The sequence below is a fragment of the Sus scrofa genome, chromosome 18 (assembly GCF_000003025.6).
Source record: "Sus scrofa isolate TJ Tabasco breed Duroc chromosome 18, Sscrofa11.1, whole genome shotgun sequence".
NCBI lineage: Eukaryota > Metazoa > Chordata > Mammalia > Artiodactyla > Suidae > Sus > Sus scrofa.
In genome coordinates, this window is record NC_010460.4 from 7,652,362 (window position 1) to 7,868,907 (window position 216,546).

The following is a 216,546-nucleotide window of genomic DNA, read 5'->3' on the forward strand; positions in this document are numbered from 1 at the left end:
GCCCTCCTCATTATGTAGACTCTCCCCCGCCCCCTTGCTTCCGAGACCCCCTCTCAGGGACAGACCATCCCCCTCTTCAAGGGATTGATGCCACCCCTGCTTCGTCAGGCTGATCACATCCCTCAGGACATAAACCCTCTGGAACCCTTTTGCCCAGTCCCGTGCAGGGAGAAAGACTGGAAGGTTGTGGCCGGGTTCTCGACCCTTGCCCATCGTTAAAAAGGCACAGCTGTGATGCAGGCCAGCAGCCAGATACTGGGAAGAGTTCTGAGGACTATATTGTCACAGAAACCCTGGCAGAGGAAGGAGACAAACAGCGCTCAGAGAGGCAGGGTAGCAAGCTTTATTCAGCACCTGTGCGGCTCAGAGACTCACCTCCAGATCTGAGCACCAGGTCTTTGTTCTGCGTACCTCTTACACAATACAACCTCGGGTCTCAAGGTTTTCCCCTGAGGTAGCCCCAGACCTCCCCCTTCCCGGAGCAGACAGTGTTCCTGCCTGAGGAACTGAGCAAGCAAGGCTACAGAAGCCAATACTGATAAGCATCAAGGACACAAGGCGTGTAGGTGCTCCAAGAAGACAAGAAGAGGGGTGTGTATGAGGCGAGCAAAGCTGAAAAGCTGCCTTTTCAGCCAAGGGGCAGGGGTTGTGTCTCAGTTAAAACTCTTACTTCAGTATAACAGATGAGAATTGGGAGTGCAGGGCTTAGCTGGGCTTTCAGCAAACAGGTTGCAGCAAGGAAGACAAATCAAGGTGAAAGGATGTTAGTGTAGCATCTTGGAGAATCCACAACGGGTGCTCCCAAGTGATTGCAGCTTGGAGGCCCCACTTGCCAGCCAGTCTGTGCTTCTAACCAGCCTCCTCTGCTCACTCCCAGCCCTCCCCCTGCCCCTGCGCGACGCTTCAATGCAGCCACAGCGCCCCCTTCTGGCAAAAGCAGCACATTTCCCAGGTCGGACCTCTAACCAGCCAGAGTCAGCTTATCATTGAGACCACAGACTGGGAGAAGCTGTGATGAGTATAAAGCTCCAGGGAATCATGAAAAGGAAAGAAGCTCCTGAAACAGCCAAAACAGTTGCCAACACATTCATTTATTTACCTAGGCGATTCAGTTTTACTCAATAGAGATTGGCTATGCCTGGGGTTTTAGGCATAAACTAAGCAACAGCCCTGCAGATATTAGCATCTTGATTTGTTCACGGAATACTCCTGGAACCATAGCTAGGAGCAGGCACAAAGCTTTGACATGTTCACCCCCAGAATTCTATTGGGGTAAAGAAGGAGAGTGTCAGACAATCCCAGTGGATCATGTTATCTCACTGAAGGGAGGAGCACGGGCGAGCTACTGCTAGAGATTTGTGGCCAACGTCCTCTCCAGGCCTCCTAACACCTTCCATCACCTGGCTGCTGCCAGCTCCCGAGGATGCTCCCAAGAGGACCTCAGGTTTGGGGAGCATGGCACTGGTCCTGCTCTTGGGGGAAGGCTGCTGTGCACAAGCCTCCCTTGATGGGGGCTTCTTTCTGGTTTTCGTGTTGTTGTTGGACAGCAGCTCGCAGGTCTGCAAGCCTGGTCATTGCCGGGGTTCAAGAACAAAGAATGAGCCCTGAGACAGCAACAAAGACATCCATGGTTTATGGGAGAAGGGGTCACACACAAAGGGTGCAGGCAGGACGGGGCAGCAGTCTTGGCTACTCAGAGGAGGAGGAGGCTCCCACTCACAGGGGGAATTGATGTCAGCTGTGCCCATCCGTGACCGGGCACTGATTCGGCCCTCTAAAGGATTGGATCCTCCTGTGAGGGCAGCAGGGCCCTCTCTGCTCCCAGGAGGCCCGTCTCCACTCCAAGGCAGACACATGTTCTGCTCTGTAGAGAATAACACAGCAGAGGCCAAGGGAGTACAGAGGCTTCCCTGGAGGCTCCCCAGGTCATCCACTGGCCACATCTCTCCCATTGCTGGGGTCCACGGCCACATTCCACGGCGCTGAGAACCTTCCCAGTTTCCACCGCCCCAGAGAACCTGTGCTCCATTTCCTCTCCTACACACCACCGTTAATTCTGGCCTCTGCTCCTGAGAAGCAGCTGCAGACCCACCACGCATCCGCCAGCCTCCTTGGGCGGGGCAGGCGCTGCTGAGAGCCTGGGGAGAGCAGAGGAGCTCTAGAGTTCGTGGAAGGGCAGGCGGTGTCTGTGCATGGCTGTGGCTGAGCTGCTGGCACAGAGGAACAGGGCCGAGTCTCCCCGCTCTGCAGGCTGGATCTTCAGAGTCAGGTACGTGCCACCAGACCTCTCAGCTGAGAACCGATCCTTTAAAAAGTTGGCCTTCTCTGAAGGCACGTTGTTATAGATGGACATCAGAAACTCCAGCCCTTTCCCCAGGGTCTGTCGGTACCAGTAGATGTACTGATGACCGGGAATGGGGGCACACCTCAAAGTCACGTTCTGTCCCGACTTTGTGATGTGGTGGCGAGGGCTTTGTCTGACTCCAGGTTCCATGTGGCCTGTGGGAGGACACAGGGGCCAGACAGAGGAAGAGACCAAAGTCAGGCACTGGGCTTAGGTTAAGGGAAGGGGTGGGAGTTTCCCTCCCACTCCCAGATCTCACCTACTCCAGGAGCCCAAAGATGGCCCAGCAGAAGAGCCTGCCGTCCATGGCAGGGCCTGGGCGGTGCTGAGGCCTCCCCCAGTGGGGCATCTGGTCCCTAGCAGCCCAAGGGAGGCGGTCCAGTGATGTCAGAGTCTTGGGCGGCACCCATGGTCTCAAGAGCGCCCCCAGGAGCAGGAGCAAGGAGGCTTGGCGCCCACGTGGACAGGTGATGCTCTGAAACTCAGGTCCATGTCCTGGAAGGTGCACACCCACAGGCCCCAAGTGAAAGGCTGCAGCTGCACAGGGACCCTGGGGGAACACAGCCTTCAGCAGAGTGAGGCCAGGCATGAAGACCCGACCCAGGCATGAACACAGGCTGGAATTATGCCCCTTGTTCCAGCAGGCAGATGGTTAGGCATGAGCAGAGAAGGGGTGCATGGGGCCAGATGGCAGGAAACCACACCTCATGCAAACAGCAGGGTCCATGGGTGGATAAAGAAAAGCCACAACCTCCAGACTGAGAAGAAACCTCGGCATTTGGGGTGATAAGTGCTCTGGGTGCAAGGAAATGTCGAGAAGAGGGCGCATCTCTGTGTCCAGATGGATCCTGTTGGCTCATGATGCTCTCAGCATCATAACGTTATAACACAATTAGCTATCAGAGCAGAAGTGCCCTTCATGCACTAAAGCCATGACACGTGTGATCAAGCTCGATGAGGACAAAGATCCCTCCTCCCTTGGGGAGGTGATAATTAAGCTGAGGTGATAATTAAGGAATAAGACCCCCACACCCCACCTTCCCAGGGAATAACCCGCCCAGACACTCAGATGCCCCAGGTAGCAGGTGTACCACAACACGCAGGGCAGCTGATCGCCTCCCTGCCTGCCTCGCCCTCAGAGGTGGGTGTCTCACTTAAGTCCTCAATGTGTTTCTCAGGTTCAGTCTCTGAAGTCTCTGTGTGAAGAGACACAAACCTTACCTTTGGGAACACCCTCTCTATCAGCCATTCAGGGCCACAATCCAGAGGCATGTTTCTGGATTCTGAACCTGAGGATTGAAACTCTGGGGAGGAAGCGATGCAAATAAAATAGGCCCCTAGGAGGGTTGAAACCAGGCAGGGCCCTGTGGGCTCCTGGGCTCACAAGCCTTTCTGGGTCCCCATTTCTTGTTTTTAGGGAATAAACTGCAGCCTCCATGAGCTTCCCTGAGTTGCAGAGGGCAGGTGCCAAAGGTTGCTAATCAGGGAAGAAAGGGGATGCTGAGACCAGGGAGGAGGAGTCAAGACACAAGAGTGCAGCCTTGGGGCAGGGTCCTGGTTCCCCTCAAGGCATATAGATAAGAATATCTGGAGTTCCCGTCCCATGGCTCAGTGGTTAACGAATCCCACAAGGAACCATGAGGTTGCGGGTTCAGTCGCCCTGGCCTTGCTCAGTGGGTTAAGGATCTGGCGTTGCTGTGGGCTGTGGTGTAGGTCCAGTGGCAGCTAGGATCTGGCATGGCTGTGGCGGTGGGTGTGGCCAGTGGCTACAGCTCCAATTAGACCCCTGGCCTGGGAACATCCATATGCCTTGGTACGGCCCTAAAAAGACAAAAAAAAAAAAAAGAAAAGAAACAAAAATCTTTGAGTTCTTCTACTGAACTAAAACCCTGACAAATGGAAGATGATAAGGAAGCCTTCTTCAATAGGGAAAGAAGTCCACCAGGCCACTGAACTCCAGCTTTGGAACTAATGCAAGCTTGCCTCTCCCCTGATCCTTATCTCTGGCCCTGTCTTCACTCCCCAAACTATAAAACCACCTTCCAATCTCCCATGAGTCAGACACAGTCTTTGAGGCCTTAGGCTGCTGTGACTCTCCTTTGGCTGCTAGAGCAATAGAGCTATCTTTTCTCTTTCACCCAAAACTCTATGTTTCTATTCAGCACCTGTGAGTAGAGGCCAGGCACCAGTATCAGTGTGGAGGGGAATGCCAATCAGAGGCTGAGACCTGACCCCTAAAGAGACATTTTAGTGCTAGGGAAGAAGAGCAGATGAGAAAGTAGGTACCCAGCCCAGTGCCCTGAACAGAGGGACTCAGAGGCTCATTGGCTGCCTTTGGAGTTGAGAGCAAGTGTCTGTGCAGATTTGGGCTCTGATCAGGGAAGGGGTTGCTCTAGCCTTGAGTGGGAAAACGAGAACTCAGAAAACACACAAGCTGGATTAGAGAACCTGGAATTGGTGAAGATCAGCATTCCGCTTGACACAGGCTTGGGTATTTGGCAGTAAGTAAGGCCTTAAAACCACTAGACCTCAATGTGCTTATCTTTATAGAAGTTGACAGAGCAGGGTCATGCTCAGGTGAAGGGAAACCCACACTCCTAAGGCAGAGTTGCACACCCCTTGACCTGGTCCCCAGCAGGATGGTTTGGGGCTTGGTCAGGGGAGCCTGGAGTGCCCTCTCAGGGGGAAGGCGGGAGCCTGGTACAGATGCAGACCGGTGAGCTTCCAGGAAGGGATGCAGGGCTCTGCCAGCCCTTGGCTGCTGGTGTGCACTGGCCTGATGCCCATTACAGGGAGCAGAGCCCGAAGATACGGGGTTCAGCCGGGACAGCTCTGAGCACAAAGGTCTGAACTGGAAGGTCAGGAGGCCATGACTTCTCACTGGCTGGTGTGAGCAGGGCTTCTCAAGGGCAGCAGACCCTATGGCTGATAATGCAGGATGGGAAGCCCTCAAGTTCTATGGTTAAAGAGACAGGAGGAATAAGGACCAAGCCTGAAAGGCAGTGTTGAGTGGAAGAGGAGCCCGTGAGGTACCGAACCGCTGGATGTGCAGCAGCATGAACTTGAGACACAGGGACCAGATGGGGGATCTGTGGTCCTCAGGGGCTGGAAAGGACAGAGCCCCTGCTGAGGGAATGAGGCACTTTGAAAAGTGTCTGAGCATATGTGTGGCTGGAGTCAGATCTGAAAACCCAGCTGAACTTGGATGGAAGAAGTCAGAGACAGGCACCTATTGGAAGCAGGACTGGGAGGACAGAGGGTCAAGTGTCTCCCAAAAGGCTTTCCGGGGAGGCCAGCCCATTGGAAAATGCGTGGGATAGACTTGAACATCGTCCTACATTCAGCTGCAGGCCCAGTCTTGCTCAGGACAGGTGGCTGGTGGCTGTGATGGAACTCAGAAGAGCCATGGCCATGAGCCCGCAGGCGGTCTCAGGGTCTGAGCTTTCCATTGAGGGTCTTCCAGGAAATGGGGAACCGACCTTGGTTGGCCCCACAGCCTCCTGGCTGGGTGCTCGAGGTTTGTGCAGAGGAAGCGGCTGGCTCTGCAGGGCTGTGTCTCTACTGCTGGCGCAGAGATACACGGCCGAGTCTTCTGGTTTCAGGGCGTCCACGTGCAGGTAAAGGGAGGAGCTCTCTGGGCAGTCAAGCCTGAAGCGACTTGGAACAGACTCATTTCTAGTAGGTTCCTTGTTGTTACAGGTGAACATGAGCTCTATTGGATTCTGAGCACTCTGTTTATACCAGTACATAGCATTATGTCCCAGATCTTGTTCACAAGTCAAAGATCTCTTATCTCTCGTTCCCAGGACCAGGTATCTGGGTGTTTGAGTAACTCCAGTGTCCACAGAGACTGTCAGGAGAAGAGGACAAAGTTTAGACAAAGCCCAGAAGGGAGGGTTGGCTGCAGCCTCAGGGCAAGAATTCAGCATCGAGGGGCAGCCCACGAGCACCCAAGACTCACCTGCTCCCAGGAGACAGAGGACCACAGGGCAGAGCACCCCGAGGCACATGGTGGAGTCTGTTCAAAGTGGCCTCAACAAACTAGGATGCCCTGGGCAAGGGGGCTGGTCTCTGGTCTCCTCCTCCTTGGTTGGTGGCTTTGCCTGTGATGTCACTACCCCTGAGTGTCTGCAGCCCCAGTCTCCCTTCATCCCTGATGGAGATTCTTTTTTTCCTTATATAAATTCTGAGAGAAGGTGGATTTGAATTGTCTGGGTTGGGAAATTCCTCTGATATTTGCTCTTAGGCTATTAGCTTCCTTCCTTATTACATAGATCCTGCCCCTATCCTCCCTCCCTTCCAAGACCCCCTCTCAGCGACAGACTCCCCCCCCCACTTCAAGAGATTTCCTCCCACCCCTGCTTAGTCAGGATGGATCACAACATTCAACACATAAGCCCCCTGGAGCCCCACTGCCCAACCATGTGCAGGGAGACAGACTGGAAGGTTGTGGCCGGGTTCTAGATCAGTGCCCATCACTAAAAAGGCAGGCCTCTGATGCTGGCCAGCAGCCAGGCACTGGGAAGAGTTCTGAGGGGACCAGCTAACAGGTAAGCCATTTGTGGAGAGTGCAGGGCTTGGCTGGGTTTCAAGAAACAGGTTGCTGCAAGAAAGCAACACAAGGCATTGGGGCAAGACAAATCAGTGTGAAAATGATTTCAGTGGAGCACCTAGGAGACATCCACAGCTGGTGCTCCCAACTGACAGCAGGTTGGGGCCCCCACTTGCCAGCCAGTCTTCCCTCCTCACCTGCCTGCTCTGCTTCCTCCCAACCCCTCCCCCCTGCTCCAGCAGCGACCTGACAATGGAGCCACAGCGCCTCCTTGTGGCCAAAGCAGCACATACCCCAGATCGCAGGCCTCTTACCAGCTGGTGTCAGCTTATTATTCATGCCACATAATGGGAGAAGTTGTGAGGCCTATAAAGCTCCAGTGAGTCATGAAAAGGAAAGAAGCACCTGAAACAGCCAAAACACTGGGCAACACATTCATCCACTTACCTAGGACATTCTGTTTTCACTCAAGAGAGTTTGGCTATGCCTGGGTCCTTAGAAACACAACACAGCCCTGCAGATATTAGCATCTTGATTTGTTCAAGGAATTCTCGTGGGACCATAGCTAGGAGCAGGCACAAAGCTTTGACATGTTCACCCCCGGAATTCTATTGGGGTAAAAAAGGAGAGTGTCAGACAACCCCAGTGGAATCAAATGTAAGAAATGGATGCAGTATTTCCGTGTCAACACCACTTCATGACTGTGAGAGCATATGGCCTCAACCCTTGCCACCTAGGAACTGAACTGAATTGCTCTCCAAAGCCTTGTGCGTTTCTCAAATGCTAGAAACCAACCCTGGCCCATCCATTCTGCAGACAGCTTTCTATTGGAGACCAGCTCAGATGACTTATCACTCCTCCTCTAAACTGTTTCTCCTTTGCCCACGTAGTTATTGGACGATCATCTATGTTTGTATGGTAGACTCTTGGGCCAGTAATGAATTTTCATTGTAGTAAAGTGGAAGACAGGACTCAACACAGCAAAGAAATGACCTATATTTGCTGAAGGATTTTTAGCATTTGTTTACTGTAACATATTTATTACTACATGGGAAGAATAACACAACAGTTACCCTGTGTTAAGAGTTGATAATTGAAATGCTTTTTTTGACTCAAGCATGTGCTGGGTCAGGAAGGAAATAGCACATTTTCTAATGTAATAAATGTTACAGATTTTCAATATGGCCCATGAAACAGACAAAAAAACAAGTCAAGTCTGATTCTTTGGGTTAGAATTTAAGCAAAAGGGGTTGGATATTCTCCTGAACAAGTTACACATACGATGGACCTTAAAGCCACGGTAGCTGGAGATACTCCATTCTTAGAAAAGAATCTAAAAATAACTCTTGTTAAAAGGCCAGCATTGCTACTATTAACATTATTATGATGGCCACTCCCTGTAGCAAGAAGATACTGGTTGGGTCTTCTACAAGAAGACAGCAAAAATATGAATAAATAAAATTTTATTACATTCTTTGGCTCTAATACATAAGCTAAATTCCACAGATTACAAAAAAAGGATTTTTTTCATTTTTTAAAATTATTTTTCCACTGTACAGCATGGGGGCCACGATACACTTACATGCATACATTTTTTTTCCACCCTTCGTTCTGTTACAATATAAGTATCTAGACATAGTTCTCAATGCTACTCAGCAGGATCTCATTGGAAATCCATTCCAAGTTGTATCCGATAACTCCAAGCTTCCAATTCCTCCCACTGCCTCCCTCTCTCCCCGGGTGGCCACAAGTCTGTTCTCCAAGTCCATGATTTTCTTTTATGTGGAAAGATTCATTTGTGCTGTATATTAGATTCCAGTCATAAGTGATATCATATGGTATTTGTCTTTCTCTTTCTGGCTCATTTCACTCAGTATGAGATTCTCTAGCTCCATCCATGTTGCTGCAAATGGCATTATGTCATTCTTTTTTATGGCTGAGTAGTATTCCATTGTGTATATATACCACACCTTCCAAATCGAATCATCTGTCAATGGACATTTGGGTTGTTTCCATGTCTTGGCTATTGTGAATAGTGCTGCAATGAACATGCGGGTGCACGTGTCTCTTTTAAGTAGAGTTTTGTCCGGATAGATGCCCAAGAGTGGGATTGCGGGGTCATATGGACGTTCTATGTATAGATTTCTAAGGTATCTCCAAACTGTTCTCCATAGTGGTTGTACCAGCCTACATTCCCACCAACAGTGCAGGAGGGTTCCCTTTTCTCCACAGCCCCTCCAGCACTTGTTATTTGTGGACTTATTAATGATGGCCATTCTGACTGGTGTGAGGTGGTATCTCATGATAGTTTTGATTTGCATTTCTATTATTATCAGCGATGTTGAGCATTTTTTCATGTGCTTGTTGGCCATCTGTACATCTTCCTTGGAGAACAGTTTATTCAGGTCTTTTGCCCATTTTTCCATTGGGTGATTGGCTTTTTTGCTGTTGGGTTGTACAAGTTGCTTATATATTCCAGAGATTAAGCCCTTGTCTGTTGCATCATTTGAAACTATTTTCTCCCATTCTGTAAGTTGTCTTTTTGTTTTCTTTTGGGTTTCCTTTGCTGTGCAAAAGCTTTTCAGTTTGATGAGGTCCCATGGGTTTATTTTTGCTCTTATGTCTGTTGCTTTGGGAGACTGACCTGAGAAGATATTCATGAGGTTGATGTCAGAGAGTGTTTTGCCTATGTTCTCTTCCAGGAGTTTGATGGTGTCTTGTCTTATACTTAAGTCTTTCAGCCATTTTGAGTTTATTTTTGTGCATGGTGTGAGGGTGTGTTCTAGTTTCATTGATTTGCATGCAGCCGTCCGGTTTTCCCAGCAATGCTTGTTGAGTAGACTTTCTTTTTCCCATTTTATGTTCTTGCCTCCCTTGTCAAAGACTAATTGACCATAGGTGTCAGGGTTTCTTTCTGGGTTCTCTGTTCTGTTCCATTGGTCTGTCTGTCTGTTTTGACACCAGTACCACACTGTCTTGATGACTGTGGCTTTGTGTTGAAGTCTGGGAGAGTTATGCCCCCTGCTTGGTTTTTGTTTCTCAGGATTGCTTGGGTAATTCTGGGTCTTTTGTGGTTCCATATAAAATTTTGGATTGTTTGTTGTAGTTCTGTGAAAACTGTCCTGGGTAATTTGATAGGGATTGCACTGAATCTGTAGATTGCTTTGGGTAGTCTGGCCATTTTTACAATACTGATTTTTCCAATCCATGAACATGGAATATCTTTCCATTTCTTTACATCTTCTTTAATTTCTTTGATTAAAGTTTTATAGTTCTCAGCATATAAGTCCTTTACCTCCTTGGTCAGGTGTATTCCGAGGTATTTGATTTTTTTTTGGGGGGGGGTGCAATTTTAAAAGGCATTGTATTTTTGTATTCCTTTTCTAATATTTCATTGTTGGTATACAGAAACACGACTGATTTCTGAATGTTAATCTTATAACCTGCTACTTTGCTGAATTTATTAATCAGTTCAAGTAGTTTTTGGATTGAATCCTTATGGTTTTCTATATATAGTATCATGTCGTCTGCATACAGTGACAGTTTTATCTCTTCTCTTCCTATTTAGATGCCTTTTATTTCTTTTGTTTTTCTGATTGCTGTGGCTAGGATTTCTGGTACTATGTTGAATAGCAGTGGTGAGAGTGGGCATCCCTGTCTTGTTCCAGATTTGAGTGAGAAGGCTTTCAGTTTTTCCCCATTGAGTATTATATTTGCTGTGGGTTTGTCATAAATGGATATGATTATGTTCAGGCATGTTCCCTCTATACCCACTTTGGTAAGAGTTTTGATCATGAATGGATGTTGGACTTTGTCAAATGCTTTTTCTGCATCTATTGAGATGATCATATGATTTCTGACTTTTCTTTTGTTAATGTGGTGTATGATGTTGATTGATTTGCGTATGTTGAACCATCCTTGTGAACCTGGGATGAACCCTACCTAGTCATGGTGTATGATCTTTTTTATATGTTGTTGGATTCGGTTGGCTAAGATTTTGTTGAGGATTTTTGCGTCTATATTCATCAAAGATATTGGCCGATAGTTTTCTTTTTTGGTGGTATCTTTGTCTGGTTTTGGAATGAGGGTGATGGTGGCATCATAGAATGTCTTTGGGAGTGTTCCTTCTTCTTCAACCTTTTGAAAAAGTTTATGGAGGATGGGTACCAGATTCTCTTTATATGTTTGGTAGAATTCACCTGTGAAGCCATCTGGTCCTGGACTTTTATTTGTAGGGAGTGATTTTATGACATCTTCAATTTCATTTCTAGTGATCAGTTTGTTCAGTTGGTCTGTTTCTTCTTGATTCATTTTTAGCAGGCTGTAAGATTCTAGAAAATTATCCATGTCTTCTAGGTTGTCAAATTTGTTGGCATATAGTTGTTCATAGTATTCTCTTAGAGTTTTTTGTATTTCTGTAGTATCCATTGTGATTTATCCTTTTTCATTTCTAATTTTGTTTATTTGGGTTCTTTCTTCCCTCTTAGTGAGTCTAGCCAGGGGTTTGTCAATTTTGTTTATCTTTTTGAAGAACCAGCTCTTGGTTTTATTAATTTTCTCTTGTTTTTTGGATTTCTATTTTATTGATTTCATCTTTGATCTTTATACTTTCCTTCCTTCTGCTGGCTTTAGGTCTTTTTTGTTCTTTTTCTAATTTGTTTAGGTGGAGGGTTAAGTTGTCAATTTGAAATCTTTCTTCTTTTTTGAGGAAGGCCTGTATCCCTATGAATTTCCCTCTGAGCACTGCTTTTGTGGCATCCCATAGATTTTGAGATGTTGTGTCTTCATTCTCGTTTGTCTCAGGTATTTTTTAATTTCCTTCTTGAGTTCCTCATTGAGCTATTGGTTTTTTAGCAGCATGTTGTTTAGTCTCCATGTAGTAGGTTTTTTCTCATTTCTTTTCCCATGGTTGATTTCTAGTTTCATACCATTGTGGTCAGAGAAAATACTTGAAATAATTTCTATGCTCCTAAATTTATTGAGGTTAGCTTTGTGTCCCAATATGTGGTTGATTCTTGAGAATGTTCCATGTGCACTTGAGAAGAATGTGTATTCTGATTTTTTTTGGATGTAGTGTTCTGAAGATATCAATTAAGTCTAACTTTTCTATTGTGTCCTTTAGGATCTCTGTTGCTTTATTGGTTTTCTGTCTAGAGGATCTGTCCATTGGTGTGAGTGGGGTATTAAAGTCTCCTACTATGATTGTATTCCCATCAATTTCTCCCTTTATGTCTGTTAATATTTGTTGTATGTATCTGGGTGCTCCTGTATTTGGGGCATACATGTTGACGATAGTAATATCCTCTTCTTGGATGGATCCCTTGATCATTAAATAGTGTCCTTCTTTGTCTTTCTTTACATCTTTTGTTTTAAAGTCTATTTTGTCTGATATGAGTATGGCAACTCCTGCTTTCCTGTCATGTCTATTGGCATGAAAAAATTTTTCCCACCCCTTCACTTTCAATCTGTATGTGTCCTTTGTCCTAAAGTGAGTTTCTTGTAGGCAGCAGATTGAAGGTTTTTGCTTTTTTATCCACTCAGCCACTCTGTGTCTTTTGATTGGAGCATTGAGTCCATTGACATTTAAGGTGATAATTGATAGATGATTATTTATTGCCATTTTAAACCTTGTGTTCCAGTTGATTCTATGGTTCTCCATTCTTCCTTTCTTTTTTTAGTTGGATGGTCTCTGATTATTTTCTGCTTGAGGGTTTTTTTTTTTTCATTTTTTTGCAAATGCAATGTTTGGTTTTGGTTTGTGGTTGCCCTGTTTTTTAAGTATGCTAACCCCTTCCTATAATTGTGTGTTTTAGCCTGATGGTCCTGTAGGTTCAAACACTTCATTACTATACTAAAATTAAGAAGAGAAAAAAAAAACAAAAAAAATTTTAACAAAGAGTCTATTAATTTCCTTACTTCCCTTGCCCACATTTTATTATTTTGATGACTATTTTTTTAAATTTTATTTTATTTTAAACATGTTCAAGATTAAATCGGTATACTGGCTATTTGAGTGACTGCTCTCTGATTGTGGTTTCCTCAATCGTCCTAGTTCCCCCCCCCCTTTTTTTCCTCCCTTTCTTTTTGTTTTAGAAAAGCCTTTTCAGTATTTCTTTTAGCCTGGGTTTTGTATTGCTGTATTATTTTAGCTTTTGGTTGTTGGAAAAAAAATTTTATTTCCCCTTCTATTTTAAATGATATTCTTCCTGGATAGAATATTCTAGGTTGCATATTTTTTCCTTTTAGCACTTTAAATATCTCTTGCCATTCCCTCCTGGCCTGTAGAGTTTCTGTAGAAAAATCAGCTAAAAACCTTATGGGGGTTCCCTTATAGGTAACATTCTGCCTTTCTCTTGCTGCCTTTAGGACCCTCTATTTATCATTAACTTTTGACATTTTTATTATAATGTGTCTTGGTGTGGGTCTATTTGGGTTCAACTTGTTTGGGGCCCTCTGTGCTTTCTGTATCTTGAACTCAGTATCCTTTAGATTTGGCAAGTTTCCAGCGATAATTTCTTGAAATATATTTTCCATCCCCTTATCTTTTTCTACGCCTTCTGGAATTCCTATTATATGTAGATTGTCCCACTTTATATTATCCCATAGGTCTCTTATATTGCTTTCCTGTTTTTTGATTTGGTTTTCTGTCTGCTGACCTGATTGGGTGATTTCCATTATTCTATCTTCCACATCACTGATTCGTTCTTCTGCATTATTCATTCTGGTTTTCACTGCCCTTAGTTCAGTCTATATCTCTGCCAATGAATTTTCTAATTTTTCTTGGCTCCTCCTTATATTTTCTTGTTCCTTTCTGAGGGCGTCTGCATTACTGTTCATATCTTCTCTTAATTCCTTCAGTATTTTCACTATTTCCCTTCTGAACCCCAAGTCTGTTAGACTGTAGAGATCTGTTTCATTGTTGACAGCTTTAGGTGAGTTCTCCTGTTGGTTTAACTGGGGTTGGTTTCTCAGCTTCTTCATCTTGCTTATCATTTTCTTTTTCTTGGTGGAGTTGTATTCCCTGTGGCTGGGCAGGGTTTGCCTTGGCACTGCTGTGGAATGTTTCCCAAGGGCTGGTGTTGTTGGTCGGTCTTCTTTGAGGCAGGGTGGCTTTTCCTGAGGGTGGACAGGGTTGGCAGGGTCTCTCTGAAGCAAAGGAGGACTTCCTGAGGGCAGACAGGACTGGGAGGTCTGCACTGAGATGGAAGCAGATTTCACGCGGCCAGGCAGAGTTTGCTCTGGTGTTTTTGGGCTGTAGGGCTCTTCCAGGCAGCTGGCGGTGCTGGGCAGCTGTTCCACAGGAGTGCTGCACCCCCGAGGTGGGAGAGGCTGGCTGGGCCACTGAGAACCCAAGGGCTCTTCCCCAGGGCAGCTGAATTGGCAGGACCACCTAGGGGTGGAGGCAGATATTGCATGGCCGGGCCAAGCTTCTTGTAGCTTTTCTGGGCTGTGGGGGCTCTCACAGGGGGCTGGCAGTGCTGGGCAGCTGTTCCACAGGAGTACAGCACCCACCGAGGGTGGGAGCAGCTAGCTGGGCTGCTGAGAAAACCCAAAGGGCTCTTCCCCAGGGCAACTGAATTGGCAAGGCCGCCCAGGGATGGGGGCAGATATTGCACAGCTGGGCCGAGCTTGTTCTAGCTTTTCTGGGCTGTGGTCCTTTTCCAGGCAGCTGGCAGTGCTGGGTGCTGCTCTTCGGGGGTGTAGCCCCTCCAGAGGGCAGGCAGGCCAGGGCAGGGAAAGCCCCTGAGGTGGTTGGCTTCCCACAAATTGTGAGGCCAGCCCTCTGGGATGGCAGGCAGTCTCAGGTCTGGTGCGTGAGCATAGGGGAGGGGAGGGGGGATATACTGAGAAGCACAGCTTTCCAATAGTTGGCTGGCAAGTGAGCTCGCTGTGGTGTGGGGAGTATTCTATGGCCGCCCACCCCTTCTCCTCTACCCTTCCCAGCACTGGCGCCTTGTCTCTCCGGCAGATCCAGCTCTTCTTCCAGGTTCCCTCTGATGTGGCTTTCCACTCCCCAGCCCTTAGCGTATTGCTACCTCCACCCACAACGCTCTGCTTCCTAGACTCCCAGGCAGTTTCTGCCCCACCAATCAGACAGACTGCTTCCTAGACCTCCAGGGTGGTCTCTTCCCTGCGAACCCAACTGACCGGTTCCTAGTTCCCCAAGCAGTCTCCGCACTGCCCACCCCAGCCCATTCCCCCAGGACTAACCTCTGGAGCCGAGGTCTAAGTGCCCAGCCCCCACCCAAGCGTCTCTGTTTTTGGTGCCAGCAGTTGGGATGATCTGTTTGGTTCTCACTCTGCTCTTCAGATCTCAGACTTACTGCTGTGCTCTTCTCTGCATCTGGAGATCCCTCCGATTCAGTTGATCTTTCTGTCAAGTAGGTGACTTTCCAGGGTGTGGGGTCCCTTTCTGCTCCACAGTTCCCTTTCGCGAGCACCCGTCCCGTCCCAGTTCCCCTTCTCTCACTCTCCTCATTTTCTTGTTTTACCCAGTTATGTCATGAGATTCTTGCCATTATTGGAGTTTAGGTTCTTCTGCCAGCAATTGTTCTGTGCGAGTTGTTTAACCTGTAGATGTGTTTTTTGTTGTTGTGTTTGTGGGAGAGGGCGAGCATGTCCCCCTACTCTTCTGCCATCTTGCCCCCTCATTTTTTTTCATTTTTAAAGTTTTACTGAAATATATTTGATTTACAATATTGTAAGAATTTCTGCTATACAACAATATAATTCAGTTATACATACACACATATCCATTCTTTTTAAGTTTTTTTTCCCGCATAGGTGATCACAGAATTTTGAGTAGATTTCCCTGTGCTGTACAGTAGGTCACTGTGGACCATGCATTTCATATCCATTAGAGTGCATATGTCTGTCCCAAGATCCAATCCCTTCCTCCCCTCCCTCTTTGGCAACCATAAGTTTTTTTTCAAAGTCGGTGAATCTGTTTCTGTTTTGTAAATAAGCTCATTTGCATCATTGTTTTTTATTTACTTATTTATTTAGCTTTTAAGGGCCACACCCACGGCATATGGAGGTTCCCAGGCTAGGGGTCCAATTGGAGCTACAGCTTCCGGTCTACGCCAAAGCCACAGCAACACCAGATCTGAGCCACATCTGCGACCTACACCACAGCTTGCGGCAATGCCAAATCCTTTACCCACTGAACGAGGCCAGGGGTCGAACCCTCAACCTCATGGTTCCTAGTTGGATTCATTTCTGCTGCACCAGACAGGATCTCTGAGAAGAGGCTTCTTAAATGGCCTAACCACACACCTGGCTCCATGTATTTTCATGCGTCATTGAATAATTTTCCACTGAGCAGTGAACTCATTGATCATCTGAATTTCCTTTTGGTCCTAGAAATTTTATCTTCACCTTCCTTTAGGCTTTTGCTCATCAAAAATTCTTAGCAAATAGTGTGCTTTCAATCATAATGTTATGTACAACATGTACCGATGTGTACAGCAGAGAAAGGCAAGGAATGGCTTCTTCCATCAGTTAAGATCTTCAGCGCATCAGACAGGGTCCTTTCTTGTTCATGCAACCCTGAGTGCTTCAGGGAATTTCATGGAACCCCCTGCTCTAGCTGAGAGGTCAGAATTCTGTAAGACCTCTGTGTGTATAGAGGCAGTCCTGCTCCATGGGGTGTACTGGCCAGCTGTACTGCAGACTGAGGTTCACGGTGTTAATGGAGCCTTGAGTTGCACAAACATCTTGTCCCACAGCTTCCTGCCTAGACCAGGGTTTTTGCACAGGGAGCTGGTGACTCTGCGGGCTGTGTCTTAACTGCTGGCACAGAAATACACAGCAGAGTCGCCTGGCTCCAGGGAGTCGATGTGAAGATATAAATGAGCTTTGTCAGGAGATTCAGGTAAGAAGCGACGTGGAACTGTTTCATTTAGAATGAGCTCCTTGTTATTGTAGATAAACATAATCTCAAGCAATTGTTTGAAGCCTTGCTTATACCAGTACATAGAGTCATGGCTCAGCTTTTGCTCACATTTTAGGGACCTCTTATTTCTTGTCTGTATGATGAGATACTTTGGAGTCTGGAAAACAGCTGTGTCCAAGGTGCCTGAGGAGGAAAGAAGCAGAAATCAGACAAGTCCCAGGAGGTAGCCAGTTGGTAGACATGTGATGAAATGGCTTAGGGAGTCAAAAGACCAAAGCCCAGGACTCACCTGCTCCCAGGAGGCAGAGGACCACACAGCAGAGGAGTCTGGAGCCCATGGTGGAGACAGGGCCACCCAGCTTGGGATTCTCAGAGGTAAGGAGTCCAGGCTGCTGTCTCCACTGGACCTGTGGCGTCACCACCCAGAATGACTTCCTCATCCTCGCCTCTCCCCCAACGTGTTCTCCTCCTTTTGCTGAGTTTGGGATTTCTCACCACAGCTCAAGTGTGGCCAGTATGTTGCCTTGGGGATGTCCCTCTGATGCTCACTCTATGCCAGCAGCTGCCTCCCTTCCCTCTCTCCACCCACAGGACCTGGCCACTTCCTTCCTCCCTCCCATCTGGACCCCTTTCTCAGGGTCTGGCTGGTTTCCCTCCTCTGGAGCTTCTGCTTCTCTCACACAATAATGCAGGATGATCCCACTCAAATCTTGCTTCCTTGAAAAGCGGGATTTAGCCTAGGCAACTCCACCCCACCCCCCAATTATTTTGGGGGTGGTGAAGAGACTGACTCTGAGGTCTCCCCAAGAACCAGCTGCAGACCTTACAAAATGCACTGTTGTTAGTTCAGAGCAAACTCAGTTGATGGGTCCGGGAGGTGGGATGCAGCCCAGCTCTCTGTGAGGTTCTCTGTCCAAGAGGCAAAACCATGTGGGGATGGGAGGGGGGAATAAGTTGCTTTAGAACAGGAGTGATGAGGTCACAGAGGAGAATAATAGCATGAGGTTGGGAAAATCTAAGCGGGGTGATTTTCCTGCCCTTTCATTGGCTACAGGTCACCTTCCTTTTGGTACAAAGTTTACAGCTCGATGCATAGCCGTGTTTTTCAACCCAGCACTTTGGACATACAGCACAGATAATTCTTGGTTTCGGAGGTCTTGCATGTTGAGCAGCATCCCTGCTCTCTGTGTGCCACCTGACAGCAGCACTCTCGATCCCCTGGTGTGACAACCAAAAATGTCTACAGAATGTGATGTGGAGTCAGCCTGGTTAAGAACCACTGTCTCCTTTAGCCCTTCCAGTCTTTGCCTGGGTTTCTGTGGTCAGCAAGGCACAGTTCTCAGGTCTCAGTGCTCCCGGGTCCCTGCCCAGCCCTGGGAAAACCCAAGTCACCTAGGACCCAGAGTAAGACCAGGGCACCATAGCTGCCCACAGAGGCGTCTGATTCTCTCTCTCTCTCTCTCTCACACACACACACTGAGTGGCAACACTGCTGACTACTGGTGAAACCCCTTCAGAGACAAATTCAGTGGTTTGTTTTTCACTGAGCACCCCAATTTACATTCCCACCAACAGTGTAGGAGTATTCCCTTTTCTCCACATCCTCTCCAGCATTTATTGTTTGCAGACTTTTTGATCATGGCCGTTCTGACTGGCGTGAGGTGGTACCTCATTGTAGTTTTGACTTGCATTTCTCTAATGATTAGTCAGGTTGAATATCTTTCATTGGGGGGGGGCTTCCGTATGAGTTCTTTAGAGAAATGCATGTATAGATCTTCTGCCCATTTTTTAATTAGGTGTTTTGTTTTTTGCTATAAAACTCCAGGACACGTTTGTACATTTTGGAGGTTAATCCCTTGTTCGTCGCTTCATTTGTGAAGATTTTCTTCCATCCTGTGGGTTGTCTTTTCTTTCTTCTTCCTCTTTTTAAAAAATGGTTTCCTTTCCCATGCAAAAGCTTGACAAGCACTAGAGACACAACAGTGAACAGAACAGAAACAACCACCATCCAACAACTCCATGCATGCTTTATCTATTGGCTGTCAAGGCATGGCTGGTTAGTGCAAAGCTTGAGTAAGACAATACTGTCAGAGTTGCCATCATGGTGCAGCAGAAATGAATCCAACAAGGAAACGTGAGGTTGCAGGTTTGATCCCTGGCCTCGCTCAGTGAGTTAAGGATCTGGTGTTGCCGTGAGCTGTGGTGTAGGTTGCAAATGTGGCTCGGATCTGGTGTTGCCGTGGCTGTGGTGTAGGCCAACAGCAACAATTCCGATTCGACCCCCTAGCCTGGGAACTTCCATATGCCGAGGGTGTGGCCCTAAAAAGACCAAAAAAAAAAAAAAAAGGCAATACTGTCACTCTCATGATGTTTATGTTCTTATAGGAGCAAAAAAAATTTATAGATTACCCTACACTGGAAATATAAAAGACAAGTTATACAAAAGTTAGAAATATAATCTGTATCAATGCAGTTAAATACTATCCTTCACATGGCTTCCCATTTCCTCATCTATAAAATGATGGGCTGAAATAAATGATGTCAAGGTCTCTGTCCAGTTTGAAAGCTGTATGATCCTGATGAGAGGCACCCATGGATGTTTACTAGTGGCTCTGAGGCAGCCAAAATGTCCCAGGTATCTACACATTGTACCACACAGCTTGCACATGAAGCTTCCAAAGAGAGGAAGGAAGAAGGAAGAAAGGACATATGGAAAGGGAATAGTAAAAAGAAAACTGATGGGTGGCAACATCTGTTAGTGATTCTGACCATATAAAGAAGTAACCATTCTTGAAGTTCCCATCGTGGCTCAGCAGAAATGAATCTGACTAGCATCCATGAGGACACAGGTTCGATCCCTTGCCTCACTCAGTGGGTTAAAGATCAGGTGTTGCCGTGAGCTGTGGTGTAAGTCGCAGACATGGCTTGGGATCCTGCACTGCTGTGACCATGGTGTCAACCAGCAGCTGCAGCTCCAATTCAACCCCTAGCCTGGAACGTCCATATGCCACAAGTGCAGCCCTAAACAGCAAGACAAAACAAAACAAAAAAACAAACAAAAATAATTGCCCAATGGAATGAGAGGAACAAAGAAATGGATTCCTTACACTTATATTCTGACAGGTTCAGCTAAATCAGAGAAGGGGAAGCCTATGCAGAAAGAACAGGGACCTGGGAAGCACCAGGTTTTATTATAGCAAGAAAGTAAACAAGAGAAGAAAAATATGATAATTTTAGCATGAAGATAACTTTATCTACAAAAAGGTAAAGAGGACTTGAGTGAGAAGCAGATGGCTGGAGAACTAGAGCCAAAAAGAAACCGGCTGAATGACATTAGGATTTTTGTTTTGGACATTGGTCATATTTTTGGCCATCCACTGTTTACATGCCTTCTTATGTTTGGACAGTTCCCCAGAGTTTGTGGAAAGAGGCATATGTTAAACTTTTTCTTTTTTTCTTTTTCTTTCTTTCTTTTTGCTTTTTAGAGCCATGCCCACAGCATATGGAGTTTCCCAGGCTAGGAGTGGAATAGGAGCTACAACTGCCAGCCTACATCACAGCTGCCAGCAAGGCTGGATCCTTAACCCACTGAGTGAGGCCAGGGATCAAACCCACATCCTCATGGACACTAGTCAGATTCATTTCTGCTACACAATGGGAACTCCTAAACATGTTTGACGTGTGAACTCTTCCTCCACATTAGAACCAAAACTTGTACCACCGCCTCTGTTTTTTGTGACTTTCATGAGAACAGTACTCCTCCCAGCAGAGCTGGCTCTTTTCACCAGCTCCCAAAGAACGGGGTGAGAGGGAGGGGAAACTGGGCTGTGTGCTTTAGGAAGGAAAATCTCTTGATCCCAATTCTGTCCAGTGTAGTTCCTGGGCACAGATCCCATGATTTCCATCTCATCAGATTCTCTTTCTTCACTGGTGCTTAAAACTGGTTTCTCTTGGTGTGCGAGGTTAGCAAGGACCATGACCCCTCCATTCCACTCACCTGGCTGCTGGTGACTGGTGGCTCTGATCTTGAAAATAAAATCCTCTTATTTACAAAAATGTCAACATGCACATCAGGGCCTACAATCATAAGCCTGCAGATGGACCAATGGCCATTGGTTTCCCAAATGAAAATCCAGATCAGAACCAGATGGGACAGCCTACTAGTCACTCTCCCTTTGCCTCGTAAGTCATCAGTTCATGTTGTTTGCCTGTTCAACCCTTGAAATCTCATCTAACTTCAAATATTTAGATTTGCTATTTCTATGATTATGTGGATCATAAATGTGTATATTTCAAGTCATTTGAAAGTAACATGGGGCAACATTTGACAGAAATTAACCACAATACTATGTTGTGTAACTTTAAAAAATGATCGGACAGTACCTTATTCTTGTTTTGAGGAAGAAGCTGTAGATGTGGGAAAGATCCAGCAGACCCTGAATTCTCAAGCCTTAAGTTAAATTTAGTCACATAGAAGATTCAATATTGAGCTTAGAAGTGTGTGTGTATGTTCCTGCATTTATTTATTTATTTATTTTTGGTTTTTAGGGCCTCATCTGCAACATGTGGAAATTCCCAGGCTAGGGTCAAACTGGAGCTACAACTGCCAGCCACAGCCACAGCCACGTGAGATCCGAGCCAGTGTCTGCAACTTACACCACAGCTCACGGCAACGCCAGATCCTTAACCCACTGAGCGAGGCCAGGGATCAAACCGGAAACCTCATGGTTCCTAGTTGGATTCGTTTCCACTGAGCCACGACGGGAACTCCCATTCCTGTGTTTTCTAATGTTTATAACTTTCAATCAATTTTGAAAGTGGCTCATAATACAGAAAGTTAAGAAACTGAGATTTGCGCATGGAGAAAAGAGTTGGCTGTCTTTAGAAGATCCCTCTGTTCCATCCTGAGATGAACTGCCAGGTTACCTTCACAGAAGGGCTAACAGTTTTTCCTGTTAAATGGCTTGGCCAACCATTCACGTCAGGCAGTATGAAAGAATATATACTGTATAATTCATCAATATTCTGAAGCTTCCTCCTGTTGTATACAACTAGTGTGTACATGAAAGGTAATTTATCACATTCTTGGATTTCCAAAGAGAAAGGAAAATGCCAAATGCTTTTAAAAATATGAAACAAGACGGAGTTCCTATCATGGTGCAGGGGAAAGAAATCTGACTAGGAACCATGAGGTTGTGGGTTCGATCCCTGGCCTTGCTCAGTGGGTTAAGGATCTGGTGTTGCCATGAGCCGTGGTGTAGGTCGCAGACACAGCTGGGATCCTGTGTTGCTGTGGCACAGGCTGGCAGCTGTAGCTCCTATTGGACCCCTAGCTTGGGAATGTCCATATGCTACAGGTGCAGCCCTAAAAAAAAGCAAAAAGAAAAAAAAAAAAAAAGGTGAGAGTCATATTGAAATATATCTTTTGGATGTCTGTCTGTCTTTTTCTCTCTAGATGTTTTGGTATCAAGCGTTTTTGTGTTTGGGCAATTTTAAGGTTCCATGTGGCACTGTAGACAGAGATAGAAGTTGGAGGCAGAGTCCAGAAGGAAGAGTGATGCTGACATTTTGATGGAACCATTTTATCACTATCAGAAGAGAGGTTTCCTATCATTGCTCCAAACTGTCCTGCTCCAGGAACAAAGAGGACCAGTGGCAGAGGGGCAAGAATAAGCCCTTTCTACTTTAACTCCCTAATACTCTGACGTGGGGGATGGGGCACCAGGTCTCCTTTGCCCAGTAAGAAGATGTCCCTAGGACTATCACTGCCTCTGCAAGATCCCCAAGAACCCCTGGCCTGCCAGGCTCACTGCCTGAAAGCCCAGGAGCTCACAGCACACCGGTGTCCTGTTCTCTGCCCAGCCCTGTGCCTGTACCTGCCAGAGGGCTCCCACCCTCCCTACCTCAAACCCCATGCAGGCTCACATGCAACCATTCTGGTAGGCTAGGCTCTTTCCAGGGACACAAACACCTGCAGATCAATCCAAAGCAAAGAGTCTGTGTTATTAACCCCTCATATTTCACAGCCTCTACCCACCATGTTCGCCTGTGCTGCAAACAAACCCAGCCTCTCTCTCAAACTTCCCTTCTTCCTAAATCTCAGGAGAGTCACAGTTCCCCCTTGTGGTCAAAGGGGAAAGTCAGTTCTTCTGAGGGACCGAGACAGGAAGGCTGTTAGAGGCCTTAGAGACGGGGATCACAGTCACGAGGTTGGGGTGGGCCCCTGGCCCTTCCCGCTCAGCCTGATCTCTCAATCTGGGTGAGGCTTACTGTTAGAAAAACAGGAACTCCAGTGATTCCTTAGCATTCTGTTCATACAAGTACATAGAATTATGTTCCAGATGAGGTCCCTTTCCTCCCCCGCCACTATCACCGTGTGTTTTGGTATCTGGGCAATTCCAGTGTCCACTGGGCCTATGAGAACAAGAAGCTACATTCAGAGTGTCTCATGAGGCAGTTCCATGAACAAAGCTAGAAGTCCAAGGAGAGAGATGTCCCTCACCTGTTTCCAGGACTCACCTGCTCCCGGAAGCAAAGGACCACACAGCAGAGGAGCCTGGGACCCTCATCAGAGTCAGACAGGATGGGACCTCATGTCTCCCTGGTCCTGAGAGGGGGCTGCTTGGGGAGTCCCTGTCCCTGTTAGTTTCTACAGCTCACATTCCCCTTTCCCCTCTCACGATCTGTGCCAGAACCTCAAGAGGTGGGTTTGAGCTGGTCTGGCAAGACTAGGTGTGCAGAGGCAAGGTGAGAGGAATAGACCCCCTCCAAACCCCCAGCTACTCAGGGAGGTTTCTCAGCTGCTTTATTTATTCATTTTCTTTATTTTTAAAAAATTATTATTTTTAATAGTTATTTCCCAAACACAATTTTTTTTCTACTGTAAAGCATGGTGACTCCACTACACATACATGTACACATTCTATTTTCACACATTATCATGCTCCATCATAAGTGACTAGACATAGTTCCCAGCACTACATAGCAGGATTTCATTGCTAATCCATTCCAAAGGCAAGTTTTTATCTATTAACCCCAAGCTCCCCAACCACCCCACTCCCTCCGGCCTGGCAACCACACGTCTATTCTGCAAGTCCATGATTTTCTTTTATGTGGCAAGGTTCATTTGTGCTGTATATTAGATTCCAGTCATAAGTGATATCATATGGTATTTGTCTTTCTCTTTCTGACTTATTTCACTCAGTATGAGAGTCTCTAGTTCCATCCATGTTGCTATAAATGGTATTATGTCATTCTTTTTTATGGCTGAGTAGTATTCCATAGTGTATACCACTTATCCCTAATCCAGTCATCTGTCGATGGACATTTGGGTTGTTTCCATGTCTTGGCTATTGTGAATAGAGCTGCAATGAACATGTGGGTGCATGTCTATCTTTTCAGTAGAGTTTTGTCTGGATATATGCCCAAGAGTGGGATTGCTGGGTCATGTGGTAGTTCTATGTGTAGATTTCTAAGGTTTCTCCATACTGATCTCCATAGTGGTTGTACCTGCTTACATTCCCACCAACAGTGCAGGAGGGTTCCCTTTTCTCCACAACCCCTCCAGCATTTGTTATTTGTGGACTTATTAATGATGGCCATTCTGACTGGTGTGAGGTAATATCTCATGATAGTTTTGATTTGCATTTCTCTTATTATCAGCGATGTTGAGCATTTTTTCATGTGCTTGTTGGCCATCTGTACATCTTCCTTGGAGAACAGTTCATTCAGGTCTTTTGCCCATTTTTCCATTGGGTGGTTGGCTTTTTTGCTGTGGAGTTGTATAAGTTGCTTATATATTCTAGAGATTAAGCCCTTGTCCGTTGCATCATTTGAAACTGTTTTTTCTCCCATTCTGTAAGTTGTCTTTTTTTTTTTTTGTTTTCTTTTGGGTTTCCTTTGCAGGGCAAAAACTTGTCCGTTTGATGAGGTCCCATGGGTTTATTTTTGCTCTTATGTCTGTTGCTTTGGGAGACTGACCTGAGAAGATATTCATGAGGTTGATGTCAGAGAGTGTTTTGCCTATGTTCTCTTCCAGGAGTTTGATGGTGTCTTGTCTTATATTTAAGTTTTTCAGCCCTTTTGAGTTTATTTTGGTGCATGGTGTGAGGGTGTGTTCTAGTTTCATTGATTTGCATGCAGCTGTCCGGTTTTCCCAGCAATGCTTGCTGAGTAGACTGTCTTTTTCCCATTTTATGTTCTTGCCTCCCTTGTCAAAGACTAATTGACCATAGGTGTCAGGGTTTCTTTCTGGGTTCTCTATTCTGTTCCATTGGTCTGTCTGTCTGTTTTGACACCAGTAGCACACTGTCTTGATGACTGTGGCTTTGTGATATTGCTTGAAGTCTGGGAGAGTTATGCCCCCTGCTTGGTTTTTGTTCCTCAGGATTGCTTGGGTAATTCTGTGTCTTTTGTGGTTCCATATAAAATTTTGGATTGTTTGTTGTAGTTCTGTGAAAACTGTCCTGGGTAATTTGATAGGGATTGCACTGAATCTGTAGATTGCTTTGGGTAGTCTGGCCATTTTTACAATACTGATTTTTCCAATCCACATGGAATATCTTTCCATTTCTTTACATCTTCTTTAATTTCTTTGATTAAAGTTTTATAGTTCTCAGCATATAAGTCCTTTACCTCCTTGGTCAGGTGTATTCCGAGGGATTTGATTTTTTTGGGGGGGTGCAATTTTAAAAAGTATTGTATTTTTGTATTCCTTTTCTAATATTTCATTGTTAGCATACAGAAACATGACTGATTTCTGAATGTTAATCTTATATCCTGCTGAATTTGTTGATCAGTTCAAGTCATTTTTGGGTTGAGTCCTTACAGTTTTCTATATATAGTATCATGTCGTCTGCATACAGTGACAGTTTTATCTCTTCTCTTCCTATTTAGATGCCTTTTATTTCTTTTGTTTGTCTGATTGCTGTGGCTAGGATTTCTGGTACTATGTTGAATAGCAGTGGTAAGAGTGGACATTCTTGTCTTGTTCCAGATTTGAGTGAGAAGGCTTTCAGTTTTTCTCTATTGAGTATTATATTTGCTGTGGGTTTGTCAAAAATGGCTTTGATTATGTTAAGGTATGTTCCCTCTATACTCACTTTGGTAAGAGTTTTTATCATGAATGGACATTGGACTTTGTCAAATGCTTTTTCTGCATCTACTGAGATGATCATGTGGTTTTTGACTTTTCTTTTGTTAATGTGGTGTATGATGTTGATTGATTTGCGTATGTTGAACCATCCTCGTGTACCTGGGATGAATCCCACTTGGTCGTGGGGTATGATCTTTTTTATATGTTGTTGGATTCGGTTGGCTAAGATTTTGTTGAGAATTTTTGCGTCTATATTCATCAAAGATATTGGCCGATAGTTTTCTTTTTTGGTGGTATCTTTGTCTGGTTTTGGAATGAGGGTGATGGTGGCATCATAGAATGTCTTTGGGAGTGTTCCTTCTTCAACCTTTTGGAGAAGTTTGAGGAGGATGGGTATAAGTTTCTCTTTGTATGTTTGGTAGAATTCACTTGTGAAGCCATCTGGTCCTGGACTTTTATTTGTAAGGAATGTTTATGACATATTCCATTTCATTTCCAGTGATTGGTCTGTTGAGTTGATCTATTTCTTCTTGGTTCATTTTTGGCAGGCTGTAAGTCTCTAGAAAGTTGTCCATTTCTTCTAGGTTGTCAAATTCGTTGGCATACAATTGTTCATAGGATTCTCTTATGGTTTTTTTTTTTTTTTTTTGTATTTCTGCAGTATCCATTGTGATTTCTTTCTCCTTTTTCATTTCTTATTTTGTTTATTTAGGTTTTTTCTCTCCTCTTTTTGGTGAGTCTAGCCAGAGGTTTGTCAATTTAGTTTACCTTTTCAAAGAACCAGCTCTTGGTTTTACTGATTTTGTCTATTGTTTTTTTAATCTCTATTTTATTGATTTCCTCTTTGATCTTTATGATTTCCTTCCTTCTTCTGACTTTAGGTTTTGTTCTTCTTTTTCTAATTCATTTAGGTTTTGGGTTGTCAATTTGAGATTTTTCTTCTTTTTTTTGAGGAAGGCCTGTATTGCTATGTATTTCCCTCTGAGCACTTCTTTTGCAGCATCCCATAGATTTTGAGTGGATGCGTCTTCATTATTATTTGTCTCAAGGTATTTCTTAATTTCCTTCTTGATTTCCTCATTGAGCCATTGGTTTTTTAGCAGCATGTTGTTTAGTCTCCATGTAGCAAGTTTTTTCTTGTTTCTTTTCCTGTGGTTGATTTCTAGTTTCATGCTGTTGTGGTCAGAGAAGATAACTTGAGATAATTTCTATAGTGTTAAATTGTTAAGGTTAGCTTTGTGCCCCAGTATGTGATCAATTCTTGAGAATGTTCCATGCGCACTTGAGAAGAATGTATATTCTGATTTTTTAAAATGTAGTATCCTGAAAATGTTAATGAAGTCTAACTTTTCTATTGTGTCCTTTAGGATCTCTGTTGCCTTATTGATTTTTTTGTCTAGAGGATCTGTCCATTGTTGTGAGTGGGGTATTAAAATCTCCTACTATGATTGTATTCCCATCGATTTCTCCTTTTATGTCTGTTAATATCTGTTGTAGGTATCTGGGTGCTCCTATATTAGGGGAATAGATATTGATGATTGTGACATCCTCTTCTTGAATGGATCCTTTAACTGTTAAATAGTGTCCTTCTTTGTCTTTCTTTTTTTTTCAAATAAGATTTTTTTTTTGTCTTTTTTTGCTATTTCTTAGGCCGCTGCTGCGGCATATGGAGGCTCCCAGGCTAGGGGTCTAATCGGAGCTGTAGCTGCCAGCCTATGCCAGAGCCACAGCAACGCAGGATCCAAGCCGTGTCTGCAAACTACACCACAGCTCATGGCAACGCCAGATTGTTAACCCACTGAGCAAGGCCAGGGATCGAACCTGCAACCTCATGGTTCCTAGTCGGATTCGTTAACCACTCTTTGTCTTTCTTTATGGCCTTCATTTTAAAGTCTATTTTTTCTGATATGGGTATTGCGACTCCTGCTTTCCTGTCTTATCCATCGGCATGAAATATCTTTTCCCATCCCCTCACTTTCAATCTACATGTGTCCTTTGCTCTAAGACAAGTTTCTTGTAGGCAGCAAATTGAAGGTCTTTGCTTTTTTTTTTTTTTTATCCAATCTGCCACTCTGTGTCTTTTGATTGGAGCATTTAGTCCATTGACATTTAACATAATTTTTAATAGATATGTATTTATTTTCATTTTAAACCTTGTTTTCCAATTGATTCTATGTTTCTCGTCTTTTTTGGGTTGGATGGTTTCCATTTATTTTATGCTTGAGTGTTTTTCAGTTTTTGTAAATGTAATGTTTGGTTTTGATTTGTGGTTGCCCTGTTTTTTAAGCACATTAAGCCCTTCCTCTATCTGTTTGCTTTTGCCTGATAATCATATAGGCTCAGACACGTCATTAAAAAAAAGAATCTTTATTTTCTTACTTTCCTTCCCCACATTGATGTCTTTTTTTTTAACATCTTCATGTTTAGATATGTATGCTGGCTTATTTGAGTGATTGCTTTCCAGTTGTGGTTTCCTCCATTCTATTTCTTCTTCTTTTTTTATTTAAAGAAGCACTTTCAGTATTTCTTTTAGAATGGGTTTAGTATTGCTGTACTCTTTTCACTTTTGTTGGAGAAATTCTTTATTTCCCCTTCTAATTTAAATGATATTCTTGCTGGATAGAGTATTCTAGGTTGCAATTTTTTTCCTTTCAACACTTCAAATATATCTTGCCACTCCCTTCTGCTTGTAGTGTTTCTGTAGAGAAATCAGCTGATATCCTTATGGGGGTTCCCTTATAATTAACACTTTGCTTTTCTCCTGCTGCCTTTAGAATCCTCTCTTTAACTTTTGCCATTTTTATTATAATATATCTTGGCATGGGCCTGTTTGGGTTCAGCTTGTTTGGGGCCCTCTGTGCTTCCTGTATCTTGATATCAGTATGCTTTAGATTTGGAAAGTTTTCAGCCATAATTTCTTCACATATATTTTCAATCCCCTTCTTTTCCTTCTGGAATGCCCATTATGTGTATATTGGCCCACTTTATATATCCCATAGATCTCTCATATTGCTTTCATGTTTGTTCATTTGGTTTTGTGTCTGCTGTCCTGATGGTGTGATTTCCATTATTTTATCTTCCACATCACTGATTCGTTCTTCTGCATTATTCATTCTGGTCTTTATTGCCTTAAGCTCAGTTTGTATCTCTGCAAATGAATTTTCTAGTTTTTTTTTTGGTTCATCCCTGCATATTCCTTTAAAAAGGAACTAGAAAATATATTACTGCTCATATCTTCTCTTAATTCCTTCAGTATTTTCAATACCTCCCTTTTGAACTCAGTGTCTCTCAGATTGCAGAGGTCTGTTTCATTGTTGTGTGCTTAGGTGAATTCTCCTGTTCCTTTAACTGGGAATGGTTTCTGTGCTTCATCTTGCTTGTTTTTCTGTAAGTTCAGGGAAGCCAAACTGTAGTCTTATAAGTCTACCTCTATGCAAGAGTACCCCTTTGTATTCGAGGGGGTAACTATTTATTTTTGGTGTGGGAGTTGGAATATTTGCTGTCTCTTTCTTTGGCGTGAGCAGGCAGTTGTTCCCAGGATGCTCAGTGTGTTTTCAGGGAGAAGGAGGCAATGGGTAGGGCCAGCAGTCAGTGCCTGGTCGTTGGGCTCTCAACAGCAGCAAGGACCTGCAGGAGGGTGCCACAGGCTACTCCTAGTTGCAGGGCCCTGGGACGTGGTAATAATCTCAAGCCAGATCTCCAAGGTGATCAGAGCATTTGGCAGGAACAACATCAGGGTGCGTGAGTTCCCAGGGGAATGAGAGCAACAACAGCTTGTGTTTGATTGCAATGCCCTCCTCTGAGGTGATTGGAACCACAAGTGGTCTCTGTTCAGGGACCCCCTATTGGGAGGAGCTATGACCATCTCTAGAGTCAGTGATAACTGCAGTTGTTTACCACCACCACCTGTAGACCATGCATGAAGAAACCTGTCTCACTTAGCCCACATACAAGGTGTTGTAAAGGGTGCTCCTAGTTGCAGGATCCTGGAAAGTGACAGAGATCAGGTGTGTGGGTACTGCCTAGAACGTTTGGCAGTGGCAACAGCAGGGTGGTTGTGTTCCCGGGGGTGCGACAGCACCAACAGGTGTGTTCAGTCACAACGCCCACCTCTGTGGTGCCCTTTAGGTGAATGGGGCTGCAAGTGATTTTTGTTCAGGTATCTCCAATGGCAGTGGGCCACACCCACCTCAAATCATAGATTAACTGCTTGCAAACCATGCAACAAGCACCCTGTCCCACTTAGCCCATGCAGGAGGTGCTGCACCAGTTGCTTCTAGTTGTAGAGTCTTAGGAAGGGACAGCAACCACGTGTCTGGGGGTCCCCCAGAGTGTTTGGCAGTGGCAGCTGCAGGATGGGTGTGTTCCCAGGGGAGTGAGAGCAACAGCATATGGTGCTTGGTTGCACTGCCCCCTTTTCCTTTTTTGGCAACCCCTGAGGTGATTGGGGTCACTGTGGAGCCCACTCACAGGCCCCCAGTGGTGGCAAGCCATGCCTCCCTCTGGCCTGTGAGACAACTACTGCAGTCTGTTCTTGCCACCTGTGGATCGTGCAAGAGGCACCACATTGCACTTAGCCCCCGATGCCCTTAGCCCACACAATAGGTGCCTGGCCATCAGTAGCCGGCACAAGCAGCACCTAATCTCCCTTAAACAAGCAAGAGGCTTCTCGTCACCCATAGCCTCTGCAGAGCCACCCCACCTTCCAAGCCCATGGGCAAGCATTTGTGAAAAAGATAATATTCACATCATCGAAATGCTGCCAGACTTAGAGCTGTCGTAAGATGTGCTTTCAGACTATGCCTAGTTTGGAGAGTTTTAAAGTGTGGTTTAGGAAGTTAAAATATAATTTTAATATAATTTTAATATAATATATATTTTAATATAATAATTTTTAATATAATTTTTAGGTAGCTCAATCATTTCATCTACTCACTTTTCCATTTCCTCATCCACAAAACCTGGATGAAGGGCGAGTCTGAAATAATCATCTCCAACCCTCTGTCCAACTCTGAATTAGTGTAAGCCAGTGAGGATAAGCTCCCACCCAGATATTTACTAGGCTGATGTGCCAGGACCTTCCAGTGTGTCTCTGACTCATCTAACTATACTCAGCATTTCTCAGGTACTTAATATGTGCTTGTTTAATGAACGTATAAATGGATGCATTGGAAACTAGTAAGAGGGTACTTGTAACAGGTCAATCTAACCATTTAAAAAATGTGTCCCAAATGTGGTTTGGTTGGAATTAGTGTAGTATTTATATGGCTCACTTTGCAAAAATTAGGATTCAAGGCTGAAATGTAAATGATAAAAATAAATGTGCCTGGTGTAGTGTCAGCAGTTAGTATTTTTTTAAAGGACAGGTATAGAATAATAATTCTCAGTGTGTATCAGGTATTAACCAAAGGAAATATGGAAATAAGGGAAATTGTTTTCCTTTTTAAATGTTCCTTGTCAAGTTCTTCATCACTCTTTGAGTATTTCTTCCTCCTTTTTTTTTTCCTGGTCATGCTTGTGGTGTATGCAAGTTCCTGGGCCAGGGATTGAACACAGGTCACAACAATGCCAGATCCTCCCCCTGCTGCATCACAAGAGAACTCCTTTTTTTTGTTTGTTTTTTAGGGCTGCACCCACAGCAGATGGAAGTTCCCAGGATGGGGTCAAATTGGAGCTGCAGCTGCTGGCCTACACCACAACAATGCTAGATCCAAGCAGCGTCTTCAACCTACACCACAGCTCACAGCAACGCCGGATGCCTAACCCACTGAGTGAGGCCAGGGATCAAACTTGTATCCATGGATACTAGTCAGATTCGTTTCTGCTGAGCCATGATGGAAACTCCTCTATTGTCTTACATTGGGTGTCCTTCTTGCACAAAGAAATCCACCAGTTTAGTCCTTCAAAAACAGAAATTTCACTTCACAGGGTGCTTATTGTAAAATCTGAGGCACCTTGGATTGGTGGTGGGTGAGGGAGGCTTCAGGACCTTATCTGTCTCCCATACACTTGAGACAGAGACAAACCAGACAGGGTAATGGTTGTGGTTAATGAACATGCACTTAACTTACCTAAGCTTCTCTGAAGCATTTCCATTTCTCTTTTTTAAACCTGGTTTTCTAGGAAGCAATGCCAATTTCTTGGTCCCAAAAGTCCTGGTTTCCCCCCTTTTTTCCCTCCTATAAATAGCACAGTATTGCCATGTGGGTACTTATTTTCCCTACTGAATTTATTCTTTTTAAGGTCACAACCTGTTTTTTTTTCCAGTTCCTTTGAAAATTTTCCTACAAACAACTCATACAACAACAACAACAACAACAAAACCAATTGAAAAATGGTCAGAAGACCTAAATAGACATCTCCAAAGAAGACATACAGATAAGTGATATCACATGGTATTATCTTTCTCTTTCTGACTTATTCACTTAGTCTGAGAATCTCTGGTTGCATCCATATTGCTGCAAATGGCATTATTTCATTCTTTTTCATGACTGAGTAGTCTTGCATTTTATATATGTACCACATTTTAATCCATTAATCAGTCAATGGACATTTAGGCTGTTTTCATGTCTTGGCTATTGTGAATAGTGCTACTGTGAACTAGGGGTACATGTATCTTTTTGAATTACAGTTTTGTTCAGATAGATGCCCAGGAGTGGGATTGCTGGGTCATATGGTAGTTCTATATTTAGTTTCCTGAGGAACCTCCATACTTTTTCCATAGTGGTTGTACTAATTCACATTCTCACCAACTGTGGAGGAGGGTTCTCTAATCTCCACACCCTCTCCGGTGTTTGTTATTTGTAGAGTCTTAAATGATGGCCAGCCTGACAGGTATGAGGTGGTACCTTGTTGTAGCTTTGAGTTCAATTTCTCTAATAATTAGCCATGTTGAGCATCTTTTCATGTGATTGTTGGCCCATGGCATGTGGAAGCTCCCAGGCTAGGGGTTGAATGGGAGCTATAGCTGCCAGCCTACACCACAGCAACTCAGGATCCAAGCCGTGTCTGTGACGTACACCACAGCTCATCACAATGCTGGATTCTTACCCCACTGATTGAGGCCAGGGATCTAACCTGCATTCTCATGGGTGTTAGCCAGATTTGTTTCTGCTGAGCCATAATGGGAATTCCCAAACTATTACATTTAAAATGGGTAAACTGGAGTTCTCATCATGGCTCAGAAGAAATGAATCTGACTAGTATCCATGAGGATGCAGATTCAATCCCTGGTCTCGATCAGTGGGTTAAGGATATGGCATTGCTGTGAGCTGTGCAGGTCACAGATGTGGCTCGGATCCTGTGTTGCTGTGGCTGTGGTGTAGGCCAGCAGCTGTGGCTCTGATTTGACCACTAGCCTGGGAATCTCTGTATGCTGTGAGTACAGCCCTAAAAAGACAAAAATAAATTTAAAAAATGGGTGAACAAGGTCCTACTATGTAGCATGGGGAACTATATCCAAACGTCTTGGGTAGATCATGATGAAAATGATATAAAAAGAATATGCAGGAGTTCTTATCAGGGCTCAGTGGTTAACAAACCCGACTGGTATCCATGAGGACACAAGTTTGATCCCTGGCCGTGCTCAGTGGATTAGAGACCCTGGCATTGCTGTGAGCTGTGGTGTAGTAGTAGAGGTGACTCACATCTGGTGCGGCTGTGGCTGTGCTGTGGGCCAGCAGCTACAGCTCTGGCTCAACCTCTAGCCTGGGAACCTCCAAATGCCACAGGTGTGGCCCTAAAAAGACCAAAAAAAAATGTTTATGGATGAGTCACTTTGCTGCATAGCAGAAATTGGCACACCATTGTAAATCAGCTATACTTTAATAAAAAAATAAATAAAAAGAAAAAAGGAAGGGGATCAAAAAACCCACGGGAAGAAAATTTCCTGCATATTGTTCTCCATTATTTCATTTTATTTATTTTTAACACCTTTATCAAGGTAGAGCTGATGTGGAAAGAACTATACACATTTAGTGTGTACGGTATGACGAGTGTGGACAGATGCAAACACCCATGATCCCTTCCCCACACTCCAGATAATATACATACCTTAATTATTTTCTGTTTTCTTCTTCCTAGCAAAACCACCCTTCTTACCTGTCGGTCTTAGACAGCATAGTAAAGGTGTGGTCCTCTTGCCTAAAACAAACAATTATTCTTGAGAGCCCACCACATGCTTTTCATTATCCCCTCCCTTAAAAGTGGGAGCTAGAGGGCACCTTCCAGCGTTCACAGGTAAGCAAACAGTCTAATCACCATCCATCTATCTTGCTAGGAGTCCAGGTTTTCAAGCAACAACCAGGTGTTTCTTCCCAGCATTTGAGAGCTTGCCTGAAGTCTCAGCTTCCCCAAGAACTGGTCCCATGCTATGTTCTGGTCGCCAAACATCAATTGACCGTGAATCTATAGATGTGCCCTGATAGCAAGGAGTTCTGGGTTGAAAAGACAAACACAACAATAAAAAACAAAATCTGTAGAATATACTGCTTTTTTTTTTTTTTGGTGTGTGTGATCATTTTAGATGGTGAGATAGAGCCAATAGCAAGATGAAGCACCTGAAAAAAGATAAATGTACAGTATTTTGGCAATCATAAAAATAGGATATGTGATATATCTTTGTTGCTTATCTAAATACAGTCATTAAGTTATCAAATAAAGTAACAACTTTATTTTTTTCTTTTTACTTTTAGGCCTTTTTTTTTTTCAGGGACACACACGTGGCATATGGAGGTTCCCAGGCTAGGGGTCAAATCAGAGCTCTAACTGCTGGCCTATGCCACAGCCACAGCAACACAGGATCCAAGCCATGTCGGCAACCTATATCACAGCTCATGGCAACACCAGATCCTAAACCCACTGAGTGAGGCCAAGGATGGAAACTGTGTCTTCATGGATGCTAGTCAGATTCATTTCCACTGAGCCACAAAGGGAACTCCAGTAAAAACTTTAAATGGAGCAAAATCTATAAAATATTGAATGGTTATACTGTATACTTGGAAAAAAAGTGATATTGTAAAACATCTACCCTTCAATATATAGAAATAAAATTATGCAGTATAAACTGTATTCACCAGCATTGAAAGGATATGTAGAAAAAAACAGTTATCATTCGAGGACCACCAGAGTTAGAGAAGGTTTTTTCAAAGAAAAGAGTTTAACCAGACATTTAAGCTATTTAACTAGTCCTATACCAATTCTTTTTTAAATAGCTCTGCTAGGTTGTCTAAAATGAGGCTAGCATGTTTTTTTTTTTGTTTTGTTTTTGGCTTGTGTTTTTGCTTTTCAGGGCCACACCCATGGCATATAGAAGTTCCCAGGCTAGGGGTCAAATTTGAGCTAGAGCTGCTGGCCTACACCACAGCTGCAGCAACCTAGGGTCCGAGCTGCACCTGCTACCTACACCACAGCTCATGACAATGCCACATCCTTAACCTGCTGAGTGAGGCCAGAGATTGGACCCACATCCTCATGGATGCTAGTCAGATTCGTTTTGTGCCACAACAGGAACTATCCAATTTATTTTTTTTTAATGGCTCTGCTAGGTTTTCTAAAACGAGGCTAGTATCTAGCTTCAACTAGTACTATCTGGTATGCTCTACTCTGCTAACATGAAAGAACTTTTCAATTCTTTTGACAGGTGTTCCTGCTACATAAAGAGGGTAAGGGAGTCCATTGGGCTGGAACATCACTTACCTAGACTCTCCTGAGTACTATTCTAAAACCCACAATCTTCTGTTGGATTTGGCCTCTAGTGACCACTTACCTTCTAACTATGGCTCTGCTGATTCTACCTTCCCAAGGGACAAGACTAAGAACAAATGGTTACAACTCTAAACAGACAACTTCCTGATTGAACACAAGGAAGAATTTTCTAACTAAATAGTTGAGAAGATACCATGACCTTCTCTTTCCATAGAGGCTGGATGACTTTTGTTGGGTATATTGTAGATGGCGCTCAAGTGTCCCAGGGGCAAAAAGGTGCTTAAGCATCTACTCTGTGCCTGAGACAGAGTTACAAACTGGGGATTTAAACATAAAATGTTTTCTTCAGAGCTCATAACCTAGTTGTCTTCAAGACAGGGTTATCAAGTCTTGCAACAAAATTCAAAAGTTCTAATAGCGATATAATCCCAGTGTTCGTAGGACCGGTGGGAGCAAGAGGCCACATTTGGAGAGTCTCATGAGACTTTAGAGAGTCTTCCGGCATGAAAAAAATCCAAAAGTTCAAAGACAAAGAGTTCAACTCTTTGAACACCTATTCCTAGGACTCACCTGCTCCCAGAAGACAAAGGACTGCACAGCAGAGGAGCCTGGAGCTCTCATCTGCATCAGACAGGATGGGACCTGGTGTCTTCCTGCCCAGGTTCTTGTCCTCTGAGTGCCTTTCCCTGGTCCTGAGAGGGGTTTTCTTGGATAGTCACTACCCCTGTTAGTTTCTACAGCTCACATTCTCTCTATCCCTTTCATGCCCTGTGCCAGCACTTCAAGAAGTGGGTTTGGGCTGTTTTGGCAGGATCCAGTGTATATAGGCAGGGTCAGAGAACTGTAACCCCCCAGGAGGATGGCTATCAGTCTCAGAGGGATGGAAAGAAGGCAGTAAGTTGGGTTCAGGGGTGACAGTAACACTTTACTAAGGAGTTGGGATATTAAATGGGTATTGACACAAAAACCCAAAGACAAGAGAAACTTATTTCTTGGAGATGATGTATGAGATAAGGACTTCATCACAGGAAAATGGGACAGATGAGATGCTTGAAGAGAGGAGACAAGAGGCTAGGAGGATGATTGGCCAAGGTGACTTGAAGTTCTGTCATTGGCCTTGATATCCTTGAATTCTATTTGTCTAGGAATGGGATGATATCTAATGGTAAGTCCAAGCAGAGTTGGGTAGTAGCACTTAAGAGACTAAAATGATTGGAGAGCTACTTGGACAAGCCAGAAGATTTTTACATTGGATATACTCTTCAGTACCTGATTCCGTCATCTGTAGTGTTGATTCTTCTCAGCTCCAGGTCATTCGTAAAGCAGCTACTTGGCTTTCTGTGCTCTCAAGTCAGAGACCTCAGGGACTTTTTGCTACATTTCCTATGGGATCTAAGCTAGAACTTTGGTGAAGAGTTGTTAACCAGCTGGGAATCTACCTTGGAGTCCCACATCAAGAGCATGCGTCAATGTCCTAACTGCAAAAAACATCATGGAAATACTGTCAAGGACTTTGCTGAAAACAAGACACACACACACATACATATATGTATGGATGACTGAGTCACTTTGCTATAGAGTAGAGTTGTAAATCAACTATAATTTTAAAAAAATTAGAAATCTTCTTTATATATCACCAAGTTGGATTTATTTAAGGAAGGTAAGGTTGGCTTTTTTATATGTAATCTTTTTTTTTTCATTATAGCTGGTTTACAGTGTTCTGTCAACTTTCTACTGTACAGCATGGTGACCCAGTTACACACACATGTATAGATTCTTAAGAGAATATCTTACTTTTGCCTTTACTCCAAACAATGTTTTAGGGAGAAAGGAAGAAGAGAGGAAGCTGGGGATTCAGAGCCAGGATACTAGAGTGACAGCAGTGCAGGAAAAAGGAGAGGCTGACACATAAGGACAGTTGTACCAAAAGAGGTGCAATGATAGCATATTAGGAAAGAAACTTTAGCTCTGGGACCAGGGTTCTAGCCTTTATCCAGTCACTAGTTGTTTTGCTTTTGCCTTTTTCTTTGTCTGTTAAATTGGAATTATAGTAGGTGTCTTGTAGGTTTGCTTTGAGAATTACTCATTTAACATAGGTTAAGTATTTAGAATATGCCTATTAAATAGTAAGTTCAGATAAATATAAATTATGCTCATCTTCTCTTTTCTGTTTTGATTTATTGTGGTTTCTAACCAGAATTTTTTTTTCTTTACTTAGGATGTTTCTATTAATAATGAAATGTTAACATAGATATACAGGCCAGAGCTACCCAAAGACAGAACCTCAAGTCAGCAGAAAGAAGGAAATCATAAAGATCAAAGAGGAAATCAATAAAAAAGAGATTCAAAAAACAATAGAAAAAAAATCAATAAAATCAAGAGCTGGTTCTTTCAAAGGGTAAACAAAATTGACAAACCTCTGGCCAGACTCGCCAAGATGTGAGAAAGAAATCAACCAAAATAAGAAATGAAAAAGGGGAAATCTCAACGGATATTGAATATAAAAACCCATAAGAGAATACTACGAACAATTATATGCCAACACATTTGACAACCTAGAAGAAATGGACAACTTTCTAGAGACATACAGCCCTCCAAAACTGAATCAAGAAGAAATAGATCAACTCAACAGACCAATCACTAGAAATTAAACTGAATATGCCATAAAAAAACACTCCCTACAAACAAAAGTCCAGGACCATGGCTTCACAGGTGAGTTCTACCAAACATACAAAGAAGAATTTATACCCATCCTTCTTAAACTTTTATAAAAGGTTGAAGAAGAAGAAATACTCCCAAGGATATTCTATGAAGCCACCATCACCCTAATACCAAAACCAGACAAAGATACTACCAAAAAACTAATAATTGTTAAAGAGGCAATGTTAATTATATACCAAAGGTGTAACTTTCAAAACAGTACTTGGAGTACAAGTTCACATTTGGGACAACCGAATGCCTAAACTTTCTGTCTGGGAATAAGGACACTTGTGGCCTGCCCGTGACCTTCTTCCATCTTATTTTCTATTCTGAGGAACACAGCCCACCAGGTGGGTTTATTTCTTCCATTCCCATAACCTTCTGGAAAAGTGGAACAAGGCAGATGTTTAAATTGGATGCTGAATTATCTTTAGTTTGGCACAAAACTGAATTCTAAATTTGGATTTGTGAGTTCCAGGGAAATCACACTTCTGGCACCTGTGGCCTTGGGTGTCTATGATAAACCTGGCTGTTAAATAGCTGTGGATGGAACCCCTTCAACCCAGTCTCCAGCCCAGAACCACTGAGGAACCATGAACACCTTTGTCTTGCTTGCGCTCCTGGGAGCTGCTGGTGAGTCTTAATCCCTAAGTGATCAGGAGGTTTTAGGGATGCATTTTCTACACCGGAATGTGACAGTGAAGGTTGAATATGTAGCTTAAAGTGGCTTAAGATGTAGAAACAGCAGTGTATAGGACATGTGTCTGTAGGTAACTAAATCGTTGCTATGGGAGAAGCTTATGGTGAACAGGGCAATCACCTTATGGAAAGAATTAAGAGGCAGAATTTGTCTTGACCTTCAGGTATGATCAACAAAGAAAAAGGAAGAAAGGGTCAAAACTAAGGAAATGCTGTTTTGATCTTTCTAAGAACCTGAAGTTAGGAGTTCCCATTGTGGCACAGAGGAAATGAATTCGACTAGGATCCATGAGGATGCAGGTTTGATACCTGGCCTCGCTCAGTGGGTTAAGGATCCAGCATTGCCATGAGCTGTGGTGTAGGTCACAGACTCCACTCAGATCTGGCATTGCTGTGACTGTTGTTCCGATTCGACCCCCAGCCTGGGAACTTCTATATGCCACAGGTGTGGCCCTAAAAAGCAAAAAGAAACAAAAAGCTGAAGTTAGCAGTTGGGACTAGTGACGAATCCTGTGCTCCTTGAAGAGGCTGTGAGCCTCAGAGCCTGAGTCTCCTCTGTACTAAAGGGCATCTTTACAGGGGTGGTAAGTGGCAAAAACACACTATTTATCACGAATAAAAGCTATGGGCTGGGTTTTACCACCTTTGCAAATGAAATCTCTCTGGTGTAAGATAACATGTCATGCTAGAAACATCATGAAAAAGAGAAATGACTATTTCTATTTTATAATGATAATTATACAACTTATACTTACTATACTATTTCTCCAAATTTGGTAGTTGTAAATTCCACAACCCTATGTTCATACCTGGAAATGCCTTTCCCCAAATCACTTAATGATACCTGAACAAAAGGGCCAATATAATAATATCTCAGATTTTTGGAGTCCTTAGAAAACCAGTAGTCCTAAATTCACAATGTTGAGTAAATTTAAAATGTTGGAAAGACAACTGGGATGACGGGAAGATTGGAGAGAGAAATGTATAAGTATCTTTTTCTTTTTTTTTTCTTTTTGTCTTTTTAGGGCCACACCCATGGCATATGGAGGTTCCCAGGCTAGGGGTTGAATCAGAGCTATAGCTGCCAGCCTACACCACAGCCATAGCAATGCCGGATCCATAACCCACTGAGCAAGGCCAGGGATTGAACCCACAACCTCATGGTTCCTAGTCAGATTGTTTCTGCTACACCACAACGGGAACTCTGAAACTTATAATTTTCTATGAGAGTATTTAGTGAATATTTTACCCAAGAACCAAGAAGAGACTGGGGAAACAGAATTACAAAACTCCTGGAGTCCCCTTGTGGTGGGTTAAGGATCTGGCGTTGCCGTGAGCTGTGGTGTGGGTCACAGACACGGCTTGTATCTGGTTTGGCTGTGGCTTGGTGTAGGCTGGCAGCTATAGCTCCAATTAGACTCCTAGCCTGGGAATCTCCATATGCTGCAGGTGTGGCCCTAAGAAGCAAAAAAAAAAAAAAAAAAAACAGAAGAAGTACAAAACTCCTAATTTTTTTTTGACCAACCAGAACATTCTCAGGTGGCATCTAAAAGCTCCTTTTCTGCTACCTCATATGATATTTATCTTACACGGAATTCTACAAATATACATACAGGTGTTGAATTTATTGAACACTTAAATGTTTGCTAGGGTTGTCTATAAAGAGTCTTTTTATGTCCTCAGGCAGTGGCCTTCAAAGTGTTTATTATGAAAGGAGTCTCTGATATGTGTGTAAGGCACATATGTAAAAAAAAAATCAGTATATTTATAAATTTAAAGCATAAACTTAGATACTAGTTTAAATAGAGTATGAGTTAGAGGTATAGAACAATAAGATTTTTAAAATAATTATGTTAAAATCACCATTTCTTAATTATGTATGACAAGAAAACATGGCCTATTTTCTTTCCTGGTTAATTGAAAATCCTTGCTGTTGTGTAGAACTCCCTCAATAGGGAGTTCCCATCGTGGCTCAGCAGAAATGAATCTGACCAGTATCCATGAGGACACAGGTTCTATCCCTGGCCTCGCTCAATGGGTTAAGGATCCGGCATTGCCATGAGCTGTGGTGTAGGTCGAAGATGTAGCTCGGATCCTGCTTGGATCTGGCATTGCTGTGGCTGTGGTGCAGGCCAGCAGCTGTAGATCCAATTCAACCCCTAGCCTGGGAACCTCCATGTGCTACGGGTTCGGCCTTAAAAAGACCAAAAAAAAAAAAATCTTACAGAATAGATCTGTTCTACAGATAGTTCCCAACTTTTCTCTGGCAGTTGCTTTCCCCACGGATGATGATGACAAGATCGTCGGGGGTTACACCTGTGCAGCAAATTCCATTCCCTACCAGGTGTCCCTGAATTCTGGCTCCCACTTCTGTGGTGGGTCCCTCATCAACAGCCAGTGGGTGGTGTCTGCTGCTCACTGCTACAAGTCGTAAGTAACCAAAACTCACAGGTTCTCTGAAGTCACCCCTCCCCATCCCTGCCCAAGCCTAGGCAGGGTGAACTCCAGAGTTATGCTTGAGGATTGAGCATGCAGCTCCCAAGACCTCATTATTCCCCCCAGGCATTCTAGGCAGTGAGGGACTTTCACCCCCAGATATCTGATGTCCTCCCAAATGACGTCACAAAAGACAAGGGATGAAAAAGAGTGAGTGAGTGAATGTACCTTCAACTACTTTAAGAGCACTAATCCTTATAAATCAACCACAAAAACAATGGCCTGTGGAAGTACCAAAACACAGGATATTTTGGAGTTCCTGTCGTGGCTCAGTGGTTAATGAATCCGACTAGGAACCATGAGGTTGTGGGTTCGATCCCTGGCCTTGCTCAGTGGGTTAAGGATCTGGCGTTGCCCTGAGCTGTGGTACAGGTTGCAGAAGTGGCTCGGATCCTGCATTGCTGTGGCTCTGGCATAGGCCAGCAGCTACAGCTCTAATTAGACCCCTAGCCTGGGAACTTCCATATGCCATGGGAGCAGCCCTAGAAAAGGCAAAAAAAAACCCAACAAAAACAAACAAATAAAAAAAACCCACAGGATATTTCCAGTACAACATAAAAATAAGTACAATTCATTCTGCTCCCTTAATACTCTGTCAGATCTGAGTCCTGTCATATCTGCCTACAATAACGGGTAATCCCAACCAGATGCATGGCCTCCAGTTCCCTTTGCACCTCCCACTGTTTGATTGGCATCATTTGGTCCCTATCCCTATGCTAACTAACCTAACAAGATGTGGGGTTGTGATACTGTCCTTGGAGTGACACCTACCTACAGCATCCTCTAACCTGCACCACACATGGTAGGACCACCTGAAATGCACAACGGCTTGTGTGTGTGTGTGTGTGTGTGTGTGTGTATGTGTGTATGTGCACGCACACACTCCTTAAAGGGGTGGTGCCTGTGCTTATGGTCATGACTGTGCTGCACTGGAAGGGGAAGTAGCTCAAGTTGGAGACTCAGAGAACTTTCAATCCTTGAATCCAGCCGAATCCAGGTGCGTCTGGGAGAACACAACATCGACGTCCTTGAGGGCAATGAGCAATTCATCAATGCCGCCAAGATCATCACCCACCCCAATTTCAATGGAAATACCTTAGATAACGACATCATGCTGATTAAACTGAGCTCACCTGCCACTCTCAACAGTCGAGTAGCAACTGTCTCACTGCCAAGATCTTGTGCAGCTGCTGGTACCGAGTGTCTCATCTCTGGCTGGGGCAACACCAAAAGCAGTGGCTGTAAGTTTCACCTGGAATAGAAGCACCAAGTCTGAGAAACCTAGGGGTGAAACATGTTCAGGGTCAGTTAGTCCTAACTGTCACTAGGTAAGTGGGGCTCTATGGAGTCTTAGACTATACTAACTGAAATGCAGAAGGTTTCTCTGCTTGACAACATGACAAAAATGTGCAACTATGGGCAGTTGCTATAGTGGCTCAGCAGAAACAAATCCAACTAGGAACCATGAGGTTGTGGGTTTGATCCCTGGCCTCACTCAGTGGGTTAAGGATCCAACGTTGCCATGAGCTGTGGTGTAGGTCACAGACAGGGCTTGGATCTTGCATTGCTATTGCTGTGGTGTAGACTGGCAGCTGTAGCTTGGATTTGACCCCTAGCCTGGGAACCTCCATATGCTACAGGCGCAGCCCTAAAAAGTGCACGTGCACACACACACACAAGGATGCAACTGAAGTGTAATCATTGCGATTTGAAGAGAATCAAAAACAATGTGTAAACAGAACAGAGGCTAGGGGTTTGGGACTTCGTGAGGTATAGCCCTGCTTGAGAAATCAAGTCTGTAGATTTGAGATCTGTGCTCACTAATGCTAGTGTCAGAGAGAAGAATTTGTTGATGAACACTGTCTGGAAGACCCTCCAGATAAAAGTTGTTTCTCCAACATAGGAGTTACTGGCAATCTGAGAGAAGGAATGAGAATGCTGGGAAGAAGGGGAGAGCTATTGAGAAAGAAATGCCCAGGATCCTGATAGCAGTCCTCTTCCATTTTTACTCTTGCACCCAACAGCCAGCTACCCTTCGCTCCTGCAATGCCTGAAGGCTCCCGTCCTAAGTGACAGTTCTTGCAAGAGTTCCTACCCAGGCCAGATCACCGGAAACATGATCTGTGTCGGCTTCCTGGAGGGTGGAAAGGATTCTTGCCAGGTTCGTTCCTTTGCACTCTTTCTCTCTCCACCTTAGCTCACATATCTCCACCACATTTCCCATTTCCTACAACACGAAAAATTGAAAAGCTGTCTCTGGGACTGATTAGGAGGGTGGGGGGGGTAGATTTGGGATAAATGGTAAATTTTCTTTTCCCTGTAGTAATGGGTAGGGTTAAAAGATAGAAGACTGTGCAAATAAGTCCATCTGGATGCCCTTCTAAGGAGGGATGTAGTAGAAGGAAACCTTAAATGGAGCAGGGTTAGCTGGGCAGCACTGCACTATCTAGTTCTCCCCTCTTCTTGGCCCTGTGGACCTGCACCTAAGGAAAGAGGGGAGCTGTAAAGAAGGAGGAGAAAGAATAGGGAACTAGTACGGAGACTGAGGGTTGCATTTCCAGGGAAAGAGAAGGGGTTCATGGAGGATCAGCCCCCTTGGAAGGTGGTCCCAGGATAAAGGATAAAAGGAACATCTTGGAGATTTTCTCCCATCTGGGCACAGCTGACAGTTCTAACCGGTCTTCTTCTTGCTCAGGGTGACTCTGGTGGCCCCGTGGTCTGCAATGGACAGCTCCAGGGTATTGTCTCTTGGGGCTATGGCTGCGCCCAGAAAAACAAGCCTGGGGTCTACACCAAGGTCTGCAACTATGTGAACTGGATTCAGCAGACCATCGCTGCCAACTAAAGAATTTCATTTCTTCATGACTCTTCCCTTTAGTCATCTTCACCTTCCTCCCATCCTGCGAACAGCATCTAAATAAAAACATTTTGACCTGTACCAGCATCTAAATAAAAACATTTTGAGCTGTACCCAAGAACTGGCCTTACTTGGTTCATGTAATTTCTCTTCAATCTGGCTGCTGAGAAGGGTAGACATAGAGTTGAACCCTTAGATGAAAATGGCATTTGAAAGGTTATTTAGTCATTCATTCAAACTGATACAAATATATCACTGGTCACCTCCTATATGCCAGACTCTGGGGACGTTGAGGCTATAAAGATGAATAAGGTTAGGGGTTACTGTTACCATCACATTTTTATACAGATGATACTAAAATAAAGAAAGTCAAAATCAGCTGCTCAACATCATTCAACGAGTTCACAGGGAAGCTGAGGTGAAGCCCCACTGGTCTGTATTCCCAGTGTTTTGCTACTGCTATGACCCCCATGCTCTTCCTTCGTCTCTCATCTACTTGAAGCTCTGGAGGCTACACCAGAGATAGTCTAGATGGGGAACATTGTAAAAATCACAGATTTCCTATTGAAGTTCCTTCAGAAACCAAATATAGAATTACTATATGATCCAGCAACCCCACTGCTGGGCATCTATCTGGAGAAAACCATAATTTGAAAAGATACATGCACCCTGATGTTCATTGCAGCACTATTTGCAGTAGCTAACACATGGAAGCAACCTAAATGTCCATCTGTGGAGGAATGGATGACAATGTACATAATACAATGGAATATTACTCAGCCATAAAAAGAAGGGAATAATGCCATTTGCAGTAACATGAATAGACCTAGAGATTATCATACTAAGTGAAGTAAGTCATAAAGAGAAGGACAAACATCATATATCACTTATGTGGAATATAATAAAAATGATACGAAAGGACTTATTTATAAAACGGAAACGAGTCACACATTTTGAAATCAAACTTACAATTAACAGAGGAAACCATGGGGGCAGGAGGGACAAATTAGGGAATGAGAATAACATACACACCACTGTATAACATAGATAATTAGTAAGGGCCTACTGCACAGCCCAGGGAAATCTATTCAGTAGTTTATAATAACCAATATGGGGGAAAAGAATGGTTACATGTATATGTTTATAAATGATTTACTTTAAAACATCGTAAGCCAACTATACTCCAGGAAAATTAAAACATTGTATCCCCAGTGTTTTGCTAATGCTATGAGCTCATGCTCTCCTTTCACGTCTCATCTACCTGAAACTCTGTAAGCCTAGACCAGAGAAAGCCTAAATGGACAAAGTTTTAAAAATCACAGAGCTGGGAGTTCTTGTCGTGGCGCAGCGGAAATGAATCCAATTAGGAACCATGAGGTTGCGGGTTTGATCCCTGGCCTTGCTCAGTGGGTTAAGGATGCAGCATTTCTGTGAGCTGTGGTGTAGGTCGCAGACGTGGCTCGGATCTGGTGTTGCTGTGGCTGTGGTGTAGGCCAGCCCCTGTAGCTCTGATTCGACCCCTAGCCTGGGAACTTCTATATGCCTCAGGTGCAGCCCTAAAAAAAAGACAAAAGATTAAAAAAAAAAAAAAAACGGAGTTCCCGTCGTGGCGCAGTGGTTAACGAATCCGACTAGGAACCATGAGGTTGCGGGTTCGGTCCCTGCCCTTGCTCAGTGGGTTAAGGATCCGGCGTTGCCGTGAGCTGTGGTGTAGGTTGCAGACACGGCTCGGATCCTGCGTTGCTGTGGCTCTGGCGTAGGCAGGTGGCTACAGCTCCGATTAACCCCTGCCTGGGAACCTCCATATGCCGCGGGAGCGGCCCAAGAAATAGCAGCAACAACAACAACAAAAGACAAAAAGACAAAAAAAAAAAAAAACAAAACACAGAGCTTCTATATTCCAAGTTTTCACTTACCTCTATCCTTTCTTCTCCAAGTTCTTACTTGTTTCCATCTGGAATTTTATTGCTATAGCAAGCATTATTCTGTGGGGAATTTGTGCCTATCTCCCATCACCTGCCCCCCATCCCAGCCCAAAGTATGACTATTTTGAACTACATGCAAAAACGGGTACAGATGCAGATAGGTTTGCAGAAAATTGATCTAGCACCCTGAGGTTATAAAAACTTCGGCTATGGTGTTATTCTCTGTTCTCTTCAGAGCACAGAAAGCACAGACCACACTGCTCTAGTTTTTTTTTTTTTTTTTTTTTAGGGCCACGCTCACAGCATAAGAAGGTTCCCAGGCTAGGGGTTGAATTGGAGCTATAGCCACTGGCCTACGCCACAGCCACAGCCACACTAGATCCAAGCTCTGTCTGCAACCTACACCACAGCTCACGGCAACCCCAGATCCTTAACCCACTGAGCAAGGCCAGGGATTGAACCTGCATCCTCAAGGGTGCTAGTCAGAGTCATTTCCACTAAGCCATGATGGGAACTCCTAAAATAATTTCTCATATAATCCATTTTTTGAATGTTACCTTAGATCTACCTTACCTAACCTTCTCAGGCTTCTCTACAGAAACAAATGAATTTAGAGATATCCCTGATCCTGCTGAAATGTTTTCTACCCCCAGCCATCACCAGCACCAATACACACGTACTCACCCAACAACTTAGGTAGAGGGAAGATTCAGAGACCAGACAAAATAAGTGAAATACATGAACGATGAGAGTTCAGGGCAGGCTCAAAGTCAAGTAGGAAAAGGGCCAGAAAATCATTTTTCTTGATGTTCTCCAACAGCCCCTTTTCAGCATGTCTTGCCATTTTCTATCTCTCATTCCATTTAAAATTTAACTCTTCACAATTTGTGAATGTGTATTAAAACGTGAAATCCATATGTGCCTTGGCCCAGCGACTTAATTTCTAGAACACTATCCTATTAAAATGTGCATATGAAAACAAAAACCAAAAAAAATGTATAAATGTGAGTGCATCATTTAGGAGTCACTCAGTTGCAAGGAACAGAATGGCCAACTCATACACTTGAGTGTATTTTACAATGCACTAGTGAAAACAATTTTTTAATGCACTAGTGGAAGCTTGGAAAGAGTGGGACGTCAAGGAGGGTTTGATTCGGCAAAATTCAAAAATGCCATCAAAGACTCAATTCACTTCTGTCTTTGCCCTTTGCATCACTGTCAGCTTTATCCTAAGGATAAAGCCTTGTGATCAAGATACTTGTCCTTGCCTGTATCTGGGGAGAAGAAAGTTTTTAACCCAGAAGCTCCTGTCAAACATCATACTGCGTCTCCTTAACTGAATTTGGTCACTTGCACATCCCGAGACAATAATGGAAGGGGATTATGCTTTTGAACTTATAGTTAAGTTTCACAGCATATTACCAGAGCAAGGAGTAGACTTTTCATTTTGCAATAAATATAGCCTACTTGGTATATGTTTGGTTAACGGAGTAATTCTAAGATTAGTTATCAAGAGAAGGAGGAGATAAGCAAGGAGATCCGGCTGTAGAGGACTGGGAATTACATCTAGTCATGTATATGGAGCATGATGGAGGATAATGTGAGAAAAAGAATGCATACATAGGAGTTCCTGTTGTGGCACAGCGGAAACGAATCTGACTAGGAACCATGAGGTTGCGGGTTCGATCTCTGGCCTCCTCAGTGGGTTAAGGATCCCGCATTGCCGTGAGCTGTGGTGTAGGTCACAGACATGATTCGGATCCTGCATTGCTGTGGCTGTGGTGTAGGCTGGCGGCTACAGCTCCGATTCACCCCTAGTCTGGGACCTCCATATGCTGCAAGAGCAGCCCTAAAAAGAACAACAACAACAAAAAAGAATGCATATATATGTGTGTGACTGGGTCACTTTGCTGTACAGTAGAAAAATGACAGAACGCTGTAAACCAGCTATAATGGAAAAAATAAAAATCATTTAAAAGAATTAAAAAAAAAAAAGAGACAGAAGGAGGAGTGGATGTTAAAGAGGCAGCAGAACTTTCACCAATCAAGGATGCTTGCTGGTGTATTGTCTACACAACACTGCTAATTCAGAAATAACTCAAATATTCCTTAATAGAGGGTTGACTGAACACACCTGCTATGTCATACAGGGGAGACAATGTCACAATGCTCTTCATTCATCCAAATGCTTATTCACTGAAGGCCTATTACAAACCCGACAGTGTTTTATGCACTAACAATACAGCAGGGAAGAAAACAGTTAAAACCCTGCCTTCCTGGTGTATTCATACTGATTGGGTTAAAAGAAAACAAATAGAGACTGCAGAATATAAAGCTAATGGATGTAAATGCTGTAGGAAAAGCAAAATGGATCAAGGAATGGATGACTGGAAACTACCTGCTTCCAAATTATCATCAAAGAACAACTTCCAAAGACCTATGAAAGCACACTGCAAATGAAAATAGAAACTCACTTAGTAGAGTCAGAAGAGACATTTCTCACCAAAATTTGCCTCCTACAAGAAATACCTAACTCATGATTCAATAAAATCCAAGGAGACATGGCGCTTCAGAGCAGAAATAAAGTGTAAATCTGAGATATGTAAAGTGTTTTTTTTTTTTTGGCTTTCTATGTCTCATTACAGTAACATAAATTTAATTTACTTATTACTTTCTAAACTGTTAACTTCATGGTTATGACCTTTGACGCTATGTAAAATAAAGCAATATTTGCCCTTGACGTTTAGCTACATGTGTGAATATTATTTTCTTTTTCTTCTTTTTTTTTTTTTTGTTATTTGTCTTTTTAGGACCACAAATGCAGCATATGAAGGTTCCCAGGCTTGGGGTCTAATCTGAGCTGTAGCCACGGGCCTACGCCAGAGCCACAGCAACACCAGATCCGAGCCACATCTACGACCTACATACACCACAGCTCACAGCAATGCTGCATCCTTAATCCACTGAGCAAGGCCAGGGATCGAACCCACAACCTCATGGTTCCTAGTCAGATTCGTTTCCGCTGCACCATGATGGGAACTCCTTTTTTGTGTGTGTGAATATTAGATATATAAACTGGATAAAAGTAACTTTACTTCAAATTGATACACTCCACAAGCTGTTGTTAGTTTTCCCATCAACAAGCAAAGACTGTAAAGAAGGTATGCTCGAGATGAATTTACCTGAGAAAATTGGCATAAGACAAATAGAAGCCTCTTTTTCCTAGAAATCTTATTTAATTCATTATTTATTCACTCTTCTAATCCTTCATCTTTTATGGCAAGTAACTTTAGTATTATCAAATTTTAAAAGACTTAAAAAATGAAGTATGATTACCTTAGTATGATTTTAATATTACTTTTTTAATTTTTATTTTTTTATTTTTATTATTTATTTACTTTTTTGTCTTTTTAGGGCTGAACCTGAGGCATATGGAGATTCCCAAGCTAGACATTGCATCAGAGCTGTAGCCACTGGCCTACACCACAGCCACAGCCACAACCAAGCCATGACGGGCACTCCTTAATGTTACTTTTAAAAGTCAAGCAAGGGAGTTCCCATCGTGGCACAGTGGTTAATGAATCTGACTGGGAACCATGAGGTTGCGAGTTCGATCCCTGGCCTTGCTCAGTGGGTTAAGGATGCAGCGTTGCCATGAGCTGTGGGTAGGTTGCAGACACGGCTTGGATCCCGCATTGCTGTGGCTGTGGCAAAGGCCGGTGGCGACAGCTCCAATTAGACCTCTAGCCTGGGAACCTCCATATGCCACAGGAAACAGCCCTAGAAAAGCCAAAAAGACCAAAAAAAAAAAAAAAAAAGTCAAGCAAGAATGTTGGTCTTGTTGAAAGTACACACATGCAGAAGTCTTCTTTGTTTACTCTTAAAAATATTCATTTATTGAGTAGCTCAGTCTAATCACTTTTTATTTACACCCCATCTAAGCTATGGAAACTCCTAAACATACTCTTACTATGTGATCCAGCCATCACATTCCCTGATATTTACTCGAGGAGTTGAAAATGTATCCCCACACAAAAACCTGCATGAGGATGTCCATAGGAGTTTTATTTATAACTGCCAAAACTTTGAAGCCATCAGGATGTCCTTCCACAGACGTGTAGATAAATAAACTGTGGTACAGCCAAACAATGGAATGTTGTTCAGCACTAAAAAGAAATGAGCTATCAAATGATGAAAAGACATGGAAGGAACTTAAATAATTATTACCAAGTAGAAGAAGCCAACCTGAAAAGGCTCCATCTTGTATGATTCCAACTGGATGACATTCTTGGAAAAGATAAAACTGTAAAGGCACTTTAGGCATAGAAAGTTTTATCAAAGTATTTTTGTTTAAGATATATAAGAATACTGTCCCTGTGCTATACAGTAGGACCTTGTTATTTATATTAGTTTGCATCTGCTAATCCCAACCCCCCATCACACTTTTAATAGTTAATCCTCACAACTACTGTATAAAGTAGGTACTAATATTCTCATTTTATAGATTTGAATACTGAGACTTAAAGAGGTTAAATATTTTTCTCAAGACATCTAGAAAACCCTGGAGCCAGGACTTGAACCGCAGGAGCTTGACTTGTGAGTTTCTGCTCTTCACTGTTATTAATAAGCATGGAACCGTTACAGTGATTTAAGGACTTAACAAGGAGATGCGGGAATAAAGACAAAAAGATGTTCCCAGATGCCTGGAAAATACGGGGGTCCTAAGATATAGTTATTTTATTTTGTGGGCATTTATGTAGCATTTACTATTTACCAGTAGAACTAACAGTTCTAAGCACTTTATAAATAGAAAATCTGAGCAGACAAATCATTAGTAAAGAGACTGAGTCGGTCATCCAAAACCTCTCAACCCAGAAAACCCGAGGACAAGACAGTTTCACTGGTGACTCTACCAAAGAATGAACACCAACCCTTCTTCTCAAACTCCTCCAAAAATTGAAGAACACTTCCAAACTCATTTTACAAGGCCAGCATTACCTTGATACCAAAGGCAGAGAAGGGCACTGCAAGAAAACTAGAGACCGCTGCCCATGATTGTACCCACTATTTGTGATGTATCTCTGGGGGACAGTCAGATATAACCATGCAAGGTAATTTATGAAAATAAAAAAGGAGTGGGTGCATTGGGAAGAGTAATAAGTGTCAAAGATGAAAACAGGTAGGGAGATTTATTTCACTCAGATTATTGCAGCAAGAAGAACATCCCAGAGGTGAAGATCAGAGTGTCTCCCCAGGATGGTAGGAAGTCCTTTGTAGGAAGAAATAGACAAGTTACAGGCAGGGAGATTAACAGTTGAGGTTTCTTTGCAATTGGGGGATTCTCAGTTAGCTGAGCAGGAAGCATTTATGTTTGGGTATAGCTAGTTTCAGAGGGAAAACATTCTAAGCTCAGCTAATCATGGATGAGAGTAAGAACAGGTAGCTGGAGGATCTGAATTTGGCCGTGTCAGTGGGTTCAGGCAAAAGGAGTCCTCCAGAGTCTTACAGGAGTCATGAGAAAGAGAGAATAGAGTCTCTTCTAACCACATAGGGAAGGTCATGCTTTGTGGCAAGCTATGTCTCAGTATACACAATTCCCAGGAACTTTTCACCCACCACTGTTTTCTGGGAACCTGGGGCTCAGGTGAAGTTCAACACATCAGAGGAAATCTGGAGGCTCAGTTCCGAGTCCTGACTTTGCCTTGAACTTCCATGAGGACCACAGCATCCTCATCACTAACATGAGGAGGGAGGGTGGTTCATTAAACTTCCATGAGGACCACAGCATCCTCATCACTAACATGAGGAAGGGAGGGTGGTTCATGAAACTGATTGTACACCCCAATGTTTGAGGCATTTCTGAGAGTGGCAGGGGTGCTCTTGGGGAAAAGAAAGATGGCACATGAGGGCATGGAGAGGGTTCACAGTCACAAAGGGAGGAGGAGACCACGAAGAAAGACTATGTCATAGAGGGGAGAATGTCAGCGGGTACATCATGACTCCTGACATTTTTAGGATCAGAGAGGAGGCACCGGAGGCTGGACTAAAGGCTGCCCCTTCCTCGTTCACCCACATCAGAGAAAGCTCCCAGCTAGGCCTTAAATAACTGGGTTTTGATCAAGGCTAGTTTGAAGACTGCTGCAAAAGCCTTGTTTCTCCCCTACCTGCACCCCCTCCCAGTTAATATTTCTCCCCCAGCTGTTCCTGCCAAGGATACCTGGACTAAAGACTGAGAGAGCTGACAGCTTGATCTGACTTGTCTGCTCCTGGAAAGATCCCAGCCTGCCATGAAGTGCTGTCTTATCTTTGCACTCCTGAGTGTACCTGGTGGGTCTGGGGTCTTGCTGCTGTTTACGAGAGATGGAGGGGGAGCACGCGGGAGGGTCAGAAAGGGAAATAGCTAGCCACAGCTGAAGAGAGAGGAGGCAGTGGGCATTTCCTTCAATTAACTGTTGATGGAATCAAAAGGGAACACTTCTTGATGCCCAGCTCACCCCATCAGCACTCTAAGCCTCTTCATGGCCTGTGAGCATGTTTGGCTATATCATTATAACTGCCCTGTATTCTCCTGGGACTCTTTGAGTGTGTGATTTCCTAGATGGTCCCTTCTCCTGAACAGACACCAGAAAAGTTACCTTCCCTTTCTCTGGCTAGATGGACTCTGGGCAGTGAGTGCAGGAAAGGAAGGGGGCTGAGTTGGGGGCCCTGAGAGTCTCCTGACCCTACCCCAAGTTCTGTCATTCCTTTCACCTCCCAATCAGGTAGTACTTCATTTTTCACTTTCACTCCTGGCCCAAGTTAATTCAGAATAATGTTTTTAAAATAATAAACTATATATTTTTTTCAACTTTAGATTACACAGCACTGCCAATCCGATTTTCTGATCAGCCTCTGATAAGTCTTTGCATTAGCCTTCCGGAAATTTACTTCTATATCAGTGTCAGAGGTTTACTTCTACATGGGTCAGTTTTCTTAAGGTGTAGAGCTTGGGTAACATTCATGATTCCCCTTTGATTTAAAAAAAATAGTGAAAATAATTGGAAGATCTTGACATTATCTTTGAAAACCCTAGGGTGGGGAACACTACCCTAGTTAACTCTCAACCTCTCGCTCTGTCTCTCTTTCTACCTGTGACGGCAACAATCGTTAGGAATCATCCTGGTTGAAAATTCTAATGCTGACAAGTTGAACTTAGCAGAAGATTTTACTCTTCCTTACATGGTCTATCTGCAGTCCTTCCCAGAGCCCTGTGTGGGGTGTCTCATTCATCCTGAGTGGGTACTGACCGCTGCTCACTGCCCCTTACCGTGAGTATCCCTTTGCCCTTGAGACCCAGGAGGGATCCAGTTAAACATAAGCAGGTCTAGTGAGGCATCCCCATAAATTCTAAAGCATCCTAGGGAATTAGAAGACCTACGAAGAGAGAGGGTTTTATTCCCCAGGGAGAAAATGAGACACATTGAGGCGGTGTAGGAGGAGATGAAGAGGAAGGTGTCGGAAAACTCGTGGAGGGTAAATAGCATTCATTCATTCAACATATTTACTGAACATTTACTCTATTCCAGGGACTACCTAATGTACTAAAAAAGGGAACAAGTCGGAAAGTAGTTTTTCCCCATGTTGCGGCAGAGGCAGTAAGCCAAAACAAGCAACTAGGCACAGGAGTTCCCATGGTGGCGCAACGGAAACGAATTGGACTGGTATCCATGAGGCTGCGGGTTTGAACCTTGGCCTCATTGCCATGAGCTGTGGTGTAGGTCGCAGATGTGGCTCAGATCCCAGGTTGCTGTGGCTGTGGTGTAGGCAGGTGGCTACAGCTCCAAATCGACCCCTAGCCTGGGAACTTCCATACGCTGCTGGTGCGGCCCTAAAAAAATACACCAAAAAACAGAACGCACACAGACACACAAAACCTAACATAAAAAAGTGACATGGTGTAACATACAGGAATAAAATAAGACATCTACTTTAGTTAGGGTGATCACGTCAGGCCTGTTGGAAGAGATGAGGCCAACAGGAAGAGGAGAAGGAAACCAAGTGAAATAAAAATAACGGAGTATTTGGCAAACTGAGAGACCAGTGCTGAGTGAGTGTGACAAGAAGGCGGTGGCGGGGGGAGGTTCACAGGTTCTCAGCTCTCTGGTTGTTCATGACAGTTTCCTCAGACACAAATTTAAGGCTTTCTCTGTGTGTTCTGAGAAACACAAAGGCAATAAGACTGTTCATCGCCTCCAAGAACTGGAGCTGGAAAACTGAATGTTCTCTTGGGCAGACCTAACGCATGAAGGGTTGTCAGTGGTGCTTGTGTCTGTCACATGACCGGACTCCTGGCAGTGGAAGTGGGTGGGTTTTAATTTGCCCAGGAAATACAACGAAGCTGGTAAATGGGAGACCTGGTAGACTACGAAGCGTCTTATGTGTAGGCATAGTACAATGATACACAGTGTAGGCATGGTACAATGACACAGGTCTGAGAAGAGTTGGGAGGGCCAAGGGAATATCTGGAAAAAAAAAAAAAGGTACAATATACTTGTCAAGAGTTGCTTGAAACAGTGCATGCAAAGAGTTCTGAAAAAAATGGATCGTGGTGCCATCTCTATTACCTACTCATTCAGATGGTTCAGATCATCATCACAATGAGATTGTAGTGAGTTCTAGGGGGCAGATACCCTGTCAGACTTTATATACATCAACTCAATACAACAATCCTGTAAACTAGTGTTAACACGATTCTACAGACCAAGGCAGGCTACTTCAGGTCTCAGGTCTAAGAGAGAAAATGAACACGACTGAATGACTGGAGAGGGTCATCTCTGGTAGTTCTTGCACCCCTGACATTCTGTGACCTTGCTCCATTCCGTCTCCCTGTCCTCTTCCACAGCGTTAAAATCCGACTGGGAGTTTATCAACCCAACATCGAAAATAAGAGAGAGCAGATACGGAATTACTCACTGACTGTGCCCTACCCTGAATTCGACGCGTACTCTCTGAACAATGACCTGATGATGATAAAACTGTCTAAGGCTGCCGGACTCAATAGCTACGTGGGAACCATAGCCATAGCTTTGGAACCCTTATCCTTTAACGATTCCTGCTTTATCCCAACCTGGACCTGGAGTAAATATAAAAACCGTAAGTGTTTTGTTTTGTTTTTGTATGTTCTTCAGCCTGAAGTTTTGGAGCTGGGGGAACTGCGGGGGGATATACTTGAAAGAAGTAGCCACCATGAGAGGCTGCCCTTGACCCTGCAGGGATTACTGCCAGGGCCTTATATTCCCATTATGCTCTCTTTCCGTATTATCAAAGGATGCTGAAACCACCACTCAGTATCTGCAATGAAGTGATTAAAGCTAATTTTTGCTTATTATCATATAGAAGAGCAATGTTGAGTAGACATCGTCACAGCAGAGCGCTGGGCTTATAGGGGTTTGTGGCAAGTTTCCTCTTCAGGGTTGGGAGGACTTTCAGAGGCTTAAGAGAGCTGACATCATCTGTAGGGGCGTGGTAACCTGGGTGAGATTGTTTTTAATTGGTTGGTACTCAGCACGTTTATTGGAGGGGAGTCTGATTGGCTGACTTTAAAAAGTGAAATTTATTGATTGGCTAGTTAAAGCCTATTCACTGAGGCAAATTGTCATGGATATTCATCAAGTTTAAATCCTGCTCTGGTGGCTAGGGAACAGTCCATATGTTCTATACAACTAAACAAAAGGGAATTTAAAAAAATCAATCTGTTTTGTATAAAATAAAAATAAAAAGTGGGAACTTTTGTATTCTCAGTATTTGGCTACTTCATTTTTAATTTAGAAGCAATATTCCAGGGAACTTCATGAACATATTTTCGGAAGAAATGCAAGCTTTATGTTTGTATCCTTGACTTTATAAGTCTTATTCAAAGTAACTGCATCATATTTTACACAAGTAATTTTTTACACATCATTTGAAAACAAAAGAAAACTACATAAAAATTTTATCACATTGGCTCTGCATGTCAGAATTACTGAAAACCTATTCCATAAGCTGTCTGGTGCAAAGCTCCCAGTATTTATTAAGAATTCATTACTTCTTCAGTAAAAACAAAAACAAAACAAATGAATTTATTATTCCAGGTCACTGGGTTACTTTCACTATGTCTACCTCTTTTCATGATCATTATTAATTCTATGTATTTCAACTCACTTTCCATCAAAACTTAAGACTGAGCACAACTCTTCTCTTTCCTTTCTGACCTGACACATTCTGGACTAATCTAATCTAAGATGTTAGATTGGCTGTATCTCAGAAAAATATCCTGCTGTATAAGCAACACTGGGCTTAGCTTGAGCAATTTCTGGTCAATTTTTTGTTTCCTTCCTCCTTTCTACTCCTACCAGAGGTGAAAATTAGGAGTTCCTATCAAGGCTTTGCAGAAACAAATCTGACTGGCATCCATGAGGATGCAGGTTTGATCCCTGGCCTTTCTCACTGGGTTAAAGGATCCGGCATTGCTGTGGCTATGGTGTAGGCCAGAAGCTACAGCTCCGATTTGACTCCTAGCCTGGAACCTCCATATGCTGCAGGTGCAGCCCTAAAACAAAACAAAACAAAACAAAAAAACTATGTAATACCTTGGTTAGATTCCTTGCATCCTGAGTTAACAGTATAGTAACAATTGCTATGAGTGAGATGACCACTTTTACTCAGGAGAAATATGTATATTGATACACATATATGTACATACACTTAAAAATAACCCATTATAAATAACCTCACTAAAATGTAGTTTTAGATACATTAAAAAGAATTTTCTGGAGTTCCTGTCGTGGCGCAGTGGTTAACGAATCCGACTAGGAACCATGAGGTTGCGGGTTCGGTCCCTGCCCTTGCTCAGTGGGTTAACGATCCGGCGTTGCCATGAGCTGTGGTGTAGGTTGCAGACGCGGCTCGGATCCCGCGTTGCTGTGGCTCTGGTGTAGGCCAGGGGCTACAGCTCCGATTTGACCCCTAGCCTGGGATCCTCCATATGCCGCGGGAACGGCCCAAAGAAATAGCAAAAAGACAAAAAAAAAAAAAAAGAATTTTCTCCCTTTATGATTAAATGTAAAGGCGATGAAGCAGGTGCCAAAACAGAAGCTTCTTGGGGACAATGGTTTTGTCTATCTCTTCTCATGATCAGTCATAATTTCCTTGTGGGTTTTAAAAGCTTTCTAAAGTTATGCACAGTACAGATGCAAATGATTACATTTTGAATGGATAAGCAATAAGACCCCACTGTACAGCACAGGGAACTATATCCAATCTCTTGGGATAGAACATAATGGAAGATAATATATGAGAAAGAATGTATATATAGGTATGGCTGGGTCACTTTGCTGTATAGCAGGAATTGACACAACATTGTAAATCAGCTATTCTTCAAAAAAATAAAGGATAAAAGAATACACTAAGAAAAGTTATGCATAGTAGAAGTATAGATCTGATGATGGTTGATGTAAGGTGCACTTTTTTTTTTTTTTTTTTTTTTGTCTTTTTAGGGCTGCACATGCGGCATATGGAGGTTCCCAGGTTAGGGGTCGAATCGGATCTGTAGCCACTGGCCTACACCACTGCCACAACAATGCCAGATCCGAGCCACACCTGTGACCTACACCACAGCTCAGGGCAACGCTGAATCCTTAACCCACTGAGTGAGGCCAGGGATCGAACCTGCGTCCTCATGGATGCTAGTCAGCTTCATTTCTGCTGAGCCACAACAGGAACTCCTTATGTAAGGCACATTTCATACTCCGACTCCACTGCTGACACAGATACTGAACAAGGAACTCTAAGTAGGATGGAGTGTCTGATACCCGCCGTAAATATGATTCCCCTAATTCGCAAAATAGAGGCTGATCACAAGAGCATGTGTGATAAGGAGAGTAACCCTGGACATCAACTCTCTTTCCCACAGTTACTGACCCTGACATCCTGACTTGGATAAACCAGTATAAGCTTCCCTTTGATGACTGCCAGAATATGCAAGACGAAAGAATGGCAATAAACATCATGTGTGTGGGACGGCCTCTAAAGACACTAGCTGAAAATAAGGTATCTTTCCTCTTCCCAGACCTGAGGAGGAGAGGTGTCCATGGAAATCAAATGGTACCATCTCAAAGGCCTAGACTCTTCTCAGTCTCTGAATTTGTCACCCATCCCCTCCTTTTAGGGTGGGAGCGTTTCTGGGGAGAACCATTTGTCTTTTCCCCTTCTACTTGCACTCAGTTTGGGGCCAATTCAAACCAAGAGCGGTGAGACCTGGGTGTGAAGAGAGGTTGTTACCTCTCAAGAAAAATGATTCCAATTTGTTGGCACTTCTGCTACTACCACGGGCCACTTTCTTGGGATCCATTCTTATTCCATGAGGACAAAGCAATACTGACCTACTGTTCCCTCTCTCTGCCAGGAAGTTTCAGCAGCTCCTGCCATCTGCGATGGGAGGGTGCATGGAATCTTGTCCTGGGCAAAAGGAAGTGTCACTTTAGGAAGTGAGGGATTCTTCACAGAAGTTAATCCTTATGCAAGATGGATCATGAAAATCATTGAGACCTACTAAGGCTCCTCTGTCCCTCCACCGCCCAGTGTATTTCTTCATGATTTCGTTACTGGATCCACAACTCTCTTCATCTTTATTGTCTTGAACAGAATCCATTAAAAAAAAAAAAGACACTAAAAATCTCTGCTGTAGGAGTTCCTGTTGTGATGCAGCCGAAACAAATCTGACTAGGAACCATGAGGTTGCAGGTTCGATCCCTGGCCTCACTCAGAGGGTTAAGGATCCAGAATTGCCGTAAGCTATGGTGTAGGTCACAGGTGCAGCTTGGATCCCGTGTTTCTGTGGCTGTGGTATAGCCCAGTGCCTATAGCTCCAATTTGACCCCTCACCTGGGAACCTCCAAATGCTACGGGCGCAACCCCAAAAAGCAAACAAACAAAAAAACAAGAAAGAAACAACTTCTGCTGTGAACCCTGATTTCTTTATTATATAAACTGTAAACATGATAGGAAATTAAGCAACAGCCCCACCATTTGCCCACTCAAAAGTTATTGGAATATCGGCTATTTGGTAGATACTGCCTGACTCAGGCTTTGCCATCAATTAGCTAATTAGAGTGCCTTGTGACAACTAATACAATGGAGATGAGCAATAAGCTCCATGAGAGAATAGAGGAAAATATTAGAGTGTCAGAATCGTGGGAGGTATTGCCCAAGAGGCAGAGAAATCAGGGGAGAATATTGTAAGGCAGAGTTAAGTAAAAATCAGAAAAGCATAAAAAATCCAGCGGGTTCTGGAAAATATGTGTAAGTAAATAATGCTGGGGGGTAGAAAATAAATTTTGGCAGAGGAGAGAGAATGTGATAAAAGTATTATTTATGGTAGATGAGTACATTTTAGACAGCGAAGGGTCTGAAACTGTTTGGTAAAAGAATTAGATTTTTATCTTTTAGGCATCAGAGGGGGTGGCATTAAAGCCTCGAAGATAAGTAGAGCATCATTAAATTTCTGAACGGGAAATAAAAGGAAGCTGAGTCTATATCATTTAGACATACTGACTCTGAGTGGAAACAAGGGGAACAGTCAGAGCTAATGTGGGATTTTGGGGGGGTTCTTGCCTTTTTGTTTTTTTAGGGCCGCACCCATGGCATATGGAGGTTCCCAGGCTAGGGGTCAAATCGGAGCTACAGCTGCTGGCCTACACCGCAGCCACAGCAACACAGGATCCAAGCCCCCTCTGCAACCCACACCACAGCCCCCGGCAACACCTGATCCTCCACCCACTGAGTGAGGCCAGGGATCGAACCTGCAACTTCATGGTTCTTAGTCAGATTCATTTCTGCGGCACCACGACAGGAACTCCCAACACGGGAATTTTTGGTTTGCACCGTGGGTAGATGGTGGTTCTAAATGGTGATATAAAAAAGAACCAGTATTTTCCTGTGCAACAGATCAAGAGCATGGATGTTTCAGGAGAGATGGGACATATTATATTTGAGATCCTTGAAGGACCTGATCTATTCGAGCAGACAGCTGGAGACATGCAACTCTCAGGTGATGTCTGGAGAATAACAAATGGGACTTCTGGGAGTTCACGTCATGGTGCAGCGGAAACAAATCCGACTAGGAACCATGAGGTTGCAGGTTCGATCCCTGCCCTTGCTCAGTGGGTTAAGGATCCAGCATTGCCATGAGCTGTTGTGTAGGCCGCAGAGATGGCTCGGATCCCACATTGCTGTGGCTGTGGTATAGGCTAGCAGCAACAGCTCCGTTTAGACCCCTAGTCTGGGAACCTCCATATGCCTCGGGTGTGGTCCTAAAGAAAGGATGAAAGGCAAAAAATAAAAAAATAAATAAAAATGAATAAATGGGACTTCTGTGTTTACCTAGGTGCAGACTTTGTAGAGGTCTGTGCTATTGGGAAGAGCTTGATGGACGTATAGTGCTTCTCTCACATTGGCATATACTGAGACGTACAGCATCCCAAACCCATTGACTAGGAGACCTAAAAATTCAGAACTGAAAGCATGCCAGGTGACCCAATAGTAGGGGCTCAAAGTCATATAGGAGAGGCTACAGGGTTGCACGTAGGAGAGGGGCAGTGTGACATAGGGTGATCTGTTAAAAAGGGAGAGAGGAAGAGAGACAGCCAGTGAGGTGAGCAGACAGAATCATGCCACAGGAGAAAAAGACTCTGCAAAGAACGAAGAGGACTGGAATTCCACCCCAGGAAGGAGGTGGGCTGGTTCCTGGATATTGAAGGACTCTGGGTGTGGATGCTATTTCTCTCCTACCAAGGCAAAGCAAAGCGAACAAAATAAAACAGTAACAACAAAAAGAGCTGGGTTATGACTAAGAGCACGGCCTAGCCTGGTACATACAGAAAAACCATCCCTAAAATTTGGACACTAATCCCATTTAATTCAGCCAGGCTTCTTCTTCATGTACTCTTTGGCCCAGCCACACCTCTGCCTGTCTTCTCCAGTGGGCTTGTTCCTAGTTACTCTCTGCGTCTTGTCTCTAATTAACTGACCAGTGCTCCCTGCTCCCTTTACTGAATCACATTTATGTTTGTCCCAGCATTTAAAAAAATGCTCATGGGATCACTTCTTGTAACTCTAATTGAAATAGAATTGATTCACAGCATTGTGTTAGTTTCAGGTGCACAGCAAAGTGATTCTGTTAACTTTGTGTAACTCTTAAATTACGTCTTCAATCCTTACTGACCATCCTCTACTTTCCAAGTTAGTCATCTATATCATTCTCCATAATGGCCATTTCAAATATTTTCCTGAACACGATGGAGGATAATGTAAAAAAAAAAAAAAGTATGTATATAAATGTATAACTGGGTCACTTTGCTGTACAGAAGAAACCGACAGAAGATTGTAAATCAACTATAATCAAAAAATTTAAAACATATTCCCCTTTCTTCCTCCACCTTCCAGGGCTCACCTTCAGCAGATGACCTCTGGTGTGGGAGCAGAGAGACTGAAACCATCAGAAGATACCTCATTTCACTTACCACCCAAGCGGACAACATAATGAGTTATTCTCTTATTCATTTTTTCACATCCTTCCTGGAAACGAAGCCTTATTATGGACAGCTTCTCTCTCCACTTGGGATGTGGATTTCTTTTCCTCTGACTTCCTCATGGACTTGCTTTACTAATTATCTCCATTTGTCTGTAGTTTTCAACTTCCTATCCTATCCCCTTCCCTTCTGGAAACTACTCATTTACTCTCTGTGCCTATGGGTCTGTTTTCATTTTCTTTATTTTGTTCTTTAGACTCCACATATAAGTGAGACCATGCTATTTTTCTGAGTTATTACTCCACTTAGCATGATACCCTCTAGATCTATCCATGTTGTCACAAATGGCAAGATTTCACTTTTTATGGCTGAGTAATACTCTGTAGTGTCACTCTTTCTATGTATACATATATATGTGTGTGTATATATATATTTGCCTATGTAAATGATGTATTTGCCCTCTGATGGACAATTAGATTACGTCATCTTGCTATTATAATTTATGCTGCCACGAACACTGGAGTGCACTTTTTTTTTTTTTTTTTGGCTTTTTAGGGCTGCACCTGCAGCATATAGAGGTTTCCAGGCTAGGGGTCAAATCAGAGCTACAGCTGCTGGCCTGCACCACAGGTCATAGCAATGTGGGATCCAAGACAAGTTTGCAATCTACATCACAGCTCATGGCAATGCCAAAACCCCAACCCACTGAGCGAGGCCAGGGATCCAACTCTCAATTTCATGCATACTAGTCAGATTCGTTTCCACTGCGCCACAACGAGAACTCCCAGAAACTGGTTCTTTGTGCTTTTATGCAGGGGAAAAGCGACAGGAGAAAACAGTGGGAGGCTGTTCCACAAGCCAGAAAAGGACCTCTCACCAGAAACTAAATGTGTTGGCACCTTGACCATGAATGTGAACCACCAGAACTATGAGAAACTAAATATCTATTTTTTTTAAGCCATCCAGTCTACTATTTTATTATAGCAGCTTGAGCAGACTAATGCATTGGTAAGCTCTGTTCAGATCTTGGGCCCACTTTTTTTTTTTTGGTTGTTTTGCCATTTCTTGGGCCGTTCCTGTGGCATATGGAGGTTCCCAGGCTAGGGGTCCAATCGGAGCTGTAGCCACCAGCCTACGCCAGAGCCAGAGCAACGCAGGATCAAGCCACGTCTGCAATCTACACCACAGCTCACGGCAATGCCGGATCCTTAGCCCACCAAGCAAGGCCAGGGATCGAACCCAAAACCTCATGGTTCCTAGTCGGATTCATTAACCACTGCACCACGATGGGAACTCCCTTGGGCCCAATTTTTAATTTTAATTTTTAATTGGGTTGTTTTCTTATTGTTGAGTTTTAAGATTCCTTTATACCTTTTGGAAACAACGCATTTAACAGGTATATCTTTTGCAAATATTTTCTCTTGGGCCATGGTATACCTAGATTTTTAGCACTGTTTTGTAATTGCCTGTTTAGGTACCTATTCTTCTCCCTAGTCTATAAGCTCTTAGAAGTCAGTCAGTGTCTTTGCATTGGGTATCCTCTCCAGCGAGCACAGAGTTTAGCACAAGTCAGGCACATAATGTGAATCATTGGCTGGCTGGCTGACTGCAGAAATGGATGAGGTGTGACAGGAAACATATCTAAGGAGGAGTTTAGTGTCCAACAGATGGGGCAAGATCAGCAGGAGAGGGCTGGGTTGTGGTCGCTGGATATAAATGTCAGTGTCACACAAATGAGGGTTAGCATCACAAAGATGGGAGGGATCAGACGCCTGCATGTAGTTCAAAGAGGGACATGGTTTCTGAGTTTTACAAAGAGGGGACCAGAGGAAATGCTGTGAGCGTCAACATCTCTCAACGTAGGTATTCCTTCACTGAAGGGGAAGAGTGCAATTCTGAATTCCAGATCCATCCTCTCTTGTCACAAGGGCCAAGCACATGGTCTCTGTTTTTGTCCCTCTGACACCTGCGACCACCCCCTGCTCTGATGGACACTTTCTCTGGGACCAGATCTTGCTACGGAAAGAATTCAGATGACATTTTTTTTTCCAACCCCAGAACACTCTCTTACTTTACCTGGCTTAGTCCTTTTCTCTCCTCCTTGTCATCCTTTTCAGAGACCCTGAGTTGAACCTCATTTTTGAAATGGCTGTTGATACATTATGAAGTTTATCTTTGTGTGGGCTCTCTCGAACCTGCCTGGTGAGTATCTGCATATTTTTCTCTTTTCTTGCCCAAGAGAAACCCCGGGGGAATTATGAAAGATGGATAAAGACAGGAGGCAAGGTTCCAACCACAAGTACTGGATTGCCTCTCTCCTTCACCACTGCCGCCGTCCCCACCAGGTGACATTGCCTGCCTGCTTCACCTTAGGTTGAAGTCAAACACTCCACGCTGTATGACTTTTGGGGAGCTCCGGACACTGAAGCCCAACATCAGACCCTCTCCTAAGAGAGCCAGGGGCCTGACTGTGGGCCTGTGGGGAACAGGATTGATGGTGGCCTGAGAGAATGAAAAGTGGAGTCCAGGGTGGACAGCAGGGGTCCAATGAATGGACTCAGCAGAGCATTCCAGGGTTATGGCCTTGTCCAGGCACAGTCCAGTCACTCAAGCAAAAACCCTGGAGACACTCAGCAATCCCCTTTCTCTCACACCCCACATTCAGTCTGTTTGGAAAATAATGTTGGCTCTGTCTTCCCAACATTTCCCAAGTTCAATCACATCTTGCCACCTCCACTGCTCTCTATGGCCCAAGATATGATCATCTCTTGTTTTGATCATCAAATTATTCTCCTAACAGGCCTCTTTGCCTTATGCGCCTACACTCAACGCTTCTCCATAAGGAAATGATCACGCCTTTACACAAAACCCTGAAATGTTTCTACATTTCACTCAGAAGACAAGTCCACTCTATAAAGCCCAGCATCACTTTTTTTTTTTTTTTTTTTTGGTCTTTTTAACTTTTAAGGCCACACCCGCAGAATACAGGGTATGCTAAGGGCTAAGGGTCCAATCAGAACTGTAGCCGCCAGCCTACACCACAGCCATAGTAACACAGGATCTGAGCCGCATCTGCAACCTACACCGCAGCTCACAGCAATGCTGGATCCTTAACCCACTGAGCAAGGCCAGGGATCGAACCCACATCCTCATGGATGCTAGTCAGGTTCACTAATCACCGAGCCATGATGAGAACTCCTGCACCACCTTTTTGACCCAGCCCTTTCAGTCACCCACCAAGCTAACCACATTGTCCTGTGTCATGTTCCTTAAATGGGCCTTAGGACTCTTGCCCAAGCTATTCTCTCTGCCTGGAATTCCTTTCCCCACATATCTGTTTATCTAACTCCCTCATCTGCACTTCAATGTTCATGTGGCCATGAGGTCTAGCCTGACTCCTGATGTAATACTGACAAGGCATTCCCCACCACATGCATGCATACCCTTGCTACTGCCTTCTCTTCATTTCCTGTATCAATCAACACCACACAAACTATACCAATTACTTATGTGTGATGTATTATGACTGAATATCTCTACTCATTCGAATGTATGAAAGTAGAACTGTTTCTCTGATTTGTTCACTATATAGCCCAAGCCCTTAGAATAGAGCCTGGCGTGTACTAGATGCTCAGTCTTTACTTATTAAATGAGTAAATGATTTCTTCTCTTTGCTCTGTTCTCTAAACGACACCTGTCACTCCGCCTTGCGTGGTCAGGAGAACGGATAAGATTGGTCAAAGCCTTCCAGGAACAGTGCAAATAGCAAGTCCTCCATGAGTTGATTGAACATATATCCCCTGAATCGTGGAAGTTATTTAATGGAAGTTGTATTTTAAGTTAGAGAATTTATCAACAGCTAAAAGGGAAAACGCCTTTTATCCTTTAAAATACCTATGTTCCCATCATTTTCTTCATGTTTTAGAACAAAGTAATCCAGTTTACACTTTCAACTCACAGATAAAGCTTCTGGAGGGAAGGGTAGGAGAACTTGGGTTTATGGAGTTATCTGCCATTGTTTTTTTTCCAATGAGTACCTGGAAAAAAAGAATCCCAGAATCTCTGGTCTATCTTTCTCTCTCCAGTTGCTTTGCCCTTTGATCCAGACTACAAAGATGCCATCACACCCCCCTACATGGTCTACCTGAAATCTGATTACTTGCCTTGTGCTGGAGTCCTGATCCACCCGCTTTGGGTGATCACCGCTGCACACTGTAACCTACCGTGAGTAATAAACCCCAGTGCCACCCTAGGCTTTGGGTGGGCCCAGACCAGAATCCTGGGTGTTCAGCTGGGACACCCCCCCCCAATTAAATGCGATTAGGGAGGCCTCCTAGGGTTGTTCCATCTAAGAATAAAGGCCAAGGGGAGGAGCCCACAAAGGCCCCTCGGGATGGATAAGCCACCTGTATGTCCTCTCATGAACACTCCTATTGCTCCAGGAAGCTGCAGTTAATACTGGGATTACAAAGCCATCAAATCTCAAAGAAGAAAATTATCTACAAGTGGTTGGTTATGAGAAGATGATCCATCACCCAAAATTCTCCATCACTTCTATCGAGCATAACCTCATGCTCATCAAGCTAAGTGACAACATTGAGCTCAATGATTATGTGAAACTGGCCAGCCTGCCCAGAGAACCCGCTGCTGAAAACACCCTGTGCATGGTCTCCACCTGGGCCTACCATGTGTGTGACATCTGTGAGTGGCACCAGAACCAGAACGCCTCTCTCCCTCTTCCCCGCTTGGCTTCTGCCGTCCTTCCCAGTGAGGTTCTTTCTAACCTCTTCCTTCATCCTTTCATCTCCTTTGCCTCCCCCAGAGCCTCAGGGCAGGAGTCCTGCAATCTTTTGTTCCCCCCTGTATCTTTCTACATCTTTGCTTTCATATCTGATCGACATGGGTTAGTGGAAAGAAGACATCTGCATTCTGGTCTCAGTTTGCTGTATGACAGCAGGTCACTTTATCGTTGAAGCCTCAGTTTTCTGAACCCTAAAATGTGGTGCAAACTCTATCAGAAGTTTTCATTTTTTTTTAAAGGGCCACACCCAAGGCATATGGAGGTTCCCAGGCTAGGGGTCCAATTGGAGCTATAGCTGCCAACCTGCACCACAGCCACAGCAACACCAGACCTGAGCCACATCTGTGACCTATACCACAGTTTATGACAACACCAGATCCTTAATCCACTGAGCGACATCAGGGATCGAACCTGCGTCCTCATGGATACTAGTCAGATTCAGTTCCACTGAGCCACGATGGGAACTCCTATCAGAGGTTTTCAAACCATTTCAGGCAATAAAGAAACTGACATCCCTGAAATAGTACAAAATGATGTTTATGTATTAAACACTAGAGTAATACATAAATAATCTTGCACCGAATCATGCAGAACTTTCATATGCAAAATTGTGATACAGAGCAACAGAAGCTTAAGAAAAATATATCTGAAGTATTCAGAACTGGCAACGTTCTGAAAATGAACTTCCAATCACTTCTTCAGAAAACTGAAAAACAACTATCATTTTTTTCAATGGATTATTTTTTCTTCTATTTATAATTCAGAATGACTGATTTCATGTTCTTCCTAAGCTTTTTTTCTATGTCACACATTTCAGATTCCATGAAAAAACTTGATTTGTGCCTGTCAGCCCACGCTCCCATTCTCTGCTTTTTTTTTTTTCCATTCTCTGCTTTTCATGCAAATTCTAATCAACCATCTGTAGCTATTAGTCAAAGTGGGAGTGAGTGCTGGAGGTAGGGGGGTGGGAGTAACAAGAAGAAAAACAAAGCTATGATAGAATCCCTTAGGAAGAATGATCACTGCATTTTCACTCATGAGTAAGTTTGAATATACTTATTATACATCATACACTAAACATAATATGGAAAGGAGATTAATTTTAAACAACCTGTCAGATTACATTCCTCTATTCACCTCCACTTTCTTTCTTTCTTTTTTTTTTTTTTTTTTTTTTTTGAGGGCCGCACCCACAGCATTTGGAAGTTCTCAGGTTAGGGGTCTAAATAGAGCTACAGCTGCCAGCTACAGCCACAGCCACGCCAGATCCAAGCCTCATCTGCAACCTACACCACAGCTCAGCTCACAGCAACACTGGATCCTTAACCCACTGAGCAAGGCCAGGGATCGAACCTGCAACCTCGTGGTTCCTCATCAGATTCGTTTCTGCTGTGCCACGACGGAAACACCAGATCTCCACTTTTTTTCACCAAAGCCAAGAGGTAGCTATACACTAATCCTAACGATGATGCCATTACTCAAATCGTTTTAACTACTTTTTGGTAAATACCTTCAGACCTTGGGGTACATTTTCTTGACTAGGTCTCAAAAATAGAATGCTTTTCCCCCCAGCTTTATCAAGGTATAATTGACAGACAAACATTGTATATATTTAAGGTACAAAAAGTCATGTTTCAATATGCATATACATTGTGAAATTACGGCCCCAACCAAACTACCTATTCACCCCCTCACATTCACCGTTTGTGTGTGTACAGTGAAAAAACAAGATCTATTCTCTTAGAAAATTTCAAGTACACAACACAATAACATTAACTATCATTACCATGTTGCACATTAAATCTCTAGAACGTCCTCATCCTCCTACTGTAAGTTTGTACCCTTTGATCAACACACCCCTCTAGAATCTCCATCCACTAGCCCTTGGCAACCACATTCTACTGTTTCTATGAGTTGGGCTTTCTGAGATTCCACATGTAAGTGAGACAGTATTTGTCTTTCTGTTTCTGGCTTATTTCACTCAGGCTAACGTCCTCTAGATAAGTAGTCCTTTGAGAGACAATTTGAGTTTTGGAAATAGGCAAATGTCCTTCTGTTAAACAGTATGTTTGATTCATCTGTCAAAAAGAGGCAAGAAGAGATGTGATGTATTAAAAAAAAAATGCAGTTTATTTTGCTCTGGCTCATGAAGTAGTTAAGTAAACATTTCCTAAAATGGCATTCCCCAAAGAAATGTTTAGCCCTACAGTTGTTGATGAACTGGAAAGTAAGGCAAAGAATCTCAAACATATTATTTTAAAGAATTAACATATTATTTACAAATAAAGATATTCAAAACCCATTCTCATAAAAAAAAAAATCTCAAAACACTTCTCCCCAAAGAAGAATCCTCAGCAAGAACAACTAATGTATTTGTTAGATACTATTTTGTTCTTGTTTTTCTAATTGTGTTGTGGGTCTTCACGGTTCATCATATTTGTGAACCATTGATATAAAGGAAATAACCTGAATTAGGAATCAAGAGACCCTGTGGGTTATGGGTTTAAGAAAATCACTTTTTGAGTGATTTTATGTTTTAACAGATACTATTTTTGATCTGACCAATGAAAAACTCCACATAGAGCTCTCCAAATTTCTTCAATGTCTAAAAATTAGGAGAGACTATTAGGAGTTGCAAGGGTACCAACTTGCAACTAATAGATAAGTAGGTTCTGGAGATCTAAGGCACAGTATAGTGAATACAGATAGTGATATTGTGTTATAACCAAATTTGCAGAGAGGCTAGATCTTAATTTTTCCCAATGCAAAGAAAGAAATGATAAAGATGTGATGTGCTAACAGTGCTAACTACTGCTGCCATGGCAATCAGACTGCAATACTTAAATGTGCCAAATGAATATGTTCTCCACCTTAAACTCACACAATGTCACATGTCAAATACATTTCAGCTTGAAAAGAAGGGAGTCAGCGATGAATATAAAATACAGGGCAGATAACGAGCACAAAAGCACAAAGAATAAAATTAAATTGAATGAAAATTCCAACTCAGGAAGTTCCTGCTGTGGTTCAGCGGGTTATGAACCTGACTAGTATCCATGAGGATGTGGGTTCCATCCCTGGCCTCACTCAGTGGGTTCAAGTATCCAGCACTGCCGTGAGCTGTGGTGTAAGTCACAGACAGGGCTGAGATCCTGCATTGCTGTGGCTGTGGTGTAGGCCAGTAGCGGTAGCTCTGATTCGACCCCCAGCCTGGGAATCCCCTATGCCACAGGTGCAGCCCTAAAAAAGAAAAAAAAATTCCAACTCAAAGGGCACCTTTATAATGCTTGAATTTCCAGAAAAATTTCAAGTCATGTTTTATTTGACTGCAAATGTGTCTCGGAGTTACCTATAACTTGCAAGAACTTAATCACTTTTATAAGGAGAGAGACACTTTGTACCATGAGAAACGGTGAATCCCATCCTCTCTTGTTGTCTCAGTGGCCCCAGTTCTGATTTCTCTCAGTGTTGAAACCCTTTTCCTCTCTGCCAGGAGATGAAATATGTTGAAAAAGAGGGAGAGGAGAAAAGAAATTTGGGTCTCCTCTAACTCTTAGGGAGGAAGTTTTACGTTTTTCTTTCCTTTAGACAAGGGCCCTGACTCCCTGCAAAACGTGAACATCTCTGTCATCTCCAACACCGAGTGCCGTGCTGCCTATAAAACCTACAACATCAGGGACACCATGCTGTGTGTGGGCATTGTGCCCGGAAGGAGGCAGCCCTGTAAGGTAAGTACCCTCGATGCCTTCATTTGCCCATTTTGTTGTGTTCCTTGGCCAGAAAAAACAAGCCAGGTTCCTTTTTCCTGGCAGGAAGTCACAGCTGCTCCCGCAGTGTGTGATGGGAAACTTCAAGGAATCCTGACTTTTGCGGACGGATGTGTTTTGAGAGCCGATGTTGGCATCTATACCAGAATCATTAACTATATGCCCTGGATTGAAAATACCATCCGGAATAACTGAGCTCTCACAGCTGGAATTCTAGACCATGTGATACCATCTGTCCCCGAGTCCAGCCTCAGAATTAAATATAAACCATCTCCAGGGCTCCATAGCAGAATTCTAGACCCTGTGACATCACCTGTCCCCAAGTCCAGCCTCAGAATTAAATCTAACCAGTCTCCAGAGTTACATCTGTCTCACTCCTGCCCGACAGAGTGGGTGATTGGTACCTACCTATATTGGGACTATAAACATGGCAGTCCTTCCTCCTTCACTATTGATGATGATGGCAAATTCCATACCCCTTAGGCAGTTAGTTGGCATTTACAAACTGGGGACTGTGTTCTAACAAACTGATCACTGACTGAAAAGAAAGACCACTTGATTGATACTTTGGGTCACAAAAAAGCCTGCGACTTGCACTGAATTCAATAGCATGTGCTTTTGGCGAGGTACACAGGCCAACTGGAAAAAGGAAGTCTGGGAAGGACGGCACTCAATCAAAGTCCTGGGGAGGGCAGAGGATTTAAGGGGCGGGGACTCTGGGAGGAAGGGCACTTGGTTTCTCCTCGCCCAAACTGGACACAGATTCTGGTCATTCATTTTGCAGGACTCTCAGTAGGGACTTGAGCTCTGAGGGGTTAAAGCCAAAGTTAACTGGGGCTTATGACACAGAGAAAGAGGGAGCCCAGGAGGGATTTTTGCAATACCTGCATGTGTGCCCTTAGTACTCCAGCTGCCCCGGGAGTTCCATTCTCCTCCGGTTGTCATTCTTGCATTTTTCTTCCTTCCCATTTCTCTTTTCATCTCACCTATATAGCTCCTATTACCCTCGAAGAGTTTCCATGGGTAGTTTTCCACGGGGAGTAGCCTTTGGCAATTTGAAGATCAAAAGCACAATAACAAAAACAAGCTTTAGAGAGTTCTGTCTGTGGCCATTACAAGTGAGGTACTGGAGCCTTACAGTCCAGCTAGGGAAGAAGCAGCAGGGAATGAGGGAACTCCTCTCAAGAAGCAGAAGTTCCAGCAGTAAGTTCTGTCCTTGCTAGGGTTCTAAAGCCCTCAATCAATAAAGCCTAGCTTGCAGTGTTGAAAGGCGACATTGTGTGTGGACTATTCAATGCAGCTGTGAGCACTTCACCTTCATGTATGTTACTGGTTGAATTTTCTGCTATAGGAGAAACAGACGGTTTTTGCAGGAGACATTTCCCAGCTTGCAATGGTGCTAAACTTTCAACAGATCCTACTTACAAGGCCAGCTGATTCTAGGCGATAAAGCATATGTTAAGGTCTCTGAATTCCATGGGCATCAGCCTACTCTCTCACCACTGTCACTGTAAGGTAAATTCCTTGGTTGGAAAGTTTTGTGCAATACACAAGGTATTCAAGGATGGTAGTGCTGAGAGTGACAGTGGCAAGGGAAAGAAAATCCAAATCTAGAATATGTCCTGTTCAGTGAACACCAAGAGCTACTCTGACGATGATGGGAAGGGACCCATACACCACCACATGGTTCGTGGGAGACTTGAAGTGCTGTGACCTGCCCGTGTTATATTAAGGATGAGATTGGTTGCCGACAATGGCAAACTGGGTCTTTGCAAGAAGTCCCTGCATGTGCTCCATTTGGTCCCTCTGCTCCTTTGTTCATGAAGCCATTTTTAAAAACACTAAAAGAAACAAACAAAATACAAGGCCCTCAAAAGAGATCAGCTTGTCTATCTGATCATTAAAGTCTTTTGCTGCGATAGCATTCTGATGAGAACTCTCACAGAATGATATATTTTCCTGTTCCAGGGTGACTGTGAAAAAATCCTACTATGAAATCCTTCCTCAAATGGCTTATCCCCAATTTCCCCACCTTGTTCCTTCTGAGTCCTATCAGAAAGCAGACCATCAGCTACTCTCAAGAAATTCATGTAAATCTTGAACTCAGGAAAGAGAACAATATCTGTGGATTGAACTTCTGTCCCCTGAGAATAATTCAATTCTCCTTTTTCCTTCACAGAGTCCCTCTGGGGGGTTTTACTATCGCAGCAGGACTTGTACAGTTGGTACTAATATATCAAACAAAACCATGCACAATCAAGGTGACATGTTTTCACCCTCAGTAAACCGCTGATGGAGAAATCTCTTTGAGGTCTTAAGTGTGGGTTGAGGAAAGACTGCCCAGAGCAGTTGCTTATGCAACTTCTTTGGACCTCTGTTCCATCTATGCTTCTAATTGAGGATGAAGTGCAAATGAGCATATCCAAGGTAACAACAAAGACAGGCAGGTGGCCCCACCTGGAGCAAGTTCATGATCAACTAGTGATCTGGATGCTGGCATTTAGTCTCTATCGGACCCTAGTAGCAAACCAGAAGCTATTTCCTAAAAAATTACCATTGACTTTGCTACCGAGTTTAGGGACCTCGGGGTTGATGGTCTTAAGCTTTGCCCTAAGTTTCACTGACTATGCAAAAGATGTGGTTAGCATCATTGGATCTACAGAGTGTATTTTTTTTATCTTTTGTCCTTTTTAGGGCCATACCCACAGCATATGGAGGTTCCCAAGTTAGGGGTCTAATTGGAGCTGTTGCTGCCAACCTACACCATAGCCACAGCAACACCAGATCCGAGCCACGTCTGCGACCTACACCACAGCTCACAGCAACGCAAGGTCCTTAACCCACTGAGCAAGGCCAGGGATCAAACCCCCAACCTTATGGTTCCTAATTGGATTTGTTTCCACTGCGCCATGACAGGAACTCCCGGATCTACAGAGTTTAAACCCAACAAACAAAGCCAATTGAACTTCAACTTGTGCTGGCTGGATAGTCTTTTCTGACTCAGCCTCACTTTCTTTGCCTTTTTTTTTTTTTAAGGGCTGCACCTGCAGCATATGGAAGTTCCCAGGCTAGGGGTCTAATCAGAGCTATAGCTGCCACCTACACCACAGCCACAGCAATGCTGACCCACTGAGCGAGGCCAAGGATCAAACCCACATCCTTGTGGATACTAGTTGGATTCGTTTCAGCTGCACCACAGTGGAAACTCTTGACTCAGCCTCACTTTAAACTTGCAACTTTGTAGATCACTCATCAAATGGTGTGAAATGGCTCAGAGCATGACATCCTAATGAGATATATAAAATTAAGACATTCTTACAGTAGAGAGCACAAGGTATGTTCATTTCAGTGAAGGAACCCAAATACCACTCACAAGCTCTACTGCAGAAGCTGGTGACTATATGTTTACTGGTTATGTCACCTACCTGTCACCACACATCTGTCTTTCCAAAGATATCTGGGAAACTTGCTACTCCTTGTCTAGTCCTATCAACAGGGCAGCATCCACAGAGCAGACCAGCATAGAAAACTTTGAGACTGTCAAGTTCGTTAGACTCCATTCAGGCACAGGGACTGCCTACACATGATGGTGAAAATATGCTGCTGTTTCTCCCAAATGCAAGCTAATTCTTAGCTTCTCGAAGACAATGTACAAAAATGAACTTGCTCGAGGAATAATTGCAGACCAAATGCGAAGGCCTGTATATATTGGCTCTAGTCAAGAGGCTACATATGAAACAGCAACTATAATTGACATTATCACCTGATTATGCAATAATCAAACACTATCATTCCCTACTGCTCTTTTGACTTGGGCCAAGCTGAAGAACTGAATTGAATTATAATAGAAATTACCACCCAGCACAGTTCAAGCTTGCGTTGGTAGTTCTGATCTCTGCAACATGCTAACGTGTTAGATTTACTAAAGGAACTTTCCATCAGCTTTCTCTTAGCGTTTTCTACAGCAAAAGCCCTCCCTTCCCAGGCCAGGGAGAGATTGAAATCACTGCAGAGATTCTATCATTTGCAGATTAAAAATGCCCCTCCCGTGGAGTTCCCGTCGTGAGCAGTGGTTAACGAATCCGACTAGGAACCATGAGGTTGCGGGTTCGGTCCCTGCCCTTGCTCAGTGGGTTAAGGATCCGGCGTTGCCGTGAGCTGTGGTGTAGATTGCAGACATGGCTCGGATCCCACGTTGCTGTGGCTCTGGTGTAGGCTGGTGGCTACAGCTCCAATTCGACCCCTAGCCTGGGAATCTCCATATGCCACAGGAGTGGCCCAAGAAATAGCACAAAAAAGACAAAAAAAAAAAAAAAAAAAAAAAAGCCCCTCCCCTGCAACAGTCACATAGGAAATAGGGAAATAAATTCAGGGCCCCATTGAATTGCTTTAGGAAAAACAGGTTAAAAAAAAAGTCACGAATCCCTCAGTTTCATAAGCTGCACTCTGATCAGAGAACAGCATTGACAATATCTTCCCAACCAACACAAATTAGTACTAATTCAGATCCAGAATCTCTCTCAAAAAAAAAAAAAAAATTAGGAGTTGCCATTGTGGCTCAATGGAAATGAATCTGACTAGCATCCATGAGGATACAGGTTCGATACCTGGCCTCGCTCAGTGGGTTAAGGATCTGCTGTTGCTGTGAGCTGTGGCGTAGGTCACAGATGTGGATTGGATCCTGCGCTGCTGTGGCTGTTGTGTAGCCGGCAGCTGTAGCTCCAATTCAACACCTAGCCTGGGAACCTCCATATGCCATGGGTGCAGCCCTAAAAAGACAAAAAAAAGAAAAAAGAAAAAATTAGCTATGTTCTTGTCTGGAGAGCACAACTGCCAAGTAAATAAACTCAGGTCACTTTTAAATAAGGTTGAAAGATGAGTCAGTGCCAGAACAGGGCCCAATCTCTAGGGCACCCAGGCTTGATTTCATTCAAGGGGCATTGAATCAGTTAATATAAATAACAGGTTTGTGAACAAGGGAGGAAGCTATGGTACTTCAGCAAAATGACTCACATCAATCCACTATTATTAAATTGGTGGGTGTATTTTTAGGGTTTTTTAAATTATATAAATCATTTAAGAACTTGAACTTTCTGTCAATTTCATTCCTGGGGGTTGCATTTTTATGGGGAACCCTTGAGAGATTACATTTAAGGCCCCCAAAACGTCATCATGCAGTATCACTCCTCTCTACTTGAAGAGTTAGAGAAGCAGGTGAAGTAACTTGATATCGTCTGTTTTCCTTTAACGAGTTACATTAAAATCCAAGAGGCTCTTCAGCAAGAGATAAATGTGACACCTGCAAAGTCCTTCTTTGAGGCCTCTTGGTTCTTTTGCATTCTCTGTTTTTTGTTTTGTTTTGTTTTTTGTCTTTTGTCTTTTCAGGGCTGCACCCACAGCATATGGAGGTTCCCAGGCTAGGGGTCTAATTGGAGCTGTAGCCTCAGACCTACACCACAGCCACAGCAACGCCAAATCCTTAACCCACTGATTGAGGCCAGGGATTGAACCTGCAACCTCATGGTTCCTTGTCAGATTTGTTTCTGCTGTGCCGTGACGGGAGCTCCCATTTTGTGTTTTTAAGAGGAAAATATGATGAAATCTGCCATTTGGTATTCTTAAGGGTAGGATGAGGTTTTCTAATTTTTTTCCGCTTTTTATGGCCACATGGGCAGCATATGGAAGTTCCCAGGATACAGGCAGAATCAGAGCTGCAGCTGCCGGCTGCAACGTGGGATCCAAGCCTCGTCTGCAATCTATACCACAGCTCATGACAACACTGGATCCCTTCCTGAAACCACTGAGCAAAGCCAGGGATGGAACCCACATCCTTATGGATACTAGTCAGATTTGCAGCCCACTAAGCCACAACGGGAACTCCCAAGACTTTCTAACTTTAAGGTGCAGCCTAGGGAATCCTGGGGCTGTCACATATGTGAACTATATTTTCCATCAGCTGTATAAGCAACATTGCTAGAAATATCCCTCTCCATCTGCATTACTCCTTTATCTCTCTCAATTTTGCTTAGAATTTCTGTGGAGAAAATAGGGGTGTTACTCATGAGCCCCTTATGAGTCACATGATTATTAGGGGAGCAGGATATTCCACTGCACAAGGCTGGAAAGCGAAGATCCCAAAGCTACATGTGAATGGATTAGCCAGGATCTTACAAAACAAGGTGAAGATCAGGCTCCGGTCTGCTCTTGTGCACAGAAAGGAACACAAGCCACTGCACTGATGAGACTTTCAAGGCTTCTTAGAATTTCATTTAGAAATCTCCCTTTGTGTATTTACTTCAAAGACAGGAAGATTTGAGAAACCATAAAATGAGCTCTGCTCTAGAGGGAACCTGGGTCAAAAGAAAGCCCTGCTTTGAAGCCACGGGCTATAACAATTGGAATAGAATCATATTGCGCAATAGGAGCTAAAGATGGGGAGTAGAGAAGCCGGACTAGGGACTGATGCTGGCAAAGAATCCCAAGACCATTGCTCCCAGGCCCTTTGAAAATGCAAAATGCACGCAGTACTAGGCACCTGGGTTATCTTACTTTGGGGTCTTGGGCCGATACTCTGACCTAAATTAAACCAACCTGCCATGGAGACACTTGTCTTTCTTGTCTCTCTCCCAGTCTACACTTGCTCGTCCCTGACTCCCTGTAGCCCAAGACTCCTACCTTGATCCATCTAATTGGCACGTCTATTATCTCTAGGGCCCCAGGTATCATAGCAGCCTAAGACCTGGATTCAATGCTTTCCTTAGTTAAAATGAGTTTAAATATCCTCCTCATGCAAGTGACTCATCATCAAGCCAAACTTGCTCTTACGTTTTCCTACCTTAATAGCCCAATTCTAATAACTAGACTTCTGTTCTGTGTTTGTGACAAAATCCCCCGTTAATCCCAGTTCCATTACTGCTGTCTTTGTCTTGACAACCTTGTCTGATTCTCGGTCTCATAGGATTCTGCCTTATTCTTCCTGCAGGTTACTAGAAACCTGTAACAGGCTAGCTTCTTGCTGTCAGAACTTCCTGCAGCTGATTGCCTACGATGGACTTAGTTTCCCTGGCCTGCTGTGCGTCTTCAGGCCACCTGGCGCCAACAACCTGCCTGAATGCCCTTCTACCCGCACTTCAGGATAGTCACCTAGCTGACTCCCTGCCATTACTGCCACCCCACCTCCATTCTTTGACTCCTATCATCTGAGTTCATCTAATTTCTAGATCCCCTGAAGAGGTATCTAGGGTTAGTGTGGTTGAAAGAGCGTGGATTTGGGTTCCAACTTGGTATTTAATCCCAGCTTCAATAGCTACTTGTTGTGTGTCCTTGGGCAAGTAATTAAGTAACTTAACTTCCCTTGCCTTAGTTTATTTATCTCTAAAATGAGGCCAACCCTGCTTTTCTGGTTTATTGGGGATAAATAATTTATTTGAGACATGTTAGCATAATCCTTAACACATATTAGGCACTCAAGAAATGATAATTCCACTGAAATCTTTGCCAAGAGATTTATGTCTGTGCTTATCTTCCCTCAATTGGGATGAAAACTATACTCACATCCACACATCAGGATGCATCAACCTAAATCTCTTCCAAACCCAGTTTATCCAGTTTATCATTAACAAGACGCTAATGTCCCACCAGGGCACTGTGGGTGTGTGCCTAAGCTCAAGAGATCCTTGCCTAGATCTTGAAGCCCTAGTAACTATTAGCCCCCATTAGTAACTCCCCTCTCCCCCAGCCCACCTGTATGGAAAGCCCTAGCTTCCCATTAAACCCCTCCCCCCTCCAGTTCTCTTGATCAGGGGCCCTGAAATGATGGGGCATGGGCCTTACATACTAGCTGTGTTTCTGCTTGGGGCTCAGGAGTCTGAATATAACAAAGATACCACCCAAAGCTGTGTAATTGCTTTCTCTGCTTCTCAGAACAGCATGTGAAACTTGGAACTCATGCTTTCTGCTCTCTGAGGCCCTTTTAAATGAAAGAATGAGGAAGGAAAGAGGAGGGGTTAATGCGGAGACAGTAAAGAAGGAGCAAGCATGCCTCACATGTCTTGAAAGTCACACCCTATATAGCAAAATACTGAAAACTGAGCAGGCATTCTATACGTGTATTCTTGGGTGACTGAGGCAAAGGAGACTAAATAGATAGCTATCTTTGGTGGCTATAGCCACATGCCAGTCCTACAGCTCCACAATCTTTTATTTATTTTTTTGGGGGGCAGGGTTTTTTTGGTTTTGTTTTGTTTTGTTTTGGCCATACCCACAGCATATGGAGGTTCGCAGGCTAGGGGTTGAATCAGAGCTGTAGTTGCCAGCCTATGCCACAGCCACAGCGAAGCCAGATTCAAGCCACACCTGTGACCTACACCACAGCTCACAGCAACACCAGATCTTAACCCACCGAGCCAGGACAGGGACCGAACCTGTGTCCTCATGGATACTAGTCAGATTCACTTCCGCTGCGCCACGACAGGAACTTCCACTTCCACCATCTTAAGACTAATCCAAACTGTGCCGATAACAATGGGGGCAGGAACCGGTTTACACAGTCAGGAGAGATGTTCCTTCCCCCCACCAAGCAATTAGATTTAAAGAGTACAATTCTGTCCATCCCCATCTGGCCCTGCTGAATCCCAGGGTGACTAGGGTAGCCCCTTCCTCTCTTCATTCCAGGCCACTCACCCGACCTGCTCCATGGGGTGTGTGGACTTCCCTGCACCCTCTGACCACAACTGCCAAACAGCCCCTCCTGATGCCATCACCAGTGAGGTTACATGCACTGGCTTTCTGGAAGGGGGCAAAGATACCTGCCAGGTAACACCTCCCTTCATCCCGGTAGTAATGTATTCATTATGAAAAAAGACAGCTAAGTGAGGTGTTGAGAGTCCTAGACATAGACTCACAGTTCCTATTTTTGAGACCTGGCTCTCCTACCATTAGCTGTGTGACATTGGGGAAGTCATTCAAACTCTTAAGCATCCATTTCCATAATTTTTTTTTTAAATGGTGGTGTGTACTTGCCTAATAGAGCATTTGAAAGTTTTGAATGAGAAAAAGAAGTTAACATAAGTTGCAAAGACACAGACTCTCATCAGGCTGAAGAGAGGAGCTCACATGACAGCCATCAATATTTCCTACTGAATAACCAGGAATAACAGAACCCATTCAATCAAAAAACATTGTTTGAACTCCTGCTATCTGCCAGTCTGCAAGGGCTAGTGTTATCACTACGGAATCAAGGATCTAGGCAATGATATTATGTCATAGTTTATGGTCCAAGTGAGCAGAACTGCATCCGGGGAGGTCTCCAGAGAGCTCTCAAGGACTGAGGTTGAAGGGAACCCATTAGAGCAATGGTCTTTGCCATCACTCTGGCCAGACGCTTGGCTGTAGTTGCTCCACGAACGGCGAGCAGAGGGCAGCTTTAAGAGCCAGAGGCCCAGGGCCTCCCTGCTCCACCATCTCTGTGTTTAACAGCCGCTTTCTGGCCTCTGACCATGGACCTCCCAGTGACAATATTCTCAAACAGAGGTACCCTTCCTTGAGAAATGAGAGAACACAGGTATCCAAATGTCCCCAGGGCTCAGAGCCAGGCTCTTGACCTTGTCTTCTAGACCCAAGCAGGTATTCAGCCACAGCTGAGAAGGTCTGAAACAAAACCAACAGCCGTGGCTGCTGCCATGCCCTCTGTGCAGGTCGTGGAGAGCCGTGGACAGATGCTGCCCCCTGATGGAACAAACTTCTCAATCTCCGCCAGGGCCACGGAAGGAAGAGCAGGTGCAGGCAGCTGCGTCAGCCCCCCCACCACCACCACCACCCCGTCAGGCTGCCTTTGAAACGCCTCCTCATTCACTCACTCCCACCTCGCACCCCACTTACCTGCTCACTCGGTCCACACCGTCTGGGCTGGAGAAGCTGTGAGCTGGAAGCAGAGGGGACCAGCTGCAGCCGGGTCTCCCCCTCTGCAGGGGTCTCAGGATCTGGCTTCTCTATAAAACACCCCGGCGCTGGTTCCGCCAATCTGCTTCTGGTCTCCGCTCCTCTGTCTACCCTCACTTCATATGTGGTCTTAGGTTGCAGACCCTGTTCCGAACCACGGCTTTTAGGGCAGAATTTGGTAAACCGTCCACCGTGAATCTCAGGCCCTGGTCCTTTTCTAGGTCAGTCTCTCTCTGGCTCTTTTAAAAAGCTCAAGAGTGAGGTGGAAGTAGGTTAGGCAGGGGTGGGGCAAGAATGAGGATCTGATTGGAAAAGTGTGTGCTCATTTATTCCAGGGGCGTGAGTGGGAATCAGGCCTTGAGATAGTCCCTCTGCCCCTTTTCTGAGCTCCCAGAATTTCCCCAGGCTTCTCTCCAGCACCCCTCTGGGCACTGATACGGGCGTTAAAATACAATATGCTTTTTACAGATACGCATGCAGAGGAAATAGCTCACACTAATGACGTGCTTCATCTGGGCCTCTGCAGTTTCCTAAAGGCCTCACCTGAGTTGTGTTCTTTAATCCTAGCAGCCATCGTCTGCGTCAGACAGAGTAACTCTGTATTTTGCAGACACAGACAGACACTAAGTTTGAGGCAGATGAAGTCTTCCCCAAAGTCAGAAGTGGCCAAGCCAGTCTGCCCTGAGGATCAGTCACTGTGCTTGTTGGCAGCATGTCCTGGCAGGGGGAGCCTGCTTAAGAGTCAAGAGGCCAGAAGGGAGACTCCAGGTGGGGAGGAAGAAGGCTGGGAGGGGTTTCAGGGCAGAGGAGGGGGAGGCTGGGCTCTGTGGTTGGGAACCAGGGGTGGTTTTTAGTCACTGATCCAAGGAGGGCATCTCACTGTGTCTTCACTGCAGGTGCAGAACAAGGTTCTTCTCTGGGTGACGTTGGCCACAAGCAGCCTCAGCTCTGTGTCACTGACCCGCGTGGCCTGATAATCTGCTCCAGGAAGGGATGTGGCCTCCTTATCGCCCACATTCCCCAGACTGGCCAGCACCTGCAGTTGGCCCTGAGAATCCTGCTGGTACCAGCTCATCCAGGGGTACTGGGAATTCCTCAGGGTGCAGTGCAGGGTTTCAGCCTGTCCACGACGTACCAGGACCCATCGGGGGCGTTGCTCCACCAGGCTTGCGGCGGCATCTGAAACACACAGGCAGGCCAGGCAAAAGGTCCTGAGGCTGGTGGCCAGTGCCTGAAATCACTCATTGCAGCCAAATCTTGAAGACAGGAACCCAGGAGTTGCAGAGAAGCAGCTGCTGGGAAGAGAAGGGGTACTTTCACGGTGAGGTGCTGTGCTGGGAGGAGTTTGCAAGGCTGCAATGGGGGACCAGAACCATCTGTGTCTACGGGTTCCCCAGTGCCCGGGCCCTCTTTCCCCTCCTCCACCCACGAGCGGCTTTCTCTGCCTGGAGTCTGACCTGTGCTCCCAACAGCCATGATCACCCAGCTCCACAGGACAGGAAACGGGAACATCTGGCCACTCCAGCAGGGCAGCGGGACCGGGTCAGCCCAGCAGGAGAGCAGCTCCTGGCCTGTAAAGAGGGAGTGAGTGGCTGACAGTCTCTGGGCCTGACACTCAAAAGGGAGTGGCCTTTCCAGGAAACTCAGTCTCTTGTCTCATCTTCTCTTTGAGGCACGAACCTCAAACTGGGGCTTCCGGTTTCTGCTCCCCGACACTTCCCCATGTACTCACTTCCCACACTCACTGGGTACCTTGGCACTGCACCCTCTCAGCTGCTTCACAGAGACTCCTAGATCCACGCCTCTGACTCTGGGCCTCAAATCTTTGCAAAGAATTAAAATATCTCAATGTAACCAAGCAACGCTCGGAGGTTGAACAAAGGTGTTTCTGAAGGTTAGGTTCTCATCTTGTCACAGCAAGAATTCAGAAACAGGATGGAAATTGAGAAAGAAAATTGAAGATTTATTTAAGTGAGAAATACACCTGTTGGGGAGAGGCGGGCAGAGAGGCAAGCAGCTGCTCTGAGTTTTTTGGCACACCGGTTACATGGGGCATCTCTTAGGTGGAAAGTAAAATGAAGGCTAAAAAAGAATAAGTCCTTGAGTTCCTGTCATGGCTCAGTGGTTAACAAATCCGACTAGGAACAATGAAGTTGTGGGTTCGATCCCTGGCCTCACTCAGTGGGTTAAGGATCTGGCATTGTCGTGAGCTGTGGTGTAGGTCACAGATGCAGCTCAGATCCCGAATTGCTGCGGCTCTGGCATGGGTCGGTGGCTAAAGCTCCAATTAGACCCCTAGCCTGAGAACCTCCATATGCCACAGGTGCGGCCCTAGAAAAGACCAAAAAAAAAAAAAAAAAAAAAAAAGAATAAGTCCGCATGACTCATTGACCCACCCAGACGCAGACCTGCAGTCTCTACCTTATCAGACCTAGAGGCAAAACAACCAAGCCCATGAAGCAGCTGATTTCCCAAGGATGAAGACAGCACCAAGAGAAAGTTAAATTTTATACCATGATCTCAACTGCCATCCCAGACCTAGAGAACTCAGCACATGACCCCTTGCCTATAAAACCTGAATCTCTCCCATTGGCAGGGGCTCTGAGATCCTCTTGTTCCCGGCCGTTCTGCTGATGAATAAATCTTGCTTGAGATCTCACTGCTCGGGTCCACTGTTTTCCTTTGCCCAGCGCTCTAACAGCATCTAATTGTATGGGAGGGGTATTCACTGGGAAAGTGGGATTTAGGGGGTCCTATTCCTTAATTTTCATCTCAGCTTCACCTTCCTGAAGGGAGGAGGGATTTCTGTCCTTATTTAGTTTTATTGGAAGTGTCGTGATATTGGCGTATGATGGGCACTCCTTACCTGCATAGCTAATTGTATGATAATTTTATTAAAATGAGGTCATAATGAGCAACAGGTTACATCCAGACACTGGAGATTCACACTCTCTTCTGCTTTTCTTTGTCTGCCCCCAGGGCCCTTATCACCCCAAAAGGTGTGATTTCCTATCAGTCTGGAGTTTAAGGCTTTTCTTTAATCCATGCATGGACCCTGCTGTTTGCATGATGTGTGGTTTCCTGCCATCTGGCCCCATGCACCCCTTCTCCGCTCAGGCCTAACTATCTGCCTGCTGGAACAAAGGGATTTCCACATGCGAAGGGGCTGCTGCAAGTCATCGCCAGACTGTAGACAGCGGACATTCATCTCCTATGACCTGTATATTCCTCTGTAAAAGCAAATACAAACCAAACAGAAGAGGCTTAATAGTCCTGTCAAAAATAAAAAGACTTCCCTCCCCACCATTTTCTTAGAGCATTTACTTTAGAAAACCTTGTAAATTCCTCCTCCGTCTCTTTGAAATATGGATACATTGTCGTAAAAGTTAAATAATCTGTTGCCAGCATTAAGATCCAGGAACTTCCTTTCAAGGACCTGCAACTACCTTTTTGGAATATAAACATCAAGGAAGATAAGCTTAACTTAGTTTAGAGCAGATGCCTCGCATCAAATTGCAAAATGATTCTATCATATAGATATGACAAGTTTAGAGCTTCCATTGTGGCTCAGTGGGTTAAGACCCCAACATAGTGTTCATAAGGACACAGATTCGATCCCTGATCTTGCTCAGTGGGTTAAGGATCTTGCATTGCCGTGAGCCAAGGCACAGATCACAGATGAGGCTTGGATCTGGTGTTGCTGTGGCTGCAGTGTAGGCTGGCACCCTGTAGCTCCCATTCAGTCCCTAGCCTGGGAACTACCATATGCCACAGGCATGGCTCTAAAAAAAAAAAAAAAATGACAAGTTTATTTTTCCTTTGGTGAAGCCAGTTAGCACAGATAGACACTTCAATTACCAACTAACTTCAGCATGATTGAAAAAGGTCCTGTTGAGTCTTCTCATTTGATGACTAGTTATTGCTTACCTTTTTTTTTTTTTTTTTTTTTTTTGTCTTTTTGCCTTTTTCTAGGGCTGCTCCCGTGGCATATGGAGGTTCCCAGGCTAGGGGTTGAATCGGAGCTGCAGCCGCCAGCCTATACCAGAGCCACAGCAACGCGGGATCCGAGCCGAGTCTGCAACCAACACCATAGCTCACGGCCATGCCGAATCCTTAACCCACTGAGCAAGGCCAGGGATCGAACCCGCGACCTCATGGTTGCTAGTTGGATTCACTAAGCCACGACGGGAACTCCTGTTTACTGCTTATCTTGAGAACACGTGTGTACTGGGTTTGACTTACCAGCCTGTATGAAAGCCTGAGATTTCTTTTCATCTCTGCAATTTCTCTTTTTTTTTTTTTTGCTTCTTAGGGACACACCTACAGCATATGGAGGTTCCCAGGCTAGAGGTCCAGTCGGAGCTACAGCTGCCGACCTACACCACAGCCACAGCAATGCCAGATCCTTAACCCACTGAGCAAGGCCAGGGGTTGACCCTACAACCTCGTGGTTCCTAGTCGGATTTGTTTCTGCCATGCCATGTCAGGAACTCCCCATCTCTGCAATCTCTTAATGAAACTCCTATGATATGTATCACATTCTGATTTCACGCTTATTCAATAACACAAGATCTTTTATTCCTTTTCTACCTTTGTGGAGAGATTCTGTGAGTTGGGATGGGATTTTTGTATTGAATTGTATTATCCCCAACAATTCACAATGCTGCCATACCTGGTAAATTTTAACAGTCACTGCTGGTGTTTGGTGACAGCATAAGAGAGTTAATTCATATCGAGCTGAATTCACTCAGCTCGATACCTTTGAAATCCTTTGGTTCTTGGTTTTTTGTTGTTGTTGTTGTTGCTGTTTTTTGTCTTTTTCTAGGGCTGCACCCACGTGGTATATGGAGGTTCCCAGGCTAGGGGGTTTAATCCGAGCTGTAGCCGCCAACCTACGCCAGAGCCACAGCAACAAGGGGATCCGAGCCTCGTCTGCAACCTACACCACAGCTCACGGCAACGTCTGATGCTTAACCCACTGAGTAAGGCCAGGGATCGAACCTGCAACCTCATGGTTCCTAGTCAGATTCGTCAACCACTAAGCCACAATGGGAACACCCTGTGGTCCTTGATTTTTTAAAAAAATACAGATTTTCATTATCTACAATTCCATGCTTAAATAACTTTAGGAGTTACCTGGTGGCACAATGGGTTAAGAATCTGGCATTGTCACTGCTGTAGCTTGGATTCTATTTCTGGTTTGGGGACTTCCACATGCTGCCAGCCTGGCCAAAAAAAAAAAAGTAATAACTTTATTAATATTTTTCCTATCATGCTATTTAAAATTTGCATAATCTCAATGTGCACAAAATATCAGCTGCACTGCACTCCAAGCAATGTGTGCTGATTCCCTTCTCGCAGGGTGGAGGGTCAGCAATCTGATTTTTTAACATCTAAGTTTCAGGAGTTCAGTGTGGTAATTCAACATCTGTACACACTAGAAAGTGGTCAACTCCAAAGACTGGTTACCATCCATCCCCATGCAAGCTGATCCACTTCCCCTCTGGAAACCACGCCTCTGATCTCATGTACTGGTCCCCTCTAGCCTTCTGCCCCCTTCCCTATTCTCAGCCTCGGGGCTCCAGGCAGGGAGAGAGGTGAGCTCTGGGGCACCCCATCATGGCTCTTAGTACCAGAGCAGTGTGCACGCCGAGATGGTGTGTCCACACCCCCACAGGCCTTGTGCACTTGATCCTGAGAAAGAGGGCTGGGAGACAGGGGAGAAAGCCATAACTGGGGGAAGAAAAAGGAGAAATAGTCCAAAAAAAAGCCCTTTGGGAAGCCAGACAGCTGGGACCAGGAGCAGAGATTTCCCCGAGTTGCAGTCACCAGCTCCCAGCTCATCTTGGTGCCCCTGCCTACGCCGGAGGGCAGCACTCTGGCTGGTGAGCAGATGGCAGGAAAAGGGATCCTGGGCCCATCTCAGTTTACAGGGCTGCCCCCCCCCCCAAACCCCCACTTCGCCTTAATCCCCAGATGCGATTGGGATCAGAATGTCTCTGACACTGTCGTTATCTCCTACCCAGGTTCCCGTTCCTCAAGGTCAGTGCCTCCCCAGGCTCCTCCTCTGGTCTTGGCCCAAGGCCCGTCCTGGGTCAAGGTAAGCCTCTTCCTTCCAGGTGGCTGCCTGGCTCTCTACCTTCTCCGCTTTGCTCAGAGGTGGGCGTTCTGATGGTTGCCCTCCTGGGAAAGGTGTTTTCTGCTTAGTCACCCACAGCAGCTGCAAGCAACCTCAGCCTGGTCCTCGCCAGCTTTGATGGGCTCAAAGGTAATGAGAAGAACATGTGTGCCCTGGATGGGGGTGTAAATGGATGCTCCAGCTTCGCTTCCCCTCCTTTAAGCTGAATTCCCCTGTGAGATGTGTGATCCGGTTTCTGTGCCTCTGGGCACCTGTCCTTGTTTGCTTTTTGGGTTTTTTGTTTTCTTTGTTAGGGCCTAAGTGACACACATGGAGGTTCCCAGGCTAGGGGTTCAATGGGAGCTACAGCTGCTGGCCTTCACCACAGCCACAGCAACATGGGATCCAAACCACACTTGTGACCTACACCACAGCTCATGGCAAAGCCGGATTCTTAACCCACTGAGTGAGGCCAGGGATCGAGCCTGTGTCCTTATGGGTACTGGTTGGGCTCATTACCGCTGAGCCACAATGGGAACTTCCCTTGCTATCGTCTCCATTGTCTAACAGAGGAAGCACATTGACGGTCCGATGAGGTGATTCCCAGCTCTGGATCAGCTCTGTCAGAGGTTGGAGACTTTGGGGCGCCCCCGAAGGAGCAGCCAGCAAGGGGCACCACCCGCTCCACCAGCACCAGCCACGGTGGAAATGCAGGGCAGGGGGCTGTGTGCCTTGTGGTGTCCATGACCTAAGGAAATAATGCAAAGAGCACTGGCTGGGGAGCAGGGCCCCCGTGCTCTCACATCATCTCCATTGCCAACTGGATGGTCGATCAGGCACGACGCAGGTTATGTCTTGATGTTTCCATTTCCTCATCTAAACTATAAGTGGATGGAGTTCCCGTCGTGGCTCAGCGGTTAACAAACCCGACTAGCATCCATGAAGATGCAGGTTCGATCCCTGGCCTTGCTTAGTGGATTAAGGATCCGGCATGGCTGTGAGCTGTAGTGTAGGTTGCAGACTCAGCTCGGATCTGGCATTGCTGTGGTTCTGGTGTAGGCCGGCAGCTACAGCTCCAATTCGACCCCTAGCCTGGGAACTTCCATATGCCGCAGGTGTGGCCCTAAAAAGACAAAAAATAAATACATAAAATATAAGTGGACTGGAATTTTTGGAAAGTCGAGCAGATCCAGCTTCTTTTTACACTGGTGTTCCAATGCTCTGATACCCCTTCTGCACTTCTACTGTTTCCATCACACCAAAGTGCTCTGCCAGCAGGGGAGGTGGTCGAGCCTCCCGTGGAGGGTCCCTTCCATGGGCATCTCTGAAAGGCAATTCGTGGGAGGAAGAGCAAAGTACAAAGCATCCTGAAGGCAAATTCATATATAGTGCCCATTTTCTCCCTCTCCTTCCCTTCCCTTCCTCCTCCTCGCTCCTCCTCAGCAACGTGCAGAAACGAGGAGCTGCCGCTGACTTGCCCGTCTAGAAAGCCGACCGGGGCTGTTTCACCTCTACACGTCCTTCCAGGGATTAGTAGGAGAGACTCCTTCAGGAGATGGAAATCCTAGCCACCCCTTCATCCCCTCCCGACACCTCCTCTCCTTCCTGTGCTGGAGACAGCCTGAAGGGCAGGGCACACACAAAGTCCTACCACCCCTCCCTCCCTGTGCCTCCCTTGCATATAGAGACAAAATAGAAGACGCCCATGAAAAACTAGGGTGGAGGGAGTTCCTGTTTTGGTTCAGTGGTAATGAACCTGACTAGTATCCACGAGGATGCGGGCTTGATCCCTGGCTTCACTCAGGGCGTTAAGTATCTGGCATTGCCATGAGCTGTGGTGTAGGTTGTAGACATAGCTCCAATCTGGTGTGCTGTGGCTGTGGTGTAGGTTGGTATCTACAGTTCTGATTTAGCTCCTAGCCTGGGAACTTCCATATGCCATGGGTGCAGCCCTAAAAAGACAAAAAAAATTTACAAAAACTGGGGTGGGGGACATGGGCCAGAGGACAGAGTGCTACAGGGCTGGTTACAAGGTTGTGGGGCATCTGGGAGGAGGGAATGGAGGAGGAAACAGAGAGAAAGGGAGGGAGAAAGAGAGGTACAGAGAAACTAAACATCCCGGATTCTGTAGTTCGCCATGGGTCAGACACTGGCCTGCAGTTGAGAAGGAAGAGTCTTAATGATTCATTCCTGAGAATTTTATGCCAGGTCCCTACTCTGGGGCAAAAGCAGTCTCCTCTGGGCACCTTACACCTCCTGAGTTATGTAAGTGGCACCACGCTGAAGCCAGAGATAATAAGATCAGAAGAGCCCCAGACCGTCCCTCCCCTGTGGCGTGGTGCCTGGCACAGCGAGAGGCACATATAAGTCCATCCTTCCTGAGTGTCCATTGAAGGAGAGAGGCTTCAGCCCCCAAGAGCCATGGCCCACGCCCTTCTCCTCCAGCTTCTTCTGCTTTCAGCCCTGGCAGCCCCCTCCCAAGGCAACCGCCTCGGCCCCACCTCGAGTCTGCGTTATTCTAGGTTCCTAGATCCTTCTAATGTCATTTTCCTGCGCTGGGACTTTGACCTGGACGCTGAGATCATCGCTTTTGAGCTCCGGGTCCGGACAGCTGGCTGGGTGGGCTTGGGCATCACCAATCGCTACACCAGAGCAGGCAGCGATCTGGTTGTCGGAGGGGTCTCGCCTGACGGTCATGTCTATTTCTCGGTGAGTCAGAGGGTGAATCCCTCCTAAGCACAAGGGTCTCTGGCTGGGTGGAGGATGGCTCCAGGTCCAAGAAAGATCCATATTTTCCAAACACATCCAGGCACCAGCCCAGAACACCACCTGACAGTTGGCTTCTCCCGACAGAAATGGTCCACTGGAGAGTTTCAATCTCTAGGGTCTTTCGTGAGATGAGATGGCATAGACGTTGCCCCTGGGAGTCCTTCTCGCTCCTTGAGTTCACGGAAGTCTGCATCATATGTTAGACTCTTTCAGTGGCCGACAGCATTTGATTCGCCTAGAAAATCCCATGTCCCCTAAGGGAACCGGGGGAATGGAGCTATTGGACTGAAAGAGAAAAAGCCCTGAACCACAGTCTCAGTGCCCTTTGACCGGGAGAACATCAAAGCTGTTTGGGACTGTCCAGAGCATGAGACAGTCTAGGCACAGCACCAGGAGCTGCAAGACTAAGAGCTTACAATTGTTACACGCTTTTGACTAATCAGGCATTGGTCCAAGTTCTGCAGATGGTAAACCCCTCCGCATCGGCACGAGGCAGATGATGATTAGCCCATTCTGCAGAGGAGGAGGCAGTTCACCCGTCTCCCAGGCTCACCCCCTCTGAACTGCATGTACCGGGGAAGCATCCACACGAAGAGCCCTATGAGAGGGTGACTCGCATAGACAGTCGGGGAATGAGTGAGCTTCTCAGGCTTAGGGATAGAGGAGGAGCATTAGGATTTATGGCGATGGGATTTGAAATGGGAGAAGTGGAGCAAGGTCAGGTGGCTAAACTTCACTGGACACTGTCCATCCCTCTTCCCTCTGAATCCGTCCCTGATGCAGTGCTCTGTCCGAGGAGCCCACTGCATAATAAAGACCTGGGTCCTACTAATTTAGCATCTTAGGGGAGCTAAAGGAACTCACCTGGAATTCTCCAAAGTCATGGCCACTTGGGGCTCCTGGTTCTTACCCCTTGACCTTCACTGGACCCCAGGATCAGCATGTGGTGGATGAAGACACCCTGGAAGAGGACGGGAGCCAGGACGCGGAGCTGCAGGGGCTGACGGAAGACGCCGTCTACACCACCATGCGCTTCTCCAGGCCCTTCCGCTCCTGCGACCCCCAGGACCAAGACATCACGGTAAAAGGCGGGGGTGGGGCTGGAGAACGTTTGAGCACAAGCAGCTTTTCCTCCTGGGGGGTGAAGTCACACCCAAGCTGGAATGGCCACACATGTCCATCAGTCTCGGCTCTTGGGACCTCCATCTCCCTCAGCCTTCCCAGGCACAGCCCCGGCCCTGGACAGGGTGGCCTCCTGGTGACTGGGCCTCACACCCCCTCCCTAGTGTTCCCTCCTGAAGAACCTTGCTGGATCTTATGCGCCTTCAGAGCGTCACACACCCAAGGCGACAAGGGCTCAGAGAGGGGATACAAGAGCGGTGTGGCTTGCTCAGCACCTCCAGCAAGTTAGCCTCTGGGCAGAGCTGGAAGCCAACCAGTTCTGACCCCCAGTCTGAAGGTCTCTTTGCTCCACGGTGCAGAAGTGAGCAAGTGGCTTGTGATGGTGGTAGGGTGTGGGTCTGTGCAAAGTGCTGCTGGGGGGGGGGGTGTAACACCTCATTACACCTGACACCCCCAGAGTGACACAGTGAGGGTGCTGGCTGCCTATGGCCCTGATGACACCCTGAAGCTGGATCGGGAGCGGATGTTCGTGAAGTCCATCTTCCTGCTCCAGATCATCCACCCCGACGATCTCGACGCCCCCGAGGACGCCATCATCCACGACCTGGAGATCACGGATGTAAGCCCCTCCCTCCCAGCCTCCCCAGCCCCCTCCCACCTTCCACCCAACCCAACCTTCCCCCTGCACCCAGTCCTCAGTGTGTTCTTGGGACCGAGGCTCCTCGGACTCCCCAGGGCCCCTGAGGATGGCCAAACTGGCCCTCAAGTGACCGCCCTTCCCTGATGTGCCCCTTCCCCTCCTTCTCTGGGAGCCCCACTCCCACCCACTCAGCCTCTGTGGGTCCTGCTCCAGTTCCTCATTCCAGAGGATGACACCACCTATGCCTGCACCTTCCTCCCTCTCCCCATCGTTAGCAAGAAGCATCACATCTACAAGGTACCGTGAACCAGACCCAGATGGCGGGACATTGTCCAGGTGGTTGAGACAGGCAGTGGGCACGGGAGACTCTGAAGAGAAGGTGTTCAGACCACTGCGGGGACAAAGCAGGAGGGAAGTGACCAGGAGAACAAGGGGGCCAGGCCAGGTTTGGTGGAGGAGGTAGTTGCATGATTTCCAGAACTATACCTCCCAGTACTGTTTTATTTGAGCCCTGCAATGCAATAGCAAATCTGACTAAGGTCATTAGTTAATACGTGTCTGCAACAAATGAAGTATAAGCGCTATAATTACGTTCTCTTAGCCCAGGAAAAACGCAGGCCAGGGAGATGTGGCTGGAAACTGTCAGGTCAGCGAAGTCTGGCTAGAGGAAACTCAAATCTGTCACCTGATTTCACATTTGAGTGATTTCATCTCTGATCAAATAAATAAAAGTATGACCTTATAATGAGCAGCTAATGCGTACGAGCCATTTTGGGTCTTGAGAGAGGGAATCCCACCAGGCATGGCCACACGCTCAGCTATGGTGAACTGGTGAGGTTATCCAGGGAAAGTTGGGGAGTTCCCACTGTGGCACAGTAGAAACGAATCTGAGTAGTATCCATGAGTAAGTAGGTTCGATCCCTGGCTGTGGTGTAGGCCGGCAGGTATAGCTCCGATTTGACCCCTAGCCTGGGAACTTCCATATACTGCAGGTGCAGCCCTAAAAAGACAAAAAGACAAAAAAAAGGGGGGGGGGTTGGAAGTCTTGGGAACTTCCTGGCTGGATCCAGTATGCTGGGCTCCCAGGAAGCCCTTTCAAAAGGTTGAGGGCTAGAGTTCCCGTCATAGCTCAGCAGAAATGAATCTGACTAGTATCCATAAGGACGCAGGTTTGATCCCTGGCCTCACTCAGTGGGTTAAGGACCTGGCGTTGCCGTGAGCTGTGGTGTGGGTAACAGACACGGCTTGGAGCTGGCATTGCTGTGGCATAGGCCACTGGTACAGTTCTGATTCCACCCCTAGCCTGGGAACCTCCATATGCTGCAGGGGCAGCCCTCTTAAGACCAAAAATAAAAATAAAATAAAAGGGTGAGGGCTGAGAGAGGAGTGAGCATATGGGGGAAATGGTAGTTTGGGGAAGATAAAAACAGAGGAGATGGAAGAGAGAGGGAGAAGCAAGGACCTGCACAGGAGAGGGAGTGGCGGACTGAGAACTTGGCCCAGAGGATCCTGACGGTGCCCTGTTCTGGGTCCCCCACCCAGTTTGAGCCCAAACTGGAACCTCACAACGAGACCATGGTGCACCACATCCTGGTATACGCCTGCGGCAACGCCAGCGCCCTCCCCACGGGCATAAGCGACTGCTACGGGGCCGACCCTGCCTTCTCCCTCTGCTCCCAGGTCATCGTGGGCTGGGCTGTCGGGGGCACAGTGAGTCCTGTGATGGGGGAAATCGCTAAGGGGATGCGTGGGGTCGGGCAACCGGGTTTGCTGGACAGACAGAAGGTGGGGGGGGGGACGGAGGCGGTCTGGGACGAGGGCCAGAAAACAAGGGCAGGCCCTGGCTCCCAGCGCCGAGTTCCCAGTCATTCCCGCTGCCCAATCTCCCTCCATCCACCAGAGTTACCAGTTTCCGGATGACGTGGGCATCTCTATTGGGACGCCCCTGGACCCCCAGTGGATCCGACTGGAGATTCATTATAGCAATTTTCACAATCTTCCCGGTGAGCGCCTAGCGCGTTGAGACGAGAACACGGCTGGCGGGGCGGCTGCGCCCTCTACCGGCTGGGAGGAAGTCACCCGAGGCCCCACAGACCCCTTCGGCTCGAAGCCCCCCCCTTTTTCCAGGGGGGCGGGGCGCTCTTTCCCCTCATCTTGTGACCCAGTCTCCTGCCTTCTGGGGATTGGTTCCAGGGGTGTACGACTCCTCGGGAATTCGAGTCTACTACACGGCAAAGCTGCGCAAATACGACATGGGTGTCCTGCAGCTGGGCTTCTTCACGTTCCCCATCCACTTCATCCCCCCGGGCGCCGAGTCCTTCATGTCCTACGGGCTGTGTAAGACGGACAAGTTTGAGGAGGTGAGGCCGGGAGGCACCCTGCCCCAGGTTCCTCGCTCCCCACCGCAGGTCTGGTGTGATCCTCCAGCGCGCACTAGCCTGAGCCCGACTTGGAGAAGGACTACTGCCCGGCGCTCAACAGGATGGCTCACCTGGATGGTGCAGGGGAAGGCATGCGTGAGGGCTTTGGGGCAAGGAGAGGGGCAGGAGGGGCCAGTGGGGCCCAGAGGGGTATGTGTCAGTCATGAGAGGAAGGTGTCAAATACTAAAGGAGGGAGTTCCCCGCATCGTTCAGCCGTTAACGAACCTGGACTAGGATCCATGAGGTTGCTGGTTTGATCCCTGGCCTCGCTCAGTGGATTAAGGATCCTGAGTTGCTGTGAGCTGTCAGTGGGTTAAGGATCCCGAGTTGCTGTAGCTGTGACGTAGGCTGGCAGCTGTAGCTCTGATTCGACCCCTAGCCTGGGAGCCTCCATATGCTGTGGGTGCAGCCCTAAAAAAGAAAAAAAAAAAATGTATATATATATATATATATATATAGACAATTGAAGAGCAGGGCATCACGAGAGTCCCTGTTAGACCAGGTGTGTCTCCTCCCTGCTACAGATGAATGGGGCCCCGGTGCTTGACATCCAGGTGTATGGCTACCTGCTCCACACCCACTTGGCTGGCCGGGCTCTGCAAGCCGTGCAATACAGGTAAGGAAGGCATGGGTTAGGAAGCGCTCCGTTCTGTACCTGCAAATGCAAGTTAGGGTTGGACATCATGATTCCGCAGCATGAGATGATGCTTGGTTGGTTGGTCTAGAACTCTTCCTGTAGGAGAGAGGACAGGAATATGATGGTGGAGGGAGGAGCTTTTTGCTTGGGGGGCCATCTGTGCCCACAGAATGGCCTCACACACAGCTTCTCTTGTGAAGGGCCCTCCTCCCCGCTTCATCCTCTCCTGACTCCCGTCCCCTCCGCGTGTCTCCCTCTAGAAATGGAACACAACTCCAAACAATCTGTAAAGATGACTCCTACGATTTCAATCTGCAGGAGACTCGAGATTTACCTTATCGCATGGTCATCAAGCCGGTGAGAGCCCAGGGGGTTGGCATGGCTGGCACGGGGGGAGGGAGACAGGATCTGTCCTCACGTTCATTAGCCACAAGAGGTCTGAGACGCTCTCAGTCCCCCTGCGTCTTACTTTCAGCCTTTGTTTCACTCCGCACAGGGAGATGAACTGCTGGTAGAGTGTCACTACCAGACGCTGGACCGAGACTTCTTGACCTTTGTAAGTCCCTCTCCCCCCACTATGGTCAATGACAGCCTCCAAATAGAACCTCGTCCCTGGCCTTGGCAATCAAGTGACAGGGTGTTCCAGCTGGAGCCCCTCTCTTTCTCCAGTGGAGTTTTCCATTGACATGGGGCTTCACGCTGTCACATCCCCATGACTGTAAGAATACAGGATTCCCATTTTCTCTGTCAGTGACCCACTAAGATTATGAAAGGAAAGCATGTGACAGGGTCCAAGAGCACGAACTCTGGGCCTGATGGCCTGGGTTTGAATGTCAACATGGTCATTAATACCTTAGGCAAATGATTCAGCTCCTTTGTGTCTGTTTCAATTCATAATTAAGTATGAATTAAGAATTAAGAATACTGTCTCAGAAGGTGTGGGGGAGAGTCGATTAACACAGATCATGGCCCGACTTGAAGTAGATGATCAGTTAGACTTAGCGATTGTAATTATGGTCACGAGGAGCCACACCCATGTCGTGTGTCAGGAACGGCTCGGTGCTGGCAGGATCCAAAAGGGATCGCATGCTTTCAAGGAAGAAATCACAGCCATACAAATGATTACAACACAAGGCAGAAAGTGAAACACACAGTAAGAGAAGAACAGCGATAACGCACAAGGGGAATTCGCAGGGGGAAATATCATCAGGACCTCACACAGTGAACGGAGCGCATGACATATGCGAGTGGGACCTGCTTTTGACATGCAGAGATGGGGAATTCCAGAGAAGCTTAAGAGGAAGTGGCTTTTGGGGGGAAACTCGGCATTTTATCTCATCTTTTCAACCATCTTGTCTAAAACCAGCGCAGTAGCAAAGGAGCTGTAGAGGAGGAGGACGCTATGTGGGATATTTCTTTGGAAATCATATCAATAATTATTGGCCGGTTAGAAACAGAACAAGAAAGGAAGAGGTATGTTAAGGAGTAAATAATGATTAGTGAGCTGGAGTTCCCGTCATGGCTCAGTGGTTAACAAACCTGAGTAGTATCCATGAGGATGCAGGTTCAATCCCTGGCCTCACTCAGTGGGTTAAGGATCTGGCGTTATTGTGAGCTGTGGTGTCGGCAGGTGGCAGTAGCACCGATTGGACCCCTAGTCTGGGAACCTCCATATGCTGCAGGTGCAGCCCTAAAAAGACCAAAAAAAAAAAAAAAAAAAAAAAAAAAAGTGAGCTGGCTCTAGGTTAAGGGAAAAGGAAAACAGTATCACTGAATGACCACCTAAGCTAGTTTCTGCCTACCTGTTCCCATCTCTCTGCAGGCCTTTGTATCCTTGTCTCTCCAACTCGCTCTCTCTTTTCTCCTCCAGGGGGGGCCCAGCACCATTAATGAGATGTGCCTCATCTTCCTCTTCTACTATCCCCGAAACAACATCTCCAGCTGCATGGGCTACCCCGACATCATCTATGTGGCCCATGAGCTGGGGGAGGAGGCTTCAGAGTGAGTCATTCTGGAAGATAAGACCCTCACATGTGACCTCTGGAAGTCAGAGCACTTGTGTAAAGATTATTTGTCTGCCTTTTTTTCATGGACCACCTGATTTGGTCAAATACTGTTTACCTTTCCAATGCTGTTTACTAGTGACCCTTAATTACTTGGAACCTAGCATCCTCCCTGAGACCCTAATGAAAGCGCTGAAACTCTTTTCCAAGAAAAATGTACGTCTATGCAGAGGCACCTCATTTCACATACAATTTCAGGACATTTATAGTTCCCAGAAGTCACTCCATCAACCTTCTTGGACTTCATGGCCCCCAGATTAAGAAACTCCTTTTTTTTTTTTTTTTTTTTTTGTTTCCTTTTTAGGGCCATACCCGAGGCGTTTGGAAATGCCCAGGCCAGGGGCTGAATCGGAGCTATAGCTACCGGCTTACACCACAGCCACAGCAGCTCCAAGCCGTGTCTGCCACCTATAGCTCACCGCAACATCAGATCTCCGACCCACTGATGGAGGCCAGGGAGCGATACCGCATCTTCATGTATACTAGTCGGATTTGTTTTGGCTGCGCCACAACAGGAACTCCCAAGAAACACTTTTTTTTTTTTCTTTTTTTTTTCCTTTTGTCTTTTTGCCTTTTCTAGGGCAGCATATGGAGGTTCCCAGGCTAGGGGTCAAATCAGAGCTGTAGCCGCTGGCCTAAGCCAGAGCCACAGCAACGCAGGATCCGAGCCGTGTCTGCGACCTACACCACAGCTCATGGCAACGCTGGATCCTTAACTCACTGAGCAAGGCCAGGGATCGAACCCAAAACCTCATGGTTCCTAGTTGGATTTGTTAACCACTATGGCACGACGGGAACTCCAAGAAACACTTCTTTAAAGAGTCAGATGTTTCTTTCTCAGTTTTAAAAAATTCCCATGTCTGGGAATCAGCGGCAACAGCTCTGATTTAGACCCCTAGCCTGGGAACCTCCTTGTGCCAAGGGTGTGGCCCTCAAAAGACAAAAGACCAAAAAAAAAAAAAATCCCATGTCTGAGTTCTGATGATATTTCTCCTTCTGCCACGCTCACAATTGCCTCTGAATTGTAAGACACTGCTTGAGGTTTATGCCGACATGGAACTGATGCTAATAAAAGTGAGGCTGTTTTATACACATTTTGTCAAGGCTCTAAGTCGCCCCTAAACTAGTGTCCATTCTCCGTGCCCACAACAGTTCCATGGAGGGCATGATGGCCATGAACAATGTGGAGTGGACCCCGGAAAGCATTAAGAAGGCAGAGAAAGCCTGCAAGGAGGCCCAGCAGACGGTGATAATAAAGACCATTGACGTAAGTGTCCAGGAAACGCCACCTTCTCAGGGTTAGGGATGGTGTTGGCCAAGACCGGAAAAGAGAAGAACGATGAGAAGCACAATGGCAGGGATACTGGATCAGAGAAGGAGAAGCTGAGGGAGCAGAGAGGGGGCTGGTGCTGCTCTGGGAGCGGAGTGGAGCCTCCCAGCAGGCTCGGGAGGACAGAGGACCATCTAGGAGGGTCTTGGGAGAGGAAAGGAGGTGGGGATGTTTCCATTCTAACCCAGTTCTTCCTTCTCCTGCAGGAGCTAGTGGAAAACACCACAGGCTGGATTCCGGAAATTGTCCCTACTCCCCGAGGCCCCTGCTTGGAGTCCTCCGGAGGCAAAGTGGAGCCCGAGGACCAAACCCCCGCTGGCTTCAGGGCTGCACCAATGGCCCTCTCCGTCTCCAGCGCTGCTACTCCAAGTCGCCTCCCCCTGGCTGCCTTCTTACTTGGGCAGGGGACCCTCTCTTGGCTCCTTGCCACCCTGCAGGCTGGAGTCTGACACTGTCCCCTCACGTCATGTACGCAGGCCCCTTTCTGCTCAAGCCTCCCCCTTTATTATCAAACATAGAAACTCCCCTCCGCTTTGGCCCCCAAAGTCCCCCATCTGTGCCCCCGCCCCTGACCTCAGTCAGGACCCTGCAGGCCTGGGCGTGGAGCAGATTCCATAAAGTCTCTCCCGTGACAAGCGCTACAATCCATCCTTTAAAACTTTAGAAGCATTGGTGGGACCACACGTTTTCTAACCGAATCTGGATTCAAGGCTGGATGAGGCGGTGGATCTCTGGGCAGTCGGGGGCCCCAGCTCGAACACTGGGGAGGCTTTGTGGGGAGGAGGGGGCTTGAATGCAGAAGGGGTGCCCTGTAAACCCTCCTCAGCCCATGTTGGCCCTGGAAGGGCTCCTATTTCTCTTTCTTCCCCCCTGCCTGCCATGAGGCAGAGGCAACAAGCCACACCTGTGATTTGTTGCGAAGGGAGGGGTTCTGTTTACAAGGGACAAAGACACTAAATTAAATAGAATTCAACTCGCTTACTGTTGCCCTTTCTTTGCTATGAGCCTTTGGTCCAGGAGAGGCAGTGGGAGGTCTCTTGAATGGCTCAGGATAAGGCTTCTGGGTTATATAGATAAGATAAGGACCTGGTTACTCAAAATGCAACATCTAAACAGCCCTTGCTGGCCTCATCTGTGCCTCTACCGCCAGGTGATCTTCGTTGACTCAATAAGCATCACATTCTCACATTCGCAGCACTCAGTTCAGGAGTTCCTGTTGTGGCACAGAGGAAATGAATCTAGGGGTTCCATCCCTGACCTCGCTCAGCGGGTTAAGGATCCAGCATTACCATGAGCTCTGGTGTAGGTCGAAGATGCGGCTGGGATCTGGTGTTGCTGTGGCTGTAGTGTAGGCCAGCAGCTGTAGCTCTGATTCGACCCCTAGCCCAGGAACTTCCATATGCAGCAAGTGCGGCCCTAAAAAGCAAAAACAAACAAACAAACAAAAAACCAAAAAACGAAAAAACAAAACTCAGTTCACAGGGTATCAAGCGCCTAACTGGCCAGGGAGGCTGAATTGGGCTCTGTAGATAGATCAAGGGATGCTAGTCTACACATTACCTTGCTCATTGTTCCTGTCGTCTAGAAGGAATCCCTACTCTGTCTATTCCGAGGTGTTTCGAGGAGATCAGGGATCTGGCCTCTGGAAACTCTTTGCCACTGCTTGAGGAGCAGAGTAAAAAAAAACACGGCTTCCCGGAAGCCAGAGGGATTGTGTGTCCACTACTGGGCTTCTCTGTTGTCACCATTCAAAGCATAAAGTGGCTTTCCTTTAGGTAATGGTTGAGGCCCTTTGGAAGAGGGTTGAAGTACACGAATCACTTTCTACAGCATGAAGAAACACAGGTACCAATGAATCTAGACAGAAACTTAAAACAATCAAAGCAGACTTTTTCTCTTTGGTTTGCCCAATTAACGAATGTCTGACATTTCTATTTCAATCTGTGTTAGTCCAAGACCCCCTCAAGGTAATTCTTTCAACTCTATTCTTTTAGGGGGGAAAAAAAAAAAGGATAAAGAAGAACCTCCCTGGATGAGTTTCAGACGCCAAACCTGGGTCTGTGCTTCAGCCTTCTTCTCAGGTCTGTCCTGACAAGTTCAAGTCCGCTGGGCAACTACCCCAAGGTTCTGCAGCCAGAATCTTCCAATGTTCCAAATGACCAGCTCATGGCCCAGTGTGGTTCCCAGGCACTGCTGCCCCTTCTATGCTTTTTTCTGATTTAGCCTTTCTTCTCTCATTTTATTTTCTTTTTCATTTCCTGATCTCCGCATTTCATCTTCATGCACATATTCACAGAGCCCCATGGGTGGGCAGGCCATTAGGTCAGAAGAGAAATTACTGAAATGAATAGGAAATTCACAAGCGCATGCCCACTCGCCCTTGTGACGCTGAGGTCAAGCTTCCGCATCCGCGGGGGCGGGGCATTTTTCCCTTGGGTTCTCACATCCACCTCTGAGTCTGTCCCAGAGCTCCCTGACTGCCTCTAGAGAGGAACTATATGTCCACCTGTAAAATGATTCGCTTCTATATTTTAAAGGGACGCATTTGTACTAGGCATGTATATATTAGACAGGGGGCTTGGACGGCCCTGCTGGGCAAATGTTTTAAAACTTCCCTACATGGGGGAGGAGTCTGAATTCGATGACCTCAAGGTTTTTTCCAATTTATATCTTTGTGACTGCAGTTTCCTGGCAGCCAAATGATGGCAAAAGGGGCTCAGAGTTGAGGTCAAAAGGGATGACCCCCAACTTCCTCGCAGAACATGCTGGCCCGTGGGGTCTCTGTGACCCCCTCATCCCTCAGTGGTCTCTAAGTGCGGGTCAGCTCTGAGCGATTCTAATAGGGTAACTGCCTCTCCACCCGCGTCCTCCACATTAAATGTGAAGGGTGCACAAAGGATTTATTCACTCATGATTTTTTTTTCTGTTTTTTGTAAGGAGAAGAGGAACCGCAGGTGAATGTTTACAGTCACTCTGGTCTTTCCTGTGGAGTAACAATAGTTTGGTACGATTTCAAATTCATGTACAAGTTGCAAGAATTCCCATGAGCTTTTTCACTAGCTTTAATCCATTGTTTTTATTTTGCCCCATTTCTCTCTCCTCTCTCCTCTCATGTTCCTTCTCTTTTTCTTGTCCTTCTTCCTCCTTCCTGTTTCTCTCCTTCGTGTAGCTGATTTTGTTTTGTTTTGTTTTGTTTTTTGTCTTTTGTCCTTTAAAGGCTGTACACGCGGCATATGGAGGTTCCCAGGCGAGGGATCGAATCAGAGCTGTAGCCGCTGGCCTGCACCACAGCCACAGCAACGCGGGATCCGAGCCGCACCTGCGACCAACACCACAGCTCATGGCAATGCCAGATCCTTAAGCCACTGAGTGAGGCCAGGGATGGAACCCTGCAACCTCATGGTTCCTAGTCAGATTCATTTCTTCTGTGCGGCGACGGGAACTGCCTTTTTTTTCCTTTCTTTTTTTTTTTTTTTTTTTTTTTTGATAATTTAGTTTCTTATTCCTGTTTGCTAGAATTCTCATCACGTCGAAATTTCTGCTCTACTTAGCTGAGACTGAACAAGAAAGCTCCCACCGGCACTTCTCCACCCCCCCACCCCCACCCCCACCCAATAGCTCTCAAACTTGTCAGCATGTTAGAGTCACCTGGGTGATGGGAGGCGGTACCCAGACGTTAGTGAGGGAATAAACTCCCCAGGTGTTTCCAATATACATCCAAGGCCCTCTAAACCACAAGTTCAATTGCTTCTGGCTACACCCGTGGAAGCCACGGCGTAGGTACAGACCAGCCCAAATGAACATCAGTGAAGAGGAGCCCTGGAAGTCCCTTGATTTCCGAGGTTAGAATTTTATTTATTTACTTATTTTTGCTTTTTAGGGCCGTGCCCGTGGCATATGGAGGTTCCCAGGCTAGGGGTTCAATTGGAGCTGTAGCTGCCGGCCTACACCAGAGCCACAGCAACGTGGGATCCGAGCCGCGTCTTGGACCTACACCACAGCTCATGGCAACACCGGATCCTTAACCCACTGAACAAGGACCAGGGATTGAACCCGCAACTTCTTGGTTCCCAGTCGGATTCGTTTCTGCTGCGCCACAACGGGAACTCCGAAGGGTTAGAATTTTAGTGGCTGAGTTGTGGGGATCTCAGAGAAGGGATACATTCAGGAGTTTCAGGGGTCTCAGGGAAGTGGTTATTTACCTAGCATCACAGAAAAAGTAAAGAGCAAAGAATGAAGAGCTCTCACAAAGCCAAGTCATGATTATAGACCAAAAAAAAAAAAAATGTATTTAGAAAAATCACCATTTAACAAATTGAGAGTAATAATTGAATCAGGTAAGAATCATCAATGGATGACAAAACTTACTAGGAGGAACCTGATGGCTTCATGGCCCCAGAGTATTTCCTGGTAATGTAGGAATTAGTTACAATGAGGAAGAATATTAAGTTTACCACAGAGAGACCTGGCAGACATGACCTCCTCCAGGGAAGGCTGTTATCCGCGCCAGCTGTGGACCTGTCTTCTGATCAGGTAGGACAGGAAGGATATACCATCAGTTCTATGTTATGTCTACCCAAGAAAGGCAAAAACCTTAATATAATCATGAGGAAATATTAGACAAACCCCAGATGAGGGATATTCTGCAAAGATCTGGCTTGTAATTAATTGTCAAAATGTCAAAACCATGAAAGAAAAAGGGGCTCAGGAATGGTTCCGCAGTAAAATCCAATGAAAGTAAATGCAGGAGTTCCCGTCGTGGCACAGTGGTTAACGAATCCAACCAGGAACCATGAGGTTGCGGGTTCGATCCCTGGCCTCGCTCAGTAAGTTGAAGGATCCGGCGTTGCCATGAGCTGTGGTGTAGGTTACAGACGCATCTCGGATCTCGAGTTGCTGTGGCTCTGGCTTAGGCCGGCGGCTACGGCTCCGATTGAACTCCTAGCCTGGGAACTCCATGTGCGGCGGGAGCAGCCCTAGAAAAGGCAAAAAGACAAAAATAAATAAATAAAGTAAATGCAACATGGGGTCCTCATCCAGATTATAGCTGCTGTTGTTACTGTCACTGTTTTGTGTTTTTTATAAAGAACGTTATTGGGATGATTGGCGAAATTTGACTATTGTCTGTACATTAGATGGCGACATTGGATAACATTAACTTCCTGATCTGGCTGATTATATTGTGGTTGCGTAAGAACATGTTCTTTTGTTTTAGGAAATATACACTAAGAGCATTTTGTGATATTGAGACACTGTGTCTAAAAAATGTCTAATTGTAATTGTGTGTGTATGAGAGAGAGAATATGGTAAATAACTTACAATTTATGGATGATGTTTGGGAAATCTGGGTTAGAAGTATATAGAAGTTCTTTATACTATTTCAAAATTATAGCTTATTTCAAAATAAGGGTTAATTTTTAAAAAGAAATGAGCATAAGCTATTTACAAATAGCATGAAAATAGAGCAAGTTGGGTGTTTTTTTTTTTTTTTTTTGAGAAAAAGGCAGAGCAGTCTAGGAAAAAAAGTCAGTTTAGAAAAGTGTCAGTTTTTTCAAGCTAGAGTTTTTGACTACCCTAAGTAGAGAATTTTAAGCCTGCAAGCTATAGTATACCCTTGGATTAATTTCAGCTCTCAGGCATCACAAGTGAGTAATAATATGTATTCCTTAGAGTTGCAAATCACTAGAATTTTATAGATAATTGCTTAAATAGCCAAAAGATGGTGATGTTTAAATTAAATAGGCCTGTTTTTCTACTTTTTTGAAGTATAGTTGATACACAATATCATTACAGGTGAACAATACAGTGATTCACAATTTTTGGAATTAAACTGCATCTATAGTTAATATAAAATATTAGCTGTATTCCGTGTATTGTATGATATATCCTTGTAGCTTATTTTATACATAAAAGCTTGTACCTCTTAATCCCCCATCCCTATGTTGTCCCTTCTCACTGGTAATCATTATTTTGTTCTCTATATCTGTGAGTCTGTTTCTTTTTTGTTATAGTCACTAGTTTTCTGTATATGTAGATGGCACGTTCAAGTGCCCTCATACGATATTTGTCTTCGACTTATTTCACTTAGCACAATGCCCTCCAAGTCCATCCATGTTGTCGCAGATGGCAAAATTTCATTCTTTTTTATGGCTGAGTAGTATTCTATCATATATATACATACTATATCTTCTTTATCCATTCATCTGTTGCTAAACATCTAGGTTGCTTCCATATCTTAACAATTATAAATAATACTGCTATGAACGTTGGGGGGCATGTATCTTTTCTAATTAGTGTTTTTATTTTTTTCTGGATATAGACCCAGGAGTGAAATTGTTAGGTCATATGATAGTTCTATTTTTAGTTTTTTGAGAAAATGCCATACTGTTTTCCATAAGGGCTGCACCAATTTACATTCCTACCAACACTGTGCAAGGGTCCCCTTTCTCCACATCTTCACCATTTGTTCCTTGTAGGTGTTTTGATGATAAGCCACTCTGACAGGTATGAGGTGATATCTCATTGTGCTTTTGATTTGCATTTCACTGATGATTAATGATAGAGAGCCTCTTTCCATGTGCCTGTTGGGTCATCTCCATGCCTTCTTTGGAAGAGTGCCATTCACATCTTCTGCTCATTTTTTAAAAATCAAGTTGTTTTTTAGATGTTGAGTTGTATGTGCTATTTATGTATTTTTTCCTTTTGTAGTGATTTTTATTTTTTTCATTATAGCTGGTTTACAGTGTTCTGTGAATTTTCTACTGTACAGCAAAGTGACCAAGTTATACATACATGCATACATTCTTTTTTCTCACATTATAATGCTCCATCATAAGTGACTAGACATAGTTCCCAGCGCTATACAGCAGGATTTCATTGCTTATCCATACCAAAGGCAATAGTTTGCATCTATTATCCTCAAATTCCCAATCCATCCCACTCTGTCCCCCTCCCCCTTGGCAACCACAAGTCTATTCTCCAAGCCCATGATTTTCTTTTCTGTGGAAAAGTTCATTTGGGCAGTATATTAGATTCCAGATAGGTGATATCATATGGTGTTTGTCATTCTCTTTCTGACTTCACTTAGTATGAGAGTCTCTAGTTCCATCCATGTTGCTGCAAATGTCATTATGTCGTTCTTTTTTATGGCTGAGTAGTGTTCCATTGAGTACATATACTACCTCTTAGTCCAATCATCTGTCCATGGCCATTTAGGTTGTTTCCATGTCTTGGCTATTGCAAACAGGGCTGCAAATGAACATGTGGATGCATGTGTCTTTTTCAAAGAACGTTTTCTCCAAATATATGCCCGAGAATGGGATTGCTGGGTCATCTGGTAGTTCTATGTTGAGTTTTCCAAGGTACCTCCATTCTGTTCTCCATTGTGGTTGTACCAATTTACATTCCCACCAATAGTGCAGGAGGGTTCCCTTTTATCCACACCCTCTCCAGCGTTTGTTATTTGTGGACTTTTTTTTTTTTTTTTTTTTTTTTTGTCTTTTTGTCTTTTTTGTTGTTGTTGTTGTTGTTGTTGTTATTGTTGCTATTTCTTGGGCCGCTCCCGCGGCATATGGAGGTTCCCAGGCTAGGGGTCGAATCGGAGCTGTAGCCACCAGCCTACGCCAGAGCCACAGCAACACAGGATCCGAGCCGCGTCTGCAACCTACACCACAGCTCACGGCAACGCCGGATCGTTAACCCACTGAGCAAGGGCAGGGACCGAACCCGCAACCTCATGGTTCCTAGTCGGATTCGTTAACCACTGCGCCACGATGGGAACTCCTGTGGACTTATTAATGATGGCCATTCTGATTTGCGTGAGGTGGTACCTCATGGTAGTTTTGATTTGCCTTTCTCCAATAATCAGTAATGTTGAGAATTTTTTCATGTGCTTGTTGTCCATCTGTATATCTTCTTTGGAGAAATATCCAAAGATGTTTCAATTGGGTTGTTGGCTTTTTTGCTGTTGAGCTGTATAAGTTGTTTGTATATTTTAGAGATTAAGCCCTTGTCTGTTGCATTATTTGAAACTATTTTCTCCCATTCTGTAAGTTGTGTTTTTGTTTGTAGATTGCTTTGGGTAGTATGGCCATTTTTACAATATTAATTTTTCCAACCCAGGAGCATGGACTATCTTTCCATTTCTTTGCATCCTCTTTAATTTCCTTGACTAATGTTTTATAATTCTCAGCATATAAGTCTTTCACCTCCTTGGTCAGATGTAGTCCCAGGTATTTGATTTTTTGGGGGTGCAGTTTTAAACGGTATTGTATTTTTTATTCCTTTTCTAATATTTCATTGTTAGTATACAGAAATGCTACTGATTTCTGAATGTTAATCTTATAACCTGCTACTTTGCTGAATTTGTTCAGTTCAAGTAGTTTTGGGGTTGAGTCCTTAGGGTTTTCTATATACAGTATCATGTCATCTGCATACAGTGACAATTTTACCTCTTCTCTTCCAATTTGGATACCTTTTATTTCTTTTGTTTGTCTAATTGCTGTGGCTAGAACTTCCAATACTATGTTGAATAACAGCAGTGAGAGTGGACATCCTTGTCTTGTTCCAGATTTTAGTGGGAAGGATTTCAGCTTTTCTCCATTCAGTTTTTCTCCACAGTATTATATTTGCTGTGTGTTTGTCATAAATGGATTTGATTATGTTCAGGAATGTTCCCTCTATACCCACTTTGAAAAGAGTTTTGATCATGAATGGATGTTGGACTTTGTCAAATGCTTTTTCTGCATCTATTGAGATGATCATGTGGTTTTTGACCTTTCTTTTTTTTTTTTTTGTTTTTTGTTGTTTTTTTTTTTTTTTTGTCTTTTTGTCTTTTTTGTTGTTGCTATTTCTTGGGCCGCTCCTGCGGCATATGGAGGTTCCCAGGCTAGGGGTTGAATCGGAGCTGTAGCCACCGGCCCACGCCAGAGCCACAGCAATGCAGGATCCGAGCCGCGTCTGCAACCTACACCACAGCTCACGGCAACGCCGGATCGTTAACCCACTGAGCAAGGGCAGGGACCGAACCCGCAACCTCATGGTTCCTAGTCGGATTCATTAACCACTGCGCCACGACGGGAACTCCTGACCTTTCTTTTGTTAATGTGGTGTATGATTGTATGATGTTGATTGATTTGCATATGTTGAACCATCCTTGTGAACCTGGGATGAATCCCACTTGATATGATGTATGACTTTTTTATATGTTATTGTATTCAGTTGGCTAAAATTGTGTTGAGAATTTCTGCATCTATATTCATCAAAGATATTAGCCTATAGTTTTCTTTGTTTGTGGTATCTTTGTCTGGCTTTGGTATTAGGGTGATGGTGGCTTCATAGAAAATTTTGGGAGTGTTCCTTCTGCTTCAACCTTTTGGAAAAGTTTAAGGGGGATTGGTAAAAGTTCTTCTTTGTATGTTTAGTAGAATTCACTTGTGAAGCCATCTGGTCCTGGACTTTTATTTGTAGGGAGTGTTTTTATGACATTCAATTTCATTTCCAGTGATCGGTCTGTTCAGTTGATCTATTTCTTCTTGATTCAGTTTTGGCAGGCTGTAAGTTTCTAAAAAGTAGTCCATTTCTTCTAGTTGTCAAATTCGTTGGCATACAATTGTTCATAGTCTTAGGGTTTTTTGTGTTTCTGCAGGATCTGGTGTGATTTCTCCTTTTTCATTTCTTATTTTGTTTATTTGGGTTTTTTCTCTCCTCTTCTTGGTGGGTCTGGCCAGAGTTTGTCAATTTTGTTTATCTTTTCAAAGAACCAGCTCTTGGTTTTATTGACTTTTTTCTATTGTTTTTTGAATCTCTATTTTATTCATTTCCTCTCTGATCTTTATGATTTCTTTCCTTTTGCTGACTTTAGGTTTTGTTTGTTCTTCTTTTTCTAATTCATTTAGGTGATGGGTTAAGTTGTATATTTGAGATTTTTCCTCTTTTTTGAGGAAGGCCTTTATTGCTGTGAACTTCCCTCTGAGTGCTGCTTTTGTGGCATCCCACAGATTTTGAGTGGTGGTTTCTTCATTATCATTTGTCTCAAGGTGTTTTTTAAATTTCCTTCTTGATTTCCTCATTGAGCCATTGGTTTTTTTAGCAGCATGTTGTTTAGTCTCCATGTAGTCAGTTTTTTCTCATTTCTTTTCCTGTGATTTGATTTCTAGTTTCATGCCATTGTGGTTAGAAAAGATACTTGAAATAATTTCTATACTCTTAAATTTGTTGAGGTTAGCTTCATGCCACAGTATGTGATCAATTCTTGAGAATGTTCCATGCGCACTTGAGAAGAATGTATATTCTGGTTTTTTTTAATGTAATGTCCTGAAAATGTCAATTAAGTCTAACTTTTCTATTGTGTCCTTTAGGATCTCTGTTGCCTTATTGATTTTCTTATTGATTTTCTAGAGGATCTGTCCATTAAAGTGAATGGGGTTTTAAAGCCTCCTACTTTGATTGTACTCCCATCGATTTCTCCTTTTATGTCTGTTAATACTTGTTGTAGGTATCTGGGTGCTCCTATATTAGGGGAATAGATATTGATGATTGTAATATCCTCTTCTTAAATGGATCCTTTAACTATTAAATAGTGTCCTTCTTTGTCTTTCTTTATGGCCTTCATTTTAAAGTCTATTTTGTCTGATATGGGTATTGTAATTCCTTCCTTCCTGTCTTGTCCATTGTTATGAAATATCTTTTCCCATCCCCTCACTTTCAGTCTATATGTGTCCTTTGCCCTAATGTGAGTCTCTTGTAGACAGCAGATTGTAGGTTTTTGGGTTTTTATCCAATCTGCCACTCTGTGTCTTTTGTTTGGAGCATTTAGTCCATTGACATTTAAGGTAGTTATTGATAGATACATATTTATTTCCATTTTAAACCTTGTTTTCCAGTTGATTCTATGTATCTCTTTTCTTCCTTTCTTTTTTTGGATGGATGATTTCCATTTATTCTATCCTTGAGTACTTTTCTCTTTAGTTTTCATGATTGTAATATTTGGTTTTGATTTTGGTTGCCCTGTTTTTTAAATATGTTAATCCCTTCTTGTATCTGCCTGCTTTAGCCTGATAGTCATATAGGCTTAAGTACATTATTAAAATAAAAAAAAAGAATCTATATTTTCTTACTTTCTTCCCTCACATCCTATGATTTTGAAGTCTTTTTTTTTTTTTTTTTCTTTTTCTTTTTGGTCTTTTAAGGTCACACCCATGGCATATGGAGGTTCCCAGGCTAGGGGTCTAATTGGACCTATTGCTGCCAGCCTACACCACAGCCACAGCAACACCAGATCCTTAACCCACTGAGCAAGGCCAGGAGTCAAACCCACAACTTCATGGTTCCTAGTCACACCACAGTGGGAACTCCTAAAGTCTTTTTTTAACATGTTTAGATGTGTTTGCTGGCTTGTTTAAGTGATTGCTTTCCTGCTGTGGTTTCCTCCATTCTATTTCTTCTTACTTTTTTTTTTGTTTAGAGAAGCCCTTTCAGTATTTCTTTTAGAATGGGTTTAGTATTGCTGTACTCTTTTAGCTTTTGTTTGTTGGAGAAATTCTTTATTTCCCCTTCTAATTTAAATGATATTCTTGCTGGATAGTGTATTCTAGGTTGCAAATTTTTTTCCTTTCAGCACTTTCAATACCTTGCCACTCCCTTCTGGCCTGTAGTGTTTCTGTAGAGAAATCAGCTGATATCCTTATGGGGGTTCCCTTATAATTAATGATTTGTTTTTCTCTTGCTGCCTTTAGAATCCTCTCTTTAACTTTTGCCATTTTTATTATAATATATCTTGGTGTGGGCCTGTTTGGGTTCAGCTTGTTTGGGGCCCTCTGTGCTTCCTGTATCTCGATATCAGTATGCTTTAGATTTGGAAAGTTTTCAGCCATAATTTCTTCAAATATATTTTCAATCTCCTTTTCTTTCTCTTTTCCTTCTGGAATTCTTATTATGTGTATATTGTCCCACTTTATATTATCCCATAGATCTCTTATATTGCTTTCATGTTTTTTCATTTGGTTTTCCGTCTGCTGTCCTGATTGGATGATTTCCATTTTTCTATCTTCCAAGTCACTAATTCATTCCTCTGCATTATTCATTCTGCTCTTTAGTGCCTTTAGCTCAGTTTGTGTCTCAGCAAATGAATTTTCTAATTTTTTATGTTCCTCCTTATATTTTCTAGTTCCTTTCTAAAGGAATCTGCATTACTGTTCATATCTGCTCTTAATTCCTTCAGTATTTTTACTACCTCCCTTTTGAACTCAGTGTCTGTCAGACTGCAGAGGTCTGTTTCATTGCTTACTGCTTCAGGTCAACTCTCCTGTTAACTGGGAATGGTTCCTGAGCTTCTTTGTCTTGTTTATGCTTTTCTTTTTCTGTGAGTATAGGGAAGCCAAACTATAGTCTTGGAGGGCTGCGTCTATGCAAGAGTGCCCCTTTGTATTTTGTGGGGGTTACTATTTATTTTTAGCATGGGAGTTTGAATATTTGCCATCTTTCTTCAGTGTGGACAGGCTGTTATCCCCAGGGTGCTGAGTGTGTTTCCAGGGAGAAGGAGGCAATGGGTAGGGCTAGTAGTCAGTGCCTGGTTGCTGGGCTCTTAACAGCGGCAAGGACCTGCAGGAAGGTGGCACAGGCTACTCCTAGGGCCCTGGGAAGTGGTGATGAGCCGAGGCAGATTTAGAAGGTGCCCAGAGCATTTGGCAGTGGCAGCAGCAGGATGTGTGAGTTCCCAGGGGAGTGAGAGCAACAACAAGTAGTGTTTGATTGCAGTGCCCTCCTCTGAGGTGACTGGAGCTTCACCTCAGGGACCCCTAGTGGTAGCGGGCCATGCCCACCTCTGGAGTCAATGATAACTGTGGTGGTTTGCCCTGGCCACCTGAAGACCGTTCAAGAAGTGCCCATCATACTCAGCCCACAGAGGAGATGCTGCACAGGCTGTTGCTAGTTGCAGGCTCCTGGGAAATGACAGAGATCAAATATGTGGTCACTGCCCAGAGCTTTCAGCAGTGGCAGCAACAGGGCTGGTGTGCTCCCAGGGGTACGAGAACAACAACTGGTAGTGTTCGCTCTCAATGCCCTCCTCTGTGGTACCTTTGAGGTGACTGGGGTCACAAATGGTGCCTGTTCACGGACCCCTTGGTGATGACGGGCCACACCTACCTCTGGAGTCAGAACTGCGGTGGTTTGCCCCCACCACCTGCAGACCATGCAAGAAGCACCCATCCCGCTTAGCCCATAAAGGAGGTGCTGCACCAGCTGCTCCTAGTTGTAGGGTCTTGGGAAAGGACAGTGATCAAACATCTGGGGGCCACCTGGAGTGTTTGGCAGCAGCCGATGCAAGCCGGGTATGTTCCCAGGACAGTGAGAGCAATACCATATGGTGCTTGGTTGCAGTGCCTTTTTTTTTACCGACCCCTGAGGTGACTGGGGCCACAGGTGGACCCCAATCACAGGCCCCCAGTGGTGGTAAGGCCATGCCTCCCTCTGGCTTCCAAGACGACTACTGCAGGGCATCCCTGCTGCCTGTAGATCATGTGAGAGGCACCACATCACACTTAGCCCTGTGCTGCCCTTAGCCCACACAAGAGGTTTCCGGCCAGCCTAGCTTGCACAAGAAGCACCTAGTCTCTAGTCTCCCGTAGCCAGAGCAAGTGGCTTCTTGCTACCCGTAGTCCGCGCCAGAGGCGGCCCAACCTCTGAGACCCCATGCGCGCGCATGCGCGGGGAGTTTCCTCTGGCGTCCGCCCCTCCTGCTCTCACTCTCCCCAACAAAGGGCGCCTTGCTCCTCCTGCGAGCCCAGACCTTCTCCTGGGTTCCCTCCGCGTGGCGTTCCACTCCCCAGCCCATAGCACACTGCTCCCCTGTCTTTGGTGCACTGCTCCTTAGCCCCTAGCTGTCCCCACACAGCCAGCCCCAGTCCCCTCCCCAGGCCTGACTCCCGGAACCTGAGTCTCAGCACCCAGCCCCCGCCTGAGTGTCTCGGGCTGTGGTGTCTGTGCTGGTGGTTCAGATCATCTATGCAGCTCTCACGCCGCTTTGCTGTTCTTAGTGCAGCTGCTGTGCTTGTCTCTGACTGTGAGGTCCTTTCCACTCGGCTGATCTTGCATTGGTCAGGTGGCTTCCCAGGGCGCGGGTTCCTTTTCTCCTTCACAGCTCCATCTCAGGAGTGCTAGTTCCGTGTCCTGATTCCTTTTTTCTCTCGCCTTTTCTTTTGTTCTACCCGGTTATGTCAAGGGTTTCTTGCTTTTTGGAGGTTTAAGTTCTTCTGCCAGCGCTCAGTGGATGTTCTGTGCAAGTCGTTTTACATGTAGATGCGTTTCTTTGATGTGTTTGTGGGAGAAGGTGAGCTGACCTCTTACTCCTCTGCCATCTAGACCCACCCCCCCATTTATGTATTTTGAATATTAGCCCCTTATCTGTCATATCATTAGCAAATATTTTTTCCCATTTAGTAGGTCCTCTTTTCATTTTGTCAGCGGCTTCCTTTGCTTTGCAAAAGCTTTTAAGTTTAATTAGATCCCATTTGTTTATTTTTGCTTTTATTTTATTTGCTTTAGGAGATGTATCCAAAAAATTATTGCTATAATTTATGTCAAAGAGTGTCCTGTCCATATTTTCCTCTAGGAGTTTTATGGTTTCCAGTCTCATATTTCGGTCTTTCATCAATTTTGAGTTTAAGAGAGTGATGTTGAAGAAATAGGGAGATTTATTTTTGTTATGTTTTGGTTTTTGGCCACACCCATGGCATCCTTAGCCGGGGATCAGAACTTCATCACAGCAGTGTTCCAAGCCACAGCAGTGACAACGCCAGATACTTAACCCATTAGGCCACCAGGGAACTCTGAAATAGGGAGGTTTAATCTAGATAGCTAGCAAGAAAATAGTGGCCACCTTAGGAAAAGTTATCAGAAATATGGTTTAAGATGAAAAACTAAAGCTTGTGAATTGACCTCTGAGGAACCAAAATTTATCTTCATCCCAGGAAAAATGTTTTAAAAATAATACTGCCCAAAAATTCAATGGGCGACCTTTTGAGAATGTATTTGATCAGACTCTGATGAGGATTGGAAAGATACGGTTTAGAGGAAACTGTTACATGAGGTGGGAATTTTAAGCTACACAGGCTTAAAATCTTTTCCAACTCGGCTGTGATTCTGTCTCTGCAGACACTGGGAAATACGCTTGTATTGCCTTCGTAACACGGTCTGTCATCTCTATTACCAATGTTCTTTCTGAAACATCACCTATTTAATAATTCAATAAAATCCTAAATTTTTCACAAGCTAGAATTGGAGATATATTTATCCATAAAGGTCACAGGAATTATTATAATCCTCAATTATAACTTGTCCAAAAGAAAAACACAACCTCCAATTCTAATTTGAAATCAGAACACCTTGTATTGCTCTTAGACTTATCATATGATACAACTTCTCACCTTGGGGGAAAGCAGCTTTTCAAAGACCTTTAACCATCTTGTGGCCAAATGAGGCAGCCCCTGCCGAGGCTGAGATCACCTCTGAGGTTTTCCCATCTCCTAGTGCCGATCAGAGATCCCCCAGCCCCGGGAGATTGCTGCTTCCCCCAGTACAGTGTCAACCCCACCTCACTTCATGCCCCACTCACCATGGTGTGACTGTACAGTGTGGTTTCTCTCAGTAAGTATTTAAACATTTGCTTTCCTTTTTGGACAAAACTGCAGTGAATTGAAGTATAACCAGTGTATAAACACCTGGTACAGCTAAGTTGTGGAACAGCTATCATCCTGTCCCCGCAGTGCAGAGCCTGGACACAAGTCCCTGCTGGGACAACACTGTGACACTCAGCATCCCACTGCTGGAGCGAGAGAGAAGCCAGGCTACCTGAGCCAGGTTGCTCATCAGTGAGTCCACCTACAGTGCTCTTTGAAGAGCAGGATGAAACACCGATGTATTAAATTTCATCGTAAAAAAACCAAAGAATATTTGACTGGCAGGGAATGTATTTCCCATATAAAATAATGTGCATGAACTCACACACACACACGGTCATATGGACTCTACCAGCTATGTCAAAATTGTTTTTGTCTGTTATTTGTTCATACGTTGTCCTAAGCTAGAGCTCTTTAGAGGGTGACATATGAGGACTTCTCTTGTGGTGCAGCAGGTTAAGGATTCAGTGTTGCCACTGCTGCAGCTTGGATCACTGCTGTGGAATGGGTTCAGTCCCTGGCCCGGGGAACTTCTGCATGCTGTGGGCACAGCCAAAAAAAAAAAAAGAATTATAAAAGGTAGCATGTGAATATTGGTAAGTATAAAAAGCTTAAGAGAAATTATAGAAAAATAACATAATATTAGGATAACTATATCCATTAACTTATTTTGTAAAATGAAGAAATAGGGGCATTATTTAATAGTGAAATATTTTGTCCCAGCTGAAAAAAAAAAAAGGGGGGGAGGGAGGGAGGAAACTAAAACCCAAAACATTTTCCACAGAAGCAGCATTTGGGACATAACAGAGACACTGCGGGGGAATATTTGGAGAACAGCTTTTCTTTACACAACGTCAGTTTGAAAAAGCAGAGTCAGAAAAGCCTTATTATAAAGTATCAGCATTGAAGAGAAACTGCTCTGCTATCAGGGAATGCAAGGGGAAGAAGAAAAAACTTTAAACAGACATAAGAACACTCAGGGAACTATGTAGTAATAGCAGTAATAATAAGCCTTTGTATGGGTTTTTACAGATTGAAAACGCCCTTCCACATACATGGCAGTTTTGATGTTTACTCCGTTTCGTAGATGAGGAAATTGAGGCAAGGAAAGGGGCCCCACCTGGTACAGGTTGTGCTCTTAGAACTGGTCTGATGGCGGTGAGCACATGGGGTAGGGGCTGATGCAAGCACACACACAAGTTAAGCTCAGGGCTGAGAAGCAGCAAGCTGGTGTCTGCCCTCACCTCGTCCCTCTCTCCATTTTCTGAACCTGGTTCTAGGGTCACACCTTGTGCATGGACTGGAGTTTCAATTCTCAAGTTTCTTTAAACGTCTCAAGTAAGTGCAGGTCTTTTTTTTTCTTTCACCCCTGTTTGTTGTTGTTATTGTTGCTCTTCTCTTATTAGGAGTATTTAACCTTTTCAGAATTCCATACTTGCAGTTACATTCGCTGCATCAGCACAACGGGATTGAAGTTCAGTAACTACAGAACCATGGTTGCGGAGTTCCCGTCGTGGCGCAGTGGTTAACGAATCCGACTAGGAACCATGAGGTTGCGGGTTCGGTCCCTGCCCTTGCTCAGTGGGTTGACGATCCGGCGTTGCCGTGACCTGTGGTATAGGTTGCAGACGCGGCTCGGATCCCGCGTTGCTGTGGCTCTGGCGTAGGCCGGTGGCTACAGCTCTGATTCAACCCCTAGCCTGGGAACCTCCATATGCCGCGGGAGCGGCCCAAGAAATAGCAACAACAACAACAACAACAACAAAGACAGAACCATGGTTGGTTGAACGAATTCCTCCCCAGTTTTCCAAATCCCAAGTGACTTTAGTGAAGCCTTTGGCCAACAAACCTGGTCTGGCGGGGTGGGCTGGCAACACAGTCCCGTGCACAGAGCTCTTTGGCTGGTATCAGGGTGTGTGGTGCCAGCAGACACCTGGTGAAATACGAGTGAGGGAGTCTTGGACCAAGTCCACTCCCACAGTTTAGAATGATGATGCGTTTTGTTTGTCAGGACCTAAGAGTGAAAGTGGGATCCTGCTGTCCCAGGGAGGTACTCCTCAAACTCTGTGGTCTCAGTTTCCCTTTACATTCAAATTTAGTGAAGAGCCTGTGCTTTGTTCAGGTGGGTTGTCCCTACTACTGTTTATTGCATTAGAAATGAAAATTGAGTCATTCGTAAAATATTCTGTAAAGTATTTATTTTTTCATGCATTAAAAATAAGATATCAAATACATGGTGACATAAATAATATATTTTTAATGAAAGACATCTTTTCGAAAGCCAAAAAAAATTAGTGAAATGAATAACATTTTATAATTGGCAAATGTGTTTAGTGTCTGGCTTAAGAGAAGACAGCGAGAATCTTGTCTTGATTTCTATATTTATCTAGTGTGACAACACAGAGCACAGTCTCTGGAAAAACGGCATCATATACAATGAGAGAAGGAATGAAAAAGGCAAAAACAATGCAGTGTTAACACGAAAAGAGGCTTGACCTTGTGGACTCCTGGAAGTGTTCGGGGGACTGCATGTTCAGAATACTGTCCTAGGGTTAAGCCTTCAAATAGCACCCACCTGACAATATTTGGTTATGACCACACATCTGCTCATGAGGGTGTGGGAGCGCTAAGAAGTAACATATTCGGAATAAGTGGAAGAGGGGATATGAAAGATCAAGACCATGCTGAAAGTCCCAAAGCACAGAAGGAGACTCTAGATGGTAAAATAAGGAGGGGAAAGCTGGTAAGTAAAAGACAAAGCAAACAATCCATGGGCAGCCGCTGCCTCCCTGATGCCCTATCTTCACAAACTCATCTCTGTCTGAGTGATTTCTGGTCTAGAGAAGGGTTAGGGTTCCGTAAGTGAATTCAGTCATTCGTGGTAACAGTAACAACCGAAGATTATCTTATAAATAAGTGTAACCATAATTCCCTCAAAGTACTTTGCATCCATCCAGAGTGTTGAAATGAGTGGTGTTTGCATTCGTAGGTATAGTAAAATTAGTACTTACAGCAGTCATAAATGCATTACTAGTTGGAGATATGCTCAAGCTGGGAAGAGTAGAGGTAAGAGTAGGAACAGAACTGATGAGAGGAGTTTGGAAAGAAGTGGTCATGACAAGAATAGTGTTATTTGTCCTAATAACATCAGTATGTGCAGAAAAAAACAGTACTCCCAAGAAACAATATTACCAGTGCTAGCAGCAGACAGACTTGTAGAAAAAGGAGTAGTCAGTCATCGGAGAAAGAGTATTAGTGCAAGTAGCATGAGTATCTGCAGGAGAAGGGGTAGAAAAAGTATTACCCATACTATTGTCCCCAGACATTGTAGGGGAAGGAGAATTTGTAATAGGAGCATCATTACCGGGGGTATCAACATCAGCACTTGAAGCAACAGTAGCATTCACAGGATGAATACTTTCAGAAACATTAGCCATAATAGAAAAAAAAAAAAAAACTATTGCAAGTGGTATCAGCACCACTGTTTGTAGGAAAAGGAGTAGTTGTAATTGGACTAGTATTACTAGTACTAGTAGCATCAATACTTGTTGAAGAATGAGTAGTACCAGTGCTAGTATCAGTAGTACTTGTTGGGAAAGAGGTAGTTGTGATAGGAAGAGTAGCACAAGTTTGAGCAGTTAGTAGTATTTGTAAGGAAAGGTACAGCATATAAGAAACATCCATACTCACTGCAACTTCAACAGCACTTGTTGGGACAGGCATGGTTGTGATGAGTAACTTTAGCGCTAGACAGCAGTAGTATTTGTAGATGTAGTGTTATTAGAAACAGTAGTACCAGTGAGAACTTCAGTAGCATTTGTTAAGAAAGGAGTGGTTGTGACAGGAAGGGTAACAACAGTGCCAATAGTGGTAGTATTTGTAGGGGAAGCTGTTGTGTTATCAGGAACAGCAGTACCAGTTGAAATTTCAGTAGTATTTGTTGGGAAAGGCATGATTGTGACAGGAAGAGTAACATTCATGCTAGGAATGGTAGTATTTGTAGGGGAAGATGTTGTGGTGTTTAGAATAGAAGGACCAGTTGGCACTTCAGAAGTATCTGCTGGGAAAGGTGTGGGTGTGACAGGAAGGGTAACATCAGTATTAGCAGTGGTAATATTTGTAGGGGAAGATGTTATGTTATTAAGATTAGTCGTACCAGTTGAAATTTCAGTAGTATTTGTTGGGAAAGGCATGATTGTGACAGGAAGAGTAACATTCGTGCTAGGAATGGTAGTATTTGTAGGGGAAGATGTTGTGGTGTTTAGAATAGAAGGACCAGTTGGCACTTCAGAAGTATCTGCTGGGAAAGGTGTGGGTGTGACAGGAAGGGTAACATCAGTATTAGCAGTGGTAATATTTGTAGGGGAAGATGTTATGTTATTAAGATTAGTCGTACCAGTTGAAATTTCAGTAGTATTGTTGGAAGCATTATTGTGACAGAAAGAGTAACATTCGTGCTAGGAGTGGTAGTATTTGTAGGGGAAGATGTTGTGGTGTTTAGAATAGAAGGACCAGTTGGCACTTCAGAAGTATCTGCTGGGAAAGGTGTGGGTGTGACAGGAAGGGTAACATCAGTACTAGCAGTGGTAATATTTGTAGGGGAAGATGTTATGTTATTAAGATCAGTCGTACCAGGTGGCACTTCAGGAGTACCTGTTGGGAAAGATGTGATTGTGACAGGAAGAGTGACAATAATGCCAGCACTGGTAGCATTTGTAGGGGAAGATGTCACGTTATCAGGAACAGTAGTACCAGTTGGAACTTGAGTAGCATTTGTTAAGAAAGGTGTGGTTGTGACAGGAAGAGTAACATCAGCGCTAGCAGTAGTAGCATTTGTAGGGGAAGCTGTCGTGTTATCAGGAACAGTAGTACCAATTGAAATTTCAGTAGTACTTGTTGGGAAAGGCATGATTGTAACAGGAGGAGTAACATTTGTGCTAGGAGTGGTAGTATTTGTAGGGGAAGATACTGTGGTGTTTAGAATAGAAGTACCAGTTGGAACTTCAGGAGTACTTGTTGGGAAAGGTGTGGTTGTGACAGGAAGGGTAACAACAGTGCCAGCAGTGGTAGTATTTGTAGGGGAAGATGTCACGTTATCAGGAACAGTAGTACCAGTTGGAACTTGAGTAGCATTTGTTAAGAAAGGTGTGGTTGTGACAGGAAGGGTAACAACAGTGCCAGCAGTGGTAGTATTTGTAGGGGAAGATGTCACGTTATCAGGAACAGTAGTACCAGTTGGAACTTGAGTAGCATTTGTTAAGAAAGGTGTGGTTGTGACAGGAAGAGTAACATCAGCGCTAGCAGTAGTAGCATTTGTAGGGGAAGCTGTCGTGTTAGCAGGAACAGTAGTACCAGTTGAGATTTCAGTAGTACTTGTTGGGAAAGGCATGATTGTAACAGGAGGAGTAACATTCGTGCTAGGAGTGGTAGTATTTGTAGGGGAAGATGTTGTGGTGTTTAGAATAGAAGGACCAGTTGGAACTTCAGGAGTAGCTGTTGGGAAAGGTGTGGGTGTGAAAGGAAGGGTAACATCAGTACTAGCAGTGGTAATATTTGTAGGGGAAGATGTCACGTTATCAGGAACAGTAGTACCAGTTGGAACTTGAGTAGCATTTGTTAAGAAAGGTGTGGTTGTGACAGGAAGAGTAACATCAGCGCTAGCAGTAGTAGCATTTGTAGGGGAAGCTGTCGTGTTAGCAGGAACAGTAGTACCAGTTGAGATTTCAGTAGTACTTGTTGGGAAAGGCATGATTGTAACAGGAGGAGTAACATTCGTGCTAGGAGTGGTAGTATTTGTAGGGGAAGATGTTGTGGTGTTTAGAATAGAAGGACCAGTTGGAACTTCAGGAGTACCTGTTGGGAAAGGTGTGGGTGTGAAAGGAAGGGTAACATCAGTACTAGCAGTGGTAATATTTTTAGGGGAAGATGTTATGTTATTAAGATCAGTCGTACCAGGTGGCACTTCAGGAGTACCTGTTGGGAAAGGCGTGGGTGTGACAGGAAGGGTAACATCAGTACTAGCAGTGGTAATATTTGTAGGGGAAGATGTTATGTTATTAAGATCAGTCGTACCAGGTGGCACTTCAGGAGTACCTGTTGGGAAAGATGTGATTGTGACAGGAAGAGTGACAATAATGCCAGCACTGGTAGCATTTGTAGGGGAAGATGTCACGTTATCAGGAACAGTAGTACCAGTTGGAACTTGAGTAGCATTTGTTAAGAAAGGTGTGGTTGTGACAGGAAGAGTAACAATACTGCTAGCAGTAGCAGTGCTTGTTGTAGCAGAACTAGTACTAATAGTCTCAGAGGGGGTAGCTCTAGTAGTAAATGTAGGAGGATATGAAGAACTCTTTGGGAAGGTACTCATCATTGGCGTAGTTGAAACTATAGGACCACCATGAATCCAAGAAATCTCAGTTAACTTTTCCAGGCTGATAATCTTGTCAGTCAATTGAATAGTTAGTGTCTGCCAGAAAAGAAGAGATAAAGTTGGTATTTTAGAACTTAAACATCACACTTAAGTTATACCTCAAATTATAGTAACAAAAAACAATGTAGTCATTCTTTTCCAAGAGAGTAACAGAAGGATATGGAGATTCCATTCAGGTCCCACTGCTTCTGACAGATAAATATGAAGACATATGCTGTGTGTTTAATGCCTATGCTGGAATCTGTTTCTTTCCACTTCGTGTAGTCAGAACTACATTGCTCAAAGGTATTTTCAGTGTTGTCTAAAATCAGTGTCTATAAAAGTCTCTTTATTTTGCCAGTAGATTTAACCCTGTTGTGTTCATGTTTCAGCATCTCCAACACCTCCACAATACGCAGCTGATATGCTAACAGAGTATTTCCCCCAAGAAGACATTAAAGATGTTCTGCATAGTCTTAACTGGAAGCAGTAACTTGCAGTGGGTGGCTTTGAACTCCTTATAGTTCTGAGAAGAGACTCCAGAGAGAGAATTTATGTGAGTGTTCATAGGGTCATTTTCTAAAATCCAAATATCATCAAGGCACTCTTTTTTTTTTTTTTCCAATTTTTTAGAAAACAGAAACTAACCATTGTCACTTCCTATGTGTCAGGAACCATATTTATTACAGGGCTAGTGTTCTAAAGTGGGGTACTTTTACCTCCGTGGTTGCTCTTGATATCTCTGTTGGTAATTCATCACCAAACAGTCGGCTTTGGTAACTAAAGCAAACTCTACCGGAAGGTCTAGTAGGGTCTCTGCTATTTATGTCACACTGTTCCGGTAACCAAATAATTTTATCTCATATCACTGAGGAAACATTCATTTTGATGATTACCAGGGTTTATGCCAACTGTCACAAGTCTGTAAGAGCTATCGCTTCGACTAGCGATATGAATAATTTTAGGAAGATGGGAGGAAAATGACCAATTTTAGACGATCACTATTTCCTTTGTTTTAGCCTCTGCCACAAAAATAAAGTCGATGTACTAGCCTGGGAGACCAGCCTTAGAACAGCACAAGTTCTCTGGGAAACACATGGAAAAGGTTTCATCAGGCGCCGATCCCTGAACTATACTGGGAGGATCACTAATGTGCTTTTTATTTTAGATTTTGCTTTTTAGGGCCACGCCCATGGCATAGGGAGGTTCCCAGGCTAGGGGTCTAATCAGAGCTATAGCTGCCGGCCTACACCACAGCCATAGCAATGTAGGACCCAAGCTGTGTCTGTGACCTACACCACAGCTCACGGCAACGCCAGATCCTTAACCTACTGAGCAAGGCCAGGGCTCGAACCCGCATCCTCATGGATCCTAGTCGGGTTCGTTAACTGCTGAGCCATGAAGGGAACTCCCTGAATTTTATTTTTTTTATTTACCTGAACTTTAAAATCTAGTTCAACTCTGCAACTTTTCAGGAATACATCTATTGCACATATCTATAACCTTTCAAATAGAAGTAAATATAACAATGATAATAACAGTGGTGATAATTTAGCACAATCATAAAATTAATATATGATGTGATAACAGTCCATTGAGACATACCTGATTATAAGGGTCACTCTTGAAAGTCATCACCACAAATTGCTGGTTGTCATAGGTGAGAGTGACTTGTGTTACATAAGTAGAGTTTATGCCCCAGATTCTAATATAGCCAACTTTCAGTGGATTAGAGTCACTCAAATACTTATTGTGTATGGTCTGAATTTGCAATACGTTCTGCAAAAAAATGTATAAAGAGAAAAAATACATGATGCATCTGTTGATAGACTATATTCCACATAATAAAATGTTTTCTAAAAAAACCTCTAATTACTATTGTACTGGCTGGCTTTTTTAATTTTATTTTTATTTATTTTTTTGCCACACCTATGGCATTCGGAAGTTCCTGGGTCAGGGTCCGAACCTGCACCACAGCAGTGATCCAAGCCAGTGACAACACCGTACCCTTAACCCACTGGGCCACCAGGGAACTCCTGTTGTTTTTATTCTTCAACACTTCATGAAGACATGTCTTGAGTACTTGCTACAATAAATTTGATGAGGCCAAAAAATAGGTTTCTGCATCAACATTATGAAAGGTATTTTCCTATGTTATTACCAGCTCTTACAGTGATTTTGAAAGGAGCGCACGAGCATTTCTGTTTTATAGGGAGGAAGCTGAAGCTCTGAGAGATGAAGCAAGCAGCTCAAGGCCACCCAGCTCAAGGACACATGATTGGAACCATGATGGGCCTGCGTGCCTCACACATTAACATGTGATGAGCAAAGAGTCATGGCAAACGGTCCCTAGAGGAAGGAGAGTTTGCAGCAACTACAGGAACTTATCTAAATCATGAACTGTTTTAAGTATCAATACGAGGGTTAAAATCATGTGAGCTAAGTCATGAGGTGGTCCATGAATGCGACCTAAATAGAAAGCATAGTGAATATTTGTTACAGGTATTAAGAGAAAGGAAAAAAAAATCACTGTGGGCAGAGGGTCATCCAAAAAAGACTCAGGGAGTTCCGTCGTGGTGCAGCGGAAACGAATCCGACTAGGAACCAGGAGGTTGCGGGTTTGATCCCTGGCCTCGCTCAGTGGGTTGAGGATCCGGCGTTGCTGTGGCTGTGGTGTAGGCCAGGGCAACAGCTCTGATTAGACCCCTAGCCTGGGAACCTCCATATGCCATGGGTGTGGCCCTAAAAAGACAAAAAAAAAAAAAAAAGATTTTAGGCAATAAATCCAGGAGAGAGTTGTAGTAAGGTGAAGCTATAAACTCCTCGACTCCGGCAGCAATGGTAGAAAGAAAAGGAACTCTGTTCAGCTAGCAATGTGGAGGATTAACAAGGCTTTTGTGACTGATCGGGTAAGCAGAATCAAGAGAAAATGAAGAAAATGGAATAGAACAGGAAGTAAATGGATGTGCTGGAGCTAGTGCTTATTGATTTGGAAGATGCTCTTATTAAATTACCTGGCATTTTGCAAGCCAGTTGAAAGCATAAAACTGGCTACAGAGGTAGGAGGACTTACACGACAGAAATTAGCAAATACTACAAATCAGCCTCGCCAGCCCCCTCTCTCCCATAACCCCATACTGGCCAGAACACCTTGGTAAATAATAATGCTCAGGGGAAGTTGCTTTCTGTTTCTCTTTTTAGGGCCACGCCTGCAGCACATGGAAGTTCCCAGGCTAGGGATCAAATCGGAGCTGTAGCTGCCAGCCTGCGTCACAGCCACAGCAACACAGGATCCAAGCTGAGTCTGTGACTTACACCACAGCTTGTGGCAGCACCAGATCCTTCAGCCCAGTGAGCGAAGCCGGGAATCGAACCCACAATCTCATGGATACTAGTCGTGTTCGTTACCAGTGAGCCATGAGAACTCCTCCAATGGAGATTTTAAAAAGGCCATCTTGGGAGTTTCTGTTGTAGCCCAGCAGTAACAAACTCAACTAGTATCCATAAGGACACAGGTTGGATCCCTGGCCTTGCTCAGTGGGTTAAAGGATCCGGTATTGCCGTGGACTGTGGTGTGGGTCACAGATGCATCTCAGATCCCGCATTGCTGTGGCTGTGGTGTATAGGCCAGCAGCTGCAGCTCTCATTTGACCCCTAGCTTGGGAACTTCCATATGTTGCAGGTGTGGCTGTAAAAAGACAATAAATAAATAGTCCATCTTAGATCATCCAAGAGTCAGCTGACCCCCAAGGTGTGACTCCCTTGCCCCCAGATACGTGATCATCCAAGCAGCCTAACATTTCCATGGCTGATGGCAGATGGGTGTGAAACAGCCAAGATCAGCCACGTCCAGCTTTAGGTCATCTAAACACTGCAAACTGATGAGCTATATAAGCATTCACTGTTACATGCTGCAGAAGTTTTGAGGCTATGAGTTATGCCCCACTGGCGTTGGACAGATAGCTGACTAGCATTTACCTTTCAAAACTTTATCAGCCAGAAAATGTTCTCATCTCCTAAGAACACATTTTACATATAAGGACCCATTTCTCCCCAGCATTATATGAATTACAAGTTTCTTTTTACAGAGTGATGGGATACTGGAAAACTGCCAAAATAAAACCTGTTTCTGTTTCTTCCTTATTTGAAGGCTGCTAAAAAACCCAATTTATAAAAGTAAAGGCAGGAAGATGTGGGATTTTTTTTTTTTTTCGGTCTTTTGTCCTTTTAGGGCCACACTTGCAGCATATGGAGGTTCCCAGGCTAGGGGTCTAATCAGAACTGTAGCTGCTGGCCTACACCACAGCCATAGCACCGCTACATCCTAGCCGCATCTGCAGCCTACACCACAGCTCACAGCACTACCGGATCCTTAACCCACTGAGTGAGGCCAGGGATGGAACCCCCAACCTTATGGTTCCTAGTTGGATTCATTTCCGCTGTGCCACAAAGGGAACTCCTGGGATTTTCTATTCATATAGTCCATGGATAATGCCTATTCTGTAGCTAAATGGAAAAGGGTCTATAAAGTTCAATAAAATCATCTTACCTGAGCTGCTGTAAAGTTTGCCAAGAAATAGTTTCCGTTTTCATAGGTGTCTGCAAGCAAGAAAAAAGAATAAGCAACAACTCATTGTTCTAACCACAGTGGGTAATCCTGCAAACAGAAAATATTTCAGTGGGATCACAAATACTGGTCAAGATAGTAATGCTGTCTCTGAAGAGCAGTAACGATAGTGGCTGAGGGGCTGTTTCACCCCAGGTTAGTGCAGGGATGTACGCATGGAAGAGGGAATTTTGAGGGGAGGGTCAGGGGGTTGCAAATATAAGAGAATCTGGATTGAACTAAGAATAGACACCACAGGAGTTCCCGTCATGGCTCAGTGGAACCGAATTCGACTAGGAACCATGAGGTTGATGGTTCGATCCCTGGCCTCGCTCAGTGAGTGAAAGATCCAGCGTTGCCATGAGCTGTGGTGTAGGCCAGCAGCCACAGCTCCAATTCAACCCTTAGCCTGGGAACCTCCGTGTGCCTCAGGCGCAGCCCTAAGAAGCAAAAAAATAAATAAATAAAAATAATAGACATCATAGGTGAAAAGGCACGGAGGCTACTGATTGTTTTGCCTCTGCCAACACAGTAAGCACACGGCCATGAGAATTCACATGGCTGTGATGATAAAGGCTCGATGCTAAGGCGGGTGGTTAGGAATTCAGGCTGTCAGACTGACCTGGATTCTGATTAAGGTTCAAGTCCAGCCACTCCCTTAAAACCTGATGTGGGTGTGGCTGCTTCATCTCCTTTCTCTGATTTTGCCCTATTTGTTATTACGTTAACCACCATGATTAAAATGTAAAGTACCTTATTTTAAATGCTTGTAATTTAAGTTTTATTTATCTTGTATATTAATGATACATTTTATTCAGCATCTGTATGTCCAGAATTCTCTATTTAATCGATTATTATTATTATTTTTGTCTTGTCGTACTTTTAGGGCCACACCTGTGGCATATGGAGGTTCCCAGGCTAGGGGTCTCATCAGAGCTGTAGCCGCCAGCCTACACCAGAGCCACAGCAATGCAGAATCTGAGCCGCATCTGGGACCTACACCACAGCTCACAGCAACGCCAGATCCTTAACCCGCTGAGCGAGGCCAGGGATCGAACCCACAACCTCATGGTTCCTAGTCAGACTCATTTCCCCTGAGCCACAACGGGAACTCCTATGTAGTCAATTAAATGTGCATTAAACCTGCACATGATAAGCAGTATCTTGCAGATTTCACAGCTGAGGAAGTACAGGTAAAGAAGTATAAAGCAACTTTCCAAAATACATGTAACTAGTAAATGACTGAAATGGTATGTGATTCCAGATCTTTTAACATGTCACATGCTTAACCCGCTGAGTGAGGCCAGGGATTGAACCCGCATCCTCGTGGAAATTAATAAGGTTCCTAACCAGCTGAGACACAAAAGGAACTCCAAGAAGGGAAAGTTAAACTACTATTTGCAATATCAACAACTCAGAACGACTTAGGATCCACTTGATAAAATATGTGTAAATCACATGCACTGAAAATTACAAAACATCGCTGAGAGTAATTAAAGAATATATAAGCAATTGAAAATAAGATGAGATAGATAGGGGCTATCCCAAAATTTACCTATAGAACTGTAACCAAGCTGGTGCCCTATGGGGCTCCTGGACGCACAGGCTGTCTGTGTCCCGTTTCTTGTTTTAGGGAATGAGCCTCAGCTTCCATGACCTTCCCTGAGTCCCAAAGGGCAGTTGCTAATCAGGGAAGGGAGGGGATGCAGAGACCAGGGAGGGGCCGTCAAGAGACAACAGTGCAGCCTTGGGGTAGGTCCTCCTCAAGGAACATACATAACAATATCTTCCAGCCTTTCTGCAGAACTCAAACCCCCATCAAATGGAAGAATGACTTGATGAAGCATTCTTCATTCTGGGAAGAAGGACACCAGATAACCAGTCCTGGGGCCACCAAACACAAGCTTTGAAAGACAATGCCAGATTGCCTCTACCCTGATCCTTATCCGTGGCTCTATTTTCCATTCCCCATTTATAAAACCACCTCCTAACTCCTTGGCGAGGGGGGGTGGTTGGCACAGTCTTTAAGGCATTAGCCTGCTGTGGCCCCCTTTGCATGGCACAGCAATAAAGCTGTTTTTTTTCTACTCTGTCTCCTCGTTTCTATTTAGCAATGGCAGACAGATGCCAAGTTTGGGCAACAGAATCAATGCAATTTCAGTTAAAATTCTAATAAGTTTTTGTTAAATCTTGATAAGTTGATTTTAAAATCTATATGAGGCCCTAAAAAGACAAAAAAAGAAAAGAAAAGAAAAGAAAAGTGGGAGGGGCAGGCAGGAGGAGGGAGTCTTGTGTAGGACTGAACACTCTACCTATGGGATCTGACACTATCTCCAGGTAATTCGTGTTGGAATTGAAGTGAATTGCAGCACACCCAGCTCATGTACCAGAATTGCCCGCTGGTGTGGTGAAAACAGCTCCCCCCCCCCAACCCCACACACTGGAATTGGAACCAGAACCCTTTTTGGGCCAGGCACAAAAAGCACAAATCATAAAAGAAAAGCATAACTAAACTGGTTTTTATCAAAATTAAACTTTACTCTTTGTAAGACACCATCTTGGATTTGAAAGGGCAAGTAAATCATGTATCTGATAAAAGACTGGTATAATACCTAACTTTTAGAGTTCAATAATAAAAAGACAAATGAGGAGTTCCCGTCGTGGCGCAGTGGTTAACGAATCTGACTAGGAACCATGAAGTTGCGGGTTCGGTCCCTGCCCTTGCTCAGTGGGTTAACAATCCGGCATTGCCGTGAGCTGTGGTGTAGGTTGCAGACGCGTCTCGGATCCCGTGTTGCTGTGGCTCTGGCGCAGGCTGGTGGCTACAGCTCCGATTCGACCCCTAGCCTGGGAACCTCCATATGCCGCGGGAGCGGCCCAAAGAAATAGCAAAAAGACCAAAAAAAAAAAAAAAAAAAGACAAATGACACAATAAAAAAATGGGTGAAAGGACTTGACCTGATACCTCACAGAGAAGGTGTCTAAACAGCCAGTATACATGATATCAACCTCAAGGAAATGCGTATCAAATCCATGAGATGCACTATACACCTACCAAAAAGGCTAAAATTTTAAAAACTGGCAACTACAAGTGTTGGTGAGGATGTGAAAAACTGGAACTATAAATTATTGCTGTTAGTGATGAGACATAGTACAGCCACTTTAGAAAATAATTTGGCATTTACTGCCAAGGTTAACTATACACTCATCATATGAGACCCAGCCCAGCAATTCCACGTCCACATTTTTACCAAAGAGCAGTGAAAACATATGTCTACAAAATGACATACTCAAATCGCCATGGCAGGTTATGCATAATGGTTAATAAGAAAAGAAACACCTGAAATATTTATCAATAAGTCAATGGATAAATAAAGCGTGGATAAATAAACTCCATAAGATGGAAGTTATTCCAGAGTCCAAGTTAATGACATTTACATGCAATAATACAGGTGAATTAAAAAAAAAATTTTGCTAAGTGAAAGAACCTAAACACAAAAACAGGACACAACTGTATGATTCTATTTACATAAAACCTAGAAAAGATTAATCTATAGTGACAGGAAGCAGATCAGTGGTTGCCAGGGCTTGTAAACTCGGATTGGCAACTGGGGGGCAGTTTGCTGGAAAGAAGTGAAAGGGGTTTGTGGTTATGAAAACATTCTATATCTTTTTTTTTTTTTTTTTAATGGCTGCACATATGGCATATGAAAGTTCCTGGGCTAGGGGTCAAATTTGAGCTGCAGCTGCTTGCTTAAGCCACAGCAGCACTGGATCAGAGCCAAATCTGTGACCTACACTACGGCTTGCGGCACTGCGAGACCCTTAACCCACTGAGCAAGGCCAGGGATCAAACCTTCATCCTTAGAAAAACTATGTTGGGTTTTTAACCCACTGAGCCACAGTGGGAACTCTCAACATTCTATATCTTTATTGTGGTGGTGGCTATACAGCTGTATACTTTTGCCAAAACTTAGAGAATTGTATACTTAAAATGGATATGCTTTATTCATGTAAATATGACTCAATCAAGTTGATTAAAAAATAATAATTTTAGTTCCCTTCATGGCCCAGCGGAAACAAATCTGACTAGGAACTGTGAGGTTGTGGGTTCAATCTCTGGCCTCCTTCAGTGGGTTAAGGATCTGGCATTGCCGTGGGCTGCGGTATAGGTTGCAGACGATCCTGCGTTGCCGTGGCTGTGGTGTAGGCTGGCAGCTATAGCTCTCATTCAACCCCTAGCCTGGGACCTCCATTGCTGCAAGTGCAGCCCTAAAAAGTAAAAAAAAAAAAATTTTTTAGGAATCTCTCCTATGGGAATAATCTGAAATATGAATAAAGGTTAATATTCAGGGATGTTATTTTTTTTTTATTTTTTTGCTTTTTTAGGGCTGCACTTGCAGCATATGGAGGTTCCCAGGCTAGGGATTGAATCAGAGCTGCAGCTGCTGACCTACACCACAGCCACAGCAGTGCCAGATCCCTGACCCACTGAGTGAGGTCAGGAATCAAACCTGCAACCTCATGGTTCCTAGTTGGATTTGTTTCTGCTGTGCCACAATAGGAACTCCGCAGGGATGTTACTTATAACAATAAAAACTGAAAACATCCTTGGATCCTGTAGTGAGATTAACTATAGAAAGTTAGATAAATTATGTATAGGAAGAAAAGGGCAAAGAAACCATGAGACTTACGGGACATTTCCACCCCAAGACCCCTATTGGACAAGGACTGATACAGGTAATTAAACAAGGCCAATAGGAGAAAACCACATCTTTCAGACCTCACAATGGTAACCCCCCATCTTTAAGGGATAAAAACCCCTATAAGACTTTGCTTGCTTGCAAGAAAAAAAAAAGAAAGACAAATTATGGCATAACCTTTCAACAGAAGATGATAATTACAAGGGTATTTATAAGGGGTATAAAATAACATCTGACATATTTATATCATTATGTTACGTGCAAAGAAACAGGATTCACAAATTAAATATGCTGCATGTTTTCAATAATATTAAAAATTAAGCATTATTTTAAGTAATATGACAGCAAAAGGCAATATGGCAAAAATATCAAATGGTTTACAATCTTTTCAAATTTTTTATCTTTAAAATGTTTTCTTTAATGAGAATATATTTACCCTTATAATGAAGAAAACCAAAAGGGGGAAACCTTTAGAAATATTTCACTCTTGAAAAATAAGCTATAAATTCAGTAACTACTACATGTTACAAGATTAGAATGTTCTGGTCCATAGGAATAAGTACTGGAAAATGGAAATCTGTGTATCTACAGAAATGCCTGGGGAAGACATTCTGATTATAGTGATGAAACCCAGTTTAATCTAAGGCAGAACTATCTTATCCCTAGGTTGGTGAAAGAACACATACAAAGCAATATTTCACTGATATTTAATTCCCTGTTTCTAAGATACCAAGAAATGTTCTAAGCCCTCATCTGTCTCCTGAATGAGTTTATTTATTTATTTTTTTTGTCTTTTTAAAGCCAGATCCGAGTCGCATCTGCGAGCTACACCACAGCTCATGGCAATGCCGGATCCTTAACCCACTGAGTGAGGCCAGGGATCAAACCCGCAACCTCACAGTTCCTAGTCGGATTCATTTCCACTGTGCCACGATGGGAACTCCTGAGTGAGTTTACTTAGGAGGAAAAGGGTTATAGGTGGCTAGCCCAAATAATAGAGCCAGGTCTATGAGCCACTGAGAATGAATGGTCAGCTTGATACCTGCACCCACTCTTTCATCCGAGCGAGACAGTTACACAGTTAAGTTACTCTGGCTGAATCCATAACATCCGACTGATGAACTTGCAAAGCTGGGGACCATATACCCTTCTATTACAATTACAGCATAATATAAACGAGCAGGCAAAAGTTGCAAAAATTCTCAACACCATCACGTTATTACTAGTTGTAGAGATAGAGACAGGTTTTCAGTTCATGCCAATTGTATCCTGAGCCTCTATGGTCTGGTTTTCCTGAATGCTGTGTGGGGGGCCCTGGGAAGTTTCTACTCACCGATGCTTTGTCCATCATCCCAGAATATTTGACCGTCAGCTCTCCCACTGCTATCCAAAGCAACAATCAATCCCATAAATTTCTGTCGACTGTGGAAAAAAAAGAGTTATTTTTCTCTAGATTGTAGGAACGAAGAACAGTTTTTGTCGAAATATTAGTAATCCAGAAAAAAAGCACATGCATTAAAAATGCACATAAAATTCCAAAAAATAGGTAAAATGAGATACAATTCAAGATACTTGAGATAAAAGAATAAGACCTTTATATTTTAATGAAACATTCAATATAACTTTTAACTTTCAAAAATCAAATACAAGCTACTTCTTTAGCAAGAAGACTGCCCTCCTTTAGTAGCTTCCAGAATGCTACAGAATAAAATGCCATGTACTTATCCTGCATTCACAGTCCTCCATGGCCTGATAACTGGCTTGAATTTTATTTATTTTATCCCTCTCCCTCATCAGTGCACCTGTTAAATGATGCTCGACTATCCCCCAAATCCAACTCATTGTTCACCCTGAGTTCTTTAATCTTCCCTGAATAGCTCTTTCTGTTGTCTTCATACATTCAAGTTCTATTTGTTATTCAAGACTCAGCTCATGGTTTCTTTTTTTTATATCATTATTTACTTATATTGCATTACAGGGCTGCACTGGCAGCATATGGACTTTGCCAGCCTAGGCGTCCAATGGAAGCTACAGCTATCGGCCTAAGCCACAGCCACAGCAATGCAGGATCCGAGCCTCCTCTGTGACCTACACCAGAGTTCACGGCATGGCCAGATCCTTAAACCACTGAGCAAGGCCAGGGATCCAACCCACAACCTCCTGGTTCCTAGTTGGATTCGTTTCCGTTGCGCCAGGATAGGAACGCCGAGCTCAGGTTTTTTATAAAACCATGCTTTACACAAGGCTGAAAGTTAACTTCCCTCCTTTTGAGTTGTTACTGTTCTTGTTATGTGTGTTTTTTTTTTTTTTTTCTTTTTAGGGCTGCACCTGCCAGCCTATACCACAGCTACAGCAACGCCAGATCCGAGCCACGTCTGTGACCTATGCCACAGCTCAAGGCAATGCTGGATCCTTAACCCACTGAGCGAGGCCAGGGATGGAACCTGCATCCTCATGGATACTAGTCAGATTCATTTCCACTGAGTCATGATGGGAACTCCATGTGTGTGTCTCTCCTGATATAACGTGTTCTCTTTAATTAATGTGTGTGTGTGTTTTACATATGTATAAATCTCTCCTTGAGTCCACCAAAGTAGACCTGGGAATGAGTACTCAAACCTTGGGTAAACATAACAAATCTAAGATGTCCCAATTTTAAAAAAATAATGTGAAAGAGGGGTTAATAGATGCAGACGATTGTCTTTGGAGTGGATGAGCAATGAGATCCTGCTGGGTAGCACTGGGAACTATGTCAGGTCACTTATGATGGAGCATGATAATGTGAGAAAAAAAAATGTATACATGTATGTGTGACTGGGTCACCATACTATACAGTAGGAAAAAAAATAATGTATTGGGGAAATAAAATTTAAAAAAAAAAGAGGTACATGCTGCTATCCTCAGCAAAACTTTTGCCCTGAGGCTGTGACACAGGGCTATAGAGAAAAGATCTCCCCGAGGCCAACGTCAGGCACTCCTTCTCTCCCAGACCCCACCCAGAAGGCACTGATGGACTCGAATCCGGGGAAGTGTCCATAGTTAGTTTATTTATCCCCAGAGCCTCTGTTGAGGCTGCCTCGTTATGGCCAAGTGAGGCCACCAAGCGCTGCGTCTCTTCCTTACCTGGAGAAGGTGTTCATCGCAGGTTCCTGCCAGGGCAGGATGTAGCCTCCTCTGATATGAAGGTTGATATGGTCAAGGGGAGCCGCCAGGATTTTCCACTCACCTGGCGATTCACTGCCAGATTCCTAGAAGGGAGAATACAGGCAAGGAATAATTTCTAAAAAAAAAAGACAAAATGAATCCATGCCTTATGACAAGTCCGTCCTTTCTAAGGAAGTATGTTGGAAAGTCAGCAAAACACTGCAAATCTAAGGAGAAAAATCTGATTTTCAGCTTTGCTAAAACCTCAGGAAATTTAGTCTTTTCTCTGTATTCTCCAGGAAAGATGGGGGTTGGCAAGTGTACCATGGCTGACTATTTATAGATTTATGGATAAATGCTTTTATGGATATTTAATTTAAGCAAACTTAGCATGGCCAAAAGGTTAGAAATTACTGCCTTAGAAAATATGTGCCTAGGAGCTCCTGTCGTGGCTCAGTGGTTAGCAAACCTGGCTAGTATCCATGAGGATGTGGGTTTGATCCCTGGCCTCGCTCAGTGGGTTAAGGATCCAGTGTTGCTGTGGCATAGGCTGGCAGCAGTAGCTCCGATTTGAGCCCTAGCCTGGGAACCTCCATATGCCGCAGGTGTGGACCTAAAAAGACAAAACATATATATATATATGTGCCTAGAAGTCAGGAAAAGGTTCTAGCCACCTCTCTCCAGCTATGTGGACCAATCTGGTTCTTGACAAAATATTTCCGTTCTTACCGTGCTATAGTCATACCAACGGGCTCTGGGAAAATAAGCAAGGATCTGAAAAGTGTTCTGAAACATAAAATCAACATGTCATGATGAATATTCTGATAATTTAAATTTTTGAAGTTCTTCCTATATAATTAGCATTAAAAAGGGGATTTGATTAATGATTTTAAGAGTTTAAAAGGTCATGTTGAGAAAAATCCTGGGAAATTCTTTTTTAAACACACAGAAAAGGTAAAATTTTTTAAAAAGGTAGATTTTTGTGAGGATGCAAGGTGACAAGACACTAAAATGGGAATCAGTTGTGGTTGTAAAGTTTTCATTAATGGTGTCCTTTAAAAAGATAAGGATCTCCCTTAGAAGTTCTAGAAATGCATTTGCCTGAAAATAGCAAGCTGTGCAGGAAAATTTGTAAAATGCCCTTCCTGTACTTTAGATTATGTGATGGGAGGGTTTTTGGTTTGTGATGGAAAACTCACACTTTCCAGAACAGGGCTGATCAAGACGGCAGGACCCAACATGAACTGCTGGTCTATGTCCCATGTTGTAGCATCCTTGGTAAACCTTTAAAAATAAACACGAAAATCTGGAGTTCCTATCGTGGCTCAGTGGCAAGGAACCCGACTAGTATCCATGAGGACAGAGATTCGATCCCTGGCCTCACTCAGTGGGTTAAGGATCCGGCGTTGCTGTGATCTGTGGTGTAGGTCGCAGAAGCGGCTCAGATCTGTGGTGGCTGTGGCTGTGGTGTAGGCTGGCCGCTGTAGCTCCAATTCGACCCCCAGCCTGGGAACCTCCATATGCTGCAAGTACAGCCCTAAAAACATACATACATATGAAAATCTACCCCTACTGTTACGACAGTTGCAGAAGGTTATTCCTAAGACACCCCAGACTTGCTGCCTGGGGGACCAGGCTATACTCACTCATGGAGAAGGGGTCGGACAACAGTGCTGCCTTCAACGTGAGCTTTGTGCATCAGCGTGTAGAGGTAAGGCAGCAGGGCGTATCTGGTCTGGAGGACTTTTCTTGAGAACATCTCAAAGGTTGAGTTCCAGGCCACAGGATCTTGTCTCTATAAGAATAAAGGAGCATACGAAAGGCCACATTCTCTTTACTGAATTCTGGTGGTATCGGAAAAGGACCAGCAGGTGAGTTCCCACTGTAGCATGTGGAAATGAATCCAGCTAGTATCTATGAGGACACGGGTTCAATCCTTGGCCTCACTCAGTGGGTTAAGGATCTGGCGTTGCAGGGAGCTGTGGCATAGACCAGCAGCTGCAGCTCCAAGTTGGACCCCTAGCCTGGGAACTTCCATATGCCATGGGTGTGCCCCTAAAAAGAAAAAATATATATATATGGGAAAAAAGGGAGAAAAAAGAAAACCACACATTCTATATACGGGTTACTCACCCTTTCTCCCTTCATTTCTAGTCTCCTCCTTCCCCATATCTGGCACCTTCTAAACTAGAGCCTCTTGTTTCTTTCTCTTTACCATGGACTCCTCAGTACCCACAGGGGTCTGGCCTTGGCCCTGCACATGTGTAGACAGATGGATCTCTACACGGTACTGACATAACATAGAGATTTAAGTAAATACAAATGCATTCTTCTTAAAAGCAAAGGCAGACTCTTTTATTTTAGCCGTCTAGGGAGCCATAAAGCCTTCTCTCCTTGTAGGCGCTAATTGCCCAAGAAGTGAGAAATAGTGTGTGTGTGTGTGTGTTTTTTTTTTTTTTTTTTTTTTTTTTTGTCTTTTCTAGGGCCACACCAGTGGCATATGGAGGTTCCCAGGCTAGCGGTCTAATGGGAGCTATAGCCGCCAGCCTACACCACAGCCATAGCAACGCGGGATCCTTAACCCACTGAGCAAGGCCAGGGATCGAACCCGCAATCTCATCGTTCCTAGTCAGGTTCGTTGACCACTGAGCCACGACGGGAACTCCAGAAACAGTATATTTGTGAAAACTGTTGGTAATTCTGGGGTTTTGAACTCGGTGAGTTTTCTACGAAATGGAGTTTTCTACGAAATGGGGATTTTTCGAATTTTTCTCAGCAAGTAACTATGATGACCTTGAGGGGTAAAAGGAAATTAGGATGTGAGAACACAGAGCCATGTAATCTGCTTCCTCACCCTTGTCCCAAATGTGTTGTGGTTCCTGGAAAATGGATAAAACGCCCCCAGCTGCATCCAGCGGACACACATCTCATACTCAGCATCTCCGAAGAACCCACAAATGTCTGCTCCTGTCTGAGAAGATGCAAAATCAGAGCATATTTTAGGGGGGGCTTTTGTGGGCTGCAGACACAGTGAAATCTGACTGGGTAAACAGCAAGGCCCCAGTAGGACTTACATAAGGGACTCCAAAGAGACTGAACTCCATCATGCCTGCAATGAGAAGACACAGCTGCGTTGGACACACGAGAGCAGCCCTTTGGGAGGGTAGGTTTGACCCAACTCTTCTGCACCAGCTTTGAAAGTGCTGGGCCATTCACGATGAAAATATCAAAAGATGGGTGTGGATTAAAACTCACAGCCACAGAGAACTCAGCTCCCGTGGATATCACTGACCCCACGGATGATGAGTAGACATAACCAGGGCTGCCGAAGCGCACGCACCCCAGCCCCCTCCCCACCAGGTGAGGCCCCGGGAATAAGCCCACACACCGATGATAGATTTCCTCAGCTGGTCCCACGCTGCCGTGTTGTCGCCCAGCCAGTGTCCTGACCAGCGGCCAGAAGAGGGGAAGGTGGAGCGAGTGATGACGACTCCTCGCTGTCCGGTCACCTCCTGCACCGCTCTGCTCGGAGGGGAACAAGAAGGTGAATCTGAGAATGGCCATGGCGCTTTGTCACAGAGAGTAGCTTCAGCCTGGAGCATGAGGCAACAGTGGGGCTCCCTTTCACGCCAGAGAGCTGCTTCCCTAAAAGCATCTGCTATTTTAAAGTACTGCTAGGAATCCTAGTGAACTTCCCAGCTGGACAACTGGAAGTAGAGCATCACCTAAAAGGTGGATTTTTTTTTTACTTTTAAAAAACGTCTAGGAGTTCCTGTTATGGTGCAGCAGCAAAGAATCTGACTAGGAGCTATGAGGTGGCGGGTTCAATCCCTGGCTTCGCTCAGTGGGTTGAGGATCCAGCGTTGCCGTGAGCTGTGGTGTAGGTCGCGTGTGAGGCTCAGATCCTGCGTTGTTGTGGCTGTGGCATCAGCTGGCGGCTGTAGCTCCGATTCTACCCCAGCCTGGGAACCTCCATATGCCGTAGGTGAGGCCCTAAAAAGAAAAAAAACAAAGTCTAATTAACCATCTCTCTACATAGAGCTAAGAGGAGGGGTGGGGTGAAGTATGGGGCAGATATTTATAGAACAGTATTTCTATCCCAGGCATTAACACAGGTCACGATCACGTGGACTGGCTCACAACCTTGGCCTCCTTTTACTATGAGGAAACGGAGGCTCAAAGGGACAGACTGTCAGAGACAATCGGGCAGTCATGCTGTCACAGCAGGCAGATAGGCAGCTACGAGCAGAGAAGGGGGGGCGTGAGCCAGAGCTCAGGAAACCACACACCGTCGCATCACACAAACAGCAGGGTCCATGGGCAGATGAAGAAAAGCAGGACCCTCCAAAATGACAGGAAGCCACACCTTTTGGGGTGATAAATACCTTGGAGGCAGACGAAGAAAGGTGGAAAAGGGTGTACATCTCTAGCATCTAAAGGTAACCTGATGCTCATTATGCCCTCCTTATAATGAAGATTTAAGAAATTATAATAAAATTAGTTATGCAGATAAGAAGTACCCATCATGCAGAGATGCCATCACACTTAAAATAAAAGCTACATAAGGACAAAAATCCCTCCTCCCCTTGGGAAGGGGGAGCTGGAATGAAAATTAAGGAATACAACACTCCTGAAACCCCAACTTTCCAGTGAATATCCTGCCCTTGCAATTAGATGCCCCTTATAACCAGGCAGGGCAGCTGCTCACCTCTCTGCCCGCCTCTCTTTAAGTGGTGTATTTCTGACTTAAATAAATCCTCAATGTTCTTTTTCAATTTCCATCTTGTTTCTGAATTATGACACAAGAACCTAACCTTAACCTTACTTTTATTTGGATCCCAGGTGGCAGACCTGGGATCCAAATAAATGTATATATGACAATAACTTTATTTTTTATTTTTTTTACTTTTTTTTTTTTAGGTTTGCACTTGCAGCATATGGAAGTTCCCAGGCTAGGGGTCAAATTGGAGCTATAGCTGCCAGCCTACATCACAGCCACAGCAATGCTAGATCCAAGCCACATCTGAGACGTACACCACAGCTCACAGCAACGCTGGATCCTTAACCTGCTGAGCGAGGCCAGGGATCGAACCTGTGTCCTCACGGAGGCAAGTGGAATTCATCTCCTCTACGCCACAACAGGAACTCCCAACAACTCTTTTTTGGAGTATTACAGGCTCCAAGTTCCCTTCAAGGAGATTAAACCCCAAATCCACGTGTCACTGTCAGGCCCCTTTCCCCACCTTGAGCATCCTGGTAGGGAAGGCAGGTCGCCCAACCTGTTCCCCAGGCAAATAAGGTATCCTGCCCAAGACCAAGCAGAAGATCAAACTGGGTCTCCACTCAGGTCCGCACTGTGGGGTATAAAGGCTACTACAGAGGGAGTCGGGCCTTCATTTCAACCTGCACGTTCGGGAGTCCTCGCTCTCCCTCTCTGAAAGTGTACTTTTGCGATAATTAATACGTAAAATGTCCACTGTTCCAGTGCTTTGCTACGGCGAGACAGGGCCCAAGGACACTGCGATGTATCGGAGCCAAGGAAAGCATATCTAAGTACCTAATGAGGAGTTCCCGTCATGGCGCAGGGGAAACGAATCCGACTAGGAACCATGAGGTTGTGAGTTCAATCTCTGGCCTCGCTCAGTGGGTTAAGGATCTGGCATTGCTGTGATGTAGGCCAGTGGCTACAGCTCTGATTAGACCCGTAGCCTGGGAGCCTCCATATGCTGTGGGTGCAGCCCTAAAAAGACCAAAAAAAAAGAAAGAAAAGAACACGAAGTTACATGGGTCCATTTAATTACATGGAACCACATATTACATGATCCCATTTTTATGAAATGTCCAGATTAGGCAAATCATATAGACATACAGACAGAAAGCAGATCAGTGGCTCCTGGGTATAGGGCTTCCTTTGGGGATGAAGAAAATGTTCTAAAATTTGACTGTGCTGACAGCTGAACTGAATATACTAAGTACAACCTAAATGCTCACTTCATGTTTTTACTGAGGGATATTTGACATTTAACATTGTGTATATTTAAGGTGTGAAACATAAATTCAGTAACTTATATACTGCAATACCTTTGCCACTGTCGTGATAAACAGCACCTGCTCACCTTAAATAGGTGAAATTAGCAACCAACCGGATTAATCCACTTAAAGGTATTTTGGTTGCTAGGCAATTATGCCTGATATTTTGACAGGCATCATGTAAATACAAGCACCATGTATATATGACAAGGCAAAAGTACCAACGTGGAAAATGATCCTGCTGCCAGTGACAAAAACACACTCACTCGTAGGTGGGTCTGGTCTGGGACCAGCCGTAGAGGCTGTGGACGTCGTAGTGCCGCACGGGGGAGCCGTCGGGCAGGATCTGCTGGCTCTCCATGCACAGGGTCTTGTTGCTCAGGCCCCCGTCCCTGGACTCCAAATCTGAGGAGGAGATGCTGAGTTACTTCCTGAAAAACTTCATTTGCTCCGTCACTAGAAATGCCCATCGTCTTGGCATGTCTCTATTTCAATCGACGACCTTGTTACCAGTAACAGCTCCAGTGCCAAGAATTCTTTATCTAGAAAATCAGCGTCCTGTGGGTTTATAATTCCTGAAGGGTAAGAACAGGGTATGGAGACCAAAAGGCACCCTTCTTTTTCCCCAGCTCTGTATGGGGGGGGGTCTCATAGCCTATTCCTGACACAATAAACCCCTCTGTTGTTGTAACTGTTTCTTCCACTAGATGGCAATGTTCTCAAGGGAACAAACAGGTCTTACTTCAGTAACTGGTTTTGTTTGTTTGTTTTGATTTTTAGGGCCACACTTGCAGCATATGTGGGTTCCCAGGCTAGGAGTCTAACTGGAGCTACAGCTGCCCGCCTACGCCACAGCAACGCCAGATCTGAGCCATGTCTGCTACGTACACCACAGCTCACAGCACTGCCGGATCCTTAACCCACTGAGTGAAGCCAGGGATCGAACCCACAACCCCATGGTTCCTAGTCGGATTCGTTAACCACTGAGCCACGACGGGAACGCTGTTTTAATGTTACTAAATCTTTCTGATTTTCCTGATACATAAATATTAAATTAAGGGTGGAAGGAGAAAAAGGAAGAAAGGAAGGAAGGAGGAAGAAGAAAGGAGGGAGCGATGGGAAGTAAGGACGGTCAGGGAGCAGTGCGAGGCACAGCAGTGACCTGCACATCGAGAAACTTGGATCCCAGAGTCCATTCCATAAATCACTGATAGGGTGTTTTGGATAAAATGAGTCCCTTCCTTCCCCAAATTTCTGTAAGGTGAGAGAGTTCAAGCTCCTAAGACACTTTCGGACCCAAGGTCCTGTGATCATCTGTTTCTGTTTGTACCACAGGACAACCAGGGAATGCCTTGCATGACGTTTCTATGAGCCTGGGTGCGGACTCGATTTTCATCCTCTAATCAAAAGAGCCTTTGTGTGTATGTGGTGTGTGTACGTGTGTGTATTTGGGGTGTATGTCTGTGGTGTGTGTATATGGGTGTATGGTATATGGATTTGTGTCGGGTGTGTGTGTGTGTGTGTGTGTGTGTAGGGGGCTGTCTGGAGTTTCAGCCATCAGTTCACAGTCAGCGTGTCATCAGACACACCATGTGCTGCTTGATTTCTTTCACAGCACATCATGTTATTATTTCTCCATTTAATTACTTATTTATTGGCACTTATTCAAGGTTATTTTATTTGGGACTTTCCGTCATGTTTAAGACATAAAGTTTTTTGTTTTCTTCCTCCAATATTAGCCTTTGCTTTGAAAATAAGAGGAAAATTTGCAGGGTTTTTGAGCAGGGAAGGAATTTGATGACATAATCATTTTACGTACGCGGCATATAGGGTGGATTATTCAGCACGTCATCGCTGCAGCCCGTGACAGAGCCATCCACAAAGTTTGATGGTTCATTCATGTCCTGCAATGAGTTAGCAGAAAAGATTCCATGACGTAGGAGGCAGTGAGACCTTTGCCAGGGACGACACTGACCTCCCAGAGATGAGCTCAACCCCACGCCAGCTGCTTGCTTCAAGGACTCTGGGTAATCTCAGGCATTGACCCAAATGGATTCTAAAAATTCCTTTTGGTTTAAGAAGAGCATTAAACTCCTAGTTTACTTGGCATTTTCAGGCCTGTGATAATTGTTTCATGGAGGCAAAATGGTGAAATTATGCTGGAATCAACTTAAGAAAATCTCCTCTTAATTCCTCTCCCCCACACAACAAGCCCATCTTTATTTTCCTATGCATGGACAACTTACTTGTGTGTGTGTGTGTTTAGGGTCACACCTGTGGCACATGGAGGGTCCCAGGCTAGGGGTCTAATCGGAGCTGTTGCCACGGGCCTACACCACAGCTCACGGCAACACCAGATCCTCAACCCACTGAGCAAGGCCAGGGATCGAACCCACAACCTCACGGTTCCTAGTCAGATTCCCTTCCGCTGAGCCACGACGGGACCTCCAACATCAACTTACTTTTTAGCTACGGTCCATGGTTACTATGACCTATTCCTTCTAAATCCAGTAGCTTAGACTAATTCGCACATCAGCACAGACCCAACTTGAGGAGGAGTATCTTGCTTTCTGCAGTAGATACAGTCTTAAAAAATTGTAGGTAACTCAGAAATAAGTGGAAATCAAATACCACCTTGCAGCGATGCTGAATCCTTAACCTGCTGGGCGAGGCCAGGGACCAAACCCGTATCCTCACAGAGACAAAGTTGGGTCCTAATCTACTGAACTACGACAGGAACTCTGCCCCCCCATGTTTTTTTGTTTTGTTTGTTTTTGCTTTTTAGGGCCGCACTCGCGGCATATGGAGATTCCCAGGCTAGGGGTCAAATTGGAGCTACAGCTGCTGGCCTACGCCACAGCCACAGCAGTGCCATATCTGAGCCATGTCTGCTACCTATGCCACAGTTCATGACAATGCCAGATCCCCGACCCACTAAGTGAGGCCAGGGATCAAACCTGCATCCTCATGGATGCTAGTTGCGTTTGTCTCCGCTGCACCACATTGGGAACTCCAGCCTCCCCATGTTTTGACTACTAATATTTCCAAAGAAGAGGCATGAAGGGTAACGTACAATCCACAATCCATCAAACTTCAAGCTCTTCTCTGGCTCGCGAGGGTTTCTGTAGAGTTCTTCTATTTCCTTCTTCCACCAGGCAGCCGTGCTGTTCCGCAAGAAGTCAGGAAAAGCCACATGGGCTCTGTACAGCTGTAAGGGTGACACAAACTCTGGTGAGGGGTCTCAGCCTGTCTGGGAAGGGGAGTGTGGGGACTGGGAAGGGGTGATGAGCAGGTATTTGTGCCAGCACTGCCCAATCAGTGCGTGACCCAAACTCGGGTCTGCAGCCTCTGGCCGCACAGTTTACTGTGGACACTAAGAGGTCAGGGAAGGAGATTTCATTCTCTGTTTTCCTGCAAGGTTATTCTTAAATCCCCATTAAACATGAGATGCGCTTTACAACTGGGCATTTTAATCATATGACCTGGAAAATTAACTGCTAGTGTCTAAACAATCAAACGCTAGAACACAAATGCTTTTGCTATACTGGCCAAATGAAGGTTATGGGCCACCCAGGGAAAAGTGAGCTGCAGTGTGGAGGGGACGCTGGATACCCAGACCAATGTGGCATTCAGAGCGGAGGTCAAGGCCATTTCGCCTTCTTTGCTTACATTTTCTTTTTTTTTTTCTTTCTTTTCTTTCTTATTTTTTTTTTCTTTTTAGGGCTGCACTCAAGGCATATGGGGTCAAATCCGAGCTATAGCTGCTGGCCCATGCCACCATGCCACAGCCACAGCCACTTGGGATCTGAGCTGTGTCTGTGACCTACACCACAGCTCACAGCAACGCCAGATCCTCAACCCACTGAGCGAGGCCAGGAATCAAACTCACATCCTCATGGACGGGGTTGGATTTGTTTCCGCCGCGCCGGGATGAGAACTCCCCACGCTTTCCCTTATATGTAGATAATTCATTAAAAACTAGCCTGTTCATAGCCTCTCCAGTGAAAATACCCTAGACTTTGCCGAACGTTACTGTTCAGACAACATTAAATTCAAACACAACACAACTCATTAAAGCTGCACATGTGAAGGGAGGACTTAAGAGGTCCTCCTACACATCTCCAGCCTAGTTTCGTGTTGAGCTTCCATTTAAGGATCCTTTTCTGCCCCCCCAAATTACCAGCTGACCAGTACCTTCCGCTCAGAACTACCTAACCCAACACCAGGATAAATCTCAGAAACATCCAGCTGTTTAAGGCCATGTAGACAAAAATCTGTAACTGTACCTTCACCTGAGTGTCAGGGTCAAGGGACCCATCCACATTCACATTAGGCAGGTCTGGCCAAACCTAGAGAAAGAGAGGAAAAATCAAAGCCGTTAAAAGGCATGCGCACAGACCATGAGGTGTTTCTCACGCTAGACTCCAACGACACGCATCTCCATACAGTTCTGGGCGATATCTGCCAGTAATAAAACTGCCGAGTTTGAATGTACGAAATTCTGTTAAGTGAAAATAGGCTGGGATCGCAACTCATTCCATAAATTTTTTAAATTTTATTTTTAAACTTATTTTTTGTCTTTTTAGGGCCGTACTCAGGCATATGGAGGTTCCCAGGTTAGGGGTCCAATCAGAGCTGCAGCTGCCAGCCTATGACACAGCCACAGCTACAGCAACGCCAGATCCGAGCCACGTCTGTGACCTACACCACAGCTCAAGGCAATGCTGGATCCTTAACCCACTGAGGGAGGCCAGGGATTGAACCTGCATCGTCATGGATACTAGTCGGGTTCGTTAACTGCTGAGCCACAAGGGGAACTCCTAAAATTTTATTTTTGAATGTCATGATTGACTAAACCCATTTGAAACACACCCTCTGAATAATCACCTTGCAAATGATTATTCAGTTCTCACTGCTATCTGTCATAGACTTATAACCAGATTCCTCTTACGAAAAATAAATGTTAAGTCTGAATTTAAAGGAATAAGATTGATTTCCATTCACAAGCTGTAAACTTAGTCTCAGTGCTTTTAAGCAGTACCATGAGTTTCTAGGGACCCCAAGTACAAGCATCATTAAAAATGCCATAGGAGTTCCCATTGTGGGGCAGCGGACACAAATCCAACTAGGAACTATTAAGTTGTGGGTTCGATCCCTGGCCTTGCTCAGTGGGTTAAGGATCCTGTGTTGCCATGAGCTGTGGTGTAGGTCGCAGACGAGGCTCAGATCTGGCATTACTGTGGCTCTGATGTAGGCCAGTGTCTACAGCTCTGATTCGACCCCTAGCCTGGGAACCTCCATGTGCTGTGGGTGTGGCCCTAAAAAGGACAAAAGAAAGAGAAAAAAAAATGCCATAGTATCAACCAATTTCATCTATAATTAGAAGGATATTAACTATATACATTGATTAAATGAGCATTTACTATATGCTAGGCACTCTTCTATGGTCTGTATCTAATGAGATTTAAGTAGGAAATAGTCCTTATTTTCTAATTCACGTATGGAACATAACGAGCTAAGTTGTGTGCAATACTCTTTGAGGGCAATGATACAGAAAAGGGAGAAAAAAGCTAGTCTTTGCTTTCTAAGGGGGACTATTTTTTTAAATTTTTTTTTTAATCTTTTTTGTTAAGGCCGCACCCGCAGCATATGGAAGTTCCCAAGCTAGGAGCTGAATCAGAGCTATGGTCGCTGGCCTATGCCACAGCCACAGCAACACCAGATCCAAGCTGCATCTGTGACCTACACCACAGTTCATGGCAATGCTGGATCCTTAACCCACCGAGCGAGGCCAGAGATTGAACCTGCGTCCTCATGGATGCCAGTCAGATTCTTTAACTGCTGAGCCATGATGGGAACTCCTAAGGGGGACTATTGGAGTTGGTCTTGAAGGGCAGATATTACTGGGGTAAGCTGGGGAGGAAGCATTCAAAGGCACAGTGAGCACCACAGGTGCCCAGGGCAAGGGGAAGTGACACAGGATTATTACGGAGCAGTTCAATTCTGGCTAAGAGCTACTGTCACCTGGAGTCAGGAAGTTCACTTAAAATCTTGTTGCTATGAATCAAACCATGAGGATAAGGATTGAGGCCACACAAGGGAATTAAAGGAGATAAGAGGAAAATAATCAATGACATGTAGTGATTTAGTTAGATGTTGATTAAGCTTCCTGGGTCAAAGATGAGAGTGAGTGACTGGGAGACAGACTGCCGAGCCATTCCCGAAAGGAGTCTTCATGTTTGTTAAATGACCAGCTGGGAAACATGAGGGTGGGGTGTTGGCAAACTTCCAGACGATAAACAGAGCTTACTGATATCTTAGAGGATTAGACCTGAAACCTTGGTCTTATTCATATTTATCAAGCTAAAAAGCAACAGATTTCTACTTATTCATAACTTACATATACGTGTGTGTGTATGTGTGTATATATATATGTGTGTGCGTGTACATATATATATATTTATTTTATATACATATATTTTTGGCTGCACCTGTGGAATATGGAAGTTCCCAGGCCTGCGATCAAATCCAAGCTGCGACCTAGGCCACAGCAGCAGCAATGCTGGATAGCTAACCCACCGCGCAGGGCCAGGGATCGAATTGGTGACTCCACAGAGATAAGCAGGATCAATAACCCACTGCGTCATGGCAGGAACTCCAAATTACTCCCTATATTTTACCAAGATTTACTAAAAGCCTCTTTTATCTTACATGTATGTGTGTATGTATCTATTTATTTTGGCTACAACCATGACATGCGGAAGCTCTTGGGCCAGGGATCGAACATGAGCCGCAGCCGGGACGATACTGAATCTTAAACCACTAGGCAACCAGAGAACTCCCAAGAACCTCTTTTATTTTTGTCTTTTCTATGGCCACACTCACAGCATATGGAGGTTCCCAGGCTAGGGGTCTCATCGGAGCTGTAGACGCCGGTCTACGCCAGAGCCACAGCAACGCCAGATCCGAGCCGCGTCTGCAACCTGCACCAGAGCTCACAGCAACGCCGGATCCTTAACCCACTGAGCAAGGGCAGGAATCGGAACCCACAGCCTCAGGGTTCCTAGTCGGATTTGTTAACCACTGTGCCATGATGGGAACTCCCCAAGAGCCTCTTTTAATCAAGACATTGTGATGCTGATTAATTACAGGCCCCTAAGCCTTACCTTTCCCCAGACAATATCACTGTTGTCTGGCCATTTGATGAATACGTTGTTTTCCTGCCCTCTGGTGAATGTGAGATACTGGGTCTCATTGCCAGAAATGGCTGGATCCTGCAATGAAAGGGTTTAGAACAGCAAGCATGAGAAAAACATCCCCACAAAAAGTCCCCTAAAATTTTTAACAATTCACAGTGCAGAAAAAATGGTGAAGCTCAGTATCACACACACACACACACACACACCCATGGACAAATGAGAGATCAATTAATATAATGATGTCTATAACATTCTTGAGGAAAACAATTCCTGGTGATATAACAGCGTAATAAGACATTACCTTGAAGTGGAGAAAGGCAATTTATTGTGTTTTCACAGGGTCATAGCAATATTCCTTAAGAGTGTGAAACTATCTTTTCTATTCTGTGGCCTAACTTGTCTGTCTAAAGTGACATTCTCTGTTCACCCCATCCCACACGTGCCCCCACTACTCTCCATAAAACATCCTATTTCATAACTATCATCACTATCTATCTGATAATATCTTTTTTGGAAGGGGGAATTTTTGTTTTGTGTTTTTAATATAAATTTTTGAATAGCTTAACCCCCATCTGTCCCACAAAAATCTGATGCTAAAAAAAAAAAAATACTAAAATGAGCTGGAGAGAGAAAAGCTTGAAATGGCTTATGCATCAGCCTATGAAATTATCTTTTTAAATATTTATTGGCTGTCTCCTTCCAACAGAATAAAATCTCTATAAGAAAAAGGATATTTCTTCATTTATTTACATTATAAACATACACACACACACACCTTTTAGAACAGTGATTTCTGGAGTTCCCGTCATGGCTCAGCAAAAACAAATCTGACTAGGATCCATGAGGATGCAGGTTCAATCCCTGGCCTCACTCGGTGGGTTAAGGATCCAGCATTGCTGTAAGCTGTGATGTAGGTCAAAGGCGCAGCTCGGATCCTGCACTGCTGTGGCTGTGGTGTAGACCGGCGGCTACAGCTCCGATTCAATCCCTAGCCTGGGCACTTCACAGGCCGCGAGTGTGGCCCCTAAAAGAACAGTGATTTCCAAGGCCCGGTGTTTAATTAAGACTTGAACGAATGAACGAACAAAAGTCAGCAAATACCGCTATAACTTTTGGAAGCTGGAAGGGAGGACCATTTGCCGGCAATTATTTCTGTGTTTACCAGGATATAGCTTCCAAAGTGGAATAATAAATTGGTATTCTGGGTCTTAACTCAGTTAAGATTAAGCCTGATGAAGGTTTCGGATGACCTTTGATGAAAACATCTTAACACTTGATTTTGTTCCTATCTTCTCATAAACTTTCGTGAGTTTAATTAAGAAAAAAGAAGTCCCTTGAGCCTCACCACTGCTGAGTAATGGTTAAGGGTAACTTAAGAAGTTTTGGAACCCCTCAGATAAAGGTGAGATTAAGATACAGCTGTTCCTTCTAGGGGAAAAGCCTGAAATAGATGCTTTTGTGTGTGTGTGTGTGTGTGTGTGTGTGATATTCAGTGTTTCAGTGCAGTTCTTCTAACTTGACCAAAAGAACAGTAACAATTAATTACATCCAGTGACACTCACAGTTATGAAAAATACATATTGCAACGTACTATCTTTTAAAAACCACTTTTCACTGGTTCTTCCGTCTTTTGTTTATTTGCTTTTAAATACTTTAAAAATTATAGATTCACAAGAAGTTCCAAAAAATTTTCAGGGAGGTCTCATGTACTCTTCATCCAGTTTCCATCAATGGTACTATTTTAAACTAGGGACTTAGAAAACAGGATCTCATCTTTCTAACTACCTACCAGGATGAGAATAAATCTCATGCCATTTTTCTTCATTTGCTCAATCAGGAGGCCAAGGTTCTGAAAGCTGGGGCTGAGGGTGAAGTCCAGCTTCCGGTCCATGTAATCGATGTCAACGTGCTGGACGTCCTATAGGAGGAAGCATGCATGAGGCTTGGGGTCCTGCAGCAGGGACGGCTCGGCAGTCTCCAGTCCTCCTGCTTGCTGACCCAGCCCGGGCCCCTCTTAATTTCTTATCTCAGTACCCCCTAGACAGACCTTACAGTTCTGCTGAGCTAGATTGCTTTCTGATTCCTACATCTAGCTCACCCGCCCCCACCCCTTCTCCTGTTCTTCCAACTGGATTCTCCCCTTTCCTTCCCTGAGTTAATGTCTTTTCCACTCTTCAAGTCTCAAACCCATTGAGTCTCACACAAGTGCTGGTTGAATGTTCAAGGGCAGGAAGCCCAGGCGTGCCTGAGAAACAGAAAAGCTTGTATAGCTGTTTCTGTCCCCCTCCAGTAAACTTGACTGAAACTATTCACATTTAGGACTACACTATTTTACGGCTTTCTAGAATGTATGTGTATAGGTTTCTGCCATCCCCATTTGGCTGGATGGTCCCTGAGGTGAAAATCTTGTCTTCCCTCTTCTCTGTACAGTACCAACCCAGCTTTCTGAACCTGAAATTCACTCAATCCATGATTATTAAATCATGGCTAGAGTGGTTAAGAGTCAGCTGGGGAAAAAACAATGCTCCTTTGCAGCCTGAAGGTGAGAATCACTCGTATTGCCTTAACACTCCTGGTGAAGAGGGAGCAAAATTTGCTCATAAGCCAAAGCATGGAAAAGAATTGCCTCAGTGAGGTAGGTAGATCTACGGATTTTTTTTTATCTTTTATTTTTTCTACTTTCCTAATTTATGTTTAATAAGTATCTAGAAGAGAAGCAGATAAAAAGAAACAAATGAAGCCTGCTGAATGTTTCAGATGACCTTTGATGAAAACATCTGAACACTTGATTTTGTTCCTATCTTCCTGTCATGAATTGTCCTCCAAAAATCTCAGGAGGTGAACTGAGAGCGAAGAGAACGGGTGATGAGAAAATGATCATTCTAAGAGGAGAAAGAGCATGTTGTTTATGGAATTCGGCCTGGTGACAGCAATCAAGTGCACTTCTAGGGCATTTAGGAGATACTGTCATCACAGGATATGCTTATGTATATGTGTGTGTTGAAGAGAAAGTCAAGGCTTGGGTTTAACCGCTTTCTTTCATACTGTCACTTTACGTCCATTCTCTCCAGGCATAGCCTATAACCTCCTAAAATGGTCATAATCGTGAGATGATTTTCAAGTCCCCGATGTCACGCCTTCAAAACCCAGCCATGGCTCCCCAGGATGTTCCTGGCAAAAGGGAAGGAACACTAGGCCCCAAGCACCCCCCAAAGTGCTGAAGGATTTACACAACTCACAACTCTGAACACCTGATTTGAAAGGAGGTCATGAAATAAATTTAAAAAGCAATGTTTCCTAGCTCATTTTCTGTATCCTAAGGTAGTCATTTGTTAATTTCTATGAAGAAATCTCAATCTCTGATTAGCCACCAACTCCCATAACTAATTAAACCACAGTCTGAATGAGGGTTTCATACGTAGGGAATCTGAGCTGCCACCATTGCATCATACAAATTGGAAATTTCAGCATCATTCTGGTATCCATATCGACTCAGCTGGAATCCCAAGGCCCAGTATGGAACCATTGCTGGCTGACCAATCAACTAGAATAAAAAAGAAACAGGGATCCAAGTAGACTTTTTAGAGCAGAAAAGATGATTGGCTTATTCTTGAAGTAACTGGAGCACTCCTATGGAGTACTGTCAGATCTAAGAGGCCTCACTCAAGAGAAACAGGAAAGTCACCTAAATATGGAATAACCACAAAGACACAGCATGATAGAAAGTCTCCTTATACTCTACAGCCTCCGCTCTAGGCAACCTGAGAACTCAGTGGTTGTCATTGCCTAGAGATTCTCAGAAAGGCTACTTAGCAAGTAGCTCAGAGAACTATGGGCTATCAATAGGTCTTTAGAGCCCTTTAACACTAAGGCCTGACTTTCAGAAAAGAGGGCAATCATGCCGTAGGAACACCCAGGGGCCTTAAGAAAAACCATTGGGCTTTCTCAGTGCTAAGAACCTGGTAATATCTACTAAACACTGGCTGGTTTATCACTGAATAGAAGGACTTCCAACCTCGGTGTATTGCTGAGTTACAAGCTCGGGGGTTGGCCCCAAAACCATATAAAAGTCCAAAATTCCTCCTGTGGTGCGGTATGTCAGGGCAGGAGTCGGCTGGAAGGTCACATCTACAAAAAAGGAAAAAAGAAGATGAGCATTATTGGAATTGTGAGTTATCCAGATACCACCTCTGCCTTAAAATTTGCTACTTTTAGGAGCTCCCATCATGGCCAGTGGTTAACGAATCCGACTAGAAACCATGAGATTGCGGGTTCGATCCCTGGCCTCGCTCAGTGCGTTAAGGATCTGGCATTGCCGTGAGCTGGGGTGTAGGCTGCAGATGCGGCTCGATCCCGCGTTGCTGTGGCTCTGGCGCAGGCCAGTGCCTACAGCTCCGACTTGACCCCTAGCCTGGGAACCTCCATATGCTGCACGTGCGGCCCTAAAAAGACAAAAAATAAATAAAGCAAAATAATAAGGTCATCCAAGAGAAGGGACAAGGATTAGTCAAAATTGTACCCCTAATACCTGTCCTGGAGCTCTCGATAAAACTTAAATTAACAAATGGAGTATCAGTTTAACTGGCCCATTTCCCTTGCCCTGGACTTACTTTATTCCTGGTGATATTCCAGATTCCAAAAATGTGGTCACAGCTGTTTATGCTGGAACATGGGGAGTATGCCTGAGACTTACCCATGGCGTTGCTGTTCAGCAGGAGGACTCCGTGGGCATTGCCATCCCCCTCCAGTGCCATGTAGTAGGGGTGGACACCGTAGGAATTCTTCTTGTACTGGGAGAGCCAGGGGGCGAATAGGTGGGTAAGCAAAAAAAGAAAATCGAAGAAATCATTTTCGCATCATAACCCAAACAGCCAACTCCGACTCAGTACTGAAGCCTCAGTTCAATGTCCTGTCTTTTGCAAAGCCTTCCTTGACCCGTTCCGCTACCCCGAATAAAAATCTAAGTGCCCCACCCCCTGTGCCATCCTTGTTTCCCATGATCTAATTCTATTACAGCACTGATTATCCTATGTTAGCATTATTTCTGCCTCTCTCTCTCTTACTAGCTCATAAGCGTCTGAAGAACAAAGATAATATCTTATTAAATAAGACAGCATTTTATTCTATGTGCTTAATACATATAACGTATTCACTAAAATTTTATGAAATAAAATCCACAGTCTGCAGGAAACGTATATTGATATTTTAAGGACCAACGGGGCAGAAGATCCTAACATATGGCTTATTTCATCTGAGAGCAAAATGTATCATTATAAAGTGGAGCTGAGGGATAGGGCTCCATATACGGGCATGCAGATTAAAATAAGTGTGCCCAGAGAGAAAGTGATTGAAAACCTTGTTTTTCTGTGCTTACCGCGGGGGGTTCATCTCGGGCGAACATTCCCCACATGTGCCAGCTCATGTTTCTTCTGAACGTCGTGTGCTCTGTCTCCCCAAAGCCATAGAGGTACTGAGACGGGAGGCGCGTGGAGATGGAAAGGAACAGGTCGTTGAAGGTGAAACCAGGGAGCTGCGAGTCCCAACTGCAACACAGGGGCAGACCTCGGAGCTGAGCTGAGCACAGGCCCGTGCAGACATGGGCCACTCAGGGACGACAAGTTGATCCAGAAGCCTCCTGAGTGACTGTACATCCGGACTCGGGGTCAAATACTAGGAGATGACCCAGGTCCTAACAATGGCCATCACTCGCTCCCAGGGTTCTGTGTCGGCCTTTCTATCCTGCGGTTTGCAGGACTAAGAGCGCCTTTAGTGGGTCACGGACTCCTTTAGAACAAGGAGCATGTCTTCTCATCTCATTGCCTGGCACATCAATGCCTCTCATTGCCTGGCACGTCAGCTTGAATGTGCCAATAAATGGAGAAGGTAGAAGCAAATTTTTCAACAGAACATGTGTAACTCTTAGAACAACTTTTCTGGATTGGCCAAGGAACTTCTTACCAAAGAAGGTAACACACAGAAAGTCTGACAGAGAGTCAAAGAGGGCTGGAGGCAGACGCACGCACACAGGGGCACAGTTTTTACCCTGATGGGGTGGCGAACGCCAGCCCCACACGAAAGCCAGATCTTGGCTTCATTCCATGCAGCGGCAGGACAAGAGAGGAGAGATGACAACTCCTTTTGTGTGTGACATTGTAAAAAGGCTTTGAGTCTAAAATCTCAATAAAAGCCAAGACTGAAAAAGCCATTTGGCCCTCCTTAGTAATCTTTGCCCTTCCCTCCTGACTCTTCTGTTTTCATTTCTTAATGAGCACAGAGAGAACTGATTTCCATCACAGGTTATCCGTTGTAATTACTAAATAGCTTTCTCTTCTACTTAACAAGAACAAGGAATAGAACATGTATTTTCCTTTCTCTAAAAATAAACATTAGTTTGTTTAAATCTTTGATCAATTAATTTTGCTTGCTGAGTTAAAGACTAACAGAAAACACATTTCTAATTGAAGTAGGGGCAATAGATACACTCCCTGTTTACAAGCGTTAGAGTCTCTAAGGTTAATATCTCACTGGCATTATTATTATTATTATTATGGCTTTTTAGGGCAACCTTCATCTGCAGCATATGGAAGTTCCCAGGCTAGGGGTCAAATCGGAGCTACAGCTGCCGGCAACACCACATCCCTAACCCATTGAGCAAGGCCAGGGATCGAACCTGCAACCTCATGGTTCCTAGTCAGATTCATTTCTGCTGTGCCATGGCAGGAATCCCTGCATTAATTTTTTTTTCTTATTTTTTAGGGTCACACCCGTGGCATATGGAAATTCCCAGGCTAGGGGTCGAATTGGAGCTGCAGTTGGTGGTCCTCACCGCAGCCACAGCAATGTGGGATCCAAGCTACATCTGCAACCTACACCATGGTTCACTGCAACGCCAGATCCTTAACCCACTGAGTGAGGCCAGGGATTGAACCTGAATTCTTGTGGGTACTAGTCAGGTTCTTAACCCCCCGAGCCAGGACAGGAACTCCCACTTGCAGCCACTGTAATTAGATCTAGAGCCACTTGGATTAGCATCAAAGAGTGCTTACATCACAGTGCCAGAGCTTTTTCGTCGAATCTGGATCCCGAAAGGATTGTTCTGAATCCTGACATCATACAGCCGGTCTGCAGTGGAGCCAACTGGAGAGGGAGGTGTGTTCAGAGATACTGGGACCTCATACCTTTTATTAGTGGGATCATAGATCTGCCAAGAAGGGAGAAGGAAACTTTCTGACGGTTTCTCATACCTCCAATCCTTCCTGTAAGCTTATGCTCCTCCGTTCTCATGTTTTCTGGCCAGTCTGAGTCATCAGATCCGGAGGCATCTTATATCCCCAAGCAAGTAGATGCATGGCCCTCCCACCTACTGTGCCTGATACACAGCCTGACCTCCCAAAATGCAGGGTAAGACCTATTCAAGGCCAGCCAGGGCACTTCCTCTAAAACATCCGTGATTTAAGAGTGTGGGACCTCACAGATGCAATGCACGTGTGTGTGGTATGTAAACACACACGTGCAGGTAAGCGTTTAAGATTCTGTGTGAGCATGTGAGGGCATGTTAGACATAAAAGCGCTGAATTTTCCTATGAACTCTGGGACCTTCTTACTGGTTGAGCTTCGAGCTGTCGTGCAACTTTTCCCACCCTAAGGCTGCTCTTTTGTACTTACCACTTGTTCCTACCTCCCTCACCGTTTTCACGTGCAGGGGAAAAAAAAGAGAGAAGTGAAAAGCGTTATCCAAGGCCGGGGAGTATAGCTTGATGGCCAAGCATCCCCTTCCTCATGACGTTACTGGTCCACGTACTCCGCTTAAGTATTGTCTTAAGCCTTGCTTCTCAGAATGGTGTGTCGCAGACCAAAAGCCACTTTCACAACCTTCAACAGTGTGAAGCAGCATCACCTGGGAGCTGGTTAAGAACGCAGACTCTCAGCCTCCCCCAGACCTTTTGCATCTGAATCTCCCTTTTCTCAAGACCCCAAGGGTGATGCCTCAAACACTGAAGTTGAAAAGCAAGGGCTAGAGCTGCTGAGCTGTGCCAGGTGGGATCCACCCCCCATGCGGCCATTAGTCCTTTAAATGTGTTGTCTGAACTGAGACTCACTCTTAAGTGCACACTAAACAGCACATTTCAAAGACTTAGCATGATTAATTTATCTCAATAATTATATTTGGATTACAGGGTGGAATGATATTTTGATATATGGATGCAGTAAAATGCTATTAAAATTAATTACGCTTGGCGTTTCTTCGAATACATTTTAAAAATATGGTTATTGGCAAACAGGTGGTTCACACTTTCTATTAGAGCAGAGTCTCAAAGTGTGGCCCTTTAAGTTGCAATATCTTCATCACCTGGAAACTTGTTGGCACAGCAAATCCACCCAACAGACACCCTGGGGGTAAGGCCCATCAGAGGTTTAATAAGACCTGCAGGTGATTCTGGCATGTGCTGAAGTTTAAGAACCACAGCTAGAGAAATAGCTCTGATGTTGGAAGTGACTTACTCTCATTTATATGACTTACTGTAAAGTCATACACGTTTATATGACTGACTACAAAGTAGACGTGTTTTCTCAGGGCTAAGGACCGACTCTCTGAGGATGATCATGACTTTGAGGGCTCACTGGAATAGGAAGCTCAGTGCCTTTGTGGACCTAAGGCCACATCCTGGCTCTTCTTCCCTCTGACTTTCTGACCTTCACCTCTCTGGGCCTCAGCAGCCCCACCTGTAAAATGAGGGATTCACACCAAAAGATGTTTCCATGTCTTCCATTTGTATGGAGCTGCCAGTTAAGAGCTCCGTCCGTGGCGGACTCTGCGACACGGGCTTACCTTGAACTGCAGCATGGTTGCGGTGTGGTAGATGACGCTCACTCGGAGAAAGCTGATCTTGGCGGAGAGGGGATCGGAGGCCGAGGCAGCCTTGGCGGCGGCGGCGGCGACTGGGGGTTGGATTTGCTCGCCCCGTGAAGACGGTGGTGCTGCCGATTCAGGGGCTGTCAGGTGGGAAAGGTCTGTGGTGATGCCCGTGGGCAGGTACTGAATGTTGCTGGCGGCGTAATTAGGGATGGTGTCGTAGAAACAGGTGGGCACGCCGGGCACCGTCGTGGGCTGGAACAACGGGAGGGACTCTCAGTCAGCCTCTGAGGTCGCACTTTGAGGCTCTAATTACTGGAGAAGGTGGTTATAACGCAGACTGTCTCTTACACTCTGTCCATTATTACGGGTTAAACTGCATTCCTCAGAAGAGATGCTACGTCCTAACTCCTGGTAACTGCAAACAAGGTACCTGGTATCTTGTTTGGAAACAGGATCTTTGCAGATGATGGAGTTGCAGGAGGCCACCAGACTAGGGCTAATCCAATTTGACCGGTAGCCTTGTTAAAAGGGGAAACTGGGACACAGAGATAGACTAAGACCACCAGGAGAAGACGAAGGAAGCGATCAGGGTGATGTTTTATAAACTGAGGCACAGCAAAGATGGCCGGAAAGCCGTCAGAAGCCAGGAGAGGAAGATGAAGCAGTTTCCCTCACAGCCCTCGGAAGGAACCAACTCTGCCAGCACCTTGATCCTAGACGTCCAGCTCCCAGAACTCTGAGATAATAAATTGCTACTAGAGCTCTCCTTTTGGTGCAACAGAAACGAATCCAACCAGTATCCACGAGGACGGCGTTTCGATCCCTGGCCTTGCTCAGTGGGTCGGGGATCTGGCATCGCCATGAGCTGTGGTGCAGGTTGCAGATGGGGCTGTGATGTAGTCCAGTGGCCACAGCTCCAATTAGACCCCTAGCCTGCCCACTTCCATATGCTGTGGGTGCGGCCCTAAAAAGCAATAAAATGAAATAAAATAAAATTGCTATTGTTCTAAGTTACCAGTTTACAGTATTTTGTCATGGCAACCCTGGCAATGCACACACACACACACACACACACACACACACAGGCCTCCTCTTAAGGGTGAGTGGTGACGTGCCAGTAGGACCTTGATCTGAGACTGGAGTTCTAAGGCAAGGTTCCCCTCCCCGTGGCCCTATTGTCCTTATTGTGACCTTAAGGAAACCACTTATTTCTTCTGGCCTTCAGTCTATTTTTCAAACAGAGAGAAGCAGACTTATCTTATTTACGGCATGGACTTTCCAACAGATGGAAAGAATTACTTAAAATACTCAATGCATTCCCAACGAGTTCATCCTAAGTTTAAAAAAACGTGGGGTGTTGAGTGCTGTGACTGGAGGAAAGGGAGCGCCAGAGAGGCAACGAGTTTCTTCTAGTTCAGGGTGAAACGCTGAGCACCTATCCCACGGCATGAACAAAATAATTCATCGCTTGGCACAGTATAATTTTCTTCCTAAAGTCGGACTGCCTACCGTTCAACCCATCAACATTTAGCCCGTGTTTCCCAAGTGCCTACTTGCTGGTGGGACACTGTTTGCAGCTTCCTGCTCCCTGTGGTTATCTGGTCACCTGCTCCCGGTCCTTACCTCCCACAGGCACCCCCGCTGCTGGCAGTTCTCCTCGGAGACCGCAGGCTCCTCGGGGTAGCAGTTGAACTTCTGCAGGTCATGCACTGGAAGATTCCACTCAATGGAGAATTCTTGTCCCAGTAACAGTCCCTGGAGATCAGGGATGCTCACCACCTGAGGGAAGAGGAAGGAAGCCACGATGGTGAAGTTGATGGCGTGGGGCTGCCTGGATCACGTCCTTCCCTGATGGGCTGGGAGTCAGGATCGGGGGAGCCCTCTGTCCATCAACCGCTTTAACGTGGGCTATTTGTCACACTGTCTTTTCTCCTCTGGGGCTTTTGACCTTCCTGTCAGGAAAACGAATCTGACTTATTCCTGACCATGTTAAGGAATATAGATCACAAGCACAGTTGGCATTTCAAATTCATTGCCCCCTGGGTACTGCTGCTCATCCATTTTAATAACAATGGGAGTACTTAGCACAGCTCAACGTTACTGAGTATTTACATGGGTCAGGCGCTGTGATAACCACTTTATATGCTTTATCTCTATTAATCCTATAAAGCAACCCTGTGCTATGAATAATATGGCTCTCTCCATATTACAAAACAGAACCCTGAGGTTCAGAGAGGTTTGCTGCTTTGCCCACAGCTAGGCACAGAAGAGCGAGGATTAGAATGCCCTAAACCCAAGCTCTCGTCCTCTGCTACATGTGTTGTCATAATGGAAGGGGGCTACCCTAACAAACAGTGAATTTCCCAGTGCTTGAAATAGTCAAGAGATTATCACGTAAGGGAACCACTCCATAAGAGAAACCGCAGATCACCCCATCGTGTTCTTCTAAACTCTTTCTGTGATGGTATAAAAAGAGCTTAAAACACTAAGAAAAAATAAAATACCAACAGTGTCTCAAAGAAAGTCTTTAACTTAGATGAGAGAACACACGTGTAAATACTCTCTAGAACTAGGCCAATTTATTGAATAATATTGTCTTTCTTTTCTTTTCCTTTTTTTTTTGGTCTTTCTAGGGCTATACCTGAGGCATGTGGAGGTTCCCAGGCTAGGGGTCAGATCAGAGCTACAGCTGCCGGCCTACGCCACAGTCACAGCAACCTGGGATCTGAGCCACGTCTGAGACCTACACCACAGCTCACAGCAACGCCAGATCCCCAACCCACGGAGCAAGGTCAGGGATCGAACCTGTGTCCTCATAGATACTAGACGGGTTCTCTAACTGCTGACCCACGACGGGAACATCAATTGAATAATGTTTTCATAATACTACATCTGCGGTTAGCATGTCTGCGTTTAAATTTGCCCAGAGGAGAACTGCTTTCTTTCAGGGTCCCAACTCCTACTGTCTTCTTCAGAGTCCTAATGCAAACAAAGCTCAAGCGTCCATATGCAGGGGATTCTCCCTCTGCATCCCTGTGATTTTCCAGCGAGCCAGCTGTCTCTGTGACCGCCCAAAGTCAAAAGAGCAAGGGACAGCTGGCCGTCAGAATCTCAGGCCGGAACTGTCAGTGAGGGGGTCACAGGAATGCACAATATCCCACCTTTGTCGAACTGGTGTAGACAACGTTTGAAATGGGGGTGGCAGCATTATTAAGGAAGACAGTAAAATTAGCAGGTTCCTTGTCCATTCCCAAGATTGTGATATTTGTAAATGTGAGTCCGTTGGGGTCTGTGTACGTATTTTTTATAATCTTTGCCTGGAGACGGTTCTGGAGGAGAAAAATAAGTCTGTTTCAAGATCAGATGTATCACACTGTAATTGTGCCCAAGCACCACTCACTACCTTTCTTGCTGAGATCGACGGTGTGTTGTCTCTAAGGTTCTAAATGGTGCCAGGTGTTTCGCTTTGCATTTCTCTAATAATCAGTGGTATCAATCATTATGCTCTAACGAGTTAACTATGTACAATTTTATTTGTCAATTACACCTCAATAGAGTTGAGAAAAAAAGAAGTGCCTGCTTCAGCAGCATATACACTAAAGTTGGAATGTCGCTGGATTTAGAGAAGATGAGCAGAGCCCCTGCCCAAGGGTGATGCACAAATCTGTGAGGCACTGCATGTGTTTTAAACAAGTCATGAATGGTTACATGATACACAGCACAGTGACTGTCTTTTATCGTATAGTTGATCGTTGCTAAGAGAGTAGATCTTAAAAAGTTCTCATCACAAGAAAAAAATTTGTAACTGTGTGTGGTGATGGATGTTCATTTGACTCACCGTTGTAATCATTTCACAATATGAATACTGAACCATTATGTTGGGCACACGAAACCAATATGATATTACATGTCGATTATGCCCCAATAAAAATAATAAGTTAAAAAATTTCAGGGCTTTGTTCAGAGGTAGAACTTAAACAAAAAAAATAAAATAAATGGTGCCAGGTGATGGTCCCGGAGAAATCTGTCACCCAGACTCATAAGAATCCTAGTTTGTTTTTTTTTTTTTGGTAATGTTTTGCTTTGGCGTACAGGTTATTTACTGATTCTATTACCCGGAACGAGTTCTTCATCAAACGCATCCTGATGTTCTACAGGCTTACGGGTCTGACAAGATGAAAACTTTCCTTTTGAGGTTAATTCCTCTAGGACCGCTCTTACCCCACATGACCCAGTTTCTACAGCAAACCCAAAATGCAAAAGGCAGTCAGAGAAGAGAAAGTGCACTGTGGGTTCTTCAAAACCAGTACTCACAGAGGTGACAGAAAAATCATACAGAATGTATTTGTTTTGAGCTACAGCATCTGAAAGAGAAAGACGAGGAGGCCCCGTTACTACAGGAGGAGAGAGGCAGGGCACATTCCTCTCTTCACTGGAAACACCTCTGCCACCTAGTCCTGCTCACCCAAGTTCCACCTGTTTTGGCAAACCTCACAGAGGCTCCCTGGACCCCTTCGAGCCTCTGAATTCCGTGGCCCTCTGTGGTGCCCTCTTGCTGGCATTTAAAACACTTTGGCGCCACAGGCCCACTATCTTGCTGGACTGGGACTTCCTCAAGGCAATGTCTATAGCTTATTCATGCTTATTGGCCCTGCGCACAGCACAATAACAAATAGCCAATAAATAATTAATGTTAATTCTACATAGGGCAGGATTTTAGATAGTGAGACCAGAAGCTTATGTGAGGTACTTATATGTGGCAAAAAACACTCCCCAGATTACATATTTGCCCCTCAAGAGCAACCGAGGCAGTATTTTACAAATCTATTAGCAAAATGTTATTTAGTATTAATAATAAAACCTAGAGTGAAGAATAATTAAATCCAGCAATGTCTGCTGCTTTGATAGGGGCAATAACATACAACTTGCTCATTTGAAGTCTCCCCTAATGCATGCGCTTGGCCAACTGAACTTTAAGAATAAATTGATTCTGGAGTTCCCATCGTGGCTCAGTGGTAATGAACCCGACTAGTATTCATGAGGACACAGGTTCAATCCATGGCCTCGCTCAGTGGGTTAAGGATCTGGTGGTGCCATGAGCTGTGGTGTAGGCTGCAGATGTGGCTTGGATTCCATGTTGCTGTGGCTGTGGTGTAGACCACCAGCTGCAGCTCCAATTTGACCCCTAGCCTGGGAACTTCCATATGCCATGAGTGCAGCCCTAGAAAGACAAAATAAAAAAATAAGAAAGAAGAAACTGATTCTAAGCTATAGCAATCAGCATTGGTGAAAACAGGGTTCGTGCCATACTGGGCAACTTGCAAAGATGAACTTCCACCGAGAACCATGGTGATGGTGCCATGAGCAAGTCTACCTTTAGATTCACCGTCATCCCAGTACAGCTGCCCCTTTGCTTCTCTCTTATAGTCCAAGGCAATGATGAGTCCCAGGGAATTCCTCCGACTGTAAAAGAGCAATTCTCTATTTCAGAGAAGGAAGAGCTAGAGTGACGTTAAACCAGCCCCCTTCCTGTCCCCGGGACAGATAATCTCCGAGAAAATCCCAGATGCTGAGTCAACGCTGACACTGTATGAAAACACAGAAGCAGGGCGTGGGTGGACGGCAGGCAGCAGAAGGTAGTTCCTGCTGGGTTGGAGCGAGAGCTAACAATCAGCACTCACTGGGTGCTCACCACGTGGCAGGCACTCTTTAAGTGTCTCGTGTACTCTAAATCATTTCTGCTATTTCCTTTGACCCTCTTAATAACTCCAAAAAGTTGAATGACCATCATCACCAATTTACCATGATAAGCAGAAACAAAGAACAGAAGCTGCCCATGTTAACACATTAGGTAAGAGGCAGAGTTAAAGCTTGAGGCCAAACTTTCTTGCTTTTGATCTTGAACCTATTGATTTTCACATAACTTTTTTTTTTTTTTTGTCTTTTTGTCTTTTTAGGGCTGCACCCACAACATATGGAGGTTCCCAGGCTAGGGGTCTAATCAGAGCTGTTGCTGCCGGCCTATACCACAACTGCAGCAACTTGGGATCCGAGCTGCATCTGCGACCTACACCACAGCTCATGGCAACGCTGGATCCTTAACCCACTGAGCGAGGCCAGGGATCGAACCTCTAACGTTGTGGTTCCTAGTTGGATTCGTTTCCACTGCACCACAATGGGAACTCCCACATAACAACACTTTATCTTCTGTTGAACTTGCATTGCATCTCTCATGCTTAAGGGAATCTACTTAAGGACAATTTCTGACCCTAAGGAAATTGTCACGAGTAATTATCTTGACTATTCTTTTCTAAAAACTTACTTATTTTGGCCATACACGCAGCATATGGAAGTTCCTGGGCCAGGGATCAAATCTGAGCCACAGCTGCAACCTGTGCCACAGCTGTGGCAATGCTGGATCCTTAACCCACTGTCCCGGGCTGAGGACTGAACCTGTGCTTCAGCAGTGATCTGCTGTAGAGATCATTGGATCCTTAACCCACACCAGAGTGGGAACTCCTTGACTATTATAATCTGATTCAATCTAAAAGTGAAAGACAATGGAAATGGAAAGGAATTGAGACTACATTTATCTCTGGCTAAATGAAGACTGAGCTGCCAATTCTGGGCTTGAAAGCACGTGAGAAGGATTACTCACTGGAGATGTTTTCCCTTAGTTTATCCGCCTTCCGTCCCTATTTTCCTCTCCTGTAACACCCTGCCCCTTAGAGCACCAGAGCAGTCACCTCTTAGAAGAGTGAGGCACTTACCTGGCCTCTGTGGTTGTGTTTGGCTGCTGGGTGGGAAAGATGTAGCCCCCTCGAAGGTGAAGTCCTATCCTGTCACCTGGCAGTAGCATCTCCACAAATTGTTTCCTCCATTGGGTGGCTACTCCCTAACCATCAAAAGGAAAAAAGATCACATGACCTTGGAGATCAGCTAGTTCAGCTGCCTCATTTTATTTTTTATGTATTATAGTTCATTTATAATGTTCTGTCAATTTCTGCTATACAACAAAGTGACCCAGTCAACCATTTATATAACATAATATAATATATTATAATATAATAATATATATAATATATATATAGCCGTTCTTTTTCTCACATTAGCCTCTATCATATTCCATCTCAAGTGCCTAGGTATAGTTCCCTGTGCTAAACAGCAGGATCTCATTGCTTATCCATGCCACAGCTGCCTCATCTTAAATAAGAGAAAAACAGGAATTCCCATCGTGGTACAGGGGAAACGAATCCGACTAGGAACCATGAGGTTGTGGGTTCGATCCCTGGCCTTGATCAGCTGGTTAAGGATCTGGCATTGCTGAGGCTCTGGCATAGGCTGGCAGCTACAGCTCCGATTAGACCCCTAGCCTGGGTACCTCCATACGCTGTGGGAGCAACCCTAAAAAAAAGACAATAGAGCAAAAATAAAATAAAATAAAAAATAAATAAATAAGAGAAAAATAAACCCCCCCTCCCCCTCCAAAGGGTAGTGCCTTGCCCAAGTCATATAAGCAGTTGATAGCAGAGATTCCAGTCCACCCTATTTCTCTGCAGTACCCCATGCTGTGATTCCACAACTGGGCTTTAATTCTCCAGGTCATCACCACCCAAGATGCATCACTAGTCCAGAGAGCTGCATAGCAGCCAGGCTGATATAATGAAAATTGCCATAAAATCTACCCCAATTATTTCAATGATTCATTGTACATCTGGAAAGGCCTTCTTCCCAGGAAAGTACCCACTAAAAGTACCCCTGTATTATTTTAGCCCAAGACCGCGGCCTCAGAGTTGCCCTCAGCTGGAGGCAGGTCTCCAAGCCCAACAGGGCTGCGTCACTTACAGTCTCATAGTCGTACCAGATGGCGTCCGGTATGTACGCTTTTGCAGAGTCCACACCCTAGGACAACAACAATAACGAGCACTGACTTATGTAATAACTGTATGGGAAAAAAGACTACACACATGCATGTGTATAAACAACTCATTTTGCTGTACACCTGAAACAACACTGTAAATCGATTATAGGTCAATAAAATTTGAAAAAAAGAATGAGCAGGAGTTCCCGTCGTGGCTCAGTGGTTGACGAATCTGACTAGGAACCATGAGGTTACAGATTCGATCCCTGGCCTCGCTCAGTGAGTTAAGGATCTAGCATTGCTGTGTCTGTGGTGTAGGCCGGCAGCTATGGCTCCGATTCGATCCCTAGCCTGGGAACCTCCATATGCCGTGGAAGCGGCACAAGAAAAGGCAAAAAGACAAAAAAACAAAACAAAACAAAACACAAAACCCAATGAGCAGCACTGGCACATCCCTTTCCAGTTTGCACAACACCTTCATACATAGTTGCATGTGCTCCTCTCAACAACCAACAGAGACAGGTGGGATCATCCCACTGTACCAGCAAAACACAGATACTCAGAACAGTTGGGCAGTTTACCCAAAGCAGAGCTGTTTCTAGAAATTACGTTGGTTTTGCTTTGAGGCTCCTGAAAGCAGCAGAGAAAGTTTATTCCCTGAGTGATTTGTAATCTGACAGGTGGGAGGAGAATGAAGCATCTAAGCCCCCAGAAGAGGCTTCTAGGAGGACCACTTGCTAGTTAGCAGGATGGACCATGAGATGCTGTGGCTAAAACATTAGCTCCAAGGGCCTTTGACATGAGTTCCTGGGCCATCTCTCATGTTTATAAATGGATCCATTTCTAAACATCAGCAGGACCCCTCCCTATTCTTCCCCTCTCACCCCTGCCCCAAACTCCACTTAGGAAGGGTGTGTGTGGTCCCTCACACACAGGCTCCAGCATAACACACCTCCCACTCCCCACCCAGCATCTCCCTCTCCTTTCACACACCTCTCCCCACCTCTTCTCTTTTGCCACTCCCACCCCAGGAGCACACGCTCTCTGGTCCAAGGGAAACACAGACAGCTGGCCAGCCCGAATGCGCAGGCATTTAAAGCCCCCATCAGTACCACGGCCACATGCTTAAGGAAATAAGCATTCAGGTAATTTTGCAAAATATAGATTGTTTTGCTTGGTAAAGAGTTGAGATCAAGAATTACAATTTTTCGGAGTTCCCATCGTGGCTCCGCAGAAATGAATCTGACTAGCATCCATGAAGTTGCGGGTTCAACGCCTGGCCTCGCTCATTGGGTTAAGGATCTGGCATTGCCATGAGCTGTGGTGTAGGTTGCAGATGCAGCTTAGATCCCGCGTTGCTGTGGCTCTGGCGTAGACTGGCGGCTATGGCTCTGATTCGACCCCTAGCCTGGGAACCTCCATGTGCCTCAAGTGTGGCCCTTAAAAAAAAAAATTACAATTTTTCTAATTTCCAAACTTTCATGATCTGTCTCTCTCACATTCATATATTAATACATATATAAACGCAGCCACAGAAACTCAGGACCCACTTCTTCAGCTATAGAGCAATGAGGACAAGTGGGAAAGTCCACCCCATTGTTGAGATTATAAACACACTTCATATAAAACAGGCGTGATGAGGAGTCCAGGCCCCCAGAGGAACTGCTCGTGCACCTCCCACGTGGCTGGGTCCTGGTAGAACCTGGAAAACAGAGAAGGCAGGTGAAGCCTCCCTGATAGGACAGCAGCACATTCCCTACTAACCTTACTGCTACTAACGAAGTAGGGGAACTTGGGATCTGAAAAGGATTCTTTGCAGGTCAGAAAGCTTACTCATGGACGAGGGGCCTGGCTACGGTCTCCCCCAAGGAATGAGCTCGGTAGAAAAGGGTGTAGAGATAGGGCAGCAGGGTGTAGCGGATGTTCAAATAGTGTCTGGCGGAATTCAACAGCGTTGAGTTGTTTTCACTAAAGGCAGCCGGATCCTGGTCCTAGAAGAAAATGTCAGCAATTACTAAATATTTCCATCAATATTTTCAAGGGCCCTGTTGATAAGAAACTTTCTCAAAAGGGAACCCTCCTACACAGTTGGTGGGAATGTAAATTGGTACAACCAGTATGGAGAACAGTATGGGGTTTCCTTAAAAAACTAAATATAGAACTATCTTATGATCTAGCAATTCCACTCCTGGGCACAGACCCAGAGAAAATTATAATTTGAAAAGATACATGCACTCCAATGTTCACTGCAGCACTATTTGCAAGAGCCAAGACTTGGAAGCAACCTAAATGTTCATCAGCAGATGAAAGGATCAAGAATGATACATATATACAATGGAATATTACTTGGCCATAAAAAAGAATGAAATAATGCCATCTGTAGCAACATGGATGGACCTAGGAGATTATCATACTAAGTGAAATAAGCCAGACAGAGAAAGATAAATATCACATGATGTCACTTACATGTGGAATATGCTTTTTAAAATGACACAAAAGACCCTATTTATAAAATGGAAACAAACTCACAGATTATGAAATCAAATTTATGGTCACTAAAGGGAAACCATAAATGGGGAAGATGGGATTAACATATATATGCTACTATATATAAAATAAATGAAAACAAAGATCTACTCAATATTCTGTAATAATACAGGCGGGAAAAAAGAATGGATATATGTCTATGTATAACTGATTCACCTTGCTGTACACCTGAAACTAACACAACATTGTAAGTCCACTAGTCAACTATGCTCCAATAAAATTTTCAAAAAAAGAAGAAGCTTTCTCAGATGAAAGTAGCAATGTTTTCCAACTTGGAGGATGAGAAAGCATTTCCAGAACTGAAAGGACCTTGGTCCTGCGCCTTCATTTTATAGATTCAAAGAACAGCAGCTACAAGGCTCTTGCAACGTAAAACTGCAAGCAGGAGGCAGAGTTTACATTTGACACACGTTGTCTCCGGCAGCCTCGGGGTGATGAAGGAGCCCACAGAGGTTGCCATGGAGGTAAAGGTGCTGGTTGGGTCCGTCCAAAGCTGCTCCAGTTTATGTCACATATTCAGGTTTCTCAGGAGTTCCCGTTGTGGTACAGTGGTTAACGAATCTGACTAGGAACCATGAGGTTGTGGGTTCAATCCCTGGCCTTGCTCAGTGGGTTAAGGACCCGGTGTTGTGAGCTGTGGAGTAGGTCACAGATGCAGCTCGGATCCCGCGTTGCTGTGGCTCTGGCGTAGGCCGGTGGCTACAGTTCCTATTAGACCCCTAGCCTGGGAACCTCCATATGCTGGGAGCGGCCCAAGAAATGGCAAAAATGACAAAAGAAAAAAAAATTCAGGTTTCTCATAATGCTTCTTCTGGCTAAGCAGATTAAGGCCGTAACTCCTCCCACAAAAGAATCTGAAAGCCACTGCCTTAAGCCGCATTGCCTACTCCATGATCTATAAGCCCTCTCTTCCTTTCCTTACACTTTCAGAAATGTGCAATTTTAAGATTCGTTTTAAATTTTCAATTTAGGCTTGTCTGTAATGTTTTCACCATTGAAATGTGTTTTATTCTCTCTATTCCAAAGACAGTGACTTCTATTTGTTCTCCAATACACAATGTGCAGAAACAAAATCATGAAGAAAGTTTTTAGATTTTATCCAAGAACAAAGAAAAATCCCTTTAGATGGGAAATCTAATTCTCTTGGGACCCAGAAACAGAAATTTCCATTGATGATGGGCAGTTGTTTCGTTCATGTCCATTGTAATTTTATTATTTATTTATTTATTTTGTCTTTTTGTCTTTTCTAGGGCTGCACCTGAGACATATGGAGGTTCCCAGGCTAGGGGTCTAATCGGACCTGTAGAGCCACAGCAACGCCAGATCCGAGCTCATCTGCAGCCTACACCACAGCTCACGGCAACGCTGGATCCTTAACCAGCTGAGCGAGGCCAGGGATTGAACCGGCAACCTCATGTTCCTACTTGGATTCATTAACCACTGAACCACGACGGAAACTCCTATCGTAATTTTAAAGATGTGAAAGATATGCATGCCATATTTAGACCTGGCATCCTGTACTGTATTACTGGAACTGAATTTTAGAGGAAACTCTCTGAATTTATTACCCTTTTCTTGGTTCCTTAAGATGTCCATTTCCGCCCTCCACAAAGAACTACTCCATGAGACCACTCCGCCCCTGCAGTGTGGAGTTCATGAAAACCCCGAGTCCAGATCCCAAAGAAAACAACCCTCCACAACCTCCTTCCCTTTGGTCTCCATCCAAGATAGTCCAGAGCTAACACTGCCCATGATGATGGCTACACGGTACGTGAGGCCGTTAAACACCTGAGATGCGGTCAGTAAGAATGAGGAACTGAGTTTTTAACTTTACGTGATTTTATTTAAACAGAAACCAAAATAGAATTAATGTAAAATAGCTTTTCCATTAAACATCATTGTTTTGGCAGGATTACATTTCCTCCAACTGCTTAAAATTTAGCATCCAAATTGCTATGTGTTGCCACTGTCACGGGCACCCTGAATTTTGAAGACTTAGTGGAAAGAATATAAAATAGCTCATTAATATGTTGGGTTAAACCCAGGTAGAAATGATAATGTCATGGATATACTGAGTTGCATAAAATATTTCAAGAATAATTGCTCCTGTGTCTTTTCATGTCTTAAATTTACACTTAAACATACATGCGTGGCCCGCATTATCCTTCTATTGGACAGTGCTCATCAAGAAGAAGGGAGAAGAGGCACTGTAACCTAGCAGCCCAACGGCACCTCTCCATCAGGTCCTTCCAGGCCGTCTCTTCAGGAAGTGCGCTTGCCCTACCTGCTCCCAGCCACCTGCTTAGAAGGTCAGAAACAGCATCTTTCTCTAGATCACCAATGGCTAGGAAGGCCCAGGGATACAGTACTTGCCTGTGAATCTTTCCCAGCTTAGAGACATGTCACTGGATAAAGTCAAGAACTTGAGCTAAAATGAGGCTTGGTTAAGTGACTCTGATGAGCCCATTAAGAGTGAAACCACATGGATGTGAAAGATTTCAACCACAGATTATATCATTAAAAGCAAGGGCATCCCTCCTTACTCACTCCTGCCATCACCAGAAACATCTCCTTAAGGGAGACTTTGAACCTACAGCCACACACCTGACCATCAAAAACTGGGACTCCAGATAGAAGAGGATAAAAGGGTCATGAGAAGCAGCAGGATGGTCTCCAAAACCACTCATAGAAAGACGGAGTGTTGTAACCAGGTGGGAAAACGTTCAGATCGCCGCCCTGCCCTCCCTAAACCCTTCCTCCATATCTAGGAAGGGGTCTCCCTTATAGAGACAGAAGTAAAATATCCGTGAACTCCAATCCTTTCGTCTTATCTAAGGTGGAACAGAAGTGACAGCAAAACCACAGACACCTTAACAAGCCTCCTCACCTTTGTTGATATGTCTCCAAATAGAAAAGCATCCAATTATATACACATGGTTCCCCACAGGCCTTCATCCCAATTCCCTGCTTTTTTAAGCCTAACACCCAGGATTTACCTATTCTCCTCCTGCACTGAGGACCAATCTTCTTCAACCCCTCTTTGAGTACACGCAGAGCAGACAATCCAAGAAGTTTCCACCACTTTTCTTGGAACCTTACCCTGAACCCAGGCCCGTTGTGATTCCTCGATAGCGGATAAAATGCTCCAAGCTGCATCCACCTTCTGCAGAGTTCCTCTGTGACATTTTCTGTATAACCACAGATGTTGGCGCCCACCTGGAGAATCAGCACACACACAAGCGCAGTGGTCAGTGAGGAAGGTGAAGGCTCTGACTGGGTACCTATGTAACAAGGCAAAGGAGGACCTCTTGTTTGCATTCTTCCGTGTTTAAGGAAGTCCCAGGCTTCCAGGGCAAGCCTCCAGCTAAAGGGAGGAAGAAGCAAGTATGCATGGTGGATCTACTGTCAAGAGGAAGAATGACTGTTGTTTCAAGGGCGCATCCTCAATGTTCAGTTCCCAATTTCTTTTTTCTTTTCTTTCTTTTTAGGGCCACACTCGCAGCATATGGAGGTTCCCAGGCTAGGGGTCAAATCGGAGCTGTGGCTGCCAGCCTATACCACAGCCACAGCAATGCAGGATCCGAGCCCTGTCTGTGACCTACACCACAGCTCGCAGCAATGCCAGATCCTTAACCCACTGAGCTGAGCAAAGCCAGGCATCAAACCTGCGTCCTCATGGATGCTAGTCAGATTCGTTAACCGCGGGGCCTTGATGGGAACTCCCTGATTTCATACTTTGCTGTTTACTGACACTCTGCTGATGGAATTTTTCTATGATACTAATGCATTTTACCCATGGTGTCTCTTTCCCAACTTCAGAGAGTCCATGGATGGCCACCCAAAGACAAAGTTTTACCACCCTACCTTCAGAAGGCAGTTTACACAGCACTGATTAAAACAACGTCAAAGGATAACGGGTGAAGGTCCCCTGATTGAGAGTGAAACTCACCATGGGAATGCCAAATAGGTTGAATTCCAGGATACTGGGAATGGACCATCGGAGATCATCCCATGTGGCTGCGTTGTCCCCCAGCCAATGACCAGCAAATGTGCCAGATCCGGCAAAAGTAGAACGGGACAGGATGAAGCCTCTTTTATTGGAGAGGATGGCCTCCATCGCCCTGAAAAGGAACTCTGTTAATTAACTGTGAAGTGAGCTGTGAGCATCTAGGACTCTCTCATACCCAGGGCAGTAATGGGCTTTCCAACCAAACTCAGAAAAAAAAACATCAAAGTATCATGAGTCAGGTGAGCAAATTAGTTTAGCATTTTAAGAGCTTCTTTCCCGCTTCTGCATATAAAGTTTCAGATCTCACAGGACAGGACAAACCTCTACAGTCCAGTCCCCCAGGGAGTTTCTCTAGGTCCCTGTCTTCTTGACTGTGTTTCCTCTGTCTTGTTGGATCTGGTTGTGCTCTTGGCTTTGGGTCAACCACACACTAGAACCATGTTTTGAGGTCTTGGCCTCATCTTCTCCCTCTAGACAAAGTTCTCCCAATGTGCCTTGGCCATGCCTTGGTGCCCATTGACAATCCTGTTTGTTAGCACAATGCCAGCTTGGGCTGGAACCCTGTACCCACTGCTGGCCTAAGAGTTTGTACACCAGCTGGGCTCCAGGCACCTGGGTACCTCTGAAGCTTCAGAACTTATTATTAGCAGCAATCCCCGATGTTAGAAAATCATAATATCTACAAAATAATATTAATTGAAACGAGAACGCCAAACAAAATGCTAAATCAAGTGACAAGTAAAATGTCAACAATGACATATGACACTTTCTGCAAAGTATATACTATTCATATCGTATTACACATAAATATTACGTATCAAATAAAACTATAAGAAAGGAATTAAAATGGGGATTGTTAGACATGGGAGGCTCTTTTCCCAGCTTTTATTCTGCATGCGCTTTCACGTAGGCACTTTACTGAAATTTCCATGCCTCCCTTCTCCTTCTACAGTTCGTACCTTCCTTTGGATTCCAAAATCAGGATGGTAAAGCCCAAGCCACCACTGCTGCTAGCGCTCTGCAGGCAAGCGCTTCTACCTTTCCTTCCAATGCGTGGTCTGAGAAAAGCGTACCACCAGGCACCAGGTAAGTCCCCCCAGACCCTACCCCCACCTCCAGTGCTGCCCCACTGTGTGTTCCCAAGGTCATTATAGAGGGTCTCTAAATGCAGAATGCCTTAGAATGACTCAAAGGAGAACACTCGGAACTGGAAGACTGGTTTATGGAAGTTAAGTGCCCTGTTCTGACAATTTAATGACCCCGGATGGGAGTAGGTTGGCAGAGAGGGCCCCTTCTTCAAATTTCATCCCCCTTCCCCTTTGATTCAGATACTTTGCCTTCATTACCACTAGCTAGAGGGTTTATTCCATTCTGCCACCATCAGACACAAAAGAAACATATTCAACTTAGTGTGAACTGAAACAGGGATGAAGTTATCTGAGGTTTCTGGTTTGTTTGTTTGTTTGTTTATTTTAAGGGCCGCACCTGCAGCATATGGAAGTTGTCAGGCTAGGGGTCGAATGAGAGCTGCAGCTGCAGGCATACGCCACAGCCACAGCCACACCACATCTACACTGCAGCTTTCAGCAACACTGGATCCTTAACCCACTGAGCAAGACCCATATCATCAATGGAGACTATGCTGGGTTCTTAGCCCACTGAGCCACAGTGGGAACTCCTGGTTCAGGCCACTACGGTAACACAGATGAGACAACCGCCTGTTTTTTCCCAGCTCAGACAGACAATCTTATTCAGAGATGCTTACGTGTCTATTTTCTGTCCCTAGGTTCGGTTTATTTATGGTCAGGTTCTGATCTCTGGGAGGATCTGCTATTCTGCGTTCAGTCTAGAGGCAGATGGATTTCATCCTTTGGGGAGATCCGTAACGACTGTGCTTCCAGGTAAGGTAGAGCCAGAGAGTCATCAGATCTAGGACTTCCCTTCTCCTGATACCCAGATCCTACTGGATGGATCACTTATCTGTATTTACACCAATTCTGCCTCATGCCCAAAGGCCAAGTTATGTTTATTCCCACTGTTCTCTGGGAATTTAGGCCATTCTGCCCAACCCAGGGTAGTCATAGCTACCTTTTAGCTATTAACCACAGCTAATGGAATGTATTCATCAGCCCCACCATGGCGTCACAGGACTTGACCACACCTGGAGACAATAACAATAAAGCAACTTAAACCCTCTTTCCTTCCCCCTGCCCGTCCCGACGCTGCCTTCCTGCCCTGGACAGTTATCCACTCCCTCTCCCACCTTCCACTCTTGCAGAGATGCATCTAAGAGTCCAGGTCGATCAGAACAGCAAGGGGCCATGGGAAACAATAAGCTGAGTTTCTCATGTCAAAGATGAGGAAACTGTCTTGTGAATCTAGTTATTAACTAGATCATTACTTATTGTTATTTACTATTATTCCTGTTATTTCCTCGGAAAGGTAGAGTGAGAGACAAAGAAGCCAAAAAATACAAGATAGCAAAATCAGAAATGTGTGTTCTTCTTGAAGCTTTTTTCCCCATTGAGATAAAAAATCCTTGTTTACTAGACAAGGGTTCTCTCTCACCTGGATAATCCAGCATTAATACAAAGTCATGCGGGCAAAATGGTGCCAGAAAACAGACTCAGCACAGTCTCTGCCTCTAGAATTAAGTTCCCTGGAGGCTCATCCCGTCCTCGTCCTCAGGCCAGGCATTCATTCAACAAGTGTCTTTAGTTCACACATGAAGGATAGAGGGGCAACTTTGCCCTCAAGAAATTCACAGGCCAGCAAGAAAAAAAAAAATGAATACTTAAAAAGGGTAAGATTTTTGGAGTTCCTGTCGTGGTGCAGTGGAAACGAATCCAACTCGGAACCATGAGGTTGCAGGCTCGATCCCTGGCCCCACTCAGTGGGTTAAGGATCTGGCATTGCTGTGGCTGTAGTATAGGTCGGAAGCAACAGCTCTGATTAGACCCTTAGCCTGGGAACCTCCCTATGCCATGAGTGCGGCCCTGAAAAGCAAAAAAAAAACCAAAAACAAACAAAAAAGTAAGATTTTTCATATTAAACATATTGCAGTATTAACAAAGGTCGCACCAAAAGAGGAACCAATGTTTTCTAGAAATGTTAGGACTGTTTCTAGAACGAACATCGGAGATGAGGTTTTTTTAAGATAAGCATCAGTCTGTACAATGGTCAGGTGAGGGAAGGCCATTCCATGCAGACAGAACAGCAGAAGTGAAGACAGAGGAATAAAACAGCTTTTTGATTTGGGAACAGTAAGCAGTCATATTTCACCAGTGCATAAAATATGAGAAGTGGCAAAGATGAAAGAAAGATTCTAAGGGAGGGTTGGGTTCTAAAACCCCTAACAGGTTTTGTCAAGGTGATTAGATTTTATTGTATGGAAAGTACCAAGCACAAGTAACTTTACGCTGGAGAGTGAAATGAGCAGACCTGTGATTCAGAAATCACTTTGGCAGCAGTATAGAGAAGTGCTTCTGTTGTTGTTGTTGTCTTTTTAGGGCCACACCTGCAGCATATGGAGGGTCCCAGGCTAGGGGGTAAATCAGAGCTACAGCTGCTGATCTACACCACAGCCATAGCAATGCCAGAGCCGAGCCACGTCTGCGACCCACTGAGCAAGGCCAGGGATAGAACCTGCATCCTCAAGGATACTGGTCAGCTTCGTTTCCGCTGAGCTGTGACAGGAACTCCTAGAGAAGTGCTTTTTAAACTTTAACATACATTCAATACACCTGGGGGTCTTGTTAAAAGGCAGATTCTGATTTCGAGGTCTAGAGTGAGGCCCGAGATGCTAACGCGTTTCCAGGTGAGCTCATGTTGCTGGTCCTTGGCCCATGCTCTGAGCAGCAGGAATAGAGGACCGATCAGTGGGAGACCAAGCTGAATTCAGGGAAGGGAGAAGAGTCACGGGAGTAGTGTAATGCTGTGTACAAACAATGACGACGACCTTAACTAAGAGGTGTCAGTGGGGAAAGAAAGGAGACAGTTCTAGAAGTATTTTAGAATCAAAAGGATCAAAGACCGATGACACGTGAAGGTGTGAGACAAAGAACTCAAAGATGACACCAGGTTTCTGTCTGGGGAGTCTGGTAGATGGGGATGGTGCTGCCACCAACCAAGGTAGGGAATTTAACAGCTTCAAACATGGTCAGCTAGGGAGTTCACGGCGTGGTGCAGCGGAACCGAATCAGACTAGAAGCCATGAGGTTGGGGTTCGATCCTCGGCCTCGTGAAGTGGGTTAAGGATCTGGTGTTGCCATGAGCTGTGTTGTAGGTCACAGATGTGGCTTGGATCTGGTGTTGCTGTGGCTGTGGTGTAGGCCGGCAGCTGTAGCTCTGATTCCACCACTAGCCTGGGAACCTCCATATGCTACAAGTGTGGCCCTGAAAAGCTAAATAAATAAATAATTAAAATAAAAAAGGTTAGCTAGCGTGTGGGGGCTGTGCAGAAACAGGTAACAGAGTAAGGTGCATGCTAGTGGAAGTATTATAAGATGCTCAATTATAGAAGGTCAGAGGGTATAGTTTCGGATATCTGGGTCTGAAGAACAGGGAAAGATCTAAGCTATAACTGTAAATTTAATAAATAAAAAATCCCAGATCAAATCACAGTAAACGCCAGGAGAAGAAGGCTGAGGATTGATTCCCAAGACTTGTCAATAGGAAGAGAGTAGACCTTATACAAAAAAGACCCTGATGCAAAGTCTGAGAAGGGGCAGCTGGGAAGAGAGCAGCAGTGCCAGGACAGAGGGGCGTCTTGAGACCAAAGGAGCACTCGGTGCTGCCACACGGGCAGGGAAGTCGGGTAAGAGAGGGCCTGAGAAACATCCCATAAGCACATCAAATCTCCCTGATCCCCACTGTGGAGGTCCAGAAACACCAAAGCAAAAGGAAAGAAGCAGAGAGAGATTGACAAACTCTTTGCTAAGCCACTGGAAGATCCCCCAGCCAATTCTGCCTTACAAATCCACAATTAAAATCTCCTGAAACGTAGCCCTGAATGTCCTGCTCTCTTAGGTGTAATGATCGTATTTTACCACCTTCCAAGGGAAGAACTTGCCGGGAGCTATTCCTCAATTTACAAGGTCATCAGCAAAAAAATCTGCATGACGAGGTATGAAAAGGACTGAATGCTTTGCAGGAAGCATCTGTCTCTTTCTTAGACTTTCGTGGTGGTGGTGGTGGTGGTGGTGGTGTGTGTGTGTGTGTGTGTGGTGGTGGTGGTGGTGGTGTGTGTGTGTGTGTGTTTGTGTGTGTGTCTTGGGCCAGAGGGGAGGCTGATGGGGGGACTGGAGTGGGCAGTGTGTAGAGGGCAGGGGTGGGGAGCCAGGAACGCGTGGTGTGTGGCATGGCCAGATCCATATAGGATGCTCAGGTGGACTTGAATTTCATCTAAACAATCATTTTTAATACAAATATGTCCAGTGCAAGTTTAACTCGGTGGTCTGTATTTTTATTGGCTAAACAGGGCGACCCTAGTGTAATAACCCTGGTATATTCAGTAACAGGATGCAAACAAGTGCCATGCCCAACTAGGGGCTCTAAATACATGACTGCTACTGGCTATGAATAGCTTTAAAACAATGAAGTCCCTTAGTCACAAGCCAATCAAAAATAACCCTGCACAGAAACCAAGGGGTTACATGAGAAAACCTTTTCAGCTGCCTGTAAGACTTGGATTTCTGCATCCCTAGAATTACAAAAAAAAATTTTTTTGAAAAACATGCTTATAAAGGACAAGAGAAACCCTCCTTCACCTCCCACTTCCCCAAATCTGGCATTAGGAGGAAAACCAAGCGCTTACCTGTCTGTGGCTCTTGCCATGAAGTAGCCATACAGGCTGTGGACATCATAGTGAAGGCCCTCGTGAAACTCAGCGTCCATGCAGAGGGTTCTTGCAAAAAGCAAGCGGTCCACGACACCTGCGGGGAAATATCCATCAGTGACGCATGACCTTATCAACCAACTTTAACAAAATAACTACCTAGTCCTTTGCTGCTGCTTTTCTTTTTTCTTTTTTTGCTTTTGTGCTTTTGAGGGCTGCACCTGCAGCATATGGAAATTCCCAAGCGAGGGGTTGAATCAGAGCTATAGCCGCCGGCTTACACCACAGCCACAGCAGTGTGGGATCCCAGCCGAGTCTGTGACCTACGCCACAGTTCACAGCAATGCCAGATGCTTGACCCACTGAGTGAGGCCAGGGATCGAACCTGCATCCTCACAGATACTAGTCGGATTCATTTCCACTGCACCGCAACGGGAGCTCCTAAACTTTTTTTAAAAAGTGAAGTAAGATTGTTCGAGCAGTTTCATGAAGAAGAACTGAGATCCTACCTCTAGAAACCATTACAATTACTATGGTATTGCCCCTTTCTCATACCTAAAATGCTCAACATTTTCTGCCCTATGCCCTGTAATCACTTTTATTTCTTTCTCATTTTTAAATTATTTTTTGAGTAGAAGTATAGGTGATTTACAATGTTGTGTTCATTAATGATTCAGTCATGTTCTTTTTCATTATGATTTATTATGAGACTGAATATAGTCCCTGTGCTATAGAGGAAGACCTTGTTGTTTCATACACAGTAGTTTGTAACCCCTAACTCCTCATTGATGCAATTGCTTTTTTTTTCTCTTCTCTTTGAAGACCAGTGACTGGGGGCAGTATCTGCCCCTCCTTCATGCAGCCTGGCCTGCACACAGGACCTCAGGCTGAGGCACAATTCCAGAAAGCAATGCAGCCAGGAAACACTGAGGGTGAATTTTTTCCACCAGCCCCACAGGATCAGGGTTTGGAGTCAGAACTAAGCTGAATTACCAAAACATAAAGAAGAGTTCCCGTTGTGGCACAGCAGAAATGAATTTGACTAGTATCCATGAGGATGCAGGTTCAATCCCTGGCCTCACTCAATGGGTTAAGGATCCGGCATTGCCACGAACTGTGGCATAGGTTGTAGATGTGTTTTGGATCCTATGTTGCTGTGGCTCCAATTTGACCCCTAACCTGGGAATTTACATGTGCCACAGGTGCAGCCCTAAAAAGCAAAAGAAAGAGAGAAAGAAAGAAAATTCTGTTTCTGGCACAGTTCAGCTTGTGAAATGAGATTCACAACTACTTCAATTATAGAAAAGACACTAAAACTTTTCCAGGGTCAAAGCTAATTTATCTAGTCTTTATCATGCTAATGTATACTGTCCAATCCTGAAAATGTGAGGAGCGGCCCAGCTATGAGGCATAGCGGCTGGTTATTAATATATAGATAGACCTAATGCTGGCAGGGAGGGAATGGGGTGCTGGACAGAAGCAGGCAGAAGGTGATGAGATTGCAGTTTTCTGTCTGAAAAAACACCACAGTTTTGACTAAGAAGAAGATTAAAAGGGAAACCCGAGGAGTTCCCTGGTAGCCTAGTGGTTAAGGACTTGGCATTGTCACTGATGTGGCTTGGGTCTGATCCCTTGCCTGGGAACTTCTGAATGCTGCAGGCATGGCCAAAAAAAAAAAAAAAAAAAAAAGGCGGGGGCACATGATAAGTTGATCCACAGTGAAAAAAAAAATTGGGGGAACACAGACTGAGCAGAGAAGGATAAAGAAGAAATAAGAGAAGCAAACAGATTTTGCAAAAAGTTAAACAGTTTAAAGTCAAGATTCCACCTAAAAAAGTTCTCCACTCCGACAGTGACCAAAGGGGTCTAAAGAAAGAGCTAAACTTTGGTTCAAGGGTGCATTTGAAGTGAACAAACTGGCAGAGACTAGCCAGATGTTCACCAGGCCTGCATTCTCTCCCTGGGAATAGAGTTCACATTTTCACTTAAAATTAAGCTGAGACTGTGTGATTGAATTCTGGCCAAAGGAATGTGAGCAAATTGAATACGCCCCAGTTCCGGGTGTGTCCATAAAGCTCCCTCTACCCTCTCTTTCACCCAGGAAACTGGGATCAAAGGATTTTGAGAGGAGAGAACAGGCTATGGAAGTAACTAGATCCCAGAGTCACTGCCTGGATGAGGGCCATACATGCCCCCCTAGACTATTACATAAGCAACAAGTGAACTTGTGTTGTGTTTATCTATTGAGATATGGGGTTCATTTGTTTCCAGCTTTTGGCAGAATCTATTTTCTCTGCCTCTCTGTCTCCATTTGTCTTTCTCTCACACACAGACACACACACATACACACACACGTTATTTCAAATTCAGGGACTGGATAATTGACTTTGATTAGAAAGGGGACCTACACCTGTCTGTACAGCAGAAATTGGCACAACATTGTAAACCAACTTTTATTAAAAAAATAAATGGGACCTAAAAATAGAAAGGACATAAAAGGAAACACTGATACTTTAAATTGCTGCAGAGGAAGGAAGGAAGGAAAAAGGGAGGGAGGGAGAGAGGGAAGGGGGAAGGAAGAAAGAAAATAAAATTAAACATTTACTGTAATGGAAGGTAATCTATACCTTAACACAGTCTGATAGTCTTTGCTTAGTTTAAAAGTAAACCACGTGTATGAGGGGTTTAGAGACAGGGAACAGGATGGAAAAACGTAAAACCCTACAGCCACCGGAGGTGTGGCTTCACTGTGTCCCTGCCCCAGGATTGTGGCAGCAAAAAGGCAATCAGAGACCACACAAGGCAGCAAGCTCTCTGACGGGTCAGGGCCGTCAGGGTGGCCAGGGTGTCTGGGGGTGGGGAGTCCCCTGAACTAGGAAGTGGAATGTCTCGTGGCCGCACTGAGTACCGTGAGGTTGTTTTACACGTCTCGTGCCCAGAACACCAGCAAACAGGTGAACGAAAACTTACGAGGAGTGAAAGGAGGAAAGTTCAAGTTGTTCAGTTCACACTCATGATCAGGACTTTGGAGGAAGCTGGATACTTCATCCATTTCCTACACAAACACAAATACACAAGTGGGAAATGTTACTGACACACAGTAGCTACTGAGTCGTATTTACTGAACTAAAAGCCCCCAGTGTTCTTGACCTGCCTTTCTTCTTTGGGGTTAGATGATACATAAGGTGTCTTCTAGCTCTAAATGTTATCAGGCACATTTCATCTTTTATACTGAATGAATTGTCAATCAGTTAAGAAATAGCATTTCAAAGACTGATGCTTACCTTATAAATAGCATGATTTTAATTATTGCTATTATGGTTTCAGTATTGTTTTAAAGAACATAAGATAGGATAATATTTCAATTTTTTAAATTTCCCGTCTTTTATTCCACTCGATGTAGGGCAAAAGGAAGATATAAGTGCACTCATATCTATTTCTTCAAAGTTGATTAGAAATGCATGATTCCTAATTCTGATTTTAAAAAGTTAATTTTTAGGAGTTCCCGTCGTGGCGCAGTGGTTAACGAATCCAACTAGGAACCATGAGGTTGCGGATTCGATCCCTGCCCTTGCTCAGTGGGTTAATGATCTGGCGTTGCCGTGAGCTGCGGTGTAGGTTGCAGACGCGGCTCGGATCCCGCGTTGCTGTGGCTCTGGCATAGGCTGGCGGCTACAGCTCCGATTCAACCCCTAGCCTGGGAACCTCCATATGCCACGGGAGCGGCCCAAGAAATGGCAAAAAACACGACAAAAAAAAAAAAAAAAAAAAGACAAAAAAGTTAATTTTTAAAATTTCAAACACAGGGAGTTCCCAGTGTGGTGCAGTGGAAACAAATCTGACTAGTATCCAGGAGGATGTGGGTTCGATCCCTGGCCTTGCTCAGTGGGTCAGGGATCCCACATTGCCGAAAGCTGTGGTGCAGGTTACAGACAAAGCTTGAATCCCCCATTGCTGTGGCTGTGGTGTAGGCTGGCAGCTGTAGCTCCAATTCAACCCCTAGCCTGGGAACTTCCATATGCCATGGGTACAGCCCTAAAAAGCAAAAAAAAAAAAAAAAATTAAATTAAAAAAATCAAAGACATATCCCCACCAGCCATCCCCACCTAAAAAGGGGGGATCACTAAATTTTTCTCTAATCATTAACTTTAATTTTAATTAATCAGTATGACAAACAGTAACAATAGCTTCTAATAAAACAGTATTTTTAAAGTTCAAATGTAGTTGATGGAGGAAAAAGCTGAAGCCATGAGAAACTGGAGGACTTTCTCAAAAAGGAATGACCAGTTAGTGGCAAATATAGAAGTAAAATCCAGTTTTTTTTGGGGGGGGTAATTTACTGCTTATAAACTCAACATTAAGCAAAAGGATTTTAAATACCACTATGTCAAACAAACTGCTTTATTACAGATCAAAGTTCATCTCACAACTGGAGAATCTCTGTTTGCAAAAGAAGCTTGATCCTGAAATAGCAACTTACAATCCACACTCCATCAAACTCCAGAGTACTGTTAAATTCAACGAACTGGTCTTTCCACCATTCAGTGCAAGCTGGATTACTGAAGTCAGGAAAGACTGTCCATCCTGGGTACCCCTAAAGAACAAAAATGAAAGCTGCGGCGATTAGTCTGTTTGACAGTTCACTGAGAGTTTACTGCTGGTGACGGCTTCTTCTCCTAGAAGCCCCCCCTGCATCTTATTACTTTGGAATTGAATTTTGTGACTCTCCTTCAAAAACTCCACAGTAAAATAACTGCAAGGAACCAAAAAAAAGAAAAGAAAAAAAAAAAAAAAAAAGGAAAAACAACTGATTAACTAGATAAGAAGCCACCAAATGTCTTTTTCCTATTTAAAAAAAAAAAGAAAGTAAAATTCATTATGTCAGGCCCACTAGGAGATGAACCATTTAAAGCATTGGAAATCTAGGTAGATAATATTTGAGAAGAGAACAATTGAATTCTTTTAGTGTGTTATTAATTAAAGGTCATTTAAAACCCAGTTTGAATCATGATGTTTATTAATAATGTGTTAGTTTGGGACATGTAAGTAGCCTTTTTAATTTTTAAAAATTTTTTTAAGTGATTTCTTTTTCATTATGGTTAGTTTACAGTGTTATGTTAATTTTCTACCATACAGCAAGGTGACCCAGTCACACATACATATATACATTCTTTTTTCTCACATTATCATGCTCCATCATAAGTGACTAGATATAGTTCCCAGTGCCATACAGCAAGATCTCATGGCTTATCCACTCCAACGGCAATAGTAAATTGTCTTTTTTAAATGGTTAAATGAATTTCACGTTTTTTATCCAGGGCCAATATTTCTTACCCTATCTTCTCTTCCTATCTATTTCTATCAAAGTGTAGCCGCTAACATTTTCCACAAATAGCACACAGATATAGCCATAGCCAAATTATTAACAATTGATGGGACAAGGGTTTTGTGTATAATTTCTTGCTCATTTTCCCAGCAAATTTATAGGTTGTCATTTAGGGACAACTGTACACTCAAGTAATAAAATGTATGCAATTTACATATGCCTAAATAGTGACAGTATATATATATATATAGCACTATCACTACAGTGACAATCATACTGCAAGACATACATGTATCAAACTGTACACTTTAAATTTATACATTATATATTAAATATATTTCAATTAAAAAAATCCTTCAGAAATTTAATCATTCTACTATTAAATCTACTGGTCTAAAAACAGTAATAAAAGAAAACTTTAAAGTCATGAAAACCATAATGCCACCATAACTTGCCTTCGACCCATCCTCATACCAAAAGCGCAAACTTCCCCAAATGACTGTAATTTACTGATGTTTCTGAGAAATTACCTGCCCAATGACAGCACCTTTGTTCCCCAAGATCCACACTCTCTTTTCTCTTCCATTCACATAAGGAGGGTAGTCAGAGTTATTTACGATGCCAGGATGCTAATAAATAAATAAAATCATAAGTATTGTTTTGCAACTTTTTTCCACTTTGAAAGGAAAAACTAGGCAACCATTCTGTGTTTGTACATACCATCATAATTACATATTTCAATCCATAGCTATGTAACTCTCTGACAAAACCTGAGAGATTATAGAAAGCCACTCCATCAACAGTGAAATCCTTCTTTCCATCCATGTAGTCTACATCAGAGTACTGGACATCCTGAAAGACAGTGCTGGTCGGTTAGAACCAAGAAATAAGACCATGTTGCTGGAAAAATATGAGCGTTCAACAGGGATGCAACTAGAGACTCTCATACTAAGTGAAGGAGGCCAGAAAGAGAAAGACACGTGCCATATGAGATCACTGATTTTAATCATTTCTTAATGATTCTGAAACTTCCTGGACTTGCTACCTTCTAGGAGTAACTAAGCCCTTTTTCAAAGATGCTGGCACTTGTAGATTGCAGGTTTACCTCTTCATCCTGATAGAAGCACGTAGTAAGGTATTGGGAGGAACTTGGGGTAGGGACTGGGTCTCGTTCATCCTTGTAACTTGAAAGCGTGGATGCTTGACAGAAAACAGGTGCTCTTTCAACATTTGTTTGAATGAGCATATTAGTAACGCTATAAACGTGTTCTAACTTGGAGTCTACACATCAAGCTAGAACATATCAGAGAGGGGAAAATGGTCTTCCTGCCTTACAAAATGGCTAGAGTCACAACGAACAAAGATAAAGAACAAAGACAGAGCTTCATGTTTTAACTTTTTAAGTGACAGTTGATGTACAATGTCGTGTCAATTTCTGCTGTCATAAAGCAGAGGTTTCCCCCATTATTTTTCTCTTTTAAGAAACCAATTCTTTTCTAATGGCAGTCAGGCGACTCCAGGCTAGAAGTGACAGGGAGTTTCTAGAAATTGGGGCCTTCTTTCAGAACGCTCAACTTCTTTACCCACCCGCTGTGTCTAGAATAACCCTCCCTAGGTCCCATAAGCTTACTTACATCTGACTTTAAACATCTGCACGTGAAAAGGAGGCGAAAGCACAACTGCCAACCATCCTTAACTAAATGAGACTGACCAGAAATTAAACTGTCAAATCTCCAAGAAGAGAAAAAGTTTTGGGAATCCTCCAGAGGGCTCTTTCCTTAACCCTGTGCCCTAGACTCAGAAACTGAAAGTCTTAAGCGGACTATCCGGACATAAAAATTCCTCACATCTCAAGATCCAGACAAGAGAAAGCACTTTGCCACCACAGCCTGTGGCATAAGGCAGATCACTGAACTCATACAGTAGATGAAATCAACCACATTTTCTAGGAAGGCTTCCTTTTTCCTAATTCTTGGTTTTAAAATTATTTTTCACGTGTGCCATAGCATAACAGTGACTACTATTGTGTATAAGATTTGGCAAGGAAGTCAGACAATTAAGGGCAAGAGATAGAAAGCTTAACCCTACATGAGAATCACATCTAAGGAATAGAAGCGTTTCTGCCACTAACAGTTGTGCGACCTTGGATGAGTCATTAACACTCAATCAGATGTGCATATGAAGGGGGTAGGTGACATTTCCCAAGGTCATGTGCATGGTGCTTAGAGGTCCAACGGGGCTACGGTGATAGGCTCTTGGATTCCAGACAATCTTTTTTTCCTAATCTACCATATACTCCAAAGATACATGAAGGTCTTATAAGTGCATTTTCCCCATGTAGCCAAGCATGCAGAGGCTCTGGCGTACAGGCCTGATGGAAAATGTGGCTTGCGATGGATGTGCTGCCAGGGTCGTATCATCTGTTGTAACACTGGGCAATCATTTAGGACCCCCATGTCCTCCACAGGCCTGTGGAGGGAAAGATTCCATCCATGGAAGCTCATTTGTTTGGGAATCAGCAACACTTCAAAAAAGCCCTTCCCATCAGAAGCAGGGGGACAGACTGAAAGCAGCACCAGGAGTTCCCATTGTGGTGCGGCGGAAATCAATCAACTAGGAACCATGAGACTGGGGGTGCGATCCCTGGCCTTGCTTAGTGGGTTAAGGATCCAGCATTGCCGTGAGCTGCGGTGTAGGTCACAGATGCGGCTCGGATCCCACGTTGCTGTGGCTGTGGTGTAGGTCGGCAACTGTAGCTCTGATTAGACCCTTAGGCTGGGAATCTCCATATGCTGCAGGTGCAGCCCTAAAAAGAAAAAAAAAGAAAGAAAGAAAGAAAGAAAAAGAAAAAAGAAAAAAGAAAGCAGCACCACCTGTCGTCAAAAGAACTGCTTTGGGCGAGTTCCCATTGTGGTTCATCAGGTTAAGAACCCAACTAGCATCCATGAGGAGGCGGGTTTGATCCCTGGCCTTGCTCAGTAGGTTAAGGATCCAGTGTTGCTGTGAGCTGCAGCACAGGTCGAAGATGTGGCTTGGATCTGGCATTGCTGTGGCTGTGGCTGTGGCCAGCAGCTGCAGCTCCAATTTGACCCCTAGCCTAGGAACTTCCATAGGCAGCAGGTGCACCCCCTCCCTCCAAAAGAAACGTCCTGCCATTTAGCTGGAATGGTCTTAGAAAAGTTGCTAAGCATGCAGTGTCTCCATTTCCTCACTTACAAAGCGCCAATAAATGGGAGTTAACCACAAATGTGAAAGCACTGTGTAAAATAAGAAAGATGTGACAAGACTTGGTCTGATTCCTCTTGGAATTGGATGTTTACAGAGAGCAGATATGGACAAAGTAAAATGAGACCCGTGATTAATTTCCCCTTAACACCAAAAAAATACTGTGGGCTGTTTTCTCACAGGAACAAGTCTCCTGCCTGCCCTCATTGCTATTCTGAGAAGGGACTAAAAAATCCTGAGATCAGGCCAAAGTCTTTTCCACTTGTACAGTCTTTCTTCTGAAGCTGACCAAATCCATGCCTGCCACACAGATCCAAAGATCAAGCCCAAAATACGTTGATAACTTCATTAACCATGATACGCATCTCCTGAAGAAACTTATCAAATACTAGACATCTAATAATTATGTATGAATGAGTAGACACGAACATCATAAATACTCTGCAATCCTAGAGCTTTCAAAATTCGAGTTGGCTATATCTGCAAAGAGTATACAGGTCACTACGAGAAACTCACTTACTGTAAGTCATTATTATAATCAGCAGCTCTTAGTAACGATATCACCCCAGGGGTTGCTTTCTTGTACGTTAACAGCTAACTTTGATGGAGTTTACCCTCTGTGCTACATGCTTTCTGTGCAGAGATGAAGGCATTTTTCATTACTAGCCCACCAAAGTAAGTCTTATGTTCTCATTTATAAGGAAGGGAACTCAGACGTTAATCAACTAGCCCAACATTGCATAAGGTCGGGTTCTCTTCCTGGCTTTACGCAATGTTGCGCCAGTTAACATCTGAGTCTTGGTTCCCTCCTTTATAAATTATAAATGAGAACATAATTAGCTATTATCATAGATTATAATGGATATCTATTATCCCTCCCTTATAAATGAGAACATAATTATTATAATAGCTATTATCTATTATAATAGATCATAATTACCTAATAATTACCTATTATCCCTTATAAATGAGAACATAATTATCTATTGTAATAGCTCATAATAAATATCTATTATAATAGCTCATAATTGTCTAAATAATTATCTATCATCCCTTATAAATGAGAACATAATTATCTATTGTAATAGAAAATTATCTAATTATCCATTTACTAGTCGACACGAACATGATAAATGCTTTGCAATCCTTAAGCTTTCAAAATTAGAGTCAGATAATCTTATCAAAAGCTAAAATTCAAAAATATATACATCTGTCCGTAAACTGTGCTCTTTCCACGGTGAAAGAGAGAATTTAGCATGCAAATCTCTGATAGTAGATATGTATGTTTATCTATCCACCTATCCATCTACTTCCGTTTTTCCCAACAAACTGAATTAGATGCAAAAAAACACAAGATAAGAAATGGTATCTTATATATGATAAGAGAAGTTCCAGCTTACATATGGGATCTCAGCTGCACGATTTCGGTTTACAACTTTTTTCAACCCGTCGATGCCACCATAATCCCTACGACTAAGCTGGAACCCAAGACTCCAGTAGGGAGGCAAGAATGGTCGTCCAACAAGCTGAAAAGATAAAGAAGCGTCTAAGCATTTAGAATAAACACTGTAGCACTGTGTCCCGTCTCATTTCCTGTAAAGTCCTCAGCGCTAAAAATGTCGGAGCCAAGAGTAACCTCCTAGGGTAATGTGCAAAATTCTACAACTCATATGTGTCGACTATCTACGTGTAGTTCTGACAACTGCAATACGAGAAAATAATGGGATTTGCTGAAAATGCTTGAATTACAATATTATCTTAGGGGTGGGAGGAAGTAACATTCATCCCCTCAATAAATATTTTCTAAGCATTTATGATGTGGCAAGGGCTGACGTAGGCACGTGGGATATAGCAGCATAAAGCAAACACAGGTCTGCCCTCACATAATATAATTTCAGACAGTGGTACGTGCTAAGCATAAAGGAATGCAGACCGCTAGGTGGAATGGTGATAAAATACGGAACTGTGTTTAAAATCCAAGTCTGAGTTGCTCAAGCCAACATTCTGAGAGGATCCCAGATACAGCCCGGTCTTACATGTTCCCTGAGAGCCACTGTCCTGTCCTCCCCCAGGAGAGATCCCTCAGTAGGGGGCACTCTCTCAGGCCTCTGAATTCCCACAGAATGCATCTGCATCTCATTAACAGCATTCATTATAAGGTATTTCCTATCATAATTATTTCAGGCTATGTCACATTTCTCCTATACGATTATAAATTCACTTGCAACTGGAATTATATTTCATATGCTTTACTGCCTCATCTTAAACAAATCACTTCATCTTTCTGGTTTTAGGCTAAATGGTGTCTAAACTTCCTTCCTGCCCCACAGTTTGAATCAAAAGTAAATAGCACAGTTCCCTTCACATAGTTGCTTTTCACTAATGAATGAATAAACATTGCTGATTTATGGCCTTAGAGCTTTGGGATGATGGATCATACAGAGACGGACTATGAGATCTTTGAAAATAGGATGGCCTCTAACTTATTTTTACATTTCTCAAGACTTGCACTGTGCCTCTTCAGTATGCAAAAGGCACTCAATAAATGTGCCTCAACAGAAGGGAAGCTTGATCTCTGCCAGAGGTGCATCACATTTAGTGAATAAAGATACTGACATGGCACAAGTGAGTTTTCTAATCCAATTCTCTCTGTGTCTCGGCTAGTGCTGCTCCTGTTTGCCAGGTAGCCGCTTCCTTTTCACTGCGCTTCTCTTAAAGACTGTGTTTTGGGGACTTGTCATCTTTTCAGGTATCAAAAGCCTGGCTTGAACAAATTTAAGCAAAAATTAAATAAATGAATGAATGGAGACCCTCCCCCCAAAAAATGCCTCAAAATAAAATAACAATGAATGAAAGATCACAGTCCCAGCATTTAGAATCCAAAGGTTACTCAACAATTTTATTTTTCTCTTATTAACTTATAGTAAGTGTTTTAGATCTAAGTGCAAAGCCCTTACCTCCAGATACTCCTGAACCACCTGTTCTGGAGTATTTCCCAGGAACACGTAGAAGTCGAGAATGCCCCCAGTGGTACGATAAGTGATAGCAGGAGCGGGCTGGAGGGTGACCTCTGAAAGGATTAAGCGAGAATTGTTATGGAGTTCCCATTGTGGCTCAGCAGTAAAGAACCCAACTAGTATCCATGATAATGAGGGTTTCATCCCTAGCCCTGCTCAGTGGGTTAAATGATCCGACGTTGCCATGAGCTGTGGTGTAGGTTGCAGATGTGGCTCAGATCTGGCGTGGCTGTGGCGTAGGCCGGCAGTGGCAGCTTCAATTGGACCCTTAGCCTGGGAACTTCCATATGCTGCCAGTGTGGCCCTTAAAAAAATTTTTAAAAAAAGATGAGTCGTTGGAGTTCCCGTTGTGGCACAGTGGTTAACGAATCCGACTAGGAACCATGAGGTTGTGGGTTTGATCCCTGGCCTTGCCCAGTGGGTTAAGGATCCAGCATTGCCGTGAGCTGTGGTGTAGGCTGCAGACGCGGCTCGGATCCTGCGTTGCTGTGGCTCTGGTGTAGGCTGGTGGCCACAGCTCCGATTAGACCCCTAGCCTGGGAACCTCCATATGCTGCAGAAGCAGCCCTAGAAAAGGCAAAAAGACAAAAAAAGAAAAAAAAAGATGAGTCGTTAGAATGTTGTGGTTAGAAATACACTCCTCTCTGGAATATGAATATATGACTACCCAAAACAGGCCTCGGTCTCATTCTGAAAGAGATGAAAATCACGTATGCTCTTTTTTGTAGACGACTGCTGAAGTTTATCAAAATATTACATAGGTTAAAAAAAAATGGTAAAGAATTGATTTTCTTAAGAAAAAGCGGGGCAAATTCTGTTTTAATCTGGCCATATAAAAATAGAAACTTCTGTGATTTGCAAGTGATTTAACCTAAGGGAAACGTTTAAAAAACCTTATTAGATGAGTTTAACTACAATTACAAAATAAAAATAAACTCTCATTAGAGTACCATTAATCCAGAAGCCAGAGAAGGAAGATTCTGGAGTGGGGGAAGGGGTGGGCCATGAGAAGCAGCCTTCAAGACACAGCCTTGCTGCCTACAGAACAGAGAGCACGGTTTATGCGTTGAGATCTGCAGGTATCTTTGAAACATACAGGTATCTGCCGGTATATTTGGCTCAATGGAGCCTATAATCTTTAAAATATCATGAGGACCCGTGCATCAAAAGAGAACCTTGTAGCCGTTTTCAATGAAAATAGCTTCCAGCGCGAACTGGATTTGTAAACAGGGGAACCTAGTCTTGGGGTCCAGTTTCTATAGAAGCACTGCAGGTCCAATATGCCTTCTGTCAAACGCTGATCTCACCATGAAAATAATTCTTATAGAAGCAGCTTCCTAATACGTATTCCCATCATGACAAAAAGATGTTTCTTACCCATGGCATTACTGTTCATCAGAAAAACCCCAAAAGAGTAGCCGCTGGTGTCTTCAAGGCACAGGAAGAATGGGTGAGCTCCATACAGATTAATCATACCCTGACAACAAAAACGAAAAGAAATGACAGTAGTATGTGTATGTCAAAAACATTTTATTTACCCTAACATAAACTCAAAAGCCACGCACAACATGTACTCCGCCAATACTTACTGTAGTTTAGGATTGTACCAAAAAGGTTTTGAAATGGTAACATCAACTGGCAAATGGATAAATAAAATGTGGGATATGCACACAATGGAACAATGGAGTACGGTTAGTAACAACAAGGACTGAGGAGCTCCTGTTGTGGCGCAGTGGCAATGAATCCGACGCGCATCCATGAGGAGGCAGGTTCGATGCTCGGCCTCGCTCAGTGGGTTGGGGATCTGGCATTGCCGTGAGCTGCGGTGTAGGTCACAGATGCGGCTCGGATCTGGTGTTGCTATGGCTCTGGTGTAGGTTGGCAGCCGTAGCTTTGGTTCAACTCCTAGCCTGGGAACCTCCATATGCTGCAGGTGCGGCCCTAAAAAAATAAAAAAGAAAAAAAAAAAAAGCATTGTATCCTTTAAATAGGGGAAATATTACGGTATATAAATTATACTTCAATCAAGTAATTTTTTAATTGGAAAATATCTGCAATAACATACAACAAAATGTTAGCAGAAGATGATACTATCATGAGCAATTTTTAGTTTCCTCTATGTCTCACTGTATTTTCTACTTTTTCTGTAATTAAGATATAATACTGAGTACAAAAGCTTAACATTTTTAAAAAAGATACAGTCACAGGAATGTGATGAGCATTAATATAAAAAGGGAGAATATGTACAAATCTAAGTGCTGTGAGAACAAGCAATATTGAGATTATAATATATAGAGAGCTTTACAAAAGCTTCCTGTAGGATATCGCAAACTCAGGCCCTGGTATAGGGCTGATTATGGAGAGAGAGAATCAGCATTGATAATGCAAAGCAAAGAAGACCTGAAGCCTATGCAAAATTAGGCTGGCATTATTTATTGATTGATTTTTATTTATTTTATTTTATTTGAGTCTTTCATCTTTTTAGGGCTGCACTTGAGGCATATGGAGGTTCCCAGACTACTGGTCGAATCAGAGCTGTAGCCTCTGGCCTATACCGCAGCCACTGCAACGCTAGATCCGAGCTTTGTCTGTGACCTACACCACAGCTCATGGCATCGCCAGATCCTTAACCCACTGAGTGAAGCCAGGGATCGGACCTTCGTCCTCATGGGTACTAGTCAGATTCATTTCCGTTGAGCCACGATGGAATTCCTAGGTGGCTTTAAGATTATAGCCAGGAATACCTGTGGCATAACACTCAAACAGGTGATAGATAGAAGACAGACTAAACTGTTAGAAGTATTAAAAAGAAAGAATGAGAAGTTCCTGTTGTGGCTCAGTGGTTAATGAATCCAACTAGGAACCATGAGGTTGCGGGTTCGATCCCTGGCGTTGCTCAGTGGGTTAAGGATCCGGCGTTGCGGTGAGCTGTGGTGTGGGTCGCAGGCAAGGCTTGAATCTGGCACTGCTGTGGCTCTGGTGTAGGCCAGGGGCTACAGCTTTGAATAGACCCCTACCCTGGTAACCTCCATATGCCTCGAGTGTGGCCCTAGAAAAGACACACAAAAAAGGAATGAGAGGTGGAGGGGGTGGTGGAAGAGAGAAAAAAGAAAGAAAGGGAGGGAGAGAGGGCTCCTTTGCTACAAATAAACTGTTCCAAACCAGTTCTTCTCTTACTTTAATATGCATGTGATTCGCTTGTGGCTCTTGTTAAAAGGTAGATTCTAACCCAGCAGGTCTGGGCTATGGCCCAAGGTTCTGCATTTCTAACAAGCTCCCAGGTGATGCCAACACTGCTCTCTCTAGAACACACTTAGGCAAGTAGACCAACAGTAAAGCTCCCAAAAGAGGCATCTTTTAGTTTACAAAGTTCTACTGAGAATGGCTCCTGCTCAAGCATTCCCCCAGACACACATTATTACATTATTAAAGTCAATAAAGGTATCCTGCAGAAGTATTTTCTCGTATACATTAGGCTAAGGTATAGACATTTAATGGTATTTTCCTTTAAAAGTGAGCTATAAACAAAATTGATATATTACTGATCGTCAGTTTATAACCCGTGAGAACAAATGTTCTCCAACGCAAACAGATGTAAACTGGGCAAACTAATATATGGACATAACTCTGTAGGTTACTTTCCGGAGCAGAGAGAAGGTGACCTTACCGTGAGGAGTCAGCAGGAAGAAGGGAACCTCACCTGGGTGGGGGTGGCATCCCGGGTGAAGATGGGCCAGGTCCTCCAGGCCATGCTGTGGCGGTACTGTTGGTGCACGTGTTCTCCCAGCCCGTACACGTTGGCGCTGGGTAGCCGGAAGGACAGCTGCAGATACTGCTGGGCAACCTGGAGGGGCCCGATGCTTGTGTCCAGCCTGGAGTAAGGGCCATGGAGTAAAAGTGGCCATCACCAAACTGCTCTCTCTGCCAGCAAACTGTCTGCGCCTTTTCCTGTACACTTGGAAAACAGCTGTTACATGTGTTCTCATCCCCCACTTTTCTGCTATCTTTGAAGCCCTTTTCCAGGGTGTCTCTGATGCTTTGATTCTAGCGGAGCAGAGCACTGGAGATGCAAGACCAGAAACTCAAGTTGGACGATTGGAGGAAGAGAGTAAATGTGAATTTAGATCATCGACTTCCTGCCAGGCACTGCTTCAGACGCTTTAAAAATAGTTTTTATAAATTCTTTATCAATATTTAAGTAGCACCTCGGTAAAAAAAACTATTTATAAAGCATCTAGAACAGTGCCTGGCAGGAAGCAGACAGACAGCAGATGTAAAGTCACATTTACTCTCTTCCCAATCATCCAACTTGAGTTTCTGGTCTTACATCTCCAGAACTACCACATGCATATGATCCAGCAATCCCACTCCTGGGCATTTATTCAGACAAAATTTTCACTGAAAAAGATACATGCACCCCTGTGTTCACTGTAGCACTATTCATAACAGCCAAGACATGGAAACAACCTAAATGTCCATAGACAGATGAGTGGATTAAGATGTGGTACGTACATACAGTGGAATACTACTCAGTCATAAAAAAGAACAAAATAATGCCATTTGCAGCAGCATGGATGGAACTAGAGACTCTCATGCTGAGTGAAGTAAGTCAGAAAGAGAAAGACAAATACCATATGATATCAACTTATATTTACGATTGAATAGTCAGCACAATGAACCTATCTATAGTAAAGAAACAAACTCCAGGACATGGAGAACAGACTTGTGGTTGCCAAGAGGGAGGGGGAGGGGTGGGATGGACTGGGAGTCTAGGGTTAATAGATGCAAACTACTGCATTTGGAGTGGATAGGCAATGAGATCCTGCTGTGTAGCACAGGGAACTATATCGAGTCACTTGTGATGGAACATGATGGAGGGTAATGTGAGAAAAAGAAAGTATACATTTGCCTAACTGTGTCACTTTGTACAGCACAAACCGACAGAACACTATAAATCAACTACAGTAAAAAATAAATCACAGTAAAATTAGAAAAAAATAGCATCTCAGCACACACAGCAACAGTGGATGTTTGCATTCCCTTTCTATGTACAAGGAAACAGAGACTGATGAGGTGGGGTCATTTGCCTGACATTATACAGCTGACGGGTGACTCACAAGTGCCAGGATTCAAGTACAGATTTCACTGATGTTAATCTTTGTGTGTCCTGCAGTATGATTTATGATTTAAGCTCAAGCTGCTGTTAGGTCCTTGAGGGTAAGTGTCTCAGGAAATAATTTGGAATAATAAAGAGTGAGGCTGAGTTCCAGTGTAGATGGTGACCCCAAATAATAAAATTCCCTCCTTCTTAACAGTCGTGTTTTTCTATCACTGAGCAAACAAGCACAGCGTATTTTAGTATGCTCCGTGCTGCAGTTATGACAGCTTAACAGTGTTAATGATTTACAGTAACAGCTTTGACATTTTTGGAGGTTCAGACATTTTCCTGAGTCATACTTATGTCTTCACCCACCCGCATGAAGTCAGGACGAATGGCCCTGCTAAGTACATTCAGAGACATACAAAGAGTGTGGAAAAGCTCACAAGACTCTCTGGTTGCTCGTCCTCATAATTTTGACGCTGAAGGGTTTGTTAACGATTTCTACGTGATAGCTCGAATTGGAGGTATCAGCAGCCCCATCGTCGAACAGCCTGACACTTTCATGGGGGACTTCATAGCGTATGTTATTGAAATCAGTGACCTGTCAAATGCAAAACAGAAGGGACACTTCCTTGCAGCCCATTTCAAAGGATGTTCACTTTCAAATAACCCCCAATAAGAACGCCGCCAATTCTTGACCGGGTGTTTCCTGATTTGTAAGAAGCAATCACCCAGTCATGTGTCTCCCAGCAAATAAAATCGAGTCTGCCCATCCCACTGAGAGGTTCCTGCCGAGAGCAGCAGAGGCACCTCCTGCCTCCGTGGCTCTGAGCAGTGCACACAGGAGAATGATCGGAACCCCGTGCAGACGTCCTGCTTCCTTCAGGGATGTCGTCAGTGGTAACCACCAAACCGACCTTGAAATGAAAACGATTGGATGTCTGGTACTCAGCTGTGAAGAGGGTGTCGATGACGTCATTTCCAAACAGGGACGGGGACGGCAACCTTCTCAACTGGGCAGAAAGCACTAGGGGTTGGGGAAGGAGAGAGAGGGGTGGAGGGGGGAATGTTTATTTTGCAGTTACCTTATCTGGCCCAGCCCGCAGAAAGCTATCTCCTGTGGCAACATGAGGGCAGTGCTCACCTGTGCTTGTATTTTTAACCCAACTGCTGACTTCATAGCCCCAGTTTCTGGGGAAGAAGCACCAAGGGATATCAGTGTTTGCGACAGGCTTCCAGCAGCACTTATATCTCCATCTGCAGACATCCTGTGATAATGGCACAGAATTAATGGCACAGAATTAGCATTCCATGCCATGGAGGAAAGAAAGTGTTATTCGTTTACCTACTTATAACCAATTTTATTCCAAGAATTTCACCAGTCATAATTCTATTCAAGAAGAATTTCACCAGTCATAACTCCATTCAGTCATTTATTTATTCTTATTTTACTCATACATATACCCATCCATCCAATTTATGCATTTATTACTTGCCAAACAAGGAACTAATAGGAGTTCCCTTCGTGGCTCAAAGCTGACTAGGATCCATGAGGATGCAGGTTCCATCCCTGGCCTTGCTCAGTGGGTTAAGGATCCAGTGTTACCATGAGTTGTGGTGTAGGTTGCAGATGCAGCTCAGATCCCTCATTGCTGTGGCTGTGGTGTAGCCTGGCAGCTGCAGCTCCAATATGACCCCTAGCCTGGGAACTTCCATATGCTGCGGGTGCGGCCCTAAAAGACAAAAAAAAAAAAAAAAAAAAAAAGACAAGGAACTAATAATGTGGGTAAATCAGACACAGTTCTTGACCTTCAGCAAAATTACAGTCAAGTAGTAAGGCCGGACAATCACAGTATAATGAGGGCTGCAATAAAGTGTGCCCAGTGGCTAAGGGAACACACCCACCAGGCACTATATCCAGCCTAGAAGGCTGTGAGAGCGGTGGGGAGGGCTTCTAGGTAAGTGGAAGGAAGGCCAGTCCTACTGGACCAGGAGGGGTTAGACAGGTGAACAGCAGAGCCATACTCCAAGCAGAGAAAGCAGCCACGCGTGACAGAAAATCGACAAGTTCATCTGGCCAAGAACAGTGAGGGAGAAAAAGGAGAGTGGAAATGCACAGTGTTCACACTCCTGGTGAGCTGCGTGCCAGACCAGGCCCTTTGGGCACTCTCGTGAGGAAGAGTCACGGAAATGCCTAACAGCATGGTGTGAGAACACGCATTTCTAAGAAGCAAAAGAAAGCAAAGAAAAACGGAGAAAATTAAGATAGAACTGGGACAGACGGGGACATCAAAAGGTTCAAGGGTCCCCAGGTTAAAAATAAACCACATGCGGTTTCTCAGAGTGGTTTCATTACGGATTTTAAAAGTATTGGTATTTGGTGAGATATAATTGCCAATGGTCTTATAAATTTCAGATTAACTTAAAGGTGTTTCATTATAATAAATAAATAAATAGATGGCAAATGGAACCAAAATGTTGAAATATGCACAGGTCTTCGACTCTCCACCCACTCCATTTACATAAATTGATAGAAGCATGATCAAGAAAAAAATTATAAATCCATTATAAGACAGCAAAATATAATTCAATATAGCAGGCCAGAAAAGTTATGATATTCCTGAAACATAGAAAATAGACTTTATCAGCTCTAGGGAAAACATATGTTCATAGCCTAAAACACTCGAGGAGAAAAAGAACAGCTCCAAGCCAAGGCAGTGCGGAGACGTGGAAGAGAACATGGGTGCAATTCTGGATGATGAATTGGGAAGCTCTAGGATGCACATTTAGCTGCCCAATCAGACAGTCCTTACAGCTATTAGACAGTCCTTCTAATGAGTGAGCATCCTGAGGTATTTGTACAGAAGCTAAGGAAGTGGGGGGAGATGCTTGGAGCCAGAAGGTGTGACAATGCAGCAGCATAAACTGCCCCTCCTCCCAGACAAGTATCCATCTGTGTCCACAGGGGTCCTTCCCTTCCTTCCTAAATACTCAGTCAACAGGATAGGCAGGTGTCGATAATTAAATACAAAGATAACAGTTAAGGACCACGGAACATTGACGAGAAACCAACACCATGATAGAAAGCCACCAACCTTCATAAACAAAATAAACAAACTGGAGGAAGCCACTAATAGAAAAAAATGACAAGCCTTCAAAATAAATATAATTGCTAATTTCAGAGAGAGGCCAACAGCTCTGTTGTTGCTTCTACTAAGAAAAGCAGCGAATAATATTGAAAGTTAAGATACCTAACAGCAGGGTTTAAAATGCCTTCATGTTTGTACTGGATAACGAAGAAACAGGAGAAGAAAAAAAGTGTCAAGGCAAGAAGACTATTATTAATTAAGCTGAGGGTTATCTAAGCACACGGTGCACAAAGATAAAGAAATGGAAGTATGGGAGAAAGGGTAAGTCGAGGGACTGATGGACGGCAACACTCAACTAGAAGATTCCAAAAGGAGTGAAGGGGGAATAAAGGAAAGAAAGAAAGTCATGTTACATGTCACGAACAACTCAATGCCCAACACTGGAAACAAGGAAACAACAAAATAAAGCCATAAAAGCTACATGAAAAATGAATGGGTAAAAGCAGTAATTATTGAACAAGAAAAGATGCACATATCTACCGTCTACACCACAGCCACAGCAATGCCAGAGCCAAGCTGCGTCTGCAACCTGCACCACAGCTCATGGCAACACCGGATGCTTAACCCACTAAGCGAGGCCAGGGATCGAACCTGTGTCCTTATGGATACTAGTCAGATTCGTTTCTGCTGAGCCATGAAGGAAATGCCAAGAAATCTTTTAATGCAATTCACAACACTGACACCCCCCCAAAATCATATGATCATCTCAAGCAATGATCTATGATCTAATATGGCCCTACATTTTAAAAGCAAGTTATAAAAAAGCTATCTAGTACAATTGACTTTGTATTAAAACCAAAACACCAAAAAGTAAATAAACATATGTGCCAAATATATAAATACATATAAACATAAGCAAAAGCATAGAGAAATCAAGAGAATGATACATAACTTACTGACCTGATTCTAGGTAGGGATTTGGAGGTGGAAAGTATTATGAATAAGGACTTTTTAATTTTATTCTGTACATAACTATAGTCTCTGAAGCTTTCTTATTAAAGGAATATATCCAGGCTATATCTTGTGATTAAAAGAACAAAAGAATCCGTCACAACACAACTCGGAAAAAGTATAATACTGACACGTATTTCAAATGCTAACATCTAGTGTAATTGCTTTGAAAAACCATATAACAAATCAGTTTCATGCCTATTATCAACAGAGCAATCACATTACAAACATACCATCTTCTTACATGTATTTACTAATGCTCCATGTGTATAACATACTCCTGCCTCATCCTTTTTAGATTAAAAAAAACTTTGGAGGGGAATCAATGGGAAAAGAATTTGGGGGTTCTGGGTAACTTCTGGGTAACTGATTTTCCTAAGTCTGAGCGAGACATTCAATAGTTCTACTACCTCTGAAAGTGAGATCTGTAATTTTTTTAAATGTCCTCCCTCATAATTTTATTATTTTATTTTTTATTACAGTTGATTTACAATGTTCTGCCAATTTGTGCTGTACAGTAAAGTGATCCCGTCATACAAATATATATATTTTCTCACATTATCCTCCATCATGTTCCATCACAAGTGACTAGATATAGTTCCCTGGGCTACACAGCAGGATCTCATTGCTTATCCATTCCAGATGTAGGAGTCTGTCCCTACTGACCCCAAACTGTAAAGTTTAAAAAAAAGGTCAGTTGCTTTGCCATAAATTATTCCAAAGTCTAGCAACCTCAGTCCAGTACAGTCACGTAAACACACCACTTTCACATGCGGTCTGTCCTGACAATCCTATTTCATTGTCAAACCCTTATCTGGATCCCACACATCAAAAGTCCAACCTTTGAGATATACAATCTCCTTCCATTTCCATAGTTATCACACCACCACACACCTGATGATAGCAATTAACTCATATAACAAGTTTTGTTTTTGCCAATAATTTAAAATTATTTAATTTTTCTTGGAATAGCATTAAATAGCAAACAAACAAATAAAACCATGGTAACGAGTTGTGAGAGATACCACACAAGAAAGGAAAAACGTTTTAGTGCTATTAATGCTACTGTTTTCCCGATTTCGGGGCAGAAGATCCCACCTCTCCCTTTTGCACTGGGTCCTACATGTTGGTAGCCAGCCCTGCTCCTGACTGCTGTACCCCTCCTGAGGCGCTCGGTCTGAAGCCTTTTCTTACCAGAATCCCCTTCCATCGACAGTCCTTTGGGGGCTCCACCTAGTTGTTACTGAGATGAAGGGCACCCTTGCTCCCCTGGCTCCTCTGCTGCTCCCCTTGTGGAATCTAGAGCTGGAACGGGACTGACTTAGAAATAATCCAGGGTCTCCACAAGCACTAGAGGAAGAACACCTGCCACAGAAGAAGATGCCACAGCTTCTCAGTCCCCTTCTAACCTTGACTTGACTTGCGGAAGCAGCCAAACGCTGCAATCTCTTATCTGGCCCTGCCTGTTCTCCCTTTGAATGACCAGTTTGGGCAGAAAAAGGCTTCTGGAAGATTCAACTTCAGCTGTAATCCTTGACAGCTTGGTTCCTCTCTATCCTGTCCTGCCACTCCACGAATAAGCCATGAGCAGGTGAAAAGCTCCTGTCAGTAGCGACTGGTTTCATCAAAGCCTTTACGAGGGGTCCCGTAAAGCAGCGCTTGGGAGTTTGTTATGTTTTGTATTTGTCTTTTAATGATATAGCAGAATCACCTCTTCTTAAAAAAAAAAAAAAGTGAGAAAGATAATTCTGGCAAATGTGCAAACACCACAAAACTGGAAATAAGAAACTTTATAGGAAACTGAAAACGAGCAAAACAAGATTTGTTTGTGAAGGATATAAAGAACATACAAATGTATCCTCAAGAGTTATCATGGAACACTATGATCTGTCAAATTAAGGTATCAATACTCTCTAACAAAAACAAACAGATCAGAGGAAGGGTAAATACTCTAACACAGTGCCGCCCAATAGAACTTTCTGTGATGACAGAATTGTTTGTCTCTGTGCTAATACAGAACCCACGAGCCACAGGAATATTTGAAACGTGGCTGATATAATTGAGAAATTGTTTTTTGTTTTTGTTTTGTCTTTTTCCAGGGCTGCACCTGCAGCACATGGAGGCTTCCAGGCTAGGGGTCTAATCAGAGCTGCAGCTGCCAGCCTACACCACGGCCGCAGCAATGCAGGATGCGAGCCACGTCTGTGACCTACACTACAGCTCACAGCAACGCCAGATCCTTAACCCACTGAGAGAGGCCAGGGATGGAACCTGCAACCTCATGGTTCCTAGTCAGATTCATTAACCACTGAGCCACGATGGGAACGCCAAGAAACTGCATTTTTAATATGGCTTGCATTTAGCTGCTTTAAAACGTGCCTACCAGTTGAATAGCACAGTTCTAATGCCTCCTAGGTCAAACCCAGTGGTTTTTTGGGGAGACTTCTCTAATGACTGCCGAGGGGTGGGGGTTGGAAACAGGAAGAGAAGAAAGCTCTTAACAGATCTCTTTAGTCACTTACACAAGACCTTAAATTCTCCACAGCCTCCAGATGCACTAGGGGGCACAGCCTGCTGTAAGGAGCACGGGGGAAGGATACTTGGGGAGACCAAAGTTTGTCCTTCCCACTCCTGGCTAAGGCCAGTGGGAGGGAAAGGCCTAGGATTTGGGCCACTCAGATGGGAAGAGGATTCTGGTTCCACCCAGACTCTTAAGGCCTGGGCCATGCCTGGAGCATCTGTGCATGGAAATCATTGCTGTGGGGCTGGTGGGGACCTGAAAGTGGGGTGCTCATTTCTGGACAGGGTGTCCAGAGCCAGAGGAGGATTTATTGGTGGAAGGAGGCCCTGAGGGCCCTTTCTGGCCACCTGCAGGCTGTAGCGGCTTTCTTTTTGGGATTAAAGTCTCGTTCCTGCTCTTGCACACTTTGCTTGTTCACAAAGGAGTCAGTCTCTTCCGTGAGTAGGTTAGTGTTGTAGGCGATGGGTTTATCCATGTTGAAGCATTGCTTGGCCAGTGGGCTAATGCCATAGCTGGTGGAGGCATACAGCCACTGCGGCAAGTCCAGGTGGGTGATGAGCAGGCAATAATAGGCAGTAAAGGTATCTGTGAGAAAATGCCAGTATAATGCTGTCAAGGAACCAGACCTCAGAGTCTTGTGCGACTGCTGGTTTTCCTCTTTTGTAGACAAGAAAAGCCTCCCCATTCCCTTTGCAAGGATCCAGCTCAAATATCACACTGCATGAATTAAAGCGAGGCTTCTCTGGCTGGTTCTCACTGGCTTCTTGGGTATCGTCCTCCAGATCTGCCAGAGTTGGTGCATTAGGAGTTGAGTGCATGGAAGGCTGGCTGAGTTGAGTCAGTTTTGAGATGCTGTTAATTGCCATGCAGCTCAAAGGAATGGTGTGTGCAACCAGCTTCACTCTCCATGTCATATGGAAGCCATCTGTTATCAGGTAAAAGTTCTGTAGATTTGCACGCAGCAGGCAGTTACTTTTTTTGTTCCCATGAAGAAATCATATGGAAGTTCCCGTCCTGGCACAACGGAAACAAATTCGACTATGAACCATGAGGTCGTGGGTTTGATCCCACTTAACCCACAGTGGGTTAAAGATCCGACATTACCCTGAGTTGTGGTGTATGTCACAGACGGGGCTCGATTTGTCGTGGCTGTGGCTGTGGCCTAGGCCAGCAGCTGTAGCTCCCATCCGACCCAGTCTGGAAACTCCATATGCCACAGGTGTGGCCCTAAAAAGACGAAAAGAAAAAAATCATATGACATATGACGTCCAGCGGGTACCTCTTCTATGATGATTACCTCTGTCAAAGTAGGGATGATTCTAGGATGCGAGTGGATGCCCAGCGTCTGCTCTTCCAGGTGGGGCTTGCTGCCTTCCAGCAGCAGGGGCGGAATCTCCTCCCTGGCTCGTCCCGGCTCAGAGCGCCGCCGGCGCAGCGGCGGGACCGGCGCAGGAGCGGGGAGGCGCCGCCGTCACGTCCACGGCCTGCTGGGAGTTGTAGTGCTCGGCGCCTGAGAGCGCGGCGCGGAGGGGCTGGGGGCTGGAGGTGGGGGCTGGGGAGGTGGGGCGGCTGGACTCGGCGGGTACCCGGCACCACGCCCCCCGGACACCGCGGCGACTCCGCCCTGATCCTCCGGCTGTGTCGGGCTCTCTCTCTTTAACACCGAACTTTTCGAAGGAGTGCTGTCCAGTTGTCTTCCAACTTGATTTTTGTGCCATTTTCCATTCAGAAAGTATTGACTAATAGAAGCTGATAATTGAAAATTGACTTGGAAATTATCTAATCCAACGTCCATTTGACTCAAGGATTTTTTTTTGGTAGAGTCTCTGATAGATGCTTTAATTCTGTGAATGATGGCTAGCCAACTTTTTCCAAAATCAGAAATTCCTCTTTTAGAGTTCATATTTTGCTGCAAATCTTTTTCTTTCTTTTTCTTTCTTTCTCTCTCTGTCTCTCTCTCTCTCTCTGTCTCTCTCTCTCTCTCTGTCTCTGTCTCTCTCTCTCTCTCTCTCCCTCCCTCCCTCCCTTACTCCCTCTCTCTCTCTCTCTCTCTTCTTTTCTTTTCTTTTGCCACACAGAAGTTCCTGGACCAGGGATTGAACCCACACCACAGCTGTAACCAGAGATACAGCAGTGACAACGAGGGATCCTCAATCTGCTGTGCTACTAGAGAATTCCCGAAGCTACTTCTTATATTTAGTTAAAATCAGTCTCCAGAAGTTCCCATTCTCTAAAATCTACTATAGTTGTGTATTGCTTTTTAGAATATCTCATGCTATATTGAAAAATTAGAAGGAAGAAATATCTTTAGTGTTACAAGGAAAAATGGAAATGTATATTGGAGAAAATATTAAAAGTCATTATTTGTAGATAATATTGCTGTATAAGGAAAATCCAAAAGAATCTATAGACAAGCTAGGAGAATTGATAAGTAAATTTAATATGACTTATCAATAAAATCAACATATATATTCAAAAATCAACTTTAAATCCACATGCCAACGACAGCTATATGGAGAATTAAAATTTGAAAATAACATTTAAATAAAATCAAGCATCAGGTAGTAAGAAAAATTTTTGAAAAAATTCAAGTCCTCTATACCAAAAATATCAAAAATAAAAATCTTAATAAATAGAAGGATATGTCACATTTATGGACTAGAATATTCACTCTTGTAAAGACAGCAATTCTCTCAAAATTAATCTGCGAATTTTATGTGATCAGAATAAAAATTTTGGTAGGTTTCATGAGGAAGCTGATAAGCTGATTCTAAAATTTATTCGGAAACATAAAGAGTCAAAAATAGTCTAGGCAATATTGGAGAAAAATAAGAATAATTTGGAGGATTTACACAACTACATATCAAGATCTTATAAAGCTATAGTAATGAAGGCAGTGTGGTATTGGCAAAAGGACAGGCAAACTAGCAATGGAAAAAAATAGAGATTCCAGAAACAGATCCACACATATAAAGAAATAGTATCACCATGCTGTACAGTAGAAATATATATATATATATATAAATAAATGATAAAAAAGAAGAAGTAATAAAGTTTTATAGTAGAGGTAGCTCTGCAATGCCAAGGGGAAGATGATAATTTCAGCAAATGGTGATGGATCTATTAGAAATTTAAGAAAAAAAATGTCCTGGACTCCTACCTGTTACCATACACAAAAGCCAATTATAGATTGATTAAAAATCTAATTTTAGAAGATGAAACAGGAGTTCTCTTCCTGGCCCAGGGGAAACAAATCTGACTAGTATCCATGAGGACACAGGTTCAATCCCTGGCCTCGCTCAGTGGGTTAAGGATCTGGTGTTTCCGTGAGCTTTGGTGTAGGTCGCAGACACAGCTCAGATCTGGCATTGCTGTGGCTGTGGTGTAGGCCAGCAGCTGCAGCTCCAATTCAACCCCTAGCCTGGGAACTTCCATATGCCGTGGGTGCAGCCCTAAAAAGACCAAAAAAAAAAAAAAAAAAAGAAGAAGAAGAAGAAGATGAAACAATAATGCTTTTAGAGAAAAATATAGATATATATTTTTCTAACCTTGGAGTGAGCAAGAATTTTTAAATAGAATACAATATGCACTAACTATTCAAAATCGATAAAGTGGGTTTGTTGAAATTAGGAAACATTTTTCATTAAAAGTCTCTGTTAAGAGAGTTAAAGTCAAACCACAGCATAGATACTTAAAAATATCTAACAAAAGATTTGCATCCAGAATATATAAATATTACAAAGCAAAAAGAAAAATATGAACAGTCTAATAAAAAAATGGACCAAAAAAAGTAATTAAAAAACACTTCACAAATATGATTATCCATCTAGCCAATCAGCATATGAAAAAGTGTTTAACTTTATCAGTCATTAGGAATGTACAAGTTAAAACCACATAATGATTATATTGAAAAAAATCAAAAACACCAAGACTAGGTTAGAATATAGAGCAAACAAATTTCATATATAATGCTAGAGGGAGTGTAAACTGGTTCAAATACTTTGAAAAAATATTTTGCAATATTACATGTACATATCCTATGAACTAGAGATTTCATTCTTAAGTATCATTATTTGCCTAGTATATAACTGTATATTTAATAAAAGAGCCACAAAAACCATTTTAGGGAGTTCCCATTGTGGCTCAGTGGAAATGAACCGGACTAGTATCCATGAATATTCAGGTTCAATCCCTGGCCTCACTCAGTGGGTTAAAGGATCGGGCATTGAGGTGAGCTGTGGTGTGGGTCGCAGACACAGCTTGGATCCTGTTTTGCTGTGGCTGTGTCATGGGCCAGCAGCTGTAACTCCAATTCACCTGCTACCCTGGGAACTTTCATATGCTGCAGGTGCAGCCCTAAAAAAAATTTTTTTAGAAACAATGGGAAATTTACATTCGGAGTTCTCGTCGTGGCGCAGATTGGCCAATTATATAATTAACATAGTATATTATGATATGGTATAACATAAATATATAAATATAATATAAAATACATATAATAAATATAACTGTTAGTAATAAAATAAGCACCTGTTAGAAAATATAATACATTGTATTTATAGCAGAAACCATGTATATAACATATCTAGGAAAAAAACTTCATAATGCATATGTAATAAAATGTATATTAAGAGAAATAACAGGCTCGGTTGAGAAATATGCATATATATCAAAGAGAGTTGAAATGGAGAGACTTCCTATGTTTTTAAAATGGGAAGATTTTAAATTATTATGTCCTTATTACCTAAATTCAACCTAAAATTTAATACAGTCCCAATTAATATCCCAATAGGACATTTGGGGACATAGAATATTGAATACAGGATAAATAAATAAAATCTAAATATACACACCTTATGATAAAGTCACTAAATCATCACTAAGCAGGGTTCAAAGAGTTGATATTCTTGCAGAAGCTACTCAGGTTTAAAAAAAAAAGTCTATTTTTTTAAGCTCATTCACGTTCATCTCTTGCCAATAACATGATTTCAGAAGGCTCTTTTTATAAGAAGTCACTTGAGCTCTGTACGTGTCTCGGTCATCCATGTATGCCTGAAGGCCTCTATTCCCAAGGAACGCATCGTCTGGCCCTCAAGCATTTAACCTTTCCATGGCAATCCCTGCAATCATACTCATGGCACACTTAGCAGCACTGGGAACTCACCTTCTCCTCTGGACTTGAGACCCCAAGGGCCAACATTCTTGTTAGTTCCTTCTCCTCTTCCCTTTACCCTACTCTGCTTCCCCACCTTCCTTAGTGTTGCTGTGTATTTCAACAGGGCAGGAAAGAAAGAACTCCAACCAAATCAAAGGCCCATCAGCCACTCCATCACCACCCTCTCCCCACCTCACACACTCATCATTTCTTTGAAATGAAACCCAGCAGGCCAACAGCAGGCAGCTGACCTCTGTCACCTCCTGGCCGGGAGCACAGTCTATCCTTTCTGCTTCAGGGACTTCTGGACACTCCGGAATAAATGAAGCATCTGCATAGAAATGAAGGAACAAAGCTGAAAATCTGTAGGGTGATCACAGTTCCAGGAAGGAAGCAGGTATACAGACTTTGAGCCAGTTCTCCAGTCAGTGATCACTAGTAGCTGGCAACTACATTTGCATAGATTGTTTAACACTTCTCCAAGTGCTAAACACATTTATTCTTTGTTTAGTTGGGGGCGGTGTTGAAATATAAGTCACATACCATAAAATTCGCCCATTTAAAGTGTACAATGCAGTGGCTTTTAGTATTTTATAATATTGTGCAATCAGAGTTTCCACTCTGGCCCAGTGGAAATGAATCTGATTAGTAACCATGAAGATGAAGGATGAAGGTCCCATCCCTGGCCTCACTCAGTGGGTTAAGGATCTGGCATTGCCATGAGCTGTAGCGAAGGTCTTGAACATGAGTTCCCGTTGTGGCACAGAGGAAACGAATATGATTAGGAACCATGAGGTTGTGGGTTCGATCCCTGGCCTTACTCAGTGGGTTAAGGATCTGGCGTTGCCGTGAGCTGTGGTGTAAGTCACAGACACGGCTCAGATTCTGCATTGTTGTGGCTGTGGCATAGGCCAGCAGCTGTAGCTCTGATTGGATCCCTAGTCTGGGAATCTCCATATGCCTCAAGTGTGGCCCTAAAAAGCAAAAAAAAAAAAAAAAAAAAAAAAAAGATGTGAACAGACATTTCTCCAAAGAAGACATGCAAATGGCCAACAGGTACATAGACAGATGCTCAACGTCACTAATCATCAGGGAAATTCAAATCAAAACCACAATGAGCTATCACCTCAAATCTGTTAAAGGAAATAAAAGATAAGTGCTGGTGAGGATGTGGAGAAGTTGCAAACGGGTCCAGCCACTATGGAAACAGTGTTGAGGTGCCTCAAAAAATTAAAAATAGGACTACATGTAATCCAGAAATCCCACTTTTAGTTATTTGTCCAAAAGAACTGAAACCAAGATCTCAAAGAGATATCCACATTCCCATCGTAGTTCATTGCAGCACTGTTCACTAAGATGTAAAAATTACCCAAGTTCTATTGAGAAATGGATGGATAAAGAAAATGTGGTATATACTAGAGTTCCCGTCATGGCTCAGCAGTTAACGAATCTGACTGGCATCCGTGAGGAAGGATGCAAGTTCAATCCCTGGCCTCACTCAGTGGGTTAAGGATCTGCTGTTGCTGTGAGCTGTGGTGTAGTTTGCAGACATGGCTCAGATCCTGCGTTGTTGTGGCTGTTGCATAGGCCAGCAGATGCAGCTCTGATTTGTTCCTAGCCTGGGAAACTTCATATGCCACAGGTGCAGCACTAAAAAAAAACAAAAGAAACAAACAAACAAAAAAAAAAACAACAACAAAAAAGAAAATGTGGTATATATACACACAGTGGAATATTACTCAGTCTTAAAGAAGGAAATATGGTCATTTGTAGCAACATGGATAACATGAGGATGTCATGCTAAATTAAATAAGTCAGCCACAGAAGGAAAAATACTGCATGATTCCATTTATATGAGATAGCTAAAAAAAAGTCAAACTCACAGAAGCAAAGAATAGAATGATGGTTGCTGAGGGTTGGAAGGAGAAGGAAATGGGGCATTGCTAATCAACACATATAAAATTTCAGTTATACAAGATGAATCAGTTCTACAGATCTATTGTACAGCTTTGTGCCTCTGGGTAACAATACTGTATTGTACACTTAAAAATTTGTTAAGAAGGTACAACGAATGTTACGTGTTCTCATCATAATAAAAAAATTAAATTAAAAAATTCCTTTTCAATTCATGGAAACATATCCTCAAAAAATATCTTGGGATAAGTCCAATATGTAAAATAGTTAAAAGTGGAACAACTCTGCATAAATTAAAGTATGGTTTAGCATGAATGCAGGTGTTAAGACCTAGTTTTGCGTTAAATAAAAGAAACTACTCATTCATATATACCTGGATAATAATCTCATGGGACTTGTTCTCTCACCTCCCCAAAACCTCCCACATTTTATAGGAAAAAAGCAGTAATAGGTTAAAATTATAGCAATGGTTTTCAAATCATCCTACAAAAGCATAACTGTTCTTAGAAAGTACCTTAATGTTTACTGTGAAAAGCAGTGAAAAGAGAATGAGTAGGTAGGGTTCCGTTATCCATACAGGTTCTTTTCAGGGCATACTAAATCTCCATTTACAAAGTCAGCTTTAGCAAGCAGAATAAATCTCAAAGTCATTTTAAGAATAGATTTTTGTATTGCACGTGTTGTATTTTTATTTAAGTATAACGTGTGTGGAGGAGAGAGAAGGCATTGTGCTGGGTGGTTCTGTGGGAGAAGAGTTTCAAAGGTATCAATGAAGAAATCATGGCTATTTAATCAGAATATGGGCTGGAGACTAATTGTAATTGACATATACAGGCCAAGTTAATCAGCCCTTAACGTCCCTGTAATTTGATTTCCTTTTCCATCAGGTAATGGCACTGTTTCCTCAACTGTTCTTTCTCCTTGAAGATTCTATTATTTCATGACTCCATGTTGAAGGACAGGCTTCCGAGGAAAGCCTAATTTTTCACCTTGTTAGAATTGCATCCAATGGGACTTAGGGCACCTTGAATATCACTAGCATTCGAGGTTTAGTTGCAGAGAAAGAATACATCATTTGGAGATTTATTTAAATGAATTGTGGGTGTAGATTTTGAATGATGCAATGGGATGGGTGACATGCTTAAGGATTAAGAAAAAAAATGATCTCCTATTACCAACCCTCCCATCCCAGCAGCCAGAAGCATCTCCCTTACCTGAAGGATTTTCCAACACGAGAAGCAGCAAGAGGATATCTACGGCCAATATAATTAGGACAAAGATGATCAGAAGGATTTCCAATATGCTAAACTTCCTCGCCATCTAGATGGACAGAGATAACAGGATTAAAATAAGACTTGTGCTTGCCAAGGGGAAGGGAAGGGAGTGGAATTGACTGGGAGTCTGGGGTTAATAGATGCAAATTATTGCATTTGGAATGGATAAGCAATGAGATCCTGCTGTATAGCACTGGGAACTATATCTAGGCACTTATGATGGAGGATCATGTGAGAAAAAGAATGTATATATGTGTGACTGGGTCACTTTGCTGTACAGTAGAAATTGACAGAATACTGTAAACCAACTGTAATGGAAAAATAAAAATTTTTTAAAAAAATTTTTTAAAAAGTAAGTTACGAAACCCCATCAATCCAAAAGAATAGTAGGCATCATGATTAGAGCATGAACTCCTTTGCAAGATGCTTGATTATCAACATTCCTCTTTATATAATCCTGAGAATACTTGTTTCTACTCATCACATTTCCAATTAACTCTAGTCAGTGCACCCAACACCTCTAGGACTCTTGACCCTTTTGTCAGCAGATGGACTGAGTATTGTCCAAGGAAAAAAATATATCAGGCACAAAAGAATTGGAGGGAGAGATGGAGGAGAGGAACAGAGTATAGTAGGAAGTGAGATGAGGGGTTGAGATGGCTCACAAAGCCCTTCTAGATGCCGCTTTGACCTCACACCCTCCCTGGGCAGAGAGAAGAAGGTCCACTCAGGGAGGGGAAAAGTAGCAAAACTTGAATCTGGGTCTTATTCCAATTCCCATGCCATGGGGTTCAGATGTTTAAATGTTTAGAGGTCACTAATCCTTTGACTCTGGTAACAAAAATGTACCTAAACCTGATTGTCAGTGTAAGGCTTACCTGTGTATCCACAGCAACACAGATCCACATAAGTTTGGTGGCTCACTATAGCTCTGTGATCATGCAGAGACCCAAGTTTTAACATAGTTGGTATTTTGGAGGGTGTGAAGTGGGAATCAAAGAATTTTGGTTCTTGTCCTAGATTCCACACTGATCGATGGGTGTTTTAACTGCTTGGATGTGTGTTTCTTCATTTACAAAATAAAGTCAGAGTCTGGAGGTGTTCTCATTCTTCTGCTCTAATTATAGCAGATAACGCATGCCTGGCGATTTCATGACGCTTCAGTGACTCTCATCATCCCCATCATCCCCTGGAATCTATCATTCTCCAGAACTGTTCCACTTCTGAACTCCTAATCGCTACTTCCTGTGTACCGGGCAAGTCTTTCTATCCTTTCATGTCATTGTTTCCTTAGTCCTTGATCACATTAAATCTTCTGTTCTCTTTCATTTCCTCTTCATCTCTTAGCCTCTCCTGGCTTTCATCCCATCCATATCTGTTATTGTTCACATCTTCTTTGATCCCTTATATAGTATATGGTAATGCACTCATGAACGACCCGTCCAAACATCTGCCTTCTGGGGTTATGCACTCGGCCTAATGTAAACACTGCTGGGTTCATAATCTCCCAAATATCCTGGGCCTGCAGGCTGACAATCTTGCCAGCTCCTCTCATTTTTTGTTCACAGCACAAAGTTCACAGCACAAAGTTCTTTTCAAGCCCCAACCTGGTACTGACACTCTTACTCTCAGCCAATATTATTTCCAACATCATGGATAACTATTTTGCAGAAATTAGTTCATCTCCCTGCTTTGCAAACCAACCTTCTCCATAAAAATTATCCATATTTAGGTAAGTCCTAATCAGTCCCCCTCTCTTCTCAATGGAAGAGTTCCCTCCACTTGTCTAAGTATCATCCTACTATCTGCTCTCCGTATCTCACAGTCTGAATTGCTCAAAAATCTTATTCCACCCATTATCCTTCTTCTCTCTTCATTATCAACCGCTCCCTCTGACTTTGCTCTTTCTCCTCATGTTTGTATCCCAAGCTGCCCGAAACTCTGTTGATGACTGTTTTTTTCTCTAGACCATTATTACTTTCTTTTTCCTTTCTTGGTAACTTTCCAAAAGATAATTCCACCCTGCCTGCACTGCCTTCCTCATATATTACCAGCATGGTTTCTGTTTCTTGCATTCCACTGCCAAGGTCACTCAAGGCTTAGCTGCTGAATACAATCTCTTAATCATTTAGAACTATCAACCACTCCCTCCTCTTTCCTCTTTAAAATTGTCTACCTTTGGATCATTGGATATCCTTTGATCTCAATTTTCCACCTACTTTTCTAGCTCCTCTTTGGTTTTCTTTGCAGTCTCCTTTTTCACTGTGTTGACATTGCCTGTATTTCATCATAAGTCCAGGATTCACCCACCTTCAGCCATCTCCGCCACTCACATGACTTTATGTAATATCTGAGGGACAATCCAACCTGTATTCCCAGCTCAGAGATTTGGATTCATATATTTAACTGCTTATTAGAAGTCTCAATTGGATTTCCCACAAACGTCGCCAAATTTAACATGTTTAAATGTGAAATCATCTCTCCCCATATCCTAATCCAATCCAACTTCCATCAATTCTGCCAAATTGGCTTCTTCTCAAATAATCAATACCTTGAGGACAGAATTACAATTTCTTCAAAAAGCTAGATATCTTTTTGTTTGTGGGTTGTTGTTGTTGTTGTTGTTGTTGTTGTTGTTTTGCTTTTAGGGCCACAACTACGGCATATGGAAGTTCCCAGGCTAGGGGCTGAATCAGAGCTACAGCTGCCGGTCTGTACCACAGCCACAGCAATGCAGGATCTGAGTCGCATCTGTGACCTGAAGCACAGCTCACAGCAATGCTGGATCCTTAACCCACTGAGCAAGGCCAGGGATTGAACCTGCATCCTCATGGATACTAGTTGGGTTCATTTCTGAAGCACAAAAACAGGAACTCCCGAAAACCTAGGTATCTTTTTGACCCTTCTCTTTCTGTTAGTTCCTACAGCCAGCTACAAGTTCAGTCTTTCAAGTGTGATCCTTCTTCTCCGTCCCTACTGGAAATGCTTTAGTTTGGGCCATAATTTCAGGTCTGAACTGTCACCACCACTGCCCTGCTGGCTCCCTGCTTCCACTGTTCTTGCTCTTGAAATCTTCTAAACACAAATCTTCTAAAGAGCTGGACTGCTCTTTAGCACAAACACAACTGTTTCCACTTTCTTATACTCAAGACTTTGGGGGTTCTCCAGATAAAAACAAACTTTTTGGCTTTGTAATCAAAAGTCTCCTGACACCTCCCATGCCCAGTCCTTAGCCTCTTCTCTGACATTTCAGGTAACCCAATATTTATGCAGTGATCATCTATAAGTTGACATGGGCAAAGAATTTTCTCATGCTTTCTTTTTCACTCTCCCTCTATTTTAACTTTCCATTTCCCTGCACCCCTCCTCCTCTCAACCCCAGCCCAATGCCATGGCCATTTCTACAGGCACTTTCTTCATTTCTCAATTGAGGCAGCTTTTAGGTTAATGTTTAATAAGCCAAGAAAAGAAGTGCCTTCATTGTGAAATGAGGGCGAGGAGCAAAGATCTACAGCCAGTTTGCCGACGTGGAATTTAGGACCGAGGTTTGGGATTGAAGTTGGAATTTCTTAACTCTTCTTTCCTATGTGCCTAAATCCACCAAGGGTCTCTCCACTTGTCTAAATTATCCAAAGGATTAGTCTAATCCCATACCATATTATTATTTTCCTATAAAATCCCTATATCAAGGTTGACCGGGCAGGCATCATGATTCCCATTTTATCAATAAATGCTAAGGAATTTTGTATAGCCATGGTTAGTGGTGGAACTGAGGCAAAAATTGAAGCTCTACTTCTTGAATTGGTACTTGAGTATTCTCCCTCTCCACGGGGTTTCCAGACTGAAGAGCTTAAAGATCTAGAGACTAACTAGATTCCATTGGTGGAATTTCGGGCAGTGCAAGAAAGCTGAGGGACTTACCCCATATGCTCGCAACGCCTGACTTAGTTTCTTACACATTTAGCCTATGATTCACGACCACAGCAGACACACGGTCCATCAAATAGCCTCCCTCTCCAAGATGGTTTCTCTCCATGGGGAGAGTTTTCTTTCTAACCTTTACAAACCAAAAGCAAGCACCTCTTCCATAGCTCCTCAGTCCTCTGGGGAAGCAGGCTCAACGTCTGTAACTCAGGAGATTTAGGTCACTCGGGGGACCACCCCAGGTATGTTCCTGCCGTTGGAACTATTGTCATCCAGGCAGAGGGTAGGAGCAGGGATTCCTGAAACTAGAAATTCTTCCCTGCTTAGAAACCCTTCCTGCCCAAAGCTGCTTTTCTATACCAAATGTTTTAAGAATAATTAAAAGCCTAGTTATTATTAAAAAGCCTTAATGATTGGGAACCATCTCCCTTCCTGCCCAAAGAAACACCCTCCTCCCACTTCATGCCACCTTCCAGGAGTCATCAGCAGGAGCTGATCTGTTTATTCTTTCCTTGGTTTCTCTCAGTGAGAGAGGAACATACCATACCAAGACCCTCCTCACCTGCCCTCCCCCAAACACACACACACACACAAACACACACCTCTCCCCTCTCCAGTCGGCCCGTGAGTCCATGCACTGTCTCATCCCTACTTCTCATGGTGGAAAGGGAAGAAAATCAAGTCCAGATCCAGGAAAAGTTATGAACTGTCCAGATCACATGGCAGAGAAGGAGACAGGGACATTTACAAGGAGAAAGGGATGGTACTTGTTCAGAGAACCATGTGCATGGGCAGAAGTACTCACCTCATAGCCGTATCTCTTTATGCGCTGTGTCTGTCCTTCAGTGCCTCTTAGGAGCACTGAGCAAAGGCGACTGGGCTGATGTAGACACCTTCTGCCAGGATTGATTTATTGCCTTATAAAGTTGATGGCAATGGGAGGAGAGGAGTGCAGTTTTCAAAAGACCATAAAAGGGCTCTTATTTTCCTTGTGACCTGGAGAAAGCTCCATTTGTTAATAAAAAGGGAAGGCGGGGCTTTTTCTAATAACTATGCCTTTTCAGTGTTCCTGTTCATATCCTATTACTTTGCTTGTCACACTATGTTATACTTGCCTGTGTGTCCATGTGACCTAAAGAGCTCAAGAGCTAGAGTCTTCGCCATCGTCCTCACTGCTGTGTCCCCTGTGCTTAGCGTTCTGCCCAGCCTCCACTATGTTCTTAAAAATATAGCTCTTTGTTGAATAAGTAAGCAAAAGAACAATAATGCTTCATTCATCACATTTCTCCAAGTTTACCTTCAAAAAATTTTTTAGTATAACTGAGTTTTGCATTAATTCAAATAAGCCACCCCATCATTAGTCTCATAAGAGAAACACCATTAAAATGGAAATTGTATCATTTTAACAAGGGAAGACACTTCTACTGCATACTTGTCATGTTCTCTGACTGCTCAGCATCTTTAAAAAACTTGTCTAGGAATTCCCACTGTGGTGCAGCAGGTTAAGTATCCGGCATTGTCTCTGAAGCGGTTCGGATCACTGCTGAGGTGCAGGTTTGATCCCTAGCCCAGCGTAATGGGTTGAGGATCTGGCGTTGCCACGGCTGTGGCATGGGTAGTGGGTGAAGCTTGGATTAGATCCCTGGCCCAGGAACTTCCATATGCCATGAGTGGAGTAAAAAAAAAATTCTAATACTTAAAGAACTTCTCACCTTGAGAATTCTGCCTCCCCAAGGAAGAGGCTAGAAATTCTCATTTTCACAGTCTTCCTTTCAGCCAGTGTAGAGGCAAGTGGCCTGGGCTTGGCCAATGAGATATGCCTGCGATCCAGAAGAAAGCGGACCAAAGAAGGAAAGGCCATGTGAAATCCAGGAAGGTGGAGAGACATCCTTTCAGAGGCATCAGAAACAAGGGACCTAGTAGCATCCTATGCTCTGTGTTGGGGTGCTAGTTACCAGATGTGTGCTAAGGGACATAGCAGTGGACTATCCCCCTGGGTAACTGTGCTCTTGTCCTTGGCCATGTAGCTTACAAACCTGATGCTCAAGCCCTCATGGAGTTTTAGTGAATCACTAATATCTTAAAAAAATTTTTTTTCTTAAGATGGCTAAAGTTGAAGTCCTTAAATTAAAATATAATTTGCATACCCTGACATTCATCCTTTTGAAGTGTACAATTCAGTGGTTGTTAGTATATTCACAAACTTGTGCAATGATCACCACTAATCCAGGACATTTTCATCATCCCAAAAAGAAGCCATATACTTAGTGGTCACTTCCCTCTCCTGTGTCCCTGAAACCACTAATCTACGTTCTGCTTATATTATGGATTTTCCTATTCTGAATATTTCATATGAACGGAATCATGTAACATGTGGCCATTTATGTCTGGCTTCTTTCACTCAGCATGTTTTCAAAGCCTATTCATGTTGTTGCAGGTATTAGGTATCTGCAGGAATCAATATTTTATTTCTTTTTATGGCTGGATGTCACCCATTGTATTAATATATCACATTTTGTTTATCCACTCATCGGTTGACGTATATTTGGGTTGTTTACACTTTTTTATTATAAGCAATGCTGCTATGAACATGCATGAAAAAACTTTTGTATGGGCATATATTTTCAATTCTTTTGGGTATATACTCAGGAGTGGAATTTCGGGTCATATCTCTAACTTTTGGAAGAACTGCAGAACTGTTTTCCAAAGTACTGGCAGCATTTTACTTTCCCACCAGCAATAAATGAGAATATTAGTATTATATAGGATACTGCATATTCTATATATAGAAATATATGAGGGTATGCTATCTTTTGATGGTATCTAAATAATATAGTACCCATAGCAGTCCATGTTTGCTTCAAATGCTCAGTGCATGGCAAGCACACACACACACACACACACACACATACACACAGAAACTTGGTTTCTGCCTCTATAAACCCCTGGAATGACATACACATCTTATCTTTTGCACCAGTACAAGAGAACCTTTGTTAGAGGGGAAATGCACCTGGATCTCATTTCAAATTGAGACAATATCTTGGCAAAAGATCAAGAAAGGAGATTTATTGTTATACAAGATCTTTCTATTCTTTGTGTAATAGTTTACATCCCGTGCCCACTTGTGATATCATTCATATTACCATGCTGACCACCCCAGCTAGAACCTGTTTCCTAAAGTATAGAAAATAGCTAGCTTCGCCACCGCGTCCTGCTAACTAGCAACTGAAAGATATTAGGTCATACGCTTGTGTTGTCCAGTGAAAAAGTAACCGAGATGTTTTGAAGGGAAGAGACAAACTTGGGAGCCAGGATCTTTCCGTTGTAAGAACGCATGGTGAAGTTAGCTATGGGCAGAACTCAAATGATCAAGGCCAACCGATGGTTGGAATCATCAGGTCAGAGACCAACAACATGTATGACCCTTCACTTTGAGAGCACCATCCTCCAGGGCCAGATGCAAACCTCTCAGTGATTTTGCTGCAGCGACAAGGAGAGGATGTTGGTGACACACAGACCATATCCGCCAAGGCCATCACCACCTTGTCTTTGTAGGTACTTATGGGCATTAATGTAATGAAGATGTTCTTCATAAGAAAAGGAATGGATTTCTTCTTTCAGTGTTGGGATTGTTATTTTTTATTCTGGTATACCAATGAAAAGATCAAATGAAATGATGTGGCCTGGAGAAGAGAGAATATGGAATATGTCCCACACGTTCCCCTCAGAACTGGCCAGGAGTGTTAAGTACAGGTCCTTGGGAAGCTTTGGGACCCAAGGCTTTGGGGAGCTGCTCTGGGGTAGCTACAAATGGATATGGCTCCATGGGCAGAGCCATCCTCACAGTGTAGACTGGGCATCAACCTCTGGGAGGTCCTTGTGACCTTTTCAGGTTTGTGAGGTAAAACTACCTCATAACACACTGAGGAGCTATTTGCCTTTCTTTTTTGCTTTTTAGGGCTGCACTCATGACATATAGAAGTTTCCAGGCTAGGGGTTGAATCGGAGCTACAGCTGCTGGCCTACACCACAGCCACAGCAACACCAGATCCGAGCCGCGTCTGTGACCTACACTCCAGCTCAAGGCAATGCGGGATCCTTAACCTACTGAGTGAGGCCAGGGATCAAACCCACGTCCTCATGGATCCTAGTCAGGCTCGCTAACCACTTAGCCACGAAGGGAACTCCCTTATCTTACCTTTCTTACTCTCTTTCTCTCACTGGCACACAGTGGAGTTTTCCAGGGGCTACATACATAACGTGATATCACAAAAGACTGAATGAAGAAGTAGATATGAGAACTCCTTTTTTTCTATTAAGCCGTATTTTAAAGAGATTTGTAAAAAGGGAAAATAATGCAAATCTTCTGACTTTTTGTTTTGGAAAATGTAGTTAATTTTTAATATGATAACTCTCAAGAGCCATAACCCCATGAGCAAAAGCTTTTGGAATCGATCATTTTTAAGAGGTGCTGGGACAAAGCCATTTGAGGACTGCTGATCTAGTGCACTAGGATTTTCAAATGTTTGACATATGATGTTTCATATGATATATGTAATGTATGTGATATGATGTTTTACATATGATGTTTTCATATATGTAATGTATGTGAGGATGTACACATATATGCTGTACTTGAATAATTTTATATATAGTATATACTTAATATATGTTATATATTTAAATAACATATACCCTTTATATAGATATTTGAAGATATATTTCAATATATTACATATATATAATATATATTTATATATATATATATTTAAGATTCTTTAACTAGAATTCCAGTACGTAAATAAACGAATGACTGAATCCAATGTGGAGGCTCGGAACCCTTCCATCCCACTCTCTCCCCACTCTTAGGGGGCAACAAAGAGCTTGGGGTCTCTGCACAGTCCATAATTTGGAAGTCACAGCTTTAGTCTGACACCAATATTTTGCAAACAAGGAAATATGATCCCAGAGAGACAGAGTGACTTAACCAAGTCTCTTGACCCTAAAAATTGCTCCTGAGGTTGGTTTGTTTTGGTTTTTTTTTTTTTTTTTTGAGGGCCACACCCACAGTATATGGAGGTTCCCAGGCTAGGGGTCGAATTGGAGCTACAGCTGCCGGCCACAGCCACAGCCACAGCAACACGGGATCCTAGCTGCACCTGCAACCCACACCACAGCTCATGGCAATGCCGGATCCTTAACCACTGATCGAGGCCTGGGATTGAACCCGCAACCTCATGGTTCCTAGTTGGATTCATTTCCGCTGCACCACAACGGGAACTCCACTCCCGAGTTTTCTCGCTAAAAGGGAAGAAGCATAAAATGCCTCGACCAGCAGACCTAACACCTGTGATGGAACAAGGAAAGATCAGCGTTATACTTAGAAATGGACAACTCTGCTCCAGAGAGAGAAACTGAGGGAGCCACAGAGCCAACACCTCCACTGAACCCTCTTTCCCAGAGCCGCTCAGAATCTTTCTAATTCTAGACTAGAAGTCTTCATGTCCATATGGAACTGCCTGCTTAAAAGCCAAAAGTTGAATGAATTCAAGAGAAGGCGCCAGACTGAGCCTTGGGAGCCCTTGCAACAATTAAACAGCTACATAGGGTCTGAGTTGCAAAATGAAGTCTGGGGAGCTGATAACTTAATATAGGGGTTCTTGAACTCAGGTCCCCCAAACTACGGAGGATATAACTTAATCTCTAAATATAGATGGAAAAAATACATCTTTTTTCTCTAACTGAAATTCCTTAGATTATGAATGTAGACAGCAGAGCACAGTAATTTTAGCAGTGCACATGAGTTTTTCAAAAATAGAATCATCAATATTTTCATATCACATTAAGAAACTGCAGTAATGTATATACATATAACCGAATCACTTTGCTGTACATCTGAAACATTGTAAATCAACGACACTTCAATTTTAAAAAAGAAATGATAGTAGATACTTCAAAATATGGGGGTTTTGTTTTGTTTTTTGCTTTTAGGGCCACACCCACAGCATATAGAAGTTCCCAGGCTAGGGGTCGAGTTGGAGCCTGCATCACAGCCACAGCAACATGGGATCCAAGCCGTGTCTGTGACCCACACCACAGCTCACAGCAATGCTGGATCCTTAGTCCACTGAGTGAGGCCAGGAATCAAACCCAAGTCCTCATGGATACCAGTCAGATTTGCTTCCGCTGCGCCACAATGGGAACTCCATCAGAATATTGTTAATGCTGCTCATCACGGTGAAGTTATCACGTTTTAAATTCCATATGATATCACTTATAACTGGAATCTAATATCCAGCACAAATGAACATCTCAGAAAAGAAAATCATGGACTTGGAGAAGAGACTTGTGGCTGCCTGATGGGAGGGGGAGGGAGTGGGAGGGATCGGGAGCCTGGGCTTATCAGACACAACTTAATTTACAAGGAGATCCTGCTGAATAGCATTGAGAACTTTGTCTAGATACTCATGTTGCAACAGAAGAAAGGGTGGGGGAAAAAATGTAATTGCAATGTATACATGTAAGGATAACCTGACCCCCTTGCTGTACAGTGGGAAAAGAAAAAAAAAAAAAAAGAAAATGAAAAAAAAAATTCCATTTGCTGGGTCTTATATTTAATGTGGTAATTAACTAACACCTTATGTATTAACATATGAAGTTAAAAATATTTGCATATGTTTTAATATAAT

The 216,546-nt window shown here is 44.0% G+C and overlaps 5 protein-coding genes, 1 long non-coding RNA gene, 1 pseudogene and 3 gene segments (V, D, J or C); 5 read left to right on the forward strand and 5 right to left on the reverse strand.

The window, feature by feature from the left end:
* Nucleotides 1,176-44,459, forward strand: LOC100302368 (trypsinogen). 6 transcript variants are annotated; one of them, XM_021078462.1, is made up of 9 exons: nt 1,176-2,269; nt 32,153-32,280; nt 33,968-34,123; nt 37,809-38,640; nt 38,769-38,923; nt 41,260-41,419; nt 42,473-42,726; nt 43,510-43,646; nt 44,181-44,459. In XM_021078462.1, the coding sequence occupies exons 5-9, from the start codon at nt 38,884-38,886 to the stop codon at nt 44,328-44,330; spliced, it is 741 nt and encodes a 246-aa protein (XP_020934121.1). In that variant the 5' UTR covers nt 1,176-2,269; nt 32,153-32,280; nt 33,968-34,123; nt 37,809-38,640; nt 38,769-38,883; the 3' UTR covers nt 44,331-44,459.
* On the reverse strand, nt 2,203-6,622 carry LOC110257559. The segment is given in 2 exon segments: nt 5,461-6,194; nt 6,306-6,622. Coding segments are annotated over 2 exon segments (537 nt in total).
* On the reverse strand, nt 16,066-17,703 carry LOC102166836. The segment is given in 2 exon segments: nt 16,066-16,974; nt 17,081-17,703. Coding segments are annotated over 2 exon segments (444 nt in total).
* Nucleotides 63,608-73,104, forward strand: PRSS58 (protease, serine 58). Its single transcript, XM_021079191.1, is given in 5 exon segments — nt 63,608-63,671; nt 64,158-64,286; nt 65,898-66,040; nt 66,255-66,513; nt 70,202-73,104. Coding segments are annotated over 5 exon segments (969 nt in total). The 3' UTR covers nt 70,576-73,104.
* Nucleotides 81,115-82,488, reverse strand: LOC102158691. The segment is given in 3 exon segments: nt 81,115-81,498; nt 81,777-81,890; nt 82,072-82,488. Coding segments are annotated over 2 exon segments (384 nt in total).
* LOC110257568 (putative DBH-like monooxygenase protein 2) lies at nt 88,348-89,439 on the forward strand. The gene has a single exon (XM_021078908.1). It carries the CDS (start codon nt 88,859-88,861, stop codon nt 89,171-89,173), a length of 315 nt encoding a protein of 104 aa, XP_020934567.1. The 5' UTR covers nt 88,348-88,858; the 3' UTR covers nt 89,174-89,439.
* Nucleotides 89,893-98,737, forward strand: LOC100511166 (DBH-like monooxygenase protein 2). Its single transcript, XM_021079192.1, has 13 exons — nt 89,893-89,928; nt 90,141-90,287; nt 90,786-90,947; nt 91,113-91,265; nt 92,511-92,678; nt 92,869-92,971; nt 93,162-93,328; nt 93,914-94,005; nt 94,287-94,383; nt 94,523-94,582; nt 95,897-96,027; nt 97,242-97,356; nt 97,626-98,737. The coding sequence occupies exons 1-13, from the start codon at nt 89,893-89,895 to the stop codon at nt 97,866-97,868; spliced, it is 1,674 nt and encodes a 557-aa protein (XP_020934851.1). The 3' UTR covers nt 97,869-98,737.
* Nucleotides 101,051-120,656, forward strand: LOC110257604. Its single transcript, XR_002340461.1, has 3 exons — nt 101,051-101,261; nt 114,377-114,434; nt 119,898-120,656. It is a non-coding gene; the product is annotated as an uncharacterized LOC110257604 (long non-coding RNA).
* MGAM2 (maltase-glucoamylase 2 (putative)) lies at nt 115,470-211,356 on the reverse strand. 3 transcript variants are annotated; one of them, XM_021079094.1, is made up of 49 exons: nt 210,660-211,356; nt 205,871-205,976; nt 202,994-203,073; nt 192,111-192,234; nt 191,884-191,993; nt 191,410-191,567; nt 189,566-189,737; nt 187,243-187,342; nt 185,806-185,918; nt 184,249-184,374; nt 180,344-180,475; nt 180,154-180,252; nt 178,778-178,891; nt 177,268-177,352; nt 174,277-174,394; nt 168,402-168,573; nt 167,552-167,668; nt 163,739-163,896; nt 163,523-163,607; nt 161,890-161,946; nt 160,815-160,939; nt 159,419-159,507; nt 158,359-158,408; nt 157,206-157,373; nt 155,668-155,823; nt 154,018-154,296; nt 152,234-152,388; nt 150,562-150,730; nt 149,881-149,977; nt 149,203-149,315; nt 148,606-148,731; nt 146,977-147,105; nt 145,155-145,262; nt 142,275-142,337; nt 141,062-141,196; nt 139,808-139,892; nt 138,255-138,393; nt 135,347-135,480; nt 135,033-135,067; nt 134,813-134,929; nt 133,605-133,753; nt 133,158-133,242; nt 132,688-132,744; nt 131,938-132,062; nt 130,148-130,236; nt 124,055-124,104; nt 121,111-121,284; nt 119,070-119,562; nt 115,470-118,949 (listed from the first exon to the last, which is right to left on the reverse strand). In XM_021079094.1, the coding sequence occupies exons 2-49, from the start codon at nt 205,974-205,976 to the stop codon at nt 117,469-117,471; spliced, it is 7,401 nt and encodes a 2,466-aa protein (XP_020934753.1). In that variant the 5' UTR covers nt 210,660-211,356; the 3' UTR covers nt 115,470-117,468. The 3 variants fall into 3 exon arrangements, with proteins under 3 accessions (XP_020934753.1, XP_020934754.1, XP_020934752.1); XM_021079095.1 differs by having other exon boundaries at nt 115,470-118,938; nt 119,059-119,562; XM_021079093.1 differs by having other exon boundaries at nt 115,470-119,562; nt 210,660-211,353.
* LOC106508197 lies at nt 197,602-198,586 on the reverse strand (annotated as a pseudogene).

Coding starts and splice junctions, on each gene's coding strand:
- MGAM2 (XM_021079093.1), bottom strand. CDS start 205,976: ATGGCGAGGAAGTTTAGCATATTGGAAATCCTTCTGATCATCTTTGTC. Junction 148,732..149,202: donor TAACTCAGCAATACACCGAG/GTTGGAAGTCCT, acceptor TTTTTATTCTAG/TTGATTGGTCAGCCAGCAAT. Junction 121,285..124,054: donor CAAACTTTACAGCAGCTCAG/GTAAGATGATTT, acceptor ATTTTTTTGCAG/AACGTATTGCAAATTCAGAC.
- LOC100511166 (XM_021079192.1), top strand. CDS start 89,893: ATGGGATTTGAAATGGGAGAAGTGGAGCAAGGTCAG. Junction 90,948..91,112: donor ACGACCTGGAGATCACGGAT/GTAAGCCCCTCC, acceptor GCCCTTCCCTGA/TGTGCCCCTTCCCCTCCTTC. Junction 96,028..97,241: donor CTGGGGGAGGAGGCTTCAGA/GTGAGTCATTCT, acceptor TGCCCACAACAG/TTCCATGGAGGGCATGATGG.
- LOC110257568 (XM_021078908.1), top strand. CDS start 88,859: ATGGCCCACGCCCTTCTCCTCCAGCTTCTTCTGCTTTCAGCCCTGGCA.
- LOC100302368 (XM_021078462.1), top strand. CDS start 38,884: ATGAACACCTTTGTCTTGCTTGCGCTCCTGGGAGCTGCTG. Junction 38,924..41,259: donor TGCGCTCCTGGGAGCTGCTG/GTGAGTCTTAAT, acceptor TTTCTCTGGCAG/TTGCTTTCCCCACGGATGAT. Junction 41,420..42,472: donor GCTGCTCACTGCTACAAGTC/GTAAGTAACCAA, acceptor CCTTGAATCCAG/CCGAATCCAGGTGCGTCTGG.